At 41.6% G+C, this 288,358-nt stretch overlaps 4 long non-coding RNA genes across 4 annotated transcripts; 2 read left to right on the top strand and 2 right to left on the bottom strand.

The window, feature by feature from the left end:
- Window positions 1-87,341: 87,341 nt before the first annotated feature.
- Window positions 87,342-88,559, top strand: LOC309530968. The gene is made up of 2 exons (XR_014218993.1): window positions 87,342-87,455; window positions 88,137-88,559. It is a non-coding gene; the product is annotated as an uncharacterized lncRNA (long non-coding RNA).
- Window positions 88,560-116,222: 27,663 nt separating this feature from the next.
- Window positions 116,223-269,272, top strand: LOC309531758. The gene is made up of 2 exons (XR_014219430.1): window positions 116,223-116,366; window positions 269,054-269,272. It is a non-coding gene; the product is annotated as an uncharacterized lncRNA (long non-coding RNA).
- On the bottom strand, window positions 126,469-134,855 carry LOC309531770. Its single transcript, XR_014219442.1, has 3 exons — window positions 134,781-134,855; window positions 127,602-127,682; window positions 126,469-126,518 (listed from the first exon to the last, which is right to left on the bottom strand). It is a non-coding gene; the product is annotated as an uncharacterized lncRNA (long non-coding RNA).
- On the bottom strand, window positions 143,359-148,094 carry LOC309531764. The gene is made up of 2 exons (XR_014219436.1): window positions 147,982-148,094; window positions 143,359-143,680 (listed from the first exon to the last, which is right to left on the bottom strand). It is a non-coding gene; the product is annotated as an uncharacterized lncRNA (long non-coding RNA).
- Window positions 269,273-288,358: the final 19,086 nt, after the last annotated feature.

Raw genomic sequence — 288,358 nt, 5'->3', positions numbered from 1 at the left:
TGATAACAAAACATAGCATGTAGCATTGTCAGTTCTTGTGTTTCCACAGTTTATACAGCCCTGATAAAAAAAGAGTGTGCGGTGACTGGAAGCAGCCAGCAAAAGAAGCTCCCACAGAGATCATTTTGGAGCCTATCTTCTCAGTGCAGGTGCCTGAGACTGAGACCAAGGGCTAATTCACATGTTACCCCATTAATGGGGAAGTGTGTTGAATCAAAAAGACTGTAGATACTGCTTTATAGAAGGTGACTTTCGATTCTAGCACATGCCTTCCTCAGCAGCAAAGGTATCCGCTTCCCCTTTTATAATATTGTCATACACCACCCCAGTCTCTGAACAGGGCCAGATTCCAGGGGTTTCAGACGTTTAGCCAGAGTTTGTGTTTCAAGTGGCAGGAGGTTGTTAGTGCAATTTGTGACCCAGTAAGTTGAACACTGCAAGGATACCATATATCATGAACTGCCAAGTACCGGTACTTGAGAGTCACCATGTTTTTGCAGTCACATGTCAGCAGCAAAAATGGGAGATCACTGTATATGATATGAGACCTACTTTCAGCTTGGTGCATCACAATTTGTATCTACTGAACTTACCTGCCAGAATGGCATGTCCGAGGAATGAAAATATGATTTAGAATTGATTATTGCCTCCCAGTGGTAATTCACCAGATCACGAATATTAATACTTTTTCTATGAATGCAATTCAGTTCAATGAAGTTGATGAAACAGCCACAGTATTTAGTGGAAAAACTACCCCCAGTCCTTTATTTCTTGAGAAGTCTTAAATTTATCTTACTCTAAATAGAAAATGTCAGGAGCTTCCAGGCGGCTTGCCCCAATTGAATAACCTTCACAAAGGAAACTTTGTTTGGCTGACTGGTACTTTCACAGACATTTACTTGTGAAGGAGGAGAGCGACAACAGATGAGCAACAGCCACTAAATAAATCACAGCCGTTTCTCATTCTTGGCTTTCAAAATGGGATACAAAGAAAGGGAAGAGAAATGACAGGAGAGATTCAGGGACTCTCTGCATACTGTTAATAACACTGAAAATGCTGACAGTCACTTTTCTGTAAGAAGATGAAAAGCAGCTGATCTGTTATCTGCCCTAGATGAATATATATATATATATATATATATATATATATATATATATATATATATATATATGAGAATTTCAAGTTGCTAAAATTAGGTGATGGTTGACACTGCTCTATGTATATGATCATTCCTTCTGATATCAAGTTTTTCTGCCTCCTGAAAAAGCATACCAACCCCCCCCCCGCCTTGTTCAGTAAGCCACTGGAATAAAATATGAAATATTTGTCTATAAAATTTTCCATTACTCTTGGCACTGCAGCATGATTGAGAAACTTAACTACCATAAACACTTTGCAAGGTATAAAAATAATCTGGGGGGAAATCAGCTCCACAGGCAGCCACTTAACACCAAATGGATGGACCAACTTTCCCTGCACTCAGATTATTAGAGAACAATCCATATAGATAAAACTTGAAATTTCCTTTTATTCAAGATGGATATCTGCTGAATAATCTTAAGAAGAAGGCGGCAAATAGAAATGGAATCAAATGTATCTTAAGTTACATTTGTGGTTTGATAAATTATATTTTTTTAAAAAAAAAAAAACACCCCACAACCTTTGGTTGTGACTTTGAGTCAACATTCAGTGGACTGTTCTATAGTACATTGATAATGTTCTGATAAATATACAGCCAGCTGAAAACAGGGCCTGATCCAGGATTGTAGGAGCTGGGAAGTAAACAAAATGCTCTCAGGGGGGGGCTGTCTCTTCCTTTTTGGAGTTGTTCAGCAAAATCCCTGATATGTACCTTGTGGTGAGCTTTCCACCTCAAGAATGAGTTTCAGAACAGTTCTTAAGCTTACATACACGTTACAAGAACAAAATAACAAAGCAACTCATTTGCACATAAGCAATGTGGTTCAGTCCTTTATGAAGTTCAGTTAACTTTCACCTCTGTGGTCCCATCGAGAGATCTGAAGCTTGTTCTTCATTGCAGAGCTTTTCTACAACTGCTACTGGCCATCTTTGACTTCCCAAGTTTCCTCTTCAGCTGTGAGATTTGCAGCTCAGGTTTCCGGTGATGAGTCTTCAGGTAGTTTAACTCACTGAAACAAAACAGCACCAGCCCTCTGCTGTCATCCAGAGTGGAAACTCTTGCTTAATGTCAAATTCTCTTTACAGCATTCAAAATACAATGTGTTCAAACGCAGCATTTTATGTACATTAAAATTAGAACTTCAACATTCCTTGCCTCTGTTACCTACTGGCCCATTCATTTGATGTTGCCTCTTGGCTCAATGGGTACACCAAGTCCCAAAGAGAGAGGACAAGATGTGCTGCATTTACTGTTCTTTTCCCTCACTCCCCTTACTCAAAGAGAGTAGAAGAACAGGCAGTGGAGGAACAGCAGGGACAAGAAGGATCAGAGATCGCCTCTGTGCTCATCACAAGGTGGGTCTTACCTTGCCAACCTGATGCCTAGTTGGAAACACTGTTGGTTTAGAGCTATAACCTGGTGGAGCTATAAGATCCGAGGAGGAATGAAAAGGACCATTAAGATTATACATTTTCCTATTACTGGGAGGGTTATTACAACTCTATGCCATGGCAGCACCAAGTTCCTAGGAAAGTGTCAGGAGCAGGTCAGAAATAAATCACACAGAGTAAGTGAACTCTTTATTAGAAGAAACAAAGCTGCTCAGTAGTGTCAGGCCTAATGAGCACAACAACTCTTATCAATGGGTCTTGTGCCTATGAGGCAGTTGTGGGGACTGAAGGTCCCACAGCTGCCTAAGCCTCCTCCTCTCCCAAGTCCTTCCTACGCAATCTGAGACTCCACCGGTATGCCTGTCTCTGCTCCTTCCTCTTCATACCTCTTCAGGTTCTGTTATCTCTTCAGTTTATGACACCTCCTCCTCCCAATCTTCTTCCTGTTCTCCCTCTGACAACTCATCACTATCCCACTACCAATCCCCTGGCTCTGAGCCTTCGTCCCTCGGGGCTTCCCCAGCTGGTGCCTCCCACCATTCCTCCACATCCAGCCAGTCCATGACAGAAACCACAACCATTTAAGGATACAGTGACATCATTTTTGTATGTATTATTCGTATAAGTGATTTATTAGCTGATCTTCAGTTTTACACCACAGCAGCTTAAGCACATTTGAAAAACCATATACTCTAAATGACAATATATGGTCAAGTGAGAAAACAATTCAGAAGCAGATAACATTTCCAGGTTGTGAATTCAATTGAAAGTTAATGGATCTTAACAGGCCAGGACAAATTAAAAGGGTTACGCCTGGTGTTGAAGAGAAAACAGGACAGTGTCAGGCAAAACTTCCAGGTGAGGACACTTGACAGGTAGGAAGAATGGGAGTAGCCAAGATTTATGTTATGGGGCAGCTTCATGCTGGGGGTGGGGGCAGAACCTCAGTTAGTAAAGTCTCCACCACATCAGACAGAAACGCTGATCTAGAACAAACACTATAACTTTGCAACAGTTCCTTCAGAGAATTTAAATTAATTTTTAGGATTTCTTTGATGAGTGTTTGGGGGTCACTTCACAACACTTAAATACAGGTTTCATGGCAAATGAAGCCTTCACATTTTTGTGTTTTTTGTTCTGCTTAAAAAATACTGTGCTGGTAACTTTGCCCTTATCAAGGAGACAGAGTTTGTCCAAGGCCATTGCTTATGCTGTTGCAGCAATAGTTGACCAAATTGGCTTGTTTCCCTGCTTCTCCTCTTCCAGATAAAGAGGATATCACCTCTGCAGGGTGCCTGCCCTTTTTTAATGGGCTGGCAGCAGGCACAAAGGCTAAATAACCAGTTAATAAAAGTGGAGTGGCAAAGAACAAATTTGCTAATCTGACAACAAAGGCAACCCATGATGCAGGGTTGCAAACTAACAGACTGAATGAACTCTGCAGCTTTCCTTTTGTGTATTGTCTTTCTCAAAGTTGAGATTCCAAGCTCAGTGGAAGAGGGGTGGATGCAGAGGGGAAGCAAAATTGAGAGGGGAAAGGAAAAGGTACTCTGATGGAATTTGAAAATTAGTGTAGACAAAGAGTTGAGGAAACAGAGAGAACTGGCCCCCGTCTTGCTGGTGTCAGGCAACTCTGGATACACCGACACCCATGCCAATAAAACGTCAGGCTCCTCAAAAGAGCCTTGCTTTATAAGCAAAAAGGTTTGGAGGGACTTCCTCAAAAGTCTAGTTGGGTCATATACTGTAATAAACCCCCCAAGTGTCCCTATTTTCGAGGGACAGTCCCGGAACAACAGAAGCCACCCCGGTTTCTTTGATCCCAGAATGACCCACTTTTCCTTAGGATGTCCCTGTTTTCATTGGAGAAATGTTGAGGGGTGTGGAGTTACCGTATGTGACCAAGGAGATAAGTAACTACACATCCTTTAGAAGACACCTGAAGGCAGTTTTAAAATGTTTTATTGTGTTTTTTATATATATTGGAAGCTTATTATTATTATTATTATTATTATTATTATTATTATTATTATTACTAATAATAATACTATTACTTTTGAATAGGAAGTCCCTATTTTCATCAGAGAAATGTTGGAGGGTATGCTATAAGTTGATAGAGTTCTGTCAACTGGAAAAGGGCATATGATAGTTTGATAGAGAGATATACTGTTGAAGTCCATGCTACCAAGGGCCATGGTGGGGAAAGGACCCGTAATAAAGTTGAGCTGGATTTTCAGAGAAAAGTTCTTTTCTCAATTTCCCTTAAAAAAAAAAAAGATTACTTTGTATAATTTCTCTAAATAATTTAAAAAATAAATATCTGGGGTGGTATTGTCATTACACACACACACACACACACACACACACACACACACACACACGGCTTGTTTTCCTGCTAGGCCAGAGGCATTGTGGAAGATGCAAAATTGTGGTATAGGATGGGGAACTTGTGGGTCTCCGAAGGACAATGGACTAAAACTCCTATCATGCTTGACTATTGTTGCTGGTGTTCAACATCCAGATGGCCACAGATTGCTTGTCATGTAGTATGATAATCTGGTTTTGATTATATTTCCGTGTACCAGGTTAGTAGAATCTGTGGTGTGGTAGGTGGGCGCTCCTGATATGGAAAGAAAAGAGGATAGGCTGTTGAATAATCAAAAACAGGATAGACTGGTGCATTTTGGGATCTGAATGAGAGGTGGGTATGGAAATGTATTCTATCTAGCCCAGCTCATCCATGTTTTCTGAATCACAGACTAGTAGGTGAAAATGATGGCAATACATAGCTTGGTGGTAGAACACACATTTTCCATGTATTTCAGATTAAATTGCTGCTGTCTTGGGTTTAAAGGAACTCTGGTAGCAGTGTTAATGAGACTCGAGAGAGCTGCTTGCAATTGCAGTAGACTGCACTGAGTTAGATGGACCATATCATAGTTTAGTACAGGGGTCTGCAACCTTTAAGACAAAAAGAGCCACTTGGACCCGTTTCCGAAGAAAAAACAATTGGGAGCCACAAAACCATTGCGACATTTAAAACAAATATATCTCCAGAGCCGCGATCTGACAGTGGGTGGGAAGGTGATGTCGGGACGGTGCGTGACTAACGCACGCACCGCCCCCATGCGATGTCACAGCCAGTACAGAGCCCGCCACAGTGGGGAGTGTCGGGGCGCACAATGTGTCTCATCCCCTTGCTAGTATCCGCCCTGGAGCCGCGGCAAAGGTGTAAAAGAGCCACATGCGGCTCCGGAGCCGCGGGTTGCTGACCCCTGGTTTAGTATAAGGCATCAAAGAATATTAGGGTTCTTTCCATCCTTTCAACACATGCTTATAAGTGACACAAGGTTTCTTGTTACTTTGGGGGTTGTGAATCCAGAATTGGTGGGTAATAATTTCCCGTTGGTCTAATTAATGCTTGTGTGGTGGTGAAATTGAATTAGAAAGATGGCAAAAGTGTATCTCCTGGGGCTGTGGGCCAGAGGGGGGACGGACACACCCTAATCTTGCAAAACTCAATTTGTTTTCCTTGAACCTCTTGCATGATTCTGTTCAAAATTTTGCTTTAGTCAGAACTTGGTGGGAGCTTAAAAATTTGCAAAGTGTCCTTGAAAATGTGGCAGTTTTCTTTTTGATGCCCTCAAAAGTTCTTCAGTGGAAGAATCTTCCAAATTCACTTCAAGTGCAGGGAAGCAAAATTCCAGCTAGTACTGCAGGTCAACCATATGTTTTATTCACTCCTAGCCAAATCATGTATGTACATCAGTCCTAGAACATGAGTTATGCTTACCTTCTTGACAGATGTGTCCCTGGCAGCTGTCAAGTACCTGCTGTCTGTGCTTGTTCTGGTGCCTGTTAAGTTTCCTGCATTATCATCATTCCTTTTCCAGACCACCATCTGGTAGATGCTAAAATTACTTGTCCTTAAGATTACATTACCACTCCTAATGGAAAAGCAATGATGCTAACTGTACAGATAAGAGTGAAACCACAAATTAGTCATGACAAGGCAGCACAATATATAGTTGGGTATTTACTATGACAAGCAATCAAATCAAACTTGATGCAAAGAGTGGCACAGTGTGATCCACAAAAACAGATCCACAAAAATCAGAGCATTTGCACCTTAAGTCAGCCTTGCCCAATAGCCTTTTATGGTGCTAAACCAGCATACATCCAAAATGATGTGAGAATTATGTTTTTTACCACGTAGAGTAAAAGGAAAAGGTATCACAACTAAAGTTTACCTACTCCATCATTTGTTGATTTGTTTCCTCTTCTGCCAATGAGATATTATCAGCTCCCTTTAGGGAAGAGAAGTGTTGCATGACCCAGTATTCACAGTTACATAAAATTTGATTTGGAACCCATTAATTAGAGGTGGTAATTCAAGCAATATTTCTGAGCAGAATCAAGACAATCACAACCATGTAAGCAAAGCTGTGTTCCTGGTGAGCCTGTGAACCATCAACATCAAGCCACACTCCCCCTACTCCAGAGCCCATAAACTTGCCTTGGGGCAGAGGAAGTCACAGCATGTCTCCAGCAGGTGACTCTAGACCCATGGTTCCCAATGCAGGGCACAGGCCCCACAGGAGGGCAATTTGATTTTTATGGAGGGCAATTTGATAATGAGTTATTAACAGTTAATGGCCTTTTAGGCTTCCTCCACGTGAATAGGAGTTCATTTCTGAATAATAAGAATTATATGTCATGGGGGCGGGACATCAGGATTTTAGAGATGCTTAGGTGGGGCATGGCCAGAAAAGGTTGGGAACTACTGCTCTAGACTCTGCTGGAATATATTTTCCCATTGAGTACTATGGCTACAAGTTTCATGTGACTTTTCCTATGAAAGATTCTGGGGCTTGTAATTCCTAACAGAAAAGGACTCTGTGCTGCAGTTTGGGGGCCAATCACAGTCAACACCTTTCCTGGTCTCCCCGATTCAAGGTAGGTTTCTTAAAGGTAAGGAAGGGGAGTGGTAGTAGATGCTTTGTGTATATTCACATCAAGTGCTCACATAGTGCTTACTGTAAGCCTTTGCAAATGTTTGAGTAGAAGGCTGGCAAAGGTTTGATCCCTTCGGTGGCAAGAGCAGTGGCGTAGTGCGGGTTGTCAGCACCCGGGGCAAGGCAAGTAATTTGCGCCCCCTAACCCATGGATTTTAGCAGGGGGCAGAGAGCTGCAAGTACGAGCGCCCCCCCATGTTGCGCCCGGTGCGGCCGGCCCCCCCTGCACCCCCACGCTACGCCACTGGGCAAGAGGCAGGATGCTTGTGCATTCCTAATTGGGATGTGCAACAATATGTACACATGTATGCATATGTATATGCACCTTTCAGTATATTGGCTTTGTTCTTCATTTGTGGTTCAATGAAATAGGTGTTTAGATTGAGAGAATCTATTCTGCTACAAAGGGGTTAGGCTAAATCAGGGTTGTGCAGCTTGTGGATCACCAGGCCAAATGCAGGTCCCCATCTGTAAACCTCTTGCTGATTATCTAGACCTGCAAAACCAGGTTTATTTTTCAAGCAACAGCTTAGTGGGTCAAAGCTCTCCAGGTGTAGTCTAAATGAACTCAAGGCCAATTAAACTTTTTGAAGGATGTTAATGTACTACTGTTAGTTAACATGTGCTGATAGCCAACACACACTTTCTGTGGCATGATATTTTGATCAAAGATCCTGCTTCACTGGATCACCACTCCCTAAAATTCATGGGATGGCTTTGGCAAGTCACTACTTGATTAATGGGTGAATGGGTGGTGTCCGACTTAATAGAAAACAAGGTGAACTTCAGAATATCCAGCCACAAATAGTCTGGTATGAGGCTGCTTCCTGTGTTCTAGGACCAGCATAGGAAAGCAAAACTTGCTAATTATTGAGACTCTTTATCTATCCACGGATGTATTTCCATTTAGGGTGGACTGATTTTGTTACCTATTTGAAGCATAGTTTCATTACACATTATTAATTAAAAAGATGAACTGCTACTATTATCTTAGGGTCTCTGCTATCTGTGCCATTCCTCTCAGCAAGTGATACTTGGAGGGCAATCCTGATGAATTACTATAACCACAGATATAACAGATGTCTCATAAAATTAACTTCAATTGCTTCTCTCTGACCTCTGTCAAGGAAGTGGGACTCAGCATGAGCGGCTGCAGACACTGCTGTTTGATAACAGTGACCTTCTGCTCCCAAGGGTGGTGCCCAAGAACAAGAGAATTGTGGTCTGCCACATAGTAAATGTGATTAATGCCAAAATAACTCAGCAAGTATCACTTCAGCCTCATTGTGATGAGACACCTTTGGGTCAGGAAGAAAAAGTGGTTGTTTCTCCTTGAGTAAACAACCAAGGCTGCACTCTTGTGTGCACATGCCTGGGATTAAGTCCCATTAAGCTTAATGGGTCTTACTACTCACTAAGCAGGCATACAATTGTGCTGTAAAAATGTATATTGTGTAAGGATGAATGGATTTTCCCATGTTATCTCTGTTGTTTCAAATGTTTGCTGTGTTTTGTCATACCTGCCTTTCAGTTTACCTTAGAGATTTTCTAAATTTCTTTTCATAACAGGAGTATGCATATCTCATCATAGTTTTCAGCTCATTCCTTTTTCAAGCAAATTCCTTTTTGTATCTCAACAACATCAAAATAAGTTCCAATAAACAAGAGGGGAAGACTCGAGAACAACAGAAGCAGACCTCAGAACACTCCAAGCAGACTTTGGAAGGCACAGCCCATAGAATGATTCCCAGAGGAGGAGGAGGAGATGAATCAGGGTGATAGGGGACTCCCTACTGGGGGAAACAGAGGCAGTAGTGTACGGAGGAAACAGGATGTCACAGGTGGTGTTCTGTCTTCTGGGTGAAAAGATTCACAATGTGACGGAGAAATTGCCAAGTCTTATAAAGCCCACTGACCACTACCCCTTCTTCCTGATTCATGTGGGTACAAATAATACTGTCATGCATAGTCTGCAACACATAGCAAGGAACTAGGACTCACTGGGCAGCTGGAGAGTTTTGGGGCAAAGGTAGCTTCCTGTTGAAGGTCGTGGCCCAAGAAGAAAGAGGAAAATACTGCAGTAAACCCCTAGCTGCGCAGGTGGTGTCGTCAGGAAGGATTTGGCTTCTTGGATCATGGTCTCCGCTTCCTTGAAGAAGGACCTCTGGTGAGAGATGGGGCACACATCACAGAAGTTGGAAAGAATGTGTTTGCCAAGAGTCTTGAGAATCTGATCAGGAGAGCTTTAAACTAGATCAGGGGTCTGCAACCTTTAAGACAAAAAGAGCCACTTGGACCCGTTTCCGAAGAAAAAAACAGATGGGAGCCGCAAAACCATTGCAACATTTAAAGCATGCACGCCGCTGCCCTCTGATCTGACAGCGGGCGGGAAGGTGACATCGGGACGGTGCGTGACTAACGCACGCACTGCCCCCATGCAACGTCACAGCCAGTACAGTGCCCGCCACAGTGGGGAGTGTCGGGGCGCACAATGCGCCTCCTCCCCTCGCTAGTATCCATCCCGGAGCCGCAGCAAAGGTGTAAAAGAGCCACATGCGGCTCCGGAGCTGCGGGTTGCAGACCCCTGAACTAGATCTTGAGGGGGAAGGAGAAAACAATACGAATGACAAAAGAGCACCTGGCACTGAGGATAATAGCCTCATTGATGCACAGGAAACTGAGGTGGTGCTCCAGAAACTTGCTAAAGGGCAAGAAACTACAGGAAGAAAGCAGCTGGAGGGAACAACTTATGGTTTCAGTTGTCTCTACACAAATGCACAGAGTATGGGAAACAAACAAGATGAACTGGAGCTTTTAATACAGGGTGGCAAATACGACCTGGTAGGCATTATTGAAACCTGGTGGGATGAGACTCATGACTGGAATGTAGGCATTGAGGGATGTGACCTGTTCAAAAGGAATAGACCAAATAGGAAGGGAGGAGTAGCACTGTATATAAAGGATGTGTACACTTGTGAAGAAATCCATGACCTGGAGCATGAAAAGCAGATTGAGAGTATATGGGTAAAAATTGTAGGAGAAACAACAGTGATCTTACTGTGGGTGTCTGCTATAGACCGCCAAGCCAGACTGAAGACTTGGCCTTACTAGAGCAGATTACCAAACATTCAAAAAGGAGAGAAATAGAAATCATGGGGGACTTGAACTTCCCTCATATCTACTGGGACTCAAACTCTGCCAAGATTGTAAGGTCTGACAAATTCCTTCATTGCATCACTGACAATTTCATTTCCCAGAAGGTGGAAGAACTAACAAGGGGATCATCTGTCTTGGACCTGGTCCTCACCAACAAGGAGGAACTGATTGAAGAAGTGGAAGTGCTCGGAAACCTGGGAGGAAGTGATCATGTTCTCCTGGCTTTCAGGATACGGAAACAAGATTTTTCAGCCACCAAATGCCTGGGTAATCAGGAATGTTTTTAAATTCTACCTGAAAGTCAATATTGAGGGAGTCAGACACACCTCACCTTACAACACTCTTAGTCAGATAACCTCCTATGTTTATAACACTCATAAGTTCCTGGTGATTTTTTTACCCATAGCTCCCAGAATTGTAAAGCAGGTTTCTTTTAATGCTCTTGCTAGGGGTACAGCACTTCTGATTCTCTTGAAGTGTTTTATGAAGAGACTGCATTGGCTCGGTGGTCCTCAAGGTCTAGCATTATCACCAGTTTTTATCTAACACAAAAGTCAAAAGAATGTTGGTAGGATTTTTTAAAAAAATTAAGTACGACATTAGACCTCTCTAGAGATCATGAGATCTTTCCCTACTAATTGTCTTGCCTGGTGCTGTTGATGACCAGTGAAATATAACTCTCTGTTCTTTTGCAGAACCATGGCTTCCTCCAGTCCTTTCCTCTTTGACTTTAAAAGCCAAAGGGAGATACACATAGAGAACAATTCCATCATTTGATGGTGAGGAAGCACATCTTGCCTTAGTCAGAAAATGGTAGTTGCGCTGATCAGTTGTTTGGTGGTGAGGGAGCATGGAGAAGATTTAGACACCTACAAACACTTATTCCATTCCATGCATACCGCTGGATAGGAACCAGAGGGGAAATGAGAGTGTTGGTCATGAACAGGTCTGTTCATTCACATCCACATTCAGCCATGAAGCTTATTGAGCAGTCTTAAGAAACAGATTTCCTGGCATGCTAAAACAGGAGCTGCAGGGAGAAAGTTAGGTCATAAATTTGATAATTTAAGTTCATTACATTCCTGATTGCTTTCTAGGAGTTCAGGGTCGCAACTATAGTTCTTCCTTCCTTTTATTCCCACAACAATCTTGTTAGGTAGATAGTCTGAGGAACACTGACTGGTCCAAGGTCACCTCCTGAGTTTACTTGGACCTTCAGAACACTAAAAACTGATAGGCTAAAGATGTCAACTGATTCACTCCAGAGTACTTGATCCAGTGAAACTATTTGTGAGTTTGTGGGTTACAGACTTCAAGATATATCTGAAAAGTGACTGCAGTGAGTTATGATAATGCATTCAGACAAGTTTTCCAAGGCAGAGTTTTTAATGTTTCAAATTACTCTGGTGACATTTAAAGGTACCCTTCCCTTCATTGTGAATCTCAATGTCTTTGCCAGTTATCTGTATATCCTCCAGCAATGAAAATTAGCATTTTGCCCAATATAATGAATCATTTCTGAAAAGTAATTACTTTATTGCTATAAAAGTGATATGCAGAATACAACATTTGCATCTGTATACGAGAACATATAAAAGCCCAAAGCCACAATTACTTAATAGTCAAAATTCAGTAGCTTAATGATGTGATCAAGTCTTACTCTGGGTTGCTTAGTGTGAATTCAGGGGGCAGGGCAGTAGGAAGGGCAGGATTCTCAAAATAATTAAAGTATATTTGCATTGAAGACATATAATGATTTTCTATTGGTTTCACTTTCACAGCTTCCCCTAAAGGATCCTATGACTATGCTGAGAATTAGCAGATATGTTACATTCCCCATAGCTCCCAGAATTCCTTGAGGAGGAGGAATGGTCTGCAACCTGCCTACCATAGATCAAGTCCATTGAAGTCAATGGGACTTCTCTGTAGGCATATAGAGGATTGTACTCTAAGTCTGTTTAAATTCAGTTGGTGTAGATTAACGATATAGTCCTAAACACAAATGGGCAGTAAGCTCATTTGAAGACAATGGGACTTCTGGATGTTGTAATGACATATTTACACCAGAGAGGTTTAAAAGCCATTTCTGCCCATTATGCAATGAGATGGGGTCAATGATCTCTCTCAATGAATCAATAGAATCATAGAATTGTATAATAGCAAGATACCATGAGGGTCATCTAGTCCAACCATCTGCAATGCAAGAATCTCAACTAAAGCATGACAGATAGCCATTTAACTTCTGCTTCCAAACTCCCAGTGCAGAAGAATCCCCCATTGTCTGAGGGAGTCCATTCAACTGCTTAGTCGGAATCTCCATTCTTGTCACTTGAAGTCATGTGTTCAGGTCCTACCATCTGGAGCAGGAGAAAGCAAGCTTCTTCCATCTTACATTTGACAGCCCTTAGATATTTGAAGACAAGGCACCAACTTGTGAGGGCAATTGGGGGGGGGCAACTTTGCGCACGTGATGTCACACACATGTGATGTCAGGACATCGAGAGGAGCCAGGAGAGGAGCCAGACGCAGCGGCAGCATGGCTTCAGTGGCTGGCAGTTCCTCATCTGCTTTCTCCTACTACTGCCACCAGCAGGAGGCTGCTTCAACTCTCCTTCCCCTCCATGACAGGAAGAGGAGAAGAAGGAGTCAGCAGCTGAAGCTGTGCTGCACTCGGGTCCATGCTCAGCCTCCTCCATCCCTATTTTTGGGGACATGGGGGGCAGCCCCCTCTCCAAAAGGGCCTGGCCCCCATAGGTTGGCACCGCTGTTTGAAGATGGCTATCATATCTTCTCTCAGTCTCTTCTTATCCAGGGTAAATATGCACAACTACCTCAACCATTCATCATCATACTTGTTTTCCAGATGCTTGATCATCTTCTGCACAATATCTGTCAATATCCTTCTTAAATTGTGTTGCCCAGAACTGGACACAGTACTCCAGGTGTACTACATTCTCCACTTAGATTCTGCATGAAGGATATTCAAAGTTGGAACAAAGATCCTCTGTTAATAGAGAATTCTATACAGAGTACAAATTTGAAGAACAGGGAATGCTAGAGAACACTTACTTACTTATTTACTTACTTACTTGGAAAGCATATGGACCAAGACAAAGGTACCAGGTGGTATATAACTCCTAGCAAACTATCCAAAATGTATAAAATGAGAGCTAATACATGCTGGAGGTGTAAACAGACAGAATGGACACTGTTTCATATGTGGTGGGGTTGCAAAAAAATTGAGAATTTTTGGAATATTATATAGGAGGAATTGAAAAAAATGTTTAAGCAAACTTTCATAAAGAAACCAGAAGACTTCTCTTAGGCATTTTAGATTCAGATATTCCAAATGAAAAAAGAGAATATTCTTATATGCTACAACAGCAGCAAGAATATTAATTGCCAGAAATTGGAAAGGAGAATTAGTACCAACAAAAGAGGAATGGCAGGATAAATTATTTGAATATCTCGAAATAGCAAAAATGACAGAGACAATTAGGAGACAGCCAAACCAAAAGTTCAAAATGGAGTGGGAAATTTATAAAGAATATTTTAAAAAACAGTGCCCTCAAGTGCTTTGATTAATTTTCCCAAAACACAATATGGATTATAAGTATAGTATTCAGATAACAGAAGAAATGGTGATATGATTAAAGAAGCAGTTTATTAAACAGTTAAGACAGACCCGCTTTGAGGAGGACAGAAGTCTATTGGGGAAGATAAGGAATTTGGAATGAAGAATATGGTGGCATAAGTTCTTTTGTAAGAACATATGGATTTATGTATGTATGCTTTCTTGTTATTATTTTATCATTTTTGTTAATATCTTGTGTGTAAGAAAACTAATAAAAAGCATATTTTTAAAAAGACAAAGGTACCAGATTTCCCAAAAAATGGCTTTTTAATTTCATCTTTTCAAGAGCTCTTGCTCTGCAAGAATAGTGTTTCCAATTATTGTTTCCGTGTCTAATTAGGTGACCAGTCGGGAAGCACAGAGTTGGACACTGATGGACTATTTTTTGGGGTGCTGTAGGGCTGTTCACCCTCAAAATGTCTCTTTTTAGAACTCTGAGCTTACGTCCAAAGTGACACAATAGGCAGGTTGGCACCATAGTTAACAGGATTCTGCTGTCCTCTCTGGAAGACGACTGCCCTGACTATTCAATTTCAGCAAATTCATTCCTTGTTAATTTGTAGCTTCTGAGGAAGGTAGCTCACCTCTCAGTTTCTCAAAGGCAAAGCCCTCCCCCCTTCTTGAGATAGCCATCAATAGCTTTCAGCTGTTTAAGCAGAGCTATCATCCATTCAAACATTCACTCATTGATTCAGCTTATGATTGATTACATTACAAATAGTAATACTATATGGTTAATAGAAGAATGAGAGTAATGAATATATGTGTATATCAGACTTGCTGTACAAAATAATATCTGACTTATTATGGTGAGTGACAAGAAGCAGGCAACTTTGATGGAAATGGATGAGAGAAGAGGTGAAACTGCATCAGAAGTGAAGTCCCTTAACCAGAAATAGACACTGATGAGGGGAAAGAGGACAAGAAGCCAAAACTGAGACAAAAGGTAGGTCAACAAGCTATCAGCACTCCTTCAAGGTCAGTGGAGTGTAAGCCAAGCATTTCCTTCACTATTTCTATAGTTCCATTTCAAGGAAGTTCATATGCATTCCTAACATGAATCCACAAGGCAGATTTGGGGAGTCACCTTAGTCAATACACTAATCCAGAGGTTTTGAACCTTTTTGAGTCCATGGCTCCCTTGACCAACTACATTCTTTCTACGGCTCCCCTGTGGGGAAATGTGCTCTGAGCCTCAAAAGCCCAGTTATCTCACCCCTTGCCTGCAGCTCCTCACCCCTTCTCAGACACCCTCCCTTGTGGAATGTTCCCTCAACCACCTCTCCTCTCTCCTTGGGAGTCCTCTGGGCAGCTGCTGCCACCAACCCCTGGTCTCTGAGTTGCCCCAAAGAGAGCTGCCTCCTCACACCCCCAGGAGCCTGGGAAGAGGATGCTTATCAGATCTACAGAGAGTGGCCAAAGGTGAACGTGAAACCAGCACCTTACTCACTTTGGGAGGCAGCAGGAGCAGCAGCAGGTGCCGCCAGGCCTGCATGGTGGAAAGGCTCCCCTTCGGTGCCGGAAACTCCGCTCCCAAGTAGACATTGCACACAGCAAGCACAAGAAAGGCCAGTGCGGTGCTTGCCTGTCTGCCCTCCCACTTGTCCATCCATTCCCAACAGCAACAGCTGGTGGGCTCCCTCACCCACTTGCTTGCTTACCATGAGGTCACTTCAGCTTCTGGCAACCAGCAGTCCCTGGCCAGCCCCTGAGATGATATTCACCTGGGGAGATTGTAGTCAGGGCTGTTGCAACAAACAGCCACACATGCAGAGGCAGAGATGTGAAAGGGCATCAGATGAGGGAGCAAAGGAAAGGGACAGAGGCCAGTGTTGCCCATGGCACCCAGACCATGATTCGAGGCACCCCAGGGTGCCACAGCACACTGGTTGAAAACCATTGCAGTAATCTGTCCAGGGGTGACCAAGTAATGTATTTTCTGGAGTTTTGATATTCTCTAGACCAGTAGTGCCCACCCTTTTTGCCACATGGACAACATAAGAATTACGGAGGGTCTTGTTGGGCTGCTTAATGATTTTCTGCTTGTTGTAGCTGTTGTAATGTGCTATGCTAGATTCTGTATTATTTTAATGGCATTTTTACAGTTTTGTCATGGACCACCTGAATGAAGCTTATGGGGCTCTGGTGAAGCTGCGTAGTAAACTGTTTCCATCTTATGCTGAAAACTCTTTATCCAGGCATTTGATACTTGAAATACATATTTTCAGAATCCACCTGATTTGTGTGACTGTAGTTTGTTTTAAACTGCTTTTAATATTGTATTTTTCAATTGCTGTGATCCATCCTGGGACCTTATGGTGAAGGGCAGGTAATAATTTGAAATAGTAGCTGTAGTAGTAATAATAGGAATAATAATAAATGTTAAATACCCACAGTCATTCTTACTTTCTCTTGCAGTGTAAGTGAAACTTAAACAACACCAAACCTTTTTTTTTAAAAAAAGTCCCTGCAGTTTAGATAAAGTGGAGCTGGAGGCTCATTGACATTGCTGATTATTTTGTATCACATCTTTCCTGTGTGGCACTATTCATGGGCTTCTCTCAGAAAATTCATGGGTTTCTCTCACAGAAAACTCAGCCCATTGTAGCTGATGATTAAAAAGCATGTCTCTATGGTCCCAGTCCCAAGGCAGCTTACTCAGACAGCAAATTCTGGGGGGTTGGCGGTAGAATGTGTCCTATGTGGTCTGTCCTGCAGCCCCTAAGCTAGCTGGCTGTCCTAGGATGCAGTGGGGACTTCGTTCCATCATTGGTGCTAAAGTAAATTTCAACTACCAGTCTAGTCAGATTTTGTGCACAGAATGGGGAATACACCATCTTGTCCTTTGCCTCAGGCAGCAAAATAGCTCCTCCAATTATTCATTCACCACTCTCTCACAATATTGTTTTAGATGCCTTTGGAAACTTTATTATTTATTTATTTTAAAGCTCAGCAAGCCTCTCTAGACATATACTTCAGTTATCTATACTTGGTTTTTTAAAAAAGTTTTCCTGTTTTTAATCTGTGTTTTATTGATTATTATGTTATGTATCCCTGTTTTTTTAAAACAGTTTAGCTGCTTTTATCTGATTTACTGATAAGCTTATTGTGCATACCAGTTAGAGCAGTGTTTCCCAACCGGTGTTCCGCGGCACACTAGTGTGCCGTGAGACACCGGCTGGTGTGCCGTGGGAGGGAGGCGGGTGAGTCGGGTGGCGAGAGGCGGCGGCGGCGAGGATCCGCGTCGAGCCGGGGGCGGCTCCGCGGTGGTGGTGCCGAGCGGCGGGGCAGCGCGCGCAAAAGGGAGGAGCGTGAGACAGCGGAGGAGGAGGAGGCCGGCATGTCCGGGCAGCAGCAGCAACAGCAGCAGCAGCAACTCCCGGCGACGGCTCCTCCTCCGCCCGCTATCGCCGCCACCACCACAACAGCCGCCGCCGCCTCAGCTGCCGCCGTCCCTCAGTCCCTCGCTCTGCTGCCTCCTCCCACCCCAGCAAGGGGAAGGGAAAAAACGTTCACTTTTGTGCGTCCCTCCCGGCGTGACGCTGCGCGCTGACGTCACGGGGCGGGGCTTTAATGGTGGTGTGCCGCGAGATTTTTTTCCGGTAAACAGGTGTGCCGTTGCCCAAAAACGTTTGGGAAACACTGAGTTAGAGAGTCAATAAGGGATCTATAAATCTTGCTAAAGAAATAATACTTTATATTGGCTGTTATGATTTATCTCACATAGCCTGATACCACCTCAGAAGTGCAGCAAAGTCTTGAACTCATCTCCCAACAAGACTAGAGTCTATGTTGTAAATTTTTTACTTTGCGGTTTATCCTTAAAATGCTTCACAATCTAAATATCCTCCTTTTCTTTACATTTTAAAGAAAGTATTGATGGAAGTATGAATAATTTGATGCTGGAAGGAAAAATAATTATGAACAGACTACTTGAACCTTTTGCTGCTATTGCTCTTGATCTGGTAATGAATTCTAGATTATTATCTGTTCATTAAGGTCGCCAAGAAAAGTATGGACGGAATTTCGTCACAACAGCTGGATAGTTTAGAGTGGGTTATTTTCAAGAGCAGCTACATTGTGAATAGTTCGTTAGCAAAGCATTATTAGTGCACAGACAAGACACACTTATTAACAACAAGTATGCAAAGAATAGCTGAAAATGTAAATGGTATTTCTTAAGGGAAATCCAAAGTGGTTGTGCTAAAAACTTACTTAATATATTAGTGTATTTCTTTGTTATTTTTCTACAGCTTACTAATTCATGTTTTGCATCAGATTTATCAGTACAGAATGCTTGGCTTCAGCCTACTGCTTTGTATATATGTGAATTGCATAATTCTTAATTTTTTTAAAAAAAAATGCTGGTAAATCTCATAAATTTCCATTACAGATGTCATTCAAAAAAAGAGAACTGAACCAACACAAAATAGTGTCTTGATCCTGAAAACATCAACAGGCCTGTTGCCCACGGGTGTCCATTTTGCTTTGAACAGGGCTGCCTTCAGATATCCTCTGAATGTCAAGTTGTTGTTTATCTCTTTGACATCTGCTGGGAGGGTGTTCCACAGAGCGGGTTCCACCACTGAAAAGGCCCTCTGCCTGGTTCCCTGTAGCTTTGCTTCTCACAGTGAGGGAACTGCCAGAAGGCCCTCGGCGCTGGACCTCAGCGTCTGGGCAGAACAATGGGGGTGGAGACGCTTCTTCAGGTATACTGGGCCGAGGCCATTTAGGGCTTTAAAGGTCAACACCAACACTTTAAATTGTGCTTGGAAACAATACTGGGAGCCTACTCTGAACTTATTAGTTTGCCTCTGGACATGGACTAGAATGAATTTCTAAGATACTGGATATACGTAATGTGAATTAGAGAACAATCCCAGACTCACAATACCATATGCTGGGGCCAGAGATATGCCACATCCATGCTAGAGGAACATCAAATGTGTGATACATGGAGCAGGAATGGGGAAACACACAAGCAAAAACAACAATGATGGCAAAAAACCACAAAGACATGGAGGGAGCCAATCCACATAGGATGAGTGACATGGACCCAACACGGAAGAAACACACAAAAGAAACACAAAGACTAGAAAGTGGCACCAGCCACAACCAAGGAAACCTGAGTTGGTTCAGATTCACCCACACCCACACCCAGTGGACAAAACATCTTTATCATGCCTCCACTCTCCATGGAAAACATACAGAAGCAAGAAAAAGTAGTAGACACAAGTAGGGGAATCCCATAGCAAGCTTTGCTAAACCATCCCATCTCCCGATGGCTGACCAGAACCCACTTCATCCACAAATTATTTTACCTCTCCCACAGTAGCTTGCTCATGTCCACAGAATGGAAGATGTCAGGATCCCTAGGAATGTGCTTTATGGGAAGCTGTCTTCTGTTGCCAGGCCCTTTAGCAGACCTATTCTGCATTACAAAGATGTTTGCAAATGAGACAGGAAGGATGGCAACATCAAGCCTGCCATGCAGGAATCCCTTGCAGATGACCACCGTGCCTGGAGACAGCCAGTCATTTCATATGTCCACAGTAGTGACCAAAGGAGTGCAGAGAGAAGAAATGTCATGGTACACCTACATCAGCACAACCAGACACCTTCAGAGCCAGTGTGGCGTAATGGTTAAGAGTGGTGGACTCGTAATCTGGGGAACCGGGTTCGCGTCTCTGCTCCTCCATATGCAGCTGCTGGGTGACCTTGGGCCAGTCACACTTCTCTGAAGTCTCCCAGCCTCACTCACCTCACAGAGTGTTTGTTGTGGGGGAGGAAGGGAAAGGAGAATGTGAGCCGCTTTGAGACTCCTGAAGGGGAGTGATAAAGCAGGATATCAAATCCAAACAACAACAACAACAACAACTCTTCTTCTTCTTCTTCTTCTTCTTCTTCTTCTTCTTCTTCTTCTTCATCTGTCCCACCTGTAGCAAAACATCTCTCTTCCGTATCGGTCTCTAGAGCCGCAAGAAGCTCTATATCTTTCCAATGGTTTGACTTCACCCCCAAAGGTGCACTCCTCTATTCTCTCCCAGGAAAGACAAATGCCAAGAACTGCCTATCATGGATAAAAAAAGAAACATCTGGGCAGCAGAAAAAAGGCGAGTGGGAATGGAATTGAGGGTAAGGTGTGCTAGCTGACTGGCTTTCTTTATTTTGGATCCAACTCTCTGTTGGTCCAACATGGCTTTAGAGTAGAATCCTTATTTCTGTAAGAGAAGGACTAAAAGATTTTAACAAAGGGCAATAGTCTCACAAATGCTTAAAGGCCAATGGTTGGATAAATTCAAGGGTTTTTTCCTATTTAAAAAATGAAAAAAAGAAAAGAAAAGTGAGTGTTTTTTTAAGTTAAATGTTATGGTTACTTTCTCCTATAGCAACACAGGTTTAAGATCAATTGCTTTGTTTTGATCCAAGCAGAGCCATGTATTTTGCATATGATCTTGAACACCCATTTACATTTTATAGTAATAGTCACTCATTACGGCCTCTCATCATGGCTGCAGCCTACAATGGTTTTGATTGAACCTCACCATTGGAGGCAAGTGTGCCTCTAAATGCCAGTTCCCCGATCCAGCAGGTTCATCTTACGTTCTTTGAATCCAAATTTTAAAGAATATATTTCCTCACAATTTGGAGCAAAGTGTATATATTCTAGGGCAATATACAACAATGCAGTAAAATACAGTTGCATGCATTAGGGAATTTTAAATTACAAAACAAAAACAAGTTCTTTCCAACAGTATTAAAAGTTTTGAAGAGATAACATTTATGAAAATAAGTGAAGGTCTCCGTATCAATGGGTAAATCATTTATTCTGCTCTAATTGAAGCACTTGGAGAATGGGTTGGAGAGATTAAAGTTTCTTGAAGTAATAATCCTCAGTAAGAGGCAAATAACTACATTTTCTGCAATACACACAGTAGATGATACAATAGTCTCTGCACATCGTTGAAGAATTATCCTAAGCTCCTACTTCAGAGAATGCAATTTTACCTAGCATCTTTTATCTTTAATAAGCCCTTCAAGTTTGTACTCTGACCTTTCTTCATGTTTTTCCACAGTGACTTCTTTTGTTTAATTCCATTTCTGGAACAGTGATCCAAATGAGATAGCAATTTGCCCATAATTTTAGGCTTAGTAATAAGATACTCCATTTTTTTTTTGAGTTGGAAGAGATCTAGTTTGCCCTCTGATTATTCCATCACATGCATTTTTAAGGGTATTTGGTTCTGCTGAATAACTTGATTCTCCATGATATTTCTTTTAAAATTAAATGGTGCAAAAGTACATAACTAACATTCTATTGTAGCCCCTCACTATTATTTCTGTCCTTTTCAAGTCATGCTGTCCACTCATCATTTGTTATGTTTTCAAACATTTGTTCAACTCATTATGAAGAGCAGGGGGAAGAAGCAATTGTGTTGCATTCTTTTTTCCTGTGGGGGGAAAAAGACATTAATAAGTAAAAGTTTGATGGACTGAAGTTCATTTTGCTACAAAAAGGCAGAAACTCAAAGCCAAAAGGGTCTGTAATTTTGCATATAGTTATGCAAATATTCCGTGCTGACAGAGTCCCAATCCTCACGTTGCAGTTTTCATGTGATTGCTGACAAAAATGTCATGGTTCTGGGGAGAGGAATACCACATTTGCAGTGTGTGAGTCAGAGTGTCAAGGAAGGATCATATAATTCATCTCTATTACAGTGATGCACCTCTTTGGCTTCCACTGACACTAGTACAGCTCATGATATGGCTAAAATGTAACACTCTCTAACTAGAAGCCCCCACTATCTCATTAGGTTCTCTGCAGATAAATTGCCCACCAAATCCTTTTGGTTCTCCAACCACTAAGAAATAACTATGATTAAAGCAGTATACTAATTGTTGAAATGAAATAAATGAATAAACCCTAGTTGTGACGATGTGCCACAATGTTACAGTGAATATCCGGTTTTTCACTTCTCTGTTTTCATTCTAGTCAGGAAAGGAACTCCCCACAGTCCAGCTCTCTCATTTCTTTGTTCCTTGCATAACCCTCTGAATTTGGAACCACTAGTGTTTTGCATGTCAACTGTCCCACTTCCTGGTTTTTGCCAGCCACTCTCTAGCTAAGCTGTTTCTCTGAGACTCTGCCCTCATATTTCTACACTAGGTACTTCTCCACTTTTCTAACCTCTATTCTTACCTTCATATTGCAGCTGAACTAAGTTTGGTCCAGGCAACATGGGGTTAGTAGCTTTTATATTGTGTAAATACTGCATTAATCATTTTACTCTTCTATGCTTTTGTATCAGCAGAAGCCTTTTTATTCCTTAAGTCACTTTTTTGGCAAATTAATTATAACAACATTGTGATCGTTGCTAATTCCCTGGAGCAAGCATTCACATTGGCATTTATGGGTCATTTAAATTAAAATTACCCAATGCAAGCGAAGTAATTAAGTCTATTGCAATAAGGCCTGTGGTGTGTAATCAGCACCACTAGAGATCCCAAGAAGAATACTCCAGATTCCATGGATATGTGTGAAAGATATGAATTCACAGGGACAAAAGCAGTTCCGGCAACAATAGGCGCCCAATTCCTCCCTCCAGAAAACCTGCCAGGACAGGAGAGATTGCCATCGTTGCTGTAGAGCTGTACCTTGGGACAAAGGAAAGAAAGAGTTAATGGCAGGAACAGGAGAAATATCTGCTTTCTGAAAGAACCCAGAGAAAAGAATATGCTCACCTGAGAATTGTGTGTTCCCTGGTGTTCCACACTATAGATAAATGGAAGCTACAGGGTCAAATCCCATAAAACACTCTTCCTTTAATTATTATTTTTTTTACATAATTAACATTCTGCCATGAATACTACAAAGTACAAACCATTTCTTGAGTTGATGGTGTTAACAAAAATATTTGCTATAACCTGGATTGTTGCTTAGAAACTGCCCTAATATTGGGATAACACAATAGGAATGTTGTCTTCCCTTTGTTGAGCAATAGTTGCACATGTAGGTTTACCAAAATAAAACTAAATATATATATATATTCCTTTGTGTTTCCACAAAATAAAGAAGTCATCAAGCACTCCTTAGAGATTGGTGGGGGCATGTTAAGTTCTGGCCCACACCTGGCAAACAATATTTTATTTTATTTAGTTATATACAGAATATGTATATAGTGTTACCCAAGGCCATCATAAAAATTCATAAAATAACTAAAATATTAATGTAAAACATCAACAGGAAAACAGTTTTTACTTTAAAAAACAAGAGAAGCGAACTCAACTTAATGAAGAACTATTTCTTTATTTTAAAGCTCTCTGGAGGATCTAGACCTAAAAAAAATAAACTGGTGCATTCAAAATAGCAAAATACTTATCTTAGGCTTTTTTTCAGATGCAGATCAATCTTGCATCCTTGTGATGACTGCTGCTTAAAAGCAGTGTGCATATTAGCAAATTGAAATGCATAACCACTTGGACTCAGGGGTGCTGGCAGGAAGCATTCTGCCATAAAATATTATTGCTGAATAATGTAGTATGACCCAGTAGTAAGAGGAGTAGGATGGCAACAACCATTTAAAGCCTTATTATTATCATTCAGTTCTTTGTAGGGGGAAAAACTCAGAGAAGTTTATACATTATAAGAGCGAAATATAATAAAAACATCAAGTTGACCAATACAGTTAAAAGCGGCCAATATAGTCAATATGTAGAAAGGACAAGAGGAGCAAATCCTGGCTTGTCTGCTCATGGTTTGTCTGGAGAAAGCAAAACCATAAGCCCTGGCTTAGTTCAGCGGAGCAAAGTGGCCATTGCCTCCTCAATCCTGGAAACCCCATGTTTGTGTTAAGCCATGGTTTATCTTAGTGCAACACACCAACTGGGCCCATGACTTGGCCACTGTAATTCATGAAAGAAGAATAGTAGTAATAATACTGGTAAGAGAGCCAGTATGGTGTAGTGGTTAAGAGTAGTGGACTCCTAATCTGGGGAACCGGGTTCGCGTCTCCGCTCCTCCACATGCAGCTGCTGGGTGACCTTGGGCCAGTCACACTTCTCTGAAGTCTCTCAGCCCCACTCACCTCACAGAGTGTTTGTTGTGGGGGAGGAAGGGAAAGGAGATTGTTAGCCGCTTTGAGACTCCTTAAAGGGAGTGAAAGGCGGGATATCAAATCCAAACTCTTCTTCTAATAGCTACTTAAATGCTAGATTTTGTGGATGATATACCCTAGCGTGTGGAGAGGAAATGTACATCTCTGAAGCTCAATTCTGGCTATCCTGTGTAGGATAGTTTTGTGTGTGTGTGGTTATGAAGTTCTCTGGGGCTGCCTCATTTGTTTCCTGTTCCCACTCAGGTTTAAAGAAGTGGACAGATTGTAAAGGTCTGCCAAGAAAAGGAAAACCAGCCAACAAACAAAAAACAAGGACAATGAAACATGAAATGAGATCATGAGAAGTGCAATGTCCAGACACAAGCAGAAGGGACCTTTGCGAATTTTATGCTTTTCATAGATCAGATTTTTTGAGAGCAAAAGGGGAGAATGAGGCCCTCAGGTGCAGAAATGAAGGCAGGTGTTTCCTCAACAGGGAGCAAGCAACTACCTCCAGAATTACCCCGTCTGTATAACCATATGATGAAATGCTGGCAAACTACATATAGGCAATAACAACAAATGTGCTAGCTTGAGGATGAATTAGAATAGGTCAAATAGATGGTCCGTGGAGTCCAAATGAAAACTGACAGTCTTTTGTTTCATTGAATTGGAAAGCCGTCAGTTTGTTCCCATGCTACTTGTTATAGCCAGAAGACAGCCAGACAAGATGTGGTAGTGGATAATTTTCAAACATATATAAACGCAGGCTGTTAGAAGTACAACATCTATAGTACTTCTCGCCTTGACATCATCTTGCAAAATGTGACCACTGTATCAAATTCAGTTTAAGAGCCTGGGTTGTAGCAGGGGAGCCCTGAAAAATAAGGAGATAATGAAAAGGTTGGCAGTTATGTTTTAATACCAAGACATTTTTCAGATTCGTTCAGAATAAAAGGGGGAGGAAGCCTTCTCAGCAGCGGAAAGCACAATGCCAAATTTATCCATGTTAAAGGTCTTGGCAAACTTGATATCTGGTTACAAATCAGTCAGGGTAGTTTTATAAGCTACTTGAAGCATGCTAATGCCACAGAAACAGCCTTGTTCATGATTAATCCAATTAGTGCAATGTTCATTATGTATTTGCTCACTGCCATTTGTGATATTCTCACCAGTTTTTAATCACCTCTTTGCCTAACTTTCCCTGAAATGATGCTGAACAAACAATAGTCATTCATATCTAATGAGTCTAATTAATAGAGCTGTAATGACAAAACATTAGATGTATGGATACTCTCATTGTTCATATTGTAAAAGCCTCTAAATTAGCAAACCTGAGGATAGCAGAGGAATGAAAAGGATAAGAGGTGATAAATATGACATACACAAAGGAATATGGTAAAGGGGTACATTATGGGGGTGCTGCAGGCTGAAGCTCTAAGGAAAATTGATTATGGGGATTGCTTTGACAATTGTGTATGCTGATTCATTTTTCTAAATGGCCTGGTTTGCACACAACAGCAAGCCATAGTTAACTTTATTAAACCAAGGTTAACCCTGTGTAGCAGCTTAACTATTGTTTGTTTACTACCAATGAACTGTAACCTGTTAAACTTGATTTAACAATGACTTGATGTGGCATGGAAACCAAAAACCTTTTCTTGAGCATAGTTTGTTTTGGTTGTTTTGTCCCCCTCCCAACACTCACTAAACTATAATGGCACAAGGTAAGTACAGCTGGAGAAACAAGCTGTTGTTTGATTGCGGCCAGCATGACTAAACTGCTTCTGGTGAACCAGAGCAGGGCAAGGAAACGCTGTTGACCTTCCCGCAGGAGCGGTACCTATTTATCTACTTGCACTTGACGTGCTTTTGAACTGCTAGGTGGGCAGCAGCAGGGACCAAGCAGCAGGAGCTCATCCCGTTCTGGGGATTTGAACTGCTGACCTTCCGATCGGCAAGCCCTAGGCTCTGTGGTTTAGACCACAGCGCCACCCGCATCCCTTTTATATAGTATAGTAGTAGTATGTTGATATATTTTATTGTAAATATGTATTTTGGTCAATGCTGTTCTTCAATATTGTATCACTGTATGTCATCATCATCATCATTTTTCTGTAGTTGATATGACCATGATGGTCAAAACAACAACAAACACATCCATTCTGTTAAGCAACAACATTTGATTGATTCAATGATAGCAGGTAGATACAAAACTTAACCACAACAAATCAAAGATTTTCATTAGCATTTTAAGTATTGTTGAAAATCACACATCTTTACTGATGATTCTTCAGCACTTGCAAAAAATGTTGTGTTTATTCATTGAAATTGGTTTCAGGTTCAACTGCCTTTACATGACACCATCACATAGCCATATCTGATTTGCTGCATAGAATTGTGAAGCCATTCTATTCATTGCAGGATCTTTGATTGAGTGGGTTCACCTATGTGACAAGTCCAGAATGCATTGCTCTCATCCCCAGTGACATTTTCATGTAGTTAATTCTGCTTGCCTATTGTAGTGTTGTAACATCATCCCTTAAGTATGTCATCCCTTATTGCATGATTGAGCCACAACAGAGAAAGAAACAGTGGGGTTTTTGTTTTGTTTTGTTCCAATTTTGTGGTTTTATGTTGTATTCTTATGTTGTTAACCATCCTAAGATCTACGGATGAAGTGCAGTAAAATGAATGAATGAATGAAATGGTGCCAAAGCTAGGGGGGGGAATGGCACCAAACAGCATCATAAGAAGACGGTTGTGTTTTCCAGGAAAAAAATGTCTACCCAACCAAAATAAACATTTTCTGTTGAAAACTGAAAGAGGGGGACAGTCAGGGCTAGGTGGATACAAGATCAGGGTTGAAAGTAATATTTGTGCATTAAGCTTGAATGAAAAGGTGGAACATTTTCATTCTGAACCTACAGTTGATAAACTGCCCCCTGTACCACCATGGTGCAATAGAATGGTGTACCTTTAAGAATGAAGGCTAAGAGACTCTCCCTTGCCCCCACTTCTGTTGTTTTGCCTTTCAGCTAAGAATTCTGAAGCAGAGAGTGAGGGTCATAATGATATCTGAATGAAATGTATCCCTATAAGTCAGCACTGTAAATGCACTCTGTGAAAAGAAACATTCCTCTGTAACACATTTTATTTCTCTGTATCCACATTTGAAATACATTATCCCCTTGGGGTTCTTAACACCTGTATTAGGTCTAAGGTTTACTTTAAAGTAAATGGAAAATGTGATAGGTGTGATCATATAAAAAAGTCTTGCGGAGACACACAGCCTATATATAACAAGTGTGCTTTATTGCTTCGCATTACTTCAATATATTTGGTAAAAAGGAATCCTTTGGAATTTTATGATACACATAATGTTCAGGAAAGGTTCGAGTAGACAATATCTGTACTTCACAGAACTATTTGATAAATAAAAAAGTGTATTTCCCTCCATGTTTCTCTGGTAATTGGACATCAGTGTACATAATATTTCAGAGATTCCAAATGCTTTTTCAGTGTGTCTTCCACAATAGGCAATGCTGTAGCGTGTGCCTTTCCCATGCTACTGCAACAATGGCAGAATGGCTCCAGGCCACATAGGAGAAGCAGGCAGCGACACACACACCCAATAGGACAATGCTAGTATGGAAAAAGCCATGTTGTGGACTCTTCCAATGTGACCTAGAACATTCAAAATGACTTTGTGCCGGGGAAGGACGTATGCTGTTAATGTCATCTCAGGCAAACCCAACACATTTAACATACCCACTGCAGAGAAATAGGAGCTTTGCCCAAACCACACAGAAAAGGCCAGAATCTGCTTGCCATTTAAGAAGATGAGCCATGCTTAAAATTAAACTGGTGTAGCTGCTATTTCCCAAGACACAAAATAAGTTGTAGTGCAGATAGTCCCATTTTGATCACCACTCTTTCATGCCCAGCCTTAACAGGTTCTTTTATTTGATTGATAATTACTGCCCTCTGTAGACAGGCAACATGAATGATAGGAGAACAGTGGAGACAATATTTAACCTGATGTGATGGTGCTGCGGAATAGTGCATTGCAAGCCACACATCAATGCCATGATCTTACCGCATCTTGAGCGCCTCCTTCTGGCTTCTCCTGCAGCCAAGCTAGTGCCAAATGTATTGCTCTGCTTTGTACCACATCAGTGAGGCTGAGAGGAGCATCTTGCCATCTGGGCAACCCAGGACTTCCATACCCACTGCCCAGGCTTGTGCCCTGGGAAGGTTACTGTGGGGTTGTTAATGCAACAAAAGCAATGTGGAAGGCAGCAGTTATGAGTTAACGGTCTCTACAGCTGCACAGGTGCTATGATTTTCCAGCAGTCTGACTTTGCCCCCTGAAGCTTACTCCATTGTTTCTCGAGACAGAAAAGTGCCAACAACCGGATCCTACACCACTTTCCTGAGAGCAAATTCTATTCAACTCACTGGGATTCATATCTGAGAAGACATATATAGGCTTGCACTGTCAGTGTCCAAAATTATACAGCACACATTAAAAATAAATTATCTCTTCCACACATAGTAACACAGTAATACATTTCTGTACCATAACATGGGGCACTACACTGCATTTAAGCCCACAGTTATATAATGTTGATTTCTCGCCATTTGATGTGTTAGATGCTTCCACCACAAGTGTCTTTAGGGACATATCATTATATCAGAGCATGTCAATGCATCTAGTTTTGTTTCCTTTCTATATGATGAGAGAGGGTGAGGAAAGTACATTTCAGTAATACTGGTAGAGCCTTCTGAATTTATTCTAGCACTACAGAGGATTTATTATTTCCTTAAAATGAATCCTAATGAAATTATACATACATGGGGTGGGGGAGGGTAGGGAAACCAACAATTAATATACAAAGTTAAATATTCCTCTGGTTAATTTGCATCTTGAGAACAAAATGTTCAAAAGAAGTCAAAACGCCTGCAGCTATCCAAACCTTCTCTTTCTATTTACAGAATCTTTTTGACCGAACTCTCTCTATGCTAATTTCCTTACCATTCCAGACAAAAGGGGAACAATTATGGTTGAAAATAAATTCCTTTCCAGTCACTTTAAAAATGTTGCATGAATGTGAAATAGGATTATAATTAAACTTTCCATAGGGCATTGCCATTAGTTGCTGTCTGTCTGACACTGTTTGGGCTTTTACTTCTACACAGAAAGTTACACACACACAAACACCAGCTCACCATTTCAATTATTATGGCACCCAAGGCCATGTATGTTGGACAATATTAAGAGAAAATTAAAGTGAATCTTTGCCCAAAGACGTTAGCATTAAAGCTCTCTCTTTCATAAGGCATTGAGCTTCTTTCTCCTCAGTCCTCTCATCATTTAATTGAGGTCATGTTGCACATGATACCCGTCCTACTTCTGTTCTGCCAGACCAAATCCACCTCGCAACCCATGGATGGTGGCCCTTCCACCTGGGCCTGCAAAAAGAGAGGAGTGTCAAGCAATTGGCTGGCCACTATGAACAGTTGGTGTGTTGCATTTGGCTTGGCAGGTAACACATGTACAGGTGAATTGTGTTTAAAAGGTAGAATTGATACATCTACGACCTGAAACACCAACTCTTTAAAATCAAGCTTGCACACCAAAAAAAGGGGGGCTGGCAAGGCTTCAATCTTCAGGCAGGCAGCTACATAAAACAAAACAAAAGTTTTAGTGCACAATTTGGGTTTTGCACCTTTGGTACTAGGGATTTTTCTAAATAAAAAATACCACCAAATCAGAGTAAGTAGTTTGAGGAATTATTTAAGAAAAGCACTTAGTCAGCAAATGATTAAGTCTCCACTCCTTGTGGTTCTCCAAGCTGCATTCTCTTACTTCTTCCCAACAGAAGAGACATATTTCTATGTAATGTGTAATTAAATATCTGAAAATGCTTTTTTTGAAGGAACAAATGCATCATAATGAGTCTAGGTAAATAATAATCATTACTAAATGCACTAGTGTAATATGCAACATTATTGCGCAGATTTGTGAAAGAGTTGTATCTCTAGCTTCCTTTGATAAATGCCACTGAAATGTGAGAAATGTCATTATTAGCAGCGTCTTTTATTACACAGTCTGTTTTGATCCTCCTGATTTGTTTGCTTGACTCTTTGATGTGTTTTCACTCATCTCATCCAGTGCCAACAAGGCCATGGCGCATGTTCTCTGACCGCAAATGTCGGCTCCCCAACAGAGCCTGCCCTGGGTGAGTGAAATGACTGCAGAGGAGTGGGATGTTGAACTAACCAATCCACACAGCTGTGGCTAGGGACAAAACACTTTGCTTAACAACAGCAACTGCCACATTTACTACTTTCTTGGATGGTCTTGTGCTTTGCATGCTGCCCTGAAATCTGATATGATCAACTGTGGTCTGTGTTTATAATAAACAAACAGTCATTATGCTGGTACTGCTAGTTGAGTATATAGGGAGTCGTGTGCTTTGTGTTGCTATTTGTTTTGCTTTGTTTTTCTGATTTCTCTAGATTGCTTCTGAGGAAGTGTCATGGGTTAATGAGTAGCGATGTTTCAGCTTCTGCTTTTTAAAAAGAGCTTTGTGTATTCTCTTATTTTATTTATTGTGTTAAAAATAAATTCCCTCAGTTGGATATTGCTCTCAGTCTAACTTTGCCTAGCCTTGCAATCCTAAGCATATTTACTTTGAAGAAAAGCCCACTGTTTTCAATGGAGCATGAAAATTAATTGAAACCTAACCCAAAAGTGGGAAGCTGCAGAATGAAAAAGAAAAAGAAATTGGGTGGAGGGAATAATGTGTGTGGGTGTGTAGGCAAGCTTACCAATAATGTGGTGGCAACATTGCCTTTTAAAATAAACTTTCTTAACACAGCTGTTCTTCCGCTGTTCACCATCCCTTTTCTCCCAGCAGTGCCTTTGAAATGATGTTATAATATGACATAACTATTCCAAGGAAGGCATGGGGTGGAGAGGGTCATTCAGTGGGCACCTCGCATTGCAGTTCTGTCATCACTTGCGCCATCAGAGCATCTGAATTAAAGTAAGAAAAAAGTGTTACCTTTTTTAAAAAGTTGCCTCACATTAAAAGTGTAGGTTTTCTTCTCTCCCCTTAGTCCCCCACCAGTTCAGAGACTGGGGGAATTGTCTCCACATGGAGCAGAAGGAGGGAGTAGAACCAGGAGATACCGTATTTTTCGCTCCATTGGACGCACCGGACCGTAGGAGGGGGAGAACAGGGGGGGGAATTCTTGTTCTCCCCCTCTAAAACAAGGTGTGTTCAAGGTACATTCACCAGAGCTTGTGGGGCTGGCGGTGAGGGGAACCGCTGCTTTCCCCCACCGCCAACCTCAAAGATCCCTGAAGCCTTTGGAGCGCAGCGCCCCGCTGCCCTGCAGAGGTTTGCGAGCAGCCGTCCCCAAGCTAGAGCAGCGAGACAGAGCGCTCCGCAGTGCTCCGTCTTCCTGTTCTGGCTTTGGGCTTAGCGGCGCAGCCTGCATTTGCTCTATAGGATGCACACACATTTCCCCTTAATTTTTGGAGGGGGAAATGTGCGTCCTATAGAACAAAAAATACGGTAGTTGAGTGGACGGCAGTCATTTCAGAACACAGGTAGTAGCTGTGACTCTCCAAGATTTCAGACAGGGAGTCTCTCCCAGCCCTCCCTGCAGATGCCAGAGCTGCTGCCTTGTGCCTCTTCCCAACACAATTTGGTCAACCTTAAAATTTCTGGATTACATAGAAGAATCTGGTGCAGTGGCTTCTAACACCACCACTGCCAGCCCTCCTAGAAACTGAGGCAACAAAGGATGGGCTACTTTCACATTGTTATGGCCTCTGACATTTCTTGGGAGTAGAAGAGGGAGGCACATTGCAGTGGTTCTTATGCTACCAAGGGATACTGGAAGAGGGCCATGATTGAACATTAATTTTTCAGGCTTTTTCTCTGACATTCACTGATTTTTTTTTATTAAAAAAATGCAGGGATGTTTTCACTCAATCATGAAATATGATTATTGTTAATTGAGACATAATTGATAATTGATGCAGAAGATGACTAGGAAGTAGCCATAAAGCAGACAGTTCATTCCACAGGGAATGTAATTTTTCTTGGCAAATGTGTCTCCTTTTGAAGATTTCACATAAACATGGATCAACCTTACACGGTATGTAGATTACCGATCTAGCTCTCTATTGTTCGCACTCTGAGAAGTTTCACACCACCTAGATGCTGCTCAGGCATCTGAAAGGCACTTTGAACTACATGGAGCTTAGTCAACGTGCTGCACATGATTAAAAGGATAAGCAAAGTCATTAACAAAACTGACTAATGGACGACTGGCTTCTAAAACTCCCAACTGCCATTGTGATAAAATGAAGGCATTTACTTATTAATTTTCATGCATAGATCTTCAGTGCTTAGCATAGTTTCAGTGTCATTATTCTGGAATGATGCAGGTGGGTGAGGTGTCAGCTGTGTGGTGTGCAGTTTCTTTTCTCTGCTTTTCATTTAGAAAGGTAACTTCCTTTGCATATCTCTGACCCAAATTTCGGCCACACAATCCTGTGCACGTCTAAGATGTAAGCCTAACTCTTAGTTACTTCCAAGTTGCAAATGATTTCTGCCCTAACATTATCTTTTGTGTGTTTTTACACATAAAACTTTATAGGGAGAATATTCTGGGAGGGAACAGGAGCAACCCGTATCTAAATTTTCATCTGCCCTACCATCCCCTCCTGTTAGTGTCATCTCCTTCCATTTTCTATTCCCCTCCATATCCCCATTACTAGCTCATCCCCATTTCCGCACTGGATCTGTACTGTCATCACTATCTGATCATTATCACAATCCTCCCCAACCAAAAATGGCCAGGAAGACAACCAATCTGATATACACTCCAAATTCTAGAAATAGGCTGAAATCATGCAAGAGGCATGTACGGTATATGATGTGACCAGTTTCTTGATTCTGTGCAGGTCTGGATCTGGTCAGGACCTGGATGGGAGACCAACAAGAAATCCCATTCCTCCAGAAGTTACTGGTAACTTGTATGTTGAGCCCTCTGGTCTGGTGATGCTCTTATTGAATGCTGGATCAGTCCATACTAAGACCATGCATATTTACAATATGATTTTGGATGAAGGGGCTGACTTGGCATGTATTGCTGAGACTTAGATCGGTGAGCTGAGTGGTCCTGACTTATCTCAGCTGGGCCCATCTGGGTGATTTGGACAGCACCAGGAGGTCAAGAAGAGCTGTTGCTATTGTCCATAGAAGCACCATCTCTTCATTTTGGGGTGGCTTTAGCCCAGTGTTGGGCCAGAGAGGAAGACTGGGCTGCTGCTGTTCTATCAACCCCACCTCCTGTTGCCCAGTGACATCCATGACTGAGGTTGTCTCTGGTGTAGTCTTAGACAATCCCAGAACAACAGTTCTGAGTTGCATCAGCATCCACATGGTGATTTTCCATGGGCTAGTGCAGGACTTTATGACCTCCATTGATGATTATTGATAAGATGATATATTAATTATATTTAATCCTCTACAAACCCGGGGGAGGGGGAGTGTTTACCAAAAAATAATAAATAGAAAAACAGCTGGTGCTTGTTTTTAAAATGCAGGGCTTGCACATAAAGAACCCAAGCAGCAGAGTTTAAATCCCATCATTAGGCAGATTTAGAGAAGCATAGGAATAGGCTTTTAAACATTTGTGTAATGTGTTCTGGCTACTTGAGGTAACTATCCCCCTTTACTCCAGCTGAAGAGAAACAGACCACACACTGAAGTAAGTTTAAAATATACTTTACTTACAGTCATGCAAGGGAAGCCTCAGACACATGTCTCAGGCAGAGAGATATTTTGAGGAATGTCTGCCTTTGTGCTTGCAGCATGAGAACACAGAGAGAGAAAGGAACAGGAAGCAAGCCTTCCTTCCTCTCAGAGGAGGGGATCACTGAGCCCACTCTAGCAATTTAGAACTCTGTGGTCCTTAACCCATTCACATACTAACTAGCATTGTTAGGTTTGACTGCAAATCTCCCATATCAATGACAGCTATGGGGCCGTCTAAATTGCCATCAGTCCAATCTATTGGGCAGGGCATACCCTTGATGTAATGTTTACCCCAAATGATGTGAGAGATGGACCAAAGGCACAGGGTGAAATGCATGGTGAAGTTTGAACTGGTAGTGGCAATTCCCCCATAAGAGTGATGGGCCTGTATGGACCCTCAGAGACTGGTGGAACCTTTAAATGGAAATAGTGCTGAATAATGATAGGATATGAAACAACTTATATGAAATATGTGTAATAACAATTCTGAAAATCCTACAAATAAAAAACAGTATGTATATGCTTTTGGAGATAACTACACAGAGCATGTGATGGTCAGCTATCAGCAATCCTCAAGATCTTTCCTGGTAGCTGTAGTGACTTCCAAGAAAACTGAATGTGCCTGGCGACAAATACTTTGCTATTCTCTGTGGTTTAACAAAATAAAATGGATTTTTTTTAAGGATATCATTTCTTCCTGTGTCATTGTCAACTGTTCTTTGACCTTGTAAAGTGCTGCTGGGTAGGACACTAATGAGCACAATATTTACATTGTTAATGAACTTAATCAGCAATGTATACTCAGATTTAGACTAATTTATCACTGTACTGTTTCTTTTGCCTTCTAAGGTTCAAACTATTTCATTCTCTTTTATTAATGGAAGCTGGACCAGCTTTACCTGCTCTACATCTTGTATTGTCTGGGACTAACCGTTCTTGAACATCAAATAAGAATTTTAATGACTTCTAACTAGAATATTAGCCAAGGTCAGTATATGCATATTATGATAATTAAGAATCCTGAAAAATCTTCAGAATGATTTCTACTTATTTAATGGTTCATTGAGTATAAAGGGTATTTTCTCTTTTTACATTTTCATCAGAAGATTTAAAAAATGGCAATAAAAATTAGAGCACACACTCCAATGTAGATGAAACAGGGGCATCTGATTCCTAGATTATAATAGGATTTATATATCTTAGCCTGTATTTCCTCCAACACAGTCCATAATAAGTTTGTTACATACTTCCCAGGAAGGCTATTAAGGAAATCTATTTGATGGAGGAGAGGGGAAATCAGCTACCCCAGGGCAATTCAATAGAAACTTTAGTTTCACTTCAATTATTCATTTATATTCAAATGTATTAAAATAAAGAAGGGCAAATAGATGTTTTTATGATCAAAGGGATGCAGCAACTATTGTGTTTAATTGACTTTGCAAGAAATGACAGTAGAAAAGAGGCCTAATATTAAAACTTCAATTTTGGTTGGTCGAAAAATACAATAAAAGTTTTATGCATCCATCAAAGTAACATGAAAGTGGTTTTGTTTTTTTAGTATATAAATAGCACAATGGGAACATTGGGCATGATTTACAACTTTTGTAAAAGTTTTCAGGAGTTCAGCAGTAGCTAATCTGCTGTCTTATTATTGGGATCAGCTTTTTGGTCCTCACCTTGTAGTGAGCCACTTGAGACTGCAGAAAGGAGAATGAAGAAATTGCAGGACAACTCACTTAGGGTCCATCTTGGCTCCACTTCCAAGCATCCCATTGGAACCTCATGACCAGCATCAGGTATAAATAGTACTAGGCCAGCTTTAGTCATTGCCTTGGCAACAGCTAGACTGTGTTTTTGTGGTCTTGTTCCAAATACTGCCCATATGCTTGTCTCAACTTCCTCTCTTTACCTCTGTCCTCAGCTGCTGGTTTCCTTCCCAGTTTGCCTCCCAGTTACCCTAACAACCCTAACATTCCCATTTCAGCTTGCTCCCCTTTGGATGGACTTTGGCTATGAAATTAATCTGAGAGTGATACTATTATGTATTTCTTCTGGTGGCTGTCTATCTCTGTTAAGTTTCTCATATGCTTAGCAGGCTATGACCCAAACTGACACTTTTGTCCTTCCTGATATCTTCATTTTCTCTAACAAAAAGTCTTATTTCTCTGCCTGATACTCACAGTCAAAGAAGAAGAAAAAGCTTGCAGTCAATTAAATGTGCAACGAGTTAAATGATACATTACTATTGTGTCGGTATAAAAGTGTAAAGGCCTGAATAGTGCTGTACTTCAACAATACAAAGACCTACTGCAGTCCAAAATGAACAACTTGCAGAAATAAGTCTTACATTCATCAAGAGACTCCATCTCCTCCAGGCCTGAGATGCAAATGGTAAAGATGAAGTTCTTCACTGCACACAGACTGAGGAAGAATGAGAAGAGAGAGGTTTCCACAAGAACATTGCCCACACACTGGGGTCACACCTGGCAGCCACATCCCTCAGTACCAAGGCCAAATGCCTTTTGTCCATGTGTTTGACAAAGACTGGGCCCTGCTGGCGCACTAAACTACACACAGAAAGCTTCTCCACATGCAAGAAGATCATCTTGCGTGGATAAGCTCTTAAATTATCAAATTATCTATGATAGCAAATTATATACTATAGAAAGAAGACATAGAAATCTGCATGAAGGCCATACAGGAAATAATAATGAAACAAGGCAACATGACCCTACAAAATTTTGAAACTTTGAGTGGAGTGTTCATTTTCTTAAGCAGCATGCTTCATGCAGTGCAATCTACTGCAGATTTTCTGAGAAGTTCCACTAAGGTCAATGGGATTCCCTTCCTTCTAAGTGTATTTAGGGTTGCTGGGCAGAGCTGAAGGGATCTAATTGTTTTTCCAGAATTTTGGACAGTTCCGCATCCTAACCCTTTTTCTACACAGCTATCATTCACCAATGTCTTCTTGCTTCTGCCACCAACAGCAAGCTATACGAGCTGATGAAACATTTCAGCCAAAGAAATGCAATTTGCAAAAGCTGACAAATTTCGTTAACATAAGGTACTGTTCCTCAATTTTAGAGGATCGCCCATCAGGCCATAACATTCTCCCCTAGGGAGATACCACCTCCCCTCTTCTTCCCCAAAAATGGTGGGAAAGGCATTTTTGTTCTAAATGTAAGGAAATATATATGAATTAATACAATGGCAGATTCAGTATCTTAAGGTTGTAGGACGTGGTTTTGCAAACAGAGTTCTCTCCTCTGACTGCGGTGAAATGGGTCTGCCCTCCTTTTCCATTGCTTTCAACTTGAGTGCACAAAAAGGCATTCCCGTTCTAGTGCTTAGACACTGGTTCTTCTAATTCTAAAACCCTTTATCATGAAATTGATGTTCCAAATACAACTAGGAGACATGAGAGAGAATTCCTATATAGCGGAGGGTGGGGGGATAGATGCTACCTTCTTGAGACAGTGCTTGCCTTCACCGAAATAGCTGCCATCTTCACTTCGCACAGAGAAATTGGGAAATCCACCAAGAGGTCATACTCAAACAAAACAAAGAATAAGGTAATTGATGACTGAGCTAGTGTGGTGTAGTGGTTAAGAGCGGTAGTCTCGTAATCTGGGGAACCGGGTTCGCGTCTCCGCTCCTCCATATGCAGCTGCTGGGTGACCTTGGGCTAGTCACACTTCTCTGAAGTCTCTCAGCCCCACTCACCTCACAGAGTGTTTGTTGTGGGGGAGGAAGGGAAAGGAGAATGTTAGCCGCTTTGAGACTCCTTAAAGGGAGTGAAAGGCGGGATATCAAATCCAAACTCTTCTTCTTCTTGTTCTGAATGCGGGGTAACTTTATTACAGGAAGTTATACCTGGCATCCTAACACAAGCCAGTGCTGTATATAAAGACTAGACATCTCCACACTGGATGACCATTATATTAGTTCCACATAACACCACCACTTTTTCTGCCATTGTCAAATAGTGGTAGGGAATGGCATTTCCATACAACCAATGACAATCCAGTGTAATGAATGAATCTATGGCACTTATCTGACAGCTTCACTTGTTCTCTACCCACTAATCTAGCTCTCCAAAGAATTAATATAATGTTCTAAGCCACTGAGCAGCTTCATAAAGCTGCCTTTAAAAATACATTTGTCAGGGAAAATGTATCTTCCTTTATCTCTCTATGGGTATATTCTTATGACACCAGAGCAGATGGCAGCAGTTGCCCCAGCATTCTAAGCTGTCGATATTTTGCTTCCTGCTGCTGCCAGCCAATTAAACTTCTAGAGTTCCTGCTGACATGAGTGGCAGTTTGAAAATGATGTGAATGGTTCAAAGGGATTGAACACTGGAAGAAATATGGTGAAGCCTTCAAAATTTACCAGCAATAACAGATACGAAATAGAGAAATTAAGGGCTAGGATACATGCGATGGTTACTATAGGGAAAGCACTGAAAAGGGCTTCCCTGTGGTGAGGGATCCCCACATGGCTTGTATCTTCTAAAGTGTTCATGGTATGATCTTCCTGTTTCCATATCACCTCCACTGTGTCTCAGCATCTCTACCTTACCACTTGTCATGCTGGCAGATTATGTCAACGACGCTTGGTTCTCAGGACCAGAATTCATCATAAAGGCCCCTCTGCTGGGACGGAGATGAGAGTGTCCTTGCATCTGAATGCCTCAGAGCAATGAGGCTCCGAGATGTGCTAAGCCAATGTCCCTTGTGCCCAAATGCAATCAGAACAACACCTGCCAACCATGATTAATTGACAATACTGAGAGCCCTAAGTGCCAGTGTAACCATCTGGCCACAGTACCTGCTCACTCATTGTCTATGAACTCCTTTCAGAAAACATCCTGACACCTGCACCACTGTTGTTTCCCATGAAATGTCTTGTGCCTTTCATTTTTAAAAAATGTATTCTCATATTCCTATGCTTCATGTGCTTTCAAGAGCACATGGGTGACATCATCTCTGCCCATGTCTCTCCTGAAGTTCATGTCTAGGTGCCCATCTTTGCACATCGTCACCCTGCATTCCTGCCCTATGGAATTCCTGCCCCACTACAGCCTAGGAACACCCAAACTTCCCCAGTCCCACCCGAAGGTCCTGGCTGAGTACATAGTCATGTGGGGCTTTATCCTGCATTTTTATTATTTATTTATTCAGTTTATATACCATCTCTCATCTGTAGATTTCAGGGTAGTTCAGTGCAGAAAAATACAAGATAAAAACACAAAATAGATAATAAAAAGAGCGACAACAACCCAATAACCCCTTCTTCCCTGCCCCCTCCAACAAATGCATTCAAAAGGATTTACAGGATGTTAGCTAGCCAAATGCCTGGTGAAAGAAGAACATTTTCACATGGTGTATAACATATATAAAAAAAGCACCAGATGAACCTCCCTGGGGAGAGTATTCCACAAATGGGGAGTCACTGCAGAAAAGTCCCGTTCTCATCTTGCCACCCTCCAGCACACAAATAAAGGCCTCAGATGATGATGTTTGTAGGATCCAGGAAGGCTCAGAGAGGTGGTATTGAGGTCCTGAGCTATTTAACGCTTTATAGATCAAAACCAGCACTCTCAATTGGGCCCGGAAACTAATTGGCAGCTAAGGGGTCCTCTTCTATGGCTTGGGAACATACAGTGGTGCCCCGCAAGACGAATGCCTCGCAAGACGGAAAACTCGCTAGACGAAAGGGTTTTCCGTTTTTTGAGCTGCTTCGCAAGACGAATTTCCCTATGGGCTTCCTTCGCAAGACGAAAAACGAAAACGTCTTGCAAGTTTGTTTCCTTTTTCTTAACACCATTAATACAGTTGTGACTTGACTTCGAGGAGCAACTCATAGAACGCGGTGTGGTAGTTAAACTTTTAAAACTTTTTGGGGGGGTTTTGGATTTGGGTTGGGGTGTTTGGAATTCAAGGACTTGGTGTTGGGGAGGGGTTTGCAAGAATCTGGAAGCTTGTGTTTTTTTCTGCATTTTTATGATTTTCTGTGACCATTGGGCCACTCTGCTGTTTTTTAAAAAAATTTCTGGATTTGAATTTCTGTGTGGTGGGTGGCTTGAGGAACAGTTGAGGAGGGGGTTCTTCAGCAAGAAGCAAAGAGTGGAAGAGGAACCTTCTTCGAGTTGTCCCCCAGAGTCTTAGAAAATGTACTGTACACTTTGTTGATTTTTAAATGTTTTTCTGTCATGTTTAGAAACTTAATTTATTGTTCCTTCAGTTTTTACAGTATGTGTGACTTTAAAGAGCACTTTATAAACTCTTGTTGTACCAAATTTGGCTCTGTTTGGAGTTTTTTTGACCATAGGAACGCATTAATTGAATTTCAATGCATTCCTATGGGATTTCGTGCTTCGCAAGACGAAAAATTCGCTAGATGAAAAAACTCGCGGAACGAATTAATTTCGTCTTGCAAGGCACCACTGTATAATTTCCTTTGCCTGAATGTGACCAGTCACAGAAGATTCCCTCTATGTCTACCACCTCAAAAGATTAAGGATAGGCAATGAACCCATTTCTTTCCCCACTTCATCCCCTCTTTTCATTCTTCCTCTCTTTTTGAGGAAGTATTCAAACTTGTACCCTGTAAAAGGGATTTCTTAATTTAGTGTTTCTTTTGCCTTCCTCTCAAACTCCATTTTCTGAGCTAAGTCCTGAAAACTTGGGTCTGTCTTTTCTCTAAGAATTCTTATAGTGGTGATGTTCCACTATCTAGGCCAAGGGTCCTAGATTACATATGCTAGCTTTTGTTAACTTGGCAAAGTTATTAGGTTTCTTAGCCAGCTCTGTTCTATCCTCCGGCAGAAAAAGAGCCATGGATTGCAAAAGGAACAGGTTTGCTTTAGTTCCATACGATCACAATTTGCTCTTGTGGGAAGAACTATTTGGACACGGGATCAAGTCCACATATCACTATGCTCAAACAAGTGTTGTACCCTATCTTAACCCCCCCCCCAAGCCCTACTTTATATTTCCCTTTTGTGGGGCGGGGTGAGGAGTTCATGGAGTCACACAACCCTGTTGAGGACAAATTACATGGCAAGTACTTCCAAATATTTTAGGCGAGGCAGCAACCTATTGCTGCAGGCACCTACACGTACCACATCAAGTTCTTACCTTCAGATGAATGATCCTGGTAAGGGTCTAACCATTTGTGATTCTAAGTGCTCTGATTTGGCATGGAAATGCACCCCATGACATTGCAACCACTGGCCCATGGTGCAACACCACTTTGTTGTGGCAAAGATTGGCTTCAAGGTCTTCTTCATATGAGCTGCATTCTGCCCAGGAGGTGACTAATGACCCTCCGGATGTGGATGGACTCAATCCCATCAGCACCAGCCAGCACAGCTGTTCTGCACCTTCACTTTGAAAATGACTGTTTGGTTTGCAAATTAGTAGACAGCAGGACAATAGCAGGATAATAAGTGCAAGATTTTGTGATTAAAAGATACACTAAAATGCCACAAGGTCAGCTATATTTCTTTATATTGCTTCACATAGGGCTAGAAAGTTGGCAAACAGAAAATATTTTAGCAATACTCTAAAAGTCTTCCAAATATACATATATCTTTGCTACATTTGGTACAATCATCTTCATCAAGAAGCAAATTTATGCTCTCTTTCCATATCATTGCAACTACAGATCATCTGACAGGGCTGGCATGAAATGGTTCTATATCCTTCTGCCCCCTCTCTCCCCGACATGATTTCTTGTGACATTTCGAAGAACATGAAATAAAACATTTCCTTAGCTTGTACTTTTGGTATGGTGGGTTTTCTTCTGGCAGTCATAAATCAGTTGGTTGGAGTGCTGCACCATTTGTTTTAAACCTTTCATCTGCAAAGGATTTGTTTTCAATCAATGAAAAAATACCCAGGGCTGAATTCATTTGATGCCTTATGACAAATTCAGATAACCCTGGAGAGTGGCTAAAGAGTTATCACTCCTTGTGGGCAATCTGTTGCACTGATTTCTAAACCAAACCAAGGACCTGATAAACTTTGTATCCGGTCCCTGGGAGGAGTGTTGTCTGAGTGCTCAAGAAGTTGGACTCAGGGGCAATATGGCTAGAGTCTGGGTGCACCCAAGAGTCTTTTGCTTAGGAGATGGGATCTCCTTTTTGGTGCTCTTCAGGTAGGGAAGGAAACTGATTTATATCAATGTTGTTCACAGGTGCTACTTCATGGGAAATTGTGCTTCTGTCCAAATCCCAGATTTGTGTCTCTGTAGCATTTGTATGTGGCATGATTTGTCTGCTTAATCCACACTGAAGTGCGCCTAAGGCACCCGCCTTAGATTGTACAAGTAATATGGTGTGGTGGAAAAAAATCAAGGACGTGTCAGGTTTGCCTTCCACAGCCAACCCTTCCTGTGAGTCCTCGCAGGAGCACTCCCGCCCGTGGAGCTGGATTGCGAGCCCTAATTGGCTTGGCTGGGGCAGGTACCAATGGTGTAGGGCAAGGCAGTCAAGGAGGATGAGGATGGACCAAACACTGCTGAGGCTCCCTAGGGCTAAATCTGGTGTTGGATGTGGGTGAAGGTCTGGTGGGGGAATTGTTTATTTCTTGGTGTAAGAAGGTTTTTATTGCTGTTTTAAGGTTTACTGTTTGAGTGGGTTTCCTGTTGCTGTTTGAGGAGGTTTTCCTATTCTGTTAAAATAAAAATATATTTTCCCTCATATATTGTCTACCAAAGATCCTTTAAGAACCTGCAGTGGTAATTGGCAAAACATAAGGCAGTCACTGCTGGGGGTGGAAAAACCTATCAATTTCACACACACCCCTTTATTTGTTTAGTTCTTGCGGCTTACCCCTGTTGGCAGTCCTGCAGCCAATCTGGTGCCAAACGTATTGCTCTGCTTTCATTGGGACCACTTCAGCGAGGCCAAGAGGGGAGTCTTGTCATCTCTAAGCACGCTGTCCAGGCTTGCGCCTCAGGAAGGCCACTTTGGTGCTGCTAGCACAGCAGTTTTACTTCATCCTGGAGATGCACTGCATTGCCTCTTGAGACAGATGGCAACAACAGTTCTCCTCACAAAAATGCATCTTAGTGTGCCTTTCTCCTGTTTGCAAGCAATTTTATGTAATATAATGCATTTGCATATGTCATTTCCACCAATATATGCATTTGTGCACACACTTTCCCCTAATATATGTATTTCCAAACACACTTTTTTTTTTAGAACTTCACTGCAGAATGTGTTGAGGTTTCAGTTCACCTATTGTTTAAATGTGAATCAGGTTGCTTTGCACTTAAATGCAAACAAAATGGATTTTCCCCACTCCCACAGCAGAAGGGCACCTTCCAACACCGCTGGAGACAGAAGGGAAGTTCTGTACTACATGGGGACAGCTTGAGCTGCAGCTGCCAAGTCATCTTTATGTGGTACCTCAGAATTCAAACGGAAACTGCTCCGGACATTCAGGTTCCAAAGAACGTTGACAAACAGGAACGTTCGACTTGCAAGGAGTTTGGGTTCGAAGGTACAATTGTACAAGTATTGCCATCCTGGCACCAACTGATAACATGACCTTCTCACCTCAAGGAGTACATTTCCTTCACTGGAACCAGCCATCATGGGCCAAGATTTAGATTTTCTCTGCCCCTCCTTTGAGGTGTGATTTCTAAAAATCAAATACCAGGTGCCCAGCCTCAGAGAAGGTTGGGGTTAGAGAGGCCTAGATGTCAATAAGAGACATTTTCTGGTGTTTCCTCCAAGCCAGGAGTGGAACAGGGGAATCTTCTGACCTTCTGAACAACCTTTTCTTCCTCTTCACTTCCACTCCTTCATGCTTCTGAGCAACTTCCTGGCCAGCTGTTCTCCCTTCCACCTCTTTCTCTTTCTCCTTTTCCTCTGCCATCTCCTCTTAGCATCATTGTTATCTGTGGGGCAGTGTGGTGTAGTGGTTACAGTGCTGGACTATGACCTGGGAGACTAGAGATCAAATCTTTAACTCTGTATTCAAACTTCAGCTCCATACCTCTGTTCAAACACAGTATTTAAAAACATGTTCAGAGCCCCTCCTGACTATGTCACACAACTCTTCCTTGTGCGCACTTCATTGATTACATCAGCAGTAGTCTGACATCCACCAATTTAAAAGCTGGGACATTATTAGTTGTTTTGATTAAATAGTATAGATTTTAATTAAATCTATATTAGGAAAACACAATTTTCCTACAATAGATAACAACAGCTGAGCATTTATCGCAGCAGCTGCAGTGTGCAAATAGCAGGCCAGTGATTCTTTCCTCCGAGGTATAACTTCTGAAGCGTTAGATGGCCCTGAAGAAAGTCTAACAACAAGTATGGCCACCCAAAGCCAGGTGGTGCTGAGGGTGTGTGTGGAAAGCGTGGATGAGCCTCTCCACCAGACGTGCCAGCCACCATCAGCCTTGCCGCAGCTGTCACCTGTCCAAGTGTAGAGCTCTCCCTCCTGCCCACTTCACATTCAGGCCAACAGAAGTCATGGGGCAAGGAGTGGGCAAAACTCAGGTGGCCCTGTTGCCATCATGTGACACTGGTCCAATCTGGGCCCAGTCCTGGTTGACACCTTCCACCCCAACTGCAATGCATGGTGTGGCTCTCAGTGCTTCTGTAGACACCCCCCCCCCCCACAAGCCCTCCTGTGCCAGGAGGGAAGTTCAGATTGTTCCCTTACAATATTTTTTAGACAAGGTATCCTCTGAATGAAACTATGGGAAGTGATTTATGGGGAACTGTTGATAGAAAACCAGTAAATAGTGGGTGTTTATGCTTACTAGAAAGTACAAAATTAGGTAGAAACCAATGGTCAAATGCTCATCTTTTTGTTAAACACAGGAACTTCCTCTTTTGACACTTATTCAGCTATTTTTATGCCACCTTTCTAGGCAAAAAAAGTTATCTCAAGGCAGTTCACAAATAAAAACATGGAAGAAGTTACAAGATAAAACACAATACACGGATGATTTAGAACTGGCACTCAATTTAGCACTGGGCAGCTGCCAATTTAATTTCCCACAATGCTCCCTACTTAACCTTGCTTTGAGGCACTTTGGGAAATGTAATGGCAGCCACTCACTGCTGACTAGTTTGCTGTTGTGCCACCGCTCACGTCCAGGTCAAGATACTCATAGACAGAGCCCCACCAAAGAGTGAACTATTAAAGGCCCCTGAAACTTGCAGTTGGTTCTGTAGGTAGTGACATGCTCAAGAAATGAGCAGACACAATGAAGAATCAGGCCTTCCTGAAGAATAAACACATATGACTGAAAACAGAAGAGGAATAGTAATGACCCCACAGGAGCCAAATCACCAATTGTAAAATAACTAAATAAAAATAAAAATGCAAACTAGTTGTTGAGTGTTAAGGAACAATGCATGCTTTAGTATTCTGTGTTTACTCTCAAGCACCATGTTCCTTTTTATTATCAAAATAACTCCCATGTTTCCCAGTACCATAATTACAAGACCTTTTCCTATCCTTTCTTTTCCTTCTTTTTTCTTTTCCTTTCGCAATTAATGAGCTTTCTCAAGGTCAATTGAAGGGAGTCTTCATTCATTAATTTCCACCAGCAGCTTGAGGCCTCCCTTCCACCACATATTTTTCATCTGTAGATGGGGGAGTCACAAGGTCCTTTTTAATAATCACAGCATCTCAGGGGGATGCAAGCAGGAAGAGCACCAAGGACTCACCGTGGCTCAGTTAACTGCTCATACTCTTCAGCCAAGCAGTTATTAAAACTTTAAGGTTCAATGATCCATTGGTTGGGAGATCTATACTCTCCACCTCTGTGTTATGCAGAATGTGCCTGTGTCATAGCAGAGCACTATTGATTTAGGGAGAAAGGGAAAATTAGCTGAAGAATGTGTTGGAGATCTAACTTGTTAATGAGCTTAGGGAATGATTCATGCTTCTGCAGTGTTCAGTGCTGCTGGAAATTACGTGAAATGAGACACATACTCATAAATGATCTATTGTGGATGTCTGCAGGATGAGCACCTGACCTGTCCCTTTCATTTTTGCAGAGCTGTAAGAATTTCAACAGCTGCAACTTTTCTCCTTTCTGCATAACAAGCTGCACCCATCACAACTCACACATGGTATGATTATTAAATAGAACCGCCTTCCCTGTTTTGGTTCTGATCACCCTAAAAAGCACAGGGCCAGATTCAGACTCAAGTGAGATTCCTTAATCTATAGGTCCTGGCAGCATGGTGAAGCTGTGGTACAATGGCTATATCACTTATCCATCACACTCCCATCTGATCAGCAACTAAATGATGAATGAAGCTGTTTGCTAAACAATATGTAAGAATGCACCAAACTGAAAAAAACTGCTAAACAACACTCAGAATTCTATCCTTTGGTATACAGACATAGTTGATATGCCTCTGGGGTTGGGAAGCACAGCCTTTCTTTATTATTAATAATAATTCAATGTGTTTGTCCTCCTAATTAAATATGACCTTGGGAGACTAACATACACAACTTTAAGAATCCATCAAGTTCAACCATACAACAGCAATTCCACCATAGCAACAACAGCAACACGTAAACAGCAGTAATTATGATTAAAAATATTGAGATCCTGCTATTCAATTGTTTTGTGTGGATAAAGTGCTATGGAGAGTTAATGGCAAACTGCTCATAGGTGAGAGAATCCCATTTTCCTTTTTCTTATTAAAATTTTATCGAACTCACAGCTTACCTTCTCTCTTCTCATACATCCTGTCCCCAAATGCCAAATGACAGCTTCCCACAGCCAGGAGACGTCCCAACAGGGCCCTGGCCCTCTACCACTCTAAGGAAACCTGGAAAAATAGCAGAGCAACTCATGTCAACTTACAGAAAATAACTTGCATGGTGCTGGGTAAAAATTGCTGTATTAAAAAAGCAACAAGCAAATGCAAACCCACCCTCCTGCATGTTTTGGTGAGTCTATAGATTCCAACCATTAGAATGGCATTTCTGAGGGGAGAAGAACAGCTCATCATTTTATGAGTTGTTCTGCAAGCACCTTTCCTTTTTGTGTGTGCATCTGAACAATGTGGCTTTTAAAATGCAAATAAAGTTCCAACAGTTTCCTGAGAAACCTTCTCAGGCAATGGACTGTGTTATGTATAGCTGCAACTGGAACTTTTTCTGCTGCAGCAGTTTCAGCTGCGAGAGAAACCATGGCTCACAGATTTCCAAACCTTGTTTGTATATTTCTGTTATGTACTGAGTTGAATAGGATCCAAACTGAAGCAGTCTGATTGGTCCTAGAACAATAGGATCCAAATTGCAGCAGTCTGATTAGTCCTAGAACAATAGGATTCAGAATGCAGCAGTCTGATTGGTCCTAGAACAATGCAGCAGTATGATTGGTTGGCAGGAACCACCCAATCCTGCTCCAGATAGAAGTGAATCCACAACCTGATTGGCTTACAGTAGAATTCCGGAATTAGCCAATCATGTGCAGCCCATTGTGTAAATAATGTATATAAAGCAGATACTGTGAGGGGACATTCATTCATTCCTCCTCACCACTATGAGCTGATTAAAGAGCATGAAATCACTTTGCGACTCTGAGTATATTTCTTTTGCAGGCCAAGGGAGATGGAGCACCTTCCCTTCAAGGGCAGGCATTGGAATTTAAAATAGGGGTGCTCGAGGATCTTATTTGATCTGATCCACACTTGATCCACACTTTTCAGACAAATACGTCAATTGGAACACTGTTGTTTGCCAGTTTTTTCACATCTCCAAATGCTGTGATACAATTTTCAGCTCAGAATAATATTAAAATGCATATTTAAATTAAAATGTATAGAAAAATGTGTGTTTTGTGAAAAATGTAGTGAAAACTAATATAGATTTTCAAGCGGGATTTTTTTTTAAATGTAGTTTCAAATAGGCTGATCCACCCATCTCTAATTTAAGAAAGACAAAAATGACTAGGACAGAGAGAAGATTGCAAAGGTTTATGAAATGACACTGTGGGAGGAAAACCTTCCCTGCGATCACCAAATATCAGCATTTGGAAGTACCTGATGAAGCTTCTTGGCATAATTAATTTATGGAAGCCGATTGCTAATAGTAGGTGAACTGCATCTCTTGCAAAAGCTCTCCACAATATATGGCTGCCAATTATTGACTGATTAAGATTTCATTTGTAATGATAAAAAACCTTTTCAAAAATAATATTAAATGTATAGCAAATGTATAGTAAACAATATTATATTTATATCAAGGGAAATAACATTTATATCAAAAGGCAGGACTTCTGATGAAAGGCTTCTGGTGTGATATGGAGTAGTCCCTCTGTTCTTCTTGCACCTGATCCTTTAAGGAGATTGCCATCTCTACCAGAATAGGTAGAGCACCTCCTTCTCATCAAACTACCCATCAAAAGCTCCTCCATCTCATCAGGCTAGGATGCCCTGGTGGGTCTAGACCAGGGGTAGCTAACCGCTGACCCAGAGTCCTAATCTGGTCCCCCTGGCAAATATTTCTGCACAGCCTGCACAAGAATGGTTTTGCCAAAGGCAAAAGGGGAGGGGAATAAAGTCAACATAGCACTTTTCACCCAGTCCTGTGCCCTGTTGGGGATGCAAATTGTCCTCTCCCTGGTCATCAGATGGGGGGGGGCGTCTGTTTGTGTCTGTGTTTGCGGTATGTGCATGTGTGAGTGTGGAGTGGCACACTTTTGAATGTGAATGCATGATCATTTGCTTATTTGAATAAATTGTGGTTTTCTTTGCATACTTTTGAGCCTCAGCAGTTTTTGACAATGAGTTGTGCAATGGCATTGTTTGTTTTGAAGTAATTTTTATTTGTTTTTGCAAATATAAAATTATAACAATGCAATACAAAATGCATATCCATATTTAGAGATTTCTCCAAATCTCTAGACTTCCCACCTTTCCCTCCATAGGTCCTACTGTTATCCCTTTCAACAGAATATTATTTCATAATCCATATTTTATGTCTCTCCATTTTGTTCATAATAAGCAATGACAGAGTTTGAAGTAACTAAGTACCTCAGTGGTAGAGCTGGTGCTGTGAATACGGAAGATCCCGGGTTCAAAAGGCATTTCCATATAAAAGGACTTCAGGTAGTAGGGCAGGAAAATACCTCTGTTCACTCTCACTACACGTCCAATAGAAAGAGCTAATTGATAGCACTGTGCTAGATGGTCCAGTGATCTGAAGCAGTAAAAGGCAATGCCATATTTCCAAGTGCAGGCCCATAACTCAGTGGTGCCACATAAACTTCACTGCTCATTTCCCGGATTCTCCAGTTAAAAGAATCAGAAGCAGCATACCTGGTAAACATATCCAGATGAGACCTTGGAGACCCCGTGCCATTTGGTAGATGATACTGAGCCAGAGCTTACTTATTCATAATAATGTGTATAGGATAGGGCTGGATACCATAAAAAGGGAGAGAGACAGAAATTCCAGCAACTGGATGCAGATATTCTCAGATTATTTTCTTTTTAAAAAATATGAGGCTTTGTTGTTGTTTTTTTAAAAAAATCAGCATACTATACAATAAAAACCAAGCTAATCTAAACAAAAATAGAGAAGGAAGGAAAGAAGGAAGGAAGGAAGGAAGGAAGGAAGGAAGGAAGGAAGGAAGGAAGGAAGGAAGGAAGGAAGGAAGGAAATAGGAGAGAGAAGAGAGGGATAGGGGGGGAAAATACAGAGCCCTCTAACAGGGGTCGCTCTTAACCCTTATCTCACACAAAGAGGGTGAACCCTCCCAGGTCTTACATGGGAGCTTCCATTTCTTCTCCCATTCTTGGAGTTCTACCCTTCCTTCCTGTGGGTATCCTCCTCAACCCAATATTGAGGACATAAAAAATTGGAATACAGCTTAAACAAAAATAAAATCAACCATGACAGAAAGAGTTGGTTGGAGAGAGGGAAGCCCACAGTTCGTTTATTATAAGTTTCTTTTATATATTTATGCTTCAGCAACCCTCTCTGGAATATAAGATAAAAAGATATTTACAAGTGAGGAAGGAACGTTGGAGTAATATTGATATAAACAAGCAAAAATGGAAACTGTGTGACCTGAAATGAAGAAAGGAGGAGGATGGGAAGAATATTCTTCTTCCAATCCAGTATAACAATTTTATATCCAAGGTTTCCTTATTAGGATGATAATCCATAACTATTTATTTATTGTATGTTCATTAATTCATACCCAATCCCATTTCCTGTTTTTAAAATTATTTTATTTTATTTATTAAATTTATTTACCGCTGTTCATCACAAGATCTCAGGGCAGTTCACAGAATAAAATACAAGTTTTAAAACAAAAACAATATACCCCACCCCACATGATTTCCTATCCTAATATAGGGGCGAAAGTCTTTCCATTTCTACTTCTTCCATTCTTTTTCCAGAGGAGTTGCCAGATGCTTAGTGGCTTTTCCTCTGAGTTCACTTCAGCTTGAACACAAGATCCTTTCCCTCCCAGCTCTATCTCTGCCATCTCAGGATGTTTCTTTTTATTCTGTCCATAGTTCCATTCCTCTGCTCCAGCATCACAACACCCTCATTTGTCTGTTTCAGTTCTCCAGGCAGCTGTGTGGAGGTCCTCTCCATTTTATCATTTGCTACCTCTCACTTTACCATTCCACTCTCATATTCTATTCCCATGCTTTATCTAGTTTCACTTTTACAGCCATTATCATAGTGACATAATAGAGAGTTAAAAGTAATATAAAATGTAGTTTTTAAACTAGCTTCTTGCTTTGTTTTTTCAGTCTGTTAATTAATAAAAAGTGCCTCTTTTTATGCCAGCAGTCAATTTGTGTTCTGGGTGAGAGTTAATAGGCAGATAGATCACATCAGTTGTAATTAGTTCCAGTCTCAAAAATAGTTAAAAGAAGGGACCGGATATCCGGAGGGCTAACTTTGAGGTCTATTATGCAGTGTCTGGACACAGTGGTAGTTCCTTTGAGATTCTCATCTGCATCTGAAAACAAACTTATTGTCTTGATGTGATAAATGGCTCCTTCAGAGCATGTGGGGTGCATCCCAGTTAATCCCCCTATCTTCAAAGGGAGAGTGTGATACCAGGATATTCACCCTGGCTATCATAAATCACCACATAATTATCTCTGTTGGCAGAGTATCAACAGCCAATGACTAGTCATACATTCTCCTCCCTGAAAGTCATTCTCAGATTATTGTCCAATATCTTATTCTCCAATCCCAAAGGCTAGAAAAAAATTAAAATAAAAGCAGAGTTTTTCTGGGGCCCATCTTGTGACAGAGTCCATGCAAAATCACATTAAATATTTATGATTTCCATTTACATATTGCTTTTAAAGCTTTTTTTTTTAAGGATCAGAAGATGAGGCTTGGGTCAAGACCAGTAACTCAGTTTTTTGCTGGATGGAAGGAAAACTTGCAGTGGCAGACTCTTCAGGTGAGTTTATCAGAAACCTGCCACAGGAAGCTCATCGTACCCTATGACATTTGTTATAACAGTATCCAGCTCTAGCCAAGTATACAGAGGCTGCTTCAGTATTTCCAAACTTCAAAAGTAGCACTTTCCATTTGAGTTACCAGCAAAGCATCAGATGTATTTCAACTTTCTTTTGAATCAATTGACCTTCCCCTGTGGGAGACAACTGCGGGAAGGTAGGGAGTTGAACTTTCCCTTACTCTTTGTGATTCAGCCAGCTCTGTTCTTCAATCTTGTAACAGCCTTTCTTTCCTTCTATTATTACCATCCTCCTTTTAAATTCAAATCCTCAGCACCATTATACAGTGAACCTCACAATGAAAAATCCACTGAAGGGGTGTGTGCATATATATATAAAGCACATCAGTGCTACTCTAAAACTCATCCTTATCTAGGCATCAGATGCATTAAGAAGTGTCTTATTTAAATGGTAATAACCACATAATGCAGGTCTCATTTTATTACGAAGCAAAGCCCTCCCTGGAGATAAGCCTACCATATAGTGAAGTATATGTTCCTATTTCACAATAAAAATGGTTTTAAATATAATATTCCAACTAGTACAATTGAAGGATGCTATCATAGTGTCCTCCCTGGGGCTATTTTGCACTGCCAATTTATGATGGCAGGAGAAACCAAGATCCACCAAGCCAAGGGACTTTTTCATATATATTTGAATGATAACTGGCACTGATTTTAAATGTGCTTTCTTGGAATCAACCCCATTGATTTCGCAGCAAACTGGAGCAGTGGTAAAACTACTCACAATTTGTTGGTGTTAATATTTTTAGCAATGCTGAAAAATGATTTGCCTCTTTTGATAATTTTTAGCAGTCCTTGTGAAAAACATGGCCTCCTTTGTTCATTGCTTGCCCTCGTTTGCTATTCAGTGATTTCAGTATGCAGCTAAATCAGACTCATAATAACACTGTGTTACATGAAGACATGATCATATTGTTCACTAAATGATCCCTGATTGGTGGGATCTCCCCACCCCACGCTGGTTTATGAAGGAGGAAATAGAAGTGCCCCGAGGATTCAATTATGCTGACCAATACCAGGGTCAGAGTGATACCCAGGTTTTAGCTGGTGCTATTCAGATGGTGAAAAATGTCTGCTCAATCAAAATTGCTTATTTGCACTCCAAAATTGAATATGACAAATATCTGGTACCACCCTAAATTCAACTGATTTGACTGTCTCATTCCATTTCATACTTTTGAATGCTTCTAAGCTATTCACCTTATTTACTCAATTTATTACTTATTCCACTGGTGTGTGAGAATATTGGAGATCAACTACACTGTTCTGCCTACCTGTTAGTTCCCGTTCCTGCCTTTTGATTCAGATTCTGTATGTGCAAAGTTTGTTTGTTTGTTTAGTTGATGCATTTAGTCATGTGATCCTCACTTGTAGTTAGAAATGGTAACTGTCTGAAAACAGTTTTAGCAAGATTTAAGGACCTGTGGTGGACATGGCCTATCTGCAAATAGATTAGCCTCTTGTCCAGACGGCTTGTGTAACTTTTGTAGCCTTGTCAAAGCTTTCAGATATGTTCCTGAAGAGCTAGGCTGCAGAGTGTGTTTGGCCTGTTTGCTTCTCACACGTACTGTGAGTTAGCACAGCATGAATGCAAGCATTGGGAATTACCAGAAAGTCATGAACCAGTCAATAAATTATGGGAACATTTTTATAGTCTGAATGCTTTGGCATGGCAGTATGCCCTATGGGTCTATTTTTGACAGGTATATGTACATTTGATGTAAGTGACACTATTCTGTAATTTATGTCTACTTTGTCAATGGACCATAGGAGATTTGTGATTAAAACATTGCTTTATAATATTGGGCTGTGTGAAATAAACTACTATTTTAAAAGTTTACATCCAAAGATGTAAAAATAAAAATACACCCTGGATACACAAATATATGACATTCACACAGAGACACTTGTACACATTCATAAATCCTCATGAGCTTGTGGCTTAAAGCTCTGTTTGGCAACAAATTGGGAAGCTTGGGAATACATAAATAAAATGGACTGGAGGGACAAGATATTTTTGGTAAAACATCTGTCAATTGCATGAATGAGATGGTAGGGGAATCTGGCCAGATGGATCCCAACAGCATGCTTTTGTTCTGTGGAATAGCAGGGGATGGAATTACACAAATATTTCTTTAATTTATTTTCCCTCTTTGCAAATTCCCCAGCACCACATTTATCTCCCCAAGCAAGAAGAAGAATACATTTTAAAAATAATCTTCAAGAATACAAAAGGCAAGTTACACACTGAGCTTTGAGTGGAAAAGAAGGTGAACCTGCTGCTGCTGTTTTTCCTTTAAAAAATATAGTACCAAATAGTACCATCTTTGAAAGTAGTTGTGTATTATTATTGATGAAAATTTCTTCCTATGATGGTATGTCATGAAGCACTTAGTATCATGGAGTGGTGTAGCAACAGTGTTCTTAGTTCATTTCATTGGCATCTGTATGTCTTGAGAGACAAGGGGAGAGTGTGCCTTTGGCAGTGCAGTCAAACTGCTGGGGAGTTACAGCATCTGCTGTAGCTGTAGAGACCAATATGGAAGAGACATGTTTTATTGCAGCTGGGGCAGATAAAGGTGCCCCACTTTGCTGTTGCAGATGCACCCTGGTGTTTCTTTTCTCGGTGCCCCTCCCAGTGGTCATTTCTCCTCCTGTCACTGCAGTGGATATACAAACAGTCTGTCTCTAGGCACTGCAGTTGTTGGCAACAGATTCTCACATGGTCGGGTTAATGTTGCCAACCTTCATGTGTCACATTTGGAGACATCTTTATCATGCAGAGTTAGTCTGCTAACCAGCCTGGTGCCCAAGGCCAATTCCCCATAAAGCACATCCTTGGGGGTCCTGACATCTTCCATTCTATGCACATGACCAAGCCAGTGTAGATGTCAGTTGTGTGATACTCTCCTCCCTCCCCCAACACAGGAGGGCATCCCCATAGAGATACAATTGAGTCTATCTCCTACTGGCCATTACTAATCAAGAAAAGCCCTTCCAGGGCCCATGAGAAAAGCTGCTGTGTCTATTCTGGAAGTGTACTGCCTACTCCCTTGACTGGCAGGAACTGGGGACATTCCTGGGTGCATAAGGCAATCACAGAGTACTAAATGGGTTACTTGAATGGTCATGACTCATGCTATAAAATCTAATCTTTTGATGCATTTCGTTTCCTGTCCCATCACGCCCCCCTGAGATTGGAATGAAGGAACATGCTGGAAAATCACAACCAACTCTGCAGTCCCATGGCTTTCCTAGGGCCGTGGGATGTATTGGAGCTCCTTTTTCAAAGGTCAGAGGGAAAGAGAGCCCTAAACTCAGAGACAGATCTCTGGTGTTGGATTACCCCTTCCCAGTGCTTTTTCCCCTGGGTGTACTCAAGGGTACGTAGTACCAGCACCTTTTTCCAGAAGAAAAACGCAGGTTAAAAGCGTGGCACTTTGTGGTGAGTACTAAAAGGACCCCTGACCATTAGGTCCAGTCGTGGCCGACTCTGGGGTTATGGTGCTCATCTCGCTTTATTGGCCGAGGCAGCCGGCGTACAGCTTCCGGGTCATGTGGCCAGCATGACTAAGCCGCTTCTGGCGAACCAGAGCAGGACACGGAAACACCGTTTACCTTCCCGCCGGAGCGGTACCTATTTATCTACTTGCACTTTGACGTGCTTTCAAACTGCTAGGTTGGCAGGAGCTGGGACTGAACAACAGGAGCTCACCCTTCACGGGGATTCGAACCGCCAACCTTCTGATCGACAAATCCTGGCCTCTGTAGTTTAACCCACAGCGCCACCTGCGTCCCTACGTGGTGAGTACTAGCACTAGCACCATTTTTTTTCCTAGAGGAAAAGCACTGCCCCCCCCAGTGTTGCAGCAATTTCTATGGCCCTTGCTCTACCGATGTCAGAGTAAAAAAATTCCTTCCAGTAGCACCTTAAAGACCAACTAAGTTAGTTCTTGGTATGAGCTTTCGTGTGCATGCACACTTCTTCAGATACACTGAAACAGAAGTTGCCAGATCCTTCTATATAGTGAGAAGGTGGGGAGGGGTATTACTCAGAAGGGTGGTGGGAATGGGAGATTGGCAGATAGCTGAGATGAGCCTGTTGACGACTCTAAACGACTGTAATAGGTCTTACAGGAAAAGGCAAGGGGTGAGAAGGTGTGAAATGGCTTAGTCATGTATAATGAGATAAGAATCCAATGTCTTTGTTTAGACCAGGTCTCTCCATGGTTTTAAGTTTGGTAATGAGTTGCAATTCAGCAGCTTCTCTTTCCATTCTATTTCTGAAATTCCTTTGTAGTAAAACAGCTACTTTGAGATCTTGTATAGAATGTCCTGGGAGATTGAAGTGTTCTCCTACTGGTTTCTCTGTTTTGTGATTCTTGATGTCAGATTTGAATTGCAACTCATTACCAAACTTAAAACCATGGAGAGACCTGGTCTGAACAAAGACATTGGATTCTTATCTCATTATACATGACTAAGCCATTTCACACCTTCTCACCCCTTGCCTTTTCCTGTAAGACCTATTACAGTCGTTAAGAGTCGTCAACAGGCTCATCTCAGCTATCTGCCAATCTCCCATTCCCACCACCCTTCTGAGTAATACCCCTCCCCACCTTCTCACTATATAGAAGGATCTGGCAACTTCTGTTTCAGTGTATCTGAAGAAGTGTGCATGCACACGAAAGCTTATACCAAGAACCAACTTAGTTGGTCTTTAAGGTGCTACTGGAAGGAATTTTTTTTATTTTGACTATGGCAGACCAACACGGCTACCTATCTGTAACCGATGTCAGAGTGTCACTGTTGCTAGAGCTGAAAAGAGAGGGTCACACACTCCCAGTTCACCAGCACCCTTCCGAAACAAGGAATAATCTATGCCAGAGCTGGACTAGCTTCCTTCCCTCCTTATTCCGATGGAAGGAAATGGAAGGGATTTTTTTTTTAAGGGGACACTATGGAGGTGGGCAAGACCCTCGCCTACCTGTGGGATTCCAGAAAAACACTGGATTTGGTTCCCACCCTGCTTAGTTTTTATTTTATGATGAGACAGCTTCCAACTCACCCACAGGCATTTAGTTCTCCCCTCCCAAGCATTCTTAAAAAAGTGTATTTTGGGGGGTGGGAGAGGCAAGCAGGATTTATAAGAATGCTTTCTGCAAAAAATTGGGGGGTGAGAGAGCCTCCTGTCTCTTTCTGCCTAATGTCACTGCACTCTCAGTCCCATCAGTTCCAGCATGCATGGCCAATGGTCAGGGAAAATAGGAGTTGCACGTCGAGGTCCCCCAGGCCACCCCAATAACTCACACTTCACACATCAATTTTTGTTTAAGGTTTTTGGCATGAATTTGGCCACAACTTTATTTAAATACACACACGTGAGTGGTTGCTTAGGCATTGGTTACGACTATCTTCCCCCCCATATAAATTTTTATTGGTTTTTCATTGGTTATACATATATACAATCTAGATTACATAGGTTACATATAACATAGCTGTTACAAAAGTCATATATACATTACACAATTATTTTGGGCTCTGCCGAGCCTCGGACTTCCCTTCACTTTGTTGGTAAGTATCAGATAAATTCTAAAGTCACGTGTTTTATCTCCTTTACATATTTGCCAAACACTGTTAGAGTTATTCCAACCCTGCCAGAGTCTTCAAAGTTCTATAGTTATCTCTAATATACGTCAGATATTTGTTCCAATTTTCATGAAACTTCTGGTCATCCTGGTCTCTTAATCTTCCTGTTATTCTGGCTAGTTCAGCATAATTTAACATCTTGATCTGCCAGTCATTTATAGTAGGTATTAACTCCATTTTCCAACTTTGGGCTAGCGTAGTTCTAGTGGCAGTTGTGGCATATAGAAACAGATTTTTGTCTTCTTTTTTAATTTCCTTGCCGACTATTCCTAGCAGGAAAGCTTCAGGCTTTTTGGGAAAGGTATATTTAAAGATTTTTTTAAGTTCGTTGTAAATCAGTTCCCAATAGCCTTTTACTTTACTGCATGTCCACCACATGTGGTAGAGCTCACCATCCTCCTCTCCACATTTCCAACATTTCTTGGTCTTCAGTTTATAAATCTTAGCCAATTTCACTGGTGTGAGATACCACCTATAAATCATCTTCCAAAGGTTCTCCCTTAGTGCCGTACACGCCGTGAATTTCATATTTACATTCCACAGTTCTTGCCACTTTACAAAGTCAATATTATGACCAATATCTTTTTGACTTTGGTTACGACTATCTGTCCTTGCCCCAGGGACAGAACTGACTTCCGGATTCCAGCGGAAGCCAGTCAGGGAGAACCATATTGGGGAGAAATGAAGCCGGACATCAGTCCCTCATCTCTCACTCTCATGCCCCCTGGGCTTGCATAGCCCAAGTCCGATGCCAGGGACTAGGATGAAAGGGATGGCAAGCCCCTGGATTCCTTTAACGGAACTCCCTTTCCGCACCACCATTGGAGGGGTAGGCACTTACCCCTCCACCAACCAATTTGAACCAATGCCTAACCGCCAACCTTACAAGTTGTGATGATTTGCTACGCAGTAGGCAAAAACCAAATGGCAACAGCCAATCAGCCAATTGGCTGTTTTACCAGGCCCCTGCCCCAAGGCAGACGACCCCATGACAGGCATAGCAAGGTCAGAGGACAACGAACCCCCCCTTTTTTCAGGGAGGGTGGGTGGGTGATCCGGTGCACGCAGCCCAAGAGAAGGCCCCAGGCTGCGAGCCCTGTATTTAAGACCACTGACCACCCTTTAGCAACCTTTAGCAACTTTAGCTGACCCCTCCCACACTTTAGCAACATAACATTCTCCCCAGCAACACTCCTTGCCCAATCACGGCATGTGGCCAATCTGCCCAACAACAGTGGGGTGGCCTTTAGGCCCCCACCGCAACACGTGCTCTCTGTTATGGAGAGCACGCTTTCTAGTCCTGCTACTTCTGGAGGTCCTCATGTTCTCCAGCACTGGCTTACGGCACAGATGAAAAGAGACATGCTGATATGTCTTGGGAAAATGAGAGGGGAACATTAATAATGCCATCAAGGTCCCCGAGTAAAAACCTGGTCCAATATAACTTCCACCCCCCCCAAAAAAAACCACCACTTTTACTTGTGTACTTTTCTTTTTGTTTACTTTTCTACTCTTTTCCATAGGTCAGGGCCTCCAAAGTTACAGCTGTCATTTATTGTTTTATTTATATGTTTCTGGATATTTTACCCCAAATACATTTTCCTTTATTCTGTGGCAGAAATCTATTCACCCCTGGCTAATTCATTTCCTGTCTCTTGGGGGACGCCTCCTTTGGGGTTTATTGCACCTCTGCAATTAAGTGTCCAGGCCAGGTTCCATATCAATCCAGTGTTTTATCCTTGTGCTTTTAATTATCAGTCGACACAGCAACATAAATCTCTGAGGACTGGGAAGTAAAAAGGAGCCAATGAACATATTTTATGTCTGTCTGCCGGCAACAGAATCTTTTAAAAAATGATTTTTAACCTGAGAAAGCCCTAATAGACCTGTAGAACATTTTGTTAAGCAAACCTTGGAACACTTCCTGAATATTTTCTCCCTTTTAAATACTTTGGGCTTTTGGCACCTTTAGAGAATGATCCAATCATTTGCACACACACACACACAAAAATTATCGATCCCTTTCAGTTAGTGTTTTACTGGTTTAAATTTGTAAACCACACAGAGGACAACTTTGGTTGGGTAGTATATAAGTGGTATAAAGAAACCATTGTCCCAGTTTTAAATTTGGTGTAAATTAGGCATCAAGAGTAGCTGATGGGTGTGTCTCCATTAAAATATTTTCCTGCTCTCCCCTCAGGATTTAGGACTGATTCAAAATATGACAATTACAGATTTTTTAGCTTCTGAGAAGCCAATGTGTATATGTACAGTGGTGCCCCACAAGACAAATGCCTCGCAAGACGGAAAACCCGCTAGACGAAAAGGTTTTCCGTTTTTGAGCTGCTTCACAAGACGATTTTCCCTATGGGAAATCTTGCGAGTGTTCCGATTTTTTTTTGCTCCCCCCCTTTTCTAAGCCGCTAATAGCCTTTTAGCCGCTAATCCGCTAAGCCTTTAATAGCCGCTAAGCCTTTAATAGCCGCTAAACCGCTAATAGCGCTAATCCGCTAAGCCGCTAATAGGGTTGCTTCGCAAGACGAAAAAACCGCTAGACGAAGAGACTCACGGAACGGATTAATTTCATCTTGCGAGGCACCACTGTACCTCCTGGCCTTCATGAGTGTGGGAAGATGCCCCCTTTCCAGAGAGGTCTTCTACCAGAGCCTACATAGCAACAGGAGTGGAGAGAGGGCATGACTTGTTCTCTGCACCACTAAGCACAGCATGTTCCAGGAAAGTTCTTTCTACATATTCCAACAGAGCAAATCCTACCTCATTGATCATACAAAAATTTGGCCACCATCACCCTCACTTCTAAGATTATCCACCAGCAACATATGAAGACTCTAAAACGTCCTAAGCATGAATACACACGAAAAAGTAAGGGAAGAGGAAAACAAGTAGGTACTGCAGCAGCAACACCTTTTCAAGATAAATGATGGGGTCAGGTTGGTCTTCCACTTGCTGGGGTCATTCCTCCTGAGAAGCTGGAAGTGCAGCCTCACAGTGCTCACCATTTGGATCACCTTTGTCTTGTCTGTTCAATCTCATCCATGAGTCAAAGTTGCTTGGTTCAAACAAACCACAGTTAACATTAATCATAGTTAATCACAGGACAGTCTTGGTTATGCAAGAGAAGAACGTACATTTTAAAAATTCCTCCTCATTGAATTTCTCCATAGATAAAGATATGCACCCAAAGTGCTGCAAACCTGAAACCATTTTTGCACATTACTTGTTAGCATCTCCCATGATGCACACAGTTATCTTTAACTTACAGACATATATGTCTTCTTCATTTCAGCCTTCTCCCCAGATATCCTTTTCTATCACCAAATCCTCTTGTATCATGGAGTAAATAAATAAAAATATCAGTTTTACTCAATGTGATTTTTTTCCCTGACACAAGCTCCAATACCCAGAGGCCCCAAAGACATGAATATGAAAGCTGGCTGCAACAGATCTGCTTAAGAACCAGAAACAGATAAAAAGCTTCTACAGTTTGTCTGCTCTGTAGAACAGTTGTTATTGTTAAGCACAAAAAACTATAGAAAAAAGTGACTGCTCAGGGGACCAGAGTAAGGATAGAAACATTTCTGCCCCTGCCTGGTGACCAGTTCAAATGCAGTTCAGCTAAATCAGGGGTCGGCAACCTAAGGCCCATGGGCCACAAGCAGCCCACGGGGGTTGTTTTAACAGCCTCCGAGCCGCCCCCGAACCAAGCTGCCTGCTCAGCAAGTCCCTGCATGCTGTGCTAAACCCATGCAGCACAGCGCAGGGACTCACTTTCACGGCGCCGGAAATTGCATCAGCACAGATGCAGACACTGGAAATCATGTCTGCGCAGAAATAGACGCTGGAAATTGCTGGCACGCGCACCCGCGATCTGGCCCACAGAGGGGGCTCCACAGCAGTGAACCGGCCCAGGCAAGGTAAGCCTTGCTGAGCCCTGAGCTAAATGCTGAATGGATTCTGCTTGTAGGGCAGCTGAAAGCAGGAGGAGGGCACCTCCATATGTTGCTGAACTGCAACTCACATCCCCCCAACCATTCACCACTCATTGGGGGCAACGAGGGATCCACCAACATATGGAGGGCCACAAGTTCCTCAACCCTAAAGAACAGCCTAAATGATGAGATGGAATTACAGTAGTCTTAGACAAAATTACGGTACATCTTTGGTCTAGCTAAATGCCTTTTTACTAGAGATGTCATGGCATGCACACAAAGCGCTGCCACTCAGCTATGGCCCATCCATCTTATAAGAGGGAAATATGGTACCCATCTTTCAAGAGCTAACATTGAAACCTTGGTTTGTTACTTTCAGAATTCTGCCTATTGATTTTTAGTGGCATAAGCAAAGTTCCTTGAATCCTTCATCTCTATTATTCCTCTCCATCTGTTTCTGAAAGACTTTATTAGACACACAAGAACAATTGTCCACCTTGTAAACTTTGCATTGTGGAAGATTGGTACATGCAACACCTTTCTTCTTGGAAGGCAGTCTAGGAGAACAGGCTCTGAGTATCCCTCAGAGTCCCAACCTTCCTGCAGGTTGGTCTTTGGAGGAGAGCTGGTGCATTCCTTGTTCTAAGGAACAACGGAGGTTCATTCACACATCTCCTTTTTTTTTTTTTTTGCAAGTAAATTTTTATTCAGAATTTGTGAAAGAAAAAAAAAGGACAAACAGATACAAAAATAGACATTTTAACATAAATTATTCATCCTATTTTCATGCTATACAAAAAGTAAGCATACAATCATACAAAAAAAATAATATAAGGATTAGGCTCTACTTAGCCTTTGACTTCCCTTCACCCTTTTGGTAAGTATCAAATAAATCCCGGATTGCGTAATTAGTTTATTAAAGTTTATACTTATTAGCTGATAAAGTTTTTCTAATACCGCCTGTTCCTCCTATATATCCGTTCCAATATATTTCCAAAATTTACTCCAATTTTTTTTAAATTTCTGGTCGTCTTGGTCTCGTATTCTGCCTGTTAGTCTATCTAGCTCGGCATAGTTAATCATTTTGACCTGCCAGTCACTTACGTTAGGTATATTTTCTGTTTTCCAGTTTTGTGCCAGCATAATTCTTGCGGCTGTGGTGGCATAGAGAAATATTTTTTTATCTTCATTTTTTATTTCCTTACCCATAATTCCCAGCAAAAAGGCCTCAGGTCTTTTGGGAAAAGTATATTTAAAAACTTTTTTAAGTTCATTATAAATTGCTTCCCAAAAAACCTTCACCTTGTTGCATTGCCACCACATATGGTAGAGGTCTCCCTCCACTTCACCACATTTCCAGCATGTCTTATTTTCTGATCTATAGATTTTAGCTAATTTTGCCGGCGTAAGATACCATCTATAGAGCATTTTCCAAACATTTTCTCTCAAACTCGTACAGGCCGTAAATTTAATATCTCTATTCCACAATTTCAACCACTTTTCAAACTCGATGTTATAGCCGAAGTCAATTGCCCATTTAATCATTGCCTCTTTGACTTCCTCGTCTTTTGTATGCCATTCCAGTAATATGTCATATAATTTAGACAATGTTTTGTTTTTACCTTCTATTATTTCTATATTGAATTTTGATTTCTTGTCCTCAAAGCCCATTTTTCTTTTATCTTGCTTTAACATATCATTCACCTGATGATATTGTAACCAACCGGTGAATTGATCCTTTATTTCCTCATAAGGTTTAAGTTTAAGCCCTTGTTCTGATTTTCTTACCAAATCTTCGTAAGTGGCTGTCTTCCCTTCCATGTTGGTTTTTTTTATTGTTAAGACCTCTACCGGTGAGATCCACCATGGTGTTTTTCTTTCAAGAAGGTTCTTATTTCTTTCCCAGACCTGATATATTGGTCCCCTGAAAATATGATTTAAGAAAGCCCTGTGGACTTTCACCTTCTCATACCAGAGATATGCGTGCCACCCGTACCAATTATTGAAACCTTCTAAATCCAATAGGTCTCTGTTCTCCAGTTTTATCCAATCTTTTAGCCAAAGTAGGCACGCTGCTTCATAATATAGGCTCAAATCTGGGAGAGCAAAACCTCCTCTTTCCTTTTTATCAGTTAATATTTTCATTTTAATCCTTGGTCTTTTCCCCTGCCAGATGAATTTCATCAGGGTTCTCTGCCATTCTTTACATTGTTTTAAACCTTTAATAACTGGAAGAGTTTGAAATAAAAACAACATCCTCGGCAAAACATTCATTTTAACCACTGCTATCCTTCCTAAAAAGGAAAATTTCATCCTCCCCCATATTTCCAGATCTTTCTTTATTTTTTTCCATGTAACTTCATAATTATCTTTATATAGGTTTATGTTTTTTGCCGTGATCCACACTCCCAAATATTTCACTTTTTTCACCACCATGATTTCCACTTTTTGTTCTAGATCTTTCGTTTCTTCCTTAGTTAGATTTTTAACCAGCATTTTAGTTTTATTCTTATTTACCTTAAAACCTGCCACCTCTCCAAATTCCTCAATTTTTTGTAATGCTTCTTTTACACTATCTTGTGGATCATCCAAAGTCAGAACAATATCATCGGCGAAGGCTTTAATTTTGAATTCCTTCTTTCCTACTCTAATTCCTTTCACTTCTGTTGCCTCCCTCAGTCTCTTATTAAGTACTTCCAAAATTATAATAAATAATAAGGGGGACAGGGGGCAACCTTGTCTGGTCCCTTTATAAATGTTAAAATATTCTGTTGTATTATTATTTATCACCAGCTTTGCTTTCTGTTCTTTGTATATTGCTTCTATGCCTCTTCTAAATTTTTCGCCAATTCCCATCCTCTCCAAAACCTTCTTTAGGAAGTTCCAGCATCCACACATCTCCTTGTGTCATCTGAGAGGTTTTGGCTTGACACGCACTTTCTACACAGAGGTCCAAGTGGTCTTCCCCTTGAGGGAAAACCTGCTCTTTAGCAATAGTTTGGAACAAATGGCAATCCAGGGGAAACCTGAATTGCTGGTTGCCCCCATTGAGCACTAAAGAGCAGTTTTCCCTGGGAGGAAAATAGCAGGACAAGAGGAAGCATGGCTAAGCCCTGAGACTCAGCTCATAACTGGCTCCCCACTTCTGCACTGCACATCCTTGTCTCTGAAGCAAACTAAATTACTCCTCTGACTCACTGCAGCTGGCGGCTGGGGGCTCTGTTCTCCAGCCTTTCCCCAATATGTCTCCACTGCTGGTCATGCTGTGACATAGATAAATAACATTTGCTCCCTGTATATTGTAGGCATGGGAAGGAAGAAGCTCCATGCAATGCTACTTCCAGCCCTGCTATGTTTTAGTCTGGTTGGCACTTCAGGGGAATCACCACCAGCCAGTGGCGTAGCGTGGGGGGTGCAGGGGGGCCCGGCCGCACCGGGCGCAACATCTGGGGGTTAGGGGGCGCAAATCCACGGGTTAGGGGGCGCAAATCCACGGGTTAGGGGGCACAAATTACTTGCCTTGCCCCGGGTGCTGACAACCCACGCTACGCCACTGGCACCAGCTGCCTTCTATCTCCCACAGTACTGTGAGGCTTGAAACACATATTGTGCTCACTTGAATTGGATGTGTGACTCATATGTTATCATTGTGGAATTCTGGTTCAATTAGTCCTGGTTACATCTGCAAACAGGCACCATACAAGTGCTATTCTTCCTAGAGCTGGGCTGAAACTGTGTTCCTGGTTCCAGACTAACTTTGGCCTCTCCTGCGACCCCTTGCCTCCCTTTACCCCTAGCCTACCTTGCTGTCATTATCCCCACACACTTTGACCAGAGTCTGGGGTGCCAGTTTGCCTCATGAGGGGCAGATAAATTTGAACTATAGGAAGCTGGCATAATTTCTGCTGGTGTAAATTTTACTGTGTAACATACCCCTGTTTCAGAGTGGGGTTCCTGCTGTCTGAGTCGGGCTGAGCCTGGCAGAGGGAAAGCAATTCTTTAAAACAGAGTTTGACTTACACCACTGTTTTTGCTGGGTTACTAGGACATGTGACTGAGGTGAATAGAGTTTGGAAGAGAGGTTAACTTCCCCCTGCCCCATCCCTCCATACCCTCAGAATACCCCTTTTCTGGGACTTACCCTGGCATGGGAGACTTGTCAGCAGATCTCTTGCTGAGTCAGGACGAAGGACTTCAGCTGGCTAAGTCCAGGATGTGCCTATTCCAAATTCTGCTCATCTCAGTGGATCATGGGCTTGAATGGCTCCCTCAGAGACTTTAGTGTCTGTGTGATCTAAATCTAGATCATCGTTTGTTTAAAGACTTCTTAGTAGCACAGTCCCTATTTTTTCCAAGGTTTAAGTGGTATTAGCTTAGGACTCATTCCTACATTGCATATCCGAACAGCAAAACACATATCTGAGAGTGAGAAAGAAGTTTATCTATTCCGTTTGGCAGGAATTCCCTTCTCACATATTAGAATATCACCCCTGTAGACTACTTATGAAAGCTGTTAAATATGCAAATAGAAGCTAAGTACAACAAACTAATTGATCCTTACATGGTATACAACTCGGCAAAGAATTATTTAAGTTCTGCTTCCATTGCATGTTCCATTGATTGCTGTGGGTGATGTTCAGGGAATGCAAGTTTTTAGCTGAAATGGCCCCACATGTAAATCGATTTTCTTTTCCCCCTGTCTTTAGTAGCGGCAAAAGGAATCCAATACTTTAAGATCAAAAACAACTGTTTATTGGTCCTCATAGATTTAACAGAGCAAGCCTCCCAGTTCAGCTGCTAAATTGTGGCTGTAATGTCTTTCTGACTTTTGCTAAGAGGAAATCATACTCCCTGAGACAAACATGAGTTGAAAGCGGTATTTACAAATTATACTGCATTTGTTTTGTTTGATATTTTCAAATTTTAAAAAAGACAGCAAGCACATAAGAGCCTTCAAAGCGTGATGTAAATAAATTAAATGTATCAACTAGTCAACATCCGTCTAAAACTGCATCTTAAATAAAAAATATTGGCTGGTCCTGAGAAGATAGAGCACTGCTTGCAAGGGATTGCCTTGTGGGCAAATCCCTGCAAAACTTGCATTATTTTAGGTAAATTCCTAATGTAAAAGACTGTTCATGTATCTACTAAAGCGGATGGAACTGATTGCATAGTGGAGATTCTTGAGTCTGCGTCACTTTAATGCATGTCTAAATGCAAGGTATTCATATGCAGTCTAAGAAGCAAACACTCTTCAGATTAAACCCACTTCATATATTTACCTGCCAGCAACCCCCCTCCAGTGGCTATGCATATGGCATTAATGAAAGATGTGCGTACAGTTCATCCTCACACTGAGGAACTCTGGACCAATTAGGGTTTTCAGCTGTGAAGGAAAACTCTATGCACTCTTTGTGGGTAGGGCCTGTTCATATCAACTTAAGGTTACCTGAAGCATTGCCTCTGGTTGTGTTGGTGTTCAGGGTTGTGGGCAGCAAACCAGGTCCTGCATCCTTTCATATGGGCAGTGGGAAACCTGATCTACTGCCTTTAACCCCACAGCCTACCTTGCACTGAACTTTGGTTTTGAAATGCTGTCCCTTGTATGCCTCTCCAAACAAACAAAACCTTTGCTACCTCAATGATTGGGTGTGAGAGAAGTCTGTAAGTGGCTTCCATCTGTAAAAGGATCCTTCAATATCAAACATCAGGCCTACAAAATTTATGGCCTATGAAATGCAGTCCACCATGGTTGGCAGTCCACCAACCATGCATTTTGGCAACTGAGATGCTCATAGCTGTCAACTTACAGATTTGAAAATAAGGGACCAGCAGCCTCAAAAATAAGGGATCAGCAGCCAAAATAAGGGATTTTCCCAGCACAGGTATGTTCAACTTCTGAGCCCCTCCGGGCCAAAGACAGAAAGCCCAGCCAGCAGCCAAACGAAGCCTCAAGCGGTGATTCCCACAGCGCAGCAACCCGGCAAAGGGGATGCAGCAAGGAAAACCACTGTCACCTCTCCACTGGGAAGCACTGAGCAAAAGCAAATCCCCAGGCAACGCGGCCGATTTGATCGGCACAAGACATGCAAGCTCCACCCCCCCAGTCATTCTCAGACTCCTTATTGGGTGAGCAACGCAGCCAAGCAACACAGTTGGAGCCTCCCTCCTCCCTGGCCGGCAGGGAGGGAGGGAGAGGAGCTGCTTCCTTTGAAACCCGGGAAATTTAAGGGACATCATCAATAAGGGACAGCAGCGGGACACGGCACTGGGATAAGGGACTTTCCCGCCAAATAAGAGACGGTTGACAGCTATGGGTGCTTGACAACCCCCTCCCCCACTTCCTATGGGTGCTTGACAACCCCCTCCCCCACTTCCCTTCCCCAGGTGCTCAGCTGCAATGTGTGTAAAGAAAAACAAAACAGGAGATTTATTTGGTCAATAGACCCATACAACATAGATCTGTTTGAACCATCACACATAATAAAGAACTCTTGGATGTTTTAAAAACTTGTGCCTAGTATAATATGAGTGATTCTTTTTTGTTGCTTTGTGTTTACCGTATTTTTCGCTCTATAACACGCACCCGACCATAACACGCACGTAGCTTTTAGAGGAGGAAAATCCGTAGGCATGCCACCCGTAGGCATTCCCTCCATAACGCGCACAGACATTTCCCCATACTTTCTAGGAGGAAAAAAGTAAGTGTTATGGTGCAAAAAATACGGTAATTTCCAGGTCCTTTGCATCATAAAATAAAATCTGATCAGAATGTGGCATGAATTATTTGGACCATTTGTATTTATGATTCCTTCCCCTCCACATTCACATTCACATTATATCTTTATTGTGAATATTCATAATAGTTTTCTATGCAGACTTGGTATCCTCATCAAAACGAAGTTAATTCATTTCCACATACTATGGCCTGATAAAATAATCATGACAAGGATTTGCTTTGCAACATTCCAGAGGACTGAATGCTTGATTACAGACATTGCAACTGTCTATGCAGTCTCTATTATTAATGCAGTCAGCTGCTACTCTTGGAGGCTGGAGCATCGTATTACGTGGCATGGAGATTGCTAACCTGGGTTCAAAATCAGAGAATAAATACTGTATACAGGCTTGTATTTCTCTAGTTTGCAAAAGTCTAAGACAGTATCTCAGTCCCAAATAAATCCTTGAAAGTTGATCCATAATTTCTTTGCTTTTCAGATAATGTCATTGGAAATCATGGTTGAAGTAACATGATATGAGGGGCAAATCCTCTGTCCTCCACTTCCCCAGATTTGGGAAGAATCTTGAAGGGAGCTGGCAGATACAGTGGTACTTCGGGTTAAGAACTTAATTTGTTCTGGAAGTCCGTTCTTAACCTGAAACTGTTGTTAACCTGAAGCACCACTTTAGCTAATGGGGCCTCCTGCTGCTGCTGCGCTGCCGGAGCATGATTTCTGTTCTCATCCTGAAGCAAAGTTCTTAACCTGAGGTATTATTTCTGGATTAGTGGAGTCTGTAACCTGAAGCATATGTAACCTGAAGCATATGTAACCCGAGGTACCACTATATAATAGTTGAAAGCAATGGAATAACATTCAAGGAGTTTTAGATGCATGCACACATTATGTTAAGTCTATAGCATAATACAGGTTGCCAGTGCAATATGCAAATGTAATATACATTTTCACTGTAGTATCTGGCTACATTTTAGTAACTTGGGCACCATCTGTGGTAGCAGAAACTCTGTTTTTTATTACTGTTTAATATTTATTTTATTTGCATTTCTGATACAATTCCATATCTAAGAAATAAACGGAAATAATGCAAAGAACACAAAAAAGAAAATGCTGCAATGCAAAAGAAATAACAATGTTAATATATATATATATATATATATATATATATATATATATATATATATATATATATGCAGGTTTTGGTGTCTTCGGGTGTCTTCCCGTGTAAGAGTCGGGGTGTCTGGGCGACGTTTCCTCCGGATGCTGCACCCCCCTGCAATCCCTACACAGATCTGGCTGGCACAAGGCACAAAATCACAGCTCGCCCCTATACACGAAGCCAAGCCAGAGCACAACTAAATGCAGCACAGCCATCTTCTCAGAAAAACTCTTCACAAGCTCAAGAGGTCAAGACACGAAAGCTTTAGCAACTAATCTACACTTAATGACCCACCCAGTGGTATTCAGAATATCACTCATGAAATCACTCAAGATATCCCTCAAGTAATTAAGGAACAAAAGAAGAAAAGGCACACTAATCTAGGAACTTCCTCTCTGCCCAGAACGTTGGAGGCTATACACCACACCCCTCAACAGTATTTATAGGAACTCAAACACCAGATTCTGCTCTGTTCCAGTAACAAGAAGCCGAAAGCACCAGCCTGAAGATGACGAGTGAGACCTCGTCGAAACGTCGCCCAGACACCCCGACTCTTACACGGGAAGACACCCGAAGACACCAAAACCTGCATTCCTGTACCCGTGAAAATCTACGAAAGCAAATATATATATATATATATATATATATATATATATATATATATATATATATAAACAGAAAACCAGAAAGCATTCCTCCACCGATTTCCTACCCTGTCCTTCCATGGCTCCTTTTGCCTCCTCTTTTTCTCGCGTTTTCTTGGTTCACCCCGTCTATCGCAAGTACTTTTTTTCCTTGCCAGAGCTCTGTTGGTGACAACTGTCAGGGAACTGACATCGGAGCCAGAGGCGGAGGCAAGGCTCTCAAGCGATGCTGGAGAAGGGCCCAGTAGGGAGAGAGGCAGCTCAACAGATGGGGAAGGAAATCAGCATAACACCAGGGATAAAGGGGGGCAGATGGGGGAATCGGCGAGGGGGCTCCAAGACTCCTCGCTGGAGACCAGCGGGGAGAGCACGGGTCCTCCACTACCCACACCCTCCCTGCGCAGAAGACTTCCGCGCAGGGAGAGTAGGAGGAGACTTGGGGTCAAACAGCTCTTATGCTGGAAAAGGTTTAAGATACGCCCACTGACGGATTCTGCTAGCGACTGAGGCAGCCATGAAGTGAAGGGCTATCCAGACAGAAAAGGTTTAACAAGGCAACATAGCCAGGAGTGGCGGCAACTTACGCACGAGCAACCCCTATATTCATTACAACAACCACACCAGTGTTTATCTTTCTAATAAGTTTTTGTATTTTCCCCATACCCTATAAAGATTTTTTTCTGATTATGTGATTTGAGAAGCTCTTATATATACTAGCCTTCCTGTACCATAGACACACATGCCATCCAAATTTTAGGTTATGCCCTTCCAGATCCAGCAAATAACTGTTCTTTAGTAAAATCTACTCTTTCAACCAACATAAACATGATGCGTCAAAATACAACTGTAAGTCAGGGAGGGTGAAACCACCTGTCTCTTTGGTATTGATCATAATCTTATGTTCTATCCGGGTTTTTATATGCCTGTTGTCTTTGTCCATGGAGTTTTCTTGGCAAGGATACTGGAGTGGCTTGCCGGTTCCTCCTCCAGGTGGATCACGTTTGGTCAAAACTCTCCACTATGACCTGTTCATCTTGGGTGCCCTGCTCAGCATAGTTCATAGCTTTTCTGAGTTCTTCAAGCCCCTTCGCCACGGCAAGGCAGTGATCCATGAAGGGGATCCATGCAAAAGGCTGGGCTGGATGAATCCCAAGCTGGAATTAAGATTGCCGGAAGAAATATCAACAACCTCAGATATGCAGATGACACAACCTTGATGGCAGAAAGTGAGGAGGAATTAAAGAACCTTTTAATGAGGGTGAAAGAGGAGAGCGCAAAATATGGTCTGAAGCTCAACATCAAAAAAACGAAGATCATGGCCACTGGGCCCATCACCTCCTGCCAAATAGAAGGGGAAGAAATGGAGGCAGTGAGAGATTTTACTTTCTTGGGCTCCATGATCACTGCAGATGGTGACAGCAGCCATGAAATTAAAAGACGCCTGCTTCTTGGGAGAAGGGCAATGACGGGCCTAGACAGCATCTTTAAAAGCAGAGACATCACCTTGCCAACAAAGGTCCGTATAGTAAAAGCTCTGGTTTTCCCAGTAGTGATGTATGGAAGTGAGAGCTGGACCATAAAGAAGGCTGATCGCCGAAGAATTGATGCTTTTGAATTCTGGTGCTGGAGGAGACTCTTGAGAGTCCCATGGACTGCAAGAAGATCAAACCTCTCCATTCTGAAGGAAATCAGCCCTGAGCGCTCACTGGAAGGACAGATCGTGAAGCTGAGGCTCCAGTACTTTGGCCACCTCATGAGAAGAGAAGACTCCCTGGAAAAGACCCTGATGTTGGGAAAGATGGAGGGCACAAGGAGAAGGGGACGACAGAAGACGAGATGGTTGGACAGTGTTCGAGGTTACCAACATGAGTTTGACCAAACTGCGGGAGGCAGTGGAGGACAGAGGTGCCTGGCGTGCTCTGGTCCATGGGGTCACAAAGAGTTGGGCACGACTAAACAACAACAACATCCGGGTTTTCTGTTTTGTATTGCTAATGAGTCTCTTGCAGTTACTATTAGCATATAAAACTCAAATATCCCTCCTGGTATATTCTGAATGCTCCTTGTGCTACAAGATATGGCAGCCTGAGAACAGGAAACTGGAACAAAGACCTGGCTCATTTTAAATATTTTTAAATGCATACATTGACTATCCAAATCAGTTAATAATGATACCATTAAAATTGAAGATGGAACGAGGAATAAAGAGGCAAACAATAATTTTACTGATTTGTAGTAAAATTAACATAAAAAGGTAAAGGTAAAGGGACCCCTGACCATCAGGTCCAGTCATGACCGACTCTGGGGTTGCAGCGCTCATCTCGCTTTATTGGCCGAGTGAGCCAGTGTACAGCTTCCGGGTCTTGTGGCCAGCATAACTAAGCCACTTCTGGCGAACCAGAGCAGTGCACGGATATGCCGTTTACCTTCCCGCTGGAGCGGTACCTATTTATCTACTGAATGAATCGACATCTAGGGAGAAGTGAGTCTACCTTTTTAAAACTCTCCAAATATAATTACAGTAAGACAGGACTCTGGTATTTCTGGTTATAAAGCCAGAATCACAAATTTTGTACTCAAATAGTGTGGAAGCCCAGCCAAGAGCTCTTATTTATCTTCCTCTGTAGAACTTTGTACAGAAATTTATTATGACTGTAAAATGTGTTAGGCAAGGAATTCTTTTCTATTGGCTATATATATATTCCTATCCCAGATATAGGTAAAGGGACCCCTGACCATTAGGTCCAGTCGTAACCGACTCTGGGGTTGCGGTGCTCATTTCGCTTTATTGGCCGAGGGAGCCGGCGTACAGCTTCCAGGTCATGTGGCCAGCATGACTAAGCCGCTTCTGGCAAACCAGAGCAGCGCACGGAAACCCCGTTTGCCTTCCTGCTGGAGTGGTACCTATTTATCTACTTGCACTTTGACGTGCTTTCGAACTGCTAGGTTGGCAGGAGCAGGGACCGAGCAACGGGAGCTCACCCCGTAGCGGGGATTCAAACCGCCGACCTTCTGATCAGCAAGTCCTAGGTTCTGTGGTTTAACCCACACACAATAACAAATCCACTGGGACATTAAAACATTATTAATTGAAAATAAATTAAAAAGCATAACAATTAAAATAGCAAAAAAATGCTAATAAATGTTATTAATAGCTTATATAGCAGCATAGAGGCTTTAAAACATTTTGTTTTAACTATGCTGGGAAACTATGGTGGGAATCTCAAGTGGGGAGAGGGCTGCTGCTGTGCTCAGGTCCTGCCTTCAGGCTTCTCACAGACATCTCATTGGCTACTTTGAGAACAAGCTGCTGATCTAGACAGGCTAGTGGTCTCCACCCCCATCTTTCTGCCCGGACACTGAGGTCCAGCGCCGAGGGCCTTCTGGCGCTTCCCTCACTGCGAGAAGCAAGGCTACAGGGAACCAGGCAGAGGGCCTTCTCAGTAGTGGTGTCAAAGAGATAAACAGCTACCTGACATTTAGAAGACATCTGAAGGCAGCCCTGTTCAGGGAAGTTTTTAATGTGTGGCATGTTAATGTATTTTTAATCTTTGTTGGAAGCCGCCCAGAGTGGCTGGGGAGACCCAGCCAGACGGGCAGGGTACAAATAATAAATTATTATTATTATTATCCAGCAGACTCTCCTCAGGTTCTTTATCTTGTGGCAATGCGCACAACCAGGGCCATCTTAAGCATATCCGGTGCCGTGGTGGAAAGCTCCCTCCGGTGCCCCCTCCCCGTTTCCCAGAGTTTTTTTAGGGAGGACGGTGCTGCTGGTGGGGCTGGAGGAGGTGGGCAGTGGCTGGAGGGCGGCTCCTCCAGCAGGGAAGAGGCGGAGGCTGGACACGGCACCTCCCGGCTCAGTTGGCCCTTCGTGCCGCAGTGGCCAGGGCAGACGGAGGCTTCAGGTGCAGTGCTGCTTTGGCGCAACATGGCGGAGGCGGGCGAGGGCGGCCTCCGCCTCTTCCCTGGCGCCCTCCAGAACTTGGCGCCTCGTGCCACTTGCCTCTATGGGTAGGACGCCCCTGCGCACAACATCCCTGAATGTAGGTCAGTGTTTGTATCTATTGTCGCACCACAGACAGGGGCTATGAGAGTGTGACTTGCCTAGGACCATCCAGTGAGCTCAAGCAGCAGCACTATTGAACTCTCTCGCTGCAAACTAAGGATTTGAGAATGGATTTAGATCAGGTTCATGGAAGGGAGGAGGCGACTGACAATATGGGTATGCCTACCAGTCTCTCTCACCCCCTCGTGCCAAGCTAATAACAGCTTCTGTGACACTTAAGAGGTGAAATCCTTACCTATCCATATTTATGTCCTCATGCAGAATTGCAGCATGCCATTCTGAAGGTAGCCCAGGAGACAGGTTGTAAACCTGGTTTTGCTGCTTCCCCAGGACACACACACTCTCTCTCTCCTCTTGCCAGTATTTCTATTGGAGGGGAAAACAAATATTGTAAATGAACAACCTGACAAGGTGTGTGTGTGTGGGGGGGGAGGCTTACTATGAATACTGCCCAAAGGGGGTTTAAAATGATGAAAGCACTTCACATTATAGATTAGCTCCAGTCTCCTAACATGAATTCCAGTTTGAAAGATTGAACATCTCCCTGAAGTCTGAAGCACTTAAATAATTTAGATTAAATTTAAATTGTGCTACACTTTACAAGCCCAGAACCACAGTCACATCTTCACTGGAAAGCTTATAAAAATTTGAAATGCTCCAATAATTTTAAATCTTGTAGAAGCCTGGTACCTTCCAAATGGAAGTGCTAATAAAAAAATTAGTACTGAAATTTAAATCAGAGCAGTGCCGAATGATTTAAAATTATTGAAGCTTTTCCATTTTTTATGAAGACTCTGCACACAAGTGATATGAGCAGCTTCTTTAGCACAATGCAAGGTATTCAAATAATGACAAAGAAATGGCCCAAACAATAAAAATGGTTGTAGAAAGTCCCATGTAATGTGCTAAGCCTCCTGGGCCTCTGCCTAGAAAACAAACACAGAGTATAGGATGCAGAATGTAGAGCAGAGAGGTACATTAGGGCACATGGAGATCCAATTTGGAAGATTCCATTCCATATCTGGGCTTATCCACTAGATTTTTTCAAAAAACAACAAGTGTTTTCTATTGGCTCTCCCACCCCTGCCCCATTTCTTCCGAAAAGAGAATAGCAAGTTATACGTTGGAATCCTACGGCAGGATACAGTGATCGCTGGGTTTTTATTTTCATATTGTTACAGAAAGTGTGAGTTAGGTAGGTTTGCCTTTAAATGTGACCTCAGTTAAAACTATCCTCTTGCGATGGCAGAGAAAGAGGTGTATCTGCAGTCTCACAGAGATGTATCTGCAGTCTCCAGCTGTAAACAGAACCGGCGACCAGAACTCTCCTGGGCCACAGAGCTCACGTTGGCTGCCGAGGAATCATAGAACTTCCCCCATCCCTCAAGCGCCAATTGATGGATGTTAATGTTTCATGTAACCAAAAGTGGGCGAGGAGGAGCATCCCTGCTTGTGCTAGGCTGTCGTCTCAGGGTTCAAGGGGTTGGGAAGCCAAGAGAGGTTTAATCTGGAAATTCAGGTTTTGGTCCAACCACAGAAAAATGCCTTGCTATTCTTGCCTCTTCTGTCAGCATATCAAGCCCTTGAACCTCATGTCTGGGCCCAAACGAGATGACCTTTTCCAGCATCACAAGAAAGAGCACATTATACCCTTTTTGCTTTGAAAAATATTCTTAGTGGTTTCAGAAAAGCTCAGAAAATTTCCCAATGATTTGTTCTGGCAAGATAGTTTCCCAAAGTGGTAAACGATAAATCTAAGACAACTCTGACTTCTGCAAACAAAATCTCAGGGTGAAAGCCCATGGTGCCAGCTAGAATTAGAAGAGCAGAACAATTCTGTATATATGTTCCACACAGCAAGTTATGCCTAAATTTGATATTTGAGATGAACTTGGAGTAAATTGGTTTGGGGAAGCATCAAAAGAATTCTGAGAGAAGTTTTGATTAGCACAAAATCATTTTACAGATTTGAATTGTCCTGATCTAAACTGATCAAGGTAAATGCCTTTTGCAATACACCCCCCCCCCCGCCCGTCCCCTACAGAACACTCCTTGGATTGATCACAAAAAGTAAAGCTAGTTGAGCAATGCTACAAGATATTTACAAGAATTTAAATGCCTTCTCTTGCTATTCATGAGGGTTACATTACTCACTCTTGACAAGAAGTCAGACATTTAATCAGAAATGCAATAAAAGAGAACTTCCATAGCTGTGATCATAGCTGTGATCCTAATGCTCCCTTGCTGATATATTCTTCCTTTGCAGTACAATTCATAATAAATTAAACAATGAGGCATATTTTAAAATGTTTCAGATACTCTGTTTAATTTTAGGATTATGACTTTTAATAAATTACAGATGCAAAAACAAAATGCTTTTAAAAATAGCAATATATTTGGACATAATTTCAGCCTGGAAGTATGCCCAAGCTTTCTTATGGTGTAACAATCAAAGAGCAGACTTTCAAAGGGCTTTTGATAAAGTCCTTTACGCAAGGCTGCTGAGTAATCAAAGCAGCCAAGGGACAAGTCAGGTCTGCTTAAACAACTAGCAGCAGGAAGGAGGACTAAAGGGAGCTTTCACAACGGATGGAAGGGGAAAGATGGGATCCCCAAGGATTTGTACTGGGGTCAGTCTTTTTAACATGCATAATCGGTCTGGAGTTAGGATTGGGTGATGAGATCAGCGGCACCAGCTTGCCCCCACGACTGTGGGTGTCCAGGGCCATGTGCCATCACCAGGCTGTGTGCGCATGCCACAGGGTGCATGTGCTACATCATCACACACACACACCCCAGTGTGAGCATGCTGCGTCATCATGCCCCTGGCGTGCTGACATCACTCACTCACATAGTGGGGTGCCGTAATGTAGTTTGTGCATGCCGGGGGGTGCATGCATGAATGACCATGCCACACTTTGTGAAGGCCCAGTCCCCTCATTTAAAATGTTGTGAGAGCCACACCACCCAGGGATCCTGGGACCTGGGGACTATGGATGAGAGAGTCAGTTTTGTGGATGACACCCACTTATTCAGGGTTGTAAAAAACCGAAGTGGACTTCAAAGATATCGAAAGGCATTTTTCTGAATTGGGTGAATAGGTGATAAAATGAACTTCAGTTGGAGTAAGTAAAGTGAAACATATTAGGGCAATTAAAAAAACACTCCCTTCAGATATACACTGGTCGATTCTGAAATGGCAGTGACTACCAGAAAAGGGGTCTGGTGGTCCAGAACGTGCAAACAGACAACAGATTCAGGACAGGCAAAAGTGCATTTCTTCATTCAGCAAGTATTAAATCTATGGAGTTCACGGTCACAAGATATAGTGAAAGGCCCTAGTTTACATGTTTTCAAAAGTGGGCTGGCTATGAAAATGGATTAAAACTAGTAGAAGGTTGAGAAGGTGATTAAAGAAGAAGACTGGAGTGGTAACATCAGGAATGTAATGGACTCGTGCTTGCAACGGGAGTGGGAAACCTAATTACTTTTTGAAAAAATGTATTAAATTTAAATAATTTGGATGGATTTGTTAAAATTTGAAAACTAATAAAAACTAATATAAAAATAAAATACATGTTTCCAAAAGATGAATAGATAAATTCATGGAGGATAAGTCTATTAGTGGCCACCCTGTATGAAAGCTATAGAGAACTCCATGTTTAGAGAAAGTATGCCTCTGAATAGAAATTAATTAGGAATTAATAGGAAAGAGCAATCATCAAATGTGCCTACAGCAGCCATCACAGCATAGTTCCTTCAGATTCCCCAAAAGGAGAGGTTGTAGGAAATGTGTCCTTTTTCTTTTTTGTAATGTAGGGCAATAGTTGCATAGGAAAAAGTCTTGCCTCCCAGAAGGACCCTTGGCTTCTGATTTAACATGATTTACCATTGAGAAAATGGCTAGATCATGAAATCCATGGATTTATTCTTTCACCCTGCCTGATACGATGCAAAACTGGATTTTTTAAAAAAAGAAATTGCCATGAAAAGGCTGCTAGTTGAAATATAATATTCCTGGAAACCTTGAAATTATTAGTTGTGAGGATATGTCATTCTTTTTAAATGTTTTCATTTATGTGTATAGTTACAGATAGGTAGCCGTGTTGGTCTGCCATAGTCAAAATAAAAAAATTCCTTCCTGTGGCACCTTAAAGACCAACTAAGTTAGTTCTTGGTATAAGCTTTCATGTGCATGCACACTTCTTCAGATACACTGAAACAGAAGTTGCCAGATCCTTCTATATAGTGAGAAGGTGGGGAGGGGTATTACTCAGAAGGGTGGTGGGAATCGGAGATTGGCCGATAGCTGAGATGAGCCTGTTGACGACTCTTAATGACTGTAATAGGTCTTACAGGAAAAGGCAAGGGGTGAGAAGGTGAGAAATGGCTTAGTCATGTATAATGAGATAAGAATCCAATGTCTCTGTTTAGACCAGGTCTCTCCATTGTTTTAAGTTTGGTAATGAGTTGCAATTCAGCAGCTTCTCTTTCCAGTCTATTTCTGAAATTCCTTTGTAGTAAAACAGCTACTTTGAGATCTTGTATAGAATGTCCTGGGAGATTGAAGTGTTCTCCTACTGGTTTCTCTATTTTGTGATTCTTGATGTCAGATTTATGTCCGTTTATTCTTTGGCGTAAGGTTTGGCCTGTTTGTCCAATATAGAGAGCTGAAGGACACTGTTGGCATTTGATGGCATACACAATGTTAGACGATGAGCAATTAAATAGTCCCGAGATGGTATGTGTGATGTTGTTGGGGCCAGTAATGGTGTTGTCCGGGTGTATGTGGCAGCAAAGTGGGCATCTGGGTTTATTGCAGGCTCTGGTGCCAGTGTCCGTGTTAAGTCTGGTTGTAGTATTATTGTGGGTTAGGAGTTGTTTAAGATTGGGTGGCTGTCTGTAGGCAATGAAAGGTCTTCCTCCCAGAGCTTGAGAAAGAGAACTGTCATTGCCCAGGAGAGGTTGTAGATCTCTGATGATGCGTTGAACTGTTTTAACTTGGGAGCTGTATGTGATGACTAGTGGTGTTCTGTTATTTTCTTTTTTGGGTCTGTCTTGCAGCAAGTTCTCTCTGGGTATCAGTCTGGCTCTGTTGATCTGTTGTCTAACTTCATCTGCTGGGTATTTTAGTTCTGAAAAGGTTTGCTGTAGATCTCTTAGGTGAGAGTCTCTGTCTGTAGAATTGGAACAGATGCGGCTGTAACGTAGTGCCTGGCTATATACAATGGACTGTTTGGTATGTTTGGGATGGTAGCTAGAGGCATGTAGATATGTTTGTCGGTCAGTTGGTTTACGGTATAAGGTGGTGTCTATGCGTCCATCCTGTATTTTTATAGTAGTGTCCAAAAAATGTATTTCTTGCATAGATTGATTCATTATAAGGTTGATTGTGGGGTGAAAATCATTGAATTTCTGGTGAAAGGTGTCCAGGGTCTGTTGACCATGTGTCCAGATGATAAAAATATCGTCAATGTATCGCAGGTACAAGAGAGGTTTGAGTGGGTAGGAGTTTAGGAAACGTTGTTCTAAATCTGCCATGAAGATGTTGGCATACTGTGGGGCCATGCGGGTGCCCATTGCTGTGCCGCTGATCTGAAGGAACAGGTCATCACCGAATTTGAAGTTGTTGTGGGTAAGGACAAATTGGCAGAGTTTGGTGGCAAGATCCGCTGTGGTTTTATCTGAAATGGTGTTCCTTATAGCTTGTGAACCATCGTTGTGTGGGATGTTGGTATATAGAGATTCATTTATGTGTATGTTTCTCTTAAAGTGTTGCTTTGTGATTCTTTCTTTTACTGTGTTTTAATAGATTTATTTTTATATTGCTTCAATTCTGTTATAGTTTAATTACCATTTATTATGTTCTATATGCTTTTAGCATTATGTGTTTCATTCATGTTTGTTTTCATTTTTGTGAGCTGCCTTGAGTCCCAGGTCTGGGAGAAGGGTGAGATAAAAAACCCCAAAGCAAATAAGTAATATTGTTTGGCACCTGGGCTCATTTAAGAGGCAGAGCAAGGTATCCATTTAATAAATAAAATAATAAGTAAAATAAAGAAGCTGGGGCAGAGGGAGGCCAGGAGAATGGCCTGCTTTTGATTTAGGGCTAACCCACAGTTCTGTTTGCCTCACACTTTCCCTTGGGAAAACCCACCGTCTCGGACTGAATCGGATCAAACGGCAATAGCGTTTCCTGTGGACTGCCATCTCAAGCCCGTCTGTGTGCATGCAACAATGGAGTACCTGATTCAATGCACCACATTCTCTTAGATTTCTTTCTACATAGTTGTTGTTGTTGTTTAGTCGTTTAGTCGTGTCCGACTCTTCGTGACCCCATGGACCAGAGCACGCCAGGCACTCCTGTCCTCCACTGCCTCCCGCAGTTTGATCAAACTCATGCTGGTAGCTTCGAGAACACTGTCCCACCATCTCGTCCTCTGTCGTCCCCTTCTCCTTGTGCCCTCAATCTTTCCCAACATCAGGGTTCCAGGGAGTTTTCTCTTCTCATAAGGTGGCCAAAGTATTGGAGCCTCAGCTTCATGATCTGTCCTTCCAGTGAGCACTCAGGGCTGATTTCCTTAAGAATGGATACGTTTGATCTTCTTGCAGTCCATGGGACTCTCAAGAGTCTCCTCTAGCACCATAATTCAAAAGCATCAATTCTTTGGTGATCAGCCTTCTTTATGGTCCAGCTCTCACTTCCATACATCACTACTGGGAAAACCATAGCTTTTACTATACGGACCTTTGTTGGCAAGGTGATGTCTCTACTTTTTAAGATGCTGTCTAGGTTTGTCATTGTTTTTCTCCCAAGAAGCAGGCGTCTTTTAATTTCATGGCTGTTGTCACCATCTGCAGTGATCATGGAGCCCAAGAAAGTAAAATCTCTCACTGCCTCCATTTCTTCCCCTTCTATTTGGCAGGAGGTGATGGGACCAGTGGCCATGATCTTCATTTTTTTGATGTTGAGCTTCAGACAATATTTTGCGCTCTCCTCTTTCACCCTCAATAAAAGGTTCTTTAATTCCTCCTCACTTTCTGCCATCAAGGTTGTGTCATCTGCATATCTGAGGTTGTTGATATTTCTTCCGGCAATCTTAATTCTGGCTTGGGATTCATCCAGCCCAGCCTTTCGCATGATGAATTCTGCATATAAGTTCTACATAGTAGACCTCACCAACTGATGCCGAGCAAAATGTTGGACCTCCAGCCTATAACTCCAAGAAGAAGTCAAATGAGGTATCTCTTGGAAGATCAGGACAAAGATATCACTGTTTTAGTAACTTCCTTTTTAGCCACAATTTTACCCGAAAGGGAACAGACAGAGCGAAGCAGAATATCTAAGTGCACAAAATCACATTGTGACCTTATGACCCTCGACAGCTTCGCCCTTGTCCTTTTAATTATCCCAGTGACCTGAAATGTTTTTTACTGTGATCCCAACAACAGTATTTGATCTAATTTGATTTGACTGCCATTCATTCCAATGTAGTGCTAAAGAACAGGTTTTCACATGCACCCCAACATGGCTAACACCCAGTGTTTATGAGCACAAAACCTGCTTCATCTTCTTTTTTACCTGCATATAAACTGTGTATTCACCAAAAATGTGAGTGAAGGTAATTAGTTAGAAAAATTGTGCTTTGTTTCTATGTGAATTCGTATTTTCTTGAGGCAGCAGTGACGTCAGCTCTCTTTTGTAGACAGAAAAGGACAATACTACACAGGTTTCTTTGACTGCAGGAGATTGATTTCTGAGCCCTGTACTTTGTGTTAAATCATTTTTATGAACAAGGAGGCAAAAAGCTGCTAGTCATTTAGATTAAATCAGATGATTGAAGGCCTTTGGACTTTAAAACTAGTTGTGAAATATGTGAATGTCTGTGCCCGATTTGATGAGGCTCGGCTCACTGTGTTCAGAGAGAGGTTTCACTCCTGCCTTTGCTCCTCAGCTGACTATGTAGACTGGCACAAGGGAAATATTCATGCGGCAGTGCAGTGTCGAGATATGCTACCACTGTGAATCAACCCAGCATTTTGCTGGGCAACATCAGTGTGGATTGGTCTTATTACATGAATAACAACCACTGTTTCTTGGCAGAACTGTGCACAACCCTACCCTCAGTTTTTTTGGAAGTCTTTATCACCAGCATCCTGAAAGAAGAAGTCTTTTACTTCTTTTTTCATGAGATGGCCATGGTAGTGGGAAGAATTTCTGAGGAATGCTCCAGCATGCTGCAGTCCTTACCTTTAGTAATGTCAGGAAGCGGCCAAGGTGTTCTTCCTTAAAACAAGTACACAAGATCCTTGCATGGCTCTGCAGCTTCACCAGCTGCCCAAACTTAGTATAATACATTCCTCAATTTCCTAAATTCTTACAGGTTTTGGAAGGTTATCCTTTGGGGAAATGTCTTTAAGGTAGAACTGTATACCTTTCACGCATACTTCAAATGTAGTCTCTCCAGCTGCCCATAGGTCCTTCCAACACCCCAGACAATTTATGCACTTTTCCAAGTTTTCAAATAATGATTGCTTGTTGCCACTCACCTCCATCCATGTAAAAAAAACACCCCAAAAACAACACACACCCTGGTGTGCCTATAGGACCTTTTGCACATGTAAGTAGTCACTCCCTGAAAAACATCTTGTTTGGGATCATGGGAGGTGTTGTGCCTGGGGCGTCACAGAATGATCTGCAAAGGCTCACTCACCTACACAATTCAACATCGGTTTCTGAAGTGGATGATATAGGTACATATTGGTGTTGCAGAAAACCTTTCTGTGGTACAGAACTGGATGGGAAAAGAATTGAGTAGGAAGATGGTGGAACAGGATTGACTCACCTGTGCAGTACTTTGATCAACGCAGACTGAGCAAACTTGCATCCCTCTGGGTCTTTCTTTTGAAGGGGAAGGAGGGTCCCTTCAATTCAACATAGGATCTGAATCCTCCTCCCCCAATGCTGGAATTCTTATCACAAGGCCCTGGGACTGCTGCCATTTGAAGAAGAGGTTTAGACAGCCACTGGCCCTCCTTTGCCCCATTACTTTGCCTCTCATGTTGATGGGCAGTTAAGTAACAAAACTGCTTATAATGGGATTGCAATTATCTGTGGATGACAACTCCAGAGCAGGTCACTGTATGTGTACAAGATTGCTCACCACCTGTGATTTACTGCCAGCATGTTCTGGCAAATGTTTTGCGAGGATTGCTAATAACATGAAAAGGAAACATGCACATTTTGATCTAGCCCACTTTTTGCATTTCTCAGGCTGCCTCTGACCTGCTTTGCCTACTCTCTACACTCAGCTGTTTGTTGGTTAATCTCACCTTTCCTCAGCTTCTGCTTCTTTCTTCCCATGGCTTGTTTGAAGATGAGCTTTTTGATTCATTGGATTATGGAGGCTGGGGAGCATGCACATATGTCTGAATAGAAGATGGTCCACCTTAGCTATTGCCCTCTCCAAGTTCAAGAAATCACAGCTTGTCTCCTAAAGATTCCTTTTACTACAGCATGCAAGAGCAGATTGGAAAATCAAATGCACTGCAGCTAATGTTTCCGTTTTAACAAGCTCTTCTCTTTGAGACCCACTTTCAGTAGAATATATGAGTTACTGGCTTTTTCAGTCTATTTTTTCCCTCAGCAATAGAATTTGTTCTGTCTTTTCTACCACCTTTTCAAATGGAATACTTTTTCCCCCTTCTAAAAGAGCATCATTTTCAGCAGAGCTGCACACCCAAACGATAGATGTGAGATATGGAGGGGGGGGGAGAAAACCATTAGATGTATTCACTTTTCCTGTTGCTGCAGGATTGCTTCTTACAATGCATTTTATAGTGCTTTGTTCAGTCTGGTTTTTATGTATCTCAGATAACAAGCTTCCATCACTTTTCTCAGCTGTTAGAGAAGAAAGCCAAAACCATGCGACACTTCAGCACAAATGCTTTCCCATTTCTTTGAAAGTCCCTTTTCTCCATTCCCCTGAAACTCCTTGAATGACACCCAAATTCACAGAAATTACAATTAGTTTATATTATTTTGTAACGATCTATAGCCAAATGCAGGCGCCACCCACATCGCCATCAGAGTTCCACCAAGGCAACTCCCATTCAATTTCCAGCCTTTCTAACATGTACATCTCAAGCCAAACACAACATTAAGGGAGCAATGTAATGTAGATGAAGCTGGCATAAAGCAAGCTGGTGTAAATTAAGCTGGCATAAAGTTACACCAGAAACAAAACCTCATTCAGCAGGAGGGCTGCTGCTACTGTGCCCAAGCCTAGCAAAGGGGAAACAAGTCTTTAAAATAGTTTTATGCTGTGTTGACAGGTCATGTGACCTAGCAGAATGGGCTTAGGGGACAACCTGCCACCCATTTCTGGTCAGCTGAGCCATCTTGTCATATGATTGACCGCTAAATGCGTGATTGCAGTGGTTTATCTTTATTTTTAAAAAACATATATAGCAACCACTAAGGAACCCAGGCTGGATCAGGACCCTGTAAAAGTGGGGATGGGATCAACCCTCCCAATGTCATTTTTGCTGATGGGAACATATTATCCCACTTCCCATCCCCCAAACCCTGCTATTTGTCTCTAGTCAAGTTAAAGGCAGTTAAAAGGGACACGGGTGGTGCTGTGGGTTAAACCACAGAACCTAGGACTTGCCGATCAGAAGGTCAGCAGTTTGAATCCCCGCGACGGGGTGAGCTCCCATTTCTCGGTGCCAGCTCCTGCCAACCTAGCAGCTTGGAAGCACACAGCACAAGTAGATAAACAGGTACCACTCCAGCGGGAAGGTAAATGGCGTTTCCATGCACTGCTCTGGTTTTGGTGTTCTGTTGTGCCAGAAGCGGCTTAGTCATGCTGGCCACATGACCCGGAAGCTGTACACCGGCTCCCTTGGCCAGTAAAGCGAGATGAGCGCCACAACCCCAGAGTTGTCCACGACTGGACCTACCTTTACCTTTAAACAACATTCACTAAATCGTCAATAAAACAGCAGAGTTTATAACTCTATTAAAATCAACTAGCATACAGTACAGTGGTACCTCGGGTTACATACGCTTCAGGTTACATACGCTTCAGGTTAAATACGCTTCAGGTTACAGACTCCGCTAACCCAGAAATAGTACCTCAGGTTAAGAACTTTGTTTCTGGATGAGAACAGAAATTGTGCTCCAGCAGTGCGGCAGCAGCAGGAGGCCCCATTAGCTAAAGTGGTGCTTCAGCTTAAGAACAGTTTCAAGTTAAGAACAGACCTCTGGAACGAATTAAATACTTAACCCGAGGTACCATTGTATATAAAAGAGGAAACAACAAGGTTTAGCCCAGTGCCTAAACAAATAAGTTGTTGGAAAGGCCCATGGGCAGATGGAAAAGGCATCTTCTTCATTGCCTTCAGAGCTCTTCAGATCAGGGTGGAGACTTTCTGCATTCTTTAAACTTTAAAAAAGATAATCATGCTCTTTTCAGGTGCTCCAAAGGTAGTCTCTGTGGTTGCTCAACATTATATTTTGGGGAAATGTCTTTAAGGAAGAACTGCATGCCTCTCTAACATACACCAGTTCAGCCTCTTTGGAAAGAAAGTTCCACAATCATGGTATTGCAACCGATAATGAAGTGCTGAGTATCTTCATATTCCACAGATTCTTTTGTATGCAAGAATAAAATTAGAATCCAGGAAAAGCTTTCTATAGGAAAAAGTAAGTCATTTTTTACTCTTCATTGTTCTGCCCAGTCCCCATGGGCCTAACTTGTGCAATTTCCAGGTTCTCCTTTTGTTCACCTCATATGACTAACATGTTCCACAGTTAGTTATACTAAAGAGATGATAAACAACATCATACTTACAGACTTACTTGTATCCTTATAATCCCTTTACCTTCTATAAATGGTTAACATTGATGCTGATGACAGCTTGTAGTAAATGTAACTGATTTATTACAGCAAATAATCAGCCAATATTTACACAGCAATATTTCCTAGAATTGTAGAGTTGGAAGGGCCCCTGATAGCCCAACCCCCTTCCAGTGGCAGACTTGAGTACTATGGCGCCCCATGTGAGGCCAAAATGTGACCCCCAGCAGCCCTCATGCTGCCTTCTGAAATGCCTTTCTGGTAAGCAGGTGCCCAGCTTTGAAAAGGAGGTGCAAGGGCTCTGGCAAGGTACTAGAGCCCTTCCACTTCCTTCCCAAAGCTGGGAAAGTGCTAACTAGGTTTTGGGAAGACGGGTAGTTGAATCTTTACCGCTCACACAACCCTAAATCCATCCCTGCCCTTGCAATGCAAGAATCTAAAGTATCCATGACAGATGGACATCCAACCTGTTTCAAAACCTCCAAGGAAGGAGAGTCTACCATCTTCTGAAGCAGTCTGCTCCACTGTTGAACAGCTCTTGCAGACAGAAAGCTCTTCCTGATGTTTAGTCGGAATCTCCTTTTTTGTAACTTAAAGCCATTTGTTTGGGTCCTACCCTCCAGAGCTGGAGAAAACAAGCTTGCTCCATCTTCGATGTGACAGCCCTTTAGATATTTGAAGACGGCTATCATATCTCCTCTCTTTTCTAGGCTAAACATACCCAACTCCCTCAACTGTTCCTCATAAGGCATGGTTTCCAGACCCTTGATCATCTTGGTTGCCCACCTCTTCACATGTTCCAGCTGGTCAGAATCTCCTTTCTTGTAACTTGTGGCCATTAGTTTAAACTCCCTTAACCGAGACTCCTAAGGCTTGGTTTCCAGACCCTTGATCATCTTGGTTGTCTTCCACTGCACGTATTTCAGCTTGTCAATATCCTTCTTATATTGTGGCACCCAGGACTGGACACAGTACTCCAGGTGTGGTGTAATCAAGGCAGAACAGAGTGGTACTATTACTTCCCTTTAATATACTATGACAAACTAGCCCAATTTGGCTTTCAACCATTGCACTCATGTCCCGATTGCACATTTCTCACAGGTACCTGGTTGATCACTAGTACAGGATGCTGAGTTAGATGGGCCTTTGAACTGAACCATCAGGGCTCTTGTACTCCAAGTTCATGCTGTTCAATGTCACTTTAACTGTCAAGATATTCATCTTGGGACTTGTAGGCTAGCACTGTGCAACAGGTCTCTTCCCCTTTCTGACCCCTTCCTGCCCCTCAAGCCTATGGAGCAAATTTTTAGGGTGGGATGGGAGCTGCAGAGGAGGGGAAAGTTGTGTTGCCCAAGTGGAAGCCTTTTGTGCAGGCAGAATGGCAGCATTAGATAATACAACCCACAGTTTTTAGTTTGAAATCCTGAAAATTCTCAGCTGGAAATCAGAACACAGAAACACCTAACTGAATTTCGGCCATCAGGATTTGTTGGTCAGAGGAAACGGCCTGAACCGACTTGAAAGTTGTGTGAGAGAAAGAAGAATCCTGCTCTTGAGACCTCATTGTCTTTCTTGCACGAGAGGTATTCCTTTTATTTTTCTTTATTTCATTTTTCCATTTCATTTGCCTTCAAGGCATTATGTAGAGTTCAAAAAGCATGTGCTGCATGCCGATTGAATGTTTGTGAGTTGGGGAGTGGGAAGCTTTCTGCAGGAAACGTTTAACTTGAAAACAGTACAGTGTTGTCATTTCTTATACGCGTTAGCTTGGTATTATGCTTCTGGTAAACAGTTTTAGAATTACTTATGAAGGTACTTGAATGAATGCCTTAGCACATTTTAAATTATTTACTAACTTTAAATAATATGTATGACAGAGAATAGTGAACAACTAGCAAATCAATAGCAAAGCAAGTTATAAATTTAGTGTGGCGCACAAAACACATCAACTCAAAAATGTATAAATGGAAGTTCTAGGCTAGAAACATGAAGCTCAAAAGCAGAACTAACCATATCACCCAAAAGTGATTATGATTGGCACTGGAGCAGAAACCCAATAGATCTAATGGGGAATATTAATTTGTGGAAGTGGTGTTTGTTTTGAGCTAGCGCTAACTCTCCTTTCATATATAAGGCTGTCTTTCAAGACTAGGTTAGTGCCTTTCAGAATTAACACACAGTATTATGTACTGCTGCTAATTATTCCAAGTTGAATTTGCAAGCATTCACTTTGGTCTTTTCATCTCTTCACATCTCCTAAGCAGAATGACATCCCACTCTAACAGCGTCTCCCTGAAGTAAAAGCCCCAAGAAGGTCAGAAGAAAAACAAAGCATGTTAGCCTAAACGAAAATGAAGATAGGGAATTAAGGAATCGCTTTCTTTAAAAACAACAGCCTTGCAGCTTAAGCTGTAACAGACATGAAAGAGCAAGAGAACAAGATGTTCACCTATGTATTTACGAAGAGAAGAATCACTTTCTTTCCAAAGGGATTATTTATTACAGTCCCAGAAACTGCCGTGATGCACTGACTGCTTGACACGGTTATAGAAAATCAATGGGATTCAATCTGAGAAAGTTGTGTTGCATACATTCAAACCTGACAGTTGCATAAATCAGTATTTCAGGCTTTTTTTCTTTTTCTTTTTGAAAACCATCAACTCTAAATAAAACTAGATTCAATTGTATACTTCCCCCCTCCTTCCTTTAAGGCTGAGGTTGTGACTGATATTTCATTTTTCTTCAGAAAGGCCTCTATTACCAATTGGCATTCAGCTGCCCTGTATGGCTGAGTGATGAAAGATCTTTCTCTCTTTATATATATAAAAAAATCTGATTAGGGAACCTGTCTTCAAAGCATTTTCACTTGTTCAGATTTCTCTGTTTTAGAGGACACTGAGGTGAAAACTTCTTCTAGAGGAACTGCACAGTTACAGACATTCCTTCACCTACGGGTAAACTCAATTCCCTCAGATAGCCTTTGCCCTTTCATGTGGCAAAATACTATCTTGTCATTTCAGTATTTTCTTTGTACTATTATGGTAGCAGAGAGAAGTACCACAAATGTGATGCTATTTTAAGCTTAACCGTATACTTAAACCCATAGACGCATGGTCTGATATTAGTATTTTCCAACTAACACTGACCACAATTGCTGCCATCTTATACATAATGCAAACTTGCTGCTATGTCAGCATATTCCTTGCTTTTACTACTGCTTCCCAAATTTTATGATTGGCCATTTGACATGATTACAGTGTGTAGATCAATGTCAATAGCTCTCACGGTACCAGATGAGATTGTGTGACATATCTAATCGAGGGTATGTGCTTGAATGCTGATATTTTTTAATACTGGCACAAATAAATATCAAGAGCAAACACAACGACATTTTTAGACTTTATAAACTAATTCAAGTACTGTAAAGGGATAAACATGTACAAAAATATGCATTTTTTTTTTTTTTGGTAAACAAAGCTTGCGTAGAACTTTCACAGTCAGATGAGATACGTGAAATCTTAATGTGACATATATGCTCAAGGGATCTGAACTGACCAGGAATGAGAATTTGGGCTCAAGGCAAATAGCTCAATGAAGATGTTGACTAAGCGAGCAGAAGTTTTGAAAAAGGCAAAACCCATGCTAGTGTCACAATTAAAATGCACCTTATATTTTCAAATGTGATTTGAGTAAATTTGGCAGCGTTAATAAACAGAACTAGAGACAACCTAGTAAGTTAACTTTTGTTAGACACATTTATACTTACTATATAATGTTTTCAAAGAATGCTTTTATAACATGTATCTGATCTCTTTATTCTATCCTTTATTTTTTTATTTTAATTTTAAAGAGTAGTAAATAAAGTTGTGTTTTTAACTCAGTTAACCTGAAAACCTGTGATCTTTGCAGGGCAAAATGTATCAGCTTTAATCAGAAATAGTTCAAGCCTTAGTGACTGCCTGGGTGGGTGTGAATGGGTTTTGCATACAGGGAGGCTAAGAAGTAAAGAAGCAGGTTTAATCTTGCTAGGATATTAGAAAGATTTGCAATGTTGGCCATCTGGATTTCTGCTACTTTAAACTTTGGGCCTATGGAAATGAACGTTGTCCCCATGCAGAGAGCAATACTGAGACCATTCAAACTGGATCTTGGAATAGAACAATGCCGTTTTCATATTCCATTTGGCTTTCTGGATTTTGCGTGTTTAGACCCAGAGACCTCCCCCTTAAATAAAACACACATTTGAATCAAATTTTAGTTTTGGTTTTTGGCAGAATTTAGGCCACAACTTTATTGATTACAGAAAAGTGAGTGGTTGCATAGGCTCTGGTTCTGGTTCGACTAGCTCCATACACCCTTGCAGGTAGCGCTGACCCAGGGCACCAGCATAGGTCAGCCAAGGGTGAACACCTGAGGTAGGTGAAAAGCCCGGGAACAGACTCTGTCCACTCCCCAGATGCTCCCCTGGACTCCGGCACGGGCACAACTCCCTCTCGGGGGTTGACCAAACCAAGCTGAGTCCCTGGATTCCTTTAATGGAATACCCTTCACATAGGGATGGCGAGACCGTTCCCCAATCCCTATCACCTGAACCAGTGCCTACCTGCAACCTTACAAGTTGTGATGAATTGCTACATGGCAGGCGAAACCCAAATGGCAACAGCCAATCAGCCAAGTGGGGAAAATTCCTGCCATGCCCCTGTCCAAATGACAGATGACACACGACGGCATATCAAGGTCAATCACAAAATGCCCCAAAAATAGGGAGAGGTGGGCGGGTGTTCTGAATGCACGGGCCGAAAGAGGAAGCTCTGGGTCACGTGCAAAGGTATTGTCAGGGAACTGACATCGGAGTTAGAGGCGGAGGGAAGGCTCTCAAATGATGCTGGAGAAGGGCCCAGCAGGGAGAGAGGCAGCTCCGCAGATGGGGAAGCAAATTAGCGCAACACCAGGGATATAGAGGGGCTGATGGGGGAATCGGCGAGAGGGCTCCAGGACTCTTCACCGGACACCAGCGGGGAGAGCACAGGTCCTCCGCTACCCACCCTGCGCAGAAGACTTCCGCGCAGAGAGAGTAGGAGGAGACTGGGTGTCAAACAACTTTTATGTTGGAAAAGATTTAAGAAACGCCCACTGACGGATTCTGCTAGCGACTGAGGCAGCCACGAAGTGAAGGGCTGCCCAGACTGAAAGGTTTAGCAAGGCAACAAAGCCTGGAGAGTCGGCAACTTACGCACGAGCAACCCATACACATTACAGGTATATATAGGTCCCTCGATCCGTTTAGACTGCACCCCATTGGCCAGATTAAACCCGACAATGAGGGACCTACCAATCGGGTGTTGTTTCTGTCCAATATACCCACCCACAACCAGGAGGTCAGTCTCCAGGTCTCACCGCAACACGTGCCCTCTTTTAGGGAGGACACAATCTATGGGAAAGAACTTTTGTTTCCCAGAATATGCAACTATAAAAAAGTTTTTTCTCAATACTAATTGGGAGAAGGCGACATGGGACAGAAAAGCCAGAGGTGGGGAAAAATGAAGAAACCAATGGAACAAGAAGACCAGGAAGTAGAAGCCAATTGGGGAATTGATTACAATTCAGAGAAGACTTTAACAGCAGAAATCCAAGGCAGCAACATGTAACTTCAGGCCTCTCTTTTTCCAATTTTTGCCTGGCACAGACAGACATTTGATTGTTTTTGCCTGGCCACAGAGCTCCATGAGGAAGAAGGAATAGTTTGAGCAAATTCACTCATTAATGCCATGCAGAAAGACACCTTCAACATTTATAAATTTTCTAGTATTGCTGTAGAGGGCCAAAAGTACGGCTACAATACTGTTCTGACCACATTTTAATGTCCCAGTGCCCATTTTGACATCCCAAAAGGAATGTGTTCTGTGACAAGGCCTGCTTGCTTCTTATCAAGCGCTCAGAAACTGTAGAAACTGATGGGTCATTTGTTAGGGCCAAGTATGCACAGGCTGAACACTGAATTTGCTGTAAAAAAAAGAGGAGCACTTGAGAATAGATCGGTGCTTAGAATTCTAGACAAAGGGCTGAATGAAAGAGCACAGCTAACAGAGGACTTAACCGTTCACAAAGTCATACAGATGACGGTGCAAACTGTGTTGATCGGAACACAGATTAGGGAGCAAAGGCAATTTGGGGATGACCTCTACTCTGCAAAACAGAAGAAGCAGTTTCAGCAGCCATTTTGGAAAGAGCAAAATCACTCTTCATGTGTCTGTAAAAGCAGAACAAAAGAAAGCCGCAGCAAAAAAAAAAAGCAATTTAAAAAGCACTCTGCAGCAAAAAGGCCTTCAGAGAAATGCACACATAACACCTGAAAGCCTTTGTGGTGTGGGTGTTTGAACAGGAACTGGCAGACCAGGGTTCAAATCCCCATTCAGCCAAAAAGCTCTGGATGATACTGAGCCAGTCACCTTCTATCAGCCCAACCTACCACATGGGTTGCTGAGGGGATAAACTGAGGGAGCGCATTTATGGCATCGTCAGCTTCCTGGAGGAAAGACGGGTTATAAATGTAATAATAAATATTTTTTTAAAAAAAACAAATATCAAGCTGACCTTCTGGGACTCTGCCTAAATAATTACGTTATATTGACAGTAATTGTACTATTCTGCTCGAGTTATTCAGAAGCATTGGAGGGTGTTAGAAACTTCCAGTGGAAACATGTGTGGAGATTGCTGGTGTTTGCTTATTTGTCCCATGGACAGGACAGAAATCCATCCAAAGAATATGAGCATTATTCATTGTTGTTGTTTTCAGTCCACAAACAATATGTCCGTAACTGATGATCTCCACAACTTTTTCCATTGTATTTCCTTTGGAATGAGTGGTCTGGAATAGCATGATAATAACAGTTCCAACACAGGTGTTTTACATACATTCTCTCAGAAGCCAAACTGTAGCGAAATGAAAACAGTGTTGCATGTGACAAACTTGGGTCAGAACAGAAATCAAGGCCTTCTTCCTTCTGTAGAAGCCCTTGAGATTTAGCGAGGAAGGAATTACCATGAGATGTTTCCACAGTGGTCATTAATTTAATTGCTGTTTCTTTAAATGAAAGGGGGAATATATGTGAATCGTGCCCATGTATGGCGGAGAGGGCTCTCAATGGAGACAGTCCATGATGGCTCTGGTCTACTTCCACAGCTGGAGGCACCAGTGCTTCTGAGTACCAGTTGCTGGAAGCCACAGAAGGGCAGAGTCTCCTTGTGATCCTGCTTGGCTTACTGGTTTTGCACAGGCATCTGGCTGGGAACCGTGAGAATGGGGTCATGGACTAGATGGGCCATTGGCCTGATCCAGCAGGCACAAGATGGAAATGGAATGAGTTGCATCTGGTTTCCTCTTACTGTTCTATTCTTGTTTAAGAAATGCAACAAAGTTAATTGCCATGTTTCCAAGTGGTATGCCCTCTTAGTCTTCCATGATACTGTCTGCTCAGGCTGGCCGCAGCTCTTCAGGATCTTGCGCAAAGGTCTCTGCCCACTCTCCTACCTGAGTGATTTTTAACTGGAGTTGCTAGAAACTGGGGTTTCTGAATGCACAACGTTCACAGTGCCACAGAGCCTCAGGAGTCAAAACCAGACAAATTGACTTTCTACAGATGTGTATATGTAGCAGTGAGACATTTCTAATCTTATTGACCATCTTGATCCTAAAGGAATACCTTCAGAAATATTTAAAGTCCTAGCCCTTGGTGTTCAAGAAACAGATAACTAAGAAATGAAAGACATAGACTATGTTGTTCATCTGAAAAGTCAATACTTCACTAGAGATAATAGACTGTCTTTCACTAATTCTCCTTCAATGCAAATTAAAGTGACCTCAAGCTTAAGATTTATAGACAAAATAAGACTACAGTGAACATTGTCAGGCTAGGCAGAAGAAAGTCATGGGTTGGATTTTTAAGTGTCTCTGACTTACACAAGGATTTAAGGATGTGGGTATGCTTATTTGTTCTACTTTTTCCTGATAATTGCCAAGTACTGGTGCATGCTTCCTCAAATACATGCGCCCACACACACTTACAGAGTGGTGATGTAACTTAGTAGTTAAGGACATGAACTATGCATTAGGGGACCCAGTTCAGTCATGAACTCTCCAAGTTGCCTCGGGCCAGCCACTCTCTCTTAGCCTCAGAATTGCTGACAGTAAGACAGAGATAATAAGTGCATGCGAGAAAAGTGACTGCCTTTATATCATATATTATGGAGCCTCCAAAGATTAAGATGTCTCACCTTTTCAGCATTCCGTCATTACAAAGCATGAAAATTATATTCATGGTAAAAATAAAAAATAAAGATTTCTCCTCTATCAGTATGAAAACTGGCACACAGAACCTATCTTGTCAGATGCATAATCTCAGAAAATTCCAATGAAAACTTCTTGAGTGATTTGCTTTGAAACAACAGGCATTCCACACTTTGCAGCTAACTTTCCTCTCACTGGAAACATGCTTTCAATTTCTCCTTTTCTTAACCAATGTAATTAAGACATAATAATAATTGATGGATAATTCAGAGTTGTGTTTTTCAGGTTTGGGCCAAAATTCATTGTGGGGAAGTAGGAAGCACTTTTTAAATTTTAATTTCTTAGCCACCTCCTACTAGAAACAATTTCTAGGCAACTACCCATAAAAATGAATAGACAATGTAACTGAAACATGCCAGAAGTTGCATGAGTTTTAATTTATTTTAAAATATTCTATTGCAGTTTTAGCCTTCTGTATGTTTTAAATTAGGGTTGTAATTTTTAGCAACAATTTTATTGTTTTATCTTTTTGTAAACTGTATATAAATTTTAGGAAATAAACAAATGCAAGATTTAAAGCAACAGAACAGCAAACTGCAATACACCTCTAAATCACATTACCCCATAAAAATGTCTGTATCATAACCAGTAATAACTAGTTATAAGATAACCAACAGAACACAAAATTAATAAACGACCTAACAAATGCCATTGCAAACCATCAAATTCCTGAGAGTAGAATAACCTCAAGCTGTACCAACTGAAGCCTATCCAACAAAACTGCTCTGGGTAGTGACTCCTCAGGGTCATCTGCTGTAGTGGTGGAATCCAGGTCCTGGCATATATAAGTCATTTCCCCTTCAAAATGCCTCCAAATATCAGAATGCTGCTATGGGGTGATTGTACTTGGAACACTGTGTACAGTTCTAGTTGCCTCACCTGAAAAATAACCCCTCTGGAACAGGGCAGCCAAAATGATCAGGTGACTGGCTGGACAAACTTCCCCTTGGAGGAAACATTAGGGCCTTTTAGTTAGCAAGTAGCGGGGGGGGGGGGGACAACAGAGATGCACAAGATTATACTTGGCTCCTGCTTGTGGGCTTTCCAAGGGTACATGACTGCCACTGTGAGAAAGGGATGCTCAGCTAGATGGGATTTTGGCTTGGTCCAGCAGGTCTAATCTCATCTTCTGACGTTCACTGTCTTCTTTGGGCCAGTATGTAATAGATCCCCAGATACCCAGAAAAGTGGCTTATTGCCAGACGGACATTTTCAAGGTGGATTATGTTCCCAAATGGCTGCCATCAGACAAGGAGGCATGTAGCTACAGAAATCAGTAATGGGGGGAAGGAAGAGGACTGGTGTGTGGGTGTGGGTGTGGGTGTGGGTGGGTGGGTGGGTGAGAGAGAGGCTGGCCATTGGTCCATCTAGTTCAATACTGTCCATGCTGACAATGACTTTCCAGGTTTTCAGACAGGGATCTTTCCCAGCCCTATTTGGAAATGCTTGGCACTGAGCCTAGGACCTTTCCCATGCAAAGCACAGGCTCTGCCAATGAGCTTTGGCCCTTCCCTATACGTGTGTGGGGTATGTTTTGGAAAGGAGCTGACAAATCAAGGGAAATATGAATATATGGAAACTAAGGGCAGGATTCACCTAACCAGCCCTTCAGTGGAAGCTCTACACAAGGACTTCTGCTTGCACAGGGGATGTTCTTCCCTCTCCTCCCCCAAAATTAGCTTGGGGAGTCAGGAGAAATGTGGGGATTTATTTCCTCTGGTAAGCTGCAACGCTTGTGCAGACAGAATGATTGGAAGAATGTGCCGTAACCCTAAGTTGCAAGTGGGCACAGGATTTAAGCCTGTAGGATGAGTTGCATGGAACATGGAATGGAACTTAAAGAAAAATGCCTTTTCATTTTCTATACTTTCTGATATATGAGTAAATTTGTGAGAACCACAGCCTTCCTCTTTAACTGAACAGTGTTTTGTTTTATTAAAAAAAATATTAGAATAGGCACATCAAATGATAATAATTTTATAAAATGGTGAATTGTGCGGAGAAGGTGAGTATGGGGGAAAATATTCTCTTGCTCTCACAGCAATAGCACTGGCAGCCTTCCAAAAAACCTCCACACAAATACACAACCCTGACTGACAGTAGATCTAGAACACAGAACGGAAGCCCTTGTTCACACAACAAATCATAAACATATGGGAGCTATTGGCATATGACGCTGTTGCACTGTTGTTGTGATGGCTACTTGTATAAATGACTTTAGAAATATTTGACAAATCCATAGAAGTAAGTCTATCACCATCTAGTTCATTTATTTACTAAATATTCATACCCCATCCTATCTGTGAGCTTATATACATTTGTTCAAAGCTATAGCAATCACTGCTTCCCAAGAAATCATAATCAAAGACTTCAGATTCTGTGCCTATTTGCCTGGGAGTAAATCCCATTGAACACAGTGGACCTTACTCTTGAGGAACATGCAAAGGGTTAGGTTGGACATAAATGATACAAACGAACAACAATAGCCACAGGCATCGTTTTCCCAGTCCACTATTCTCTTTCTCTCCCATCACATTGCCTAATCAAGGACAGTTTATATCTATAATTTATTATGTAATTTATATCACATTAAGAGAGGCCCTAGGGACGCGGGTGGCGCTGTGGGCTAAAGCCTCAGCGCCTAGGGCTTGCCGATCGAAAGGTCGGCGGTTCGAATCCCCGCGGCGGGGTGCGCTCCCGCTGCTCGGTCCCAGCGCCTGCCCACCTAGCAGTTCGAAAGCACCCCCGGGTGCAAGTAGATAAATAGGTACCGCTTACCAGCGGGAAGGTAAACGGCGTTCCGTGTGCGGCTCTGGCTCGCCAGAGCAGCGTTGTCACGCTGGCCACGTGACCCGGAAGTGTCTGCGGACAGCGCTGGCCCCCGGCCTCTAGATGTGAGATGGGCGCACAAACCCCAGAGTCTGTCAAGACTGGCCCGTTTGGGCAGGGGTACCTTTACCTTTAAGAGAGGCCCTAGAAGTGGAAGAGGCTTTATTTCACCCGGTCAAAGGCTCAGTTTGGCACATGCACCAAGTATTTCTATTGCTTACTTGACTGAGTGGGCAGCTGCCCCTCCCTGCCCACCCCCCTTGGCTAGGCCCATGGCTGACAGCAACAAAATGTGCATTTTTTCAACTTTGCCTGGAAGGCAGTCTTCCCTTCCCTTTCTCTTCTCCAAGTTTTCCAACTGTTCTTTTCCTCTCCCTCTTGCAAATAAGGTGGGGGACCCTTCTTTAGAAGGCTCACACAGCTGCGAAACCAGACAGGAGATGCCATCTTTGGCTTCATTGGGGCAAGGGGAAGGAAGAGAATCGCTCACTTTTCGGAATGAGCATGAAAGCAAACTCCATTCTCCTCATTTTCTTCCTCTTTCTCCTCTTCCTTTTCAGGCTCACTCAGTCACTCACACAGAGAGCAGGGAGAGCTGTTTTGTCTGAAGCCTGGACAGTAAAATGGCTGGCAGGCTAGGAGCCTCAATGGTGTCCCCTAGAGGCTTTACCTGAAGCACAAGTCCTTGTTAACTCCCCCTAGCTGTGGCACAGCAGTGGGGACCAGACTATTATCGCAATGCACATCTTTCTTTCTTTTTTAAATAGATTTTTATTAGGAATTTAAACAAAATATATTATCTTAAAACATATCATTCTTAATTCCCCCCATTTCCCGCCTCCCTCCCTCCCTCCCTCCCTCCCTCCCTCCCATAAAACAACCAACCCTCCCCACTCCACACCCCACCCCTGAATTCCCTCAGTTCCAATCTCTGGTTTCTCTATAAATGCTATTCTCTGCATGTTACAAATTTGTGTTGATCCTTGATTTGTCTAACTAGTTGTTATCATTAAAAAGTTTTTGAGTGTTTATTCAAAACCTGCCAAGGAGTCCAATTCACTTTGTTGTGTCTTTAAGTACTTTGTAAAAGGTTCCCATTCATCTTCCTTGTCCCGTAGTTTATGTATCGATTTTGCCAATTCTGCATAGTCCATCAATTTCTCTTGCCATACTTCTTTAGTTGGAGTTTCCTCAGTCTTCCATCCTTGTGCTATTAAGACTTTTGCTGCTGTTGTCAATCCCAATGCACATATTTATCAACATGCACAGATTGCCTTTGCTGAATCCCACTGCTTATGTTCAGGGCTAGTATACTTTGGATTAGTGGCTGCCATTGTGTGGCAAGGTCCCAAACCCTCCTGGGATGTTAGAATAAAGACACATGAAACAGTATTATAGGTTAATGGGCAAAAAAGGACACAACTTTATTGGTTACAGAATGTGAGTGTTATTAGCTTAGGCATTGGAAACCACACAACTATATCTGACTCCTGCCAGTCCGCAGGAAGCCTTGGAAGGGTTAAGCACCAGTAGGGGGAGCCCAGCTGATGCACATCAACTAGGAACTCCCCCAGGGTCACCACTAGGGGTCTTGCCATGGCCCTAGCCCAACGTCTGGGGCTTCAGAGAAATACCACGCCCCTCATAATCCTTTAACGGAATACCCTTGAATTAGGAGGGGTAGGTGATGGCCACTACCTCCCCTCACCTTCAACCTAATACTCCAATGCCTAACCGCCAAACCTTACAAAGTTGTGACGATTTGCTATGAGGGAGGCAAAAAACCAAATGGCCGGTGCCAATTTGCCAAGTGGAAAAAATTCCTACCAGGCCCCTTCAACAGACGACCAACAGAGGTCCATAGCAAGGTCAAGAGATAAAGAGCCTAAACTTGGGAGGGAGGGAGGGCAGGAGAACTGAGCGAGCAGGAAGAAAAAGGGGTGAGTCCTCAGCCGTGGGCAGTTTAAATAGCCCGTGCCACGCCCCTGGACCTACCAGATTGGTCGGCCAAGGGATGACGTGGCCGAGGACCCCCCAATGGCGCAGGGGCTACCCCGCCCTGTGTGCGTGGGTCGGGCTTGCTCCCAGCCTGCAACGTCATTTCCCTGGGAATGGAAAATGGCTTTCCCAGACAACATAGGATGGCTTCATGCTCTGCATTTTGAGAGTGGCTCATCATGTACAGTTAAAAGCAGAATACTGACAATGAAGTACCTAAGTTGTGCTAGGTGCTGGATAACTTAAAAAGATACCTGCTAGCAAATAAAAAATGTAAGAGGTGGGAAATGGGAAATAAGGGAAGAATAAAAAACAACCCACACTCACAATTTTAAAAATGCCGTTAACGCAGATGAAGATGCTTGCTAATTCGGAAGGACCATAGCTCAGAGATAAAGCATATGCTTTTTAGACAGAATATCCGGAGTCCAATCAATGGCATCTCCAGGTAGGTCTGCAAAAGACACCTGTCTCAAGGACCACGGCTGGTCAGTACAGATGAGCCTGTGGTCTGACTTGGCGCAAGGCAGCTTCCCAGCTTCCTTTAGGCTCAGTTGGGAAAGGCTAAATAGAAAGGGTGGGTTTAGCCTTGAAAGAGGAGCCCATAGCCCAGAGGAGCAACTGAACTAGATGGCCTTTAGTCTTATACAAGGCAATTATTATATTACTGGAGGAAAGAGAATATACAAGACCAAAGAGCACATGAGGTTTGATAATGGAGGGCAGCCTCTTTTCACCTTAGTGCATACATTTCCAAATGTGCAAGGATAGCAAGAAATCTTAATCCACATTTTTAATAAGCTTTGTGTGACCTATTACTGTATTTTTCGAAGGGTGATTAATATTCAGAGTTTGAGACTGAATTTATTCTTGCTGATTTGTGTGCATATTACAAATTCACCTCCTGAAATCCAATCTGCTGAATATTTCCCCTCTTCATTATTATATAACCCCCATTTTATTGGAACTGGGTAGGCTGCTGCTTTGCTCAAATGGATGATAAATCTACTGTATAAAATTCACATCCTGGCTTTCTGAGTTTTTAGTAATAGGTTGCCTTTTCATTTAGCGGAAGGGAATGTTGACTCTACAACCTGCAGATTTACATCTAAGGTTTCCACCCCCTAATACATATTATTAGTGGTCTGAGATTAGAGAAAGGGATGAGAAATTAATCTTGTCTGAGGTTTTGAGGACGAAGGCTAAAGGAAAACATCCGATTTAGAAGTGTTACTCTTACCATTTAAAATAACACAACATATGCTACTATAAGCTACTGATGTTGGTGCACACCTTTGTGAGATCACAGATGGGACATGGGGACAAATGTTTAGCAGTTATAGGTATTGCTTTCCAGTTCTTAGATGGCTTCCATTAAAGTACTTCTATTACACACACCAAGTTTTTACTTGAACTGATTCAAGAAGGTGTCATTGGGGGACATCTACTCAGGCCCATGGGCCTTGGGAGGTATGAGGTCCCACACAGAACAGTCTTGTCTCCAGTGCCCATAAATTCTCTCACAAACTCCAAGTTTCAAACAAAACATTTTCAAAGTTACAGTTCTCCCTCTTCTTTCTCCCTCCTCCCTTTGCTGTGGAGAAAGGGGAGGAAATCCCTGTTTCAAGGTACAAGGGCAAGCATACATGCACACTCACATATATATTTTACTATCCGGAGGAGAAAGACTGTTCTTTTTACAGTCAGTTTGGGAGAGTCAAAATGGCTTTAGGATTGCTATCCTGTACTATTTCAGACACGTGGTTTAGATACTTATGTTTGTGTTTGCCTTGTACATTTATGAACATTTGTTCTATATTTGAGACCTTAGAATTCTTATAACAGGCCTCAGTTTCTGCACTTCGTCATAAACTGGCTTGTGAGCACTTAAGCTGCTACACGAAAGTTGGATACAGGAATCTGGAGATTTAAGTTCCTTTTTGTAGGCAACAATTTAAAATCTTTACCTGTCATTTAAAATATTTATAGGCCTCAGCGCCTAGGGCTTGCCGATCGAAAGGTCGGCGGTTCGAATCCCCGCGGCGGGGTGCGCTCCCGCTGCTCGGTCCCAGCGCCTGCCAACCTAGCAGTTCGAAAGCACCCCCGGGTGCAAGTAGATAAATAGGTACCGCTTACCAGCGGGAAGGTAAACGGCGTTCCGTGTGCGGCTCTGGCTCGCCAGATGCAGCTTGTCACGCTGGCCACGTGACCCGGAAGTGTCTCCGGACAGCGCTGGCCCCCGGCCAATAGATGTGAGATGGGCGCACAAACCCCAGAGTCTGTCAAGACTGGCCCGTTCGGGCAGGGGTACCTTTACCTTTACCTTATTCTTCATATAACATAACAAGGTGGTATACAGCATTAAATCAGGGCAAAAGAAAATGAAATGCTAAAAACGAAAACAAAATGACCCCCACAATTCCTAATAAAGTTGCTCAGGAATGTCATTGCAAATAGGTCTGTTTAAACTAACTGGGAGAACACCATTACTGTAGGTGCCATCCTGATTCCTCAGTATGGGGACCATCATGGAGTATGCGTACCATTGCAGTGCATTAGTTTTTTTTTTAAAAAAAATCATAAATTCCTTATTTCAGCTAGCAAGATGATGTAATTTTGTAATTTGGAATGTGTATGAGCAGATGGCAAACCTTTGCTGGAACAGGTACACATGAATATCACACCTCTTAATATTTTCTTATGCAAACTGTACACATTGCCAGGTGTGTGTGTCTATGTGTGTGTCTGTGTGACTACAGAAATTGCAGTTCAACTTAAGGGATACCAGCTATGTGTTAAAATGAAAAAGAAATGTTTCCCCGTGATAGAAAAAGAACATTCAAAGCACAATCTAATTTATTTTACTTGCAAGTTCTGCACACCATTGGGGAGGGGACATGTCTGAAATGTGAGATATCTCAAATTTACCTTAAGGTGTGTATGTGTTTCAGTTGAAATATCCTTTGAAGATATCACAATATACTGAGCAAAAGTATGTGGAGGTGGAGAGGACATATGTCTTGAACTTCAAAATAGGTACCTGACTGAAATATAAGGAAATTTTGTGGGATCCTAATACTGATTATATTACATAAGAATGGACATAGCTACCAATCCTGGTCTATTTTCGACCAGGTTCTACTGTACCTAAACTTGTTATCATTCCTGCAATCTATCACACTACTATTTTATTAAACCATGCATTTGATAGTGTTTTGTGATTTTAGGTTTCTTTAGGCCATTTAATAGCAAAAGACAGAGTAGAAATGTTATTATTAAATACTGAAATTATATTCAGTGTGACTTCAGTGAAATTTCCCTTGTCTGCATCTGAAACTACCACATTTGAATTAATTTAATTAGAATGTGACAGCCTGAACTATTCTGGATTATTCATTCATTCAGTCGATCACAGGTGTTCATGAAAACCCTGACAACTTCTGATATAAAGAAAAAGGACCCTATCTCCTGCTCCTACTTGACATGGTTTTGGGTTCATTACACGTAATCTAATCTGTACTTAGAAGCAATTGTGCTTAAAATGTGTAGATTCTGCTCTGTTTCTGAAGGATCTAAGAGAAAGCCTATCTTTTCTGTTCTGTTCTGTGTAACTACTGTTCAGTGATATCCCCTCAAGCTTCAAGACACCAATTATGTCCCATGTTGGGTCTAAATTGTTTGCATTTCTCATTTTAAGCAGCAGTCTAGCAGCACTGTTCATTTAATTCCTTTTTAGTTCTATAGCATCTAATTCTAGTAAGTGACAATTGTGTTGCAGGCTTGAAGTTATGCAGTGTAATATGCTGTCAGGTAACGTTTGACCTCAGAATGATGAAATCCACCTTGACTTTTTACAGTAAAGTGTTGTGTTTCAAGAGACCTCTAACGTTGGCGCTGCTTTGCTCATTTCCTTGTACTTCCTTGAGTTTTCTTTTTGTTGTTTCAAATTATCGAAATATTACTAGGCCCAGCTGCAGGCTTTTGGGGACCCCTGGGCAAACTGTGTTTCTGCGTGGGGTGGTCTGTCTCATTTTGCAGCCTGAGGTAAAACAGGAAGGTGCTACCCTGTGCATACGCCACACCACTCACTCCCTTTGCCACACCAGCTGAAGCCTCATTTAGCAGTGTGGTGTGGCTGTGGCTTCTGTGTCCTGGCAATATCTCATGAGAGTCAGCAAGAGGCCTCTGAATGATTTTGTGGGGTCCTCACGAGATTTCATTGGAAGCCACCGCAGCCACTTCTCCTCACTTCTGCAGTGGCAGTGGAAGTGCTCACAGAGATGCCGCTTGGATTCTGCCACCTGAGGCCAGCCCTACTGCTGGGCCTCCGCAACATCTGCCACTAGTTGTGTTGCCTCCTTACCCCACATATGCTCACTCAACCACTTTGATCTGTGGAAATGGCAGTGTTACACATGCCACTTAATATTCATTCTACATTTGTAATAAATCTACATTTTAGTGTTGCAGCACTACACCGTAAAACTCCCTTCCTATTAACACCAGGCAGGTGCCTTCATTTTACACTGTTTTAGGCACCTGCTTAAAACATTTTGGTTTAGACAAACCACCTAGATATGTAGAGCACCGGTGTCTGTTTTAATACGTTTTAGTTTATTGCTGATTATAATTTTTTAATAGTTGTTTTTAACTCTTTTCACCGTAATGTTATTGTTTTATTCTTTTTGTAAACTGCTTTGAGGTTTCTTATGATCAAGCAGAGTATAAATTTTATGAAATAATTAAACTTTTTATTGCTTTCTGTTAACAAGGAAAAGGTTAAATATTGATACTGTAAAATAACAGCTAGGGTGGCTAGCCCCTCCCCCTCCCCCAAATGGAATGACATAGCCATGCATGCATGGCGACATACCTTACTAACCATGGGAATAGTTAGGGCTTAGTTAGTCTTTAACTTGTGGGTCAGGACCTACCTGTATCATGGGGTTGCAGCCTGATCTAAGGTAGATTGCAACGGCAACACTATGGTAAAAAAATAGAAAATTAGAAATATGCCCCAAATGCATGTTTGTGCTGAAGGCAATTTAAAGGCTGCATACCACCAGGACACCTTTCACTCACTAATTTGGAGATTAAAGATGAGCTTAGACCAGACTATGAAGTACAGTGGTATCTCAGGTTACATACGCTTCAGGTTACAGACGCTTCAGGTTACACACTCCGCTAACCCAGAAATAGTGCTTCAGGTTAAGAACTTTGCTTCAGGATAAGAACAGAAATTGGGCTCTGGCAGCACAGTGGCAGCAAGAGGCCCCATTAGTTAAAGTGGTGCTTCTGGTTAAGAACAGTTTCAGGTTAAGAACAGACCTCCAGAACGAATTAAGTACGTAACCAGAGGTACCACTGTATTGAAGTATTTACTGGTAGCACCTTGTTTGTCATGTAAATCTCAGACAACATGAGCCAATTGGGGTGGGGAGCTGTGTGGCGGCCCAGAACAAGTTGTCCCCTCCCCACACCACTGTCTACTTTGATCTTATATGTAATGTTCCTGCAATTCCAGCATTGCAGGGGATTGGACTAAATGACCCTTCCAACTCCACAGTTCTGTGAATCACTTAAACCTGTGGGATAGCCTATACCTTGACTGACAATATCTAGTTTCACATCTTTTCCCCAAGAATTCCAGTATGTTAAAAATACACAGATGCACATACTTATCATGTGCAATTCGTTTCTTTGGAGAGCTATTTGACTTCTTCAGCTGATTTCCTTTGAAACCAATCAAAACATGTCTGTTATTACACTGATGTTCTGATTAGTAAAATAAAGTGGAACATGCAATTTGAGAGTGTGTTTCTTAAACTGATGTGTGATAAATGCACACACTGATGATAATTAAAGTCAGGAGGAATCATCTCAGTCATGAATGATTAACAACCAGGTTCCCAACAGAACCAACAGCCTCATAGTTACAATACTTTGGCAATGGCACTATGAAAGATTTCAATGTGCAGTAGTGTGCAAGAATTCTCAACACTTCCTCTTTGTCAAACACTTTCTCTTTCCCAAGCAAGTAGGCAAACACGCGCACTCAGGTTTACAATAGAGCCAAAAGGAAGTTTTGTGGTCATTTTCAGATGGTGTGGAATATATTTTTGGATGTGCTAAGGAAAAGTCAACCAACCCAAAATATGTTGGCCAATAAACCATTTCCTTTGCACCTCTGAGCTTTCCTCATCATAGTTTAGACAGATTCATAGAGAGATACCTATAAATGGCTATAAACCACATAGGTAGAAGATTATTAAATCCTATTTGTCTCCAGTAATGTGTATGAGTTTTTCCGATATGACTTCTCCACTGCTAATGCCATATCTTCCTGTAATGAAAGCAAGTATGACATGGAAAGAAACCATTCCACGTAGACTCCTCCCATGTGATCATGGGCATCCAACATAACCAAATGAAACGTTTGAGGGAGATGAGTATGTTTAGCCTGGAATAGAAGAGACTGACTGAGAGGAGATATGATAGTCATCTTCAATTATCTAAAGGGCTTCCATATGGAAGATGGAACAAGTTTGTTTTCTCCTACTTCAGAGGGTAGGACCCAAAATCCAACTAAACATCAAGAGGAACTTTCTGACAGTAAGAGCTGTTTGAATGGACTCTTTCACTGGAGGTTTTTAAGTAGGCGCTGGATGGCCATCTGTCTTGTATGATCTGGTTGAGAGTCCTGCCTTGCAGGAGATTAGACTAGATGGCCCTCAAGGTCCCTTCTGATTCTACAGTTCTATGATTCCCTGATTCTCTAATTCCAGCAATGGAGGAGCCTCAAAAAAGAAGTAGCAACATGTTACCTGAATTGTTATAATCTGCAAACCAACCATCCATTAGTTAAAAATACCAATTAATGGTTTGACACTGTGCTGCATCATTAACATCAGGCTGCTTTTCAATCAGGGATTTCTCTCTCTCTCTCTCTCTCTCTCTCTCTCTCTCCCTCCCTCCCTCCCTCTCATCAAAATAGATTTACCAGTGTTCGTTAACATCATCCTGTTTCCCAGTCGATTTTCATTCTGATAAATGCTATCAACCATTGCAATTTTTATCTGTGTGACTGTTTTTCACTTCTCAATTTCACTGAATTCTGCTTTTTCCTAAAAAGGTTTCTGGTGGGAAAGAAAGAAAGAGGGTTTTTTTTCAATCTTGTGTGTGGAAGACTTCTTTATGTGGTCTCCAGCTAATAACTTCACTTCCCATCTCTTAAACATCCTGCTCTTTCCTCCAATGACCTCTTTTTCCTGATACACTTTTCATTTGCTGCCTTTTCATTTAATATCCTTTTTAATTTGGTTTGCTTGTTTGTCCAGACTTTCTTCTCGGCCTGTGTTTACATTGCACCTTTATTCTTATCCTTTGCTAATATTATGGATTTCTCTGTCTCCTCAGTCAGACATCCAGAATGGGTTTTTTATTTACAGCGTATTTATCTCTCAGACTTTTAGATAATTGACATATGTTAATTTGTTTTCAGATCTTTTTGAGGTCACCTCTAGATTTATATTCTCTTGGCAATCTTCTCTATGCAAAACCCCAGTCTACGTCTGGTTGGCCTTATTCAGCGTAGTGGATTTAATGTGTGTGAGCATTTTTCCTTCTTTTTAGCAACTGTTGCTACCATGAGGATTCTCCCAGTCCAGTGCTGCCATCTTTAGCTGCTGTTGTTTTTCTAATCAAAAGGGCCCCTGGACTCTGGTCATATTTCAGGGATGCAGAGAGATAAGGGTTCAAAGAAAAAAAATGCATCTGCTGCTACCCCAGCAAGTGTTTGGTCATTTCATGAAAAAAGCAGCCTTAGCAAAATTCTAGCATCAGAATTGCATGGACAGCACTTAACTAGACAGAAAGGTTGACATTTTCTAATTTCACTTTTCTTCAGGAAACTAATACAAAACCTTCTCTATTCTACTCGCCACAGCTAATGCCTTTGAAACAGAAAGACAAAACAGAGTTGGTGTGTGATGCAGGTTCTCAGGTCTTGGGAAATGGCCTATTTTGGATGGGGTTGAATTCCCCTGGAAAGAACAAAAGCACAGCTTGGGTGTGTACCCCTTGATCCACCACTGTTGCTTGAGGCCCAGGTGACCACAGTGGCTAGGTGTGCTGACCTTAGATATATGGGCAAAAGAGGAACCTCTCCAATCCATTTTGTGGTTAAACCACAGCGCCTAGGACTTGCCAGTCAGAAAGTGATCGGTTCGAATCCCCATGATGGGGTGAGCTCCTGTTGCTCGGTCCCTGCTCCTGCCAACCTAGCAGTTTGAAAGCACATCAAAGTGCAAGTAGATAAATAGGTACCACTCCAGCGGGAAGGTAAACAGGGTTTCCGTGCACTGCTCTGGTTTGCCAGAAGTGGCTCAGTCATGCTGGCCACATGAAGCTGTACGCCGGCTCCCTCAGCCAATAAAGCGAGATGAGCACCGCAACCCCAGAGTCAGTTACGACTGGACCTAATGGTCAGGGGTCCCTTTACCTATATCTGGGATAGGAATATATATATAGCCAATAGAAAAGAATTCCTTGCCTAACACATTTTACAGTCATAATAAATTTCTGTACAAAGTTCTACAGAGGAAGATAAATAAGAGCTCTTGGCTGGGCTTCCACACTATTTGAGTACAAAATTTGTGATTCTGGCTTTATAACCAGAAATACCAGAGTCCTGTCTTACTGTAATTATATTTGGAGAGTTTTAAAAAGGTAGACTCACTTCTCCCTAGATGTCGATTCATTCAGGCTTTTACCCATTTTCCCATCTTAGCATCTCAATCATTCCTCCTGTCCCTACTAATTAAACTTCATGACTGGGCTGATAAAATATAAAAAGGAGACACTATTAAAATGCATGTAGTAGGTGGTCTGTGCTTCAAGTAAATAAATAAATAAATGCACCAAAGAGACCTTATCAACTGCATCTGAAGCATAAAAAAAGCTGAGACACCTCATAATTTCCATGCACTCTTAATCTACTTTGTGCAAATTACACACTCAGACTTTTCTAAATTTATTGTAATTAGGCCTATATATTACAAAGGGACTGCTCGCACAGCTCCTACCTAATCTCTCATTTATATGCAGAATAGCAGAGCTAAAGAGTTTAGGATTTTCACATGTAATGCTCTTTTTACCTAATCAAGTTATGCAGCTTAGTAGCTTGCTTCCCTGTGGTTCACACACATTTTTAAAATAAATCAGCATAGTCCTATCCAGGCATTAATGCTATTTTCGGCAACCTTTCTCTATTCGCTGATTGTTCACCGGGGACACAGTAATTCATCACTCAGAAGTAAATGGTGCATGAGTAACCCATTTTAAATAATCAGTTTATAAGAGAAGCACTACAGAATCCAGATTAAGTTTAAATGAAGTTATGTATTTCTCCATTTTCTTCTTTAAACCACATAGCAGTGCCATGGGTAGTGGGAAAGGATGTCTCTGCCTGGGTAATTCTCTAGATTACTCTAGATTTGTGAGTTCATGTTTCAATCACTGGATGAAGTTTCCATTTTTCTGATGTTCCATGAGATTGATGCTGGTTCACTTTCTCTTTTGCATTCATCCAGTCTCGTCATACCAATCCCGACACACTAAGTGTGCTAGGGAGGCAGCAATCCCATAATATGCTACTTCATATTTATATTAATGGAACATAGCCAGATGTGTTATGGGCTGGCCATTGCTGATCTGGCTACACTTCTAAGCTTTCAGCCATCAGGAGCCCATGCTGCACACAAAAGAAGAAGAAGAAGAAGAAGAAGAAGAAGAAGAAGAAGAAGAAGAAGAAGAAGAAGAAGAAGAACTATAACAGATAACATACCACTGCTTGAAATTTTGAGACGCTCTTGAAAAAACTAACCAGTTGCATAGTTGAGTAATTTCAGCCTCTGCACTTCATAGTCTTATGCCTTCCCTCCTTGAGATTGTAATGTGTAGCACTATCCTTTTTTTCAAAATGTAGTAAGCCACCCCCATGCTGTGTTTGGGCACTCTCATGCTAATTTGTTGAATTCAGACCCGGGACTTCTTGCCAAAGTCTTGTCCTGATAGCACTACTATCATCAACATTCACTGATCAACCTCAGCCCATAATTAAGAGAGCTATGAGTTTATATGAAATTGCACCTGCAGTGCCTCATATTTTAAAAATCCATAATACTAATTAAATAGTCATTTTAGCTTTATATTATATTTATTAAGACCAAATAAGAAATCATAAAGATGGCTTTTGAGTCGACCAGAATTTTAGTTTTGTTAGGCAGAAGCACTTATGCATTTTTACATTTGTATCATCATAATAATACAGATAGAAGTTATTCAGAACTTTTGAGAAATTCACTTTTAGTATATAAATGTCCCTTTTCACTATGCAACACAACCATTATTTTATCCATTAACATAACAACATAAATTTTGCAATGCCAAAAACAGACTTGCTAAAAGATTTCCAACTCTTGGGCTTTTTGAACAAGACCAAACCACGATCTGTTACGGTTATTAAATGTTATGTTTCAAACCAGGGAAATAAATGTGTAACATGTAGGTGTGTTATTCAAAGCTGCCTAAATAAGGTGGAATAACTATCAGGAACCTGGAATGGATCAGAACTGTGTGCACTCTGATCCATCTCTACGTGTGTGTTAATATATATATAAATATTTTTAAAAATAAAAAAAATGTCCAGTAGCACCTTAGAGACCAACTAAGTTTGTTCTTGGTATAAGCTTTTGAGTGCATGCACACTTCTTCAGATGAAGAAGCTTATACCAAGAACAAACTTAGTTGGTCTCTAAGGTGCTACTATACAATTTATATATATATATATATATATATTGACTGTGTGCTAACAGTTGGACCAGCTTGTGAGTGGGGATTCAAATGCCACTGAAAGCAACAGCCCAGAAGCCACATCCATTCCACTCACCATTTGGATACACAACAGATTTACACCCAGTTCCAATCCAGCTATTGATCTGCAGAAAACTGCTTGTGAGCTGTATTGCGGTGACTTATTTTGCTTGGAGGGACTTCCTTCTGTGCCTGATTCCTTGCAATAATGTCAGGTTCTCTACAGGCTCCCATAGACGCTTTCATAGTTGTCACCATTTGCAGCAAGACAAATATAAAAGACCTGCTTCCGAATGCACTGTAGTTTCTTGCTTGTCATAAAGAAAAATAATACAGCCTTTATGCTCCTATATTAAGGACATTATCTTGCATTCTCCCTAGAGATAAGGTGATCGGAATGCAGGAGACGCACAGAAGTTCCCCAATTTGTTTGTTTCCTGTGATTTTACTTGATGTTCTTGCTTGGGGAGGAACAGAAAAAGCCTATCAATAAACGATTTTAATTCAAGACTTAAGGAAGCTTAAAAATATATCTGTATTAAATGTATAGATTAGGGTTGTCAAACTCAAATGGACTGGTGAGCCAAATTCACCATCCACCACTTATTCAGGAACCACACCCATAATTATAAATTAGTGACTGAAAAAAATATCAATTCCATCTGATTTCAATCACAAATGATACATGAAATGCTAAAATTAGATACTAACCTCAATTAGATGCTAAAATTAAATGGTTGCATCTGTTAGTCACTAAAATTAGATACCGGCTTCTATTAGATATTAAAATTGAGAGCGTGGGGAGAAATTGTTACTGCAGCTGTAGCGAATGATATGTTCTTAAACATTGTTTGGATTTTGGCAAAGTGAAACACTGAAGCCTTGAGAAGGTTACAATAAATTGCAGCACCACACCAGGAGTCCAGATTGGCTGTATACCCCTCACCCCAGCAAGCGCACTGCAAGCCGGGATTTCTCTGGCATAAAGTAGCAGCTGCTGGGAGTCAGACCTTTTGTCCTATGAAGACCATCGTCAGCTTCCTGGTCCCTCAAGGGGCACTACATGCCACACTGAAGACCTGCTAAAGTGCCTGCTGTAGATGGATTCCCCTGTCCTCTCATGCGCAGCAGGGTGGGGGTGGGGCTAACCTGTGACTCCAAATCCCCACCAGCCCAAGTGGACATGGCCAGTGGTCAGAAATAAGGAAGCTGTAGCCCAGTAACATCCGGGGGGGGGGGGGTGTCACAGGTTAACCCCTTTCCCTCCAAGTACACAGTGCAATTCTGTACATGTTGACTCAGAAGTAAATGCCATTGCATTCAGAGGGCCTTCCTCCCAGGCAAGTATGTGCAGGATCAATACCATAATCACTTAACACTGCAAAGACACCATTGATTTTGCATCTCTTTAAATCTCGCAGGATTTCAAAGGGACCAGGGATATTGTTAGAATCTACATATATGATATTGGACTCTTTTTTCTTCTTCTTAAGCATAGAAAACCAGCTGAATAGGAAAAAAACGACCAACATGTTTTTGCAACTTAGCTTGATCTGCAGAAACTAGTGGCTGAAGATTTTCATAGAACATAGATAAGCTGATTCACTTACAAATGTCTGGGGAGAAAATTCTTTTATAGACATAGCAGCCGATAAAACAAGAATGAGTAACTGACTTGTTGGATACATTTTAGCTCTAGTCTAGTTGCATCCATGGGGACTAATCACGAGAGGCAAAGGAACCAGGGTTGTCTTGCCTCATAGATAAGGCAGAACTAAAGCGATGGGTCCCCTTTCGTCAGGCAAACCACAGTCTGGCTTCACAGCCCTGAAGTTCTCCTTTATGAAGTGCTGCACACACAAAACCAGGGCCTCCAGACAAGCTGACTTAAGCAGAGACCTAAGTGACTGTTCTACATGATCCTAAGTGGGAATATGTATGAAGGTCACCCTGAGCATGAAAAAAATAGAATGGGACCATGAGGGTCGTCTAGTCCAACCCCTTGAAATGCAGGAATCTTTTGTTGAATGTGGGACTCGAACCCACAACCTTGAGTTTTAGAGTCTCAAGCTCTACTGAATGAGGAGTAGGTACCCAGTACTTTTACTGGGCTCCCAGTACCTTTCTGAGCACAATTAAAAGTGTTGGTGCTGACCTTTAAAGCCCTAAACAGCCTCGGCCCAGAGTACCTAAAGGAGCATCTCCACCCCCATTGCTCGTCCCGGACACTGAGGTCCTCCTCTGAGAGTCTTCTGCTGGTTCCCTCACTGCGAGAAGTGATGTTATAGGGAACGAGGCAGAGGGACTTCTCAGTAGTGGCGCCCTACCTGCGGAATACCCTCTTTTCAGATGTCTAGGAGATAAAGAACACAACTTTTAGAAGACATCTGATGGCTGTATTGGAAGGTTTTTAATACTTGATGTTTTATGTTTTCAGATATGCTATAAGCCACCCAGAGTGGCTGGGGAAATAAAATCAACTATAAATAAAATCAACTATTATTATTATTTTTATTAGTATTAGTATTATAGTTTATGTCCTGCACTTTCAAATAGCCATTACTATGTCTGCAGTGTGCGGGGGGGATGGTGGGGGAGGGGGAGGAAGAATAAAACTAATATATCTTTGTTTCCTTTCCATCACAACAATGGTATCATTAAGAGGTTATCCTCAGTAGATCTCAGAGATACAGTGGTACCTCAGGTTAAGTACTGAATTCATTCCGGAGGTCCACTCTTAACCTGAAACTGTTCTTAACCTGAAGCACCACTTTAGCTAATGGGGCCTCCTGCTGCTGCCGTGCCACTGGAGCACGATTTCTGTTCTCATCCTGAAGCAAAGTTCTTAACCTGAGGTACTATTTCTGGGTTAGCGGAGTCTGTAACCTGAAGCGTATGTAACCTGAAGCGTATGTAACCCGAGGTACCACTGTAGTACAAAGGGACACAAGGAGGAAATTTGCAGGCTCCACTATGTGGTCTCCACTTGCACAACAGATGACATGTTCCAGCCTACTATAGCTTTGAATTGCCATTATTGTTTTATGTAAAACGATGCCAGCAGAGAATATTAGAAGCAAGCAGACTTGTAAGAACAGGAGGCATCAGAGGTCAACCCCAAGGCTGTACCCCTATTTATTATTGTCTACACAGATTGGCGGTGGCTCTCCAGGGTCTCTCCAGGCATTGCCAGCTATGTCTGTCACAGATGCGGCAGCCAGGTAATAAATATGGGAACATAGGAAGTCAAGCTATTGGTTCTTCTAGCACAGTAATGCCTACACTGATGCGCAGCATGTCTCCAAAATTTCAGGCAAGGCAGGAGTCTCTTTCCCTGTCCTACCTGGAGATACCAGGGACTGAACCTGGAATCTTTTGTGTGCAAAGCATGTGTCCCATGACTGATCCATGACTCTTCCCCAGGAGGAGTTTAAAGATAAATAGCCATGTCAAGAAACAGGAGGATGGAAGGAGACTTGGAGGAGGAGAGGAGAGAATTCAGACCCCAAAATGCTTCCTCTGTTAGAAACACAATTGAGTCTGAAATGTTCCCCTCATCATAATCTACTAACGGAGAACATCAGAACACCTTTCCTGAAGATCAGCATTGTTACTCTGAAATATATTGGGATCAATTATTTCCCAATAGCACATGACTTAACTTTTGCAACTCTCCACCCCCAAATTGAATTCCTCAACAGAAGCAGTCCAGGCTGTGAATATAACAGGATTCTACTCCTGGGAGCCACTATGAAAGCCAGGTCTCGGTGGAAAACTTTTTTTATAAAAAATATCTACATAGAGCTGCATAAAAGTTCCAAAACAATAAGACCACCACTCGCAAAATAGATTCCTATATATAACAACATTGCCACATTAAGATGAACTACAGGATGTAAGAACCAGAAATACAAACTACAATTTACACCCAATCTTAATCCAAACCAGTATAAAGAATTAGATTATATGCCTACCTTAAACGAAGCCCTTAATTTAGTCCTGAGTAACATATCTTATTTATTTCAATGGGATCTAACTATAAATATCTTTAACTATTCTTAGGCAAGAATGTGTGAAAACTCCTGCAGTGCTAATCCTGAATTTGCTGCCATATGTCTGAAAAAGAGCCTAAAACTGCTGTGTGCTGCACTTTCTTTCTTGGCAAAAGCTGTTTAGTGTCACCATTTTCTGGTAGCCCCCTCAGACAACAGTTAACCATGATTTTAAAGTGTGAGACTGATAACAGAAAAGGATAGGTGGTAATAGCAGTAAAACCTGCATCTTTTCCCTTATCACTGTGACAGTTCTTTTTACACTTCACTTCACTTCAGAGTCAGACCACGTTCTTGGTATTGACCTTGTGTGTGGGAAATATATCTGTGTTTGGGGAAAGAAGTGTCAGGCAGAAATGCTTAAAAGAGTTAAAAGGGGGCCTCTTAGAATGTCTGGAAATAATACTATCTGAAAGCCACATGTGTATTAAATCACACAAGTCAGCAGTATTATAAATGAGCACTATTTTCAATTTAAGTTACATGCCAGTTCTTTTTCTTTTTTCACTTGTGGGTTTCTTTTATTTAAATTTCTGCAAATTAATCCTCTTATTTTATCATCAATAAGAGAGCAGCATGATGTAGATGAGATCCACAAACAAGCATGGCTCCATGGGTGTAATCTGCACTGTTTGACTGGAGAAGAGAGCAAGAGGGGTGTGGATGTTTGTGTGTTACACACAGGCAAGCAGGCATATGCAAGGTGACAGTGCAATTAATTTTTAAGAAGCTGTCTTGGTCAGGCAGCAAAACCAGGAAGATAATTGAACCCTCAGCGACCTGCCAAACATGGCTTAGTGAGTCGCAAGTTGTGTAAGCCTAGTCTAGGAAACGTTCTATGGAAACAATTTCCATAGAGCAGTGACCCAAATAACATAATTTTGTAACCTTGTTTCCAAGCTGATGAGCTGCACCCTGGCTTTGGACAATGCGTCAGGAGCGGCACCAAATTCACCCATTAAGCTGCCTGTTTGGACTCCCATCCTCTTTAGACTTCAGATTCATTTCTCCTGTGACTGTTCAGTACCTTGATGATCTCGACAATTTTGTTTTTCCTGCACTTTATGCTACCGCATAGCGCTGGAAGATCACCATAACTACCTGGCTGCCAAAGCAATAACCAGGCAACTAGCTTGGTCTTTAAGGAAAAGAACAGTGCAAACAAACACGGAAGAAACATATTGAAAGCACATTGATTGGGGGGTGGGGGTAGGAGAATTTAACACACAAATTCCTAATCCTCTTCCCAACTTTCCTTCTAACCTGTGAATCTACATACACACATTCAGGTGACTTCTGTGATTTGTCCACAAAGCCATTATCAGTATGCAAGTGCTGAAAAAGAAGAATGAAGCATGCCCCTGACCCAAGGGCAAGAGAGAATTGGTATCATTGACTTATTCCCTGCAGTCAAAATTTTAATATGGTACAAATTGGATACCATTCTGTGATTCATCCATACCAGTTCTGTGTTGCTTTAATGGGCATCTTTACATTTTATAAATTACCATCTTTGCAATCCAAACTGAGACCATATGCGAAGTGCTCACATTTCCCTAAAGGAGTCCATCTGTAGCAGCTTCTGTTCAACCCCTTCATCAAATCTTGCTGTGATTACATAAACCATTGCTCTGGTGCAGCCAGTATCAAACAAACAGGCTGCAAAGCCCTGCAGAGTTCTCTCCCTTGCTTGTTCATATATCAGGCAGTGGATTTCAAGTTTGTTCCCGATTGTAACATTTCCTAATCTGTTCCTCCAGTGCTTCAGCCATACATGCGAATCTAGTATTACAATCTCTCGATTTCTGCCACCGTCTCTCCACCAAGGAGGCAAACAAAGGGAGCTATTTCCTTGCAGCTGTTAGAAACTTAAACACCACATTGAAATTCTGATAGTCAGAAATGCACAAAGAACTTGACAGAACTTGAGAGAGAGCTGTAATACTGATGGTGTGGACTCTGTGCCACAAGGTTAGCAACAGAAATCTGAGCCAAATTACCAACCTCTTAGTGATACTTTCCCCTCCTCCAGTTGCCCATATAGAAGCAAAACAGTGTGTGAAAGGGCTGACTTTTGTGGCAAGGAATGCTACGTTGTGTGAGGGTCTTTCACTTTCGGTTCCATTATTAAAATATCACTCCCAAAAACCTATGGCTAATGCCCACTGAAGTTATATCTGAGCTGCCTATAGCATTCCTCATGATTGTATGCTGGGGGGGGAGATGTTTAACTCTACACAGTAGTTTGGCTGTGTGGCGTTTGCCTCCTAGGATGGGTCATAAGGAAAGGGTTAAAATGGGTGTGATGTGATTGGCCAGTGAGAATGCAAGGGGGGAGTAAAAGTTAGAGTGGGAAGTTTTGAAAGTCAGTTGAGGTTTGGGAGTTGAGAGTTGAGGTTTGGGAGTTGGAGAAGTAAGAGGGAGGAATAGGCCGTGGGTTGGTCGAGTTGTATTGTGAGAGAGTGAAAGGAATTGTTAGGTGGAGTCAGATAGATAGTTGGAATAATCAATTTGGAGTTGTTAGGAACTAAGATTAAGAAACTGACAAGAGAAAAATAAACTGAAACCATGCGCTTGTTCCTGCATTTAAAAATAAACTTGATTATTTGTTAATGTTAACAACTGTCTGGACTCCGTGTGTCCCCGTGACAAGCGGGGTGGTGGCAGCGAAGAAAGCAATCACAGGGTCAATAGACCATCAAACGTCCGGGGGCCCTGTGTAATCGCCACAGGCTGTTTCCTACTTTACATAGGAACATGGGAAGTTGCCTTCTACTGAATCAGACCGCTGGTCCATCCAGCTCAATATGCTGAATGGCAGCAGCTCTCCAGGATTTCAGACAGGAAGTTTCTCCCAGCCCTACTTGGACATATCAGGCTTTGAACCTGAGGCTTTCTGCATGCAGAACAAATGTTTTAGCACTCTTTCCCTTACAGAACAAGGACTATCAGTGTCAGGGGACAGTCCTCTGTTTTGAAGGAGCCCTCGGCTGTAGGGTTCAAGTCTGGTTTAAAGGGGTGCTCCAAGAGCAATTCTATGCGTAGAGGGGATATAGTCTCAAACACTACTCATGTTGCTGGCTTGCTGGAAATCTCCTCTCATGACTTTTCCCCACGACCCTATTTCTCGCCCTTCCTCCTCCAGTCCAAAAACATAACAGACAAAGAATTCCACAAGAGTCACAAAAACCAAGCAAAGGATTAAGAGGAAAGTGTTCCTTGTTGTTGCATTGCAGCTTATGCTGTGCTTTTTTGATGTTTTGCAATACAGTATCTGGGTTGCAAATAATCATAGTTTATTCAACTGACAAGGCTTTTAGCATGTTTAAGGCTGCCATTCTTGTATAATTTGACTCCTTTTTTGCTTTTCATAGTGGCTACTGTTTCTAGTTTAATATTTGTTTTTCACATATGCTATTGAAGTAAGAAGATGTCATTGTCTTCTAGATTTCACAGGTGTTCAATTAATACACATAGCAAAGGTATAAATAAGTAACACCTATTTTTGTTGGCTTTGGTTGGTTAGAGAACGGGCATCAGGAAATGGAAAATTATTTGTAAAACTGTAATTTTAAAATCACAGGTGTATATTGCTGAGACACATCTGGCTACAAACGGTTTTGTTGTTTTATGTCATGGTCGGTTAATTACCCTGAAATAAATATGACAACAATTTACATATTTCAGAATGTAGTCCAATGCTGTGAAGCATGAATGTACGCCTGAGCAACAGTGTTAAAGGAAATGAGGGCATGATCACCTAAGCATCAAAAACTAGAAGTATGTAATGAAAAATCCTTCCTGGACTGATTCACATGGTGGAATATCATGAAATAGGAGTAATCTCACCACCAGGCACTCCTGGTGAGATTTCAAAGCCCTGCAGGATTGCAATATCATACAAGCAAGAGCCCTACCATTCATATCACACTGATGTCAGGGAATTGAATGCACATCAGAGACCCAAAAATATTGGATCATGACCTTGATTCTCATGAACATTCTCATGAACCTGCACTATTGAAGACATGTCCATTGTTGCTCAGCAGTGTGAGCCCAATGGGTGAGATGAAGTTGTTGTGGGGGATAAACCTGCCATGCAGAGACAAATGTAGATATTAATCATCCAGACAGAGAGAAATCAGGATTGGTCTGACAGTTCCAAAACAGACAACTTACTTTGGTGTTACGATGTAAGGAATGTGTGGGGAGAAAAATGCTAGCTGAAATATACTCGGAGTCGAGAGTAGATTTCATGCTCTTTATTCAGCTCATAGTGGTGAGGAGGGATGGAAGTTCCCCCAGAATGTCTGCTTTATATACATTATTTACACAATGGGCCCCACGTGATTGGCTAATTCCGGGATTCTCCTGTAGGCCAATCAGGTTGCGGATTCACTTCCACCTGGAGCTGGATTGGGTGGCTCTTGTGGACCAGTCAGACTGCTGCATCCTGGATCCTATTGTTCTAGGACCAATCAGACTGCTGCATTTTGAATCCTATTGTTCTAGGAGCAATCAGACTCCTGCATTTTGGATCCTATTCAACTCAGTACATAACACTAGCTTTGTCCCCATCACCACTCCCTTTACTCTTCACAAGTTGTGTGGTGAACTTAGAAAGAAGTGAAGAGTCTCCAGTACTCATGAAGCCCTCCCCCTTTTTTAAGGAAACAATTATCCTTTAAAAAGGGTCATGGCCGAGTGTGGATTTGAATCCAGGTCTCTCAGTATTAAATGAATACCCTACACCAGTGGTGGCCAAACTTGGCCCTCCAGCTGTTTTGGGACTACAATTCCCACCATCCCTGACCACTGGTCCTGTTAACTAGGGATGATGGGAGTTGTAGTCCAAAAACAGCTGGAAGGCCAAGTTTGGCCACCAATGCTATACACATTACTCTACACAAGCTGTGCTACTCTTCCCCCAGTGGTTAGTTACAGCTATGCATGTCACAGAAAGCAGCCTGAACATATGATCACATGAATATTAAATGACAAGATCTGGACCAGGGATCTTAGCCAGATGGAGAAACTCCATAACATCATTGCTTCTCTACAACTTCTGTGGCTATATTTAATATTTGTTTTATTTATTTTGACAGCTCAGTCAGGCATCCGTCAATAATTCTTCAGGGACAGGAAAGGAAAGAGATCTTAATTTTCCTTTTAAAACAAGGATTTAAGGGATGGGTATGTGGTCAAAACTGAGCAGTCAAATCCATACTTTGACAAATAGCCTCAGTCTTTAACTGAGGAGCACAGATAAAATCCACAGATAACATGAGACATGTTTTCTTTCCATGTGGGAAAAGAGAGAGTTATGTATTCCACTAGGCCACTCAATAGTTGTGCAGTGGGACTTCCCAATCTTTCCATTGTGACCCTCCACTAATCTGTTCTGGTGTGTTGGGAAAACCACCAAAACAGCAGGTGGGGAGAAGAGAGGGAAGATTGCTCTATCAGGCAGGGAGGAATGTTTGCACTGATGAACCAATTTCCTTAGTGCTGCTTTGAATGCAACCCCTTGATTTTTAAAATTCACAATAGGGAGCAGATTGTGGCTGAAACTTTTATCCCTATCACCTGGAAGTCAATCTCACTGAATTCAATGGAATTTCCTTAGTACACATGGTTAGGATTGCAGTCTTAGCACATCTAGGCTGCTTCTGGCATCAAACAACACTTGAAACAAGAAAAGCAAAGAGTTACCGGTCAGGAAAGCTGCAATTAAATGTCAATGAATGTGTAAATAATGTGTATTGCAAAGCAATTTATGTATCTATTTTTACACACAATGTGTGCAAGTTTTGCTTTGGGGTTTTTTAAAAGAAAAACAACCTTTCAATACAGAGAACTAAGATGAAAAGTATTCACAGCAAGATCTGAACAGCAACAATGGGCTCAAATGGTAGACGGCAATCCACTCACAGTCTGTTTTCAATGAATTTCTCTGACACTCGTATGAACAAATATGCCTCAAAAGCACAGCAAGGGCCACAAAACCTGCACCCACCCATGATGATTCCCCAAAATGTTCTCTTTCCTTGCTAATTGAAATGCAGTTTGTTTTCTTGTTAATTAAAGAATAATAAAGCATAAAAATGGGGAGAATTCTTCTGGCACAGTACCATGCCACACATATTTCTTATAGATAACTTAGCAAGCTCCAATAGCTAGGCAAACTCTGAGAGTCTTGTGTCAATATGAATGTCTGAATTACAAAATACCCAGTGCGGGTGGAGCGCACCGCCCCCGGCAGCACGGTCCCGGAGGGGTGCCATCGCGGCTGCCCCCCCCGCCCGCACTGGGTGCCACGCCCCCGCAGGTGGCATGCCATGCCCCCAGGACGTGCATCAGCCACGCCCCCGCCTGCTCTCCGCCCCCCAGTGCCAGAGCATGAAGCATGAAGGAGCATGAAGGAGATTAACCTTGAGAAGAGTATTCCACAGATGCAAGACCAAAACTTAAAATACCTTTTCCATCCAGCTGTTCCATTAGAAGGCAAATGAGAACTAGTTTTCTGAGAATTTTCAGAAACGTAGTCATATTAGTCTATTATAGCACCTTAGTCTTTGTTAAGACTAAACAAAAAAAAATGGCATAAACTCCACAAGTTGTCACAAGACTCTAGTACCTGTGAAGTTAACAAAAGCAAGACTCATGTGCAACACATTTAATAGTCTGATGAGGATGTGAAAATTGTATATATTTGAATTCATGTTTTTAATGTAAAAATTTGCCTCAAAATTTACTGCCATTTCTTTGATTGCTTCAAGGGGAGGCATCAAAAATGCAATAGAATTATCACATGCTGTATACATGTAAACCAAATTGAATTTGAATTAATTTAAATTAAGTGAATTGGCTGTCAGAGGACCATATTAGTATCATCTGGAACAAGTTAAGTCATGTCTAAACGTAACTGGGACTGCAATGAAAACTATTTTGACTCATGTCTGAAAAGCATTTCACAGATATTTTATGAGTCTCTAACAGAGAGATTCATCTCAGATGCAGGCCAGGAAAAACAAGGAAGAGTTCACAACAACAGGGGAAAGATAGGAAAAGAAGTAATTGTGAGTAAATTATGGAGTCTGCATCTTGTTTATATGATAGTGAAAGGAAAGTGATGGCTTCAACAATAGCAAAGGCTATGAAGTATGATCAAAAATACTGTTATTCCATCACAATGACTTGGGTCAAATTTACCTTTTTGTGAGAAAAGTGCTTATATCAACACTTACAGCTCAATTTAACCCCCCCCCCCGGTTGCTTACACTGTAGTTTTACAAAACTATGTCTTAGCTTTTAGGGTCAACAGTACATAGATTTTGGAAGAAATTTAGCCACCTTCAGGTATTCAGGTTAAGTAAATACCCGAGGGGGGCATGGGCAAGCTGTGCCCCCCCCCGTTGTGGTCCCATTCTCTCTCATTATGTTCATCAAAGGATGTGATTGAAGAGAATTCAAAAAAAAATGTAAAAGGGCTGTAATATTCATCATCTCCCTCTTCGAGCCTATGATGGTGATGCTATGATGTTCACCTGTCTGTTGTGTTTTGTTAAGTTGCTTTTAACTTGTCACATAGCATCTAGAAACTTCAGGTCTGTGTGCTTATGATTAGTGACAGACCAGATTTTATACCTGTCTACTGGTAGTTGTCATATTATTGTGAAAATTCAGTTGTATCAGTGCAGACCCCTTCAACCCTTCTTTAGAAATACATCTGAATCCATATCTTTCCATCATTCAGTATCTCAGTTTTTCTTTCAAATCCACTTCTGTATCTATACACACACACACACACACACACACACACACACTTGGAGTCTCTCTTTTTTCCAGAATCATGGAAATCAGAAAGCATTCACAGATGATTACCGTATTTTTCGTCCCATAGGACGCTCCGGCCTATAGGACGCACCTAGTTTTTTTGGGGGGAAATAAAGGGGGGGGAAATTCCCTTTATTTCCCCCCCCCAAAAAAAAAACCAGGTCGGGGAATCCAAATCAGGTCGGGGAACAGCGGGATCGCGGCGCTCCACCTCCCCGCTGTCCCCCGAGCTAGTGGGGCTGGCGCTGGGGAGAAGCGCGCTTCTCCCCAGCGCCAGCCTCCAAACCAGGTCGGGGAACAGTGGGACGGCGGCGCTGCGCCACCCCGCTGTCCCCCGAGCTTCTGGGGCTGCCCGATGTCTGCCCGAAGCGCGGGGCGCTCTGCTTTCAGCACGCCCCGCGCTCCGGGAAGCAGGCTGCTATCCACAGCCTAGGGAACCCTGCAGGAACTCCCGTGGGCTCCCCAGACTTGCTGATAGCTTCCTGAAGCGCACCGACCCCTCTCACTCTCCAAGCTTCAGCGAAAGCCTGCATTCGCCCCATAGGACACACACAGATTTCCCCTTCATTTTTGGAGGGGAAAAAGTGCGTCCTATAGGGCGAAAAATACGGTAAATCTGTTGGTGAAATAATAACCAGTGTTTATGAAACACCAGTTTTGAAGATGTATTGCAATAAATTGTATTGATTGCATAGTATGACAATATAGCCTAATAAAATATGATTCTGCCTCCATTCCACTTTCCTGCTATTGACTGACCTTACTAGGGTACACAAAATAGTTTCTGCAATGAAAACTGGAGCCTGACCATGGATGTCTATGCTGTGGTAGCAGCTTGAATAGATTAGAAAATTGTAATCTTTATAAGGCTGCTGATTGAATGGGAGTAGCACATGCCCAAACAAATAAATTTGCTCTGTATAATATATGGCCTTCTATATGTAACACAGGGAAGAATGAAATCCCAATACAATTCCCCAAACAATGGGAACTGGCTTTGAGCTGCATCCCCTTTCCCTGGTTCCAATGAACGACCTGCAAGCTGTCCCTGCATGGATTAGCCTGCTAATAAGCTATGGTTCACTTCCACAGTCCCAAACAAACAACAAAAAAGAAGGTATATATGTAGCTCTCTGGAATAGCAGTATTTACTGATTTCTTGGTAGGTCAGAACGTTGTGCAGGCTATGACACAGGAAAAGGTGCTTAAAAGTCTTGTTATAGTAACACAGGCTCAAAAAACCACTAAGCCTCATTTGTAAATCACAAAGCATAATCATCAACTTAGAATAAAGTTTCATCTTTGCAAATCAAAACAATATTCAGTAGCACCAGCCTCTGTGGTTTTGCTATGACTAATCCTATCATTGCTGTGTTATGTAGTACCATATGACAAGATTCTCTGGCTGCTAGCATAATTTAATTCATTCAGGCTTCTTTTATGAGGTTGTTTTAGAACACAAAAGAAACTCTTAATGAAGTCTCTTGTGGCAAACTAAATGAAAGAATACATTTGTTTGATTGTGCAAATGAGAAGTTGCACTCTATGGTCCATTTCACTCTTGTTTTCCTTATTCCCCACTGTTGCAATATTGAATCTATTATATTACTTTTGTCAATTTGGTTTTGCAATTTAGTATACAGCTGACCAGATAATCTCTAGTTATTTTAATGATGGGTTGCAGTCAAGATATGAAAGCTTGCTGAGCCATACATGTTGTTGTTTTCCCCCAAAAGAAAACCTAATGTAACTTTATTTTAATAGCTATCAATATATTTTATAGTGCTGGGAGCATTTTGTGTCCAAGTTGAACTCTGGTGGGTTTTTTGTTACTTTGCACATCTTGTAGGATGTGTGTGAAAAGTTTATAGGCCAAAGGGACAAAGCCTTTCTGCTCATCAGAACCCCTTAATTATGCCAGAGATTTTGATAGATGAGCAGCAAAGTCCAAACAAACGTAAAGCTACACACACAAAAAAAAAACTCCCACAAACCTATGCACACACACCTTATTTGCATTTTTCATTTATACTTATTACATTTATATACTGCAGTTTTCTCCAAGAAACTCCAAGTAGTGTACGTGGGTCTCCTCCATTTCAACCCCACCATGCTAATCTTTTAAATTAGGCTAAAAGATAGTCAATTTATAACTTTGGAAATGGAACCTGCATCTTCATGGTCCACATCTGACACTTAAACCTGTACACCACACCTCTGCCACGAATTCACTAGGTGGCTTTACGCAGGCCACTATACCTTAAACCCAATTTTGCTATATATATATACCCACACCTCCACATGTCGTATGCCTGCTGGAATGACCAATATTTTGCTAGCTATTAAAATAAAACAAAAGCAAGACCTCATACAAATCCAGAAAGAAAAATTAAGAAAAGTAACTTCACCAAAGTCATGTTATTCCCTCACACATCCTGAAATGCCTTGTGAATTTTAACTAAGATAAACAAATATGTTGAATGATGGACTTCTCTGAGGACAGCTGCCCATTGTGGTACCACTACAGAAAAAATTGCAAAATTTGCACCATCTTCCTTATTTTGCTATGAAGCTTGCAACAGTCCAAAACAGAAATGTAATGGGAGAGAGAAGGGGGACAACAGCCAATGAGGCAAACAAATATCTCTGCTGAGCACCCATGAAGTTCAAGCACGCATTAAATGCACCAAAGGGGAACAATAGGGGACACTTGCTACTGTGGACTTTCATATGTCCTAATCAAATAGTTTGTCCCTCAACATTTCCAGATTAGCAAAAAAAGAACCACATGAGAAAGGGAAGCTGAACAATAAGACCTGTCAAGTTGCATTTTGTGTCAAGAGGTATGCTCAGTGATGACACCTGGGCTTAAGTGCTGTCTGCTCGCATCAGTCTGATCGTGCACTGCCTGAGAATCAGATTAACTGCCGAGGTCAGAATTGCATTTGTAAGCTCCACCAGACATCTGCCATAGGTACAAACAAAAGCAGCACCAACACAGGAGGTGCTGAGAAACACAAGAACCCATGAATTGCTTTACTGGATATGACCAAAGTCCATCTAATCCAGCATTCTGTTTTCAAATCTGAACAGAGCAGTGACCAGGCCCATGCTCTGGTAGTTCACCAGCAGCACATGACAGTGATAGACCTTCTGCTCTTGCTTATCCCCCCGAGGATAGGGAAGGGCCAGAGTTCAGAGGCAGATTACATGCTTAGAATGCAGTCCCTGGTTAGTGTGATATCAGGAAGAAGCACTCAGAGATCAACTCAATATAAGGCAACTTCATATGTTTATCTTTGACATTGATATTCAAGATACATACTGCCAGTCCATTCACTGCCAAGTCTAATTGCCACAGAAGATCATAAACTCAAGAATGGGTGAGCTGGCTTGGGCTATTCATCAGCTAAAGCAGTTGGTACATGTTTTTGAGGACTCTGCTACCACATCATATTGGCCTATAGTGATCTGTGCACGCAAAGCTAGTAGCTATAGAAGTCAGTAAACCCTGGAGTATGTAATGAAAGGCAGTATACGAATTTAGAAATAAATACCTCAAAGACAGGTCTTTATCCCCACACACAAACACATTACGAGGAAAGCATCAGAGATTAGAAGCTGCTTTGACTTTTTCAGCCTCATGACTGGGAATACTCAGCATCTCTTAAAAAGCTAAAAATTCCCCTCTTCCAAATTTGGTATGTGGGCCTTGACCAGATTTGATTGTGCCTCATCACCTAACATTTTGAATCCATATGCAAACTTGAGGCTTCTTCAACTTTGTAGCACCTGGGCCTGTTCACCTCTTCTTTCACAGTTCTTTCCCTCAGACTTTCCTTTTCTACATTTCTCTGGACTAACACCTCTGTCTTCATTCATTTCCCATTTTCTCAGAATGCTACTCATTTCTTTCCTAAGTCTCAGTTTTCTCTCCATCTTTAGGACCTTAACAGCTCAACCCAGAGCTCAAACAGTGATGTGCATCTACTCTTTCCTAACTCACCAACATGGTTTCCATTGCTTACTGCTTTGCATTATCCCTCATTTTAGTATTTTTGCATGATTCTTAGTATTTTTGCATGATTCTTATATGATTCTTATATATTTAAATCCTGAATACCCTTTCTTTTCTTTAAAATCCTCAAGTCATTCTGCAAGCATCATCATCACCACCTACCGCTACCTACCTTAGATTAAAAGTCAGGTGTTAGTTTTACTTCAATTTGTCCTGAACCTGCTCCTTGGACAAATTTTTAAAGTGCTTATATTCACCAAGCCAGAAAAGTAACTTGTGAAGCTGTTTAGCATGATATATTCTATGCAATCTAATTTAATTCTTGTCTTTGCAGTCATTAAATCTTCTAGTGTATTTTCATAAGGCCTGTTTGCAAACAGGTGTTCTTTCCTTCTGTGAACATTTATGGCTAGCTGCATCCTTGCATTCGCCACACTGGGGGCTCTTGTTTTGAAAAGTCTGTTTTGTTATCGTCACTCAGGTGAACTGGCATCAGGGTTCTGGCTGCAAGGTGGGGAAAAAGAGCTTTAGAAAACAGACATGGATTCAGGCACTGGGGTTAACACAGGATCAAGCTTACTTCATTGTAGTTGCTCACAGCAGTGCATGGATCACAGTAGGCTCCCTTATTATCTGCTTTACCTTCCTCACCATCAGAATTCTTGTTCTCAGAGGCAGCCCAATCCTCCAAACACTGGCAAGAAACAAATTCCACTTAAGTATATGGGGTCTGATAACAGCAGAAACCTCAAAAGAACTGGGTTGTTGGTGAGAGTTAATAACACCCTACTGTGTGAGTGAAGAGCTACATGAAATAGCCCTTTGTTAACTAAAGAACGGCAGTCAAGATATTTAGCAAGGTTTGAACAAAGGCTTGAGTAAAAAAAAGAGAAAAGAACTAAAGGAAAGACAGCAAACAGGTCTTGCAAAGCAGCATGTTGGAGAGTATAGACTCGTCTGGCTGCTCTTTGGATTTTCTTGTGTTTGTCCCAGTACTCCCCAAACCCTGCTAGATTCCCATATTTCTTGCACTTCTCTATCTCCTCAGCTGTCTCCCCGTTGCAGAGGACCACCAGGTGAGCGCTAGGCATCTTTACCTCTATGCCTTTCTCCTTTAGTCATGTACTTAGCAGAAGAATAACAATAACCATGATCACAACAGAGATAACCAAACAAAACTGCTGCAAACAGAATTTGAAGCAAGTTTAGAGGAGAAATATATGATGAATTCCACCAAAAGTGACATTTGAAGCAAATCTGGAGCCTTCCTCAAACGATTCAAAACATTAAACAGTTGTAACAGGATCACCAACGTTTCTCAGGCAGATAGTCTCAAATCCATAGTTTGGAACTCATGGGGAAAGATGGAGTATATTTCTGAATAACTACATACATAGTTATTTGACAGAGAGGTCATTTCCAAATTGTGTTTCCTATCTCTAAGGTTCTGATATATAAAAATCAAGTGTTCAACATTTTGCTGCCTGATCCTGATAGCATAAAGAGGGAACATGAGGCTGATGCCCCCCCAAGTTATTTTATGCCTGTACTCGTGAAGAATAACTGCTTGCATACACAAAAGCAAATAAACTGTTACATTTCTCCTTAGCGCTGTAAAAACCTGGGCCATCTGTAGCTCATCCTTTTCTTGGTCAATAATAGATGAACGGAGCCCTGAATACTGAATGGATAATCCATCAAAGACAACCAAGGGCATAATGCTTTCTCAAAGCAATTTCACAATCAAGGTAGGAATTGCACTCATTTGACCGCCTACCTTGTTTTATTTCCTGAAGCATAAATTGTCACATGCAAAAGCATTAGCCTCCTGAGGGACATGGTGCTGTAATCCCAGCTCCTTAATTAGAAGAATGGGAGAGTAAGAATTAATGACGTTTCAAGTGACATTGAACAAATTTTAGGTAGGCTGGTATAGTCTCATCCACAAAGCCTAAAATAATACAGTAATTGGAGCAAGACAAGCAAAGATGAAAACACAATCTTCATTTCATTTAAAACAACAGAAATTTAACCAAATACACTGCTGGGAAAATTGAATTTACTGCCCTGGCAGCAAAAGCTAATAGGGTCAAGTGAAGAAATGGAAAATTGTATTGTGACACTGTGCATGGCAGTTTTGTTATTCTAAAATTGACAAATATACCACTTTGCGTTTTCAAATCAGAAACATGAGACTCGGTCCTTCAACACACTTCCTCAAGAACAGTCCAGAGCTTTGAAACCCATCAGTAAAATGTGCATTGAATGAAAGAGCAAGGCCTTTTCCGCTGTCTTTCTGAAACTTGAAGTTGGGTTAGTGCGTATCACGCAATCTGTAGATGTTTGCATAAAAGAGTAATCATACTATGAATTTTTGAATTGATACTCATTCTGTCAGGAGATTCTAGAATAAAAAGAAGAAGCAAAAGGAAAAAATGCAATTCTTCATACAACATGCAATTACCGTATTGGCCCAAATATAAGCCACCTTTTTCCCCCTTCCAAATTCTGACTGTGAAAAGTTAAAGTGCAGCTTGTATTTGGAACTGAGTGCTGCACGCCCACCTCCTGGCACTCCCACCCTGAAAGGGGGATGGGGGCGAACACCGGAATGAAATTTACAGCATGTAATGCCTCTAGAGAAAATATTATGAAAATGATATATAGGTGGTACATGATCCCAGTCAAGCTTGCAAAAATCTATCATTCACCCGATAACAAATGTTGGAAATGTAAGGAAACTGAAGGTACATTCTTTCACCTTTGGTGGACGTGCCCAAGGATTAAGGCTTTCTGGGAGATGATATATAATGAACTGAAAAAGGTATTTAAATATACCTTCTTGAAGAAACCAGAGGCCTTTCTCCTGGGCATGGTCGGCCAATTGGTGCCAAAGAAGGACAGAACTTTCTTTATGTATGCTACAACAGCAGCAAGAATACTTATCGCAAAGTATTGGAAGACACAAGATCTACCCACTTTGGAAGAATGGCAGATGAAGCTGATTGACTGTATGGGACTGGCAGAAATGACTAGCAGAATCCGGGACCAGGGAGAAGAGTCGGCAGAAGAAGACTGGAAAAAATTTAAGGACTATTTACAAAAATATTGTAAAATTAAGGAATGTTGAATGATGTTGGATTGAAATTAAGTGGTTTCAAGCTGTAATTATGATAAAATGGTTTTGGGGTTTTTTTGTAAGCAAGAATTTAAAGTTATAATAATCTAAGATGTTGGAGAGAAAATAAGGTTTTTTCTTTTTCTCCCCCCCCCCCCCTCTTTTTAAGCTGTAATGCTTTAAGATAAGGATTTGCTGTATAAATAATTTGAACTGGATATACAAGAAGGGGAGGTAGGAGGAGGTCGGGGAAACAAGTTATGAAAAAATAAGCTGTGAAATTTATGTGTTTTTAATGTTTTTATGTTTGCTTTTTGCTTTTTGTTTGTAAACAATTGGAAACTCTAATAAATATTTTTTTAAAAAGAAAATAAAGGGGGATGGGGGCGTTTGGCGCCAGCTTGGGCAGGTAGCACCGGGAGGCAATATTGCCAGGAGGCGGGCATGTAGCACACTTGGAACTGAGTGCTGGCACTGGCTGGGGGAGCAGGGTGCCAAGCACCGGTGCCGGCCACCCCCCATTCAGGGCGGTAGTGCCAGGAGGCGGGCCGCACTCACAAATAAGCCTCGAATTTTAAAGGAGTGGCTTATTTGCTGGTACAGCTTATATTTGGGCCAATTCTGTAATTTATGGAATTGACTACCACAAAACATGGTGACTATTTATATGAAAGGCGGGGGGAGAGATTAGTCACATTAATGGACAGGCCTACAAAGAGCTATAAGGCATGGACCCTCTACATTTAGAGGAACGCTATACACCTAAAGGTCATTGTCTTCATGCCGTGATTTTGAACTTCCTGGAGTCATCTAGCTGGCCACTTGGAAACAGATTGGTGAAGGGTTCTGGACCTTTGGACTGATATAGCAGGCTTCTTCTTGTGTTCTTTTTTGGGGGGTAGTAAGTTCAAAGTTCACCTTTTTAGGTCAGTTTGTGGGGAACAGTGCAGCTGCTGCTTTTTGGTTTTCCCTTTCCTTTCCTGCCCTGCTGTTTTTTCATTCTGCTTTCTCTATTCTAAAATTCTGTCTGGTCTACCATCATGCACAAAATGACTGGCGAGGTTAAAGGAGGGCCTGGTTATGGGAAAGAAGGCTGGATTCCCAGACTGGCTGGCACTGCTGCCTTCCTTCTCCCCAACTGGCCTGGAGATAGGCTGCTGCTGCTAATCAGATGGTTGTCAGGATGCAGGAAGGGCAGTGCACAGATGAGACATGTGGGCAGAAGCGGTGGCCAGCCAGCCTGTGGATCCACAGCTGATCCCAGGCAGTGAACATGAGCCAGCAGCATGCAGGATGTACCTCAGAAGCAGCAAATGGGCTCAAAGCAACAACACCCCCCAAATCCCTAAGTTACACTTTACTCCTATTCCTGGCCTGCTCCCTATACTGATTCCTGGCCTGCTCCCTATACTGATTGGCTATATGTTTGAGGTGGGCAAAGAACGAACAAACGTCTCATGTACTGGCACATATGGACCAACTCTGGCCACTGCCCACTCTACAGAGAGGCTATGGGGTTTTTGTTATTGTTTGGCAACTTCTACAGGGGATGGGGTGTTTGGCAAGGTCTGGGGAGTGAGGTTGTTGGCTAGCTATAAGGGAATGGGTAGAGGTTCAATGAGTTCTAAGGGGAGTGCGGGTGGGATTTTGGTGAGGTTTAAAAGGGAATAGGGGTTGCCAAGGTATGAGGAGTGGAGAGTTTGGCGAGATCTAAAAGGAAGTTGGAGGCTTGGAATGGGGATTTCAAGGGCCGTGGGGTAGACCAGGCTGGTGTGTGAAGTGTGCCACTGCAAAGTATTTCCAGTGTTTGACCACGATGGCCCTGCCATACTATCGTTTTTCATACATATTCAGTTGCACCAAGTGGGGAGTTCTTAGTTCTTTAAAGTCTAAGATGTAGAATTTGTGGTCTTTGGCACAGGGCCACCAGATATGTACCATGCCAGCATCTCAGCGAGGCAGAGGGAGACATGTGTGCCAATCTATGAGGAGTTAAGTACCACCTATGAATTATTTTTAGTGTTAATTCTCTGTTCCTCACTAAGATGGATTTGAAAGTGGGGGTGATGCCATAGTTTGGTCCAAGCACTAGCTTCAAGAGTGCAGCCAATTTCCTACATCATCCTGCAGCCATTTAAGTTGTTAAATTTTGCATCCAAAAGAAATTTGTACAAAGATGAAAATAAGCCTCTTGATTTAGTATTCTGCTTTTTAATTAATGTTTCGAAAAAGGTTAAGTGTCAAATAGCACTCTCTGAGAAAGATTTGCTGTTTGTTAAGTTCTGGAGTTGGTGGTACAGTCTCCATGGGAGAGTCTAGTTTCCTCCTTGGTCTCTTAGTTGCTCTTTAGAGATTGGAGTTCTATTTACATAGGGATTACAGAGAAGTTTTATACCTTTGACACGCCATCCCCTGATATCGTAACTATGGCGTTTATTGAATGTTGACTAGTATACCAAGGGTAAGTGTGGAGATAGTCCAGGAGCAAGGTGGCTTTCATGTCCAGCATTTGGAAGTCATAAATAAAAATCTGTTTTGACATTGGGACAGGATCTAAATTTGTTTTCAAAGAACCAAAGACCATGTAATGTTAGACCATCTATTATTTCAGGTCTGGTCTATGGTTTATCCTCATCTTCCACAAGAAGGGGAATTGCATGGGCAATTTAGTTTGTGTTATAATGTAACTCTAGATTTGGAATACTCCATCCGCCACATTTTGTGTTAATGAGTAATAGTTTTGTTGCTAGCCAAGCTTTGTGGCAGTGGTTTTTGATGAAGGACATTTTTTCCAGCTTTGCCTTGTCTTACTTTATTAAGTTGCAAACTGTTAGAGAAATCATTATATCAAAAGCCTTACAGCCAGTAAATTAATATAATCTCCCGCTACTTACTGACAGAATGTTTCTGAAACCTTGTGATAATGGCTAGGGGTTTAGCACTTTTTTTCAAAGAATGGTAATTCAACGAAGCTTAAAAGATATTTTACAGAAAGGCCCTGTATGACTAAAAGATAACTGTCATAATCAAAACTGACAGCAAAAAATAAATCACTTGTGGAGATTATCAATAGTTTTAGAGCATTGACAGTTCAACTGTCTAAGTGTGTCCTCTCCCAATAAGGTATGTGAAAGGAAGGAAGGAGGGAGGGAGAGAAAGAAGGAAGGAAGGAAGGAAGGAAGGAAGGACGGACTCTGGCCACTATCCAGTAGACGGTAATGTGCTCCAGGAGCAGATTTAGCTGCTACAGGATTGTGTAAAATAAATACCATCAGGGCATGTATCTGTAGAACTGATTCATGGGAGGACAGGATAGAGCATGAAAGTAGTGTGTGGATATAGTCTTACTAAGATGAAGACTACTGAGCAATACTGGCAAGTGGCAAGGGATCATAGCTCAGTGATAGAGTGCATGGTTTGCATGCAGAAGGATACTGATTCATTCCAAAGCAGCTACAGTTAAAGGGAACAGGTAGGAGGCAACATGAATGACCTCCCCAGAGTCCCTGAAGGTCTTGTGCGTAATGTAGTAAGCAATCGTGGGTTAGATGGGCAAGCAGCCCGGCAAATTAAGCCGGTGGCTATGCCAAAATGGCTAAAATGACGAGAAGAATCGGAAATCAGGAAGATCAAAATTTTAATAAGGAATGGGGAAAATATATAATTTACCTTAAAAACCAATGTAAACAGCTAAAATCATTAGTAGGATTGGAATAACACTTGTAGTTTAATGGTGAATCTTGGACATACTGGAGATGTAAAAGATCTGGGTTATCATATAAGATGCAGGAGGAACTGATTAACAATAGGACCCACAAAGGGGAGGAGGGATATGTGATTGTAAAACTTTAATCTGGAAAACCAAATGAATAAATTTATATATAAAAAAAGACAGGCAAGCAGCCCTACCTGCTATAAGGCTGCATTCTGTGTACTGGGCAGCATTGCGACAAATCAAGATTAAAGAGGGAAAAAGTAGTACTTCCCCACTCCTCACAATAACAAGTGTTGTTTGAAGGCCTTTATTGGTCCTTCAGATGTCATTACCAGGATCCAAAGAACCTTGCAACTAGTTCCCAGCGTCTAAGGTAATGCAACAGAGTGTGGGGAGCCAGATATGCACCCCCAATCTCCCACTCATGCAGTCAACATTACATGTGGGATAATGTCTGAATAGTGTTCCTGTGCCATTTTTCAAAATTATTTGTAATCATAGATCAACCTTCATGCCAGTATTTTACAATACATAATACAGGATAAAGTGACAGAAGGTCATTACCAGCATGCATGCAGTCAGCCCTGTGCTATCTCTGCTTTTGCTCTTTCCCCTTTTCCTATTTTGTTTTTCCCTTTATAAATATTTTAATGTGAGCGTTTGTGATTTCTTTTATTGATCATGGCAAGTCAGCCCAGAAATGAAGATGCAAAACATGATTGCCTGTGCAAATGGGATAGAGCCCTCCAGAGAGACTCTTTGTGGATTTCCTTTTCCACCTGCAAATAATGTAACAGAAGGACCTTCGTGGCAGATCATAATGAACACAAACCAGGAAGGAAATGACAGTCTCCTCTTCTGGTCTCCAGAGCAAACAAAAACCACAAAATGAGTGTGGCTGTCTAAGTGTGGAATTGATTGGCCTGCACAGAGGGAGGGGGGGAATGAAAACAGACAAGGCTATATCCATCAATATCCTCCACTCTCTTGCTCTCACACACTGCAGTGCACTGGCTTCAATGCTCCCTGCCTCAGTAACTGAGAATAATCCCATATTGCTGCCTGCCTGTAAACTTACTGTGTGTCCCATACAAAGTGAAAATGGAAATATAACTGCCCTAAATCCAAATGTCCAGGCTGAACTGATTTGTAAACCAGATTTGTTCCAGACTGGCAGGAAACAAAACTTTTTTTTACTTCCCACACCATTTTCCAGGGTGTTTTTATTTCTCCACCTCTGCTGCATATTTCTGTCTCTTATACCATAACAACAATATTCTCTAATTCCTTCTGTTGCTCCTAATTCAAATCCTGCTAGTGAATTCATCATACTGTAATATTTCTTTAAATAGTCCAAAAGGGTTTTCCATTCTCCCACAAAGCAATCATCATTAGAGTCTCTTATTTTGGCTGTTAATTTTGCCAATTCCGCCTAGTCCATCACCTTACTCATGGGTAGGCAAACTAAGGCCCGTGGGCCAGATCCGGCCCAACCGCCTTCTAAATCTGGCCTGTGGACTGTCCAGGAATCAGCATGTAGAATGTGTCCTTTTATTTAAAATGCATCTCTGGGTTATTTGTGGGGCATACAAATTCGTTCTCCCCCCCAAAAAAAAAAATAGTCCGGCCCCCCACAAGGACTGGGGGACAGTGGACCAGCCCCCTGCTGAAAAAGTGGGAACTTCTTCCATCTTTGTGCACAGAGAATCCTATCTGCTTTTGTTACATACATAAACAACTTAATCATCTTTTTTTTTTGGAATTTCTGACCCCATAATGCCTAGAATAAAAGCGTCAGGGTTGTTGTTTTTTTGGTGTGTGTGTTTTTTTGTATAATCACTTGAGCATGCACATATAATTGGGCAAGGTAAGAACAGTCATTCTGATAAAATTCACTTGAAAAATAGAAGCAGTAGCAGAATCTCCCCCACAAATTGGATAGATCCCTACACATAAAATATTACCAAACTTACACAGCACCCCAGGTGTAAATGAATCAAGACACACTATATTATAATTAAACCAATCAATCTATAGATTGGCCCTTTTAATTTCAATACATAATGAATTAACGCAAGATAAATGTGAGGGTGCATACAGAAGGAATCTCCTATTTAACCTACTTGTTTTCTCGGCTCCTTTATCAGACAGCTAGTCTTCAGGTTGTAGATCAGATCCTCATTAGTGATTGAGTGCTTGGAAAGGCTGGCCTGAAAGCAAAAAAACGAGCAGTATTTCCACTTCCTGTTTCCAGGTGCTTTGATTTAAAAGTTTGCTTTAAATTGTATATTTAAACGATGTCTGTCCAGTGCGTGGGGCGCTCTGCTTCAGGGCGCCCCACGTGCTGGGTGGCAGGCTGCTATCCGCAGCATAGGGAGCCCTGCGGGAACTCCTGTGGGGCTCCCCACGCTGCGGATGTCTGCCCGACGCGAGGGGCGCTCTGCTTCAGGGTGCGCTGTGCGCCGGGCGGCAGGCTGCTATCCGTAGCGTAGGGAGCCCTGCGGGAACTCCTGCGGGGCTCCCCACGCTGTGGATGTCTGCGCTCCGGGAAGCAGGCTGCTATCCACAGCCTAGACAGCCCTGCGGGAACTCCCGCAGGGCTGCCTAGGCTGCGGATGTGTTCCCGAAGCGCCGGGCACTCTGCCTTCAGCGCGCCCGACACTCCGGGAAGCAGGCTGCGGATGTCTTCCTGAAGCCTGGAGAGCGAGAGGGGTCGGTGCGCACTGACCCCTCTCGCTCTCCAAGCTTCAGCGAAATCCTGCATTTGCCCCATAGGATGCACCCAGATTTCCCCTTCATTTTTGGAGGGGGAAAGTGCATCCTATAGGGCGAAAAATATGGTATGTGGCAATTGTTCAGTTTGATTATGTATTTTTTAAATGCATGATTGCTGTTTATGATTTATTTTGTTATTTTATAGTTAAGTATCATGAGAAAGGCTGGACTCAATAAATCCCAAACCGGGATTAAGATTGCCGGAAGAAATATCAACAACCTCAGATATGCAGATGACACAACCTTGATGGCAGAAAGTGAGGAGGAATTAAAGAACCTTTTAATGAGGGTGAAAGAGGAGAGCGCAAAATATGGTCTGAAGCTCAACATCAAAAAAACAAAGATCATGGCCACTGGGCCCATCACCTCCTGGCAAATAGAAGGGGAAGAAATGGAGGCAGTGAGAGATTTTACTTTCTCGGGCTCCATGATCACTGCAGATGGTGACAGCAGTCACGACTAAACAACAACTTTTCATGTTGGAAGCTGCCTTGAGCATGATTTGAACTTTGAAAAGGCGGCATACAACTAAAACAATATTTGTCTGTCTGTATGTGACCAAGTTTTTTTAGTAATGACGTTGTGATGTTGGCTTTGCTCTCATAGCCTCTCAGTCACATACTTGTTTATTGAAAATGGGCATTGCTTTTTATCAATGATGTCAAAGTGATTTATAAAAAGATAAAACAAGTGAAGCAACAAACAAAATAAAGAGCCCATAAAAACACAATTAATAAAAAGAGCTTAAAATATTGAATATATTCCACACAAGAACCGCTTATGTCCCTGTGGAGATGGCAGTACCGAATTGGTGGCACATGCCCTTCTGGCTTGCGCTCTTTATAAAAACTTAAGGAATGAGATTATCTCCCCCTTTTATTGTCCATTCCGGGTCACCCAGCCACTGCCCCAGTGTCCTTTCTCTTGGCAGATCAAGATGAGCAGGTGACAGCAAAGGTTGCAAGGTTTCTAGGTGGAGCAATCAGAATAACATCCACTATTTGACTATTGATTCAAAACCCAAAAATGTATGTTATATAATTGACTTTTTATTTCTATTCTTTGTACCGTATTTTGCGTCCCATAGGACGCTCCGGCCCATAGGACGCACCTAGTTTTTTTGGGGGGAAATAAAGAAAAAAATTTTTATTCCCCCCCCCAGGTGCGGGGCTGGAAGAACCAGGTCGGGGAACAGTGGGAAGGCACGCTCTGCCTCCCCGCTGTCCCCCGAGCTTGTGGGGCTGGCGATGGGCAGAGCTGTGCTGATCCCGGGATGGCAGGCAGCTCTGAGCCGCCATCCGGAGCGGGGCGGGACTTAGCGCCCCGCTCCGGATGGCGGCGCAGAGCTGCGCTGGTCCCAGGACTGCAGGCAGCTCTGCGCGGCCACCGGGAGCGGGGCGGAGCTTCGCCCCCGGCTCCCAATGGCCGCGCAAAGCTGCGCTGATCCCGGGACTGCAGGCAGCTCTGCGCAACCCTCGGAGCCGGTCTCCCAAGGGTTGCGCAGAGCTTCTTGAAGCCTGGAGAGCGAGAGAGGTCGGTGCGCACCGACCCCTCTCGCTCTCCAGGCTACAGCGAAAGCCTGCATTCGCCCCATAAGACGCACCCACATTTCCCCTTCATTTTTGGAGGGGGAAAAGTGCGTCTTATGGGGCGAAAAATACAGTATATTGTTTTGTTGATTTATTGCTATGGCTGATGGCTGATGCAAACAAAGATTCATTCATTCAGTCATTGAATATAGGAATAATATTTTTAAATGGCCGGATGGATAAAATGCTAATAAAAGGTTTTTGCCTGACATCTTAAAAACAGCCAGGGTGAGACATTTTTCCCTGGGAAAGCCATTCAGTAGCGAGGGTGGCACTGCTGAAATGCCCTTTTGCTGTAGATGTGCCAACCCTGATGTAGGAGGTATTTAGAGAAGAGGATCAGCCATAGAGCTCAGCATGCGACAGTTTGGTAGGAGAAGAGACATGTGTCAAGTACTTGGATATGAAGCCATTTGCGTTGTTTATTTATTGATTAGATTTTTATCCCGCATTTCCCCTCCAAAGAGCCCCGAGCAGCAATCAACAAAAGAGTAAAAACAATACAAAGATTTCGAAAGCATTTTGAGCTTGAAAGGCAAGCACCAGCACTTTGAACTGAACCTGGAAGCCAAGAGACAGTGGAATTCTTCTCCCCACGCTCTGGGGGCTCAAGATGCGTTCCCTGATGGAACAATCATAACTGCGCAACACTGTATTCCACCCTTTGTTTTTCTGAAGTCATAAATTAATCTGCATTATCTTTCTAATTATCTCTTAATCATCTGCATATCTGTAAGGCATCATTTAACACTTGTTACTCTACCGCTTGAAAGTAGCATCACCGTTGTTAACACGTGTTTTCTAGTCACATAAATATTTAAGTGACAAATCGGGAAATGTTAAAATCACAAATAATGGCACATACAAATCAAATTAACACATAATAAAATTGCCAGCTATTAATGGCATGCAAGGAGCACAGCATATTATTAATCCGAATAAAATTCATTAAGTTTTCAATGGGTTTGCATTCTGCAATACAGGGTTGAGCACTTTCTTTAGGTGGGTGAGATACTTCTATTTTTTCCTTCCACAGTGTGATCAGTATAAGAGATCTGACTACCTGTATTTTGCACACATCCTACCTATTTTTAGAGCAACATTTGCTGAGCCCGGCTTAAAATAACTGTGAGCAGGCCCACATAGCCCTATAGTGTCTACTCTGGCAGTTAACATTTCTTATCACCTGTCTAGGAACATAAGGAAAGCCCTGCTAGCTCAGACAAATGACATTTGTTTATTTATTTATATATTTATTTAATAAATATCCCGCCTTTCCCCCAGAACTGGGACTCAAGGTGGTTCACAAGCATTTAAGCAAACACAGATAAAACATAGGTTGGGTCTACATTGATCTTCTAAACGTTGAAAAAAATAATGTTCTATAGTGCTTAATAGCAGTTTTCCATTGCCAGTGGCTTGCTGCTCTGCATCGCCCTCTGGTGTCACATATTAATAACACATTTTAACATTATAAATGCTGAGTGTAGATCTGCCCATAGATTTTGTGTGCACGGTGCTTTTTTCTCTGGGGGGATGCAGGGGTACACATACCCCCTAAACATGGCCTCATTGAGGGGCACTATTTCAATATGAGTAGGAAAATGAAAGTACCCCCTAAACTTTTTTAAAGAAAAAAAGCACTGTACATATATATATATATATATATATAGAGAGAGAGAGAGAGAGGGGGAGGGAGGGAGGGAGGGAGGGAGATTAAAAGTAATTTAATTATAATGGAACTAAAATGATGGAGGGGGACTTTATTAAAATGCATATAGTAAAAATCTGCTATCCATTCCAGTATCCCATTTTACGCAGTAAACATGGTGAAGGTCCACTGAAAGTACCAGTTTGGGCTGGATAACCCCCCCCCCAATAAAACATTTGGGGGCATAGCCAACCAAGTCATATTCAGGGGTAGACACACTGAAATCAATAGACAGGTTAGATTAAAGCCCAAATATTTCAGTGGCTCTATCCTGTGCATGACTTGGTCAAACATCACCCTAAGTATTTTATGGGTGGAAATCCTATTCCACCAAAATTGGTCGTTTCAGTGGAGCTCTGCTAGACGTACTCCTGGCATTAGGTATTGAAGAAGGTAGATGGAATTTATGGTACATGGTGAGCAACAAAGATCAAGAAAATGCCGAAATACATATCCATAGTGATTAACTCTATGTGCTCAAATGATGATTGCACATCTGCGTTGTTTTTGTGCAAATGCATAGACTTTGGTCTAGGGCTAGATTGAAGTTATTTGGAATTTCTCTGGTTTTGAGGCTGCTGCTGACATGCCATTGTCTTTTGCCATTCTTGATTTTATTTCAGGTAGCTCCTGAATCTTATTGAAATGACTTGGGGTCACTTGTCATGCATTATGGAGAACAGTAATTCATGTGTCAGAAAAAGTTAACCCAACTGTCATACCCCTCTGTGGGATTTGTGACTGGTGAAGTGAACATTTCAAGACACCCATTGTTGAAGAAAGCCATGAGCCTCAGGGTAATGGTCCTATTGCCACTTTCTGCCAGAGTGTCATAGGCTTTTAAGCACACATAAGCTTATTTCTAACTCAGGCTGAAGAATCAGCTAGGATTTCTAAAAATAAATATAAAAATCATTTTCTCTGCGGTTGAGTAATACGATGACTGCAAAGAACCAAGCACTAACTATGAACTATCTTCAACAAGGAACTATTTGCTCAAATAAAACAGCACAGATTAAGTTTACACATGTTTGATCATTTTGCCTACTTAATTCAGCTTCCAAAATTCAGGGGCATGATTCATCCCCTTCCATTCACACAGCTCTAAACATGCAGAAACAGATTTGAAGGCAGCCTTGCAACAGCCTCCCTGTCTCCCCACCACCATGGCCAGATGCACAGATATTGCCCGTACATTGTGATGTGTCTACCTTTACAAGTGGGTAACTTGCTGGAAAAATTAGAGGAGTGTCAAACCAGAAGGTTTCTAGGGAATGGAAAATATTTAAAGAATATTTAAAAACGTACTGTACGAACAATAAGATACTTGCAGAAATAGAGTGATACTGGTAACCAAGAATTACATAAAATGTAATAGTGGATTATATATATACACAAAATAATAATAATATTAATCTGTGCAAGGAATACAGATAATATAAGTAGTATAATGAGAATTATTGGAAGTTATACATTTTAATCTGTTGTGTAAGTGTAATATATTGCATTTGTTTATGTTTGTTTCCTTTTCTTATTTCATCATTTCTATTCATTTGTATCGTTTTCTGTTTTATATGTTATGTAATTTGTGTATCGTTGTCTATGTGAAAATTAATAATGATTTTCTTAAAAAAAAATTCAAGTGGGTAACTTGCAGTCAGATCCAAAAATCTGTGCACTGCAGAGCACTGATGCAACTTGAGGGGATTTCTAGTATGTCACATTTAGGAATAAATGAGAATACGATAGGAAGAGCTCAAAATGTGAACTTCTCTTGACAATTTGAGTTGGAACCCCTCCAAACCCTCCAAAAGCCCTTTTCAAGTCTGCCCCAACTCAAACTGGATCTTACATTCTGTCTCCAACATTTCCATTTTAAATCTGAGATTATAAATTCAAGTTCCACCATCTCTGACTGCATATGAATATGATGTTCTTTCTCAGCCAAGGAACCCTCTATTCAGTTGTATTCAGTCATTTGTAGCTGGGAACTGTAGAACTTGTAGATAAATCGCATGATCTCAGATGCAAATGATAGAAGTCCTTCAATATCTACATAGTTACCCGCTTCCCAAGGGCTTGGAGGAAGTGAAGGTGGGTTGGCACCTAAATCAGGCTTTTCAAATGTTCCATTAAACATTCAAATAACCTATGAAGGTTGTCCAAGTGTTTGACTGGAGCTGTCAAAAGGCCTCATTTATTTTGGGGGTTAGGAATGAGAAGCAGCTTGTGTTTATAGGGATATTCCAAGCTTCCACATACAGCACACAACAAGCCAAGAATATGTTCTACTCACAATTGGTTCAATTTAGAAGCCACATTAGGCGACAGTATGATTAAATTCTAAGGGAAAGCTGGCAAGGCATGACACTTGCAGATACCAGCTAGGGGTGGGAAAACAGTTCCAGTTTGTGCCACTATCACAATTTTCATTCTAAACTCCATTCCATCTCATTTCTACAGCCTTAAAAAATATATATATGAAAAAAACCAAACCAAACCAAACTAAAAGAAACCACTTGCTTTTATGAAGTGGTCAAAGAACTGCCCCCTTTTCTGTCTGTCTTTCAAAGCAGCTGTCTTGAGCAGCCAGCTAGCATAGCTGCTGCCACATTAACTGATTTTTGCCAGCGCACCTGTCCCAGGTTGTGATGGGTGGTGATGATGCCCCAGGCCACTGGCTGTTGCCATGAGTCCAGTCTGGTATGAAGAAAGAAAAAAGCAGAGGTTCAGGGCACTGGGAGGACTGAAGTTCTTGTGCAGATGAGGTGGGCGACTTTCCAATGTGGATTAGCTGATTTCCAAATCAACCTGAAATGAGCTGGGGAGAGTGGGTACTTGGGAGGTGGGGGGGAGGCATCAATAATAATAATACTAATTCTGCTTTTCAAATGCGTGTCATGCTCACAATTGCTTAAGTCCTTAGAGCCTGTGTATAAATTTCCCATAGTTGGCTCTGGAAGTGAAATATTTATGGATAACAATGGTTTAGGCTTGTGGTCTTGTTTGCAGACTGTTTTGTTACAGCTGAACATTACAGAGCCCACCCCCAGCCTCAAATGTGTGTGTATGTGTGTTTGCCAATGTTTTCCTTAATTATAAAGTAGCCCTTTGAAACATGTCACATTTTTCTCCATTTCAAAACACAGCGATGAAAAATTAATTTTTAGGACAAAAATAAAGTGGGGCTGTTTGCACAATTTCACTTGTCTTTACACTTTGAGTTAAACAAGAGCGAATTCACTGGTTGATTGTGGATATGATTTTCTAACACAATATTTAAATAAAGTCACTAATTAATGATATAAAAATACCTGTTTGCTATTAAGCAAAAGCAACCAGATGCTGCATACACGTGCCAATTAACATTTGCAACATTTTTTGCAGATTAGCATTCCACGGGGGAGGAAGTGGGCAGGATCCAATTCCATTTTAAGCTGTTTCAATTCAATTTTTCCCACATCATATGTGGAATAATGTCAAACTAATAATGTGCAATATGGACAGTATCAATGTTCATTTTAATGCTATGTTTTTGAGCAATGAGGAGTTCATCAATTGTTGCATTTTTGCTTGTGACTGTAGTAAAAAGGTAAAGGACCCTGGGCAGATAAGTCCAGTTGAATTCGGCTATGGGGTGTAGCACTCATCTCTGCTTTCAGGCCAAGGGAGCCAGTGTTTGTCCACAGACAGCTTTTCTAGCATGTGGCCAGCAATATTGCTGAACAGGCTCATTGGAAGGTGAATTTTTACACAATCAAATAGTGTTTCAAGAAAAATTGCTCCATCACAAAAATCACCATTTCTGGTGCCAAACACTTGTTGCAGCTCTATTTAAATAACTGCCATTAAAATTAAAGGAACTTAAAAGTCCTTAACTCAGTGCTATTAGTTGCAGTATGAAGCTTATTCTGGCGCACATAATAAACAAAATTGGTCTGACCAGATTAAGAAGAGAACCACAAAGTTATGAATGTCTCAATAATTAGACATTGTTAACTAGGAAAGCAGAACAGATGTTGGGTGATTGCTGCAATATGCTCCTAATTTCCCACAACTATTTGCAGCAGTTCCCTGAGTAACCAATACATACCAGCACATCTACACATTGATTAAGATTGCATTAACTGTTGTTACCTGTGTGCCCTGCCTTAGGAACATAGGAAGCTGCCTTATGCTGAGTCCTGCAGAGTCTCTTTCAGGCAGGAGTCTCTTTCAGCCCTACCTGGAGATGCTGAAGTTTGAACCAGGGACTATCTGCTGGCAGGGAAGAAGCTCTTCCACCAAGCTCTGGCCCTTCCATCTCCGTCCATAGCCTTCAGAGCAGCTTATGCTCACAACCATGAATTATTACTTGCAAGACTCTCATTCTGAGTTTCAAAATGTATCTTCTTCATTTTTGTTTACTGTCTTCTGGCATCTTCTGCATGTCTACAAGGGCAAAACCAATCATAATTCCTAAACAGTATAGAAATTGCAATACCCATTTGATTTATTTCCCCTCTGCTTTCATCAACTCTTCTCCACATCTCGTAAATAAGGTCCCAAATAATGTCCTAAATAATGTCTCACTCAGGGATGCTCATATGCCACAATATTTATCAACATGTATACATGAAATATATGTTTGGTTCAAAATAATGGTACTTTGATCATTTATTTATGTTAAGAGGTGGTCGTTACACCCGAGAGTAGCATCTGCGGTTTCATTTACGGCACAGAAACAGAGTGATTACTGTATTATGAGGTAACCGCACTCGGGGGTATTACAAAACATGAAATACAACTGAGTTGAGGAAGTTCTCCTAATTTTCCAAGCCTGTGATTATCTCATAGGAGCTCACAGCTTGCAGTTACCAGATGTTTCACAATATCAGTGGCTCTGGAGTTGCTTCCGTGTTATAACAAGAAGATTTTACAGCACAGACGAAGGCTGGCATTTTCTCTGCTGGAAGAAGACAAAATTGGCAATTAGAACAGCGGTTTTAGCTGAGCAGTTTGGTTAACATCAATTAATCTAATTTATTAAAACATTAAGGAACCAATCACAACCAAGGCCTACCATAGTTCTTATATGTGCCATGTATATCTGTGGGTTAATATTCTTTTATTCAAGCTACAGCAGAAAACATATAGGATCTAAGCCTAAAACATGAAGATGCCCAACTTCTGTGGGATTATTTGTGTGTGTGGACTTTGCCCTCTAGTTAGTAGCTGATGGGCCAGGTTCTATATTAAAGTGAGGGTTTCACAGCTATGAAACAGAGTAACTTGAGTGACAGGCGTTATATACAAAATGCAAAAAGCCAAGATAGCATTGCAGTGATTTGGTTTCCATGTAAAGCTAAGCCAAAGCCTGGCTTAGCATGAACAAGTAAACATGTGGGCTTCTAAAGGGAAAATCACAGCCAGTTTACTCCTTCTCCATTCCTGCTGCTGTTGCACTGCTGTGAGCTAAGATGTGCTCTGGCTTAGTCAGTGTTATGTCTGAACCCAGGCTCATTGTTTATCTTGTTCCAGACAAGCCAGAAGCAGTTGCCAAGGCTTGTTCTACGGCTGACCACTCATTGGGGAGACAAATGACACAGCATTGGGTTTGGAGGTAATGCAGAGCCAAACCGTGGCTTAACTCACAGCTGTGTAGCAGCAGCAGGACCAGTGGGGACAGCAGAGGGGTCATGATCTCCTCTCAAGTAGTTCAGATGTTTCTTCATTTGCAGTAGACCATTCTTTGGCTTAGCATTAGGTGCAAAAGGGTTTGCCTCTCACAATTAAAAAAAAAAAATTTCTTTATCTCACAAGAGAGCATTTAACCACACCTTAATTAAAACTCAGTTCGAATACCAAACATACATTTGTGGTAATGTATATTGATCTGAGTACTAGTTACGTTGTCCACAAATGTCAACCCGGAATGTCCTTCCACAGTATGCATCAGCAAGCAACAGGTCTTAAAAATTTCTTACAGCACAATCCTAAACATTATATGGGATTACGTTTCATTGTGTTCAGTGAGACTTACTCTCTAGTATTCGAGTTTAGGATTGCAACTGGTAATGGGCTTTAAAGAGAGTCTCTTAACTCTGCAATTTATTTTAAAGCCAGATGTTTATGCACGTCATCAGAATAGAAAGAGTTTTTAAAAGGCATATTTTATTGTGTATAAAGTCCTAGCATCAGGCTGAAAAGCGGTGTAACGGTACAACATAATTTCAAGTAAAAAAACCCAAACACTTAGTACTGAAGCAACAGTAGATCAGGGGAAGAGTAGCTGAGAATGGGTGTGCAAAAATGTGCAAAAGAGTGGGAGGTAGGTCTTTTTTCATATAACTCTGCTCTTTTCAAAGTGGCAATTTTCACAAGGCAAATTGAACATCATGAAAATTTAGCACAGCACTAAATACATTTAATAGGACTATTCAAGGTTCATAATGCGGTGTGCAAGCTATAGAATTACACATAAGAATTACAGTGGCAGTATAATTCTGAATACAACATAATGGAGACAAACACCAGGGGAAGTCCCTCCCCTTTGTGCCCAGATTGTGGTCATCCAAAAATTTCTTAGTTGGCTAGTGGTGGTAAGAGAATGCTGGACTACATGGAACTTGGTCTGACCTGGTCAGGCCATGCTTGAAAGTTCTGTGTAAGTGCCCACATGAAAACAGCCACACTTTGCTGAGAGTTCTGGGATGTCCTCTGGTCAGTCAACAAATGGATTATTTGCCATCACAACCACTTATTACTGACCTGCTTTTAAGTAGATATTTTGGACAACCAAGCGATTGTGAGGTACATTAAATCAAATCCGGGGGCCATTGGCCATGGAGTCCCACTTGTTTGCTAAACTATTTCTACAATGGTTGATCTCTTATTGAAATAGAAGTAACTGCCCCATGATACTAAATTTGTAAAATGTTACAAATTCTTATTGATTAAAGCTCAATCATTAAACAGATTACCGAAAAATCATAATGACTTGAAACCCTTAAATTACATACAGTTCTGATACCTTAACAAAACCTAAACAAAATTGAAATTAGTGAGAGTGCTGTCTGCTTAGATTATAAATAGGTTTCTTGGCAAGCGTGCATCTAATAAACATAATATATGATGTGTAGGGGGAAAGGAATATGAAATGAAACAGATGTTCATCTTCAAACAAATACATTCAATATCACATTTGAAGCAAGCATTCATCATTCCTTCACCGAGAAGAATCCCACTGCGGTTAACCACATCTTTAAGAACATAACAGTGATATCTCCTTACAAGGCAGCTACATTCATAATGGAAAGGAGTAAAAGATGGAAACAGCTGCAGCTGAGGTTTAGTGGACTTCCACAGATTGAAAAAGGAAATCATGACTCTACTTAGACAGGTTTTATTTGGCTATAATCAGGTTTGGCTGTTCTGCTCCCCAGGGAATACAGTAATTATGGCTCACTAGACTGAAGATAATTACTGCATTCCAAGGGGATTGGCACCTGCTCTCCTCTTTCATGCTGAGTTTAAGAAAAGAAGAATTTACTCCTGGGTCCAGGACTGGATGGATCCATAACCTGTCTTGATTGTGTTCTGTGTACATAGTTAAATACCAGTGGCCAGGGATCTGTGTGAATGAAACCACTCCTCAGTATGAGCAACTTTTCATTTATTTGTTTAACGACCTATCAACTTTTTATCCTGTCATTCTTCCAAGGTGCTGCCTGTTGTGTCAGCTCCCCATATTATCCGCTCAACAACCTGGTCGTGAGCGCGATCAGGGCACATACACTCAGTGAACCGATACCTTTTTAATCTACATACATTTCCCATACATTCCTGCCTGTTCTCTGAGATCTGCTGGAGGAACAGCGCTAACTCATGGCATCTCTTGGGCAGCTGCAAGAAATGGGGCATTTAGCACAACAAAGATCTATATGCTGGAAATTCATTGACTTAGTCAGGTGTTTCTGTGTTTAGTTTTAGACTACTTGAAAGGAGAGAGACCTTTCTAGGCCAGAAGACTCAGCTACAGAAGACAAAGGCAAGGACACTTAGATCCGTACCCTACTGTAGCGACTACTGTATCGTTTATTTATTTTTATCTTTTAAATATATTGTAAGCTGCTTTGATAACTTCAGTTATTTGCAGAGCATAAAAGCTCCTAAATAAATAGTATTTATTTATTTATTTATTTATTTATTTATTTATTTATGCAAGGAGAAGGGGACGACAGAGGATGAGATGGTTGGACAGTGTTCTCGAAGCTACCAGCATGAGTCTGAGCAAACTGCGGGAGGCAGTGGAAGACAGGAGTGCCTGGCGTGCTCTGGTCCATGGGGTCACCTCATGAGAAGGACACAACTAAACAACTAAACAACAACAACAACTTTGCCATATGACCCAGTTTTGTGTTCTTCTTCACTTTGCCTTTTAAGCTTTTTTACTTTTGATTTCATCATTTTCACAATGTTTTTATGTACACTGCTTTGAGAAGATATTTTTCTTGATTTCCTGATATAGAACTGTTTGTATAAATAAAGTAATAAAACAAATTCATAACAAGGCCTTCATTTCCTTGTTTCAGTACTTTGTGAAGTGCATGCAACTAAACCAAACACAACAAATACTGAATTGTATAATGACATTTTCTGTTGGCTTGAGCACAATAGTTAAGGACAACAGCCAGTTTTAGCAGTAACTAGCGACTGTTATCATGAATAAGAGTTTTAAAGAAAAAGCTTCACCTTCATAATTATGCTTAGGTCTGAAGAAGAACCTGATAATAAGTTGTTATTTTTATGCATTACTGGAGACGCCCAAATCAATGCCAAAGAAATAAACAATGAAGGAAGGAGGCAATGAAAAACCTAGACTGAAGATTTAACTTCAGAATAAATATGAAATCTGAAAACAATGGTGACCTTGAAACCCAATTGCATTTAGGCAGCTGGAAAGGACACATTTATGTATGTATGTATGTATGTATGTATGTATTTAGCATGGAAGGGTATGGTTCATCAGTGAATATTTTAGGATTGTCAAGGGAGCTAACAAAGCTGCAATAGATGGGAACTCTGCTGGGAAGAAAGAGGTACTAAAAGTTGATTATTAGTGTTCTGTACAGAACGTCAGCTTGTGTACCACAGAATAGTAATACTGCAGGGCCAGCATAAGTAGGTTCCATCTTACCCACCCAGCTATCCTTAAACTACCCTTCCCACCAGCCAGCCATTCCTGCTTTTATTGTAAATTTTACTTACTGGGTGGCAAAGTAAGAGAAGTAGTGGGAGCCAATGATGAGAAACAAAGGAAGAATCTTCTTGTGGCCATGCAAGGCAGCGAAAGCATTTCTTTCAAGGGAACTCCAACAAACTTTTCCTGTGTCAAACAATTACAACTTTTCATGGGTTCCATCTTACCCACCCAGCTATCCTAATCCTTAAATTCACTGATCAAGAACAAATTTGTTGTCTGCGTTTTTTCAGTTGATTTAGGACAAATCTGATGCGCTGAATCCAAAAATCACATTGGTTTTGCTCAATCAGGTCAAGTTTTTGAGCTGTGGCCACATGTCAGTTTTTTACGTTTTTGTTCACATATACGCTTGTGTGGAGCATTTTAGAAGAAGTTGGTGGGGGTAAAATGCCATGTCAAATAATTGTTTTGATTGGAAATGATTATTTTAATGACAAGAAGTATTCAGGTCCGATAGTTCTGGGTGATTATGTCGAAAAGGGATCAGTTTGAAGTCATAAAACCTCGAAATCATCCATAAATTGGTGCGGCTGGGATCAACAGAAAGAACCGGAGCAGCTTTAAGTATCCTGATTGTCAATCAGCACGTCATCCTGTAGCTCATTGTGATGAAATGTCAGTGCCTATCTTCGGAGAACTTCCTGACATTAGTGACGAAGATGCCTCCAGTGTTGAAGGACATGAAGAAGAAGTGGTTCTTGAAGATGATGCTCCACATCCATTTTCCCAAAAGGAGTTGAATGATCCAGTTCGCGACCTCAGCTTGTGAAAGGACTCTGCCGAACTGTTGGCATCCAGATTGAAGGAAAAAAACCTCCTCTCTGACAGTGCTCACATCAGCTTCTTCCGCAACAGGCATCAAGAGTACCTCCATTTTTTCTCAGAAGAGAAGGACTTGGTGTACTGTGCAGATATTGCGCAGCTTCTGCTCAAGCTTGGAGTGCCACAGTACAAACCCAAAGATTGGAGACTGTTCATTGACAGCAGCAAGCGATCACTGAAATGTGTTCTGCTACACAATGGCAACCAGTTTGCTCTATACCCCTGGCTCATTCGACTACACTGAAGGAGAACTATGAAGCGGTGAAGTATGTGCTGGAGAAAATTGGTTATGATCAGCATAAGTGGTTTATTTGTGTTGACCTGAAGATGGTGAACTTTTTGTTGGGACAACAGTCTGGCTTCACCAAGTACCCATGTTTTCTGTGCATGTGGGATAGTAGGGACCGTGCTCAGCATTACACGAAGAAGGACTGGCCTGTGCGGGAGGAATTGGTGCCTTGCAAAGAAAGGAACGTCATCAACAACCCTCTGGTGGACAGAGACAGAATACTCTTCCCACCGCTGCACTTCAAGCTCGGCTTAATCAAGCAGTTCACCAAGGCTCTGGACAAGGATGGTGACTGCTTCACTTACTTGTGCCAGGCTTTTCCAGGATTGACCATGGAGAAGTTGAAAGCTGGCATCTTTGACGGTCCTCAGATCCGTCAGCTCATCAGTGATCCAGAGTTCAGAAACTCAATGAACGAAGTGGAACTGGAAGTGTGGAAGGCATTTGTTCTGGTAGTGAAGAACTTTCTGGGCAACAATAAGGCCAGAAACTACGCAGAACTTGTCAACAACATGCTGACTGCTTTCAGAAACCTGGGCTGAAACATGAGCGTCAAAATGCACTACCTATTTTCACATATGGACTGGTTTCCTGAGAAACTGGGTTCAATGAGTGACGAGCAGGGGGAGAGATTCCATCAGGACATGAAAGAGATGGAGACCAGGTATCAGGGTCGCTGGGACGCAGTCATGATGGCTGACTACTGTTGGACTCTAAAGAGAGACCTCCCTGCCGATGAGCATTCCAGGAGTTCCAAGAAACGGAAGTACAAGCCCTGAAGTTTGAAAAATGGTGAAGCAACATTCAATTTACGTGTATTTACCTTTATCAATAAGGGACGCGGGTGGCGCTGTGGGTAAAAGCCTCAGCGCCTAGGACTTGCCGATCGAAAGGTCGGCGGTTCGAATCCCCGCGGCGGGGTGCGCTCCCGCTGCTCGGTCCCAGCGCCTGCCAACCTAGCAGTTCGAAAGCACCCCCGGGTGCAAGTAGATAAATAGGTACCGCTTACCAGCGGGAAGGTAAACGGCGTTCCGTGTGCTGCGCTGGCTCGCCAGATGCAGCTTTGTCACGCTGGCCACGTGACCCGGAAGTGTCTCCGGACAGCGCTGGTCCCCGGCCTCTAGAGTGAGATGGGCGCACAAACCCCAGAATCTGTCAAGACTGGCCCGCTCGGGCAGGGGTACCTTTACCTTTACCTTTACCTTTATCAATGCCCACCATTCAGTTTACAGTAAACCTGACCTGATGGAGAGAAACGGATGCCATTTCCTGATTCAGCAGTGCAAAAATACCCTAAATCAGTTGTAGAAATCTAGACAACATTCAAAAAGTTAAAAATTGTTACCCAGTGTTACCCTTCGCACCAGCCAGCCATTCCTGCTTTTATTGTAAATTTTACTTACTGGGTGGTGAAGTGGGAGAAGAAGTGGGAGCCAGTGATGAGAAACAAAGGAAGAATCTTCTTGTGGCCATGCAAGGCAGCAAAAGCATTTCATTCAAGGGAACTTCAACAAGCTTTTCCTGTGTCAAACAATTGCAACTTTTCATGGATTTAACAAATTAGAAGCCAGCACTTCAAAAGCCTTCAGAACCTCTAATGATCTTTATGGAATCTGCCTTTCTTTTGTCCCAACTTCTTCCCTTACAATTCTACAGAATGAGGATCACTTTACAAAGACCTCAGTGTGGTTGATTTTCCACCATGACTGTTCCCAAGCCATTCCTGACATGTGCTGATTCTTTTGGGAAGTGATGCATCTCTCCAAGTGATCGGAGGCGTTAGTAGTAGATGGCTGGAAGTAGTCATGTTGAAATTGAAACTAAAACAACAGTAAGGCAAACGGAAGGAAGGAAAGAAACCAATAGACCACCACCTTATAAAGGAGCAATATAAAAACAGTGTGTGGAATAAAAATAGGAATAAAAATGAAACACATTAGCAAAAGCAACCTCCAAACGATTAAACAGCCTGGGAAATAAGTCTGGGGCCAAAATGATATATCAAAGCAAGACCTAAGTGTATGAGCAGGCTCATGAGGAGACAAGTAATCCTTCCGATGTCTTGGTCTCAGGCCATGACAGATTTAGACTGAAAATTGCTTGGAGCCACTGCAGTTGACAAAATACAAGCAAAATGCCCAGTCCCGTTTAACAGTTATACTTGGGACTAACTGCACTTTCTTCAAACAAAACCCACATATAACAAACTTCAGTAGTCTAATCTGGAGGTCCCCATGGTATGGATCATTGCCGGCAGATTATCTCTGTCCAGGTTGAACCACAGCTGGTGCATAAGCCGAAGCAGTCCTCCAGTCTGCGTCTCCAATGACCAAGTTAGATCAGTAAGCACCCCTGGACTGGAGGGTTGCAAACCCATTCAGCACCAGGTTGAGTACCACCATCATTATTTTTATTTAAAAAAATTATACCACCATTTGTTTCAAAAAGGAAATATCAAGGCAGTTCCCAGACAAATAAAAGTCAAGAGCAAAATAACAAGAATAATGGCAGTTATAAATATGCAACTATTCATAACAAAAATACATAGAAAGGAACTACATTAAAGCAACACACACACACACACCCAAGCCCATTAACCTAGCCAGCCATGGTGCCTATTGTGGGTTGCTACTGAAAATGGCAAGCATGTGCCAAAACATCCTTTCTCAGTAATATGCATCTCCTGCCAATTCATTTCTTGTCGCAAACTTTTCGTCGGCATAATGTAATCATGGGAGAGAAGCCACGCAGATGGTCTCTGGTACAATTCCTGGCACTTCCAGTTTAAAAGGCCAGGTAGCAGGTGATGGGAAAGACCTCTGCCTGTGAGACCTTGCAGAGTCGCTATTATATAGGTTGACGATGTACAGGGTAGATGATATTTGGCAAATAACATGACCTGGTATAAGGCAGCTTCCTATATTCCAGGTTGAGGGCTGTTCCTAATGCCACATTCTATGCTTAGCAGCATTTGTGCAGACTTGTGGCTCACAAAACCCTGACTATTGTTCCTACCAACGAATAACATTAAGCTGTCATGGGAAAAGAGAAAGGGCAATATAATTATGGGTGCATTGTTGACTTGTCTTTCAACCTCCCTCCACAGCAGGACAACAGCATTTATTCATTGTTGAGCTGAATGAAATAGCAAGAGCAGTAATGCTGTACCAGACGTTTATTATATCAGATCTGCAGCGTGAGGATTGTTTGACCTGTACAATAACAATGATGTACAAACCTCCTCGCAGAATCTATTGTTCCAATTTCTAGCCCTTGATGGGTAATGGATTTTGCTGGTTTTCTCTTTGACATTTTGCATCACAAAAACAAAGGAGAACTTAGCTCATTAAAATCAAGAGTCCTCCATTCAGAAGGAATGGCAAATTACTATAGTTTGGAGCTTTTTATGTTCAGAGGAGTTCCTCCTGAAGTTTATCAGAGTTTTCTATTACTCAGAAGTTAAGTGCCAATTGGCCACAGATGCTTAAAAAGCAGTGTAAATCCAGATATGTCAGTATCAATTACTCGATCTTGAGCTCAGCTAACGACATTAGCATATAAATTTGTTAATTGGGATTTTTCAGTATGTTCGGGTGTTTTGTGCCACTCTGAAAGTGCACAGCTGATAAATGTCGGATCCAAACAGTCTGTTGCCTCTGGAAGAAACAATGCCTACATTCTGAATCTTCGTAAAAGGATGTGGCTGTGTTCGATTCTCCTCGCAACATAGGATGTCAGGGTTAGGACCCGTTGTCCAAAACTCGACCAGTTTTAGAAGTAATTATGGAAGTGGGAGCTGGACTGTAAAGCAGGCAGATCACCGAAGAGTTGATGCTTTTGAATTCTGGTGCTGGAGGAGACTTTTGAGAGTCCCATGGAATGCAAGAAGATCAAACCTCTCCATTCTGAAGGAAATCAGCCCTGAGTGCTCACTGGAAGGACAGATCCTGAAGCTGAGGCTCCAATACTTTGGCCACCTCATGAGAAGAGAAGACTCCCTGGAAAAGACCCTGATGTTGGGAAAGATGGAGGGCACAAGGAGAAGGGGACAACAGAGGACGAGATGGTTGGATAGTGTTCTTGAAGCTGCCAGCATGAGTTTGACCAAACTGCGGGAGTCAGTGGAAGACAGAAGTACCTGGCGTGCTCTGGTCCAGGGGGTCACAAAGAGTCGGACACGACTAAATGACTAAACAACAACAAACAACAACATGGAAATTTACAATATCTGGAATTGTAAATGTTTTAAATCCCAAAGGGATGAGTTTGGCTTGAATATTTTTAGCCTAGAAGTGGGTAGAAATTATGTCTAAAAGCACTGGTGCGAATCAACAGATTCCAAATAAATTTTGCTAACCTGATCTACTTAATATCCCTCAGTTGTCTACAAAACAAGAGCTACCAAATTTACTTTGAATTACATTGTAGGCAAGGTTTGGGGAAACTTTGTCAGCACCAGTCACATTCCCTTGTAGGAACAATAAACTGGGCTGTCTTAGTTTCAAGTGGTGTCAAGCTTTTAGTCTATAATTAATCTTCTTTTGATTACTGCTTGGTATGGTAGTATATTATATTAAATAAATTTTTAGTGTGGGTGTTGATGTATATATTATATATTGCCTGTATTATTGTATTGGAAATCACACTCAGACTACAGTGTAATGAAGGGCAGTTTCTAAGTCTGGGAAATAAATAAAGGAGGAAAAAAGCCACACTCCTCATAGGTAGGTAGAGATGGAAAGGAAAAGAAAAGCATATATTTCCAGCATCATTGCTTCCATACTTCTAAACATGTTTTTGTACTAGAGCATAATGAGAATGTTCAGATTTCCAGGAAGTTAAATCATTTCCACAAATGTACAGGAAAGAAAGTAAATGTTATCATTAGAGGAACTCCATAGGAAGCTCCACTCCAGCTTCTGATTGGATTCCATAGGTCTATATATCTAATAATGAACTTCTCACTCAAAAGGTTTCATGCTGTGGAATCGTTGAAAGCAACACAAACGGTTTCTTTAATGAGGACATGTTAACAAAGAGCCTACAAGGATGATTCACTAATCACCAAGGATACTTCTGTATCTACACACATAAGGAAAAGGAACTGAGGATTGAATTAGAGGTGACTCATGCTTTACATGGCAAGAATATGTGTCACATATATACCACAACATAAAGTGTAACGCAAGGATGTGCATTTCTTTTTTAAATAGCTCATAATAAAACTTTTTTGAAAGTACACATTAAAAATAGAACAGATTCAAACGATGAGTTATTAACACAACAGGCTTAAGATAGTTCAATAGCTATAAATACTAATAATTTTCTTTCTCTTTATATTTCTTTTACAGAGTTTTCTTTAGTTTTTCTTTACAGGGTTTTGAGATGAAGAGATAATTCAAAAGTGTATATTGGGGTGGAGGAGCAGGCATAATCCTTTCTTGTTATTGGCATCTGTCTGTCTTTGAGGGGCAATGGAAGAGTGCACCATGGGAAAACAAAACTCTGAGGCAGAGTGCATGGCGGTCCTGGGCTGCCCAGATGATAAGATTCCCCTCGTGGCCTCACTGATGTAGTCTTAAGGAAAGCAAAGCAGTACATTTGGCACCAGCTAGGCTGCAGGAGTTGCCGAAATGAGCAACTGTCTTAGGGACTCCACTCCGGATTTGTATTGGGTTTACTCCTTAGGCTTTTCTTTTCCTGAAGATGCTGCACAAGGCAGTGGGTAGATGTCATTATTCAGAGTTTACTCCTGAAGCCTAGTTCATGAATGAGTATAATAATGAAGCAGCGGAGGTTTAGGATTAGAGTTTTCCTTCTAGATGGGCTCCCTTCCCATGCTGATGAGCGCTCCTTCTGCCACTCACTTCCCTCTACAGCATGTGCAGAAACCACCGTCTTGATGGTTGAACCTACTATTGGTCTTGCCCACTTAATCCACTGGAGCCTGTCTTTGCATGCAGGGGAAATCTTTAACTCCGCAAGGGTTTGAGACCTATATTCTGCCCTCGCCTGGTTTAGCTGGCCCAGCGAAGTCATTTCCCAGGGTTTTGGTGCTGTCGCATGCTGATAGCTTCTAGGAGCCACAGGTGAGAGCCGCGTGCAAAGTGGTGGAAGAATTACCCAAGAAGGAGCACAACGTTTCTCCTCACCAGAGGTACTGCACCTCCTCTAAAATCTCATTCACCTTTATACCTTTATGATCAACACACAATTCCCATGTTTTGTCAAATAAGTCCTTTATCTTTTGTCCCCTGGTCACCCTTAGTTTTTGTGTTAATTTCTCTAAAAGAGCACATTGCTAAAGGTTTTGGCACCACTGGTCAATATTTACTGTATATTCTGAAGTATTTTCCCATTCTGAGCTGTTAACTACTGCTCGTGCTGCCCAGGGAAAATGACTCAACAGCTCTTTATGACTAAGAATCTATAAACATATTTAGCAACACAAATGTATGTATCCATTGACCAGTAACTTCACTGATCTCCTGCCACTTCCAATCCCCTTGTAACAGAGGGAAATTCCACCATGTGTGGAGGCATGTGCTGACCATACCACAACCTTTTCAACATATAGGGAAAATATAAGGGTTTATTAGAACTACCTTCCTTGGTGTCACATACCATTTGTGTAATACTTTCAATGACCGCTCCCTAGCAATGACAGATGCTATCTTAGAGAAACCTGTTTCTAAAAATGCACGCTAGGAGACCCTGATTGGCACCACTCTTGGAAGTGCTGCACTGTGACCAAGACTAGAGGGCAATTCACTCTTTAAGGGAGAGATTCACTGACACAGCCCCATCAGTGAAAGCCCTGTGCAAGTACTTCTGCTTGTGCAATGGGGACCCCTTCCCCTCCCCCTGTGTGCCACCTGAAATTGGCTCTGGGCAGGGTCAGGAGACTCCCCAGAACAGCAGCAGGCAGTGGGGGTTAGCAGAGAACAGATCATTACATCTGGCAAACTGCAGTGCTTGCATAGTGGAACAATGGGAATAGCATGACATTGAACTCTGCCACATGTATGTATGATCTCTCAAGGTGAAGTGCATGGCTGTTGAGGGTGAGGCCAGTGGATGCAATCTCACTCCCATTCCATGAGCATGGTGTGCAGGTGGAAGTATAACATATGAATGGCTCTAGGATCCGTTGTCCAAAACTGTGGCCCATTCCTCTTCCTTGTAAAATACAGCAATGGCATAAAGGCAGCAAATGTATGACGCAATATCAGAAATTTCCAGGGCTTTTTTCCAGCTGAAACTAACCGGAACTCAGTTTTGGCACCTCTCAGGTGGGTGCCATTGCCATTATAAGAAAACAAGGAAGGTGTTCAGGGCAAGTTCCGGCACCTCTTTTTCTAGAAAAACAGCACTGGAAATTTCATTGCTACAAGTTGCATGGTAAAGATGAACAAACGACTGTTGTGTTGTGTGGCAGTCTGATGTTTAGTTCCTCCCTGGTGTTTCTGGAAATATTCTCTTATACTCACATTTTGCAGATGAATCTACAGATCATATAGAATCATAGAGCTGTAGAGTTGGAAGGGTTCCCGAGGGTCATCTAGTCCAACCCCCTGCAAGGCAGGAATATCCAGCCTTTCTCCAGTGTGATTCCAAGCCTTCCAAGGACACACTGTGCTGCATCAGTCAGGAGTGGAGGTTTCCTCTACTTCCTGCCCATCACGGTAAGAAATTTGGCTTTTTGTTGGCACTGGGTGAGGGACAAGTGATGCATAACTGAAGAGAAAATCAAGTACTTTTTTCATAATTAAAGCAGGTATCTCCTCTCATGATAATGTTTGAGAATATCTATTTTAAAACTTTATTTTCAGCCAGGAAATGTTAATACCATCCAGCAGGGCACTTTATGTCCAATATTTCTTTTCTCATCGGCCAAAATACTTTTGGGAAAGTATTACATTAAACAATTGATATCTCCATTCTAAAAGTACTTAGTGCCCATTAAACATATGGGTTTAATTCTGCTAAGTGGGGGGGGGGGGAGAATAATCTTCTGGTTTAAAAGAAAAAAATAAGATGGTAACAAATTCACTCATTGACCAAAAAAGATGAAAATTCTAAGTTGAGTGCTAAAAACTAGATAATGAGGTCACCAGGCTGCCTACCATCTAAATTTTGCACCCCCTGGGCTCTGTGCCTTATGTGCCTAAATCTGGCACTGCTAGGTGGATAAGCATCCCACAAGGAGATAGTCACCTCTGAAAAGCCCCATTACAATCAAGATAACCCCTCAAAGGTTTCCAAGCATTGGACAGTAATGCTCAAGAATCAAATGGATCTTTAAGGTCGACCCCTTAGTGTTGTTCACCCATTTCCACTATACAGTCTTGTAGATTGTGCTCGCTTTTATACATCTCCCCACCGGTCATTCGGTTCCAATTCAAGCTCAGGATACTATGAGAACCATGGCTACCTAGCTGAACACTGGCCCTCAGCTTCCCCTGTATGTTTTCAGTTAGTGTAGAGAAATTAGCACAAAGTAACAACTTGGGCTGTGCAGTGGACAAGGTTGGCAGAGGATGTGTAGAAGAACAAGCAAATGGGTGATGGTGCCAGTGTCTGAGGCAGCATGCAAATCAGCAAAAGAAAGGAGGAGGTGAATAGTGTGTTTAGGAGTTAACAAACATGGGCATAAAATTTGAATTAATTGGAATTGGGATCTGCTGTAACATATCCATTTAATGTAATTCCTTCCTTCTTCATCACTGTTTCTTATATATAATGCATTGGCCACCAGACTATTAGAAGGTTCTGGTTGGTGTGAACCAGTTTCTGGAAAGGATCTGGCTGCTGATGATTTCCTGTGGGTTTGGGGTCCTTTCTAGACTTGGTATATGAAGGAAAGAATTCTGACAGCCCAGGCTATCATATGTGGTTATGTGGCAGGCCTTGGTTGTGGTATGGGACCGATAGGGATAGGTCTAGTGTGGTATAAGGTTGGTGGGCACCCTTCAGTTACGGCGTGTTCCCCACTTACCCAACTGCTTTGCCTTTTCACACATTTTAACTGGCAGGGCACAACATAATCAGGCTACGTAAAATGATTAAATTAATGTACTGAGCATTAATATAGTGAGCGAGTTTTTATAAATCTATTGAAGAATACAACATTAACCTTTGTTATGTTGTAAAAAGAATCATTAGAATTTTGCTGATGAATATTTAGCTGCCTCTAAGTCAACAATAAATTTGAAAAGTGCACATTACTCTACAGGAAAATAGGAGACTACATAACTATAAAAGGAAATAAATACCCCACTGATTGCCTCCTTCCTTTTGGTGTATAGTTATCACATTCTGTCTCTCTATATGCGGCAGGAAATAATGAGAGGGTTTATTTCTTGAGTGATTAAAGCCACAGCTGTTACTGCTTATTGAATTGCTTTAACCCACAAACTGAATTAAGGAGCATGATTCTTTGTTTTATGCCACACGCCTTACATTGCCTTGTGGATATTAAGGGCCAAACTGCACATTACATACAAATACATATGACAATAGATTGAGGAGGGGTTTTTTTGTTATTGTTTTGACCAGTTGCTTTTCCTTCCTGCAAATAACCCCCTCTCAGCTTTTCCAGCAAAAAAAATAAAATAAAAATAAATTACTTACTGTTATGTACATGAACATCTATGGTATACAGTTGTACCTATGGTTAAGTACTTAATTCATTCCGGAGGTCCGTTCTTAACCTGAAACTGTTCTTAACCTGAAGCACCACTTTAGCTAATGGGGCCTCCTGCTGCTGCCGCGCTGCCAGAGCACGATATCTGTTCTTATCCTGAAGCAAAGTTCTTAACCTGAAGCACTATTTCTGGGTTAGTGAAGTGTGTAACCTGAAGTGTATGTAACCCGAGGTACCACTGTAGTTTGGCCCTAGGAATGCAGGTATTTGGGCTATGCAACAGTGTGGAGGTGTCTTACTATAGACCAATCACTTTGACCAGATTGGTTGACCATTTGCTTGCACAAGAGAGGGGTCCAGATCTTTTCCCGCCATGGTCAGCCTTATTGTCAACCTGGGAAGGTAGCCCATCCAGGAGAATGAAAACTCTGATCCTTAACCTCTGCTGCCTTGAAGGATATCTTCAGGAGAGAAGGCTAAGGAGCAAACCCTATACAAATCTGGAGCCCCTAAGACAGTTGCTTCTTCCAGCAACTCCTGCAGCCAAGCTGGTGCTAAACATATTGCTCTGCTTTATGACCACATAAGCAAGGCCAAGAGATGGGTCTTGTCATCAGGGCCTCCATACACACTGCCCAGACTTGCGCCCTGGGGAAGCCACTTCAGTGCTGTTAATGTAGCAGTTTGACTTCACCCACAGAGGCACATTTCATTGCCTCTTGAGACAGATGGATGCCAACAATAATTTATGCCCACAAGGGCTCTCAAGACAGCTCAAATTGACCAGATCATACAGAAACAAATCCATATGAAACAATGTCGGGTACAACTGAGAAGCCCTGCTCATAGTAGTTATCTGCCTAGTCTCAGAACATAAGCAGTGCTCTGCTTGAGCCCATCTAGTCCAACATTCTGCCCTCATAGAGGCCCCCAGATGCCTATAAGAAGCCCCAAAGAAGGGCCATGTGGCAGTGGCAGAGCATAAGCCCATGCCACCTGGGGCAGGTGAGCGGGGCGGGGCGTGCCGGGGGGGGTTGCTCAGAGGGAGCCTGTTGTGGGGGCGCTTGTTTGTGCACCCTTAAAAAGGGGGCCTGGGGCTATGGCCCCTTCAGCTCCCCTCCCACACTGTGTCACTGCCTTCGGGGAAGTGACACCTCGTGAAAAAGAAGCCTTCCCAGGGGAACGATATTAGAGATGCAACTTCAAATCCCGTAACACAACCATCACTTGGCATTTACTGCATTGCTCCCATTGGCTTTTCCTCTTTTCTCCTGCTTTGACACAAAGTGCTTTCTGCCAACTTGAATAAAATATTGGGGGCAGGTCAGGTAAGCCCCGCCCCACCCCACATAATCACATGCACACAATCCACTTGAATGGCCCATCAACTTTGAGGGGCCTGGCCCCTCAAATATTTTATTGGGGGGGGTCAAAGACCCTTTGGCTCCTATGTTTTCTGTTCTCACCTACCTAGGTACCTGGGGATATCGCAGGCAATGGATTCTGTATTTGCCTAAGCAGAGAATGAGGCAGCCTTACTGTCATTGCTGACAGCAGTCCTCTCTCTGTTTTCAGGGATCTACGCTTTTAAATAAAAGCTTTACAGTGCTACCAATATTAAGGAAGAAGTGAAGATTCCTTTTAACTTACCCACTTGCTCCTGGTGAAAAGGAGTTGTAGTACAGCAAGGTATTTATGGACTCTAGACTAAATGGTCTAAACGGGCACTCTTTGGATCAGGGGTTGGCAAGGTTTACCTCGCCTGGGCCAGTTCTGGTGAGTTGAGCCCTGAACTTCTGGCCCAAAGGCCTGCCATGGTAGCAAAAATGGATGGGAGCTGGGCGAGAGTTTAGTTTATCCAGAGTATTATTTGCTGGTGCACTACAGGAAACAACTACTTCTTAGCATGCTGTAATTTTTCAGAAACACTTCCAGTCTTTCTTAAGCAAAGTATAGCTTGACACTTGCTTTTGAAACCCAACAATTACATAAATGAGATCTGAGATTAGTTGGATATTCAGATTCTATAAAAAGTTAACAGAATCTGTGCTGCATTGTACGTTCAAAATCATCGAGGATAAATAGCATGTATTCTCTTGGCTTAAAGCCATGTCCAACTAACCAGTTAGAGTCATACTGATCTTCGAAGTAAAACATGTATGCAAAAACTGTTGGCTTGTTTCAGTGGTAGGCGCTGGCAGTAGTAGTGGATTCATATTTTGTTTGTTCTCACAGTCACACTAGAACCATTAATTAATTAATTAATTAATTAATTAATTGTGGCCATTCATCTGAAGATCGCAGGGCAGTTCACAACATAAAGATACAAAATGAGGACACAAAATACATAATAAAACAAGAACAAAAATAAACCAATAACCCTCTTTCCACAAGCACATTACTGTATAATTATCTATTGCCTTTCTTTCTTTCTTTCTTTCTTTCTTTCTTTCTTTCTTTCTTTCTCCAAACCTTTATTAGGCATTACAGATACAAACCATCTTAAAACATTCACATACAAAAATTTTAAAATATATACAAAGAAGCATCCATATAAAATATATAGCAACAGAAATTTTCATTGGAGTGTCTTCCCGCTAAACTGTGCCATTCACCACTCTAGGAGATACTATTGACAGAAACTCAGCCACCCTTGCAGTTACCTCTAGGTTAATCTCAGACGGGTAGAATCTGATATTTTCACTGATTATTTATTACACTTACATTATTTTTTCCTCCTGATGTTTGGCTAACTGCTCCCCTCAGTTTAACAGACATTCTTGGCAGTAGTATGAAGAAAACACACTCACATTCACACTCACATGATATGTGGCATGCTGTTTCTCATTGCGATGGAGTTTAGTAACCAAATTCAGTGTGAATAGGTAGACTAAGCAGTTCACACATGCACAGTGAAAATGCTGCTGCTGAGCTTTGCTCAATAAAATCTGGCAATGTCTGGTTTCTATACACACATGAAAATGGCCAAGTAGCCCAGAGGTTAAATAAACACTCATCTGAGCAATTTTTCCTCTGACCATTTGGCACCCTCCACTGAGGATGGTTCAGAATGTTTGTATAATAAAAACCAAGAAATCATTTACCGGTATTTCCCTTCAGTGGAATAATAGCCTCAGAAAGAGGTTAGCATCTGACTGAAAAACTGCATTTAAGGTTTCCCTACATTCTAACAGAGAATGTTAGAGAGATCAAAAGCTCTTGTGGGGCATATTCATAAAGAGAAGCACAAAGAAATAAATGGGAAGTCCACCTGGGAAAGAAGACAAGCATATGTAACTAACCCTTGCTGCTTTTCACTGGCTCTATTATAGCATTATTACAGTTATTGTGACCCTTTTAATGAAGAAAATGGGACTCGCATTGCATTTGCTAATCCGCTGGCAATTCTGGAGTTCATCCTTCTCTGCTGGTGGTTATTGTTATATACAAGGGTTTTTATTAAATCTGAATGAAATTCAAGCCAATCTGCCTCTAATAAGACCTAATCCTCCATTAGCTTTCTCCTTGTTGAGTCATTTATGCCTATATAAAAAGCCTGCATACAATATTTCAGGAGGGCTGTTGAGGCAATATATGTGCCAGAATTTCCTGGGAAGTTAAAAGTATTTTGATAAGATTAGTGATATTTCATGGAGTGGTGTGCGTATGTTCGTACAACTCTGAGGTCATTTTTATGACCATCTACCAGCATGGTAGCAGCTGCTTCCTGCATGGCAGGAACATGCTCATACTCAAAGACCATGGAGTTATTCTGAGCACCATTACCCCACATAGCTCTCTCACAGAAACTGGGAAATGGCCATGAAAAGAACCTCTGAGCAGCCACCCAAATATCTTCTGAGCTAAATTCTAAGGGATTTGTGGGGTTCATATTTCAGTACTTATTGGAATAGTATCTCCCACCTTTCCACTTACCAGAGTGGTATTCAAGGCAACTAACAACATTCAAAGATAAAATTAATCACCAATAAATAAACCATTAAAAACAGTAAAAGCTCGCCCTAGGGCAACAGGCTACCTTAGGGACTACAGGGTAGGTTTCCTGGCCCACATAGCTTTGCCCACTTGACACTTTGCTGTTGCTCTGCAGCCCACAGCAACCACCACTTTCTTAATCTGACCTCCTAGGGAGGACTGGAACCAACATAGAAGATGCCCCTAAGACCCATCCTTGTCTGGAAGTCAGTGGCAGTGAAAACCACTGAAAGATCCAGCAGACCCATCAGGAATGCACACTCCTGCCCCGTTCCTAATGTAGGTTATCAGTCAGTATGACCATAATCACCTCTGTCCCAAACTCAGGACTAAAGCTAAATAATCTATTTCATGAAAGAATGCCAGACACCAAGATGTCACAGCACATTTGAGCACCTTACCCCAGAAGGAGCATTTGAAACATGCCTATACTTATCTGAATTTGCATGTGATAGGACCTGGCTGGGGCCATAAATACCCAAATTTAGACTGGGAGAGTACATTCTCTCTCTTCATCCTAGGTCCTGGTTTGTTACTGGATCTGAGAGCAGGTCTCAGGTGTCAATAAGGCAGAAGGGCATGCTCTCTTGATAAAGTGAGGGCAGAGGACCTAGATCCCAGTATTTATACAAGCCTGGCTAATCCAGGATTTCATACTGTCCGTCCAAAGCAGCTTAGTTCTCATCCTTCACCCATGAATGTAATACACTGGTGGTGTAGTAACAAAAGGAGGTAAGGGCATAGGAATATGGGGAAATCTCATTCACAACCTTTCTGTGGGAACTGCACAGACGCAACTCTCAGCCTCTGCCATATTTGAAAATTTTGGTGGAGGCAGGGAAGAATCATTTTTTCTATTTTCTGTTATTAGTGGAAACCATGCCCTTATCCTGACCTGTCTCCATTACATTTAAGGAAACTTGATAGAGAGTGATATCTAAATCAGACTTCCATGCTGAGAAGCAGTATACCGGGAGTGAGAGAGGTAATATGCTAAAATGTTGACATAAATAATCCCATGCTTTCCCTAAACTACCAACTCTGCAACCAAATAATGATGTCTTGTGGCGTCTCTGATAGATGTTTAGCTTCCATTTTCAAAGAATGAGCTACAGAAATTGAGTTCGGTTAGAGAGGGAAACATCATGTCATAGTTCTAAGAGTCAAACAGGATTACTGTAAAATACATTGTATCCAATTTCAGTACACTTTGCATCTAGATTAGCATCAAATTAGTTTTATTGACCAGTTTTATTTGAGCAGTAAAAATTAATCATTATTATTGGTCTTATTTTTATGATCCCACAAGTAGTGAATAAAATACCACAAATAAGAACATATTTCCAAATTGCAGTGAAAATGGATGCTAGATAGAGTTTTGCTATTTTGACCTGCCTCCGTACCATCCAGATTAATACTATTTAGGGAGATTTTTATTACAGGGAAGAAATATTGAGGTTGGGAGAGATGCTATTTTGTAATCGCCCCTTAAAGTGTGTGGGGGGGAGCTCCTTGTTGGAAATAAGATGCTACTTCACATGAAGCCGGGATGGTATTAATGTAATGTTACAGTGGTTATTTACATACTGAACATTTCCTCACCGGTTCTCATTTCCTTTAAAGTTCAAGTATTTTTGAAATGAAAAGTCCCAATAATTTACAAGGAAAATAAATGTTTGTAAGCTACTCCAAAAGCACTTGAGTCAGAATTCACTTTTATTTTCTATCAAACTTATTTGTTACAGTTGAGGCTTTATAAACTGGAAGATTTGTTTTAAATAGTAGATTCTACCTTGATGAATATGACTGTAGTGTCTTTGTTGTATAATGTCAATGTAGCTGATTGAATGACTGAACTCGAAGAGTGCTCATTAATGGTTCCTCGTCACCCTGGAAAAAAAGTGACAAGTGGGGTGATGCACGGTTCTGTCCTGGGCCCGTTGTTGTTCAACATCTTCATTAACTACTTGGATGAAGGGATTAAGGGGATGCTCATCAATTTTGCAGGTACCAAACTGGGAGGGGTAGCTAATGCCACAGAAGAGAGAATCAGGATTCAAGATGACCTTAACAGATTGGAGAACTGGGCCAAAACAAACAAAATGAATTTCAAGAGGGACAAATGTCAGGTTCTGCACTCAGGCAGGAAGAACCAACCACACAAATATAAGATGGGGGGGCACCTGGATTGCCGATAGTAGATGTGAAAAGGATCTAGGGGTCAGTGGAGCTGTGTTGCTTACCTGCTCTTTCTCCAGCTGACACCTTTGCCAAATTTGCTATTCCCCATCCTGGTATGCAGCAGCAAATTGGACAGAGAAAGTTTAGGTAAATGTGCCATCCACTACTGAGTGGGAATGTGCCATCTGTGAATATGGATGCCGTATACATACAGTACATGCAAATCATTTGCTATGGAGAAGTGGTTGCTGGATCATGCAAATAGGGTTTACTTGCATATGGACGTACACACACACACACACACACACACACACACACACACCCCACAAGGACCTGGGTACAGCAAGGCTATTATTATTCCTATTATTAATATTACAGGCAGTGACCATTTTAGATGCATCCAGCTGACGTGTGGTTGCCAATGCGTGAGTCCTTTTGGACCTGGAAGAAGGCAGAACAGGGGTAGAGGGGGGCGGAATGGGGTGAATGGAATGGGAGAGAGGCAGAACAGAGTGGAACAGGGCAGAGCACACTGATACATGCTCTGGCAATGCACGGGGGGGGGGCTGGGAACGGAACCCCCACATGAAATGGTTACTGCCTATCTTATATTTCTTTTTACCCCACCTTTTCCCTGAACTGGATCAATGCAACTTACAGATAAAAATGAGAACAGATAAAAGATAGAAAAAAAATCATTAAAATGCAATTAAACATTCATCGAATTAAAACTATATACATATATAATATTTATTTAAGATATATAGATAATTACAATAAAAACAGCACAACCACCCATTTCATTAAAAGCAGTCAGTTCCCCAAAGCTGAGTGTCATCAGCAAACTGGTGACACTGAACCATGAAATTCTGGACAACCTCTCCCTGTGGTTTCATGTAAATGTTAAATAGCATGAGGGACAAATTAAGGTGCACACAAGCTCCATGCTCTACATGAAGCCTACATACTTGTAAAAGTATGAACTAGTCCTCAGACTCACAGTATTATGTTTGGGGTTTTTTAGTTATTAAGTTGTTTATTCATTCTTATGTGTCTGGGCTGCACCAGACTACAACTGGGATCTCAGGTGGCTGAGTGCTTCTCCATACAAAATGGAAAGGAATGAAACCATGCCGACAGAAACTATCACACCAGGGAGAAAGCGTGCCCAAACCATTCTCTCTCACATTTTTTCATGTGGAGAGAATGTTGTTGTTTAGTCGTTTAGTCATGTCCGACTCTTCGTGACCCCATGGACCAAAGCACACCAGGCACTCCTGTCTTCCACTGCCTCCCGCAGTTTGGTCAGACTCATGTTGGTAGCTTCAAGAACACTATCCAACCATCTCGTCCTCTGTCATCCCCTTCTCCTTGTGCCCTCCATCTTTCCCAACATCAGGGTCTTTTCCAGGGAGTCTTCTCTTCTCATGAGGTGGGCAAAGTATTGGAGCCTCAGCTTCAGGATCTGTCCTTCCAGTGAGCACTCAGGGCTGATTTCCTTAAGAATGGATACGTTTGATCTTCCTGCAGTCCATGGGACTCTTAAGAGTCTCCTCCAGCACCATAATTCAAAAGCATCAATTCTTCGGCGATCAGCCTTCTTTATGGTCCAGCTCTCACTTCCATACATCACTACTGGGAAAACCATGGCTTTAACCATACAGACCATTGTTGGCATGAAGGGAACTGGCATGTTGGCATGGAGAGAATACTCCTGCATATAAAAGCATTCAAATAAACAAGTCCCACATGCAGCCTAAAGTGCTATGTGACTCCAGACACAGATTTAGTACCTCAGTAAAAATCAGACCTAAAAAATATTCTAGACATAACAGTCATATTCATGCTGAAATGAGGTTCCTTCCTGTTGTTGTTGGCATCCATCTGTCTTGAGCGATAATGGAGTGTGCCTCTAGGGGTAAAGTCAAACTGCTGTCTTAGCAGCACCAAAGTGACCTCTCCAAAGCACAAGCCTTGGCAGTGTGAGTGGAGGTCCTGGGCTGCTCAGACACAGTGGCGGAGGAAGGGAGCGCGGTGGGGGCAGATCTCACCAGGTGTCACCACTGAGGGGGGTGACAAAATGCTGGGTGGCACTCACTGTGGGGCCTGCAGTGCGCCAGAGCCACGCATCTCTCCTGGGAGAGACTAGGGTGCACGCAGGCTCCGCGCTGCCCAAACAGTCCGCCCACTGCCTCCCCCCCAGCTGTAGGGCAGCTGAGTGGGAGGAGGTAGGCAGACTCTGGAGGCCCCACGGTGCACCCCACCCCTGGGCACACCGCCCCAGGAGCACAAGCGGCTTCCTCCGCTGCTGCCCAGACAACAACAACCCCCTCTCTGCCTCGCTGATGGTGTCCAAAGGAAAGCAGAGCAATAAGTTTAGCACCAGCTGGACTGCAGGAATTGCAGGATATCCAGGATATCCAGGTGTCATCCAGCTGCCTTAGGGACTCCACTCCAAATTTGTGTAGAGTTTGCTCCTTAGCTCTTTCCTCTCCTGAGGATACCCTGTAAGGCAGCATAGGTTTAGGATCAGAGTTTTCCTTCTCCTAGAATGGGCTACCTTCCCAGGTTGATGAGCTCCACCTGTCCCTCTCTTCTCTCTACAGCATGTGCAGAATCTGCCTTCTGGACTGTTAGGCCCACTATTGGTCTTGTCCGCTCAATTCACCACAGCCTGTCTTTGTATGCAGGAGAAGTCCCTAACTTACCAAGGGTTTGAGACCCATTGCCTACCCTCATCTGGTTTATGCAGCCAGTCAAAGCTGTTCCCAGGGTGTGGTCGCCATTGCATGCTGACAGCTTCTGGGAGCCACAGGTGAGAGCTGAGTACAGGGTAGAGATCAAAGATGCACAAACTACCCCAGAAGGAACATGGCATTTCTCCCCTGACTACCTTTCCCCTAACACTCCATACACCCCTTCCCGTGCCACAAAAATATCAAAGAAACCACAGGGTCAAATGGGAGGAGCTCACAGTATGAACTCCTCCCTGAGCCAGCAAAGACCCCATTTTCAAGAAGAGAAGCAACAGTGTCGTCTTCTCCTATGTTTTCTTTCTTATATTACCTCCCAATTCAGTAAGGTTTAGTGAAGTTCCTTTCAGGCCATTAATACAACAAAATCTTCCTAAGAACTGGTGCAGATGTTGGGCAGAAAATGTGACTGCTATGTGCATGCCAATTGCCAGAGGAGTGGCCATATCAATCTGTTGAGTCTTGTGGTATCTTCAAGTCTTTAAGGTGACACAAGACTCTTTGTTTCTTCTACATGCCTGTGTTTGACATGGTGAACATGCTAAATTGTTAACAAGACATGAGGGCCTATAAATACACACTAGGGAGCAACTTCCAGTTGAGCCTCTCTAACCACAAGTCTACTATGTGTGCTGATATCTTTGGAGACATATGTCACAGAGTTCATGGAAAGTCTATAGTGTATTGGAAGCTCCTTTCACCATGTCTCCACTGGATCTGCAGCCTTTTTGGAGAGTTTACCTGCACCTTATATCTGTCTCCACATGTTCCCCTCACCTACCAAGGATGTCACTTCCAATTGAGAGCATGCTCATATACCACTGGGGCTATGCTGTCTGCAGGTGTCTGCTGCTGTTTGTCACCATTCACCTCAGCCCCCTGAGAATGTCATTTCCAATAGAGAGGAAGAATATATCTGCATGAGGTAAGGATTTGATATGATGGAGATGACAATGAATGCTGTGGCTGGCATACATTTTGCTAAGGCTGCTCAAAGGAGTTTTGAAGAGAAAGGGTTTTTTTGTTTTTGATGGATATTTATATGCAAAAAAACTGCCAAAATACTTGCATATGGATGACAAGTTCCAGTCTATTTAAATGCATCGGTCAGGCTTCTCTTCCTTTCCACCCGCTGCTCTTGGGATAATTATAATTGGTATGCTAATTTGGGTTATGAAATGGCCACTTTAGATAGATATTTCACAATCCCACTATATAATATCAATAGACTGGGGCATCATTTTAACTGTTACTGAGAATTATGAATATTTACTTGCCTATTAGCTTAATTTCAACTCTGTCTTTCTATCCTGAAGGATCCCCAAGGCGGCTTACATAAAATAATAGCATTGTTAAAAGAGTGATCTATGAGTAAGATAATTGCAAGGATTACTGAAATCTGTATGCAAAACACTTTGAGAAGCTACAATAGCAATATTAAATAGAAAGTTAAATCTTATGTTAGGTTATAAATGTGGGGAGTAAGTCTAAAGCCCAGATTTCGTATTTATAAATTGCTGTGCATGGGGAGGCTTGGCTATTCCTCCAGCCCATGGAAATCTGTGTCTTGTAACAAATCTGATCAGGTGTTATCTTCTCCATCTGGGCACATCCTTGAAAATGGTCAGGATGCTCTGTATGGAGTGATTTTTAACCATTCCAGACTGCCCTAATTACGGTCTTCCCAACCTGTGAATCAAACACAGCCCTCAGCCACATGCAGCAGCTTTGGTATGCTCTTATTACTACGACCTATTTGGGACTGCTAAAACAAGGAGGAAGGTGGTTGAGCAACTGTGAGTCTCCTGCTACCAAAATATCAGGGACAGAACATGGTCTCTCAAATTTCAGTGGCACCCTTGCGATGCCAAAATTAACCACCACCACCCCACACACACCTTCCATTCTGTGCAGGCACTATGTCATAGTTGCAATGTCTTACGGTGCCCCCTTTGGCTTGGCACCGCAATGCCCTGCAGTGTAGCCCCCTGGCTTGGGTTCATTAAGCTTCTCTGCAGTCTCCTTAAGGTCCTTCAGTAATCCTTTCACACATTTGTCATCTAAAGGTCCAATGACATTTGTGGCTTGTTTCTTGGTTCTGGTGCAATTAATCTTACAAGGAAGAAGAAGCCCACCGGAAAAAAATATATACACAATATTTGTCTTTCTCTTGAAAGGTCCCTTCATATATTTTCTTTTTCAGTACTACAATGAAAGAATTCCAATTGTCTGTCAGTTTACAGTGTATTTTTTTCCCCAGTCATGAATAGTGTGTTATTTTACTATGGCTGGAGTTTTGCAGATAGCTCTAAACTCAGCTGTTGTGGGTAGGGTTGTTTTTTCCTAATATTATGAAATTAAAGTATGATTTCATGACTTTACAACATCCTCCTGTCTTGTTGCTGGAGTGGCAAGTTGTAAAGCCAGAAAATCATTGTGTGTTCGTTCAAAACTTTTTTGTAAAATAATTACTACTTTCTTCTGAGATATATTTTCAATAGAAAAGAAAGATTAGTCACTTTCAGGGGCTGTAGTGGTCTACAAATGTGTAAAGATAATCTGTAGTAATATTAATTTTCTGACCCTTCTATCCCTCCTCAAGTTGATTACAGACAGTTTTGAACTATGTGAAAAGGGTTAGAAAAGAAACGACAGCACTATAGCAGGCACTTTGTTTTCATGTAAGAGTAGAACACAGCCACGGTTTTGTGTGAATAATTATACAGAATTCAGAGCAGCAAATATTACACAGAGTAGGCGGAAATCTCTTAAATGTAGGTGTGTTTTGCTCTGCTCTACTTTTTCCTTCAGCTGAGCATTATCATACTTAAAATTATCTGTTGAATATCCATTTCTCACAGAGAATTCTCTGGAGCTTGCAGCCTTGTAGAGATCATGGTCATGAGAAAACTAAACAGATGAGTTTTCAAGAAAAAGATAACGCAAGAGACAACAAACTTCCAGAGAATAAGATAAAATCATGTAGTATGCATTTCACAAGTTAGTGCAGGCAAATACTTCATACCACCGAACAATTACTACTGCTGCTCAGCAGTCATAGCCCTATCAAACTCAACAGTGCTGTTATATGCATCTCAATCTCTGAGAAGTTTCTGGTGTTTCAACGCATATCCTGGGTTTGGTCTTTTCCATATTGGGCTCTACAGCCACCTGTCAAGGAGCTGTCAAGGAGCCAGGTTATCCACTGGACATACATGGAAGGCACAGAATGCTATTAGCTTTTTATTAGCAGAAAAACAAGACAGCAATGTCCCCAGTTCGTCTTAACTCAACAAAGGCATTGCTGAAATGAAGCTCCAGGCATGCCCTCTCCTCTGGGAAGGCAGACGAAAGCTGCGTCGAGACATGGGTTCTTCCTTTGGGCCTGTCTGATGCGTTGCTCAACAACATGCAAGATCCCCCTTGAGTGAGGAGTCAAAGGAGGAGGAGAGTCAGCAGGACTGGGGACTGTCTGCACTCATGCTGTGTCACTCAGCTTCTACTCCTGTCCTGGACGGTCCAACTTCTCCTGACGCACACATACACCCTTGATCACTCAAGTCTCCTGCTTCTATCAGCTCTCGGCTCATCCCTTCTGCTGACTGCTCCTCAGTGTCCCACCAACAGGCTCCCAGCTCTCAGTGTCATCTTCAGAGCCCTCCTTAGGGGGCTCTTGGGCTAACAGCTCCCACCACCACTCCTCTTTATTCAGCCAGTCCCTAACACCACAGCAAGCATTGTAATTCTCCAATGGTTTGACCTCATCCTCAAAGGCTCACTCTTCTGTTGTCTCCCGAGACAGAAGGATGGCAACTAACCAACCAGCCAGCCAGCCAGCTGTGCATAAGATAGAAGGGCTCACAGCACCAGTGCATCTACACATTCTGCTTTCCCATTAGGTTTTCTCAGTAACATAGCACACTAGAGTAATCACAGACATCAAACCAAATTTCTGTACCTGGCTAGTCCCACAATTACTAGGAGTGATAGGAGGAGGACTGGTGCTGTGCAAGTGCCCCTGCTTTTGTGCTTGCACAGAACTGACCCCCCTTCACTTCACACTCCCCCCTCTCACTCCCAGTAAGCAGCTGTGATTCTCTTGATGAAAGGTCAAGTGCACAATCACACCCCTTCCCACCAGCTTATACTGGTAGCCATGGATATAAGTTGATTGAGAATTTAAAGGCTTGGGGGCCTGGGGGACGCAGGGGCAGGGAACAGAACCCATTTGGAGCAAATGTGTCTTGTCCACCCCTAGGCTTAGGGCATGGAAGTGAGCAGATACCTCAAGAAGGTTTCCCTTAACACCTGAAGTGTTGATAATGGGGAGGGGGACAGAATGAACAGGTATGGCATGCCCTAATTCAAGGAAGGGATTTGATGACACCCATCCATCCAAAGAAAGTGTGCCACCAGGGAGAAACCAAACTCAAGTGACCTTTCCAGGGCACAAGTCTGGTCAGTCTGTATGGAGGTCCTGGGCTGCCGAGACGACAAGGTCCTTCCCTTGGCCTTGCTGATGGGGTCCAAAATAAATCCAAGCAAAGCATTTGGCATCAGCTTGGCTAAAGGAGTTACTGGAAGGCGCCATCCAGCCATCTTAGGGATTCCACTTCAGATTTGGGCAGGGTTTACTCCTTAGCCTTTTCCTTTCCTGAAGATATCCCACAAGACAGCAGAGGTTTAGGATCAGGATCAGAGTTTTACTTATCAGAGTTTTACCTTCCCACATTGATGAGCCCCATCTGCTCCTCACCTCCCTCTAAAGCATGTGCAAAAACTGCTTCATTTTCTGTTGGACCCACTATTGGTTCTGTCCACTCATTCCTTCGCATGTAGAGGAAGTCCCTAACTCAATGAGGGCTTGAGACCCATTGGCTACCCTCACTTGGTTTAGCTGGCCAACTCACAGCTTCTAAGAACCACACGTAAGAGCTGAGTGCAGGATGGAGACCAAAGGTGGACAAACAACCCCAGAAGGAGCATGACAATTCTCCCACCAGAGGTATTACCCCTCTCCTACCACCCCATGATTATGGACAGGCCCCTGTATTAGTAGTGTCTGGCACAGTGTTAGCGACTGTTGCAGGTCCTTTTATGTTGAATAAAGTTGTGGTGCTAGCTAACCCAAAGATAGACATGACTGCAACACTGGAATCTCTGCTAGATTTGCAGGAAGCTGGGTAATACATTCCCCAGCACTTTGGGCACTTCTGGGGACTTTAAGCACCAGAAAGAGAAGTGCTGTACTGCCATCACCATTACAGGCCTGGAAAGTGATGAAAGAGTTCTTTCCTGGCTTGAATTATTCTACTATTCAGGTAAGATAAGAACTAAAGGGGAGAAATTGGGCCAATTCAGAAAATGGTACATTCATGAGCATATCAAATTTCTATTTCAAAGTACCTCATTACAATATTCAACAACTTCACTAGTTGCCAACAAAATTTGCCTAGCACAATGTTATGGAAAAACAGAATTTCTGCCTGGCTACAGTTCTAAGGAATTTTGAAAGAAGTTAGCACAGTTTAGTTGACTAGCATAATCCTTATGTTTTAGCTAAAATCAAATTTAAGTTCAAATGCAGGGCACCAAAATTACATGACGGCATTTTGCTGTATCATTAATTGTTTGCACTGTGGGAGAAGTCAGGAAATTAGGAAGCAACCATTTTTTTATTTTTGTTCCTCACAGAACCTGATTAAGATTTCCTCACATTGTCCTTTGAGAAATGCAGTATGTTTCTGAACCTTTGAATGATTAGCCCACTTAGATATCTTCCCTATTCCCCAAAACAGAGATATAGCACCAGTTTACAGAAGCACTTGGTATGTATTTCCATCTCAATCTGAAGCTTTCCTTTTGAGACCACTTCAAAGTAGAAATACAACCACTGTGTCAATATAGTTCATCAACACGTTAGTGTGTATTCTGTATCCGACTGAAGTCTCATTTTCAAGCCCACAGCCATATAAAATTAAACTTAAATAAAAGCAAAAGGTCAATGCAATTCTCACAACGTAATGAAACGGAGGAAACCACAGAGGAAAGAGCAGGCCAGAATGACTCTGCTTTCTATTCCCAAAGGCAATGCAGGTTAAATTAAGTATCGGCACAAGGCCTGCAGGTAGCTCACTTGCTATATTTCACTAGCATGCTGGCTAGCAAAATTCTTTCTGGAGGAAACAGATTGCTATCACCTATGTGACCGAAGGTTGAGCCAGAAGCACACAGAAGACAGAGAAAGGTAATTCCATTTATTACCCACCTGCCAATGGTTCATGGAGCAAAACCCAATCACTGATGCATAACATATTCAACTAACAACATAAGCGCCAGTTTCAATCAGACAAGCTGACATGCAGCAACTGGTCAGGGGGATTTTAACTTAGGCATTAATCCAGGGAGGAAACACATCAGTATAGGAAAGGAAGTTCTTAGAATATTTCTGAATATCACTGTCTGTCAGTTTCTCATGACACATGTTGCCAACATCGCACAGACAATCAATAGGGTAAGAGGATGGGTCTTTGACTCTTACCCCTACTTTCCCTTGGGGCAGTTGTTCAACAGCCATCTAACAAAGCCATGGAGCAACGTGCCCATTGCATTGCTGACAGCTGCTCTGAAGTGCTGCTTGGATTGGTTCAGGATACATAAATATTTATTGACTTTGGGGTAAACAGTTCAGCTTTGACATGAACAGAGGGGAGCTGGTCCCGCTGTAGTTATATGACTGTGCATATACTTGCCTTATGGAATCATGAAGATTGCATGGAGAACTCTAGTCCCATTGTGCTGGCAACTGTACAAATTCATAATCATCCTCTTCAAATAATCTGTATTGAGAACTGTTTCCTTGTATGTATGCTAGATGGCGCAAGAGCACACAAACGGCTTTCCGTGTGTCTGGATTAAACTTTCTTGCTGATCAAGAACAAAGAAGCATGCAAGGTTGTTCAACCATGTTTTATTTCTGACAAATGACTGCAAAAATCTTTCAGCAATCTTTCTCTATAGGTTTATTTCGAGTATCCACGATTATTTTATTTGAAAAAATTAATGGTTTGTCAGCTTTTTGTTTGCAGACTTGTGAACAATAACAAAACAAGACAAGAATGAACAGATCAGCCTTCAATGTTGCCATGTTACTGAATATATTGAATAGCAAAACAAAACAGAAAGGCAGACTTCTCTAACAGCACTCTTACAATGAAACCATTATTACAACGGTGGTCTAAATTCCTCATCTGATATGCTAGTGCTGTACTAAACTCTTATCGCAGAAAATGCAGAAATGTGTGAAGTTTTCAAGGTCATGGTCTTCCCACTGCAAAAACATTATGATTGGTAATGCAATAAAAGAAACAAACAAACAAAAGCCATTTGGACCTGAGATCCCAACTTATATTTCCAGGACTCCAGTCACGGATGTGTAAACTAGTACTTTAGTGCTGAACCAAAATTCTGATAAATTTAGAACTGTAAAGAATTATTGACATGAGTTGAATGGCAAAGTTCAGAGTCAGATTTTCAGTGCAGAATTTGATGGAGTACATAAACAAGGAAGTCTAGTGACCAGTTCTTTATAATATGTAGTGGCAAACTTAGGGCTGTTTCCCACACACCTTAGAAATCACCTGAGAATGATGCTACTTCATCACACAGTGGTGTTCCAAATTACTTATGGGCCAAGGAATAGATAAAAATAAAATCGTGTCTGATGGCAAAAGCATGCCATACTGCTGCCACCATCAGTAATCCCCAAGGTTCCCTCCTATTTCACCTATTTCCTTTGTAAACTTAAGAAATCATCTCCGGTTTCATGACCCATGAAGTGGGTGTTGAAAAGGGAAATGGGCACTGTAGCTCAGCAAACATGGATATCCTTTGTTTCTTCTCACTTGGCTACTTAGCCCTTAATAATTTGCAATGAAGCATGAACTGCTTGAAAAGCATTTGGACTGAGGTGTTTGTGAAAGATCTGTTGGTGATGTCTAACCTGCAAAAAGCTCATTTGCTGTCAGGGGCTGGGCAGAGGAGGAGGAATGGTGGGGACCGCCTCCCCATCCTGTCCCCTCCAGGAAGAAAAAAGAGGAAGACAGTATAGATTTACAACAGGGGTTTGCGGGAGGTCACAGCTCAGAGGCAGATGAGGGAGGAAAGTTGGGAAATCATGGGAGAGGAGAAGCAGGCAAAGGCAGTGCGGCAGCAGGCTGACACGTTGTCATTAGAAAGCATTCCAGACTCACCATTTCCCAGAACCTGGCAAGCCTTAAAAGTAGGAGAGCAAAGAGCTTGAAGAAACTTAGAGATGATGACAATGACGAATGAGGAAGTGGGAGAGAAGGCGGGGGGAGTGGAAATTCACTCAGGACAATGCCATTATCCAAGAGGCTGTGTTCTATAGCCTCTCTCTGTAAAGTTTGAAATAAAAAAGGACAGACTTCCGGGTTAGCGCCTCCGGCAATGGCGGATTTCCTCTGATCGGGAGGAATCCGCTTCGTGGGAATTAGGGTCTGGACCGCCACGGCGAGGCAGAGACCCAACAAAAACCACAGGCGGGAGAAGCCTGTGGACGTGGGATTCGGCTGGCACCTTTTGTGCCTCCCCTACTCGCGGGGAAACCCAGTTTCGGGGATCCGGAGCGACATGGGGTGAGCGGCGCGGTGCTTCGAATCGACTGCTCTTTTCACGGAGTGAAGCCACATTGCTGTTGCCGGAGAGCGCTGACTTTTTCCTGTGGACAATTGGACTTTAAACAACTACCCGTGAGTAGAACGGAAAATTGGACTATGAAACATCTTAATTTGGCACCAAAGCGGGAAGGTCTAAACAGGAAGTCCGCCTTCCGCTTTTGTAAATAGATTGAAGCAAAGACATTGCAAGCTAAAGTCTGGAAAGTCGTTTGTAAAGGACTAAATTTCCATCAGCTAAAACTACCAAACCCCCCTTGGAAGCAGGAGAAGAGAGGGGAAATCCTAGACTGTTTAAACCTGCAGGAGAGAGATTAAAGAAAGATAAATTTCCACCGTCTTGAACCTGGGAACGGGGTGTCAGAGACAGACGCTTCGGGGAAGTTCATTGACTGTGAATAAAATGTTTTTTGACAGATAGTTAAAAAAGAGAAACATATTGATTCCAATGTTTCCTTTTGCATTTCAAAGGAACAAAATATCTGAAAAACGAAAGGAATTTTGTTGCTGGATCTGCTTTTAAAAAGACGGATACAAACAGAAATTGTTTCCTCTAGAGGGAGCTTGTGAAACTGTTGCTGGAGTCGATCTGGGGAATTCTACAGCTGTAGAGATTAAGATCATGAGAACCAGACATTGACCTTGAACAAGAATGTGCCCAGAAGAAGCCTTAGTGCTTGCTTTTTGCAAGACAAGCGCTTTACTGGAACAGCTACATGAGAAGATGGATTTGATGACTGTTGCAGTTAGCAATTTTGGACAAAAAGTGAATACCTATACAGAAACCACTCAGGAACCAACTCAGGAATTTGCTTTGACAGAGCAAGTTGTGCAGAAGACAAAGGAGGAGGTTCTTGCTGAACCTCAAGTAATAGAAACGGAGAGAGCCGTGGCCTTGCAGGAACATAAGTTTTTGTTTCTGACGACTGAACCTGGAGAAAGTCAGATTTGGAGAGATGGAGCACTGTTTGGTTTGTAGATGGGAAGTTGTATAGATCCCCCTATGCAAGGATGTTTTGACTTTTGGGATCTGGTTTTGGGCCAGGGGGAGTTTGGAGTTGTGGGGGCCCTTAACCTTGGAGGGACTTTGAAACATGCCTTCAAATATTTTTTGGATTTCAGTGCTGACTATGGAGAATGGGCTGACCTGTTGAGAAGGGATAAAGATATTGTCAAGTTGGAGTCTCCCTGAGATCTACTCCTCAGTGAGAAAGGAAGGAAATTAAGAATAAGATCAGCAGAAGACAAAGTAAAGTGCAAGTATAAACATGAAGAAGACCTGCAGAAGGGACATGGAAAAAGACTTAAGAGCCTCGGATAGAAGGTCACCAGGTTGATGGACTAGATGGAAGGGATAGAAAGGACTGACAAAACCCGAGACCAGGAAGAAGAGACAATGGATGAAGATTGGAAGAAAGTTTAAAAATTCATTTAGAGAATTATTGTAAAATTAATGAGTGTTAGAAAAAATGTTGGAATGAAACTATTTGGCTTTAGTAGAAATGCTAAAAGGAATTATGTATAAATAAATTTTAAGTTTTAAGCTTTAGGGCTTTTATGGTAAGATAATGTTAAAATAAATTAAGGTAATTTAATGACAGAATATAGTGAAAGATGGAAAGGATTTGTTGAGATAATTAATAACTAGAATACAAAAAAGGGAGGAGTGAGGAGGTCGATGAAACAAGTTAATGAAAGATAAAGATTTGGGAATATTGGATTTATTTTTATTTTTATTTTGTTTGTTTTTGATTTTGGTTTTGATGTATTGTGGCTTTTGTTTTTTTTTTTTGTTTTTTTGTTTTTTTACTTGTATTGTCTAATTCTTTTTTTCTATCTTTTTTCCTTTTCTTTTTTTTCTCTGTAATTTTAAATTCTCAATAAATATCATTTTTTAAAAAAATGAAATAAAAAAGGAGAGTAAGAAACTTTTCCTTGTCTTTACACTTTCCTGGGCAACCAGCCGGGAGCTGCTGACAGAATCCTGACATTTACATATTTAACTCATCACCTGATGCTAAAAGCATGCATACACACACACACACACACACACACACACACAGTAGGTGTGACTTAAACTTTTGCAATATGTCACATGCTCTTCTGTAAATGAGGTCAGACAAAACATGACCAAAAGCTACGCAGCTTTTTGGACAACACACTGACTTTGTGCTTTCCATGAGTCAGTTAATATGGACTTGAGCAGGATACAAGGCTGTTTTAGTAGGAAATCTTAAAAGTGTCTAGATGTGCACCAAATGCCACTGTTCTCCTGGAAACAGGCCAGCACCCCTTAGATGTTAGGGAATGGCCGGCTGTTCTTAGACTTTGGCTCAAAACCCACATTCATAAGAATGTTTCAGGTGTATTAAGAATCATACCAAGTGACAGCTATGATAATTTATGGACAAAAGCGATCTGATCTTTTCAAAAGCCTGTAGCACTGCTGGGGCTGAAGCTGAAACCTAGTCTACTGAGCTATTTCAGGACTCAGAGACTCTTCAGGCACAGACACAGAATGGACCTGGGCTGCTCAGCAAAGGCAGCAAGCAGAGAGCACAAAATCCCTCTGGGTTGTATCAGCCATAATACTCAGAGTCTAACTTCCTATCTTTATCAGGTTAAGATAGTGTTATGTTTTGCCTTCTGTGCTTTAGAATCTGATCTGTTGATTGATCTCTGGTATCCTGAACTGGAAACCTCTCACTCTGGGTCTGGATTCAGGCATTGCTGCTAACAACCCTGTCCTGCCTCTGAGGGAGCCTTGACCACTTTTTATTTCAAAGGTGCGCAGCTAAACTCAAGCTCTTTGCTATACTGGGCCAGTCTTCCTTCTGCATGTTTGAAGACAGGAAATGAAATTCAGCAGTCTTTACGAAAGGCTGCAAAATATATTCGGTTTAATCCAAATTTAGATTGATCACAGCTCTTTTCTGTCTCAGCAGTTCAGCTTTGTTCAATCTCGCATTCCCCAGAGGGCTGCCTTTAGTGGACCTTTGCTCAACATCTTTCTCTACCTTGCAAATGAAGCTGCAGATGGACTGGCAACCTTTCTGATTACGTTTGAAAAGGTAACTGAAGGCTTCCTAACACAGCAGCATGAGGGGAAAGAGGAAACTACGGCGACAGTTCTAGCCCCATTTACATGGGAGTAAGCCCTACTAAGTTCAACAGGACTGACTTCTGAGTAGACATGGTTAGGGCTGCACTGTAAAATCTCAGGCATTAGCATAGTATCCTGTGGGTTTGGGAAGGGTACACACTGTGTGATGAAACCTTGCAACAATTAACATTATTTCAGTGTAGCATAGTACAGTCATACCTTGGAAGTCAAATGGAATCCATTCCAGAAGTCCGTTCAACTTCCAAAATGTTTGAAAACCAAAACGCAGCTTCTGATTGGCTGCAGGAAGCTGCATTGGACGTTTGGCTTCCAAAAATAGTTCGCAAACTGGAACAGTCATTTCTGGGTTTGCCATGTTTGGGAGCTGTTCAAAAACCAAGGTATGACTGTATATAAATAAATTTTAAAATATTATTTGCAGAATATGGATAACTATTTTTTTCAAAATGAGAGGGAAAGCATCAAGTGAATCTGAGAACAATCCTGGTTGTGATCCAGAACTGCCATTCAAACAGAGAAGACTGGAGAAGACTCGTTTAATTTGACAGCAGTAGCAGAGTTTGTTTGTCTCAAATTAGGCCTAATATAAATGAGATTACCCATCCAAAGCAAGATCACACCTCTCATTGAGTTTGTATATATACTTAAGGTACATATGTAAGAGGATAGTGTTTAATTATATTTTGGGAACGATTCATGTTCTTATGCAGCTTCATTGTTTTATGCTTTCTGGGTGTCCTATGATCATATTATAAAGCAGTTGTGTTCTGTGTTGTAAATCAAGCACTGGTAGGAGTTGTTTCTTTTTGTTTTCCAATCTATTTCTTAAAAATAAAAAAATCAGTGTGGCACAAGCAAATTTTTATTCTGAAAGAGTGGCCCATAGAAAAAGGTTTGAGAGCCACTGTTTTAATGAATATTCTAAGACAGCAGCAAGGAAATAAAAATAAAATAAAATTGTGTGGCAGGTGATGGTGAAATGGACTAAAATGTAGGGTAGCTTTGGTCACACTGCAAAGACAATACTAAGACCAGAGTGAAATTCAGCTATTGAGAAGACATGCCAGTTTCTCAAGTGAAACTGAGTAAGGGGTAAAAGTAAATCAAGTTCTGAGCATGTATCACTAGCAGCCACACTGGTCTGAGAAATGCTGCTCTGCTGGCACAAAAGGGGGGCATCAGCTTGATTTAAGACTCATTATGGATTACAAATGCAGTAAAAGTTTCAGGATAAGAGTGTCTGTCTCTTACCACAAATGTGTATTGAAAGCAATGAATCCACAGCATAGAATCATTGGCTTTGCTAATGAAACACACATGCATAGGGAGTGCCTTGACATTGCAGTAAATTGGTTTCTCCCCCACTGTCTTCTTAGGGGACAGAGAGAATCTTCATTATGGTACAGTGGTGCCCCGCAAGACGAATGTCCCGCTAGACGAAAGGGTATTCCGTTTTTGAGCTGCTTCGCAAGACGATTTCCCCTTTGGGCTTGCTTTGCAAGACGAAAACGTCTTGCCAGTGTTCCGATTTTTTTTTCTTCCCCCCCCTTTTTCTAAGCCGCTAAGCCGCTAATAGCCTTTTAGCCGCTAAGCCGCTAAGCCTTTAATAGCCGCTAAGCCTTTAATCGCCGCTAAACCGCTAATAGCGCTAATCCGCTAAGCCGCTAATAGGGTTGCTTCCAAAGACGAAAAAACCGCTAGACGAAGAGACTCACGGAACGGATTAATTTCGTCTTGCAAGGCACCACTGTATATGAAGGTATAACTCCCACTGTAGCCACGGAAGCTTCCTCCATTTTGTTCCACAGCTGATCTTAGCCAAAATACTAATGGCAAAACTGAGCCGTTCTTTTGTGTATTCTTGTGCTGTTCTCAGATAGGTCAGGAAAGTCATGATACACTAGGGCAACATTTTATACAAATACTTTATCTTGATTCATGTGTGTCTGAAGAAAACAGAACGTATTGCTATATTCCAAACCAATATTAATATACTGAGCAAAACAAAGCCATCCAGTTTGATTATGTCTGTGTTTAGAAACCATCCATTGTGGGCAAAGAATATGTCTATATAATATTGGTTCCCCACTTAGTTATAGTGAGAGTGATTCTTATAACTACCAAATAGGAGCCCAGAAATGAACTCTTTACAGAATGAAATTTCTATTTGAGCATGTTCTGAAGGTGAGAGACTGGGAAAACCTTTTGTTCAAGCTTTCTTTCCCAGATGGTCCATCTGTCTGTTTGTTTGTTCAGTTCTTAAATTTGGATCCTGTATTCATTATCAGCCCAACAGACTCTTGGAGTGACTCACGATAAATAATATTACACAATAAAAACAATAAAATCAGCAGCAGCAATGAAAACAAAATTGCAGTTCAGTCCATAGAATCATCAGGAAATGCACCAGTTTAATTCTTTCTCTACTGTCCCAAAGGTCTACACTATTCTAAAAACCACATGAGACCTACCAAGGCATGGTGTTACCTCCACCCTAAGGGACAGAGTTTCAGAGGGAGATTGCTACCACTACAAAAACACTTTCTCTTTGAAAGCAGTTCTTTGAATTGGACCTAAAAACAATCTGACAACACATGCAGATCTTGAAGATATGTGTATTTTGATCACTTTGAATAGCATTTGTCAAAAGTTTAGTCACACCATTATAAAACAGAAATGAGAATGGCAGTATTTCCGGACGGTGACCAATTATTCTCTTCCCTTCATGTGATGTATTCCCTTTATTGAATACACCACATGTAGCAGTTCCACTTGACACTTCCAGCCTATTTTTCCAGTTCCCAACCAGACATGAAAATAGGAGTTTCATTTAATCCATTGTAGTTCACCATATTTGGCTGCTGGTTCAGTGGATCACAAATTCTGCATGGTATTGATTTTATTTTATTTATTAAATGCCTATCCTAAATTTAAGATTCTAGGAGTCTATGATACTCTTCCTCCCCAAGGTACCCAGGGCTGCAAGGGGATTGGAACTGGTTCTGTTAAGTAGCAGGTTCCTATGTTATATCACTAACTGCTTTGTAAGAAGAATTTCAAAAACAGCTTGTAATAATTACCGGGGATGGGGCTTGAACTATTGAAGAGAGAGAGAAAAGTCCAAAATTCTATACTGCATAGGTCTTTTGATGCACCTAAAATGGTCTTTGCATCCCATGTTTGCATGCATAATGCATACATGGCTGGTTCTTGCCAGGTTAGAGGTCCAGAGCTGTTGACAGAAGAATAAAGCCCTTTGCCAAAGCAGATCATGAAGTCACAGTGAAGAGGTGCAGAGCAGTGAGGCTTATAAAAATATCAAAATAAAAGTCTAGAGTTTTACGAAAGGCAGATTCTGGAAAAGTACCTGCAACAATTCATTTTGATTGCTGCTTCTTGGTCTACAGAATAGTTTTTTACCATGTTGTTCTTTAACTTTATTGTTGCTTCTCAATGGAAGGGATATTGGATAATAAAATATGTGCCATCTGACTATGAAAGCAGGAGAGCAGATGTTCTCCATGGCACAGGTACCTATATTAACTACTTTCAAAGGTCATACTGCCCCAATAGTACTTTAAGGCTGCAATCCTAAAATGCCTGGGAACAAGTCTCATTGAATTCATATGTAGGATTGCAATGTACAGTAAGCATTTAATACTTCAATCCTGTGCACACTAACCTAGAAGTAAGGCCTACTGTACATTAGTTACTTACTTCTGAGTAAACATGCAGATGATTGCACTGTTGGGGGAAAAACAAGACTCAGTTGCAAAGACTCCTGAGGAGCACTAAGGCTAACACATTTCTTCCATACACTGAGCTCCGACTGCTATAATAAATTTAATGGGCTCTGTGCTAAAAGGTCCAAAGGCCCAAACCCCTTTCCTTTAGGGGGGGGGACAAATGAAAGAAAACCACAATGCTTAACCATCACCTGCTGACAACCGTGCTACAGTTATTAAGGTATACAGCTATTCTCTTGAAATACACACCTTGGTGCAATGTATCTTCCTTAATATATTCACGGCAGGCCTTTTCACTTTGCTTTGAGTAATGCATGACTTGCGTGTGAAATGGGGCCCTTGTAGAAAACTTAGAGGGGGGAAACAAGTGCCAGATAATTCACTCCTCCAAATCTCTCCCCCCCCCCTTGCTATACTTACTTCTTTCCATGTCCCACCAGAAGTGGAAGAAAGCCAACCTTTCAAATTGTCCTGAGTAGGCCTTTGAAGTGCAGAATGAGTGGGCGAGGGTAGTATCCCCTCCTCTCCTGCCCACCAAGACTTCCCATAAATAGGTCCCAGTTCCCATATTAGCATGGCAAGGGAATTGCAGGGTAGACAACCAGGTGTTTCCTTTGTATAGTTTAGTTTCACTTTATGCATCAATGATGAGAAACACAACAGTGGGTACAAGGAAGGACGGGGCAGGCAAGAAAGGGTGACCTTGAGAGGTGACAGTTTCCAGTACGTAGACTTCTGTTCACTAGACCACAGTTCACCTGCATTCACATGCTCAGGGATACAGTATCTTTGGCACAAAGGATGCATCATTGGAAGCCAGAGACCACTGCCAGAGACACAGCACCTTCCATGGGTGCCAACTCAAATAAAGTATTGGGCGGGGCAGGTAAGTTCCGCTGCACATAATCAGTCACGACACGGCACACACACCCCTTTTGAATGGCAATGACCATCAACTTTGGGGGCAGCCCCCTCAAATATTTCATTGGAGGAGAAGGGATCTCGGTCCCTCGGAGTTGGTTTCTATGGCACCTTCATTTCACTAAAGAAATACTTTTTGGCTGAGTTCTCACTGGGGTGCTGCCCCTGTGTCCATGCTGTATTTTATTATGATCTAGTTGAGATTCCTTGGGGTCTCTTCCAACTCTGCAATTCTATGATTCTATGATTCTGTACCACTTGGGACTGCTGGTGATTTTATCTCCCTACTTGTGCATCTTGTATGAAAACAATTAAATAACATGTTTATTTGCTTTTAAAAAACAGCACCACCACTTTGGCTTTCAATGAAAACATAACAGATCCACAGAGTAACACACACAATTATTTTGGCTGTTGCGGGTAATTTATGTATATACAGTTTGGTTACTTTCATTATCTTTATAAATAATTATTTCATTGGAAATCCTGCTATTCTTTACATCTGAGATAATGAATTATGAAACCTAATTATGCATTGTACAAAACTAATAAAATCCCTTTTAAATAGGAAGACTTTTTCATTTAATTTTCATAAACATTTTTGGATCATTTTTTTAAAAAGCTATATACTGAAGAAAGAGTAATGAAAGATAAAACTTTTTTCCATTTCAAAGATTCATTTAGATTTGACTATAAATATAATTCTTTCTATTGAACTCTGTAAAAGGAACACAATTATCTATTCAGATATAATATTTTATTGGAAGCTGATCGTGAATCTGGATTCTACATAATGTGTAGAAAACAGAAAATACAATATCAATGTTTATTTTTAATTGTATGCATTTTCTATAGAGTGGGTTTTTGGATCTTTCTGTGGTTCTGTATGGAAATGTTATGACATGCTGTTGCAGTATTATTATGAAAGATTCTTCACAATGGGGGGAAATTCAAAATGTGCAAAGCATGAGAAAAAGATTCTTCAGATTGAGAAATTAATTTTTTAAAAAATCGCTATACATGTTCCAATTGCTAGACTTCTTATCATCCTGAGAAGGAACAGGCTGAGGGAGTTTCAGCAAGCCAATAGTGAATTTGGCTCTTTACACACTGTAGAAATTCCCTCTCCTAGAATCTCTGAGAAAGCATGAGCTGGATATTGTGAAAGCCACTAGTCAGAGTCTCAAAGAGAGAGAGGTGATGGACTTTAGCTTTTACATAGTGTTTTAGCATATGGTGTATGTTGATCCAAAATAAGGCAGTGTCCAAGTGCCTTTTAAAAAGGGAATTTTCAAATAGTACAGGTGACTCTAAATTGTGAGAATAGAATACATCACTGAAACACACCTGTGCCTTGTCCCTGTGTGTGTTCTCACATGTCTTGCCTCTTAAGAGTCACATTCCATGACATTTAGAAGCCTACAGAAAGTGGAAGGAAATCCTCACAGCACAACTTTTGCATAATTTTGCTGCACAGTCCCCATAGAATTATATGTACATTGTCTCTAGCTGCATACAGTATGGTTGCATCTTACATGCATTTAACTGGCACAAATTTAACCATACGAAGCTATAGGTTTTCACAATTACCGGTACATACATCAAGCACAGGCAAAATGCACATTTTCATATCTTACGCCTCATATTTTGAAAAGGGAAAAAGAAATGTATGATTAAAGACTGGAATTTTTCTATTTCATGTTATTTGAAAACATATTTCTTATTAGTGAAAATGGGACCATGTTTTTTTAATCACACCTTGATTAAAATTCATCAGGGCTACCAGAAGCCTGATAAATTCTCTTTGGGGCTAGATTTGTATGGCATTTGCCGGTTCGTCACTGCTGAGTGAAAGTTAATTCAGCTGTAAATATTCAGCTGAAAATGATAAAGGCAAATTATTTATTTGAGCAGCTTGGTGTAAAGCATTCACCCACAAATATTTTTAAAATATAATGCTGAAATTTAATACTGTTGCAATCTGTTAATTTATTGGAATCAGGTACTTTGCTGCATTTTTTAAAAAATATGTTGTTATTGGTTTTTTAATGAAATAATAAAATACAAGTGCAATTTGGCAGTTTCATACTTTATTTTCAGAACCACAGATGTGTTTTCTAGCTCAACATCTGTCTGGGTTTTTCTTTTAGTGCTAGTTCATGTTTAAAAATTTATAACTTATATGATTTCATTTTAAAGAGAGAGGGAAATGTTTTTCAAAATTAGATTCTTTTCCCTAAGTAATGTTAAACATATGTTTAATATTGTCATTAAACTGAAATGTAGAGGTGGAATCCAGACCAAGTTTTATTTGAATGGGAGAGAGCAAAGTATGTTCAACTCTCATTGAAATCAGGGGGACCTGCAAAGTACTTCACTATGGCTGGATCATGGACCAATAACCTACCCCATGGCCTGGTTCACATCCCACTTTAAAGCACAGTTAAGCTTAAATATGGTTAAAATGGTGTGAAGAAGTGTAATGTCTGAAGCCAGGGTTGTGGTGTGTCTTCAGACAACCCAAGATCTGTAACCAAGGTTGTTCTTGGTTTGCTGCTTGTGGTTTGAGGGAGACAAACCAGAAGCCCGGGTTCAGACATAATGCTCAAACATACCGTGGCTTAGCTCCCTTTGGCATGGCAACAGGTGGAGTGAGGTGAGCTGCAAAGCGGCTGTAGTTTTCTCCTCAGGCAGCATCATGCTGCACAGTAACCTTTAAGTGACATGAGAAAGAGGCCAGTATATAGTATTGGAATGCTATTAAGAGCAACTTACACCCAAAAGCAACAACTCTTCATGAGGCATGGAACGTACATTAGATGCTGTCATATTACGTTCTGTCAACCTGAGGAAATGCATGTTCATTAGACGGCTAATTTACAGAGAAAGTGTTTGGAACATGGCAGCAGCTGAACTACCTTGCTATTCATATACTCAGACCTTTGGTATCTGATGTTATTCTGGAGTATAGTAGCCACATTTGCATCAAACCCCCGCCCCCAAAAAAGAAGACAAAAGAGAAAACAGAATTGTATAACTTTTGCCCAGGCTGATTAATATGAATAGATACAGATGCTAAAATAGTGGGGAAGACGGTGACCAGGTGACCTGTGTGTCTGCTCTGTCTGCTATCCAGGAGCTAACCCTGATCTCCCTTCTTACGGTTCCTCAACTTTATATTTCATGAAACTAACCACAATTAACTTGAATTTTTGCTTAATCCTCAAGAAAGAAGGGCATTTTCACTTGCCAGGTTTAATTCAAATCCTTCAAACCTCCTTTGGGGAAGGTTCTCAGGCAGGGTGGAAGGAGAAAGAACTTGCCCATGTGAAGACCACCTGGTGGAAACCCTCACACATATGGTTCTTAATTGTAAACTGTATGCTGATCTCCACCAGCAATTTCTAGATCAACTCTGCATCCCCAAATGGAAACCAGAGTTGGAGCTCATACATTTTTTTATTACTGGGGCTCCCCAAGTTACTGGCTCAATATCTCTATTTGGTTTTTTGTCATCAAAATACACTGCAGATGTCTGATCTCCCTGGAGACCAAGAGATATGACGATAGACTGCTCTGCCTCCTTTCTTTTAGCAAATGTTTTGTGCCACTGGGGAAGTGGTAATACTGTATTGATTTTTGTATGTGATTTATTTGGATGTTTGTATGTGATGCCAATAAAAGTTTTGATGTTGATGATGATGATGATGATGATGATGATGATGATGATGATGACTTTATCTTTAAACTGAGCTTCCAAAGGAAAGTTTTAATTAATAAAAGATTGGGCCAAGAATTTATTTCATCAGACAGAGTCAAGAAAAGAGGCGTGGTGATCTATGTAAAGGAGAATTTGTCACCAAAACTTTTGTTTAAAGATGAACATGGATGAATTTTGGCAATTGAAACACAAATTCAAGGAGAAAAAGTTTTGATATTAGGAATTTATGCACCAAATGAGGGGAAATCGGAATTTTACAAGAAACTGCATGAGACATTGCTCGACTATCTGGACTATACTAACATCATTATGATGGGAGATATGAATGGGGTGGTCTCTACCCTAATGGACAAGTCCCAGAACCAAAATTTGACTAAGGACGGCAGACTACCTAAAACCTTTTTCGAACTGACTGACAATATGGATTTGATTGATACTTGGAGGACAAGGAACCCCCTAGGTAAGGAGGGAACATTCTTCTCTGAGGCCCACCTGTCATGGACAAGAATCGACCAGATTTGGGTAACTAGAGGGCTGGCACCTAAGATGGTAAGAGTGGAAATCTGCCCAAATACTTGCTCCGACCATAATGCTCTGAAAATGGAATTAAGACTTACTCCAGCTGGTTCCTTCAGATGGAGAATGAATGACAACCTGTTAAGAGATCAAGAGATTGTTAAGAAGGGCCAAAAAGCTTTAAAGGACTATTTTGAGATTAACTTGAACACCTCGGTGGAAAAGAGAACAATCTGAGACGCAAGCAAAGCAGTAATGAGAGGGTTTCTGATACAATAGAATACGATCAAGAAAAAACTCTGGAATGGGAAAAAGGACAAGATATTAGAGAAGATAAAAGATGGAGAGAAAAAATTGAGATTAGACCCAAAATCAAAAGAGACTTTGAGAGAAATTAAATTCCACCAATCACAATATACGAAATTGATAAACCAAGAAGTGGAATGGAAAATTAAACAAATGAAACAAAGATCTTTTGAATCAGCGAATAAATGTGGAAAACTGCTAGCATGGCAGTTGAAGAAAAGACAAAAATTGAACTATGTAACCAATCTAGAGGTTGAAGGGAAAAACATCCAGAAACCAGGTGAAATTAGAAAGTGTTTCCAGAAATATTTTAAAAAACTGTATACGCAAGGGCCCGAGGAAGTGTTTGAGATGGACCAATTTTTGAAAGTTAATGGCCTACCAGAACTTTCTCAGGAAAAGAGATCAATCTTGAATCACAGAATAACACAACAGGAAATTGAGGCTGCCATTCAGAATATGCAGTTGGGCAAATCTCCAGGCCCAGATGGACTTACCTCCAAATATTATAAGACATTAAAAGACTATTTGACACAACCATTAATGGAGGTTTGTAACCAGATTATGGACGGAGGGAGAGCACCAGAAACGTGGAAAGAAGCTTTCATTACATTGATACCCAAAGTGGAAACTGAAAAGACTCAACTAAAGAACTACCGTCCCATCTCACTCCTTAATGTGGATTACAAAATATTTGCAGACATTTTGGCAAATAGATTTAAAAAGGTATTGAATGAAGTAATTCATAAGGACCAGGCAGGCTTTCTCCCGGGTAGACATTTGTCTGACAATACGAGAAACATCATTGATATTTTGGAATTCTTGCAAACTAATATTAACACTAAAGCAGTGTTAATCTTTATAGATGCGGAGAAGGCCTTTGACAATATTTCCTGGAAGTTTATGAAGAAGAACTTGGAAGGGATGGGAGTGGGACGGGGGTTTGTAAATGGTTTAGAGGCAATCTACTCAGAACAGAAAGCTAAGTTGATAGTGAACAATGTGGTGACAGAAGAGTTTCAAATTGAAAAAGGAACACGTCAAGGGTGCCCTCTCTCCCCCTTATTATTTATTTCTGTCCTGGAGGTGTTCTTGAATATGATCAGGAAGGACCGGCAGGTACAAGGAGTACAGGCCAGAGCGAAGCAATATAAACTGAAAGCCTTTGCAGATGATTTGGTTTTGACATTACAGGAGCCAGAATCTAGTACAAAAAGAGTCCTTGATCTGATTCAGGAGTTTGGTCGGGTGGCGGGATTCAAGTTGAACAAACAAAAAACTAAGGTATTGGGTAAAAATTTGACACCTTTAGAAACAGATGGGTTTCAGAGGGAAACAGAGTTAAATGTGGTGAAAAAAGTGAAATACCTGGGGGTAAACTTGTCTTCAAAAAATTTGAATTTATTTAAAGATAACTATGAAAAATGTTGGACAGAAGTGAAAAAAGATTTAGAAATTTGGTCAAGATTGAAACTTTCCTTGTTGGGCCGAATAGCAGCTATAAAAATGAATGTTTTGCCAAAGATGTTATTTTTGTTTCAAACCTTACAGATCGTGGACAGAGTGGAATGTTTTGGAAAGTGGCAGAAGGATATCTCAAAGTTTGTCTGGCAGGGCAAAAAGCCCCGAATAAAGTTTAAAATACTAACTGATGCAAAAGAAAGAGGGGGGTTTGCCCTGCCAGACTTAAGGTTATATTATGAAGCTGCAGCCTTCTGCTGGATGAAAGATTGGTTCTTGCTTAAGAACACTGATGTCCTAGATCTGGAAGGGTTTAATAATTCTTTAGGATGGCATGCGTATTTGTGGTACGACAAGGTAAAAACACATAAAATGTTTAAAAACCATATTGTCAGAAAAGCAATCTTTATAGTCTGCACAAAATATAAGGACTTGCTAGAAAGTAAGACCCCGAGGTGGCTATCACCAGTGGAGGCCAAGGCGCGGAAAAGACCCAATATGGAGGTTGGTTGGCCGACATATGGGGAAATAATAGAAAAAATTGGAGATAACTGGAGGTTACAGAGTTACGAAAAACTAAAGGACAAGGTGCAAGACTGGTTTCATTATGCCCAGATTCAAGAGGTATTTAAGATGGATAAAAAAAAACAGGCTTCCAGGTGGAAAAATCGAAACTAGAGACAGAATTGTTAGAGTCAAAGACTAAGTTATTATCAAGAATGTATAACTTGCTGCTTAAATGGAACACCCAGGATGAGACAGTTAAATCGGCCATGATAAAGTGGGCTCAAGATATTGGGTACAACATCATGTTTGAAGACTGGGAAAGGTTATGGACCACCGGTATGAAATTTACGGCATGTAATGCCCTGAAAGAAAACATTATGAAAATCATATACAGGTGGTACATGACCCCAGTCAAACTAGCAAAGATATACCATTTGACTGACAATAGATGTTGGAAGTGTAAAGAGGCTGAAGGGACATTCTTTCACCTATGGTGGACGTGCCCTAAAGTGAAGGCCTTCTGGGAAATGATATATAATGAGTTAAAAAAGGTGTTTAAGTACACCTTCCCTAAGAAACCAGAGGCCTTCCTATTGGGCATTGTCGGCCAAAAGGTGTTAAAGAAGGATAGAACGTTTTTTATGTATGCAACTACAGCAGCAAGGATTCTCATCGCAAAACACTGGAAGACTCAAGATTTGCCCACACTGGAAGAGTGGCAAACGCAGCTGATGGACTACATGGAATTGGCCGAGATGACTGCCAGGATCCGAGACTTGGGGGAAGAAGTGATGGAGGAGGACTGGAAAAAATTTAAGGATTATTTGCAAAAGTTTTATAAATTATATGAACTATAAGAATTCGCACGATTTGGAAAGATTAGCACCAGCAAAGAGAGTGGAGGACATATGAAATTAAATAATAATTAATGAAAGAACCAATGTTTAAATGTTGAAAATGATATTACATTTGTTTCTCTAGACTAAATTGAAAATAAGCAATTTAAACTAAAACGTAAGTTTTTGAAAGTATAAATGAAACGCATGAAACAAGGTTATAATTTGCTGATATCTTTATTGTTAAGAATGCACTGTGAGGGAGATGTGGGGAAGTCCGATAGGAAACTGAAATAAGTTTTGAAATGATCTATATTTTCTTTTTTTCTTTTCTTTCTCTGTTGTTGATGTTTCTTTGTAAATTGAACGTATATCTTTATCTGGAAAAAAGCAATAAAAAAATATTTTTTAAAAAAATAAACTGAGCTTGCACTAGACAGCCCTTCAATTATTGGTCTGTCTTTTTGAAAGAAGGGCATATTTATTATTACATTTATAGCCCATCTTTACTCCAAGGAGCTCGAGGTGCATAGATGACTTTCTTCTTCTTTACATTATCCTCACAAATACCCTGTGAGGCAGGTTAGGCTGAGAATGAGTGACTGGCCAAAGGTGAGCTTCATGTCTGTGGCTCGGTGGGTATTTGAACCCTGGTTGCTCCGGTCCAACACTTTAACCACTACACCCCACAGGTTTTATTTACAGTGGTGCCTCGCAAGACGAAAAGAATTCGTTCCGCGAGTCTTTTCGTCTTGCGATGCTTTTCGTCTTGCGAAGCACGGTCCGTTGCAACTGCGCCTCTTCAAGCGGCTTTTAAAAAAAAGTGCAAGACGTTTTCGTCTTGCGAAGCAAGCCCATAGGGAAATTCGTCTAGCGAAGCAACGTAAAAACGGAAAACCCTTTCGTCTAGCGAGTTTTTCGTCTTGCGAGGCATTCGTCTTGCGGGGCACCACTGTATTTATGTAAAGGTTTTTTGTTTCAGACACTAGGGAAATTTATCTCTGTTAATTCTTATACAAAGTAACATGTTCTGCACCCCACAGACAAGGTGTCAGCAAACTTTTTCAGCAGGGGGCCGGTCCACTGTCCCTCAGACCTTGTCAGGGGCTGGAATATATTTGGGGGGGGGGAATATGAACAAATTCCTATGCCCCACAAATAACCCAAAGATGCATTTTAAATAAAAGCAGACATTCTACTCATGTAAAAACACCAGGCAGGCCCCACAAATAACCCAGAGATGCATTTTAAATAAAAGGACACATTCTACTCATGTAAAAACATGCTGATTCCTGGACCGTCCGCAGACCAGATTTAGAAGGCGATTGGGCCGGATCCGGCCCCCGGGGCTTAGTTTGCCTACCATGCCATAGACTAATGTGCTGATCAGAACTTGACTCACCTGCCAGCTTTCACACTACTGAATGTGTGACACAGATCTTGGCTCAAAAACGTATCAGTACACATTTTAAAATATCCATTTAGAGAAATAAGCATTGCAAAGAAAGCATATTTTGAAGCGTGTATCTTCAGGAAAAAAAACGTGTACATAAATGTGTATGTAGAGAGACAGACCAATTTCTTCGTTCTTTTTTCTGCATTACTTTCCATGAAACTATCCTTATGTTCCTGCTCATATTTTGTGATCCAGTGAGGATGCCCTTTCCTGATGGTTGCACACTTGCAAGGGATTCAGTCTGCAGCAGTCTGAGAGGTTTGTGCGTTTTAATTGCAAGATTGCCTCTTTTATAACAATTACTTGAAGTATCCAAGCAAAAATTTACTTAACACCCCTATTAATGTGGATTTTGTTGAAATGTTTGTAGTACTTGGAAATTATTCATAGTTTTGTTTATGTGAAAGTAAGAACATCAACCACCTGGTGGCTGTACAAATTTATTCTGCAAACATACAGTTACATAAGCAGTACCTATTGGTATCCTTTCAAACTGCTAGGTTGGCAGAAGCTGGGACAGAGCAACGGGAGCTTACCTGGTTGCGCAGATTCGAACCACTGACCTTCCAATCAGCAAGCCCAAGAGGCTCAGTGTTTAGAACACAGCGCCACCTGCATGCGGAGGGAAGGTAAAGGGCATTTCCATGTGCTCTGGCTTCTGTCACGGTGTTCTGTTGCACCAGAAGTGGTTTAGTCATGCCGGCCCCATGACCCGGAAAGCTGTCTGTGGACAAACACCGGTTCTCTCAGCCTGAAGCGAGATGAGCGCTGCAAGCCTTTGACTTGATTTAACCATCCAAGGGTCCTTTACCTAAGCAGTGCTAGATATAACAAACTATAAATATTTTTAATAGTTTTATTCATGATAACGTCTATTTTGGCAGTTATGGCATTTCGTTATGGCATTTCGCCACCAAGTAGGTCAGTGTGGGGTTTGATGGTTCTCAGACATAATCTCGGATCATTACTGATACATAGCCTGCTTCTGTATTTCATGTTCATAGCAGTTATTGCTGAAAAACCTGATTCACAAAGATGTGTACTAACAAATGGCAAAACACAGCTACTGCTTCATCTTCAAGCTTAGGATTCCCAGTGATAACATGAAGCCAAAATTCAGATAACTTCACCTCCCAAAAAATCATCTTGGAGGATCTTTTCACATGCCAGTTAAATGAGTTGTTCTTTTTGTACAAAGACAACTTTGTGACATCAGCTGCAAATGGTTTCAAACCCACTTCTCTGTATCTTCAGTAGGAAAGTAAGATACAATATTTTTCATTTAGTGAACTCACATGGCTGGTGATTGTTTACTTCACCTTAGCTTTAATGTCATCTATTTTGTCTTCAACTTAAATAAGAAATTATCTCAAGCATTGTTGCTTGTCAAACCCAAACTGCCCAGAACTCTTTTTTTTTCCTCATAAAAGCTATGGCATGTATAAATATGTTTTTGTCTCTACCTGATAGGCTTAAATTCAATTCATTCAGATTACCAAACGTGTTAATAAGGCTTGCTAAATTTGTTAGCCAATCTGTGTTAATTAAATAATTTGAAAGTCCAGACCTTTTCTTTGAAAAAAGTACATATACTTCTTGTCTTAACTCAGAGTATGCACTACATAACTCCTTGACAGCCAACAAACATGTCTACGAAGTAATAAGTGTACATGTTCAGAATCCATCTCTGAATATAGGTTTTCTTTTTTTTTGAAAATTTTTATTGCTTTTTTCCAATTAGATATATGCAATCAATTTATACAAAAAAAACATTAACAACAAAGTAAAGAAAGAAAATAAAAAAATGAGTCATTTCAAAGCTTGTTTCGGTCTTCTATCGGACTTCCCCACATCTCCCTCACAATGCATTCTTAACAATAAAAAATGTCAGCAAATTATAACCTTGTTTCATGCGTTTCTTTTCTGCTTTCAAAAACTTACATTTTAGTTTAAATTACTTATTCTCAATTTACTCTAAAAACAAATATAATATCATTTTAAACATTTAAACATTAATCCTTTCATTATTTATTATTTAGTTTCATATGTCCTCCACTCTCGTTGCTGGAGCTAATCTTTCCAAATCATGCGAATTCTTATAGTTCATATAATTTATAAAACTTTTGCAAATAGTCCTTAAATTTTTTCCAATCCTCCTCGATAACTTCTTCTCCCAAATCTCGGATCCTGGCAGTCATCTCGGCTAATTCCATATAGTCCATCAATTGCGTCTGCCACTCTTCCAGTGTGGGTAAATCTTGCATCTTCCAGTATTTTGCAATAAGAATTCTTGCTGCTGTAGTTGCGTACATAAAATACGTTCTATCCTTCTTTAACACTTTCTGGCCGACAATGCCCAAGAGGAAGGCCTCTGGTTTCTTAGGGAAGGTGTACTTAAACACCTTTTTTAGCTCATTATAGATCATTTCCCAAAATGCCTTCACTCTTGGACAAGTCCACCATAGGTGAAAGAATGTCCCTTCAGCCTCCTTGCATTTCCAACATTTGTTATCAGACAGGTGATATATTTTTGCAAATTTAACTGGGGTCATGTACCACCTGTATATCATTTTCATAATATTTTCTTTCAAGGCATTACATGCCGTAAATTTCATACCGGTGGTCCATAACTTTTCCCAGTCTTCAAACATAATGTTGTACCCAATGTCTTGTGCCCATTTTATCATGGCTGATTTAACTGTCTCATCCTGGGTGTTCCATTTAAGCAGCAAGTTATACATTCTTGATAGTAACTTAGTCTTTGGTTCTAACAATTCTGTCTCTAGTTTCGATTTTTCCACCTGGAAACCTGTTTTTTTGTCCATCTTAAACACCTCCTGAATTTGAGCATAATGAAACCAATCTTGCACCTTATTTTTTAGTCTTTCAAAACTCTGTAACCTCCAATTGTCTCCAATTTTTTCTATTATTTCCCCGTATGTCGGCCAACCGGCCTCCATATTGGGTTTTTTTCGAGCCTTGGCCTCCACTGGTGATAACCACCTCGGGGTCTTGCTTTCTAATAAGTCTTTATATTTTGTCCAGACTATAAATATTGCTTTCCTGACGATATGGTTTTTGAACATTTTATGCGTTTTTACCTTGTCGTACCACAAATACGCATGCCATCCCAACGAATTGTTAAACCCTTCCAGATCTAGGACATCAGTGTTCTTTAGCAAAAACCAATCTTTCATCCAGCAGAAGGCTGCAGCTTCATAATATAACCTTAAGTCTGGCAGGGCAAACCCCCCTCTTTCTTTTGCGTCAGTTAGTATTTTAAACTTTATTCGGGGCTTTTTGCCCTGCCAAACAAACTTTGAGATATCCTTCTGCCACTTTCCAAAACATTCCACTCTGTCCACGATCTGTAAGGTTTGAAACAAAAACAACATCTTTGGCAAAACGTTCATTTTTATAGCTGCTATTCGGCCCAACAAGGAAAGTTTCAATCTTGACCAAATTTCTACATCTTTTTTAACTTCTATCCAACATTTTTCATAGTTATCTTTAAATAAATTCAGATTTTTTGAAGACAAGTTAAGCCCCAGGTATTTCACTTTTTTCACCACATTTAACTCTGTTTCCCTCTGGAACCCATCTGTTTCTAAAGGTGTCAAATTTTTACCCAATACCTTAGTTTTTTGTTTGTTCAACTTGAATCCCGCCACCCGACCAAACTCCTGAATCAGTTCTAAGACTCTTTTTGTACTAGATTCTGGCTCCTGTAATGTTAAAACCAAATCATCTGCGAACGCTTTCAGTTTATATTGTTTTGCTCCGACCTGTATTCCTTGTATCTGCCGGTCCTTCCTAATCATATTCAAAAGCACCTCCAGGACTGAGATAAATAATAAGGGGGAGAGAGGGCACCCTTGCCGTGTTCCTTTTTCAATTTGAAACTCTTCTGTCACCACATTGTTCACAATCAACTTAGCTTTTTGTTCTGAATAAATTGCTTCTAAACCATTTTCAAACCCCCATCCCACTCCCATCCCTTCCAAGTTTTTCTTCATGAACTTCCAGGAAATATTGTCAAAGGCCTTTTCCGCATCCACGAAAATTAACACTGCTTTAGTGTTAATGTTAGTTTGCAAAAGTTCCAAGATATCAATAATATTTCTAGTGTTATCAAACAGATGTCTGCCCGGGAGAAAGCCTGACTGGTCCTTATGAATTACTTCATTCAGTACCTTTTTAAGTCTATTTGCCAAAATGTCTGCAAATATTTTGTAATCCACATTTAGGAGTGAGATGGGACGGTAGTTCTTAAGCTGAGTCTTTTCAGTTTCCACTTTAGGTATCAATGTAATGAAAGCTTCTTTCCACGTTTCCGGTGCTCTCCCTCCGTCCATAATCTGGTTGCAAACCTCCATTAATGGTTGTATCAAATAGTCTTTTAATATCTTATAATACTTGGAGGTAAGACCATCTGGGCCTGGAGATTTGCCCAACTGCATATTCTGAATCTGAATATAGGTTTTCAAGCACACATACACTGAATTGGCTGGCTTTATTTATTTATTATTTATTTCACGAGATTTATATGCCACTTGATTGTAATAAAACCTCAATGTGGTTTGCCAAAAGAATAAAGGAATAAAATTATCAGTTAAAAACAAGCACTGAAAATACTCAGAAAAATAATGAAAATCAGCAATAGGCTAAAAATAAGATTAAGATACATCTCTCTATTCTACATGTCTGATGTTCAGTTACAAGTGTCAATACAAAAAATTATAAGATGACAACAAAACAAAAGATTGTAAAAGGAGCCCTGGCCACTAGCTGAAAAAGACGCGAGGCAAAGCGCCACATCTGCACACACATGCAGAGTGGTTTGCACCTCTGCACATGCGCGAAGTGCAATTTAGTGCTTCTGCGCATGTGCGAGCAGCAAACCTGGAAGTAACCCATTCTAGTACTTCCGGGTTTGCCGCTGATGTTTGCCGGAATGGATGGTAGACGAGGCGGATCTTTGCAGAGGTATTACTGTATTCATTGTGCCAGTGAAGGATTCCATGCAATAATCATTTTGGTTCTGCTTATAAAGCCCACACACCCTCATACAGACTTTGCAACCCACTTACAGGTCATGACCCACAGGTTGCAGCCTTAATGCAACCCTGCTGAAACTTTTCTGATTCACTTTTAAAGTACAGCCAGCATCAAGATGTAAATGTAACATTATCTTGGAATGTAATTGTTTCTCTGAGCACCTCTTACCCTAACAGATTTTTATAAAATTCTAATGCTCAGAAGCAACACATCTCAAACTTTAATCCTTGCAGTAAAGGTAATATCTCATTTGTGCATTTTCAGTACTTTGACACCAAAAAAGGGTACCAAAACTGTTTCAGAAGTTCTTTGGTCAGAAAAAGATAACTGTCAGGTGTGGCGTAGAGATAGGGTAACCTTTCTCATTTTATCATAAAAGCCAAGGCAAGTCAGAAAGACTTGCTTAATAGTAATTGTTGTTGCTGCTTGTTTCTTGCTATCTAAAGTGACTACAACACAGACTGGGTCTAGACTAAGTAAGCTTAACTAATGTCACATTGATTTCAGTGCAAACTAAGTCATGATTAAGGACTGATCTACAGTTCTGCCTGTCCCGTGCCTAAAAAGCATTGAGTCCGAGTGGTTTTGGCTCAGCCACTTTTCCCTGGGAAAACCTGCTCTTTAGCGCTAAATCAGAACAAAGGGCAATCCATGGAATACCCAATGGCTGTTTGTTCCGATTTAGCACTAAAGAGCAGGTTTTCCCAGGGGGAAATGGTGGGGCAAACAAAAATGAGGATGAGCCATAACTTGTTGCGTTGACTTCAGCAAGAAATAAGATCAATTAACTTAGCTAGGATCCAACCCAATTTTGCCCTCCAACCAACCACTGCACCAAACTACTGTTTTTGAACTAGACAATATTGTGTATTTCCTCCCTCTGAGAAAACAGAAAGATTATATATTGTTATGAACCTGGGTCTGTTAACCAACACCAGACAGAGTGTCTCAGGTGGCTCGCAGCCTATACGCTCACAGCATACCTATATACTAGCAGAAGACACATATTCATCCTTTGCAGCAAAGACTATGCCAGAGCTCTTAAATGATCCTCTCCTGCCACAAATGGGTGACAGGTCATGTTTGGCTTGGTGGGTCACCCAGGCTACGTGGCCCTGCTTCAGAGCTTCATGTTTGTCAGAGAGCAAAGGGACTCCTGCACTCTTGCTGCATGTCTGTTTCCTCTGAATGGACATATTCTTTCTTTCTTTGATCATACTGAAGAAGCATGCTGCCTGAGGGGATACATTAGTACATGGAAAGACTTGACAGAAACTAGAGTAACTTAAAGTCATTGATATATGTATTTTGTTTTCTTACAAGAAAAACTGCACTATTGATGATTTTTAAGAAATAAAAATTGTTCCCATTGTTTCCAGTGAGTGTGTGCACAGGCATGCATGCCAACTCCAGAGCTGGTATACATATCCCCAACATTTCAGAGGTGTGTTGGGTAAAGGGAAAGCTTTTGATACAAGTCACACGCACCCAGTGTGCCCCATTCTGCCAGTCTTGAAACTCTGACATCATTAAAAGTATAAGAGGGAGATGCCTTACCGGAAGAGGAAGAGATCAATAGCACCCCCAGGTCCCTAGGATGCTCTCCCAGGGGCTGTAGAGTCACCCTCTGCTGTAAAAAAAGGATGGATAGATAAATAAATAAATAACCTTCACCCCTTAAGGCTAGAACATGTTGGGGAAAGTTTTTCTTGTGAATGTTTTCTTTTCCTTTTTCTGACTTTGTTTTTGAAGCTGATAAATATTAGGATATTTTTCTAAGCCAAACAAATGGCTTCTAGGAAATGCCAAATACCAGCACCGTCAAGAAGCTGGAACAGAACAGCTAATTAAAGCAATTAATTGCTACCATACTGTGCCTTCATAGTAATTTTAAACGTGAGTTAAAAAATAATAACAGCAATAAATAAATACTTTAAATTTGAAGGGAGGTAGCCTAAGCTTTTGTGTTCTTCAAATTGATCCAAGTGTTGTCCAAATGGAACAACTTTTACATTTCATCATTTTTCTCCTTTCTTTCCTCCCCTCCCCCAATTATTACTTTCTTACTTAATTTTAAATCATCATTCCAGAATTGGATGACTAGTATCAGTTGAACAATTTTATGATTGTAAATTCTTTGGAATGATTACGTTATTAATAAGGTACTGAATTTTAAATATTGTTACAATTAATATTTTGTATGTGCTTAAAAACAAAAGTCAAATATGCTTGTAACTATTTGTAGCTATTTATTTTAGCTTCTGACTTGGAAATCAGACTTGCCCTGTTTGCCCCCATTCTGGACCTCTCAGTGACTTTTGACATAATTAAACATGGTATCATTCTAGATAGCTTATTTGGGATTAACACTGTGGCCAGCATGTAGTTGTATCCATTCCATTCCATTCCTTCCTGACTGTTCAGTTTCAGAAATATACCATGCAGAGAGCCTCCTACTCTGTCTGGTGGCATTTATATTATGGATTTCTCAGGGCTCTGTCTTGTCTCCCATGATATTTAGCATCTACACAACAGAAATGATCTTCAGAGAAATGAAGGTTCATGCTAATGGCACACACAGGTCTGTGGGCATCCTAACGAGGTATCTAAAGACTAACAGACTGAAGCCTAGTCCAAATTATTATTATTATTATTATTATTAATCATTTTTATTGGAGTTTTTCTCTTATGTAATGAATGTCTGCAATCATTACATTACATTCAAATTTCAGTTCCCCCCTTTCCCTACTGACTTCCCTCAACTTCCATCCATGGTTTATTATCTCTCATATTACAATCTGCCGTTTGTATATACTTCCATATTGTCACACTGTTATATTTCTTGTTCTTTACAAATAAAATTGCAAATGTTTATTTAAATCCTGCCAATGACTCTGTGTTTTTTTGTTGTTTCTGCAAATATGATGTAAAAGGGATCTATGACATCCCTTTGGAATTTGGAAACTGTATAGGCAAATCCTTTTTTATTATCCTCTTTGAAAATTTCCTTCAGTTGTCTATGATGCAATCAACTCTGAAGATATTCCTTTATTTCATCATATTTTTAGTTTTAATTTTCCTTCCTGTTCAGTTAATAATTCTTTATATGTTGACCATATTCCTTTCTTTGAGGACATTTTAAACGACAATGCTTCCACAGGTGATATCCACCATGGAGTTTTAGGTTCCAGTAACTCTTTATATTTTCCCAAAACCTTTAATAGGGACCTTCTTGTTATATGATTATGGAATCCTTTATGTACCTTTGCTTTCCCATACCATAAGTATGCATGCAACCCAAATCTATTATCATGTCCTTCTAGATCTATTGCCTCTTCTTTTTCTAATTTGATCCAATCCCGAATCCAAGTAAGACATGCTGCTTCATAGTAAAGTTTAAGATCTGGAAGAGAAAAGCCTCCCCTTTCTTTTACATCTGTAAGTATTTTATATTTTATTCTTGGCTTTTCCCCACTCCAGATAAATTTCAAGATATCTCTCTGCCATTTTTTGAAGCAAGCATTGTCACTTAGTATTGATTGGAAGAGGGAACAACATTCTGGGCAATACATTTATCTTTATTGCTGCAATTCTTCCTAAAAGGGAGAGATTCATCCAATTTCATATTTCTAGATTCCTTTTTATTTCATTCCATTTTTTTCATAATTAGCTTTATAAATATTGAGATTTTTTGCAGTCAACCAAATTCCCAAATATTTTACTTTTTTAATGGACTTTTATATTTAAAGCTTCTGATAGCTTTTTCTTATCTGCTCCTTTCAATTTTTTAAATAATAATTTGGTTTTGCTTTTATTAAGTTTAAAACCTGCCACCTGCCCAAACTTTTGAATCTGTTCTAAAACTCTGGGGAGAGAGTTCTGTGGTTGTTCAACGGTAATAACCCAATCGTCCGCAAATGCTTTCAATTTATGTTCGGTTTTCTTTAGTCTTATTCCTATTATTTCCTTAACCACTCTAATATTCCTTGCTAAAACCTCCAGAACCAGAATGAATAGCAATGGTGATAACGGACATCCTTGCCTTGTTCCTTTTTGTATTTCACTTTTATCTGTTAACACCTGATTGATAATTAATTTTGCATTCTGTTCTGAATAAATAGCTTGGATTCCCCTATTAAATTTTGGACGAAATTCCATTTCTTCTAAAACTTTTTTCATGAAATCCCAAGAAACATTATCGAAAGCCTTTTCTGTATATATAAACATCACCACTGCCTGCTTTTCATTTCTTACCTCCAGGTATTCAATTATATTTAAAACATTTATTATATTTTCTTTCATTTGTCTACCTGGGAGGAATCCTGCTTGGTCTTGATGTATATAATCTTCCAAAATTTTCTTCATTCTATTAGCAAGAATATATGCAAGTAATTTATAATCATTATTTAATAGTGAGATCAGCCTATAATTTTTAACTAATGTTATATCTGCATCTTGTTTTGGTATTAATGTTATGTAGGCCTCTTTCCAGGTTTCTGGGATTTCCCCTGTTTTTAGAATCTCATTCATTATATCTTTTAGAGGGATCACAAGCTTTTCACTTAATTTTTTATAATACTTTGCCGAGATTCCATCTGGTCCTGGGGATTTACCTGTCTTTGCCTGATTTATTGCTTCTGATATTTCTTGTAATGAGATGTCCGCATTTAATGCCATTATCTTTTCATCTTTTAGTTTTGAGAGATTACTGCTTTTTATATAGTCTTCCATCATCATCTTCCTTTCCTGTCCTTTTTTATACAATTCTGTAAAAAAATTAGTAAAGGCTTCCCCTATTTCCCTTTTCCATTATACTTTATTTTATTTATGTGGGGTTTTTTGCTCATTTTTCAGAAAACGTAACTTGACTTCCTGTTTGGTTTCTGTCTTGGCCAAATTAGTTTTTAAAGTCCAAATTTCTTAGTTACAAAGTCTTAAGGTTTTGGCAATAATTACCTTGCTTGGAAAATCTGCTGCTTTTGGTGGTGACTTGTGGCATCAGCTGCTGGACTGTGATATTGCCGTGAACGGACTCAAGCCGCTCTTGGCTCCCCCTCCCCCACTCGCTGCTATCACTCGCTGCAACGAGTTTCCCTCCATTTCTGCTGGTCCTCTCGAGACCCCACTCTTCCCTGGGGCTTTTTTCAGGAGAGCGTGTAGCCCAGGCGCTTCCCCCTCATGTCCTAACAGCCTGAAATGGCCGCCCCTTATTGCAGCGATCCGTTTCGCATCACCATTTCTCCGCAGTCAGACCGGAAGCCCCGAAACCTAGTCCAAATTAGACCAGTGCATTGTTGTTCAATGACCAAGAAAATCCTACCTATTCTGGGTGGAATTACACTTCCTCTAATACAAGGGAAGGCAGAATGTACATTTCGATGTGCTGGTAGATTGCTGTGGACCAGGAAGGATTTTTGACTCCAAATTGTTTAACTAAAGGAGCAAAAAAATGACTCCACTGAACTCATTTTGTTGCTGCTTTTTGGGGTACCCAGGAGCAGATTTTTGCATGGAAGGAGTATAAGCTTCATTAGGTTATGATACACAAAACAAATCTCTAGGCTCAGGATTCTGGTGGATCTCAAGGTTCTAGCAGAAAACAAAGTAGACCCCTACAGGCCTAGATTCTTCACGCCGCTGCTGTAAAAGACGGGGTTAAAAGCTGAGGAATGCTAATAGATTGGACCCTGCAAACAGATTCTTAGATCTGAATTAAAACTGAACTGAAACTGACCTGTTTATCTCACAGCCTTGTTAATAGGCTGCGAGCTTGCATCTAGTCTTTTGTCAACATTTGGCGGGGGGGGGGGGTGAGCAGGAAGATGAACTTTTCCCATTGTGTGGACTCCTATCAGTACAACAAAGCACCCCCACATTGCTTATGAAACCAAGTGTCTTACACAGTTTCTACACTTCAAGAATGGAAAATCAAAGGGAATCACCTGGGGGCCTAAGCAACATGGGGACACTTTCCTGTCTTCAGCTAAGCAGCTGCAGAGAAATCAGCCTTTTAATACTTGGTGGGCAGTTTCCTGTAACTCTTTGCAAAGAAGGAATCTGTTATATTCTACCCATCAGAGATGAAAGAGAACACAGGGTGTGTGATGATTGCCTCTGAACTGGATTTTCTGTTTCATCTGATTCTATTTAACTCTGAGGCCAAAGACACAGGTTCAGTATAAGCCAGTGAAAGAGATTTCATTTAAACACTGGGGAAAAAACGTAACAGAACCCAGCAGGTTATCATGGGAGAGACTCTGTTAACATTTCGTCTCTTATTCCAAGGCACCGATGACTCATTTCCAATACAATTTTTGTTATCACGAAAAAGATATTTTGATGTTGATGATGATGATGATGATGATGATTATTATTATTATTATTATTATTAATTTGTACCCTGCCCAGCTTACTGGGTTGCCCCAGCCACTCTGGGTGGCTTCCAACATATATAAAACATAATAAAACATTAAAAACTAAAAAAGCTTCCCTATACAGGGCTGCCTTCTGATATCTTCTAAAGGTTATATAATTACTCATCTTCTTAGCATCTGATGCGAGGGCATTCCACAAGGTGGGCGCCACTACCCTCTGTCCCTCAGAAACAGTATTTCTGACTTGTCAGGATTCAGCCTAAATCCATTAGCCGCCATCCATCCTCCAACTGCCTCCAGACACTCACACAGGACATTCACCTCCTTCACTGGTTCCGATTTGAATGAGAGGTAGAACTGGGTATCATCCACATACTGGTAAACACCCAACCCAAACCCCCTGATGATTTCTCCCAGCGGCTTCCTGTAGATGTTGAAAAGCATGGGGGAGAGGACAGAGCCCTGAGGTACTCTACAAGTGAGCACTCAGGGTTTCGAATACTAATCAGCTGACACCACTTTTTGGACATGGCCCAGTAGAAAGGAGCAAAAGCACTGCATAACAGTGCCCCCAGCTCCCAACCCCCCTAGATGGTCCTGAAGGATGTCATGGTCAAAGGTATCAATAGCTGCTAAAATATCCAGCAGAACCAGGAAACAGCTTTCACCTCTGTCCCTAGCCCCCTGGAGATCATTAACCAGCACAACGAAGGCGGTTTCAGTCCCATGATGGGGCCTGAATCCCAATTGGAAAGGATCCAAATGGTCTGCATCCTACAGACATGCCTGGAGTTGTTCAGCGATCACCCGCACATTTATCTTGCCCAAGAATAGAAGATTTGAGACTGGGCGATCACTGGCCATAATGACCAATGGCTATGATAAGGGATCTCTGAAAACGGCCAGGAATTAAGGCCTCTCAATGATAACGCTGAAAGCTCACCCTTGCCTCTGAGCTGATATTGGGAGGGGGAAGGAGAAAATTAGGTTCTGAGAATGCAGCCCTGTAAAATGCACCTTGAAACCCCACTTCTTGGAATATAGTTCAGTAAAGAATGATTGCTCTGCCAGGCCTCCCTTTATCATGAAATGACTCTTTACAGAGACGAGGATTTGGTTTCTGTGGGAACATGTTCTTGAAGCTCAACCCCTCCCCATAGAGACCCATTTAGCAGCAAAGTAGCAGGACTTTCCCAGGCTCAGGGGCGGAGGAAGGGCTGTGTGGTGGGGGAGGATTGCCCCAGGTGTCAGCACTGAGGGGGGTGACAAAATGCCGGGTGACACCGCGGGGCCTGCAGCACACCCAAGCCATGCGTCTCTCCTGGGAGTGATGCGGGGGCTTGGGTGCCTGCAGGCTCCACACTGCCCCAACAGTCCACCTAACACCTCCCCAATTCAGCTGTAGGGCGGCTGAGTGGGAGGAGGCAGGCAGACTCCTCCGAGGCCCCATGGAGCGTCCAGCCCCAGCTCGCCCCGCCCTGTTGGCAGCTGGCCCCACCCCTGGGCGCAGGACACACACACCACCCCAGGCGTCTGATAGACTTGCTCCGCCGCTGCCCAGGCTGAAGAAAACACCTTGTGTGAGGGGGTGGGGAGCAGTGGACAAGAAGAGCCAGGAGTTCATACAGCCAACACAATGGCCTATGCACTGAAGTCCAAAAACTTGCATCTCTGCACTGCCCCTTGCTAACAGAATGGAACATAAGTATGAACATAAGAAGAGCTGTGCTGGGTCAGCCAACCGTCTTTAGATGCAGAATGCTGAGCTTGACTGTCCTGCAAAGAATATTAATGTGTTGTCCCCACAACTACCCATCCAAATAGTAAATGTTGTTGGATCGGAAGTTATATGTTTAGATTACACCTTGCTTCAGAAACTATCAACATAGGATAGGTTGTTAAACCATAGATGTGGAGGGGCATTTAGAAATGTACATGAGTGGGAGGGGTCAGGAAATGACCATGCACAGGCTCAAGTACACAAGAATGTCCCTCTTTTCATTTGCAAAATATGCCACGGTATGACAACATTAAGGGAGAGAAGAATAACAGAGACTTCATTGTGGGAGTTTACTATAGATCCCCAAGCCAAACGGAGGGCATAGATGATGCCTTCCTGGAACAGATGGCCAAGCATGCAAAAGGAAGGGAGATGGTAGTAATGGGAGACTTCAATTACCCGGATATTTGTTGGATGTCAAACTCAGCCAAGAGCATAAGGTCAAACAGATTCCTCACTGGCCTTGCAGACAACTTCATTGTCCAGAAAGTGGGAGAAGCAACAAGAGGAACAGCCATTTTAGATCTGGTCCTAACCAATGTTGATGACCTGGTTAATGGGGTAGAAGTGGAAGGATCATTAGGCGCGAGTGATCATGCTCTTCTGAAGTTTACTATACAGCGGAAAGGAGCAGCCAAGCATACCAGGACTCAATTTCTTGACTTTAAGAAAGCCGACTTCATAAAACTTAGGGAAGTACTGGGTGAGATCCCATGGACAGTAATACTAAAAGGAAAGGGAGTTCATGAAGGCTGGGAGTTTGTTAAGAGGGAGATTGTAAAAGCACAACGTCAGGCAATACCAATGAGACGGAAACATGGAAGGTGCCTAAAGAAGCCAGGGTGGCTATCTAAAGAACTTTTAACTGAGTTAAGATTAAAAAAGGATGTGTACAAAAAATGGAAAAGGGGGGAAACCACCAAAGAGGAATTCAAACAAATAGCCAGCACGTGTAGACACAAAGTCAGAAAAGCTAAAGCACAGAATGAACTCAGGCTTGCTAGAGAGGTTAAAAGCAACACAAAAGGCTTTTATGGGTATGTTCGTAGCAAAAGGAAGAACAAAGAAACAGTGGGGTCACTCAGAGGAGAAGATGGTGAAATGCAAACAGGGGACACAGAAAGGGCTGAACTCCTCAATGCCTTCTTTGCCTCAGTCTTCTCCGATAAAGAAAACAATGTCCGACCTGAAGAATTTGGAGCAAATGATTCAGCAGAGGAAACACAGCCCAGAATAACTAAGGAGATAGTACAAGAATATTTGGCTAGTTTAGATGTATTCAAGTCTCCAGGGCCAGATGAACTGCATCCAAGAGTATTAAAAGAACTGGCAGATGTGATTTCAGAACCACTGGCAGTCATCTTTGAGAATTCCTGGAGAACAGGCGAAGTCCCGGCAGACTGGAGGAGGGCAAATGTTGTCCCTATTTTCAAAAAGGGGGAAAGAGAGGACCCGAATAATTATCGCCCAGTCAGTCTGACATCAATACCAGGGAAGATTCTGGAGCAGATCATTAAGCAAACAGTCTGCGAGCACCTAGAAAGGAATGCTGTGATCACCAATAGTCAACATGGATTTCTGAAAAATAAGTCATGTCAGACTAACCTGATCTCGTTTTTTGACAGAATTACAAGCCTGGTAGATGAAGGGAACGCAGTGGATGTAGCCTACCTTGATTTCAGCAAGGCATTTGACAAGGTGCCCCATGATATTCTTGTAAAGAAGCTGGTAAAATGCGGTCTTGACTATGCTACCACTCAGTGGATTTGTAACTGGATGACTGACCGAACCCAAAGGGTGCTCATCAATGGTTCCTCTTCATCCTGGAGAAGAATGACTAGTGGGGTGCCACAGGGTTCTGTCTTGGGCCTGGTCTTATTCAACATCTTTATCAACGACTTGGATGATGGACTCAAGGGCATCCTGATCAAATTTGCAGATGACACCAAACTGGGAGGGTTGGCTAACACCCCAGAGGACAGGATCACACTTCAAAACGACCTTGACAGATTAGAGAACTGGGTCAAAACAAACAAGATGAGCTTTAACAGGGAGAAATGTAAAGTATTGCACTTGGGCAAAAAAAAATGTGAGGCACAAATACAAGATGGGTGACACCTGGCTTGAGAGCAGTACATGTGAAAAGGATCTAGGAGTCTTGGTTGACCACAAACTTGCCATGAGCCAACAGTGTGACGCGGCAGCTAAAAAAGCCAATGCAATTCTGGGATGCATCAATAGGAGGATAGCATCTAGATCAAGAGAAGTAATAGTGCCACTGTATTCTGCTCTGGTCAGACCTCACCTGGAGTACTGTGTCCAGTTCTGGGCACCACAGTTCAAGAAGGACACTGACATACTGGAACGTGTCCAGAGGAGGGCAACCAAAATGGTCAAAAGCCTGGAAACGATGCCTTATGAGGAATGGCTAAGGGAGCTGGGCATGTTTAGCCTGGAAAAGAGGTTAAGGGGTGATATGATAGCCATGTTCAAATATATAAAAGGATGTCACATAGAGGAGGGAGAAAGGTTGTTTTCTGCTGCTCCAGAGAAGCGGACACGGAGCAATGGATCCAAACTACAAGAAAGAAGATTCCACCTAAACATTAGGAAGAACTTCCTGACAGTAAGAGCTGTTTGACAGTGGAATTTGCTGCCAAGGAGTGTGGTGGAGTCTCCTACTTTGGAGGTCTTTAAGCAGAGGCTTGACAACCATATGTCAGGAGTGCTCTGATGGTGTTTCCTGCTTGGCAGGGGGTTGGACTCGATGGCCCTTGTGGTCTCTTCCAACTCTATGATTCTATGATTCTATGATTCTAACATGATGAAGGCTAGCCAAAAGACAAGAGCTTCAAATGGGACGGGGGGGGGGTCATGAACAAAATCAGGAAAGATTCATTGTCTTACTTTTCAGAAGCAGTGTTACAGCCTTCACCTTGCTACTCAAATAATGGATGCAACTTTAAAAACATATTTGAAAAGACTCTGCAGTTTGTTATTTTTGTAAAAACAACAACCCACCTTAATAATCTGTTAGCTTTTCATTGTATTGTATCTTTATGCCACAACAGAAGTGTATGCTGCCTTTATTAGTATTGTAGAAATAGTCCCTCTGGAATTGAACATGAGCTTGCAATTGTCCTAAGTGGACTGTTTAAAACACCTGGGGGGAAGGGGGGATAAAAATATTGCCTGAAATTTGTGGCTTTGGGGATGGGTGGGCTTAGGCAGATTTTCAGTGGGGTAATCATAATTGTCTTTCTTGGCTCTCAGAAGATGCTCTGCAGATAAAGCAAAGCTGGTGAAGGAGAAACACAGAAGGTCAAAAGGTTAATTCCACTTAATGCATTGTGAATTTGTGAGGTGACTTATATCTGTAGTCTGTATTTTTTTTTCCCTTTAAAAAGAAGAGCTTGGAATGAAAAGAAATGAGACTTTCTTTTGTGGACATCCAAGCCTTTGAGAAATGCTCCTGGAAATATAGAATAAAGAAAGTAAGAAATGTTGGCACGTATTCTCATTGACTTCTTCATTGTGACCTTCCTCTTCCAAGAGCAAAATCTGATGTGCGTCAATGCAAACAATATTTATCTGATAGGCTAATCTCATGTGCCGCAGGAACAGCATCACACAGGATCAAGCACGAGAGCTCCACAAGACCACAAAGGTCTGGCGCATTCCCACTGGTGTAGCGGACCACTTCCATACCAGTTGTATCTAGGAGCTGACAGACACTGCAGGACAAACAAGGGGTTCCTCAAGTAAGACAATGGTCCCCTGCTCCTTGAGGATGAGGTTGGCTAGGCGAAGGAGGGAGCTGAAGCATTTCAAGACAGGGTACCAAGAATCTTCTGGTCCTGGAAAACAGGTGAGTGGAGAGACCCAGTTCCATGCCATAACGTTTTCTCAGTCAGAGGAACATGAAACTGAGAGAAGCCAATAGGTTTCCTTCTATGCTGCCACCCATCCATTCTCCTCTATAGATATTTGCTGCATCTTCAGGTGCGGGGGCAGAGGAGGGCTTTGGGCACTGCAATCGGTTCTGCTGCATCGGATGCCGACACTAGAGGATGCTGCAGGGCTTTGCAATTATAACATAGCGAACTGAGCAGTACAGAAGTGGGGGGGGGGCTTGCCAAATTTAGGCCTTGTACAGGGTGCTGCTGGAATTCAAAAGACCAACATCTGCCACTAGTGGACGGGGGCAGGGAAGTGTAGGTACAAAATGGCAGTACTCAGACTTGAATGTCTGGTGGGAACATTCAGCACTGGCATGGAAAGTCTGGTCTGATCAGAAGGGACTACATGACAAGCAGCTCTCCATGTTGCTACAGAAGTATGGAGAAAATAATTTGAATATCTAGGAGCTGAGGGAGAGCTAACTCACATCACCAAGTTCACAGATTCACTTTTTCTCATAGAAGAATTTCTGCAGCCACACCACACTGACATTTCCCTGTGTTGCTGTGTATGGAGTTCAATGGAGAAGCAGGGTTTCCATGTCTAAATTGCAAAAGGGGAACTCTGCCATGTTAAAGTTATGCAACTTCACATCTGCCTATCTAGGGTCCATCCATGCCTGAAACCTTGCATCTGCGTCTCTGGCTTGATAGAGAATCATATGCAGAAACATCAGCTGTAAACTGAAAGCTTGATATACCAGTCCCATGCATGTTGCCTGAATAAAATAGGTTGATTACTGCTAAAGATCTGTTCAAAAATGGGAGCTGGGTGTCCTCTGCAATCTCTTCTCCTGAAAAAGAGCTCATCAATATTGTTCAGAGGATTCAATGGGCTGCAAGTACATAAACTTGTAAAATTGGATTTCAGAACCCTGAAAACAAAAAGAAAAGCTAAGAGGAATTTATTCATAATAGAAATTATAAACTAAGAGTGTAACTCCCATTTCACATGCAAAGAAACCCTCAAATTTCCTTCATTTTAACAACCTATGTTTTCTTACTATTCTAAGCATGCAAATATGCAAGGATTCCCAAAGCAAACATGTCATTATCTTTACCCTCTAGGAGGAAAATGATATAGTGTCTCATTCTTACAGACAAGAAATTCCTTTCACTCCATTACAAATAACAAGTAGGTTTTCAGTACATCACTGCAAAATTTGCATCCAACCTCAGATAACCAGTCCAGTTAAAATATTGTTCAACTATGATGAGAAAGGAATATAGTATTGCAGAAGGGGCAAAAAGACATACGTAGTAGAAACTACCTGAAATGATGGGCATTTGGGAGCTTCAGTAAGGTTGGGATAAACCACACACATAAATTCTGAGGAAAATAATGAGGGGAAATTCTCATCTCAGTTCAGAATTGAGCTCAGCAAACTGAGGTATTATCAAAGACATATGTACACAAACACCTACTTGAGAAATACTTCAGGTGTTTTATGAGCTCAGATCCTGTTTTGAAATCTTTGGCGCTCCTGAGGTACCACCCAAAGCTCCAAATGTCGCTCCACAAACCACTTGTTGCCCATTTACTCTTCCAAATATACTAAAAGTGGTACACCATGACACCAACAATGATGTCTTGCTGGTAAGGCTGATAATGTAAGAAAACAGATAATGTAAGAAAACAATAACCTAAAAATGAGTATAACCCAAAATATAAATTAACATAAGCATAGCTTTTCCAGGCGACAACAGGCAATAAAGCAAAAGCAGCTATCATTGGAGCAGAGACCATTCATGTGAAATATAAGCTCTGTTATGTTTCTTTTTTTCTTTTTTAAAAATGATATTTATTAAGGGTTTGGAAAATACAGAAAAAGAAAAAGAACAATAAAAAAATTAAACAAATCAAACAATACCTTACAATACATCAAAAAAGAAAAAAACCCCAAAAAGAACAAAAAACAATACAATAAAACAGCAAAACAGCAAAAAAAGAACACAAACATTTAAAAACACATCCAACCTTTCCATGTCTTTACCTTTCATATACTTGTTTCATCAACCTCCTCACACCTCCCTTCTTTGTATTCTAGTTCAATTAGCTATTTCAGCAAGTCCTTTCCATCTTTCTCAATTTTCAATCTAAAATTTAACTTAAGACAGTCTAACCTTAGATTTTCCACTTTGGTCCATTAACAATCTATTTTTACTTAGTTCTTTATAACATTTCTGCTAAAGCCATCAAATCCTTTCCATCTTTCACTATTTTCTGTCATTTAATTGTCTTAATTTATTTTAACCTTATCTTACCATTAAAATCCTAAAACTTATATTTACTTAGCTCCTTATAACATTTCTACTAAAGCCGTATAATTTCATTCCAACAATTTTTCTAACACTCATTAACTTAACAATATTTCCCTAGATAAATTTTTAAAACTTTTTTCCAATCTTCTTCCACCGTCTCTTCACCCTGGACTCGGATTCTGTCAGTCCTTTCTATCAATTCCATATGGTCCATCAACCTGGTGATCTTCTATCCGAGGCTCTTAACTCTTTTCCATGTCCCTTCTGCAATGTTTCTTAACTAGTTCTGCAGATCCATTTCAGATTGAAAAAACTGAATATGAAATTTATTGAATGAGTGAATGAACAAACAAACAAACAAACAAACAAACAAATGCATGAGAGCCCTCTACAGAAAACTTTTGGCTCACACTTTGGAGCTGCATGACATGAAATAAATAATATGTCGATAATTGCTCCAGCTCAGCAAGAGAGATCCAAGTGCATTAGCAAATTTCAGCCTGTTTGTTGCCCATGTGGATACCATCTAGGTGCACAGCCCAGTCACAATGTTCATCTCTCTCAGCTCTGTTGGACTGGCTGGGGGTGCTGTTTGATGTGAAGCAGATACGCACCCCCAGCTAGGATGTTTGATTAGCTGAGCATGGTGATCTATTGCTCATCACAAATGGGAATCAAGAAAAGCTGCCTTCCATACTCAAGCCTCAAAAGTGTACAAAAATAAAGTAGAGTGAAACTGCAACCGGCAACCAGGGTAAACTTCGCTAACCAATGAACTCCGCAAGAAATCATCAACAAACTTGACATTGCATGGCAGCTGGGCCACAACTATAAACACGGGGGGGGGGGGGCAGAAAATCACAAGGCATTCCCTCATGGGAAACCAAGCAAATTATGCAAAATGGGAATAGAATAACTTTTGATGTGAGGGATGTAGAATGCATGTCTTAGAATAAAATAACAATGTTTTATTATTCATAAAACATGAGAACGTATTGTAATCAAATTAAGGTTTGCCACAGGGAAAGGAAGAAACAAAAGAGTTTATTCACTAATGTCACATGGTAGTAGGCATACAAGAACTTGTTATCAAGGGATGGGGCAGAGAAGCAAAACATTTTAGTGTGGCTGGCTTGTTGCAAAAATAATACTGCTTGAGTTCTATCCTGATCCAAATGCACGTTCAGCTGAACTACAGCCCTGTGTCAAGTTTTAGAATCATAGAGTTAAAAGGGTCCCCAAGAGTCATCTAGTCTAACCTCTTGCAATGCAGGAAATGTTAAGGAATTGGTTTAATTCACACAGAAATGGAAGACGCCTAAATGTGTATTACTGTATTGCTAACTCTGGGGAAATTCCACTGCAATATTCTAATGGACTCTCAGTTTTTACTGAGCTGATAATTAACTATTATTGTTTTCTGCTAGCTAACATGTGAGTGTTTAACCTTAGATCACATGAGAGGTACTGAATTGCAAATTCGCCATCTTGGAAGGGTGGTGGCAGGAGTTTTTTGTTCCCTGACTTTGTGAGATTGAGGGTATAAATGAAGCTCTTCAGGAAAACAGCAATGTGCAGGCTGGAATGCAGGTTGTGGGAAGAGACAGACCTCTGCTCCTAGGTCTGTTTGAATTATTTCATATTTTAAGATGCCGAACGTATGACTTGAAGTGCCATATGTCTTATGGAGTTATTTGGCTGTATCTTAGATGCTTTCGTTTTGTTTTGAAGAAAGTTCTGCAAGTAAAGTTTCAATTAAACTTATGAGCCTTGACTAAACTGCGGGAGGCAGTGGAAGACAGAAGTGCCTGGCGTGCTCTGGTCCATGGGGTTATGAAGAGTCGGACACGACTAAACAACAACAACATGAGCCTTGGGTTTTTTGCTGTTTGTTGCATCCCACTGTTGACTCATGCTAAGATTCTGGTCCACTAAGACCCCTGGATCCTTTTCACATGTACTACTAGTAAGCCAAGTGCCCCCCCATCTTTGTGCACCTTACATTTGTCCCTTTTGAAATTCATTTTGTTAGTTTGTGCCCAGTTCTCCAATCTTTTATGGTCATATTGAATCCTGAATCTGTCTTCTGCAGCACTAGCTACCCTTCCCAGTTTGGTTGTCATCTGTAAAGTTGATGAAGCATCCCCTTCATCCAAGTAGTTTATAAAGAAGTTGAACAACAATGGGCCCAGACAGAACCCTGTGCCACCCCACTTGTCACATTTTCAAGGATGATGAACAACCATGTTCCCCAGCTCTGTGTAGTGGCACCAGAGCAAAAGTATACTGGGGGAGGGAGCAGCACAGAAGAGGCAAAGTCCATTTCTGATGGGTGAGGCAGATTTTGTTACATGTTTGATTTCTTAAAGGAATGGAAAATACTGGGCTGGAGGTGAGCTATTGGACTGGGAGAGGTCTTGACTCCTTTGCCCTCTGGTGCTGCCTGTATTGTCAGCATCTCTCCTTTTGTTCATTTATTTGCTTATTACTTTTTAATTTTCCCAGAAGCACCCAGTTCAATATGTCTGGGCAATTTAGTGTCCACTTTCTGCAACTCTCAGATCCCTATGTTCAATCCTCCCTCAACTGAGCTTCTATCGCCTGTTCACCTCATTTCCTCTTGCATCTGCTCTTCAAGATCCTATGAGGGAGGTCTCAAACCCTACCCTTTGTACCCTCTGGCCAATCCAGAGCTCTGCATGTATTCATCATTCATGCCGGATGAGTAAATGGATGCTGCTCTTGTGGCACATGGGCAGTGGGAGTCAGACTATGGTCTTTATAAGCCCCTAATGCATTATTTCAATTGAAGTGGTGAGGATCATAAAAAAAAACCCTAGTGCTGAGCTACTCCCTACCACACTATCATTCTCACCTCTGTTCCCCTCCTTCCTATCAATAGAATATCACCCTGTTCTGTACTTTAAAGAGAAAGGAAATGCAAGAGAGGCAGATTTTTGCTCCAGGCCTAAAAATCACCAACTCATGATCATCAGGTTGCATTTGGGTCTCAATCGGTTTGACAGTGTGTGAAAATTACAAAGAAGGAATGGTCTGCTGGCTTAAGAACAACATTAAAATGGAGCAGTAGTTCAGCAAAGCAGGCCCCACAACAAAGTGATGATCCAGGGGAAGCCAGGGATGGATACCATTATCTGATCAGGAAACAATATCCTGTCCTAACCAGAGGTTATCTGGCAGACAAAGTACATCAGCAGGAGCTGTGAAGTTCAGCAAGGTATCTGGCAGTGAAGTATTCATTGCTTAGAGGCCACAAACTAGGAGAGTTTCTTGTTAATGATGCTATAGTAGCTTTGACCTTGCCTCCAGGAATCCTGATTTTGACATGGGTGTTTGTCTCTCTTGTTCAAAACTAGTTCCAGCCGCAGCCAATAGTCTGTGGAGGCCTCATGCCTTTCTAGCAGCATGCTTTTCTTTAAAGATGTGGTTGCACAGCAGAAATGTGAGCAACCTGCTCAGTCCTGAGGGCCACATCATCTCCTGTGATAACATTCCATTTATCTGGGAGCATATGTGTCTGTTTCACAGCCTGATCCTCCTGAACCATTCATCTCCTGCAGGAACCCGACCTTCATAACAATGACAGTAGTGAAAAAGTAATAATAGACTGTTTTTGAGAGAGCTCAGTCTCTCACTTAGGGAAGTGTCTTTCCCTATCAGAAAAAAGTAAATTTTCGTTGTATTGAAGGTGTACATTATTGACAGTGGCATGGTGAAGCAGGAGCGGGGCCAGGCTGTCAACTCTGCTCCCAATGTCACCTCCGTGGGCTCACTCTGCTCACACATATAAACTCCACACAACTCAGATTCATTTGCAGACATAGGTGCTCAACACAGAGACATTGGGCTGTGGATCTAGGTCAGGGACATGATATTAGCCTGGAGAAGAGGAGGTTAAGGGGTGATATGATAGCCATGTTCAAATATATAAAAGGATGTCACATAGAGGAGGGAGAAAGGTTGTTTTCTGCTGCTCCAGAGAAGCGGACACGGAGCAATGGATCCAAACTACAAGAAAGAAGATTCCACCTAAACATTAGGAAGAACTTCCTGACAGTAAGAGCTGTTCGACAGTGGAATTTGCTGCCAAGGAGTGTGGTGGAGTCTCCTACTTTGGAGGTCTTTAAGCAGAGGCTTGACAACCATATGTCAGGAGTGCTCTGATGGTGTTTCCTGCTTGGCAGGGGGTTGGACTCGATGGCCCTTGTGGTCTCTTCCAACTCTATGATTCTATGATTCTATTGTGGTAAGGCCAGTAGCACACCACTGTTTCATCACATGAGCAATGTATAAGCAGGCCTTTTTCCTGGCAGAATTATTATTATTATTTTTCTTACACTGAGTTTATTTTAATTCCTTTGTATGTATTTTAATTCCTATGTAAGGTATTAGTTATCCCAAGGCACTGCTGCTGATAGGTTTTTTAAAATCATATGACTTATTTCTTCTTACTGAACTTCCTACAACTTAAACAATTGCCTATCTCTGCAATGGAACATATCATAATGTCAAATTCCAATGTTACTGGAAGCCACCCCAAAAGAAAAATCATTTCCCAGGTATGAACAACGCTTCCATGAAAACTGCACTAATTAATTTAGAACAATTATAAGCCACATTCCACATTTATATATATATTTCTAAGTAATGAGCACTGAGCAATGAACTGCCTGGGACTAATGCACGCTTGGCACTTTCCTAACCTTTAGAGCCTTTGCTGTACTTATGTAACTTTACCTTGAGCAAAAGCCAAAGTCCAGAAGAAGGAAAGATAGAAGAATTGCAAATCGAACATCTGTCTGGGCCCTGGGGTGCAATTATGACACATGCCACCTGTCACCTTCAGTGACTGTGTCCCACAAGCACAGAAAATTAAGAAGACTGGAAGAAAGTCATATGTTGGCTAAACAAAAACCGCCAGTCTTAAGACTAATAAACAAATGCTCTAATTTGATCTAGGTTTTTTTAAGGAACAGTTTGAACAGTGAAACAGCCTGCATATCAGTTTGCCCTTCAAATTCAGCACAGAGAATTCTTATAGCATCACTCTTGGAATACTTTAAAGTTGGGGGGGGAAGCAAGTTAGCAGCAAACATGAGAAATTAGATACCTCCTCATAACTGTGGGATGGGCGTGGCAGCCTGCAGGCTGGATCTGGGCCTCCAGTCAAATCCATCTGGCCCATGCTCCAATTTTGAAAAATTCATACACACACTCCACACAAAAATTCACAGGATGCCAATGTGGAAACAAGCCTTGGTAGAAAACAATGGAACTCTTAGCATCCACCCCGCCCCCAACAGTGACATGTGTTACCTGTGGGGACAAAGGTGGGCTCCTAGGATTGGACACAGTGAGTGGGATCTGCCTGTTTGTATAAGCACTTTCTTGTTCCGCCTTCCTTCCTTCCTGCTGCTCCACGCAGCACAAATGATATTGCACAAAGCAGGAAGGGACAACTTGTAGCAGGCATTATTGCTACAGTGGCAGTTTAACCATCAATCTTTTTTCATCAGGGGACTCTGGGAATTGTAGCTCTGGAAGAGGAATAGGGGTCTCCTAGCAACTCTTCGCACCCTTAAAAAACAACTGCTTTCTGAATTCTTTGGTGGAAGGAATGACAGTATCATAGTGCTTTGGATGTATTGTGTGAATATGGCCCCCAGTATGCTATCACGGTGGCCACAGATTTCATTTCAGCTTTCCCTTCCTTGGAAAAAGTAGTTAAGAAGCTATGCTGTTGTTATTTTATAAAGCCAATAGGCTTTCCCCAATAGGAAAATATGTGACAGTACCACAATCTCATACCACAATCATTAATGTGTGATATGTAAAATAAACACCTCTGTCACACCATCTGGATATAGCCTTAATTAAATATAACCTTGACTCAGCTTGGTTTATTTTCAACATCCAATAATTCTCTAATTAAAAGCACATACCTTGCAAAAATTTTCAACTTGATGTTCTTTGTGTGTGGATTGGAATATTAAAGATGATTGTTTTCATAATTTTTAACTGTTTTGAAACTTCAACTGAGAGAAATCTTCTTCTGCATAAATTAATGGTTTGCAATGTTTTCCTTCATGATTGTATGTTGTGCCATGGAAACAGAGGATGACCGCAGTCCAATACTGAGGTAAATAGTATCAGCCCATTTGCCCTGCTCCAGCTCTTGTTGCACTAGAATGTATATGAGGAGGTGCATTTAAACGCTATTCATCTAGTTGAAAGTGATACTGTTTGGTGGCCAGTCCACTGCTATGTCTATGCGACTTCTGTTCAGAGAGTGAGGGAGGGGGCACCATCCTGTGCCTTGCCTCAGGCAGTAAAATGTCTTGGACCAGCCCTACTTCTGAATAAGGATTTGTAAATTTATATTTCACCTAATTAAACTGACAGTGGTATCTCCAAATGGATTACAATAAGACAATTCAATGAAATACAATAAATTTATAAAATTCTAAAGAAAGCAGTTTAAAAATCAGCAACAGAACTGAATGTAAGCTGCAGGGTAGAATATAAAACAACATCCAAAGGGATGGGGCTATCCTCTTCACATCTTAGGAATGAACAGGTGAATAGGTCAAGTGACTGCTTGCACACGTTTATTCACATTGTTCTAAGAAGACTCAAGATGTCAGGATGAGCTGTAAGACTGAGCTGTGAAGCAAGACGTATCCTGATTCCATTGGCAGCAAACCACCTGGACACACAGCAAAATAAGAGGGAGAGACAGACAGGCTCTTTCAGTTGTCTTCCTTTGACCCACTTGCATTTTATACACTTTCTCTGTAGAATCCCATGATTTTTCAGTCAAAAAGAATGGTATGATATGATTATAATAAACAAAAATAAAATAAAATAATACAACCAAGCATTCTCACTGCATTCTGTCTGTAGACAGAGGATATTCCCCCTCTTCTGTAGAGGTTTAGTATATTTTCAACTATCTGATAATGCCAAGCCTTCTCTACATTTTACAACTGATTAATTTCCAATTGCACACTTGCTGGCTGTGAGCTACTGAACAGACCAATTAGAACTGAGGAAATTAAATGTGTTGATGTTGCAATTGGTGCTACATAACATGTATTAAATTAAATATGACCTTTGGAGTAGCAAAGTGAGTTTGTCTGCATAGCTGAAGGTGAGCAGCATGCAACATGCAACATGCTCTTACTAATTTACTTCAGATGCATGCTAGCTGGAGATATATTCAAACTTTGTATTATTTTCAGACACCATGCATGTTGTGTGAACTTATTAAGAATGGTAAATTTCACAAACAAGTAGTACTATCAAAGGGGAGTAAAGTCCCATTTATCAGTGTGGTAATTCTCTTTGGAGGGAGGGATGGGAGACGGATTAATTCAAATGCTTTACCCTACCTGTGTCTCAAGATATATTTCCATACTGTATAGACAAAGGATCCTAGGACCACCTTTAAATTAAATGCAAGGGATAGAGTCCCTGTTGTGGGGGATGTGTGACAAGGCCAAAAATGAACAATGTATGCTCAGAATATTTTTTTTCTTTTTAGCATAATAGCTTTTCATAGAATCATAGACTTGTATAGTTGGAAGGGACCCCGAGGGCCATCTAGTCCAACCCCCCCACAATGCAGGGATATCAGCTAAAGCATCCATGACAGATGACCATCCAACCTCTGCTTAAAAACCTCCAAGGAAGGACAGTCCACCACCTCCCGAAGGAATAAAGTTCCTCCAGACCTACATTCTACTGTATATGTTGCCAGCTTAGTGGATTGTGGGAATGCTGTTAATCTAAATTACCTTGAGTTCAGCAAGCATTTGACAAAATCTCTGATAGTTAAATATGGGTTAGATGGCAGTACCATCTGGTGTGCTTACAGTTGGTTGGAAAACTGTGCTCATTGATGGTTCTCATCAAATTTGATGGAGGTTTTGAGTAGGATGCCACAGGGTTCTGTCCTGGGCCTGGTACTCTTAAACTTTTTTGTTAATAACTTAGTGAAGAGAATCCTTATTGAATCCACTGTACATATGGCACAAAACTGGGCGGAACAGTTAGCACTTCAGAAAACAGGAATAAAATTCAAAATTACCTTGACAACACAGAAAATGGAAGCAAACACAGCAAAACACAATTCAACAGAGACAAACACACATGGGGGGGGTTTGAAATCAAAGGCACAGCTATAGGATGTGGAATACCTGGTTTGGCAGTAGAACATGTGAGGTGGCTGAAAAGAATACTAGGGTTGACACCTGTCCTGTATAATACAGGATTGTCCCATATTTCAGTGTAAAATGCTACGTCCTGTAGTGATATAGTTTGGTCCTGTATTTCAGGTCTTCACTGTCTGTCTCTCTTTGTGCCAAGTTAGGAATTCTCTCCAAATGCATGTGTTTGAAAGGGTGTGTGAAATGTCATGTATTTAAAGTGGGTAGCCAAGGTCAGACAGATTTACAAATTCATGTTTACGTGTGTGTGCACGACAAATTCCAGAGGGGACATCCTGTTAGGCTGCAATAGATTGTAATGGACTGTTTTGAATTCACTTCAGCACCAGGTGGGGGAGAGAATCACCCCCACACCTGTATTTTGCCAGAACAAAGGTGGCAACCCTGATACTAATGTTATTTTTGGCTGCAAATTTATAGAACTATTGTTTCCAAGTCACAGGAAATAAAAGTTTCATTTTATTATGCGGTATTTAGACCTCACCTGGAGTCTGTCCAGTTCTGGATGTTGTACTTTTAAAGGGTATAGACAACTTAGAGCTGATTCAGAGGAGGACAACAACATACAGAAAGCAAGTCCTACAAGGAAAGGTATGTTTAGCTTGGAGAAGACATGGGAAGGCGGGTGGTTGTGGGTGTAATAATATGATTGACATATTTGTTGTTGTTTTTTGGTTTTTTTTAATGATATTTATTAAGAATTTTCAAATTACAAGAAAAACAAAGAGAAGAAGAAGGGGGGGAAAACCAACCACAATCACAATCAAAAAACAAAAATAAACCACAAAAATTTAAAAACAAATCCAATATTCCCAAATCCTTAACTGTCATTGCCTTATTTCATCGACCTCCTCACACCTCCCTTTTTTGTATTCTAGTTATTAATTATCACAGCAAATCCTTTCCATTTTTCATAATATTCTGTCATTAAATTACCTTAATCTATTTTAACCTTATCTTACTATCAAAAAAACTTAAAACTTAAAACTTAGATCTTATTTACCAATTTCTCATAACCATAACATATTCTTACATAATTTTTTTAACATTTCTGCTAAAGCCAAATAATTTCATTCCAACATTTTTCTAAAATTCACCAATTTTATAAAACAATCCTAATAACATTTTTTAAAACTTTCTTCCAATCTTCATCCAACGTCTCTTTCTCCTGGTCCCGGGTTTTGTCAGTCCTTTCTATCCCATCCGTTTAGCTCATTAACCTGGTAATCTTATGTCCGAGGCCCTTAAGTCTCTTCCATGTCCCTTCCGCAGATCTTCTTCATATTTATACCTGTACTTTACTTTGTCTCCTGCTCCATTCACTCGTGGAAACTCCAACTTAACAGTATTTTTGCCCCATCTCGAGAAATCAATTGACATATCTGAATGGTTGTCATATAGAAGAGGATCCCCCCCCCCCCCCCGTTCTGCCACAGAAGGCAGGTTTAGATCTAATGAGCTTGAGTTACATGAAGCTACATTTTGGGCGAACATAAGACGTTGGCCACCTCATGAGAAGAGAAGACTCCCTGGAAAAGACCCTGATGTTGGGAAACATGGAGGGCACAAGGAGAAAGGGAAGACAGAGGACGAGATGGTTGGACAGTGTTCTTGAAGCTACCAGCATGAGTTTGATCAAACTGCGGGAGGCAGTGGAGGACAGAAGTGCCTGGCGTGCTCTGGTCCAGGGGGTCACGAAGAGTCGGACACGACTAAACGACTAAACAACAACAAAGAAGTTTCTTGATAGGCATTTGAACCAATGACAGGAGTGGTGATGGGCTGCCCCTTGCAAGAGATATTCAAGCAGAGGCCAGACAACCATCTGTTGGTAATGCTCTAGGTTTTTGATTTTCTGCAGCAAGCGAAGAATTGGATTCAGTGACATGCAACGCCCCTGTCACCTAAACACATGGCAATGGGCTACATGCCGGAACACATTTTTACTAACTGGATGACAACCCTTATCATATGCAGTATGTATTGTTTCTGGAAATGAAAAGATGGAATTGTGCTCCAGAGGTAAAGACGCCATTTTATTGGAAGTCAAGATTCAGAATCTCCTCAAATGACTACAATCTATCTCGTTGTGGCAAATGTTTCTGCTTGAAATTTAATGAGTGCCTATAGCCACATTGATCCTGCCTAGGCCCCAAAATTCCACAATGACTTTTGAACGGCTTCTCTTACATTTGCAACTAAATAATAAAGGGTTTGTAAGCCTGGCAATAGAATCAAGGAAGAAAAAGATTGGGGGTTTGAACCTTAGTCAATCAATGTGGCCTGAAAGAATTCAGACCCTCAACTAACACTGAAAGGTGCTTCTGCACCCTAATTTTAACTGTCGAACAACAGCAGCAGCAGCAGCACCATGGCCCCAGTTTCAAGGAGGTGGGGAACAATGGCTTCCTCAACAATAGCTACAACAACAACAACATCTACCTTTACAGTGATAATTTGGCAGTACATATGTGTCTTACTTTCCTGGAATGCTAAGCTGCTGACCTTTGATCAGAAATGCTTTAAAAAATGTTCATGGAAAAAGCAATGCACATCTTTAAACTGCAACAGAAACATGCCTCAGCACTCTGCACATTGCTGCAGGTTATTTGTATTTTTAACCTAATTCAATTTTGAAGTCAAAATATCAAAAGAGACAAATGCAATCTTTTTTTATTAGACCCCTGTTTTCCAAGATGCTATCTGGAAGTTTGTGTGCTCAGAGACATATATAATAAATGTCAGAGACTTTGTTCAAAGTAGGGTTTTTTTCGCAGCTGTTTTCCTTTTTATAAAAAGGGAGAGAGAACAAGTATAGCATATAAATATTAATGAGAGACACACACTACAAAGAGCTAAAAGCCATTCTGTGGTAGTTTTCTGCCATTACAAAGAGTATACAGCCTAAATATGAGAGGTAGATTATTTGGAGTTCTAAGGTTTTGTCTTTCTTACTTTCTCTTGAATATATAGAGAGAAAAGTTTCAACTTTCTTTTACATTTGGAAATGATTGGGGTGGGGGGAGAAAGAATCATAAAATTATAAAGGCAATATTAAATAAAAATCTCCCACATATCTATGCAACTTTCAATAAATTGTGCACATGTTTTAAATATGGGTACAGATTGCTTTGAGAATACAGTGATTTATAGGAGGCCATTTTGTAGGAAAAATCATGAGCGTTGTTCCTTGCTGTTTAGCCTGTTTGGAATGAGAGTGTCTCATTACCTGTGGAGCACTCGTTTCATCAATAAGGGCACATTTTTCCAAAATAATAATTCATATAAGCAGCTTTTTTCTTCTTGTTATCCATGATGAAGGCTCCAGATGAAAAATTATGCCAGACATGATGAGCCCTAGTTTCTGCAGCAGGATTAGGCCTTGTAGTATAGTAATTATGCAGATATTTTCACTTTGACCATAAAATCCAGAGCCTCTAAATGAAGGTGTATTTCCCCATTTGGGGTAAGGAATATGCAGGCAGACTTGCTGCTGAACTCTTCACAGGGCATCACATGAGAAGTGGTGGGCTTCCTATGTACTGGAACATGGTTCACATTTCACTTTCCAACCCAAAAATGTGTACAAAAATTACATTTCATTAGGGGAAATTGCTTGGGCAAACCTGCATTTAAAAATGTGTGTGTTAAGAGAAATGCACTGAAATGGTTGTGTGAATTTTCATGTGGCTTAAAAAAACCAAGGCAAGGTGATGCAAAAATTGAGTGAACTCAAGAATGGGAAAATGAAGAACTAAGAATTGGTTCCCCCATCCTTAAATGTATTGCCTTGAGTTGTGCCGCACACCAAAGTTAAGAACTTGCATAAGCACACTTAGACATGCTTACTTATTTTTGAAGCTGTATGTTCCTTGTGATCTGGGAACCTGGGGGAACTATCTTGTACCTCATATATCTGTGCACTAAGATTGTCTTCAGGTACCCAAACTTCCACATTTAGGTGAGTAGCAATAGGGAAGGTGGGGTTATTGGTTGTGGTGTCCCATCAATAGATCACCTCTCTCGCTGGAAGATCACCTGATGCCCAATATGGCTTTTTGATGTCAGAGAAGACCTCCTCCAACAATAGACCTTTAAAAAGTTTGCTTCATTAGTTTGACTGCATTGTCTGCTTTTGCTGTTGTTGTTTTCTGCTGTTTTAAGTTGGTTATTTTAAATAGAAGGCAATGTTGCTGTTGCTATTTTTGTTTTATGGTTGTTATGAAGATTTTTACTTCACTGCAAGGTGCCTTGAAGGCTGAACTGATAGGATGGATTGATTAGATTTTTCTAAACAAATAAATAAACAACTGACTTCTCCCACTCACCCATCAGAGAGAAGGAGGAGGAGGGGAGGGAGGGAAAGAGAACTCAAATCCTACCATTTCTATGGCTTGTGCAGTCCTGGAAAGTGACAGTGATTGTTTGTTTTCACTTTTAAACAGTATAGCAATGTGGCATTCAGTGATGATAAATTCAAAGCCCACAATTCTTTCATGCCCAAATGTGGTCATATTTTGGTATTTTGGGCCTACTTGTAACATTACATCAGAGGATACAAATATGTTCTCATAAATAACACCCTTAAGATGTGTGAAATATAATATATAACATGTTTACTCTTTAGGGAGGAAAATGCAGAGCCGTGGAACGGCTTCCAGGAATGTGTCTTACACATTACTGAATTTGCTGGATAGCATCAGCTATCATGAATAGAATCAGCCAACATGTGTCCAGCCCATCATGGCATAGTTAAAGATAGATAGATAGATAGATAGATTCTTCATTGTCATTACACTAGTGCAGCATTGCACAAGTGCAACGAAATTGGATGCCAACCCTTAAAAACAACAAAAACAAAACAACAGCAACAACCAAGCAAACCACCTTCCAACCGCACCCACACCCACACCCATCAAACTCCCCGGTCTCACTATCGAGTTACAGCATTCAAAAAGGCCACAGCTCTTGGATAGACTATGGATCAGGGCATGACTTGGAGCGCAAATACCACTGCTCTGGTGAAGAAGGCCCAGCAGAGAATTTATTTCCTCAGACTTTTAAAAAAGAACAATCTGAGTGAGAGACCGCTGGTGTCCTTCTACCGAGGCTCCATAGAGAGCATACTTACATATTGTATTTGTGCTTGGTTCTCCAGTTGTACAGCTAGGGAGAGGAAGGTGCTCCAGAAGGTCATAACCACAGCCCAAAGGATTATTGGTCAACCTCTCCCACCTTTGGAAGAACTGTACGGTTCCCGTTGCCTTAGGAAAGCAAACAACATCCTGCGGGATCCATCCCACCCAGGATACAGTCTGTTTGCACTACTGCCTTCTGGCAGTAGTGCAAAATTGGCATTAGCAAACTTAACAGTAAAATTGGCATTAGCAAACTTAACAGTTCCAACAGTTATTCCATATCTGGTGGGGATCCTGGGAACTATCGCTCCTATGATGGGAAGGGATTAGGGTGCCTTAACAAAGATTTCTCATCTCCCCTCACAAAACTACAGTTCCCAGGATTCTCTAGGGAAGCCATGGCAACTAGACTGATATAGGCCCTTCAAATGCAGTTCCCTGCCATATGCTGGAAGTGTCATAATGACAGCCCCTGTTGTGACTCCTGAAAAAGCATGCATTTCGTTTTAAAGGCTATGTGACAAGGAGTCCCGATATAATTTGTACGGCTTTTTAAAATATAGGTGGTTTTCATTCAAAATTAACTTTGATGAAAAGTATATCAGTGAAAACCAAGCATATGAGAAAGTGCTGCAATAATTCTCAGCTCAGAGGTGCGGTAAGCCTCAGTGCACTTATGCTGGTAACTGCCAACTTCAAACAGAAATGAAACAAAGAATGTATAACCCCTGCAAGCTGTGATGAAGGAGAGAAGGCAACATAAATATGAAATAGAAGGCCATGGCATTTCCCCCCAAAGGCTTCTGCTGATGCAGGTACTTTGAAAATCTGGCCTAGTTCAATTGTGAAAGAATTATACAGCAGACAATAACCATTCAACTTGGACCAGGAGCAGTGCAAACCACTCCCCTCCCTTCTCCCACCAGGCGTGTCTCCCTGGCAGCAGCAATCCACGGCAACAATCTGTCCTCTTAGGCTGCCCAAAATGCAGTTCCTGCCTAATGGCAACTTCAAGCCTTGTGTTTGGGGCAATCTAAGATGGCACCAGGCCACAATGGACCAGACGCAGCTACTGGCTCATCTCCCATTCCAAAGTGCTGCTACTGTCAGCTGGGGATATGTCCAGGGTGAGGAGGACAGGTGAGTGAATGGTAGCGGCAGCAGACAGCAGTACTAGGCAACGGGAGGGCAGCAACAATGCAGTGGTGCCAGAAGCAGCACAGCTGGGCACGAGGTCCACTAAGTGTGGCAGGGCAGTGATGGGCTTCTTTGACCATGTAGCCATCAGTGGTTTTCTGATGATGCTGACCCCTAACTCTTGCCCTTTGTGAAATAACTATTAGAAATGCTTCTTGAAAAATATCAAATTCTGTATAAAATGGTTGCCAGACTATCAGTACTGTGTCAGACAACCCCAATCTCAAGCATCTTCCTCATGCAGCCTTGCAGGCTTGTGAAGCAGCGCTGGGCTGGAAGGCAATGTGAGCGCGCTATTTGGGCACATGGCTGTTTTTTAAATAACATTTATTACAATTTTCCAATCAAACCAAATTATATATTCCAAATTATACAAATTATCCAATAATCAAACAAATCCCAAAGTTATGCCTAATTATAAATTATTATTATTATTTAGCTGACTTCCCATGCTTCGAGATCAGAGAGAATCCTAATCATTTCATATTTCTACTGCATTTCAAAATATTACAATAATTCTCTTAATACATTCTGATGTTAATCCTTCATTATTTTCAACAGCCTCTGTGTTCATTCTGCAAGTGAGTTTAAGTCCAAATAAAATGTTTCTCTGTGGCTTTTACATCTTTACTCTTCTTCTTTATAGGCCAAATCTGTAGTCCAAGATTCCCCTCTGTAAATTCACATCCTGTCTTCACAAACTGCCTAATCAGTCCAGGAGCCTTCCACTGCAGGTAGCTGCCATATTGACACACAGTCTAGATAAAATCAAATCATGGCATCTGCCCAATGTTGTTCCTTAACCAGCTGCTATTCAAACATTAGCTTTTCCCGGTGAGGGGGGTTACCAAGTAAACTGGAAGTACAAGTATCGAAAAGTATCGAAAAGCTATTGTGCTCACCAAGGACTACGGGCGGGCAAGTGCGCAGCGCAGCGTGGCCCTACTTGACAGCGGGGGGTAGCGGCAGTGCGTGCTGGTCCTGTTCACTCTCCGCGCCTGCCCCAGGCACCTGCCACACACGCGACACCACTGTTCCTGGGGAGAGCATTCCACAAATGGGGATCCACTCCAGATCTTACGTTGCCACCATCTGGCACGGCGAGGCGGAAATGCTTACCCAACCTCTCAGCATCTGAGTTGCTGCTGCATACCAGGAAGAGAAGGGGCAAGGTAGTATGGAGGCGAGCGAAGTGCAAACACACCAACAGAGCCAATATGATGCTCCTGCTGGTGTGTTTTTATCGTGCTTTGACCTTAATTTCCTGGTAAGCAGTAGTTGCTCACTTGCCAAGAGGTCAGGGGAAAGCCTCCTGCTGAGCGCACCATCTGCTGCTGATTGAATCAGAAGAAGGATGAGGAAGACGAGGAGAAGGAGAAGTGCGGAGCACATGAATGTTTCTTCAAAGGTTCAGCGACCCTTTCCTATTCATTGTCATGTTTTAATGGTATTTTGCTTGTATAATTGTTTAAGCTCACAGAGATCTAACATTCTACAAAAATTGCATTGAATGACTCGGAATGTTAATTAGCAGAAGCAAGTCAGAGGATTGTCGTTTTCAACAGTAGCATCTGCATGGAATGAATTCAGGAAGTGCCACACATAAAAGAAGAGCCAGTAAATGTTATAGCTCAATAATTAATGCTTTCAGTTTTGGTATCTTTTTTTCTGGGGTGCTTTATCTGCATTTATTCTAATTAAAGTTTTTCTGAGTGCTGCAAATAATTGGGTGTTGTTATTTTTTTTCAAAAAAGAAAGCTTTAGTCTAATTATAACAAAGCCTTTCTTCAGGAAGTTCTTCAATGTGCAAACAGTAAAGGTGATCTTCAAAGCTTTGGAGATGAAAAATATCTAATGCTCAGATCACAGATCAGCCAAGCATGTATCAGGACCAACCTTAACATGAAACAATGTGAATCACATTGAGCTGGGGTTGTTGGGCAGTCTCACATTTCACGTACCAAACAGGGAATAATATGGTCCCACCAAGAATCCTATTGATTCACAAAGCACAAGACAGAAGGCAGAGGGAAATGGGAGGGAAATGGAGGAAAGGGTGAAAGCGGGGCAAACATGTGATTACTGTGGAACCTCGACTTACGTACGGCTCTACTTACGTACGATTCCAGTTACGACCTTCAGTAGGTGCTTTGACTTATAAACTTTCCTCTAGATATGAACAGAGACCTTGCCAGCAACCCGGAGCTTGCCTGGCCAGCTGCAGAGCTGCGCTGAGGCCTCTGCCACTGGGGAGAAGAGGGCCCCCATCCCACCCCCAAAGCTGTGGAAGAGGTGCCACCTGCAAGAGGCATAGCAGGGCGCACTGCAGCCCCGAACCCCACCGAGGAACTAACCTGAGGAAGCCCAGAGAAGAACCTGGCCTGGCAAGAAAAAACCCCGGCTGAAGTGAATCAGCTCTTTACTGACCCTTGCCCCCACCCCCAGCTTTTAGCCAGGTAAGCCCACCTACCCTCAGTGCACATAAGAATTTTTTTTTCCCATTTACAATACTGTCTTATTTATTTTATAGTACAGTACATTGATTACTGCCTTCATTTTATGGATCTATGGTCTCGTTAGACAGTAAAATCCATGTTAAATTGCTGTTTTAGGGGGTGTTTCTCATCGTCTAGATTGGATCAATTCACTTTTCCATTACTTTCTATGGAAAAGTGTGCCTCTACTTATGTACGTTTCTAGTTATGTCCGGACCTCCGACAGGATTATGGTTGTAAGTAGAGGTTCCACTGTATTATTGTTAAACACAGTTTGGCTTTGTAACCATAGGCTGAGGGGACAAGGGGCATGAGCCAAAGGTTTCAGTAAAGCATATACCCAAGCTCCCCAGGTGGTGTTCTTCCTTTCAACTTGCGTCCAAGTCTTGTGTGGTCAGAGAGAAGAGGAGAATGCAAAGATCTATACCCTCCAGCTTTTCATCACTGAAAAATGTAATATACGCAGCACTTTTTCTCTAGAAAAATAGGTGCCGGTACTCACCGTTGTTACAGTAAGTGCCACACTTTTTAACAGCAACAAAAAGAGGTGCCAGAACTGCGTACCCTTGAGTACCCCCTGGAAGAAGAAAAACCACTGGATATACTCATATGTTCTCTCTTCGGGGTCACTGTCTGAGTCCCATTACATATTGCTGAAGGATCATAGCCACTTGCTAGGTATAAGGTATTAATTTACCCTATAAAAGCTGCTCTACAGTGCAGAGTGCTATAGTAAACACATCATAACCCAGCTTTCCCTGATAGGTGATCCAGTTTGTGTTGATGTATTAATTTGATCTATAGATTTGTGATCTGTGTTTCTTTGTTATGTGTATGCAATTTTATTGTTGATTTAATAATGTTCACCAACATGATATTTTTTCATAATCTTGGTGATGCAGATTTCTTTTTTTCTTTTTTTGCAAATGAATAAAGAAAAACATTTTCCCTTTTTAAAATGGTATAATTGCTTACTCTCACAATTGAGCTGGTTGTTGTTATTGTAGAATGAGCTGCAACTATGTTTAGCAACAATTACTGTCTGGATATAATTTAGGGGAAGGATGGATGGGAGAAAAAATAAAGGAAAGCAGAATCCTGTCATTTTGTGTCTATGGGTCATAGAATCACAGAGTTGGGAGGGACTCAAGGGTCATCTAGTCCAACCCCCTGCAATCCAGGAATCTCAGCTAAAGCCTCAATGACAGGTGGCCATCCAACCTCTGTTAAAAAACCTCCAAGGAAGGAGAGTCCATGACCTCTCATGGGAGTCTGTTCCACTGTTGAACAGCTCTTACTTTCAGAAAGCTCTTCCTAATGTTTAGTCAGAATCTCCTTTCTTGCAACTTGAAGCCATTGGTTTGAGTCTTACCCTCCAGGGCAGGAGAAAACAAGCTTGGTCCATCCTCCATGTGACAGCCCTTAAGACAGGCATCCCCAAACTTGGCCCTCCAGCTGTTTTGGGACTACAATTCCCATCATCCCTGACCACTGGTCTTGCTAGCTAGGGATGATGGGAGTTGTAGTCCCCAAACAGCTGGAGAGTCAAGTTGGGGGTGCCTGCCTTAAGATATTTGAAGATGGCTATCATATTCCCCCTCAGTCTCCTCCGGGCTAAACATACCCAATTGTTTCTCATAAGGCTTGTTTTTCAGACCCTTTAATATCTTGGATACACAGTAATCTCACACATTGCCCTGAAAGCCAGTATTCATGTATGTTTTGCCCGTGCACTTAGTGAGTGCATTCAAATCACTGCCTCCAGCATCACCCAGTGTGCATAGACCCTTATCAGGACAGGAAAACAATTAAGTGCACATTTCAGTATGGGTGCGTGTTTTGATGTTTTAAATTTATTGTTTTGTATTTCAGTACTGCATTTTACTTCAGACTTTGTAAACTCCCCAGGGAACATGTGTTGATGGATAGCAATTAAAACAAGCCAGGGGCAGAAAAATACCCAGGACTAGACAATGTGTGGCATTAATTTCTTGCCCCTACTTTTATTTTTCCCATGGAACTCTGGGAATTGTAGCTCTGTGAAGGAAAGTGGAGTCTCCAGTGCTTAACAAACTACAGTTTCCAAGATTTTTTGGGGGGAGGCATCACTGTTTAATGTGGTAAGATAATCCTTTAAGTATATAATGCAGATATCACTCATTCAAATAAATGACTGTCACCTGGCAGGTCTTCAGATACAGGACTGTCCTCTGTAGGCCATTCTACAAAGGCCCTTCCAGCGTAAAAGATGATGAGTGTCAAATCTCTTTTAACTGGAAATGTAAGACTGATACAATGCCATGCAAGGACCATCTGTCCTGGAACAAAGCTGTTATATTGTTGGGTGTTTCCATAATTGAAGGAGACTCCTGAACTCTGGCTGACCTGGTGTAAACCCATAGCCATTGTCAGTATAAAAAGCCCTATAACGTTCTCATGGATCTGTGTGTAAATGGCACTGTAGCACGCCACTTTGAAATATGAACTTTGCAGCATCTGGTCAGCTTGATCCTCAGCTATTCTGACCAGTGTGAAACTCAAGTGAAGCTCAGTGGTGGTGAAGAAGTTAAAAGTCATTTTTGAGCACCAAACACTTTATCCTCACAGTAGCTTTTGATTGAATTAAAAAAAAATTTCATATTTAATTAGGGGAGGCTGGATAGTTTTGAGGTTCAAGTCAAACGCTCATCTCAGTTACTTGTCTATTTTCATCTGCTGGTTAAACGTACAATAATTTATCAAGTTCTGCTAATGTGTGATAAGGGAGAGATATGTGGGGGCCGGGATGTGCTGAATATCTTGGTAATTAGGTGAGGGGAATTAACTGCTGAAAATATTTAGCTAAAGGAAATGTAAATGGGAAGGTAGTCCTGCTCATTCTCTCCCATCTACCTGCTGAAATGTCTCCAGAGTGTATTTTTGTTGGTGAGGCCGGGGGGGGGGGAGGGTGGTGATATCTCAAAAACACTTAACATTTCAATTCCAATAAAATAAGAACAGATATGAAAATAAATTATAACCCCATGAGTGCACTTGTATGATACTTGTGCTTGCAGACACAACTTTGTCATAATTACACTTACAATTTTATTTTGTGTGCACCTAAAAAGGCAACTAGGGACGGAGGTGGCGCTGTGGGTTAAACCGCAGAGCCTAGGACTTGCCAATCAGAAGGTCGGCGGTTCGAATCCCCGTGACGGGGTGAGCTCCCGTTGCTTCGGTCCCTGCTCCTGCCAACCTAGCAGTTCGAAAGCATGTCAAAGTTGCAAGTAGATAAATAGGTACCGCTCTGGCGGAAAGGTAAACGGCGTTTCCGTGCGCTGCTCTGGTTCGCCAGAAGCGGCTTAGTCATGCTGGCCACATGACCCGGAAAAACTGTCTGCAGACAAACACTGGCTCCCCCGGCCTATAGAGCGAGATAAGCGCACAACCCCAGAGTCGTCCGTGACTGGACCTAATGGTCAGTCCTTTACCTTTACCTTTAAAAATGTAACTGTGAAGTGGACCATACAAAAATAAAGAGGGGAAGTGGTTTCTCGGATATATGGGAATGGTTTTGGGGGGAGGGGGACCTGTTTTTAGGAGTTGTTTTAAAGAGATGCTCAAGTCCTGCTGCCAGCTGTGTGTGCCATTCATGCTTGGCAGAGCACATGCATGCCCAAGTCCAGAATGAAAAGTAAAAACTAGGCCTCACTTGGCTGTTCCCAAGTTTAATCCTAACAGACCTCTGTACAAGCCAATCAAAATAAAATGTGATGACAAATAGCCCACTTGGATCCTTAGCAGATCAGCTGGTAAAGTGACGGGGCAGAAGCCCCACAGCCACAGTGTAGCAACTGAGGAGGACTTTGGAGACAGACAGACATTAGTGGACATGCTGCAAGTCTACACTCCAAAGCAGATTATCTTTTTCTTATTGGGGTAATACTGAGGAGAGCTGAGTGGGACTCTTTCAGTGCCTGCATTTCTCCTTGGGGACTCTGATGGTTGTGCCTGACAAACATTTGGTGTAATAACAAGTAGCCCATTTGTTTTCAAAAGATGATGGTGGGCTATGAGCCTAGCAAATGAAGTCCAGCCCTTCCTTGCTGTTAAGACAGACTATCAATGAACTCCGTTCTCAGTTAACACAAATTGGTATCATGCATTTTGAAGTCATTCATTTACAAACTGGCACTTTAGTTATCTGCTGATAGCAAATGTTGGTTTCTTTGTCTGGTGTCACCTTTTGCATCTATCTGCATATGTTCTAATGTGCGGTGTCATCTCATCTGACAATTGTTCTGCCGCCACTGACATTTCAACGCAAAAGTGTCAGATAGCACTCTTTGCAATACAAGCTGAAGTCCACAGAGTTCAGCAACCTGCACACAATCTCCTGCCCTTTCTGTTCAGCCTCTTCTAAGCTCTGACGTTTCCCCTTTTGAAACAATCAATCTGATATTTTTCTTCTTCCTTAGTTTACCAAGACTGCAATACCCAAATTGACAAGATAGCAAATCTGGAACATATCACTTCTTGTGTAGTACCAATCTGAATGAGATCTGGGGAAGTAGTATGCACTGGAGCAATACATGAATTAATTAAAGATGTGAAACCATAAAAGGTTATGGCACCTCCAATTCATGTTGCGAAACAATGTTGCTGTCTTTGACATGAATTTCATCTCTCTCTCTCTCTCTCTTTCTCTCTCCCCTTCGCTTCTGCCCCAATCTCACGATCTGCTCCATAAAAATACCACCTGCCAGGTTCTAGAGTATTTACAGATCTACAATAAATACAGCCTCTTTCTTTAAATTTGCTAGCAGATGCTGAACTATTCCAAAATTAACTGATTCTTTGTGCTTACTTTAAGCAATTATAAGTGTGGCAGTTTTCTGAAGTGTTGAAAGATCTAATTTTTCATTTGCATAATTGTTTCTTCTAGTTAGACAGCAGTTTAAAATCAAATGCAGCAACAACAAAAATGTGCAGCAAATGGGAGTGCAATAAATAAATAAGAAGCTATCTAGCTGAAGTGTGACTAGTTAGAGCTATTTACAGACAACCTTGACTCAAAAGAAGTTCAAAAAGAACTGCAAAAAGGGGGAAACCAATATTTAATTTTCTCAGTTTTCACTTGGCTGCAGGTTTCAGCAAGCACCAGATGTGTGGAGAAAGTGCTATAGCAAAAAATAACCCTGCAGAATTACATCTCCCCTTGTACTTAGAAACAATTCCACACACAAACCAGCCTTTCCAAACCTCCAGATGGTTCAGGCTATAAGTCCCATCCATCCCAGCTGTTGGTCAGGGATGATGGGAGTAGTACTTGGAGGGCATCAAGTTGGAGAAGGTTGTGTTAAACAACAAGCTTTTAAAATGTCTGAATTATAGCAATTCAAAAACTGGTGGACCCGTAGCCATAAATAGGTTAAAACACAGATAACCACCTGTTTCAGAGCACTTGTCATATTTCAGATTTTGAGAGAGTGCTGGGAGTGCCAGTCACAAAAAGCCTGCCATGGGAGTGTAGCATAACACAATATTAGAGTACCGTTATTACTGTTTCTCCTGCTCCCAATCCCCAGACAACCTCATGTTTCCCATGTGAAATCAGCTATGCCCTGCTGGTGTTGACTGTAGAGAAACAGCTATTAAAGCCACAAGAACCCTGTTCCCACCAATGTCATCTCTAACTAGAAACCTAAGCTGCCATCCTGTACCCAACTACAGTGGTACCTCAGGTTAAGTACTTAATTTGTTCCGGAGGTCCGTTCTTAACCTGAAACTCTTCTTAACCTGAAGCACGACTTTAGCTAATGGGGCCTCCCGCTGCCACTGTGCCACCGCCACACAATTTCTGTTCTCATCCTGAAGCAAAGAGGTACTATTTCTGGGTTAGCGGAGTCTGTAACCTGAAGCGTCTGTAACCTGAAGCGTAACCCGAGGTACCACTGTACCTGGAATAAAGCACCACATAAAAAAAGTAAGTCTCTGGTTCTCCTGGAAAGAAAGCTGTGCAGTGAAATTGTGAAAGCAATTACTGTGAAATGAACCAATCTGAGACCAGGTACTCTCTAAGAGTCATTTTCTGTTAGTACTACAGTGGGAGGATGTCAAATAATGTGTCCCTGTCTCAGTGGCGTAGCGTGGGTTGTCAGCACCCGGGGCAAGGCAAGTAATTTGTGCCCCCTAACCCATGGATTTTAGCACTTGAGTGCGAGCACGCGCCCCCCAGATGTTGCGCCCGCCCCCTGCACCCCCCCCCCACGCTATGCCACTGGGGCTGGGGGCAAGCGAAGGAGTCAAGGACCCCCCAAAGGCTCAGCAGGAATTTATTAAATTTATTATTTGCGGAGACTTGCGCTGAGAGCCGGAGCCAGCGGCGCCCCCTTCTGCCGGGAGACCCTCGCCCGCCCGCCGGCTTCCTCTCGGAGGGTTTAGGCGCGGCGAGGCCCCTCAGAGCTCTCCTCCCTCCCAGTCGGCAGAAGCAGCCGCCGCCTGTGGCTGGGCCGAGGGGATGGCGGCGGCGGCGGGGTGCGGAGGCTGCCCGTGCCCGGCGTCGGTGGCGGCATCGGCGCTGCTGCAGCGGCTGCTCCTCCTGCGAGCAGTGAGTGGAGCGCAGCCGCAGCAGTGGCGGGGGGCGCGGCGCGCTAGGGCGCAAGGCTGGCGGTGGTGGCGGCGGGGAGCCCGGCGGAGGAAGGAACTTGTCCCTTCCCTCTGGACTCGTGCCCCCCCCCCAGATGTTGCGCCCGGTGCGGCCGGCACCCCTGGCACCCCCCACGCTACGCCACTGCCCTGTCTACACTGGCAACCCCTGGGTTAAGCAGGTTGCCTAGATGATGGTGGTAAGCATGATGGAAATCTTACTTGCCCTAAGCGAGGAGGGGAACAGCTACATTGTATAGCTCTCTTCTTCCCTGTTATGATACCTTGATACCTTATACCTAATGTACCAAATTTTGCTGTGCCAAATTTTTGTGAGGTTTGTTTCTGTATGAAAACTGCTCAAGGGGAGGAATGGTTGCAAAAACCCATCATATCTCACACATTTCTCCTGGCTCTTGGCAGTCCGTGTTCACTGTGTAAGTGCAATTTATTTTATTATTTGAAAGTGATTTTTCACCGCATGGTTCCAGATAATTAGCAATTACAGAGTGAACATCACAGCATCACAGCATCAGAATTTGCTAGGTGATGACATCACTGGGTGCAAACTAAGCCCTTCTCTATCGTTAGGCAGTGTGAGGTGGCTGCCTCAGGCATCAGAATTCGCATGGCATGAAGGGGCAGCAAATGAAGGAGCTATTTAATGTATTATTGTTGCATTTTTAGTGTCTCTAAGGAGGAGACCCACTTGCTGGACTTTCTGCCTCAAGTTCCAAATAACTTGACTGGCTTTGGGTACTATGCAATTTACGTAACTTGGGTGGTGGAGGGAGGTGAGATTGCGTGCCATTGTTCCGCTTTAGGTAGTTAAAGCACAAACACTTATGACTTGTTTAAGTTCAAATGCTGTTGTTTTAAAGGTTATTTTAGAGGTTGTTTGTTTTTAAAGAAAAACAACAAGTACAAGCAAGTCTATCCACCACTCAACCACATCTTAATTAATTAAAGGTAAAAAGAGACAAACCCCCGTTCGCTCGCCTAACAGATGATGGAAGGAAGGGAATCCCTTTTACTTTCCCCAACTAATGTAACTGGACCTATTTGCCTGCAATTTGTCAGACTTCATCCACTCTTGAGGGACTGCTGTGCCTGTATATTGCATACACTTTGGCCCCAAATGGGAAATGTTATAACCATTTTTTGGGGTTCCCACTATAATGAATAGGGCAACACAAAGCTTCATTTTCTACGGAGTGACTCGGGAACTGAATTACTGATTGGCGAGATATTTAAACACAGACAGAGAGAGATACAGATGCAAGGCAAATCTTGGGACTGCTACAGACTCCTAGTATATATCTAGATTATAGATGCCTCACCGTGTTAATTCTCACTGGCTCTTTTGTCATGCCTCTATCTTTCAAAGTTTCAAGGATGCACTTCCCCACTTTCCCAAAGTTCTCTTCAGTCGTTTGTGTCATCCTTCTTACCTATCCAAGGTCTTCTTTAACTCTGGGGACTTTTTGCTATCTTTTCTCAGCTATCATTCCCAGGGACTGTGAGAGCCTTGATTCTCAGTCAGCAGCAGCAATTTCTGCTTACAATGAAATATAACATTCTTCTGCTCTTTTTATTAAGTGCCTGCCTGGGGCACAACTGCAGATGGCTGCTCCCCTTTGCGGTATGGCCCTAATGACTTTACAGAGTCCAGCTGCTAAAAGTGCACAGGCTGGGAAATTAACCTTTTCCCATCCTCTTGACAAGGAACATGCAGGTTGCTGAATTAAAAATACGTTGTGGTCTGTAGAAAGCAGAGGCTAGAGGAATGCTGCTTATAGTCCATTGCTCAATTTCCACTGGACAGTCCTAAGAGTGTTGTTCTCACTAGTACCTTAGTTTTACCTGAAGGGAGAGCAGCAAGAGCAGTGTAACCTCCCCGCTGGCTTGGGTGGGGATGGGACCACTGCTTAATCTTCACAGGAGGCAAGGCAAACAAACAGAATCACATGGGGCAACTCCTGGCCTAAGCATCCTTCATTGGTTTGAGACCAAGGAATGGGAATCGAGCTTATGACTGCCCCTAACATAATGGAACAACTGTCAAATAAATGGAATATTAATTAAAAAATGATAATACACAATATTAAAAAAATATTCCCAGCAATGAAAATATGGAAGATAGATTTGATAATTTCTTATCAATAATGAATGCTCTTCTCTCTCACCTATAATGCTAATGAGTCTATTAGCCATATATAAATTAATCTATATCTCTTTCATGTTTCTTTTGCCTGTGTTCTCTCATAAGTGTGTTCTGTCGTGCGTGGTTTGTTTGTTTGTTTTAAAAAAAATCAAAGATCAGTGCTGAAACAATTGCACTAAAAATTGCATTTAAATGTATATTTAAATACAAATTTCTAAATATATTGCCCCCCCCCCAAAAAAAAATAAAACCCCACATATTTTTAAATGTGTTTTTACATGGTTTTCAATATGAAAACTATGTTGGACAATTTGGGAGGAGCAAAAGCAGGTGGGTAACTTAAGTTTCAATTTACACATTAGTCTGGGAGGAACAAAGGACAGTTTCTATCATATATACAGTGTGTGTGTGTGTGTGTGTGTGTGTGTGTGTGTGCTTCTCAAGCCTCCCTTGTCTCCATAATCTCCCTTGCTAAACCACACTTCCCTGTTGCATTCTAGTTTCCAAACCATTCTAATGCCACCCCACCATCACATTATTAGACTGACCATTCCAGGGGTGGTAGCAGTGGCAAGTGGTGGTAACGCCGGCAGAGGGTGGTGGTGGTGGCAGTGTGTGGCGAGGGTATCAGGGGCAGCATGTGCCGGCATGGGGTGGCACAGCAGTAGCGGGGGCTGCAGCGGGGGTATTGGTGGCAGTAGCGTCAGCAGGGTTGGTGCAGCGGTTGCAGCGGTGCACAACAGTGGAGGGGTGGCAGGTTGTGGGGGCTGGGCCCCCTGGAGTTGGCACCACTGGACCATTCCAGTGCATTTGCTCTGCATTTTAAAGGCAACTTGTGAAAACAGAAATCAGCTCAAAGCATTCTCCTGAGATGCTATTTCAACTTTTCCAGATTGTATCACCTCCTTCATTTAAATGCTTCTCTACATATTTTCCCCCCTGTATTCTGCCAAAGTTTTGACATTTTAAACCAACCGCCTTTAAGTGCTAGCATATTTTAATACTTCCCCAGAAGCAATTCTTAGCATTCCCACTAGACTCAATTGGCTGGGATATATCCAGTTACTTAAGACATGCTTGCAAATGCTATGTGAAGCTTTAAATAGTGTGTGGCTTTCTTCGTACCGATGTGCTCCAAGTCCCTCTGATACACTTATTGCTGTGGCCTTTGACCTTTGTGGCCCATCCTTTCAGCATGGATGGTCTTGCTAATAGTTTGAGCCATGAAGCTTGCAGCTCAAATCTCATATTGGCCAAGAAGTCACTTGCCTTAGGCAAACCACTGTCTTGCAACCTCAGTCCCCTCCACCTGCGACTGGGGACAATTGTATAGAACCACCTCACATTCCTGATCACTGGTCAGGCTGATTGGAGCTGATGAAAGTTAGTGTCCAGAAACATCTGGAGGACCAGAAGATCTTCATCACTATTTAAAACCATTTTCCTCTTCATGGGGTCAACAGTTTTTTGCTCAGACATCCCTATTTTGAAATCTTGTGTCTGGACACACTTTCTCTAGCCACAGTAGGCACTGTAACTCTCCAACAGTTTGACTTCAACCACCCCCACCCCCAAGGCACACTCTTCCATTGTCTCCCAAGTCAGACAGATGCCAACCAAACAGCCCCTGCTTCCTAGCCTATCAGAGAGGCTTTTACTGTTTAAAGGTTTAGTGGAAGTGGTTTCAAAGCCCTGAACCATCTCATATTCCTGTAAGTAATATACTCAAAAAGTATGTTTCAAATATACTTCAAAACTACAGTGGTACCTGGGGTTAAGAACTTAATTCGTTCTGGAGGTCCGTTCTTAACCTGAAACTGTTCTTAATCTGAAGCACCACTTTAGCTAATGGGGCCTCCTGCTGCCGCTGTGCCGCCGGAGCACGATTTCTGTTCTCATCCTGAAGCAAAGTTCTTAACCCGAGGTACTATTTCTGGGTTAGCGGAGTCTGTAACCTGAAGTGTCTGTAACCCGAGGTACCACTGTATTCTCCAAGTTTGTATCATTGGATTTGTAACATGGTAGTAAATTGCAAATTATTTCATGTTAGTATGCTGATCATGCTTTAGCAGATCACAGCCTATGATTAGTGTTGGAAGATAACCTGAGTGGCTGGGGCAACCCAGCCAGATGGGTGGGGTATAAATAATAAAATTATTATTATTATTATTATTATTATTAGTCAATATTTAACAAATGAGAGGAAGCTTAACACTTTCACCATTTCCTTGCTTCCACTGTGCATATGAACCCTCCTTTGGGTAAGATTTGAAGTAAGGAAATCAGACGATCATAGAGCTGGAAGGGTGTCCAGGGACCCTGAGGATCATTTTGTAGGCCAGTCCCCTACCAAGCAGGAATATGGCGCTGTCCCATATGGGGATCAAACCTGCAACCTTGCCATTATCAGCTCCACACTCTTCCCTAGCCTCAAGAGGACTGATTCCATTAACCTTTGTTACATAGCTTCTGAACCAAAATCAGTCTATGAACTCTGGTAATCAAACTCATTTCCCCCCGGCATAGGAACATTAATTATACTTGTTTTATCTTTATGTGACCTTACCAGCCAATCACTGCCATTCATCGAAAGTACAGCATTCTGAAGTGTTTTGATGCTTTATCAGTTATTTACAGGTTACAGTTAAATTTTTGATACCTACAGGTCTGCCAAGTGCCACACAGTGTTTCTAATATTCACACAGTTTGACAAAAGCAAGAAAGGCATACCCTACTTATCTGATGTGAATTAACCTGGAAAAGATGACAAAGAGCTGATCTGATTCTGTCTTATAATCTGTATACCATTGACTATATACTGGTGAGTATATATTTTTTAAAAGCTTTTAAAAGATTATTCCTGAGTACATTGCTGAGGCTTTAAAAATGTGATTTCACACACGCTCTCTCTCACACACACAGAGAGAGAAATTTAGCTTGCATTCTGCAAATGTAGATAAACATTATTGGCTGCTACTGCAAATCTTTCCAAAGCTAGTTAAAGTTTGTGGAAGGGCAACAGAACTCCTGCAAATTATTTCACTTGCTCTGCCCAACTGCTTGGACTGAACAGGCTGGTGAAGGGAGAACTGTGGGAACAAGCCTAGGTTCCCTTTAACCTTCTAGGTTGAGCTGTAGCTTGGAATATTTGGGGCTCTGGCCTACAAGGAAGAATCTTAACATACTGCAAGGCTTAATCATAGAAAATAGAGAGATAGATAGATAATAAATTGCATTTGGAAGAGCAAAAGGGAACAGTGGCGTTTTCTTTGCTACATTACAGTTTCACATTAAGATCAAAACATACAGGTATAAATTGAATTAGTGCCCTAAATTAAAAGGACGATGCTGAATTTAAAATTAAGGGTAAGTGTACTACACGGGAGGGGGAACTATTCAGGTTTTATTGATCATTTTTCAACTTTATGGTTTCATGTTATTCTTTTAATTATACAATCCAATGCATATGATAATCAAAACTTTCTAAAAAGATCTCTGCTTTATTCCTAATTGCTTTTTTTAATCTTGCGCTATAAAAATACACATTAGCTTTCATACTCAATGAGTCAGAATGAAAGATTAATGGCTCTTCTGTTCTCATGAAATATCTTTTAAAACATAATGCTTCTATTAAATATTGTATAACATTGTTAATTACCCAGTCTCAATGCACATTATGCTGAAAGAGGATTATGGACTGGTTAGGAATATTTTACCCTGTTGCAGTACAGATCAGGCCTGTTGACTCAATTTTTTCATAAATTTTTCATCTTTCATTAATGCACTGCAATGATGCCATCCTTGTCTTACTATAAACAAAACAAAAATGATATGTAGAAAGGTGATCTTAAGATGGTGCTCATTATGATCATTCATTGTATTCTTTTAATCACCCACCATCAGTCAAAATACGTACAATAGATGCACACTTTCTTTTTCGGGGGGGGGGAGCATTTGTAGTCTGCAATCCTGGGTCTTGGCCATAAACAGCTTATGACTTAGCATGTCAAATGCAGAACAGGAACCAATGGTGGTCTGTAAATCTCCCTATTTCTGCACTCCAGGCAAATAAGTAAGCAGCAAAGTCAGGAAGTTTACAACTCCCTGAAGGGCTTCTGTCATGACTACAGGGGCTGGTACAGTTTCCTAGGTCACAATTGTCTGGATCTGAACTGTAACATAGTGAGAAATTCTCTGAAAGCATTACTTTGGGGCATTGAGAACTGTTATTCTCACCAGGCAACATTAGTGAAATGCCCTCTTCCATTTTTGCTGGCCCATTTCCATGTTGCAAATATGTGAGAGTGTGGAACATCTTCAGTATGTTTACTTCAGGAGCGGGAGAAAACATTGTACAGTATTTTTAGGTCCCCAGAAAAATAAAGGATCTCAGTGTGTCAGTTGATGTAAAATGTAAAGATTTGTGGAAAATATCCAAGTTATGAATGATGTCCAGCCTAAACAAAAGATTCAGTATTCTGTGTGCTCCCTTATCTTGAGTTGTTCACACTCTTACACATATCCTTAACAACCCCTTGTTCATACCAGTATGAGAAAGGATATTGGGATAGTAAAAGGGAGAAGTGGATGGTGACGGGTGGGAGAGAGTGAAGCAACGTTTGTTGAATGAACATAGAGGTGAGTCATGCTAAAGCTAAACTTGTGCCATTAGCAAACCATGAGTACTTGGGGACACATGCTGAGAACATATTTTGCCATGTGTTAATGGGATTCAAACACAGGGCTATGGAAAGTACAGAGGTCCCCTAACCCAAATTTCTCCCCATTTACCATTGGTGTCCCACATAATCCAGGGAACAGAAATGGAGACATGAGTCTATTAGGAAGATGTGGTCAGAACGTGGCCTGCTACATAATGATTGCTTGTGTTGCTGTTTCATATTTTCTCCAAATGGTGTTCCTAAGATCTTCTCTCTGGGACATGAGCTGCATTTCTGGCAGGTAAGGAGGATTGTCACATCCTGCTGAGCATTCATTCAGCTCTCCCTTGCTTGCGTGCCAAGTGCCTTCTAGCCATAGCACAAAAGAGCACCCTCTTTGGTTGCATTAGTCACGCTTAGGAGCCAGAGAGGTTACTGAGTAGCCAGAGTGGATTTCCTTTCCATCTCTGAAACTATTAATACAGCACGACATTCTCATTTGGCATCTCAGCCAGTACTAATCTCTTCTCTCTTTAAAGAAACAAAATCCTCATTTGAAAGCAATCCAGCACTGATGGCCTGTCTTCCTATATGATTCTTTTTTATAAAAAAAAATATCTGTGTGTGCTGAGTTAGTTAAATGACTTCCTTTTAATATTCTGCCAGCAGGGGGAATAAATTATTTGAAATGGATATGTGAAATATTTATCTATTCTGTGATAGTCCAATCAAGGTTCCAGAAACACAAAGTTTCACATGTTGCCTAGAATCTAGAGATGCTTGAGGAATTAGATTTTTGGAAATGTTGATGTGAACATGACAACATCCCAAGCAGAATATAATTATCTTTTAGATTTTGTATTTCTCTAATTTTTGTGGTGCTATTCTCAGCATAAAGAACGTGCTTATTGCTTTATATTTGGTATATAAATTGTATACTCTGAGGAAATGCATTCAAAAACCTGGGTGAGATTCACCTAGCATGGTCCAACAGCGGAAGCCCTTTGCAAGGTTTTCCGCTTGCACAATGAAGCTCTTCCCCCACTCCCACCCCAGACATTCCCACATCCCTGATATTGCCTTGGGGGTGGTGCTGTCAGGAGAACACTGAGAATGGCACATGGAGGGAGAGAATGGGGGTCATTAAATCTGGCAAGCTGCAAGGATCCAGCCCCCTCACCTCTCTAGGCAGCGAACTCTGCTGCTTTCCTGCCCCTTCTGCTCCTGCTGGCCTCCCTGCTCTGCAGCTGAGGCTGCTTCCTCCTCCTCCTTCTTCCTCCTCCTTCAGGCAAAGACTCCTCTCCTTCCTGCAGATCGGCTGCAAGAATCCAGGTAGGCAAAAGGGGGGATCACTCTCTTGGCCCCCTCCCCAACTGTGATCAGGTGGGGGCGTAAGCCTAAGCACAGGTGAGGCCCCTGGTGCTGCTGCAAGCGGAGAAGCTGGAGGAAAGGTCCATATATACATACTTATATAGGGGCCAAGCCCCGCCCCCTCCTCAGGAATGCACCAATCGGTACCCAGGATTTTCCTTCTCTGCCTCTCTTGCCCAATGGCCTAGCTGTATGGGCACCACGGCATTCTAAAAGTGTATTGTTATCCTTGAATAATGGCTCACATGCTTTGCCTTAAAATGGACCTAGGTTGTTCGTTTCTCTCTCTTCTTTCAATTCAGATTGAAGCTGATAAGGGGAGAATACATCAAAATGTAGCGCTTCATTAAAACAGACAGACGGACGGACAGACAGGCAGGCAGGCAGACAGACAAAGAGCTGGTATAGGATAGGTTGTGGTTAGCGTTGTGTGTGCACCACTTTGCAAACAAGTAGCAAGAACACAGTGGATGCAGAGTAAATGTACACAACCAGAGAGTGGGGGTCGGAGGTGGATGAGTGAATTGTGAGTGTGTGGATTAGGGTTGTGGGGTTTGTGTGTGGGTGATAAAGAGAATGGATGAGTCAGAAGTTGGTGAATGGTAGGAAGAAGAGTAAGAGAAGGGAGAAAGAAGGGGGTGAAACCTATTGCCATCTCTGTTCTATGATATTTTCAGCAGTGGCTGACATAAACCACGAGGTGAACCTGAATCACAGAGGTTGCTTATGGTAGTGAGAATAGTCATACACCCTATCATCCAAAAGCAAACACATGGAATTGTAACCACTCAGAGACTAAGCTTTTCACTATTTCTTACAACACAGCTTGTCACCTGGAGTTTTAGCTCACCAGCCAAATCTCAGCAGAGCCTGTTCTACACTTAGAAGGTCCGTTTGTTCCTGGGGGGATGTGGAAGACTTGCTCTGCTGAAGGGGGCAAGTGTTCTGTCTGCGTAAATAAACACACCTGCAGTACCAAAAGCCAACTTATTTCAGAGAATCTTTATAACTTCAGAGCAAGGTAACACTCCGTGGTCAAAACTGCGCACCTGGAGACCTTTTCATCAGTAGCTTTGCTAATCCATTCTGAAAAGTGGAAGTACTTGATTGTTTGCTGGAATGCTGAAGGGAGCTTGAGAATAATTGGGTCCAACATCCATACAATGATTCATACAGCCATTCAATTTAAATCATTAGCCAAAATAGGCTTTTGCCTAAGGAAGGTCATGCCTCAATAAAGTCTGAATGCCACAAGACTATCATGTTATTCTCACTGCAATGATCTAACACAGCTATGTAGATTGTAGATTCTACATAGATTCTTTTTGTAGATTCTTCCACCTAACTGGAAGATTCTTCCACCTAACTGGTCAATCCCCCCCCCCTTTTCAGCACAGCTCTAGTGAAGCATCTTTTCTTAGAGGTCTGAAGTCTGGACAGCATGGGGTCATGATAGCAGTATATCATCATCATCATCATCAAAAATAAATATTAATAATAAAAGTTGTTGTTGTTTTACCCTGCCCATCTGGGTGGCTTACAGCATATATAAAAACATAATAAAACATCAAACATTTTAAAAATATGATACAGAGGATACATATTTGCTATGCATTTTATGCTCCTGTTTTTTTCTTTTTTTCAGGCATCCAGGATGCCTTTTAGTAGAACACAGGAAAAAGACAGACAAATTGCACAGTATTTCATAGCAGAAATCTCTATCCCTTTAGCTCCCATTGGCCAACTGTTCTGGGCTATTAACTAGCAACCTGCCTAACAAATGGTGGTTGGTGCACATAGGAACTCACTGGGTGGAAGGCAAGGAGTCCACAGTAGGTGGATGCAGAGTCACTGAGAGGACAGAGCCAGCTATGTCTAGCTTTGACCCCATCCTTCTGAGGGGAGACTAAAGATGAAGAAGCTGGAATCATTATAAGTTAGAAGGCAAGCTGGTTGGAGGCAGCGTGAGATTGGTAGGACAATGTTCCAGTTGCCCTTATTCATTTCATTTTCAATTTGCATGCTGCCATTCTATATTACTATACACAAGGCAGTCTGCAGCAATGAAATATACAACAAAGAACACATACCATATAATAATCTGAGCTGAAAGTTATAATATGAAAAGTTATACTGAAAGTTATACTGAAAGTTATAATAAAAAATAACTTTAAAATAGAATGACATATAAAACAAAGTAATATTCAGTAATCTATTAGAATATAATAGTACACAATAAATAAACTCTCAAAACATCAGCAAATTCAGCAAATTAAACAGAAATTCACTCTTAACAATTACAATAAATAAAAACAACCACAAGTCACAATGCATAAAATACCACAATACGTACAAAACCATGTAACTTTATTCACTATGCTCCACTGCAAAGGAATGGTCAATGGATGACAAGAAGCCCAACAATACATTGGGGTGGGGTGGGGTGGGGGGAACAGACAAGGCATAGTGGCAACAGTGGGAGAATAAACAGTGACAAATGGGGAAATGAAGGTAAGGGCCCACCAACGCTAAGAGCTGCCTTGGCTGAGGCTCACTTCTGTGATGTAGAGATGGACCCAAAGGAAGAAATCTTAATTTGGGTCTGCCAAGGGCAGGAGTTGGACACACCCCGGAAGACAGTGCAGACAGAGGCTAAGTTCTGGGACCAGTAGGAGTGGCGATGCAGCCCTACCCCACAGGGACATGCAGCCATGCTTGCAGCTCCTTGCTTCCCTGCATCACTCCACTGTGTGCCAGGCACAAAGACTGATAGGTGGGGAGCTTCACTTCAGAAAATATTTTCAGAGATCAGGAAAAAACCACAGTGAAGAACCACAGTGTAGCAGCTCCCATCTCATGGCTGTAAGAGAGGGGGAAATGATTCAGAAAGATTGGTAAGAAAGCAGATAAATTTACTAAATTAGAATGAGTGTGTGTGTGTGTGTGTGTGTGTGTATTTATTTATGCATGTATGTATGTATTTCCTCCAAAGGAACCAACACCAAAATTAGGTTCAGTTTGACTATGGAGTGCCCTCTAATGAATATTGGAATTCAGATTTAGTGTCTCTGAAATTATTCCCACTACCAGATAATTGTTTAATTTGCACCACTTAATTGGAATTTACTTGTTGAACATTACAGAAAAAGGCTTTCATATGGCCAACTTTGACTTAATTTGCTTCACTAACTTCAGATTGTTCTTAGGGGGAAATGAATGAAAGTGGCACAAGCTAACTTTACAGCACTGGGGACTTTTTTAAGTGCCTCACACTGCCCTTCAGAGATCTTTCATTAGCTGTGTGGGTGATTTGTCAGTCAATTAAAAGTGGGTTGTGTAGCAGTGAAGTAATAAGCCCAACATTTGTTGGCATTTCATTGTGTGATGCCTGTATTGCGATATTTTGTTATGTATCCTCTGAACTTTTTCAGGTTTGTGTCGCCTCAATAAAATAACTTCTAATTAATAATCCCATACCTTTGGTTTCACTCTAAAGGCTGCTCAGGAAAACACCACAGTCTCAAAGCAGCTATACTATGCCTAATTTTCACCTAACCCTCAAGCAACCCTTTCCTTATAAAAATAGTATTCCATTATGTGTAGGGCCTTTATTGTTGGGGAAATAATAACTCATGATTATGTTTTGAATTTGTAGGGAAGGGGAGATTTACTGCAAGGTTTTAAAAATAGCTTTTGGATGTGTCATAAGAGTATAGAGCAGTGCAGCAAGAACCGTCTGGGCTTCTAGATTCACCCTCTGAGTCAAAGTACAGATATAACAGTAGTAGCAGCACCCCCCTTCATACCTGCATAGTATTTCCAGTATCTCTGCAGCAGCATTATATGTTTGGGCTAAGATCTGTTATAAGAAAATCCTTGGGCTCATTTGGATTGCCAAACAAAGACACCAGCCAAGATTATAGGAGCAAAACAGCAGCCAGTAGGGCAGGTCTTTTATCAAAAGACTCTTGCAACAGGACTTCCACCCACCATATGGAAGAAGCAGGAAGAAGCCTCAAAGAAAGGATGGCTCCAACTTTTATAAGTTTTCCCTTACACCCATAACACCCTTAGTGAAGGATCATGCATACATCACAAATTGTTGTTGTTGTTGTTTAGTCGTTTAGTCGTGTCCGACTCTTCGTGACCCCATGGACCAGAGCACGCCAGGCACTTCTGTCCTCCACTGCCTCCCACAGTTTGATCAAACTCATGCTAGTGGCTTCAAGAACACCATCCAACCATCTCATTCTCTGTCGTCCCCTTCTCCTTGTGCCCTCCATCTTTCCCAACATCAGGGTCTTTTCCAGGGAGTCCTCTCTTCTCATGAGGTGGCCAAAGTATTGGAGCCTCAGCTTCACGATCTGTCCTTCCAGTGAGCACTCAGGGCTGATTTCCTTCAGAATGGAGAGGTTTGATCTTCTTGCAGTCCATGGGACTCTCAAGAGTCTCCTCCAGCACCATAATTCAAAAGCATCAATTCTTCGGCGATCAGCCTTCTTTATGGTCCAGCTCTCACTTCCATACATCACTACTGGGAAAACCATGGCTTTTACTATACGGACCTTTGTTGGCAAGGTGATGTCTCTGCTTTTTAAGATGTTGTCTAGGCTTGCCATCGCCTTTCTCCCAAGGAGCAGGCGTCTTTTAATTTCGTGACTGCTGTCACCATCTGCACTGATCATGGAGCCCAAGAAAGTAAAATCTCTCACTGCCTCCATTTCTTCCCCATCTATTTGCCAGGAGGTGATGGGCCCCGTGGCCATGATCTTCGTTTTTTTGATGTTGAGCTTCAGACCATATTTTGCGCTCTCCTCTTTCACCCTCATTAAAAGGTTCTTTTACATCATGGTTATGTCACATTATGGGAGGGGGTTTCTGGCAGAAACCTTGTAATCAGGTTTGCCCCCATCTCTCCTTTGCCTTCCACCTCACACCCATCAAGTGATACAAAAGAAATACTTACAAGTTCCTGGTAATCACACAAGTCAGGTAATCACACTTCTTTGTCCTGGATGGTCTGCTATTGCCCATGGGGTGACTACCTCTCTGGCCCCCATTTGCCAGGATGCCAGTGATTATCTCTTTTTCAAGAGGCTGCTGAGTACAGTGATCCCAGGTTTCATGAATTATGGCTGTCTTTACCCATTTCCCAAGTCCCCCCCCCCCTTCGGTAGCCGTCTTTTCCCTGAGTAAAATGAAGTTGGAATAGTATCAATCCGACGTAGGGCTGATTTTATATGAATATTTGAAGGTTTTGCTGCACGAGGGAATGTGAACAACATACAGTGTAGCAAAACTGGTGGGTTTCATGGGGATATTTACAAAATTGAATGGTGTCAGTTTGGGGGATGGAAACAACCCCCCCACCCCCGACACACGCACCCCAGTATAAAAATTCTGGTAACAGATCTCCCTATCTTCCCCATCCCATGAACTATTTCTTATCACCTGCCTCTCACACAAAGTACATTCTTTCCTCCACCTCACCTAGAAAGTTACTCAACACACATTTGCCCCTAGACTCCCACTCATTTCCTTCACCCCTGTTATACAGTGGTACCTCGGGTTAAGAACTTAATTCGTTCCAGAGGTCCGTTCTTAACCTGAAACTGTTCTTAACCTGAAGCACCACTTTAGCTAATGGGGCCTCCTGCTGCTGCCACGCCACCAGAGCACGATTTCTGTTCTCATCCTGAAGCAAAGTTCTTAATCTGAAGCACTATTTCTGGGTTAGCGGAGTCTGTAACCTGAAGCAGATGTAGCCCGAGGTACCACTGTATATGCATTATCAGTTAACTATCTGACACATTGTCCCTTTAAGAGAAACAACTGTGACCCAGGAGGCTAGCTCCAAGGTGTGGCATGGCTGGAGAATCTGGTTACTAGTCTATGCCGGCTCCAATGCCTCAACAAGAATAAAGTTTTCTATGCCATTAACTCAGGGTTCATCCACACTTCTGTTTGCCCTGCCGCTTTCCCCAGGGAAAAGCCGCTCTTTACCGCTGAATTGGAGCAAATGTCAATCGGGGTTTTTGTTGATTAATGTTTGTTCTGTTTCGGCGGTTTTCCTGGGGAAAGCGGCAGGGCAAATGGAACATTGCTCGGAGCTGTACAAGCAGGAAACCTCTCCGTTCTGTGCTTAAGTGTGGATGAGCTCTCAAGTTTATAGTGGGTTTCTATGTAATCAGCAGAGGGAAAACATCCTCACCCTTTCACTAACACTCACTCCGTCATTCACAGACCTACACTCTAGGCTTACGGGCAAAGGAGAATTCAAACCCACCCACTCAATGAATAATTGTGTGGGATCTAAGACCCAGGGCCCCCTCGTGTAATTTGTCTGCTGCTAGAACTAGGATCCGTTCAGCATCCGCTATGTACTTCGAGGGGAGAACTTGCTCCCTCTGGTCTGCTCCTGGGCTCCACATTGAGAGGCCTGGTCCTCTGGCTTTGATAGGGCTGTCATTAACTTCCCTGCCCAAATTCTCTTTATTTGGTGGTTGCTCTGGTTGCTCAGGTCACAGTTCCTAGGTAGGAATTGTGCCCACAGCGGCAACTGGGGTTAGTGCTGTGGGGTGGTTTGCCCTGCTCATAGTCATAGCAACATTTTGCTATGGAAATTACAGGATTGGCACATCTTTAAAGTTGTTAAATGTTACAAATATTATGCCTGAATGTATACTTTCGACTTGACAGCTCAGGGAAGATACCTAGCTTTATAAATCATATAAAATCAACCCCTCTGCCAAGCTCTTCCATTCCAACGCTTTTTTGCCCTTGGAAGAAGGACTCTTTTCCCTGCCACCTCCCCAAGTGAGAAGACATGTATACACACCTCCTACCCCAGGAAATGCCCAGAGGTGACAATCACTGCACTCATTGTTCTTCAAGGGAAGCCAAAACTCATCACTGGACTTGCCTCAGGCTCCAGACATGCAAGGAAGTTCTATTGTACTTTTGGGTGGTGGGTACTTAAAACATGTTTGTCTATGCTAATCTTATACTTGGGTATTGCCCTGACACATTTGCCTATGTTAATCTTGTGTAACCCTCCCCTTTTTGACATGTCAGTGATGTAAGGATGATGTATCAATGATGCTGTATGAACTGTATTCTGGGATATTGTGGGAAGTTTTAAAAGTCAATGTCGCCCCATCCTCTCGGTTCACTTGCTGCTGTTGAACCTGATGCACAACAATAAAGAATCCAAGTCTACTGGCTGCTGTTTTGCTCCAAATTGCTTGGCTGGAATTTCCTTCTTTTACTGACTGCATGGACCCACGGGAGACTTGTACCCTGACGAGCTGGGCTGTTGAGTAGTCTCTCAACCCAGAATTTTCCTTAACAGATTACTCATGTACACTTAGGGCTCATCAACGCTGCTTTCCCCTGGGAAAACCTGCTCGTTACCACTGAATCAGAGCAAATATCAAAGAGGCAGATTGACATTTTCTTTGATTCAGTGGCAAAGAGCAGGTTTTCCTGGAGAATGTGGTGGGACAAATGGAAAACCCCTTGGACCCATGCCTAGAAAACACAGCGCAAGCAGAAAACCTCTAAGCCCTCTGCTTTCTAGGTGCGGGACAAGTAGAAGTGCAGACGAGCCCTTAGACTTGTTACAGCTCTTCTGGGAAGGTGCTGGAGGCAATGGACTGGGATCCATACAGGAAAGTGGGTGGGCCACTTCCTATAGGGGGCTGAGGCACTGAAGCAACACCCCAAATCAATCCCACCCTGTGGGAAGCGGGGTGCCCGCCCACCCACATTTATGAGGCAGGGAGGATGGTGCCACCACCATTAACTTTATTCCAGAATGTAGGTTGGAATGGGGCATCAGCCAACCAGCAAATGACCAGATCCCTGCCCTATGCCATGCCAGACCCTATAAGCTGTAACCAATAAAGTTGTAGCCATCTCAAAACCACTTTGAGCCTATGTGTAGTTATTTGCTCCCACAGACTATGCCTTGTAACTCACTGGGAACACCATCAGTGAGCCATCCATAAATATTCTGTATAAAACATATGTTCATAATAAGTACAAAAAAAGCTTTTAGCATTTTAAGGCTTTCACAAGGGACGAGGCATGCCAATTGTCTGATGCAGAAATCTCCTTTGATTTTACAAAGGTTTGGAGTATGAAAATATATACTGCTCTGTGTGTGAGAATCTTCCCACCCTCCTTCATCACTTAGTGACTTCAGCATTTCAGAGCACTAATGTCTAATTGACAGAGATATAGCAGGCTCTAAATCCAAGTGGATGAAAATGAATACAAAATGTCTGCCGATGTTTTCCCTGGCAATAGGCAAACTACCATTTTGTTTAATAATACTTTAATGACAATGTGCAACCTGCATCCAAATGTTGAGCAAATATTGCTCCATTTGCTGCTGAGATTGATGTAATTAGATTACAGAGATCATCATGGAATTAGACGTAGTAGCCTGACCTTTCCAGAAATTCTCTCATTATTCAGGCAAATTAGGCTGTATGGTAATCTTTGTTCTTGATATCTAAACCAAAAGATTATTAAGTAGTTTCAACTAAATTACATCTTTATAGTGTTTGGCACTAAATCAAGTTTACCTTGAATGTCTGCTTTTCTCCCCCCCCCCCCCCATTTATTTAATGGAGATAATGAAGCAGATACGGCTAATCTTTTTGTATTTATCTACATCTAGTCAATTAAATACAAGCATTTTATTTAGTTTATTGTCACTGACCATCATATGTCTTCTTCACTAGAATCTTTATCACGTTGCACTTTTATTCAGAATTTAGCTATCCTAAAAATGCAACCCCTGAGCTCTGTCTAGTAGCTGTGTGCATGGAAGGGACCTTGTGGAACTGATCCCCTCCAGAGGTGGTTTTAGGGTGCTGTGACCAGCCCTACGGACTGGTACTGCAGGGGGCGTCACAACAATGCTATAGAACAGAACACAAGAAGCAAGGGGCACTAATTTTTTGCATAGCACAGGGCACCACTGCCCTACCTCCCAGTACTTCCTAAAATCCCTCCTCAGAGGCTTGCCACTCCTGAACAGTTGGGTCTGCATAGCCCTACTATTCAAGGGTTTGATTTATGGAGGGGTGTGCAAAAAGAGGTAGAGGAGAGAAAGAGTGATTCGGACACCTGTCTTCTCTTTGCACAACTTCTGGATGCAATCTCTTATTTTCATCTTTACTAAAACCACACAACATTGGTTCATGGCCAGGATGAAACACTATTTGCCACTGCATTGTGAAAGTCAATGAAATGAAGTAAATGAGGGGAAACTTGCAAAGCATTGATGTCATACCACAAATGGGCAATCAGACAGGAAAAACACCATGGATGATATGTGGTGGACATGTAAAAGGGTGTTGGGAAATGATCTACAATGAACCGAAAAAAATGTTTGAAAGTACTTTTCCCCAAAACCCAGAGTCCTTTCTGTTGGGGATAATTCAGACTGAAATTCCCAGGTGTCAGAAAAGGTTATTTATGTATGCAACAATTGCAGCCTGTGTTTTGTTAGCCCCCAAATGGAAATGGAGCGATAGGTCCCAACCAAAGAAGAATGGCAACTTAAGTTGACAGAATATGTACAACTTGCAGACTTTACATATAGAATAAGAGAACAAGAAGAACATAAGTTTAAAGAAGATTGGAAAATGTTTATTGAATCTATGGAAAATAATTGTACACAGCTGAAAACGCTCTCAGCATGAAGATAAATTCAACAATGTAAATAGGTTTCGATGGATGAAATAATGGAAAACTGATTGGTATAGTTTTTGTAAAACATGCAGGGATTTAAGATATGAAAAATGAACCATGGAAAAAGAAGAAGGGGAGTCATTGATACTTCAATGATGTAAAATGAATATTTGAAATTGTAAAACAGAAAATTTACAGAAAATTTACAGAAAATTTACAGAAAATTGTAAAACAGAAAATTTACTAAAATTATTTTTTTAAAAAAAGAAAAGAAAAACAGCACAGGTGGTATTTAAGTAAGTTTTACTCTGAGTAGACTCATTGAAATTATTGGACCTAACGGTCATTTTTATTGATTTCAATGGGTCTACTCAGAGTAAAACTTATTTAAATACCACCCATGTCTTTTGCATTACTACATATTAATGGATGAGGAAGAGTGTTCTTTTTGGTAGCAGTTATACATCTCCTATAATCTCTTGTTGCAGACTAAAAGAAACTGATAAATGAGGGAAATGAGGATATAACCTGGGGATTAGCCAAATGCACTTATCTGGCATTCAAATTTACAAGTAAGTGCCAAAAATAATTGTTTCACAAAACTACCATGGGAAATTTAATGTACCTGTTAATTATCTAAAGAAGGGTGGAATTTGGTTATTAGCCAAGCACACTTGCTATTTCCCATAAACTCTGTAAGTGTGTGTGTGTGTGTGTGTGTGTGTAAGCGAGTGCAAAACATTTGTTTGATAGTGATGTTACAGAATGTATTTGGTTGATTTATCCATCTTAAAAATAGGTACTCAAAGCTGCCAACAAGCTTTAAAGTACAGTGCAATGCAGTATACAATACAGCTACACAACAGAAACAGAATCCCGAGTTCAGTATAGTGTAGTATCCAAACTAATCTTAGCTACTTATATTCCTTAATCAATACAAACTGTAACATAAAGAACCTTATCAACCAATTCTACATATCTAACAAATCTCTGAATAAGAACAATTTACAATATTTCCCAAAAACCCACATTCTGTGGCTAGTCAAGTGAAGGAGGCATTTTGCAAACATTTCACAGCCTCCACTGTGAAATGCACACCCCACCCCAAGACAATGTTTTGTAAGGAGCCTTTTTGGCATTTTGATGGGTATCATGGCAGAGAGAAGATGCAACCAACACACTTTCAGGGAGATGACGCCAGTTCGTTACCAGGCAATGGATGGCAGTGGCAACGCTCCATTGTGAGACTCCTGTCAACAACCCTTCTTCATTCTAGGACACATGACATATGATGTAACCAAGCAATTTCAGCTACATGACTACATGGAATACTACATGGAACAAGCTACATTTGCCCTCAAATATACAGTCATATAACCAAATCTGACTGGCTGCATGATGATATCATGGCGACCATAAAAAAGAAACCATATTTTTCAAATAAACCATACCAGTGAAGCTGCAAACTGGCCTAAAAGGTACACATTGGAGATCTTTTGGGAAACAATTCAGGAGTCTCTTTACCCTTCCCCACTTTTGCCCAATTATTTCCAAGAAAATCTTTGGCTCAGTCTTACCTGTGAAAGAGATGCATCACTTTCGGAAGAGTACCAGACAACATGGGCCATGACTGCATCCTCCTCGCCACCTCCCATACACCACACATTTTGCAAGCTGTTGTATTAATGTGTTGCGTCAAATGACTGCAGTTGCAATTCAGTTCACAGTTTAGTATGTAAGTGCCAGCCAAATTCCACAAATAATGGGGCATAAGTACAAGCCACTGTGAGCTGGCTGGAAGCCCATGTCTTTTATTTTCTCAGTTTCTTCAACTGCCTTCTGCCCAGTAAACATCTCCAACATACAATTCTCACTATGCTTGTATCAGTGGGAGCCAAATCAAGCTTATTGCTCTGTAATGCTGGATATGGTCTGATTCTCCACTTCTGTGAAGCAACTCGACTTCATCCCAGAAATCAAATAATGTCAGATTGAAGTAACTCCTTGACCGTGTAATTTAGATGAGCTAATTTATACATGTGTGTGTGTGTGTGTGTGTGTGTGTGCGTCCTTGCACATGTGCACCATCTTCCAGAATGTAATATATATGAAAAATATATGTGAATTGCTAACCATGAGAGAAACCAGCAATGTATTCAGTGCAAGTGGAGTTCTTCCCTGGCACATGGGCTAATAATAATAATAATAATAATAATAATAATAATAATAATTTATTTATACCCTGCCCATCTGGCTGGGTCCCCCAGCCACTCTGGGCGGCTTCCAACAAAACACTAAAATACAATAACCTATTAAACATTAAAAGCTTCCCTGAACAGAGCTGCCTTTAGATGTCTCTACAAGAGCAGGTCAGCTTGGCACCCAAACAAGCCTCATTTGCACAGTGCTGTTCTTATCAGAGAGGGGATGGAGATGTCTTCCTTTTATGTGCATAACCTTTTCCGTTGCCCTTCCCTTGCAGTCCCCCTGCAGCTCCTGGAGATGACATCTGCACATGGACACTTTTCTATGCATGCACAGTGGCTGCCTCAAATGTACAAAACATTATGAAGTACAATGTGAATGTGGCTTATCTTTTCCAGTTGGTTTGAAGCCGCAAACAACAACAACAACCACAAGACTGATATGGATTGTGGCTAACATTTGATTTTTGTAAAACAATCATTTAATTCATATTCATTTTTGTTAAGTGGTCACTTCTATGCTACTAGGCTGTTTAATTTAGCACAATGGTGAGACCTCTCTGTTTTTCTCTCCTGGGATTTGCTGTGACATTCATCCTGGACCCTCAAAAAAGAGGCCTTGTTTTCTCCTGTTTCCCATAGATCCCCACAGCAACATTAAAGGCTATTCTTAAACAGCTGAGATTGTGAACCTCAGTCCTTACCTACTAAGGCACTATGGAGGAGCCAAAGAGGCCACCTAATAAAACCTTACAAGGCAAGACACAAAATATCAATAACATCTTATAAGTGCACCCTAAATTCATTTTAAAAGATAAATTGGCTACAAAAAAATTATTGAGGGTATTTTTATCTCCTATAAAGTCTACATTAGGCACAAGAGACAAATAGTTCCTAAAGTGTTATTACTTAGAAACGGCTGCTTTCTCCTCATTTTGACACATCTGGGGCATGCAATTATTCACAAAGGTCATTTTCCACAGAAGGAAAGGACAGTGACCAAAAGGCAGCACTTAGGCTACAAATACACTATGACAATTTAATCAATGAGAAAGCCCCAATGTCAAGAACCATCTCTCTCCTGGGTTGACGAAGACTGACACCTCATCAGACCTTTGGAAAATTGTCTATGGACACAAGAGGCCTGCTGAATCCCAGTGCAGCTGTTAAAGCACGAAGAGATTCAAACGCATTACAGATATAAATGTTGAACTAGAGTCTCCTCTTGATGTTAGACTTGTAATTAGCTTGGGGAACAAAAGAGGATCATCTGTGGATGGCAGTGGCTGCTCAGCTGTGGCTCATGTCAGAAAGAGTTTCCTATCCTCAAAGGCACAGTGACCTCTACCTGCTCTTTGCAAGCAACATATGTCAGGATCTTTTATTTCATTGCAAAACCATACTCCTGTTTATCATATATACAGCAATTTCATGGCACATTACAGAGTTTCATTAAAAAAAAGAGGCAGGGAATTGTCCCAAAGGACTTGCAAACTTAGGTTAAGGGAAAGTCTTGAACAAGTGACTAACTCTAATCTTCAGTTCACCACCTTCCTTACAGAGTGGATGTGAAAATGAATGAGAAAAAGACATGGTTGCTCTTAGAAGCAGTGCATTCAGATAAACGGGTAGCTACTCATGCTACCACCTCTCTTTAGCTGCCTGGAAGTTCAGGGAAGCGAAGAAGTTCTAAGAAGAGTCTCAACCCTGTGGTTTGAGGCTACAGTTTCCTCCTCACGTGGTTATACATAGGTATGTGGCTCTCCGTCAGGGCTGGCACAAGCCACCTTGGCACTTCAACTAGAGCATGTGAATGGTTTTGTTGTTTAGTCATTTAGTCATGTCTGACTCTTCGTGATCCCATGGACCAGAGCACGCCAGGCACTCCTGTCTTCCATTGCCTCCCACAGCTTGGTCAAACTCATGTTGGTAGCTTTGAGAACACTGTCCAACCATCTCGTCCTCTGTCGTCCCCTTCTCCTTGTGCCCTCCATCTTTCCCAACATCAGGGTCTTTTCCAGGGAGTCTTCTCTTCTCACGAGATGGCCAAAGTATTGGAGCCTCAGCTTCAGGATCTGTCCTTCCAGTGAGCACTCAGGGCTGATTTCCTTCAGAATGGATAGGCTTGATCTTCTTGCAGTCCGTGGGACTCTCAAGAGTCTCCTCCAGCACCATAATTCAAAAGCATCAATTCTTCGGTGATCAGCCTTCTTTATGGTCCAGCTCTCACTTCCATACATCACTACTGGGAAAACCATAGCTTTAACTATACGGACCTTTGTAAAATCTCTGACTGCCTCCATTTCTTCCCCTTCTATTTGCCAGGAGGTGATGGGACAAGTGGCCCAGATCTTAGTTTTTTTGATGTTGAGCTCCAGACCATATTTTGCGCTCTCCTCTTTCACCCTCATTAAGAGGTTCTTTAATTCCTCCTCACTTTCTGCCATCAAGGTTGTGTCATCAGCATCTCTGACGTTGTTGATATTTCTTCCGGCAATCTTAATTCCGGCTTGGGATTCATCCAGTCCAGCCTTTTGCATGATGAATTCTGCATATGTTAAATAAGCAGGGAGACAATATACAGCCTTGTCATACTCCTTTCCCAATTTTGAACCAATCAGTTGTTCCATATCCAGTTCTAACTGTAGCTTCTTGTCCCACATAGAGATTTCTCAGGAGATAGATGAAGTGATCAGGCACTCCCATTTCTTTAAGAACTTGTCATAGTTTGCTGTGGTCAACACATTCAAAGGCTTTTGCGTAGTCAATGAAGCAGACGTAGATGTGGATGGTACATTTCCCAAATAATTAGCATGGGAAGATAAGCCTGAGCAAGGCACATTGCAACAAGAGCTATGGAGCTGGCCTTGGGCTGATTTCCATTTCTCAGTCTCACCTAGCTCACAGGGTTGTTGTAAGGATGCAATATGGGAAACTTACACACATTGTAGTCTGACTACTTTAGAGGATTGGTCAAAATACTTCTAATAATAGTCATACTGGGGCTCTTGCAGGACAGCTGCAGAGTAGGCACTCAGTAGACCAAATCTACAAGTTTCCGATTCTGCCACCTTTAATGGCATTCATAATCGTCCCCCTGAGGTGCTGCTTCATATAGTCTTCTGACAGGGTTGCCTCTGCTCCTGGTTATTTAATCAAAACATCTAAAATTTGTGGAGAACATGATCTTAGAATTCAAAAGCAGAAAGAATGGGTGAACCTGACACTTGAGTGTTTAGGCTTAATGGGACCAAACTTTCAGCCTGAACTCAGGAATGATGACCACTCCCCCAGCACCATTTTTCTTTCCAAAGTAACATGAGAAATTCTTCTAAGAGCATAAAATCTGGTATACAGTGCCTAACAAGGCAGTCGCACTAGCTCCCTATCCTCTCTGTTCTTGAATTGTGCTGAGTGAGTGAGTGAGTGTGTGTGTGTGTGTGTGTGAGAGAGAGAGAGAGAGAGAGAGAGAGAGAGATGCTACCTTTACAACTCTATTAGTTTGCTTTAAGTTAATCTAGACCCATAGGAATTAGGCAGTATGGATAGAAGTGAAAATGGTTTTTCCCATCCTGACATATATTTGTAAACTAAGCGATAAAAAATTAACGTAAAGCCTAATAATTTATGTAAGATTGCTTATGAAATAGAAATCCCCAGTGATGCAGTATCTCTTTATTCACTTTACTAACAGACCTAACAAAATAGTTTACAAGGTTTGTAGCCTTTAATCAACAAGATCTGAAACTAATGTTCCAATAAAAGCCACACAACGTAATTTCCCTTTAGTCCTCCTTTTTAAGAGAATCATGAATTTTAATCTGCCTGATTCATCTCTCCTTAATTTGCTAGACTAGTAGTGTCTATATTTTGATAATAGAAAACAGTATCTAGCTATTAAACTTGCATGAAATAATAATGAAATAATAATAATCTATGTCCTTTTGTTATGATGGTATTTTTTGTGTTTTTACACTGTAAACTGCCCTTTGATACTTGGATGAAAAGCACGATAGAAATTTAATAAATAATAATTTAAAAAAATAATTTTCCAGTTAGAGGTATTCCTGGATATAGACATACAAAAAAGGTAAAATGTGGTTTTATCTATTAATAGAAAGCAACAGATTTTAGATATACATTAGCTAATAAGAGCTCACAAAACATGTGATGTGATAACTTCAGGTCACATTATAACTTAAGCATGTGAAGCAGCTGTTGATAACTGTACAAAAAAGAAAACTGATATTTATTTGCAACTTTCAAACCTCAGAAGTTCAAGATGGAGGTGGTGCTCTGTCTGAATTTACAGAAGGATATTATGGTGCTCAGGAGACATTACCCTATTCTGAAAGCTGCTCTTCCGTATTCCATGAATAAGCCCTTCTGGAACATGATGGTAAGGAACCATTCTGCATGTTGGTAAGGAACCTAACAGTTACCTCCTTCAGCCCACATTCCTTTACCAGCTTCTCCACAAGAATATCATGGGAGACTTTGTCAAAAGCCTTACTGAAATCAATATTCACTATGTCCACAGCATTCTCCTGATCCACCAAGCTTGTAACTTTATTAAAAAAAGGGGGGGGGGAAGAATTGAGATTTGTCTAGCATGACTTGTTTTTGAAAACCCCACAGCATCCTTTTCTACATGCTCATAGACAGTTAAATTATCTGTTCTAGGACCTTTCCTCATATTGATGTCAACTACATATTGACCAGTAGTTACTTGGGTCTTCTTCTTTTCCCCCTTTTGAAGATGGGAACAACATTTGCTCACTGCCAGACCACAGGGACCTCACTGTTGGTTTGCAAGCCCCCTCCACAGAGGCTGGCCCCTCTCACTGTCCTCGGAGCTTGCTTACCGGTAACCTCCTCTGGCTGACATCCAGACAGACCAGGGAGATTTTGATAGGCAACATTTTCGCAAGCGTGGGTAAAATGCACAACCCCTTCCTCCTGCTTCCGCAGGGGAAAGAAAATAAGTCAGTAATCTATTTACATGATGTTTATTTCTGACATTACAGCACTAGAGAAAAACACGTCCTTTCAGTTCAGTTCTTCTAGCAAGTCTGACAAACTTCCTGTACATGCGCACACAGAAGGTTTTAAATTACACTCTTCACAGAGACTTATCCAGCCTGTGAACATCCTGGGAAATTCTTCTTTCCCACATATAGGCACATCATGTGATGTCAACAATCTGGGTGTCTGCAGCTGTGATGTTTCCATATACTGACAGTCACCAGTTCTCCAAGAATTCTCAAAGATTATAGACAGAGACATTGAAATTACACCCACAAATTCCTTTAGTACCCTTGGATGCAGCTCATTAGGCCCTGGAGATTTGAATTCATTTAAAGTAGCTAGGTGTTCCCTTGCCACTTCTTTAGCTATCTTGGGCAGCAGCTCCCTCCATTTATTCTCCATTTATTCAACTGGTTGGGCAGTGTTTTCCTTTGGGGTGAAGACAGAGGCAAAGTAGGTGTTGAGCAGTTCTGTCTTCTCTCTGTCACCCAATAACATTTATCTGTTTTCTCCATTCAGAGGACCTACTAGTTGCCTTCTCTTCCTCTTGCTTCAAGAATAGCCAAAGAAACCTTTTTTTATAATTTTTAGCCTTTCTTGCAACCCTAAGTTCATTCTGAGCTTTGGCCCACCAGACCTTCTCCCTGCAATTGTTGGCTACTCGTGTATACTATTCCTTTGTGATTCACCTTTTCTTCCATTTCTTATACATGCCCTTCTTAAATCTCAGCTAATCTGTAAGCTACTTACAGCAGTTTCTTTTAATGCCTCCTTCTTTTCCTTCTTGTTGGAATTGTCTGCATTTGTGCCTTCAATATTTCACCTCTAAGAAACTCCCATCCATCTTGGACTCCATTCTCTTTGATCTCACCCAGTAATTCTTTACGCTTTTTGAAATCAACCTCCTTAAGGTCCAGAATGCATGTCTGACTACACTTGGCTTTCCCTTGCCTTTGTATCATGAAACCCAAGAGGACATGATCACTTCCTCCCAAGGTTATTATATATTTAATATTAAGGTACCATAGCGCTAGGCTGGATGAATCCCAAGCCGGAATTAAGATCGCCGGAAGAAATATCAACAACCTCAGATATGCAGATGACACAACCTTGATGGCAGAAAGTGAGGAGGAATTAAAGAACCTTTTAATGAGGGTGAAAGAGGAGAGCGCAAAATATGGTCTGAAGCTCAACATCAAAAAAACGAAGATCATGGCCACTGGTCCCATCACCTCCTGGCAAATAGAAGGGGAAGAAATGGAGGCAGTGAGAGATTTCACTTTCTTGGGCTCCATGATCACTGCAGATAGTGACAGCAGTCATGAAATTAAAAGACACCTGCTCCTTGGGAGAAAGGCGATGACAAACCTAGACAGCATCTTAAAAAGCAGAGACATCAACTTACCGACAAAGGTCTGTATAGTTAAAGCCATGGTTTTCCCATGTAAATGGTGATGTATGGAAGTGAAAGCTGGACCATAAAGAAGGCTGATCGCGGAAGAATTGATGCTTTTGAATTCTGGTGCTGGAGGAGACTCTAGAGAGTCCCATGGACTGCAAGAAGATCAAACGTATCCATTCTTAAGGAAATCAGCCCTGAGTGCTCACTGGAAGGACAGATCCTGAAGCTGAGGTTCCAATACTTTGGCTACCTCATGAGAAGAGAAGACTCCCTGGAAAAGTCCCTGATGCTGGGAAAGATGGAAGGCACAAGGAGAAGGGGATGACAGAAGACGAGATGGTTGGACAGTGTTCTCGAAGCTACAAACATGAGTCTGACCAAACTGTGGGAGGCAGTGGAAGACAGGAGTGCCTGGCGTGCTCTGGTCCATGGGGTCACGAAGAGTCGGACACGACTAAACGACTAAACAAAAACCATAGCGCTACCTCTCTCTTTGTACTGTTATCTGTGGGTTACCAAAGAAGAAGCCCCAAACTTTCATTTTTAAATCAATAAATCTCCAGTCCTCCTAGAAAAAAGGTTATGAAGCAAAATGTACAGGTACCTTACTAAACAATTTCTGTGAAATGAATCAGCTTGGCTACTCACAACTGCCACTGTTTTTAGGCAATGGCTAAAGTTCCTGGACTCCTTGATAGTATAAGGCAGACTCCAAGGACTTCCCAGCACTGAAAATGCTGACTGCTGTTTGTGTGCCTGTCTGGTGTGTGAGAGTGCATAGGTTTGCTGCAGGCATGTATACATGTGACGACAGGCTGCTGTGTGCTTGGTGTCTGATACATCTGCGTTTATGACAATGGAGACATAGATGTATATTTGTTCTATGGAAGTTTGGACAAGTTCCAATCTGGCCCTCGGACTGAAATAGGTTCTCCATCTCTGCCACAGACAATCTTTGTTAAATGCATGGAGCTTCGTGGCTGCTTGGAAATGTCAAACAATTCAAATTCCTCACTCTGTACACCACATCGGCCATACGGAAGTTCTGTCTGCAATGTGTGATCTGGAATAACCATTCGCCCTGGTACAGTCAAGCAGTGAACATCCATTTTTAAACCAAGCATGTATTTCCCATTTTTGGCAGGTTTGCCGAGGAATCTCCCCTAACATGTTTCAAATAAGGGCTTCAGGACCTATCACAGGAATGTATCCTAAATCTCAAACTCAGACCACAAATCTCATTGGGCATCAAGGAGATACATTTTATTATTGCTGCTAACAGGCAGAAATCAGTAACTATAGCAACAAGCAGGTTAAAGAAGGAAGTTGTGAAACTGGACCTGTAGGTCTAATTTAACTGAATTCTTGTGCTTTCAGGAGTTGCTGCTCATATTTACAGGGTCAAGCTAGTTCAGTCCAGGAATAACAATTAAGAAAATTAAAATATATTAGCCTATATGTAGAATTTCAGGGTAGTTAAATTAGAAATATAGCTCAAAGCAACCAATTCATTTTCTTTCTCCACAATTCATGCCAATTTCCCTTGAGAACAAGGGTATTTTTTTTAAAAAAAAACCACAGTGGCACTTTTCCCAGTTGTACTTGGGGATATTCATTCTGTCTCTCTGCTTGTCCAATACATTTGGTGTTTTTTTTCCCTTTTCTCATTGATCTGTCAAACCAAGTTGCACCTTTTCCTAATTCAGAACCAGAATGTCCAATTATCCACTATTTTACTGGTTTGACTGGTCAGACTGCATTTTGGCAGGTTACCAATATGGTGTCTGAAAAACTAGTGGACTTCAAAATATGGCCTTTCAGTTTTCTAACAGATCTGCTTTCAATCACTCTCTGGTTCTTTTATTGTCTTCTTGTACATGGTGCCTGGAATTATGTCATCGTTGAGATCTGGGCTTCATCAGCCAGTTCTCCATAATGAATGACTTGCTGCTACCCTGCAGCCTTCAGGTGATGTTGATATAAAGCAGAACAGAAAAATATACCACTCCTTTGCTTGTTCTAATTCTGCATCCATTTGTCTTCTATATTCTTTGGTTTGAGCATAGTAAACACTACAATGAACACTAAAACTCTCTTTAGTCTTTAAATTATGGTTATTTTTCAGTGTGGAACAGGAACACATCCATTTTCTCAACAAAAGATGCAATATACTACTAGCTAGAGCAACAGACTCATTATTTGAATCTACAGAGAAAAACTCTTTATTTTCTTGAGCGTATTCCAATATTTCAGTGCTTCTTGCAGCACTTCCAGTTTCTGCTTAATCCAGTCTTCTGCAGAAAAGAGATCTGATTATTTTGTGGACTGAACATATGGATTCAGAATGCAGTGTGTACACAATAAAAGGGAAAGACAGGGTTTGCCATTAAATTTGTGTGGGTGTAATGGTTTTTTTTCTGTTTATTTCTGTTTCGACATTTTTCTCAACAGTGTTTAGTAGCATGTTAATATATTTGCTGTACATAAACACCTTCGTACATTGACAGATCCTGCTGTCCAATGTGTTTTCCTTCAGATGTCCCTTTAAAATATTGAATAGTTAGTGAGTATAACCACACTGGGGAATACAAATCTCTGAAAATTTCTCCACAAACCCTTGCACCTCAACAAAAAGTAATATGATCATTGATCATTATTTAAATAGCTGATGGACTGGCTCCTTCACTAAGCTATAAAGCAGAAGAGCCCCCATTAAAATAGCTGGCTAGTATGCAATTTCACATAGTGCCAGGCTGTCTAACATTGCAATTCCCTATTTATTATGGCCAGCTTGCTACTGAACAAGGTCCTGTGCTATTGTGCATTTATCCTCAGGACGACCTAGCAGACTGCCTTCTCCAATACTTAGCTTCCTGTTCCTGAAGCTCCTCCTCAGAGTCCCTGTTCCATCTTCCCATGCCATGTTAAGTATGGTAGAGGATTATAGCTTCTTCTGTAGCAACATCAGCATTCAAAAAGGCCATTATGGAGATTTGCTCTTTGCCATTGGTCTTCTGGCAAGAGGTGAAGGCCATATTATTTCTGAAAGCATTTGAAGATCCTTGAATATGATAGTACTTTGCTGCTTATTTGGTTGTTTTAGTTCACAGCTCTTAATAATTTTATAATAAATTAATTCAACTCATTTTGATGTGGTTAGGTCATAATCCTACACCCATTTACCTGGGAGTAAGCCTGATTAAACACAATGGGACTTCCTTCTAAGTATATATGTGTAAAATTGTTCTGTTAGGCACTTTGAAGGAACTTTGCTGCAAAATGTTGCCTACACAAAGAGCTGGTTTGCCCATCACTAAGCCAAATGCTTGGCTTAGTGACGCTGCATGAATGTGTGGGTTCCTGGAGAGGAGCTTGCAGATATTTTGTCCCCGTCCAGTCCTTTTTGCTGCCTCATTGTGCTAAGATGAGACTTGGCTTAGCATGCCTTTCAAACTGAGACTCGTGGTTAATCTCTCTCCTCACAAACTACAAACTGTGATACAGGTTTGTTCTTGGCTAATGATTATGGCTAGTGAGAAGAGAGCTTAACAATGACTCCCAGTTCAGATGACACATTAAGTCAAACCTTGGCTGAATTTAGTGTGGCACAGTGGCAAAAAGGGGCCAGAGAGGAGCAAAGTGATTGTAAGGTCCTCTCCAGGTATCCACATATTTGCATAGTTTTGCTAAGCCAAAATTCAGCTTAGCTTGTCATGCAAACCAGTCCATAGTTTCATAGCTACCATTATAGAAAACAAATAGCAATTGGCTAAATATATTCAACAAGTTGCTGCTTTCAGATCCTTGATAACTTGTTTGCTCCCCAAAACATAAAGCACATACATTCAATGCACTCCTATAAGCACAGCACTTTAGCCACTGGTCTTCTTGAGAGCTGTAATCTCACAGAATAGGCTTTCCTGGGAGGGCAATTTGAATAAGACTCACTTTTAATTTACTCACTCACCCTCAGGGACTTCACAGTGTGTTATGACTTCCGTATGGTGGATTTTAGATTTTGGCACCAAGAAACACTGAAGGCCAAAGCTCTCATGAGCTTGGCAAAATAAAGAAGAGTCAACAGATGGACACCTCAGGTAACATACTGAAATCAACATGGTTGATTAATACACAAGCGTTCAGCTATGCTAGGGATGAATGTCAGACCTTCAACATCAGCACCATGATAACTTGACAGATTTTCATTTTCACTAGGGAAAAATGCTAATCGATGGAGTTAATTCACAGATTCTGCTAGAAGACCTATTTCAAAGAACCTTTGCAAAGATTTATTTGCCATGTGCTGCTCAGTTCCTTTGTCATTTCAGCCAAAGAAGCAGAGTCCAGCCTATCCATTTAAAAGAGCCCAGGCTGAATAATTATATACTCCAATTGTTCTCCATCTGCTGCTAGCTTGATCTACAAATGTCGTTTCTTGTACCAGAAAAGTCAATAGCAGATATTCAGCTGTTCAGTCTTTCCATCTGGTTAACTGAAACTTGCTGAGGTCTGATAGTGGAGCTTATAACAGCATTGTATATAATGCAGACAGAAAGGCTGATTTATATTCAGCTAAGGGTTTACCCAAATGGGGCGCGGGTGGCGCTGTGGGTAAAACCTCAGTGCCTAGGACTTGCTGATCGCATGGTCGGCGGTTCGAATCCCCACGGCGGGTGAGCTCCCGTTGTTCGGTCCCAGCGCCTGCCAACCTAGCAGTTCGAAAACACCCCCAGGTGCAAGTAGATAAATAGGGACCGCTTACTAGTGGGAAAGTAAACGGTGTTTCCGTGTGCTGCGCTGGCTCACCAGATGCAGCTTGTCACACTGGCCACGTGACCCGGAAGTGTCTCCGGACAGCGCTGGCTCCCGGCCTCTTAAGTGAGATGGGCGCGCAACCCTAGAGTCGGACACGACTGGCCCGTATGGGCAGGGGTACCTTTACCTCTTTAAGGGTTTACCCAGACAGTAATTTCTAAGGGTGTCCCTATCCAGGCCAGTGCCAGACAATGGCAACGTCAGAAGTGGGCTCACTGCTGACCCCTACAGCTCTTTGTCCTCATTCTCCTTGCTATTGCTGCCTGTTCACCTGCTCTCTCCAACTGTGCAAGTCATGAGCAGAGCAGAGGACACACAGACCGCCTTTCTCTCTCCTTCTGCTTCTGAGGTTATCTGATGGGAGAGGGCTCAAGCCCAGCACTAGACTGGAGAGGGCTAGAAATGCGGATTGTGTGCATCTGCATCTCATGAGAGTCTATGTGTGTGACCGCATGTATGTTTATCTGAGTGTTGTATGCCTGTAAGTCTGATGAGTGTGTGCTGAATTGTGTGTGTGTGTGTGTGTACATATGCATATATACATATCCATTGGCCAGATTCACTACTGATCTATGACCCTCAGAGGGGGTCCTCAGTGAGACCATCAAGCCAGAAAAGGTTGGGTGATCCCTGTCCTAAGGCAAAACACTGAATCAAATAGTGCCACTGCAAAAACAACCTATTTGCTACTCTAGGGCACTAATACCAAATTGGAGACTCTTCCCTGGCCAACAGAAGAAAAGAATGAATGAAAAGTGAGGTGTCCATGACAGCTGATGGTGAGGTATGTGGTGGTGGCTAGAGTGGCTGGGGAAACCCAGCCAGATGTGCGGGGTATAAATAATAACAATGTTGTTGTTGTTGTTCTTGATGATGATGATGATATTATTGGAGGATGTGGTCTTACTGTGGAAAACTAGCCATGTTATCAATATGGCTCTGGCACTGCAACTCATGCAGAAAAAAGGAACATTTTGCTTTTGAATAGTTCTAGGATTCACACATCATCCTCAAAAACTAGCAACAACATTTAAATTGTAGAAATGAGAGAATATTATATTATTATTATTATTATTATTATTATTATTATTATTATTATTATTCCTTGTATAAACCATTCTTGTTCTAAATGTATGTGAAGTATTTATTTATTTATTATTTTATTTATTGAATTTATATTCCCGGAGGTCTCAGGGTAGTTTACAAAAAAGTTCACAATATATAAAATCACAATAAAAAGAATACCCCCCCCCACTCAAAAAGGAGCCACATTTTAAAAGGGTATAGGATGTTCAGGTCAACCAAAGGCCTGGTTAAAAAGGAACATTTTTGCCTGGTGCCTAAAGGTGTGAAGTGAAGGTGCCAGATGAACTTCCCTGGGGAGAGCATTCCACAGACGGGGAGCCACTGCAGGAAGGGCCCTGTTCTCATGTTGCCACCCTCTGGACCTCTCAAGGAGGAGGCACATGAAGGAGGGCCTCAGAAGATGATCTCAGGGTCTGGGTAGGTTCATATTGAAAGAGGCGGTCCTTGAGGTCTTGTGGTCCTGAGCCATTTAAGACTTTATAGTCAAAACCAGCACTAATCAGTAGCCAGTGCAATCAGAAGAGTTGAAGAAGGAAGAGGGAGGTTTAGGTGTGGGTTGGTAGAGTTGTATTGTGAGAGAGTGAGAGGAATTGTTAGGTGGAGTCAGATAGATAGTTGGGAATAATCAGTTTGGAGTTGTTAGGAACTAAGAATAAGAAACTGACAAGAGAAAAATTAACTGAAACCATAAGCTTCTTCCTGCATTTAAAAATAAACTTGATTATTTATTTATGTTAACAACTGACTGGACTCCGTGTGTCCCCGTGAGATACGGGGTGGTGGCAGCAGAAAAAGCAATCGCAGTGGCGGCACAGGGTCAATAGATTGTCAAACATCCAGGGGCCCTGTGTGTGATCGCCACACTGGGCCACCAGCCGAAGCTGTTGGAAGGCACTCTGGGCCACTGAGGCCACCTGCACCTCGAGCGACAGCAAGGATCTAGGAGTACCCCCAAGCTATAAACCTGCTTCTTCAGAGGAAGTGTAACCTCCCACCTATCAGGTCTAGGGAACCACCTGCTAACAGTGCCTCAGCCTTATCTGGATTGAGCTTCAGTTTCTTGGCTCTCATCCAGTCCATTACCGAGGCAAGACACTGGTCCAGCACTGGGACTTCCGGGTTGACGCGATCTGGAAATGACGGATTCCCTCCGAGCTGCGGAGGGAATCGGCTCTACCGAGGACGGGTCTTTGCCGCGCCGGCGACGCGGGGACCCTTAAAAACCGCAGGCGCGGAAGCCTGCGGACTGAAGACTCGGCGGGTGCCTTAAGCGCCCCCCTGATTCGCGAAGAGCCTTTTTAAAGGCTGCGGAGGGGATACGGGGGTGGCGTGGCACTGAGAGTCGATCGCTACCTCGGTGGAGCGAAGCCGCGAGCCATGACCAGAGAGCGCTGACTTTCTTCCTTGAAAATCTGGACTGAAAGAACTACCCGTGAGTAAGACGGATTGGGACTTTTAAAAAATTTTTACCCTGAATTGGAGACGACCGGGGGGTGTGCTAAAAGGAAGTCCGCACCCCCCCCTTGCAGAAGATCTAAGCAACGACATAAGAGCTAAGCTGGAGAGCCTACCCTTGGTGGGGTGAGTTAAAAAGGACATTAACTTTCAAGATTTAGTTAAAGGGAATTTCGTGCTGGAGAGTGGAGTTTCAGAAGCCTTCTTTTTGTTTTAAACAACCCCCCCTCCCGGGCTCGGGAACGTCCTGCCTTTGTGCCTGTGTAAGAGCCGCGGAGTTTGACAGCTGTCAAACTTTGACAGCTGTCAAACAAAGACAGCTGTCAAATTTGACAGCTGTCAAAGCTGTCAAACGGGCAATTTAAAGCGGAAAAATCGTTATTTAAGACCCCTCTGGACTAAGATGAGCTACAATTGAGCCAAAATTGTTGGAAACAAAGTAATAACAAGAAGTTAAAGGGTTGTTGGGCAAAAGATTAATAAGTAACCAGATTCCCCCTAGGGGGAATTCTGTGAAACTACAATGGATACAATGGCTGTGGATGGAAAGTTACTAGTGGAAATCGAAAGGATGTTTCAATTCGTGGGAATCTTACAAGAGCAGAGCTTGGCCATGAATAAACAACTTACGACTATGACCTTGGGAACAGGCAACTCTGCTGTTTGTGCTGAGGACCTGAATGAGAAAGAATCCACAGCTGAAGGGGAAACAACATTTTCAGAGGTGGAAGAGATTAAACAAGAAAAAGAGAAAGTAACCTTGGGAAGGAACAACCAAAAGCTGACATCTGTGGAATACAAGCAAGGAGACTTTGGGAACACATCTATCACAAGTCTGCGAAAGATACAGGAGAAGAAGGAGGAGGCCCTGCGACAATATGGAATACAGGAACTTAAAATAAAGAGATATGATTGGGGCCTCCGTTTGGACTTTGATTCTGAGGATACAGGCTTTGTGGAAATTTTCCAGCAGTTGATTACAAATCTCCTTGTGGGAAGAGAACATACTTGGATGGTGAAAGAACTTTTTCCAGACTCGACGACTGACATAAAGGACTACCAACAAGACCGGCGGAGAGGGACTGAAAGAGATTTGAAAGCCTCGGACGTGAGGAACCCAGGCTGAGAATCTCGATTTTGGATTTTTATTGGGAAGGGACAAAAACCGGGGATGGGAGGGAGGGAAGAGATTTTCAGAAACTCTTAAGACTTTTAGGTTTGGTTAATATGATTTTTAATTAAGACAAAATGAAAAATCGATGGAAGAGAAATTAAGTCCAACTTAGGAATATTAATTTTTATTATAAAAGAGGTAATAAGAGGAATAAGATAGTTAAGAAGAGAAATACCAACTTGCTGATATAACTTTGGGAATTGGGATGCACGAGGGGGGCTGGGGGGAAGTCAGGGAACAAGGTTATGAAACGAGGATCTGCTGAATTTATACATGTCTTTGTTATGTGTTATTTTTTGTGTGTGTTTTGTTTTTATAAAAGCGGAAAACCCAATAAAAAAAATTATAAAAAAAGACACTGGTCCAGCACTTCCACTGCCTCACCTGCAGATGTAAAGGAGAAATAGAGCTGAGCGTCATCAGCGTAATGCTGACAATGAACTCTGAACCTTCGGATAACCCAACCCAGCGGTTTCATGTAGATTTTAAACAACATGGCAGATAGGATTGAGCCCTGCAGAACCCCACATAATCAGAAAGATAATCACAGGATAATCATAAAACCATTCATAATCATGGAATACTTGTAATCTGTTTGAATCTGTATCTTAAAATCTTAAAATATGTTCTTAAGCAGCTACCACCACAAACACACACACACACCCCAATTTTGATTGTTAAACTGTTTTACTGTGTTACTGCTCATTATGCTATGTGGGTTGGCTATTTTCCAATCATTTCCAATTGGGTTTCATCATTGTCAGCTGTCTTCAGATAAATCGGCCTTCACTCAGTGAGTTTCATGAGCAGCTGAGCTGAGCAGGGATTTAAACCCTTGCCTCCCCAGTCCAAGTTCTACATGCTAACTGCTGTACAGCTGTTCCCCATCCCAGAGATTGTTGGGAAGCCATAATGAATTCTTGCAGACTTTGTTGTTGTTATTACTACATATTACTACATATACCATCCTATACCCATGGGTCTCAGAGTGGTTGTTTTGTCATGTTCACCATAAATGCCTCTTGAATGCAACCCTGCCTTATGTGGTACTGATCAGAATGTTTAGGTGTTGCTGCTTGCGTAAATGAAAACACTCCCCTTTCCCCTTGAATTTGCATGTAGAGTTCTCCAAGAACTGCAAATTTGTCTCAAGTGAAAACAAGAAAAATCAGATTTGATTAAGACGTGACATGTGAGGTGTTGACACACGATGAAAATATACTAAAGACGGTAATTAAAGTGTTCTTATTAAACTGCCTACTATGGCTGTGCTTTGCAGCTTAGCTGCGGAAATGATTGCTACAGGTGCTCTGAATGCAAGAAAGCAAGAGAAGCAGTAAAGAATTAAAAGATGAAAATTCTCACGGGAAAGCATTTCTTTACTTACTTTTTGGTTTGTGCTATTACGGAAATTTCTAAGGTAATATTTACACGTCTCACTTTATCCTCCTTTCTCATCAAACAGTAAAATTTCAAGATATATAATACCACTACCACCTCTAGTTGCAAAAGCTCCATTCACTATTTCCGGAAAAATGAGGAGCTTAGCTCTCCTTAGAGCTGAGCAGAAATTTATCAGAAAACTTTTCCTCATACCACCACCTAGGAAAAAACAGCAGCTTTTGCAGAATATTCTCTTTATATTTCCCATCATTTGTGTATATCTATGGGGCAGTTGCTACAATACCCTGGTATGATGCTAGATGTGGGGCATCATGAAGGATGCAAAATGGCGGCCAGGTGGCGTGCAGTTGCTGTCACGTCCATACATCTCCAGTTTTCATTAGCAGTAAAGGAATGGCATTCTGAACCTACAGTTACATTCTGCTATTTATTTTGTCTTTTCCACAAGTTTGTGGGACGAGGTTCAGCACTGAAAAGAGTCTAACTTCAGTTAATACCTCACTAGCCAAACAACATAGCTGTGCAGGGGCTTTTCAGCCACCTACTTCCGCTAATGTGACAGATGTCTTTGGTATGATTGAGAGTTGTTTATTTACCGTATTCTTCGCTCTATAAGACACACCAGACCATAAGACGCACCTAGTTTTTGGAGGAGGAAAACAAGAAAAAAAATATTCTGAATCTCAGAAGCCAGAACAACAAGAGGGATCGCTGCACAGCGAAAGCAGTGATCCCTCTTGCTGTTCTGGCTTCTGGGATAGCTGCACAGCCTGCATTCGCTCCATAAGACACACACACATTTCCCCTTACTTTTTAGGAGGGAAAAAGTGAGTCTTATAGAGCAAAAAATACGGTAATTAATTTATAGAGTGCCCTTCATCAAAGGTTCACAGGATGCTTTGTAGTGCACAATAAAACTGAAAAATGTGTGCCAGTGTCACTGCAAACAATAAAATATCTAAATGTATTAAAATAAAAAATCACAACTCACAATAAAAATGCAGCATCAAATAAATTGGTTCAAGTGGCACAGCACAAATCACCAGGGGATTCCAAAGACCTTGATAAAATGCTGCTGATGATGCATTGAGTTAGCTATGAAAGGTTAGCATGGAGGATAATTGACATATCTGCAGGGGCAGAGAGTAGAGTAAGTGTGGCACCAAGAAAGTGAGGTCCCTATTCTGGGTCACTGTGCAATGGGCAATATCAGTTGGAAAGACCATGAGAAGTGTCTTCCCCACTCAGATAGGGAGATGTCCTCTTTAAATTATTTTGAATGTTTATAATTGACTCTATCCCATACCAGAGGCTTTCATACTTGCAATGTGAGACCCAGATTCCCTTCTTATTCCTGAACAACTCATCTATGTTCTGGTAAATGGGATTCCACTTAGATTGATGTAGTCGCTTAAAAAAGAAAAAAACAATTCAAACCATTATTTGTTATAGATTTTGGCTAGCACAGAAAGACCACCTTTTTGCATTCACAATGTAAAAGTGGCCACGTAAATATTTACATTCTCTTTGCACAGCAACAAGTGGTGCACAGCTTATCCTGATTCATGCACATTGGAATAATAATAATATTTTTGTTGTATATTCAATTAAAATTAATTATAATTTATTGATCTGGTATAGATACCTTATACAATCTAATTTATGTTGACCTAAACCTAGTTTGTTCACTCCATAGAAATGCAGGTGTCTGGTGCATAAACAATTCTCCTTATACCTGCCATTATATTTGCTTTCCTGCTAATTAAATTCACTTTCTCAGGATGCTTTTATATAATACATGAATAGCAGGTAAAGTCAATTTGTGAACCCATTGTCCTTGATGTTGTGCAGAAGAGTTCCCAGCTGGAACTGATTACGCTCAATCTTCTTTGTGTTATCCAGGTAAAAATAATTCAAAGGCAAGTGTAAATAATTGCTGCTCTCCTTTTATTTAAATCCCAACTGGCTGTGATATCAAACAAATGCAGATAAATAGCAGAAGATTGGTCACATTGTCCGAAATGAAGTTTTTCACTAGTAAGAATAGTCATATCTATGAGCCAGAGTTGACTACAATGAATGAGTGATGTACTGTTGAAAAGCATATCGGTGGAATGGATTGCTTATTTCAGAATAGTATGTAGTAGGATGGATGGATGGATAGATTCTTAAATTTGTATACCACCCTATACCCATACATCTCAGGGCAGAGCACAACACAAAGTTACAAAATTCAAAGGACAAAATGCATAAAAAGTAATCAAAGCACAAAATACATAATAAACAAAATACATAATAAAAATAAAAATAATCAAAACATTATTAAAACAATCAAATCAATTAACAGTACTAATGTATACACACTAATAAACAATACACTCCCCAACAAAAGCCCCTAAGCAGTACTCAAACCCGCAAATACAAAATTCCAAATTAACATATAATATTAGCAACAATTTAAAAAACCCTACCCACCAAATAAAACAGCACACACCCAAGTTAAAACGCCATCCCCTTTAAAACAATAATTTCAATACAAGGGGGCTGCCCCCCACGCCCAGGGTGGCAGGCTTTATAGAGCTGCCCCAGCCAGTGCCGCCTGCCTGGCCAGGATCCTGGTCCTTGCAGGACTCTGTCGTCCTCTCAGTGCGGGAGATGGCAGTCCCCAGGCAGCTACTGCAGGGTCAGTCCAGGTCTAGATACAATCATATGTCACTAATGATAAGTAAGTGGCATCTTTTTCTCTTTTTCTTAAAGAGTTCCTAGCAGCCAGAATAGCAGGCATGGATTTTGAGGAAAATTCAGGTGTTTTTACACAGGTTGAATGTTTGCACAAATGTTCAGAGCAGATCAAAGGGTTCCACTAAGACTGACAGAACAGGAAATTTGGCATTTCGCTACATTGCCACCAAACATCATTTAAAATCTGATTTGAGGTAGATTCAAAGGACACTGAATAGAATAAGCATCCATAGGAATCTATAGGAAAACAAAAGTAATTTCAGTGACATAAAGATGTGGTTTTCTGAAAATCACAGTTTTGAGTTTATCCATGTGGATCTTTTAAATTCCTGTCATGCTCATTGATCTCAGTGAAAAGCAAGTTATTTTTCACCACACAAGCAATTCTCACATATTTTATATGTTATTTTAAAGTACTGTTATATGCATGAATTTATTTAAAATATTATATGTATATTACATGTACAGTGGTACCTCGGTTTACAAACTTAATCCATTCCGGAAGTCTGTTCTTAAACCAAAACCATTCTTAAACCGAGGCACGCTTTCCCTAACGAGGTCTCCCACCACCGGTGCCCTTCCACCGTTCGGAGTCCGTTCTTAGACCGAGGTAAAGTTCACAAACCGGGACACTACTTCCAGTTTTGCAGAGTTTGTGAACCGAATCGTTCTTAAACCGGACTGTTCTTAAACCAAGGTACCACTGTATATACATTAAAGTATCCAGCACCTAAAGATACATACATAAGACATATAATCTGCATTAAAATAGCTAAAGATATTTATAATATTGTGGCACAAAAAGATGTAGCACTTCATGGTGATTGACACTCTCTCTCTCCTGTGCAGATTTGGGAGGACATCTCATTGTTGGCAGCCTCCAATTCCTTTATGCAATGGCCATGGTAAGCCCCAATTCTCTGAAGGACTCTGTAGCTCCCAGCAGTGCAACATGGTGACACCCATTTTATTGTATATACAGCCCTCTGTGCAAAGAATTACATTGGAAGCGATGTACACTCACAAAAGTGTTCCGCCCCAGCATTGCAGAGGTGCCATGGTTTGAATCTGCTCTCAGCTACACCCTGTTAAAAGTAAGAAACAACAGAGGTGCTATTCAAATCAAGGGGATTAGGGTTTTTTGTTTGGGTCTTTGCCTCTGTGTCTGTTTTGTGTGGGTGTGTGTTTTAAGGATTTCCTTAGATACAAGTAGGAAGTGATGTTACTACCATGGATTCACTTGCTCTGGCTGGCTCTGTGAGCCAGAGAGATCTACATTGCATGGTTTGCATGTTAATGTGTCTGATTTTGAGTTATGACAGTGCATTTACTAATTGTCCTATCTTTAATTATTAGCTGTAGGGTGCGGATTTCACTGCTCAGTGATTGGAAAAAATGCCCCCCCCCTTCTGTGTTTGTGATGAACTCCTGGAAGAAAGCTCACTCTGGTGTGTTCATTTTGGAGGAGACAAGGCCCTGTTGTTGAAAGATCTCTAGGACCTTCAGTTCTCTTGATTCAGCCTTGCACGTAACCAAAAAGGAAATTCAGTATGAATTAGGTGGTTTCTTTTCAGGCAAAACATCTGAGGAACATCAAGGAAAGCTGAAAGGGTTTTGATAAAGAGCAGAATTTATCAAGGAGATTCTTCACATCCTTAGGCATCCCCCAGGTTTTGATAAAACAAAATTCAAAGCTGGTGATTTCCCTTCTGGCAAAACACGTGATGAAGTCAAGAGAGCTTCAATAACTTCAGTTATTTCAATGTAGAAAGCTGCTTCATAAGAGCCTTCCCAGGGGTTGGCTGTTCTCCAAAATTAAATGGGGAATAATAAAAGCTAAGGGAGTGATCCTATGCACAAGAAACTGACATAAAGCAAGCCAGTTAAGCCAGATCTAAACCTTATTCAGCAGTGGAGCTGCTACTTCTCTGCCTAAGCCTGGGAAATAGAGACAAAGATTTTAAAATAGTGTTCTACATGGGTTGCCAGGTCATGTGACTGGGTTCAATATGCTTAGCATCTAACCTAAGCCCTTGTCTCTGGTCCTGCCCAGCCACGCCCGTGACATCCCTTGGGGGGACTTTACTGGGCTTGGTTCACCTGAGGTTGGAAGATCAAGTTATATTGGCATATCTTTGCCAGAGCAAAGGGGACTTTACACCAGTTGAGCCAGGAAACATATGGTTGAGCCTGAGAGCCGCTGCATCCTGAGCTACTCATCCCATAGGATTGCCCCTAAATCTTTTGTTATATTGCTCATGGGTCATATAGTGTATATAAATGAAAGCAAACATTAAGATCGGTACTGTTTTTCTAGAAAAAAAGGTGTCGGAACTCACCATAAATGCTTCCCTTGTTCTTTTATAATGGCAAGAGTGCCCACCTGAGAGGTGCTGGAACTGAATTCCAGCTGGAAAAAAGCTCTGATTAAGACAAATAACTGTCTATTTTAAAAATGTTAAAATTGTTTCAGAAAGAAAAGAGAAAGCCTATTTTGAACTTCTTTTTTGATTTAAGAAGGTGTATCATTGTAATGTATGCATTTGCAGTAACACATGTGGCATGTAAGAGAACCAGCTGTGACACAGAGGCATGGTGTAGAGAGAGTTTCTGTTCTGTATGGGCTTCAAAGCCTCAACCAAAATAAACTTGATTTACCATTAACTCGGCTTTTCATGAGTCTCCTCACAAAAAGCTGAAGACAAAACAACTGGTGTGTCAAAAGTTCACTTTCCTCATCACCGAGCTACGGCTCCCCACCACTTCCTTTCACATACCTGGGAATGAGAGTAAGGGTTTAGTCAGAATATGTGAGCTCCAGACACTTTTGAACCAAGAACCTACCTTTCTAGAAAATAAGCAATGGTCAAGGAGGAGTAAACAGCCAAAGTTTCTCTTCCTTATTCCCAAGAATAAGAAATATGTCACACATATCATTTGCCTCTGGCTTTTAGCATGGTGAAGCTGCCCCAATAAGAGCCCTCACTCTTGGCTGTCCTTCAGATTTCGGAGCTGTGGAGGACAAGAGTAAATGTACACAAGGACGTCCCTACTTCTTACAAAAGGTGACTGTATCAAGAAATTGGTATCAAAAGCATGACAGTCCTTGAGGACTGTCAAGGGATCATAATAACAGAAATAGAAGTGTTCCTGATAATAAAAAAATCTGTTGCCCTGGGCTGAATAATTTTGTTACTGATTTGCTCTGTGAAGGAGACAAGACGCTTTTCCCGAATTTTCATTTCTTGCCAGTTCATTCCTGTTTGTGGTACACAGATATGTAAGCATATCAAATCTCCCTCTAATGGTGTTCAAATTAGTACAATGTCTGCCTGCTTACCTTAAAAAATATTGTTATTGCAATAATGTTCCATGCATCTGTAGCAAGTCATTCTTTCTATCTGCCTTCTCTTTCTGAATTACTTTCAGAACGTGGGTGGCGCTGTGGGTAAAACCTCAGCGCCTAGGACTTGCCAATCGCATGGTCGGCAGTTCGAATCCCCGCGGCGGGGTGCGCTCCCATCGTTCGGTCCCAGCGCCTGCCAACCTAGAAGTTCGAAAGCACCCCCGGGTGCAAGTAGATAAATAGGTACCGCTTACCAGCGGGAAGGTAAATGGCATTCCGTGTGCTGCGCTGGCTCACCAGATGCAGCTTGTCACACTGGCCACGTGACCTGAAAGTGTCTGCGGACAGCGCTGGCTCCTGGCCTATAGAGTGAGATGAGCGCACAACCCTAGAGTCTGGCAAGACTGGCCCGAATGGGCAGGGGTACCTTTACCTTTACCTTTGCCTTTACCTATGATATATCCTCTCAGTCTCCTCTTTTCCATGCTGAAACTACCCAATTCCTTCATCTGCTCCCCCTAAAGCTTGATTTCCCGACCCTTGACCATCTTTGCCACCCTCCTATGCACACATTGCAGCTTGTCAATATCCTTCTTAAATTGTGGTGCCCAGAATTGGTGTCTAAGGAAGAAAATATTAGGCATGATTAGAAAGCTGCCAGTTATTAATAGCATTTTCACACAAAAGGTGAAGTATTGGTATTTTAAAAAAGAAAAGAAAACTTAAGCGCAACATATCTAGGGGTAGCTTTATCTATCCCTTGTGGTAGATTCAGATGACACACTTGTAAATGTCATTGGAATGTGGTGTGACTTTACAAAGGACAGCCCTCTATTTGAAGGTCTTGCAAAAGATAATGGTGCACTTGAGGGAGTCCTCTATTTGAAAGGTTGTCAGTCCCAAGCAGGGCTGGCCTTGCCCTTAGGCAGTTGCTTCAGCTGGCAGAGACTGGCGGGCAGGCAACAGCAATGAGGTGTTGGAGAGCAGAGCTGTGTTTGTGAAACTTGACTGCCCTGGGTGAGCCTGTTGCCATCAGGTGTAATGGAGAATGCTGTCCCATCGCTAGTGCTGAAGTAAGGTTTTACTACCAGTGTGGTTGGCTTCAGTATATGAAATTGGGGAGGGGAACCATGTGGTTCTTCATTTCAGGCACCCAAATGACCTGAGCCAAGCCTGGTTCCTGGTCTGGTTAAAAGATAAGGAACCCAAAGGAAGGGGAGCACGTTGCCCATTTGCACTAGACAGCAGACTGAGCATGCACCAATGTTACATGGTCACAGTCTTTCCCACTATGATCAGAGGAATTGTATTTCTATTTACATTATAGTGATTGTTTCAAAAATTTTATCTATACATATAATGTAGCATATGCAAAGTTTATGCACATCTGTGTCTTCTTTTGTGCTTTTTATTGATGATGCACAAATGCCGAACCTAGCTCTGGTGGCCGATGCCCTGGGGGAAAGACAGGGTGGACTAAGAACCAATGAGAGGTGGAGCCAGAGCCAATTGGTTCTAGTTTTCTCCCCACCCTCCTCCATCCTGCGATGGAGGAGGAGGCAGCTGACAGCCACCCCTTGCAATGGATGGGTGTGTGCAAGCAGGTGGGGGCTGGCCAAGGGCAGACTATGGGGGGGGGGCTGCCTCATTTGCTGTAATGCACCAGCCTCCACTGTAACCCAGGTATTCTAGTTTGAAATAGCCGTATATAAGAATCTATTTCCCTTCCCCTTGTGTTCCAGTGCATTGGAGTAAAAATGGGATTTTGAGAAGTATTGAAATATAGGTGAGATGATGATGATAATAATGATAATAATAATAATAATAATTTATACCCCACACATCTGGCTGGGTTTCTCCAGCCACTCTGGGTGGTTTCCAACAGAACACTAAAATACAATAACCTATTAAACATTAAAAGCTTCCCTAAACAGGGCTGCCTTCCTCCATAACTAGGGCCACAATCTCACACAGAGCTTAGATTTCTTGGAGCCCATTGAAATCAATACACTTTGGCCTACCTATCTGCATTTGACTGTGATCTAAATCTGGGGGGATTTTCAAATTATTCTATGGGATAACATAATTAATCCAGGACAAGTGATTTATTGGAAATGAAATATTTGATCATCTGGTTTGTTTCACTAGGCCAGTCCTGGAGAATGATAACTGGCATTAAATTAGCACCCAAGGGATAATACTGCTTTTCTTTGTGCTATATTAGTGAGGGCGGGGAGACGCAAACCATGACATTGTCTTTACGAAGTGACTTTATTGGTTTGGGTGCATAATGGAAGTTGGCAAGCATCCAGTTTGGAAGTTGGCAAGCATCAGGTTACATACGCTTCAGGTTACATATGCTTCAGGTTACAGACTCCGCTAACCCAGAAATATTACCTCGGGTTAAGAACTTTGCTTCAGGATGAGAACAGAAATCTTGCTCTGGTGGCACGGCAGCAGCAAGAGGCCTCATTAGCTAAAGTGGTGCTTCAGGTTAAGAACAGTTTCAGGTTAAGAACGGACCTCCGGAACGAATTAAGTACTTAACCCGAGGTACCACTGTAATAAGACTACTTCTGAAGTTGACACAAAATATGATTTTAGTATCCTAAAAAGAAAGAATTCAAGAAATGACCAGTGATAGAAAGTTTCACCAATTTATTCCCCTTCAGTGAGTATAGAACAGTCCACCCAGCAGTCAATTTGGTATCCAGAAAGCTATGTTAATCTCTAATGTTTCCCAAAGTGGTTAAGTAGCTTGTGAAGTTCTCGCTTAAGTCACTGATTTCTCCACCGCATATTTGTTTTATGTACATTAACTTTCAGGGAAATCATCAGAGCAAACATCATCAGCAGAATACAAGAGGACACTAAAGAGCATGGAGACATGTAAGTTCATAGTAAAGTTTATGCTTGCAGAATGTCCCGGGTTCAGTCCTGAGGCATCTCTCATTAAAGGACATCAGGTAGCAGGACCAGGAACTACATCTGCTTGAGAATGTAGAAATGGGCCAGTTACTGCAGACCATGAAGGCCTTCACTGGGGCCCTTGCGCAGGAGCCGCAGACAGAGCTTTTTATTCTTATTTTTAAAAAGCCAGTCTATAGACCTCCTAGAAAAAAGTTATGAAGCAGAACCTGCAGGTACCCTTTAGGAGGCTTCACATTGGTTTGCACTGTGGAGCAGTTCTGAGAACTGCAATGGCCCATCTGCTTCCACTAAAATTGGCTGGGCAGTCAACTTTTCCTCTCCTGTGGCAGGGATGGCTGCCCGCTCACCTTGTGGTTTGCCTTCCTGCTTTTTCCAGCACCTAAATTCATTTTTGGGGTTTTATTTGGGGGTGGGGTGGCAATCTGTTTATTCTTTGTTATATAGCAGCGACGTCAAACACCCAGTAGACTCACAGTATAAAAAAACCGGCAGTGATCTACCCATTGTCGTTGGATGAACCAAAGCTGATCAGCTACTTCTAGGAAGCCAAAGTTGTCCAGCTTCTTCTAGGAAGCCAAACTTGTTCAGCTTTTTACCAAAATATTCCCAATTCTGTGTCAAGCCACACCCTCATAGTAGCCATTTTGTGACAAGCCTTGAGCCCTGGCAGCCATTTTGGGACTGGTGCCCACAATACTCTTTCAGGATTCCTCTGGGCCCAGAGACTCTGGCAACCACTGGAGTAGATAGCATTGAACTAGAAGGACCAACAATAGTGCCATCTTATATGTGTTTATAGAAATACAAGATAAACAGTGTTTCAGGCGGGTTACCTGTATGGGTGAATCATAATAAATGTTCAATGACAAAGTCAAGTTGTGGAGGTTTGGTTTATGGAAACCATGACAAGCTACCCGGAGTTTATTTTATAGAATCTGTGATTCTATTATTTTGAAATGGTAAAAGGCAGCATGTGGAGGCTTAATTCCACCTTTCATTTTGCATATATCAGCATCAGAAATGAATGTTTCCTGCAGCCATAAAGACTAGAACCTTTCACCACCACCCTTTTATTAAAAAATGTTGAAATACTAAAGTAATCATGGTCTGAACCACAGTGTATGCTACATATAAAAGATACAAAATATGAACAACTCTGCCAATAGTATGGTATTGATTTTCTTTTACTTATAGTTTTCCTAACATCTATTCTCACCTCAAAAAGAAGAAATATATATTTCACTATCTGTTTTTAACATTCAATCTGCCACAGCAAACTACGCTCTCTCAATCTCATTTTCATCGCCATAGTACCCTCCTTGCTCCTGGACAAGTCACTGTGCATGACAGGTCATTAACACACCCAGCTTAATCTACACAAGGCCATGGCTGGCCTTATCTACACGGACAAATTGATTAGTTGCAGATGATGGCTGATGGCAATCAGTCAAACTAAATTAGAGCTGGAAAACAGCTTAACACCTGCTGGGGATGTGATGGCAAAAAGCTGATTTCAGCATCAGTGCAGTAGAAAGTGTTTCTCAAAGAAGTCCATGCTCTTTGTGTATCTTCGGAAAATTACCTTTGCTGAAAATAGCTCTGAAAAAGGAACCCCTTGAACAGGTGCCAGAACAGGACAAAAGACCCTATGTGCAACTTTAATGAAAGTTCTCTTGAAATAAGCTCCCACCACATTTCAAAGATGCTTTCAGGTCTCTAGGGGACAATATGTTTAAACCCTGTGAGGTTTGCTTGCTTTGAGCGCATATCACAAATGCCTTCAGATTATTACAGCACATTTCATTTAAAAAGTAGTTTTGTAAACATGGTTCAAATCATACCCTTGCCTGAAATTTCTGGAAGCCCAGTCCAACCCTGGCAAAGTGGAGCTGCCACCAGGTTTCGCTTAACTCAGGCCTGCACAACTTATGACCTTGCAAGGTGAGCTCAGCCTTCCAGCCATGCACTGTAGTCTGTAAAAGAAGGCTCCCGTCCAAAACAGGAGCAGATCAGGGAAACAACACAATGCATGTACAGTGATACTCAGTGTTGGGGGAATGGGGGTTCAAGAATTATTTCACAGCCCTGGGCATTAACAGTGCCATCCTATACATGTCTATTCAGAAGTACGGTAAGTATCTCTGAGGATTGTGTTCAGGATTGTAGCCTGGCAGACACTAGGCTTCCTGACAGGATCCAGACATCATTCACCAGTGAACTAGACTTGTGCACATCCAGTGACTGTGGAATCCACCCTGTATTGAAGCCTAGCGTTATTTATTCATATCGTCTTATTGTTACCTGGTCATACCTGGTTTTGCCATGTAGAGGACGGAGGTGGGCTGACCTTTTTTCCCCTCATGATCTGCTACCAAAATTCTGCTGCTGCAGAAGCCACCCAACCATATCCTTCCCATGTCTATGGACTGGCAAACAATGGGAAAGGCACCCCCTCTGAAGTTCATTGTTGTTTTAGGGGTCACCAGCTGGTTTATATTCCTATACGCATAAAAACGTAAGGTGTGGTCATGCTTTGCAGTTCATGCAGGCACCTGCTGCATGAACAATGTTATTCGCCTCACGGTTCACTGTGTTTGTACATAACATACATAATTTATACGATTAATTGCCTATATTACATAATTATGTTATCATAATGTTAAAAAAGCTGTTGCAGTGCAAAGGAAACACAGTTCAAATGGGTGGGTGGGAACCTAATCAATGGTTTAATGCTTGCAGACTAAAGACCACTAACTCAGCAAAGACCGATCACATTCACTGGATTGATTTCTGTGGGACAAATAAGCTAACATCAGCAATTTCCACTCCGTTTCCATTTTTGTTGGAATTCTCTACTTCCCTAGTTGTGACCCATCAAGAGCCTGGCAGCTATATGTTGCAGTTACCAAATGCCTACCCACCCCTCCTCTCCCATCACAGATTTTGCAGTTCTGAACAGACAGCGAAGCAGGTGGCTTATGGAGCCCCTACTGGGCCATCAGACAGGACTGTTGGGTTTTCTTGGCTCAGTAGTTTACAACTTGTGGAAGCTAACACTACAAATTGTCTTCATAAATACTTCTTTTTTCTCAGTCTTTTTAACAACTTTTCAGTGCAAGTTGCGGGGGGGGGGACTTTAATGTATAGCACTAATATGGTTCATCTTTCATGGGTATGTTCCGTTCAGGTTTTTCACCTTATTATTGATTTCTCCCCCCCCCCAAGGGAAAAGCACATTGAGATGTTTCTTCTTTCATATCTTTTTTTGAAAATAGAATTAGCTTTCTTCTTTTAGGATTCTCTTTGTCCATCCATTAAATATTTGATTTCCTCTCCGTCCTACTGGCTGGCCAAATGCAGACATGACGGCGAAAGCAAATGGAAGACGGTAAATTCAGCAAATGCAAGCATGTCAAAAAATACAAGTTTGCTTCTTGTACTGAAATAATAGCTTGGCGAGGATGAAAATTGCTCAGATTTCCTGTAATAACATTAAGAAAATAATTATGGTTTAACATGGGAAACTGTGAGGAATAAAAAGTCGTATACACAGTTTTAACTAGAGATACTACTGAAGTTCAGAAACAACGGGTTCAGAGTTTTTCTAGCCCATAATGCCCAGATATATTCTGAGAGACCTTCCTTACCCTAGAATGCATAGTGTGCTCAGAATTCAAATCAAGGCTGTTATGAGTATGTTTTGATTTGGGGTCTGCATTGCCGGCATTCAACAGACTAGGCATTCAAATGTGTCAGTTGCTGTTGTTGCGTGACCACTTTAACCTCTGAAACTAGTGATGGGAAAGAGCATCCACACCAACTGTTCGCATCAAATTAGCCGGGAATCAGCCAAGCTCCCCATCCACCCCCAAAGAAAACCCTGGAAACAGCACAGCATATTCCAAGCCAATTCCATTCTTATTCCTGACTGCATTGGTTCGGCTTGGATAATATATTGAGCTTTAAGAAAGGTCCTTCAACCAGCTGAAATGCTACCTTCAGCAGTTCACAGGACTGCTAATATGAAGTAGGAACTCCATGAAAGGAAAGAAGTACGCACTCTCAGTTTGTTATTTTGCTCATTTTCTCACTCCCTCTATGCTACTCTGTCACATCCAGCAGCAAAATCTGACAGCTTTTTGGTCACCTGATTCGTTTGCCAGAACAAGGAGTGCCGGTCAATTATCTTGGCATTCTGGTGGATGACAACATCACTCATACTCAGAGGAAAGAAAAGTCATAGGGCTGAACTGATCTCCCCTCATTCCTACTCCACCAAACCACTGCACTAAAAGCAAATACCATGATGTTGAGGGAGATGCACACCTGCATATTCCCTTCCACGTTCCTGGAAGCTTCTGGGATATAGTGGGAGACTCACAACATGACTGTTCTTTTCTGCATAGCATCTGTTGCCCCTGTGGGGCAGGCATTTTCAGTGGCATCCCCACAAAAACCACAAACAAGTGCTCCACCTGTTAGTTGAGTTCAGATGGGTCACTTGCAGAATTTTTCTCTTTCCTTGTCTTGCAAAGTGACTGGAAGCGAGTTCTCATATTTGGCAATAGTGTCCTTGCAACCCCAGTCACAGCAGTCTCTTTGTCATGAGATGCTATGAGCACATTCCTTTTAGCAAGAGCATCTAATTGCTTTTTATTTCCCAATCACTAAAAAAAATGTGCAAATTTTGTTGATGGTTTCATTGCACTTTTTTTAAAAAAGAAGAGAACTGACTGACTGTAGAATACACCAGAGTAATGTTGTCCTTCAGATTTAGACAAAAAACCTTTAAAAATTTTTAAATACTCCTGTTTTCCATCAAATACATGTATAAGTGTATGTATAACATGGTCCACATGGCTGACAAGTACCCCAGAGGTTGGTAATTTTTATTCAGTAGCTATTACTTCAGTGATACATCCATATTAATTTCAACATGCTGTTGTGGGGTTTAGAAATTAAGTGTAAATTGCCAACTAGAAAATGAATGCTGGAACTCAGATTTATGGGGAAATTAGATGAATACAGCTTTGGAAATTAGTGGGGGAAATATGTTATTAATGTTTGCATAACTGTCAGCCATGGATCTCCCAAGGGGGCTCCATTCTAGCCCCTCACCCCCTTCACCCTAGTTATTATTGCTCATCGCAGACAGCAGCAATGTTTTGGATGGGACTTGAGCATGAGTTGCCCATAGTGAGCGGCAGGTGGCAGCCGTCTTGTATCTGCCAAAATACAAATGGCCAACATTGACATCAGGCGTTGTGTTTTGGGAGATATAACTTGGCAGCTGACCTAGTATGCCAGGTACAGCTACTGCCCCCCACCCCACCCCACCCCGCCACCAAAACCTCAATGCGTGGTTACCCAAAGCAAGGCTTCAACAGTGGTGGCAGCTACATTGTGGAGTTCCCAAAGAGTCTCATTTCATCTTAATTTATGTGGTTTAGGCTGCAATCCTATACACGCTGACCTGGGAGTAAATTTCTTTGAAGGGCTTACTTCTTAGTAAGACATGCATGGGATTGCGCTGATAGATGGGAAGTTAATACACTATTTCAGAGATAATTTTCAGCCTTGAATTGCACTGTGTAAGCTGCTGGTTTGGGGGTTTTCTTTACCAATATTGTTGGTGTTTTTAACTGTATTATTTTCGCTCCATCTGCTGATTCCCACTTATTAAAAATGTGAACAAATATCTTTTGCCACACCTCCAATAAAACTTGATAAGGACATGTGGGGCCAGGTAAAATTGCTCCAGATGAAAGATTCGTGGAATCGTAGAATCACCAATTAACATAAAAAAGTTAACTTATAGAGAATTTGTGGAGGCCTTGCAAGTTTCCAGGTTGCACAAAAATCTTCTTTAGTAACCATGAGTCAAGTGGTCTGAAATATAGATCAAAGTTAATGACTGACAGAACCAGAAATGTCCTATCCACTTCACAGCGTAATGTCACCTGAAGTAAATGTCAAACTGCTTAAGCATTGCAATAACTTCATACCAGAAATATTACTAACCTGAAAGAACAGAAATAAAGTCTGCACAGAGCAGAGTCCAGGGGACTCAATAGGACACATCATCTAGATATGCAGGAGACCTGCTTATTTTGAGGGTCTCCAATTTTCACTCATAAATTGATGTTCAGCTGCTATTTCTCAGTCAGATGCCATTTTATGTAGCACCTGCCCTTGCAGAATACTTTGCATCATTTCAAATCAAATACAGTGGTACCTCGGGTTACAGACACTTCAGGTTACAGACTCCGCTAACCCAGAAATAGTACCTTGGGTTAAGAACTTTGGTTCAGGATGAGAACAGAAATTGTGCTGCGGCGGCAGTGGGAGACCCCATTAGCTAAAGTGGTGCTTCAGGTTAAGAACAGTTTCAGGTTAAGAACGGACCTCCAGAACGAATTAAGTTCTTAACCCGAGGTACCACTGTATAGTCTGGACAATTACAATGCCATTTAGTTCACCATATTGAAATGTTTAAATGCAAATAAGGCTAAATATTAACCAATACATTTAGAAATTAATTGGCTGCATGTGCCTGGCGGCAAATCTCTGTATGACTTCACTCAGTGATTTTATACAGAAGCTAAAAAGTATGAATGGCAAACAGCCTGTGTCACAAACAGCCAAAGGATTGCAGTAGTTCATCAACACCACTTTCTGAGGGTGATGGTGGCTGCCAGCTGTGGCCACTAAGAGGAAATCTGCTTCTGTTACCTGTAGTGGTAGACCTAAAAAGAACCTTGAAAAAAGGACTGCC

The sequence above is a fragment of the Podarcis vaucheri genome (genome assembly GCF_965113315.1).
Source record: "Podarcis vaucheri genome assembly, chromosome: 4".
NCBI lineage: Eukaryota > Metazoa > Chordata > Lepidosauria > Squamata > Lacertidae > Podarcis > Podarcis vaucheri.
Note: the sequence above shows the minus strand (reverse complement) of the source record. Positions and strands in the feature narration are given on the sequence as shown.